The sequence below is a fragment of the Vespa velutina genome, chromosome 8 (assembly GCF_912470025.1).
Source record: "Vespa velutina chromosome 8, iVesVel2.1, whole genome shotgun sequence".
NCBI classification, from domain to species: domain Eukaryota; kingdom Metazoa; phylum Arthropoda; class Insecta; order Hymenoptera; family Vespidae; genus Vespa; species Vespa velutina.
In genome coordinates this window covers 6,169,601-6,392,100 of record NC_062195.1, presented here as the reverse complement: position 1 = coordinate 6,392,100, position 222,500 = coordinate 6,169,601, and the positions used below count along the sequence as shown (strand labels likewise).

The window sequence follows — 222,500 nt, the reverse complement described above, 5'->3', positions numbered from 1 at the left end:
CATGATGCAAATAGTTGGAATCAAAATTGATAAGAATATAGCTTGGTGTTGACGATGGCCTTCGCGCTCTTTCACGATCATAAACTTCGGTCAGTGATATTCATTCGACTTTATCCGAAGGATCATAACTTCTAAAGAAGACATTTGGAAAAGAACGTAACGTCGTTAACATTTTATAGTGTATATATGAATTAGTTTTTTTTATCTATTTTTATCTTATACACATTGATCCAACATTGATTTACTTTCCCTATTCAGTCAAAATTTATTTAGTTTCAAAGTGAAAAACAAACCTAATATATTTGATCTATATCATATGATATATAATACGTATTTTATATCTATATCATATATTGATGGTATATATATGTATGTATATATATATATATACATGTGATACATATATCATAATAACGGTTTAATCGCGAAATAGAAACGATAATTAACTAAAAAGATATTAAAAAATAAGTGTAAAGGAAAAAAAAATTGTAACCTCGAAGGAAGAAAATTCGTAAAGGATTCTTTTCTTTTTGTTCTTTTTTCTTCATGGCCATCATGATCACCGATAGAATCGTACACATATCAACGTGGGAGATAATCAAATTACACTTTCTGTCCTTCGTATATGGTCTCTATATGATAGTAAAAAGACTCTTGAAATGGGCCTGGAATCCAAAAAAGTTTTTCGTACTGGAACAAAGGGACAAACCACCGCCATGCCTCGTCGATAACAATCTTGGTACTCATTCTTACGTGAAGATCAAGGTAACAATGTAATCATTATTGTTAATCGATTAACATGGCGAGTATGAGATGAAAAATGAATAAATATAACACAAATAATAAAAGAAAACAAATAGAGAGATCAATTCGTTATTATGTATTTTGCCTTACTTGACCTTCGAGATAAGAAAGAACGATCAGCCTTTAACTTTTTCGGAAATACACATTCTTTTCTTTTCTTTTCTTCTTCTCTCGCATGATCATTCGATAATCGAAACTCTAAGAAATTTTTTTTTCATCTACACACGTGCCGCTCACTTCGTACCAATCACGATGTAATTCTTCATCTTGAACTTTGATTTGATTATTTGAATTGATCGATCTACAGGGGTAGAAGAAACTTAATAATAATAATAATAGAATAATTTATTATGTCTTATCTCATTAATTAAGAATAACAAGTGCGTAGTGTTTATTACCTATTAAGAAGAAAATTGTGAGCTATCGTAGTTTTTTTTTTCTTTCTTTTTCTTTTTTATTTTCTCGTTTGTTTTTCTTTCTAAGGTTAGATCGATCGAGAGTATCGATCCTATGACTCTTATATCTTCTTGAAAGGCGCGTAATTTAAAGTCATTGACTAAAAAACATTGATATATTTATTAAAAAGAATGTTATAGAAGTAAACTTGAAATAATCAAGCTTATAAATGTGTTTTCTTATTTAGGGTGTAAAATTCCATTATGTAGAAGCAGGAGATGTAGGAAAACCTCTTCTCTTATTGTTGCATGGTTTTCCTGATTGCTGGTTATCTTGGAGAGAACAAATACCAGCTTTAGCAAAATATTATAGGTATGTGATATTTAATACAATTATCAATCGCCTTGTTAATGTCATTAATATTATTATTATAATTCATAGGGTTGTGGCTATTGATTTGAAAGGTTTTGGTGATAGCGACAAACCATCTAAGAAACGTTACTATAAGATTGAAATTATAATAGATGAATTAAAACAATTTATTTCAACTTTTGATGTAAGAACGTGCAGTATAATAGGTCATGATTTAGGTGGTCTTCTGGGATGGTACATGATTGCCTTACATGGAGATATAATATGTAAATTTATAGCTATTTCCAGTCCACATCCTAATTTATATTGGAATAAAATATCTAAAAATGCTGTGTTCGATGAAAAGTAAGTATACATTAATTATGTTAACATTCATTGATTATAATATATAATTTGTTATATAATTATATGAGTTTATACATCACAACAGATGGGTGCATTTTAGCAGATTACCAATTTTACCAGAAATAGATGCATTGAAAGAAGATCTATCAATTATTAATGATACATTTAAACATCTTGAAGTAAATAATACAAACAATAAGAAAAATTATGTAGAAGCATATAAATATAGTTTTAGCAGAAAAGGTTAATATATTTTTGTATTATTATAATTATGATATGTAAATGTATCTATATAATAGTTCGATAATGAAAATCAATATATCTTTTTACAGAAGACTGGACTGGAGCAATAAATTATTATCGCAATCTTCCTTTTACAAGATTAAATATGGATGTAAACGAGCAACATTTTACAAGAACATTACTGATAGTTGGTAATGAAGACCCATCTGTAACGATTGAAAGTATAGTTCAAAGTTCAGAATATGTGGAAAAATTTAATGTAAAAGTAATTACTGGAGCACATCATTTTCCACATCAAGAAAATCCAGATGCTGTCAATAAGGCAATTATTAAATTCTTGATAGGTAGGTTGTACTTAACGATGTTAATATAATATATTAATTTTTTGTTTCTATATTTTTTTTTATCATATGAATTACTACAAATTCCAGGCACTTTAAATAATTTAGAAAAAAGTTCATCTAAAAGTATAATGTCGTCTTGGCTAGATTCATTAAGTAGTACTGTTAAATATGGAAATCAAATTGTTGGTGCTGTACACAAAAAAACAAATGGAGTAGTCAACGTATTACCCAATAAAATACTTTACTTAGGTAATTCTACAAATTAAATAAGTAATGTTGTACCTATACATAAAAATTACATTAGCGATGTTATATGTTTTAATATTCATATATCATAGTTAACAAAAGGCTGACTTAATCATATTTATTTTTATATGGAATGTATACACTCATTTCATAAATCAAATCTTATGAAATGACTATTAGAAAATCTTGTAAAAATATTATTAATTTTTATTTACTTATGATTTGTATATACAATTATGTAAAGATCTGTCTTAGGTAGCATCAAATATCATGTCATTTATAAAAAAAATATTGTAAATTACATACACAATGATGTAATCTATAAAAAAACATCATATATGACAATTTAGTATAAATATACATTTTTCTAATAAGATAATAGAACTCAGGTGCTAAATAAAAAACATGATTATTTTTAAATGCTTAAAAATAAAATCTTTAAATGTAACTATATTGTCTGAAATGTTGCTAGTAAAATTATATACCATTTTATAGAGTAAGAAATATTAACAAATATATTTTAAATATACATGAATATAAATATTTTTGTATAAATATTTTTCTAACAGAACTATTCTATTTTTTAAAATATTCGTCATGAATATATTCATATTTTATTATATAATCGAGTTTTCAAGTATTGCAATATTTTCAAGACGTACTTTGTGTAGATATTTTCCTACAAAAATATCAAAATATATTACAGTAAAATAAAAAAGGTATATATACGTATATAAACATTAAATCTCTTTACTATATCATCGTTCATACTTTCCAAAATTTTCACCATCCTCAATGGTCTCAGGTAATTCACAATTCATTGTTTCTGGTAATAACAAACAGAGACCAGCTCCGATTAATTGTCCTGTTCCAAATATAACAGGGGGCAACCAAGGTTGAATTTTATTCTACAATTATTAAAAACATATATAATTAAAAAAGAATATGTTATACGATCGTATTATATAAGTAGTGCGTGCACACGCACATGTGTATGTATGTAATATAAGATATTGAAATATACATTACCACAGTAGCAATATATGGTGCAATTATACTTCCCAATCTTGCGCAAACACTACCTACACCAATTCCGTTGTTTCTAACAACAGTAGGAAATATTTCACTACTATATAAGTATATGGTTGGAAAACTAATAGCTGTTCCAGCAATTCCAATACTTGCTAAACAAAGTTGTGCAGTAGGATGATTTATTATTATAGTTAAAAGTAAACTCAAGCCAGACAAAAAATTGCCTCCCATCAATATTTTTAAACGAGAAACTCTTGATATCAACGAGAGAACTATAATAGTTCCTGGTAATTCAAGAGCACCTGTAAAGTGATATGCATTATTAAATATTATATTATATAAAAATATTATATTATATAAAAAATAAAAATATTGTAAATTTGAAAAATATTATTATTAAAGTTTATACTTGACACAGCGACATTTATAAATATATTTCCATCAATATGACCCATGTATTGTGCCAATCCAAAGAAGCAAGTGCCACAAAAGAACCAATTAATAAATATACAAATACTTTTTAATCTCATATTAGGTGTTTTAAACAAATGTGTGACATTGTAATTCGTATTATTTGTTTTCCGAATCAATCTTTGACTTTCGTGCGATTCGAGGGCTCTATTTACATTTTCTAATGGAATCTTATTCCGTCTGGCAGCTTTCATTAAAATAATCTCGGCCTCTGCTGATCTACCGATAGCAAGTAACCATCTAGGTGATTCTGGGATTATCCTAAAATTGTATTAAAACCAGAAAATTGTATTAATAATTTATCGTAAATTATATATATATATATATATATATATATATATATATATATATATATAATATATATTGCATATTTAATATTATTTTATTTTACCAATAGTAGGACAATAAAAAAATCGCCGGTATGGAAATAGCCATTTGAAACTTTTGCCATGTATGTGTTAAATAAGAAACAAGAGGAGTTGTTATATGACCAATTATAAACGGTACATGAAACAAAACGGACATCGGCGATCGCCATTCTATCCCTACAATTTCCATTACTACAAAAAAATACAGAAGAAAAACGTGTACTTTACAATTAAAATTAATTCTATATAACATATAATTTATATTATGAATAGAAATAACAAACTTACGTAAAACGAAACTAACTAACATCGTTCCACCCGTAGCTATTGCAGAAATAAATTTAAATAGAAGAAATAATTCATACCATACGGCATATGCGCTTATAACGCCTGTTATCGATTGCAAAGCTATCGCTATCATCAAAGGTTTTTTACGTCCGATCCTGAAAATATTTAACTTAATTTTACATTAATTTCTCATTCCCGTTTATATTTAAAATATATAATCTTATTTATATTGAAAATATATAAAATTTATTATTAATGATATATAATTTCTATACCTATCGGCCATCGAACTGAATAAGAAATTACCCACAAGAACACCAAACATTGTGCACGATTGTACAACATTTGTTAATTGTTCTTTATCACAAACTAAATCCCACTGAAACAGAAATGACAAAAAAAAAATATATTCTTTTCACAATAGCAATCATTACAACAATAATATGCTATTTATATTATAAAATTTCGATATAGTTATACGCACCTCCGTTATAATACTTTCTCGAAATATTCTTTTATCATATTTAAAGCCAGTACATTTTTCCATGGTCCCATTACCAGTATCAACATAACATTTCATAATCATAGATCCATTAGTTGAAGATTCTGGTGAGATACAGGAAAAATTTGTCGGAGGTGCTAAAAATACTATCGAGAGTTGATGCCAAGCAACTGGGAATTTGACAAGAGAAAGTGCTATAGCAATAACAATATGCCAAGGACCCATAACACCCATTGCATCTTGAATAAGATCCAATGGAACATGATCTATAAATGAAAGAAATATTTCCGTAGTGTGAAAATAATATTATTATGAGATACGTGCTTAATGGAATATAAGAACAATTGTTTCTATATTGTTAGAACCGCTCAAGTAATTTACCATGCCGAGTTATTACTTCGATAACAAACGATATTTCTATTTTACTACAAGGTCTTCGTAATATTCTCTGCATCTAAACTGCAATGAAAAGAAATATGATCCTACTGTATGATATAGGAAACGCATACGTAATAAGTTTTCTTGACATATAATATATAATATTTAATTAAGGTTTTATCGTTTACTTACATTTTTTACATTTTAAAAAAGATAAGAATATTAAAATTTGTGTTAAAAAATTATTGGACATAGATAACGCGATTACATATGTATTTTTGCGCATAAATAACAATTTACTTTTGAAATTAATTTTTTATTAATGTTTTACCATTATTTGCTATCAAAATGAATGTTTTACTAATATTTTATTATTCGATTAAAATTTTAACACCTTGAAAGAAAGAAAGAGAGAGAGAGAGAGAGAGAGAGAGAGAGAGAGAAAGTGAGAGAGAAAGAGAGAGAAGAAGGGAAAGAAAGAAAAAGAGAGAAGAATGTTGAAATATACGGTAAAAGATTATTTAAAATGCATAACGCGATTACGAATGTATTTTCGTGCTTGCATGACAATTTACTTTCGAAATATTAATACCTTAAAAAATAAAAGAATATTGAAATTTATTTTAAAGGATTATTGAAAATAAAATTATTATATCTGCCAGAAACGTTCTATATAAATATTTTAGTTAAAAACATTTATAAAATGTTTAATAACGAAATATTACTGATAAAAAAATGGTTACCTTCCCAAAGTATAAGTATATGAGTTTTTAGTTTTAGACACGAAAGGAAATGTAAATTTATATTAATTTTTGATTACTATCTAGAGGTAGTATTATATACTATCTCTAATAAACTTAATAATATATTTAGATATATATTATTAAATATATATAACAGTTATTATGAGATAAGGAGATATGTAAATGATAAGATTAATATAAATAGTATAAAAAATAATATTTTTTCAATTCTTGAAATCGTCTAGTAGAAGAAATATATTAATACAAATGATAATTTTATATTTTTTCAAATGTAAGTCCTTAACTTATTTTACGATCAAATAGATTATTAATGAAATAGATTATCAAACGAAAATGATTTCGTTGAAAATGGATCCACTAAAATTATCCGATTTTTCTGTTATTTTTTATTTTTATTTTTATTTATCTATTTATTTATTTATTTATTTATTTTTTTGTTTTCTGTTACATTACGTAAACATAGACATACCGTAAGAACGATACAACATTTCGAAAGGTACATTAATTTATTAAAACCATATATCGTAAAATTAAGGAATATTTCACAAATAATAAATGAATAATCAACAATTAAGAATCGGTGCTCCGTTTTCTGAATGCAAACATCTCGGTGATGCAATAAAACGTGCGTTTTATGTATCTAATTTGAATTTATATTTAGAAACAATCTCGAAATAAGTCTATCTAATGATCTTCTAAATTTATTCTCATTATTTTTACCTTTAAATGCTTTTTCCAACATTGTTCTTCCTTTTATTTCGTCTTCTCTTCTTTAAAATTAATATTTCCTACTGTTAAAATTCAACGTATCGCTTGTTCAAAGGTTTACAACAGACTAAAAACGGATCCAAAGTATCCATAGATCTGTTTTATCGACAGATTAAATTAGATCGGTCGGAACAACAAAAAGAGGTTTTTGCTTCAGTCACATTGACATGAATTTTCATCCTTCGAATTTTCACATTGAATATAAAAAAAAATATATATAATATATAAGAATATAATACCAAGATCAATAAAAATTTGCATTTCTTCACTGATCAAATTTTTTTTAATCTATTATTATAAAGTTCTTAAAAGTATATAAAAATATTTAATGTGGCAGTATGTAAAATATGTTAACGCTTTATAATATTATTAAAAATAATTATTTTATATTTTTATAACGATTTATTTTTCGCACGCGAAAGTACTTAATTTTTCAGTATACGATCGTTTATTTTGACTATTCTGTTCCGTTTCAGGACTCGATAATTTTCGTTTTTTTCCTTCGGATTGTTCTTCTTTATCTTGCGTTGTAGATATTTCTTTGTATCTTGATAAAGCTATCTTAGTTAATTCAGCAGGTTTATAACTAGGAAATTCTTCTTGTAAATGTTTCTTTTGTTTTGCATACCACCCGACAAATGTTTCTTTTTTTACTTCATTTTTCGGTTTTGATTTAGAAGATAGATTTTTTTCTGTTACAGATCTTTGAGGCTTTTCTTGTGCAGTATTGAGACCAGTTAATCCTGTAATATAAATATTGGAAAGAACAATTTATCTATACAGAGTTAAAAAAAAATTTAGACAATTCTGAGTTAATTGCAAAGTGCAATTTTTTTTTAATAAACTTTCTTGTTACTTCAACCAGTCGGGAAATATTTTCTTGGATATCTATGGACGGACAACTTGTATATAACATAAAAATTAAATTGATTACATTTACGTCATCCTTTTTACCTGCTGTCGATTGTGAACGCGCATTCTTTAAAAATGGATTACTCCTTCTCGTAGATAAAGCGTCGTTCATAGATAATGGCTTTATTTCTATATCTGGTTTCTTTGTTATTACGGGAGTTAAAAGTATTTCCTCTGCATCCTCCACTATTATCTCATCGTGATTGTTCATATCATTTTGAGCGTTACTTTCTTTTTGTTCATCTTGTTGTTCTTTAATGTCAGCAATGGACTCCAATTTTTTCATCAATGCAGTACGATTAATACGTGCTGCATATTTTATCGCCAAATCTAATACTTTTTGTGATGCTATTTGTTCACATAATTCAACTGCTCGATATTCTACATTATTTCGACAAGCCAACTATTTGAATTCAAAGTATTTATTATTTGTTACTAATTTTATAATGAAAGAAAAAAGAAAAACAAAAAATGAAACTTAATTCTACATACTGCAATAAGAAATAATACTGCTTCATTTTCATCTAACGGTTGACTTCCTAATTGCCACAATTTTGTTTCCTTTTCTGTTTTTTCAGATTCAGGTTCACAAAGAGGAATTTTTAAAGGTATTTCAATAATAATCGGTCGTGGAGTCGTTGCTGGATAATAACTTCCTTTACATAATACACAACGAACAGATCTGCGTTCCTCGCTTACTCCAATTATAAAATAATGGTCAGCTTTACCTTTGCCCTATTCAAATCATATAGTATTTAATAAAGAAATTATAAAAAATATAATTTCATTATCTTTTACCTGTCTATCCATATCACATACAACTTTCCATAAAGAAGATCTCTTATCATATATTTTTATAATATCTTCTGAATCCATTATAACTGGAGATCCAAGATCAGACAGTCCTAACCATATAAGATCTGATGATGGGGAAAGAGGGATAGTTAATTTTTGATTTTTCAAACGTGTTCCAAAAATTTGTATGCAAAGTAAACTCATATGTTGATCTCCAGTCGTTCCTATTAATAATAATAAACGTATAAAATATTTTATATTTTGAAAAATTACTTAGTTCTCCATATTTTACCTAGTCCATCGTGATAAGCAACTACAAGATGATTGGTAAATGCATTCATTGCAACTACAGGACCTGGCAAAGCTATAACTTCACGTTGTGTTCCACCTATCATAAAAATTCTCAAATATCTTCTAGAAGTAGCAACTGCTACAAAATTGTCTCCTGCAGTAACACATTGTCCATCTTCTCCTTCTGGAAGTTCTATCGACCATTCCTTATTTCCAGAACCCCAGCCTTAAGTTTAAAGTGTTTCTGTTACATTAAATAGCTAATTTGATGATTAAAATAGTTCGAAAATTGTATGAATTTTTTGTACGATATATTATTAATTTGATAACCTTGTAATACTACTACAACAAGTTTGCTTGCTATATCTTCAAGTGAAGGACAATTCAACACAAGAGCATAAGATGATAATGAGGCAATTGTATGTCTTAAATAATTATTTATATGCATGCTGCGATGAATTGTAACATCGTGAAATTCTACTTCTATACTAGATTCTTCTCCATCTTCCGAATTAAAACACTTTACTATTCCTATGTCATTCCACATCTATAGTTATTCAAATAAAAATACAAATTAAAACATATTTGTTTTATTAATATTTTTTTAATAAGAAAAAAATAATTTTACCATAAATCGTGATAATAAATGAATAGGTGAAGATCCAGGTTGAAAAGGTGGTTGTATTCGTATTTCTGGCATAAAAGATTTTATATTATCCACGGCATCTTGCATTTTCTCTAATGTATCAGATTTTTCATCATCTTCACGTTCTACAGATGCTTTTATTTTATTTAAACTTATTACATTTTCTCCATCATCATCATCATCATCATCATTATCATAATTGATATCATTTAATGGAAATTCTGTAGTTTCACGAATTTCATTATGTGTTGAAAGTTCATCACTTACCAAATCTTCTGATTGTTTATCAACTATCTAAAATGATATAATAACAAATATAATAATACATTCTATATTTAAAATATATCTATTTACATACCACATCAATGCAGCCTAATTGGCCTGAAATATCACAGAACGCAATTTCATCTGATTTATTATGTTTCCACACCAACGCAGTGATTTTAGTATTCTGTGGATGTTCAATATTTCCTATCAATGCCATATTTTCTGTGCTCCATACAACGATTTCTCCATATACTGTACTAGCAGCTAATTTTGTACCACAATCAGAAAATTTGCAGATACTAAATTCCTATATATAAAAATAAAATATTGTAAAAATATATTGATTTTATAAGTAAAATTAAATTAGATTATAAAAACTTACAGATTTCAAAGTAGGACATTTTAATCTATGTGATTCTTTCCAAGTTAATCTTTCTACGATAATTATATCTTTATTATGTGGATATGCAAGGCAACTTCCATCTTTACAATGAAAACTAGGTGTACAGTATGTCTTTGCAGTAAAAAAAGAATTACACTTTGGTACAACATTATTCCAAATGTTAACAGCACGTTTTTCCTTAATGCTCCAAACTCTAATAGAACCATCAGCACTAGAAGAAGCCTGGAATATTTAATTTAATGTTATAAGTACATGAAAATTTCATAAATTACAATCATATATTATATTTGACATACAACAAATTCTTCTTTTGGATCCAAAGATAAACCTAATATAGGAGCTTCATGTCCTTCGAGTTCTATACTATCCGATGTACTAATATTAGTAATTTGTATTCTCATATCACTAAAAAATATAAGAGTATGTTATACAATAATATAACAATCATAAAAGATAAAGTTTATAATACTATAGAAAAGAAATAATTTTAACATACCATCCACCTGATACAATATAATTACTATTTACTGTACTAGTTAATGCGCATACTGGTGCTGCAAATCTAGTTACTATACCCTCTTTTTCAAGATCTGGATGATTAAGTATTTGAACGGTATTATTATCATTACCTACATATATCTTCCCTTCCTAAAATATATTATAATTTCATTGATACACCATTTCAAAAGTATTAATTTTAAATATCAAACATTATTATTATGAAATTATTATGAAAAATAGAAAAATTATAAAATTTCATTACCTTTGATATCACTGTTATTGCTTGTTCCGCAATACAACTTGCCGCTGGATCATCATCCATTAAATTTAACCATGATCTAACATCTCCATCTGAACCACAAGTAATAAGACCTCCCCTTAAACGTAAATACAAATTGTAAAAATATTCTAACAACAATAAAAAAAAAAATGGTTAACAATACTTTTACAATTATTTGCTTACTCTTCTCCAGTATAATAACAAACGTCTGTATGTCCTTCAGGATGAGCATAACGCATAGGCTTCTTTATTAATGGCATGTTTTCTTATTATTTTATTTTATACATAACAAACGCAATAAATAAATTCACAAAAATATCCTTTATCGATCTTTTATTACTCGTATAAATATTTTGACGCGGAAAGTAGTTCTCAATTTCAAACGTAGAGCGCATTGTTACACGATCGCGTGATACTCTTTACATTGTACACTTATATAAATTAAATATATAAAATATTAATATACAGAATAAAAATGTTTTCATATATAGATATATGAATATATATGTATATATATATATATATATATATATATATATATACATATATATATATGTATATATGCTAATATTATTCTAAGGAATTTATTATTAAAAATATACATTTCTTTATATATGAACTAGGCATAATTTCAAAATTCGTTCAGATTGGTTAAAAAATGTTGAACGTTTAACCAATCCGTAAAATGCATATTTGGATGACCAGCTTTAGTGAGCGCACAAAAGAACGTGCCTTAATTATCAATTTGTTCACACTGATACACACTAGAGGGAAGATAGCCTTTTTCGTGATGGTCGAAGATGCAATGAGGCGTTTATAAGTTTCACTATTATATTATTTAAAGTTATTTATCAGAATGACCATGATTTCAAAAGCTGCAGTGGGTATTGCCGTTGGCATTGCCGGTATTTTTGTTGGCTATTGTTTTTATTTTGATAAAAAACGCCGTAGTGATCCAGATTTTAAAAAGAAACTACGTGAACGTAAGTACAGCAATTTGATATCATTCACATGGTCTTAATAATTACACTTTTTATATTATATAAATTGTTCACGTGTTCACATAGAATTGTGAAATAATTTTGAAAATTTTGAACTATGGAGTTATATAAAAAGAAAAAATAATTCATTTTGTTAATTTCTTTTTTATATTCAATTTAATATTTTCATATAGATATTTACATGGTAACTCATTGTAAATTATTTTAACTATATTTAATTAAAACATTTGATATGTTATGTTTTATACATAAAAAAATAAATGCAATTTATTATTATTTTATCAGATCTGTTAATTATTGTTATTTTAGGAAGACGTGCTAAAAAACAAGCACAGAAAGCAAGTTCTAAGATACCAGATCTTAAAGATCATGAGACAGTACAGAAATTCTTCTTGCAAGAGGTTAATATAAACATTATTACATTATTACTCAAATATTTCCATGTAAAATATATCTGTATTATAAAAGCAAAATATTGATTATTAATAGGTACAACTCGGAGAAGAAATGCTTATGTATGGCAATGTAGAAAGTGGAATAGAACATTTAGCCAATGCAGTTGCAGTTTGTGGCCAACCTAGTCACTTATTGCAAGTTCTTGAAAAAACACTGCCACCTCAAATTTTTAATCTTTTGTTGCAAAGAATACCGTCTGTTGGCCATGTAAATATGTTTTAAGGTATTTTTTATACTTATTGATTAAAAGTAAATAAGTTTCTCCAATATCTTTTACAGAAGCTAGTTACTCAAACTGCAATGTCAGAAGAAGATGTTGAATAGAATATTATAGATAAACATTGGATTTTTAAATAAAATTTGGCATTAGTAAAATGTATACACTCATTTTGCATACTGTAGTCGCTACCATAACTTGACTTTTTGGTAATTATAATAATCTTATATAATTTATAAGGTAGTAAAAAACATTCATTTTATATTATGATAAGTTGCAATTATAAATACAAGTTTATATTTACATGTATAAATACTTTTATTTCATACATTTTTAATTGACTAATAGTTCTAGTCATTAAATATTTCATTTTCCTTTATAAATTATATAGAATAAGAATAAACTTATTTGTGTTTCATAAAATTAAAAGTACTAGGGGACTATATGATCTATAATTTGATTAAATATATTTAACTGAAGATTTTCAGTAATTGTGAATAAATTGCATTAAGTTAGATAATTCTAATTATCTGGCTTATCTATATGCAATAAGAAAATACACTATAAAGGATTTAATAATCAATTGTATTATTTTTATTATTGATGTTTCTTTCAACATTTGCTTGCATCTATATAAAGATATTCTGTACTTTATGAACACTTTATGATCTCTGTATTAAAAGAATCTTTATAACAAACAGAATGTTAAAACAGTTATATATAATATTATTTTCTATAATAGGCACTAGCACATAAAACAATTACAGTTATTTTTTGTATAAAAAAAAAAAAATATTCTATATTCTTATAAAAGTACATTGCGCGCACTATGTAAGCAATAAAGATGTTATACAGTTTCTATCAGATAAGATTACAAAATGGTTGTATCTATAAAGCATGAGCACAAATTAAATGTTATTAATAAAAAATATTACCAAAGTTACTCACCATAATGTTACATAAGATTCAAGAATTTATATTTGTTTGATTAATATAAAAACAGGTATAGCTTATTTTAAAATAATTAATTAATGCTTTTTAATTTAATTATTATAAAATACAAGATTTCAAGTATTGCGTTTCTCTCTCTTTTGTTTATTAATATATAATGTATGTACAAATTCTATTATCTTCTATATTTCCAATGTATTTTATATACATTTACGAAGAACAGATTTTTACATTATTTTTCTCATTTTTACGTATAATTATATTATTGTATAAAATCATAAGCTGTTAAATAAAACTTGAATCTAAAGAAATTTTATATAAAATATTTTACGATTAATATTCTTTAAATAATAATACTATATATCTGGTATTTTTATATTTTTCATAATGAAAGAGAGTTATAATATAATATTTTTGTAGTATTTTATCTAAAAAAGTATTTGATGAACAGTTGATACGTAAATTCATGAAATTACATCACATATGTTCAAACAATTTGATAAGAGGCAGTGTATATACTATATGGAACTTTCATATTAAAAAGTACAAAATTATATGTTAATCAAAATTTTAGTTGGAGAATTTACTTAGAATAAAACATAAAAAGTTTTATGTAAATTTCAGTAATTTATACATGTTATAGTACTAATAATGAATCCGCAAATTACATTAAAGAATCAGTTTTTATTTACAATATGAATTCTGCTCTGTTTCTATCATTAACGTTAATTATTTTATTGGATTTATTTATATTTCGTAAATATTTTATATATATATATATATTACAATATGAAAAATTGTTTTCTTGATTGGAGAAACGAAGAAATAAAAATTGAATTAACTGATAATTATTTAAAAAAAGATCTAAAATTGACAATTACGTTACATTCTTAATTCTATATCTCTTTAAAGCACCATTTTAAGGAACAATAAACAATTCGTTCGTACAATTAACGTAGTTTTTCAATCAGAATTTAAAATTTCGTTTCTAGCTCTTAGCATTACTTCAAGAGCATTTTTGTTTATCAATTTTGCTGCAATATCTTTGCCTAATTGTTCTGCACCTAAAAGACTTAGGCTACTTATATTACCTGGCGCAACACTGCAATATAGGCGGGGTTCTCTATATGGGCATTTTCTATGTAACACAATAAATGATATATAAAATATATATAGTAGATGTAATAAAATATATTAAATATATTAAACTGTATAATATTTACAAATACTTACTTTGGAGGTTCTCCATCATCATCTGGTATATAAAGTTCACTTTTTATTGTATCTTTTATTAAAGTTTGACCATCAAGGGACCATACTGCTCCAGTAATAGTTAAATCTTTTCCAGTTAAAGAGGAAGAAACTGCAACTGGTGCAGAACACCCACCACCGAGTGTTTTTAAAAAAGATCGCTCGCATACACATCTCAATGTTGTATCGACATCATGCAAAGGTTCTAAAAGAGATAATATTTTCCAATCAGATTCTCTGCATTCTATTCCTAATGCTCCCTGACCAACAGCATACAAAGCTTCTTCTGGTTCTAATATCTGTAAATAAATAGAATCATATATTTAATATGTACTCTAATAGAAAGTAATCATCCCATAGAAATATTACCTGACTTATTCTGTCTTCCCATCCCATTCTTTTCAACCCAGCAGTGGCTAAAATAATTGCAGCAAATGGGCTGTCTTCGTCATCTAATTTTTTTAATCTAGTATTTAAATTACCACGTATATTTTGAACAGTTAAGTGCTGCATATTTCTAGATAATTGGGCTGATCTTCTTAATGAACTAGTTCCTATAACACTTCCTTTTGGTAATGTAGATAATGTTTTGTCTTTATATTTTTTTGACATTACAACTGCATCACGTGGATCTTCACGTCTAAAAGAGATTTTTATTTTCAAGACTATTTTGTAATAAAATAATAACAAAACAACATAATAAATTTTAAACGAAAAAAGAAAAAAAAACCTTCAAATTAGGACAATGTTTTTTTTCATGAACACATTTTAATTTTATATATAACATAAATTAAACATACTCAAATGTAACGCTACTAAAATACAAAGTTATATTATTTGTTATATTAAGAATATCCAACTAAAAATTATTAATAGTATTACTTTGTATCTACTTACTTCAATATTGCTCCAAGTACCATTCCTTGTGGCAATATTGTAGGTAAGTCTTTTAATGAATGTACTAAAAAATCAACACGGCCAGTTTCTAAAGCAAGTTCTAATTCTTCTGTGAATAACGATTTTTCTCCAATTTTAGGTAAAGATTTATCTAATATTTTATCACCTTTTGTATTCATGGTCACTAAAAGCATATAATAAATATAAATAAAAATTTTTTTTCAAAATACACACACATATATTTTTAGTAATATATATATATATATATATATATATATATATATATATATATATATAGATCCTAATATAACAGATCCTAAGATAACAGCTTTATTTCATTTTTAGTAATATATATATATATATATATATATATGAAACAAAGCTGTTATCTTTAAGTGCCTCAAGAGTTACGTAATATATTAAAGTCTATAATAAATAATGATAATATATTTGATTAGTCATGATGTTTAAATCTATATATAAAGAAAAATTATTATTTATTTCATATATTTCTTCTTTTTTTATATCAATAATCCTTATATTTAATTACATGAAAAATGTTTCTTCTCACCTATTTCGAACTTCTTTTTCGGATAAATATTCTTCAAACTGTCTATTACATATCTAGTTTGAATTAGTGCCAACTAAAAACATAAAAAGAAAATAAATTTAATAAATAAGCAATAAGATTTGATAGTTTGTTTATAAATTATATTATGTAAAAAATATCTAATAAAAAAAACAATGATAAGAAGAAATTCTCTCTATAATACAATTCGTATGAAGTAATTTTTTCTGTCATTATAAAACAATTATTATCTTACAAATTGCTGACTAAACATGAAGTACAATAAGAAAATATATGAAGTCCTGATTTATTAATAATATAAGAATGAATATTCAAGATATAAATTAAATATGTAAGAAAATTTTGTTATTTTTATTTCATTTCTTTTTATTTTTTTATTTTTTATTTGTTTATTTTTTTTTTATTTTTTTAAAATAAATTAATTTAATCTTAAAAAAAGAAAAGAAATGAAATAAAAATAGATATCAATCTGTTAATAAGAAGTTTTATTGACGATATGCAAAATTGGTATAATTTAAATTCACGTAATAATCTATTCGTCACCTATACTTTTTTTTTTTTTTACAAATAACATACCATTACACTTACCTCGCTCTTTCGAGATCCAACACGGATTACGTCATATGTCTCTTTATTCATTATGGTAATAAATTCAACTTACGCACGAATGTTCTTAAGATAGTGCTTTGAAAAAAAATAGAATTATTTTCTTGTGGAATGTATTAGAGATATACCATGATCAAATACAACACATAAAAAATGAATAATTAGGTCAAAGACACAAAATACTTTCACTACACTTGAGAGAAACCGTAACCTATAATACACAATATTGTAACTTCTTTCTTGAATAAAAATGAAATCATTATATTTTGGAACTTTCGTTAGTTTTTATTATTGTATTTTATTTGATTTCACAGTCACTGACACTGCAGCAGAAAGTGAAATTAACTATGCTAATTATTAGAAATTTTACATTCTTATGTGCATAATTTCTACTTCTACACATGGAAGCGCGTGGCAACAGACTAACCGAAGTTGACCGAACTTTATTCGATATCATTGTGACGTACCGGATATCTTTGGTTAGATGGAAGGAGAAAGGACAGACATCTAAGATCTAATATAAAAATAAATTTTGGTAAGAATTATAAAATCAAATTATTAAAGAAATTAGTAGACATACAATTATTTTCTTAATATTATTTTATTTTTACGTTTAAAAAATATTTTATGAATATCTTTATAGAATGATATATAATACTTGAAAGAAAAATTATCTTGTATCTTAATAAAGATAACTTTCTTTAACATATAGATACATAAATTAATCTTACAATGTTTTTTTTTTTTTTATCACAAGAAAATAATTCCACGATGGTTCACATTTTAATAATCTGTGAAAACAATTATTTTTTAATCAATAAAACTTTCAAATAAGTCACAATGTAAATAGAATAAAATATAACAAAGGTATCATAGCTTAATTGTATTATCTAAAAATTTATATAATAAAGCTCATCAACTTATAAGTGCACAACATATAGTCTTCTTACATAATATATTTTTATCATGCATTTCCTATTTTAAAACTGAGCAGTATTTAAATACTTGTTTTATGTACAGCTTACATAACATGATTTAAATGCTTTTTTCGAAAATAGTTCCTATTAAAAATATATAAAAAAAAGTTATTGTTCTTCGGTGAAATGTGTACAATACATTAATTTTCATTATAACTTTGCACATAATTATAGATGTAGAAGCATTATTTATATAAAAATTGACTAGCTCAAATTTTGTATGTGCGTGTCTTAAATCACAGGAAAATCAGCAGTTCATAATAACTTAAACGATACTTAAGCAAAAACAATAATAATAAAAATAACAATATTTTCAACATTAATAAAACAGTTTTTCGCTTTCAATGATAATACATATCTTCACACTACATATAAAAGCTTAGTTTCGTGTAGATCGGATCTACTGCTGTATATTATTAAAAGATTTTAAATAATTCTTATTGTGTTATATTTTATGTTTTTTGTAATCAAGTATATAGAAAACTAAATATATTAATCAAGTATATAGAAAACTAAATATATTAGCACCAATGGCTAAGCAACTGAATATATATATTTATACTTCTATTAGTTTAATTTGAAATGTTTATAAGCTTATGACAATTTGCAATCGATACCATAATAAATATAAAAGAGGCATATTATATTTAAAACACTTGTAAAGTATTTACACAGTTACCTTGTGTATTAAAACATTTATTGTAGTACACATCCACTTTCATTTTTTGGTTCCTTACTACTTTGATGAACAGTTTCTTCTTTAACAGGTGGTAAATTCTGTTCTTTTTCTGTTTTAGCTGGAGTTACTCCAACCAATATTTTGTAAACACCTAAATTCCATATAGAATTAGGAGAAGGCATTTGAAAATCAATAGGACTAACAAGACCAAAAGTAGCTTTAGTATCCAGAGATGGTATTTCTCCTGGTACTTTATGATGATATCTGGAGAATTGCATTTAATTATTGTTATTTTTATAAATAATTATTTCTTGCAAAACAAATATTGTTATTAAAAATATACTTACATAAGGCCATTTTCCCTATTACATTTATCTAGTGTGAGTTTTACTGTAGGAGCCAATCTTTTAAAGACAGTGTGTTGATCAGGTTTTACACGAGGTGCAGGACCATTTGTTTTACCATATTCTTGACATAATACTTTTGCTTTCTTAAGGCAACTATCACTCTCTTGTAGTGCTCTAATTGCTTCCCCACATTTATCCATAGCCAATAAATTTGCTCCACAGTAATTATAGGCCTGTAAGAACATGTCTGAATCAGATATACTTTTGTATTTAAAATTGATACAATTTACAATATATATATCTTACATAGGATTGATAAAATGCTGCTTTTAGTTCTAAGTATTTAATCCATTGAGTAGATATTTCTGGCTTAAAGGGACGTAATGTGTTAGCAGCATCTAAGAACAATTTACTTGTTTCATTTGCCAATGCTGATATTAAACTTGCATTATGTTTTAACTCCATTGCTCTTGCCACAGTTACTAAAATATAATTTATATAATAATTTAATAAATGTTTATATTGATTGAGAAAATATATAAACTTGAAAAACTAATTAAACCTTCTTGCGCTTCTGCAGTACATTGATTTACATATGCATTTATTAGACGTGGATCTAAATCACTTCCTAAAGGTGGAGGATTTGCCAATTGAGGTAGAAATTCAGTTTGTACAAATGTAAATATACCTGCAGCACGTCTTAACATACTATGTACATTTTTTGCCTCATCCATTGTTATGCTGTATCGTAACAAAAAATGTTTAAAAAAAATTTATTATTTTTCCTATATAAATACTTACTCATCCTTTGCAGCAATCATTGCTGCATGTTTCATATACCAAAGACCCACATTTACACTCATGTTAGCTGCTTCATAAACTGAATCAGCATTAGAACTATAAAAAAAGATGTAAACTTAGATAATAAATTATATATTAATTTAGTTTATAATATCCTAATTTAGTTTATGGATAAATGCATTACAAGGTATTTGTTCCAAGTAATGTATGCGTCCATTTGAATACAAGAATATTTCTGAGTTTACTAAGATTTGGCCTTCCTACATATTCCTCAGAAGTATTTATTTCCCAAATAAATCCATACAACAAACTGAGATAACTCAAGAAGGCTGGTTCAATAGAATCGCTCGTATTGTTAGCATTTCTTATTAAGTCTAGTAGACGATGTCTAGATAATTTTAAATCACTGAAATATAAGAAAAAAAATTATTGTTTATATTTGTAAAATAAATCAAGATATGTAACAATAACTTTTCCTTTCAATATACTAACCTACAAAGTTTCCTAGTAGCGTCTGTAGGATTGCTAATTTTAAATTCAAATTTTTGATTTGTTGTCGCTTTTAAATTATTACGATGAAACCAGTGTGCCATTTTTGATATAACACACTTAATAATTAACAAATCAATCAGGAAAACGTTACCTTATTTGATTTGTCAGTTTTGACAGATAAGATAAATGAAGCAGACGGTACCTATAGGTTAATGAAAGATACTTTAACTCGTACGATACAACGTGAATCCTTAATCATAAGCGCACTTCCGTTTTGTGAGTGAACGATATTAATTTTTACTTTTTCGCTACTTCAGAAAAGGTAAGAAGTAAATAAGACATCGTTTATTCTTTTTATATAACGCAAGCATTTTCTGAGATAAAATTATTATATGAACTGTTATAATTTAATATAAAATATAGGCAGACACGTAACTAACCTTTACTATAATATCAAAACATAGGATTTTCAAAGTTACAGTATTTCTATTAAATCTGTATTTATTATATTATTATATCTTGTAATTATAATGTGCAAACATTCGTATTTTTATAACGTATATATCTATATTACATTTTTAAAGACTCTACAAAGTATTATGACCTTGAATGATAATGTTATTTTATCTATAAGATAATCAATTAATATTGAAAAATGTTACTATCTTTATAAATATAAAAAAAATAAATTATTAATTACTTTATAAAAAAATGTTATTTCAGATGGGCGAGCCTTCTGGATTAACCAACAGCGAAGCTCGTGAGCTTTGTAAGGAAGCAGATCCAGTAACAAATAATTATATTATGCAACAAACAATGTATCGTATTAAAGATCCAAGAAAATCATTACCTTTCTATACAGAAGTTCTTGGAATGCACTTGTTACAAAAACTTGACTTCCCTGAAATGAAATTTTCTATTTATTTTCTTGGTTATGAAAATCCGAAGGATATACCAACAGACAGAAGAGAAAGCATTGAATGGACCTTTTCTAGAAAAGCTACTATAGAATTGACCCAGTATGTATTGTAATAAGTAAGCATAAACATGAATCAGTAATTGATATAACTCTTTATGATCATTTTGTTTTAGCAACTGGGGTACAGAAACTGATCCAGATGCAAAATATCATAATGGGAATTCTGATCCTAGAGGATATGGTAAAGCATATATTTTTTATGAATTTTTCTATATGTATCTATAAAAATTATAACAGTATTTTAAAAAATAATGTATATAACAATGTTAACATTTTATTTATTAAATTTAGGTCACATTGGAATTGCTGTTGATAATGTAGAACAAGCATGTGAAAGATTTGAAAAGTTTAATGTTGAATTTACAAAAAGACCTAACGATGGTAAAATGAAGGGCATTGCTTTTATCAAAGATCCAGATGGTTATTTGATTGAAATTTTAAGTCCATCTACTATTGCAAACATTGTTCTTAACCATTAAGATATTTTAAATTTTTTCGTACAAATGATCAATATACAATGATCATATACAATGATCAATATACACGAGTTAAACAAGCAATGCATAATTGAAACAAAAAACTGAATAAACATACCAAACTCGCTGAATAAACTAACAAATTTTAATTTTATGTATGACACACAAACATATATATATAGCAATTGTACATTCTATTCCTAGATCATGTAATATGTACAGTAGTATGTGTATCTGTAAAGCAAATAAAATCAAAATATTTATTTTTCATTTCATGCTTGTTAGTTGTGTAAAATTAATAAGTGTTTTAATGTACGTTTTCAAATATACTACAATCCGAATACAGTGTTACTCTAAGGAGAATATCAAATTTTTTTTATATTTTACGACTCTACGTGACGCCAAATTTGATATATGAAAAAATATACTGCTTTTATATAAGAATTGTCATCTCTATTAAATCCTGTATAATAATAAAGTAGAATATTATTAAAATAAATTTTTATTCCATTCTTAATATTCATTAATATTTACAATTCTTGTCTCAAATCCACATGTTCAATCTTTTTTTTTTTCAATTATAATAAAGTGAATTTTGAATTCACGTTACACATTTATTTGGAGAGATTCTTAATATTTTAATAGAGTATTTTATATGTAAAATAAAATTAAAACCGGCACGCGGATATGAGTATATAATATCAAATTTGAATGCAAGAGTTTTAATATTGTAAGGAATAAAACAAGGATGAATAATGACCTTACAAATTTCAAAGATTAAAGAAACACGAATTTTTCCAATTAAAAGAAGATTTCATGAATAATATATATAAAAAATAATATGGATTAAAAAATATTATATGTGTAAATGGAAGTTACTTAAAAAGTTTTAAACATTTTAAAGACAGTTCTTTTCTTATCTTATTCATAAACTAGATAATATATAATTCATTTTTTATAAGTATTTTTAAAGAGTATTATATATATATATATATATATAATAAGATTATTATATATATAATAAGAGTATTATATACATATATATATATACACACTTACATTAAAGAAATAAAGCATAACTAAAACCTTTCTAAAATTCTACCGCAAGTTCAGTCAGCATTTAAATTTACATCTTTTATATCTTTCATATGTATATGATTCACGTTATTTCTTTATATCATAGTCATTAATGTTTAAAAATCTAGAAGCTTCATGTATTATTGGAAGCTTAATTTTGTTTATGCATTTACATCGACATTGGCATATGATGTTGGTTCCCAATTAAACTAATAGCAGTAAATAGAATTACTAACGAGTTTTAAAATTAATAATATAATCGTATTGTCAAGACTTGTGGCTTAAAATAACTTGTAAATCATCTGGCAATGTATGCGTAATGTCATTTATTCTTTCTTGAAGTTTTTTTCTGATTGTATCATCAATGGATATATCATTAATACAACTTTTCTCCAATTTTTGTCGAATTTTAAGGATCATATCCACAACTTCTACTTCTTGCTTTCCTCGTACCCATGTTTTTAAGTCCTACACATTAATAGAATTCAATAAATGTGCTAGCTAGCAATTTTTACTAGAACAACAATAATACATACAGCTTGCGATAATGCTTCCAATTGTATCACTTGTAATTTTTGAGCTAGTTCTGTATATCTGGCATGAAACCAACCCGAAAAATTAGGTGATCTAAAAAATCGTTTGTATAATCCCACCCAATCTCCTTTTATACCTGTAGTTAATTGAGGTCCCAAACTACTTAACGTAGCTAAAAAGTCATCCTGATTAAATAATTGTGGTATTGGAGTCGCCTAAGATAAACAATTTTTTTATTAATTTATTTATTTTAATCAGTAAAAGATTTTTATATGAATTGAAATATTATTACTTTGAAGGGTGATATGTCCTTTTGTAAAGGCATAAGACTTGCAATATATCTTTCTAAAGGAATCATAAAACTTTCAGTCAATTCCATTAAGTGACGTTTCAAAAGAGCTGTTTGTGCTTCACCCGGTCTTTTTGTTTGAATACCTCTCAAAAGCTTTTTTAATATTGTTTTATCTTTTTGCAGAAAAGATTTGTATTGTGTATAAACACCTGGTTTTGAATCTAATACCTTGAGATTCTCTGATTTTTTTATTCTATATTTTTGAGTTTCTGAAATATATAAATAATGTACACACATACACATATATTTTCTTTATTTTCATCTGTTGAAAACTTACCACTAGTTCCACCATTACTTATCCTAATGATGTGAGGCCAATGTTGTAAAGTTTTGGCAAAAAATGGATTCGTGACACCTAGTATTACAGCAGGTGGAATAGGAGCATCCGTGGTATATTCTTTAAATTCAGAATCGTGAATCGTAAAATATGGACGATGATCAGCACAGTATTTCAATGGTGTTATCATACTAATAAAACAGATCATTAGTAATTCCTAATTTTTCCACAATGATCATGAGTTTTTACCTATGTACTTACGCAATAAGTGCTTGAACCATCTCTGAACATGTAGTTGGTGAGGAAGCCATTACTACAATAGGTTCACTAAGTAATACTAACTCCCACAATAAATGTATATGACTCACTACACTAGCTAAAGTTTTGAACATATCACTTTCGTATGCAGAAGTTAAAATTAATCTTCGTGTTGCATGCACGTTTGGTGCATGATCCATTGCTGCAATACATGGTACAGCAGCCTTATAATTTTGATTTGGAATGTATGTCTAAAATCAATAAAATGTAATATAGCTACTATTAAAAAAAAAAAAAAAATTATTTATAGATATAAAAAAGTTTTGAATAAATGTTTATATAATAGTGCAAACCTGAAATAAAACACCCATAAGAGGTAAATGAACAATTTGACCAGGACCAGGAAGTGGCCAACGATCTATCTCTCGTACAACTGCTTCCATGACTGCATCACCACGATCAAAAAACTCTGGTGCAATCAAAGCACACAATTCACAGAATAAATTGATAAATGGCAGTTTTGTGATGATGACGATACTCTGAAAATAATATATATGTATATATGCATGTGTGTGCTTTATTAATTAAATATATGCATATTCTCTTAAAACTTTCTACTTTTTGAAAATATCCTCTTGGTAAAGATTTGTCTTTAACTTGACGAAAATATACATAGCCCCAATAATAATCCTTATCACATTGTAGAAAACAAGGTGTTCTTCTATTATATTCCTGTAAAGCTGGTGTGTCTTGAATCATATTTCCATTTTGTCTTATTCTTACATGATATTGAGTATCTCCCATACAACCAGAATTAGAATCAGGAAATGCTAAGTAACATACATTAGATCTTTCTTGTTCAGAGAGTTGTATATGATTTGGATAAACCGCCTATTTCGCAAAAATATTTTAATTAAAGGAGGCACAATATAGGCACAATGATATATTAAATTTTTTATACAGTTACCTCTATAGCTTGACCTAATTCAAGGTCAAAAGTAACGATACATATACAATGCACCCAATTAGTAAATCGTTCCCACTTTGCATATACTGTTTCTTCCTTACTTTTTGAGATATGTAAGTCTGTATATGTTGAACAAGAGGGAACTGACATTGTTTAATAATAAATAAATTCTTTACTATATCGAGCATTGGTATACAATTATACTTTGATAATACAACATCACATAGAATTTCTCTATTAATATAATGCTCTTTTAATTTACTAATAATATAACATAATATTAATTTTTACAACAAACTTCGCATAGATATAAGAACATCTGAAAAATATATTCAATTATTTAATAAAGTATAGTGCATGTAAAAAGTTTGTATGTAAAATTTAATAGCAAAAAACTTACATGATATCACTGTATGTATTATACATTGTACTATATTTATTGACTATGATCATTTATTAAGAAATATTTAATATTAACAATTATATATTTCTTCATTTCTACATTTATTTTTCATTGTGTTCCTTTGAAGGATATTTTAAAATTAATCATTCTAATGCATAATCATGCTGTATTAATTCCAGGAAATGCACAAATACAATATCAGATAAATGTTTATTTAATGAATGTATGGAAGCATAATAAATGCATCTATTTCATCGTAATTAATTTTATCGTAATTAATATTTATTATTTCCCTTTATGCATTTTTTATATGCTTACGGTACGTTGTTAAGTATGTTCGACTAACTTTTGAAGTAGGAATAGAAATTCGAGCATGTGATATGCGCGTAAAGTATAAATCAGTGTTTTTATTCACCATAAACAGATATGAACGTTGATACTCGTAGACACTCTCGCCATTCACTCCAAATTCAGCGAAGAAAGTCTTCATAGTGTTCAATGCTGAGAGCACGAATTCTAACCTCCAAATTCGTGTGCATACGTGTATATATTATTACAGCTTATTAAATTAACACTGTAAATAGCCGATATATGTACCAATAAAAGCTTTTTTCGTGTATTATAATTTCACCGTATGTCACAATAATTCTCCTTCATGTTAATCTTAAAAAATATATAACATTTTCTTCTTAACAAAGAATCAAGAGAAATGAAGAGCATGATCTTTCTCAAGAATTCGATCATTCAAAGTATCGGAAATGTCCATCACTTGTCACAATCGTCTGAATATTGACGCAACTTTTTTTACGACTATTGCGATTATTTTGAATTATAAATTTTCATTGGCTGATTTTAAGCCCGCCAAAATATGTCAATCTTACAATTTCGAAAAACGATAAAAGTGAAAGAGTTGTACAATATGTTCGTGACATGATTTAACCTATGACCTTGAGCTTTCGATACGTATTTTGTAATTTAATTCGTAATAATATATTCAATGAAACTATTTTTTAAATCTAACGTTTCTTATTTATTTGATACGAATGCCATTTGTATTTTTAAAAGTGAACACAGCGAAAAGAAAGTTACGTTTATTTAAACGTTGTTTCCCCTTAATAAATCAGTAACATAGAATGAGACAATTGTCGCTTGTGATTTCATAACCTTTTCTTCTAATTTCTAATACGTTTTTACATTTATTACAACATTTGAATAGTTTGTTTTAAAAAATGGCTAATTTAAGTGCATATAAACAACAAATACGACTTATCAAACAATATGCTCTTGAACATAATATATCAGAATCACAAACCACTGAGATATTTAACAAGTGTTTTCAAATGCTTGAGATAAAATATAGTAAAAAAACTTGGAGTATTTTAAAATTATTAAAATATATTACAACATTTATATGTGTATTATTAATTATTTTCATTGGCCTATATAATCATCCTTTTTATAATACTATGGTATTGAGAAATCTGCAGAGTTCTATTTATCCTGGTTTAAAAATTTTGCGTAAAATAGCTTTACCAATTATTGAAAAGTATCCAATGTTGTCAGGTAGTATTAAAAAATAAATAATAGATATAATATTTAAAATATATTATTAAAATATTATTTACTTTATATTTTTTTTGTCCTTATAGAATTATATGATGAATGGTGTTTAGTTGAAAATCAATTTTTTTATGTTAGCGATATGGATTGTTGGCCATGTAGTATCATGAGTTCGGTACCTGATCTAACAAACCACAATATAACTAAAACATTTAATATTGGCATTCCCTATACAAAAGCAGAAAATAATGTAGCTGTTAATATGCAAGATTTATTTGAGATGTACTGGTATAATAATAATACATTTAAAGAAGATTCTAATAAAATATTTTCTAATAATGATGCATATCGGTAAGTTATATTGATAAATTATGTTTGACTTTATTATTATTTTATAAATGATCAAAATATGATCTTATCGTATAGCACCATCCATGATGTTATGGATAAAAGATTGGATATTTATCCTTCTGAGTCCCTTACGACTCATATAACATGGAGAATAAATCGTATGAAACCTGGAAGGATTATACGGAAATTGTTCCCAAAACCTATGGAAACTCCTAATTGGTGGGGTCAAAGTATAGAGAAATTTATATTTATTGATGAAGCAAACTCTCCACTTTATTCATTGGTATTAAATTAATATTAAAATGAAATAATAGATTAAAAAAGATAAGAAATTCTATGAATTTATTTCAGCCGAGACCTGAGTGCAGTAATGTTATATTAAGATTTACTGATGGAGCAAGGTTAATAAAGATGATGCCAAGCTTAGAATGTCAACAAAATTGCAAAACTTCTACAATTCTTCTTTCAAATGGATACACATGTATGTTTCTTTTTTATATCTATGGTCTATTTTTAATAGAAGGAAACCTACTAATTTTTATAATTCTTTTAGTATGGTATAATTGGTGGTATTGGCGTCCAATGAGTCTACCAGTTTCTAATTCAACTACTATTTCTATAAGTTATCTTACTTCATTTTGTTAGAATTATAAATTTTGTTAAGATTAATAAATAATAAATAGGTGCAATATAATACTTTTGCCAAAGTTTGTACAATAAATAATTTTATATTTTGTATCATCACAATTTATTTTATCTCAGACAATAATTTATCCTTTTGATATATATATGTAATGCTTTATCTTATATTTTTAGTAATTATTTACATATACTATAATTTATACAATGAAAATATAATGAAAAATATAATGAAAAAAGCCACATGCAAACATTTTATAAGAAATTAGAAATTGCTACAAGAAAGAATTTAACATATTTAAGAAACACAACAGACCAATATGCCAAATAGACATATTTGTAGATATCAAAAGAATAATAAAATAAATAAAAGAAGTATTGTAATTTGGATTAATATGCAATTTAACTAAAAAATATGATATAATAAGTTAATGTATTATTAACATCGGATTAAAAATAAATTTTCTCTATTAATATAATTGAATCTATTAATATAATTTGAAAATAATCAGATATGCAGAGGAATAAAAAATATATCCTCTTAAATAATAATTTTAAATTATTCACAGTTTTCTTAATAATTACTTTATTAACATGATATATTCCTAAATAGGAACATAAAATGCATCTCCAGCAAGCAGCACTGGGGAATGTCACAATATAAATAATTATCACTACCAATTTATTCAAACTTTTCTTTGAGTTTTTGTTTGCATAACACAGGTACTAAAGAAAGCAATGCAAAAATACATAAAATAATCATACTATTCCAGGACCATGCATCACTAGACGACGTTAAATTATGTAATGTTTGTCCTGCTTGTATTGCAACAAATGATGGTGGTGCAACACCAAAAAATGTGCCCACTGTGAAAGGTACTATAGGGACTCCTATTACAGGGCTAGCTAAATTTATGAACCAATTAGGTAGGAGTGGTGTTATTCGAAGAAATAGCATATAATTTAAAAGATGATCTTTATGCTTAGCTACCATCACTGTCCATTCATTAGCTTTTTCTGGGAAATATTTATATAATAACTTTCTTCCTAATAACGATGACAGAAGATAACAAAGCGTTGCACCCACTGCACTGCATGTACATACTAGTAAAAGTGCTATAGGAAAAGGGAATAAGAATCCAGATAATATAGATAGGAAAATAGATCCAGGAATTGCAAATGTTTGCAAACTGATTTGATACATATATGTAAGGAAAACAATATGAGAGATATTTATCGAATTAATGAAATATAAAATATACTTAAGACAAAGGATACAATATATAAGTAACAAAGAGTCCTGCCAGTACTTCAAAATAATAGAGATCCTTATATCTCCCTAATAATTTTCCAAGATTTTTTGCATCTTCTATATGAAAGGGTAATTTCATATATTGTTTTTCTTCCCTGTAAAATATAAAGAAATATGAAAAAAATTTATCTTAATTTAATGAACATGACAAATTATACAAAAGATGTTTCATACTCTGCTAATTCTGGAAAACTCATATAGACATAAGACAAAGCAGTTAGTGATGCAACGAATACCAAACTAACTGTTAATATAGCCCGTTTTGTTGAAGATTCTTCATTCATTTTTCTTGACTCTACTGTAAAAATAATACAATACAATCTAAAATGACATAAAATGTTACAAATTACAGGCTCATAATAAATAATATTTAAAACAATATATAATAATATTAATTTACATAGTTAGCCACGTAAGCAAATCGCGAAATCAGTTTAAAACGAAAAATATAAAAATACTTTGTTAAAATTGAAAATTAATATAAGTCGATACGATATATAGAAATTATATTTGAATAAATTATTGGATTTAAAAGATACGAAAAAGAGGTTATAATGATCTTTTAAACGCTATTACTTGAGAAATATAACGAATTAACAAAATTCTTAAAAGCAGAGAAAAAACATGACTATGTGATTATATGTACAGATACATATTTTTCAAAACAATTAATAAAATTATATTAATATTACCAGTATTTGTACTAATTCGTGCACTCATTTTTACGTCGTATTTTACTTGATAGCAGGAAAAACACTTCTTCCATTTATATTATCAAATGATTTACTTAAGATTTATGAATGTCGCATACTGTTTATACCATTTCATGCTACAACACGAGATACAAGAGCGCTCACTAGCGGTCGTTTAAGTTATTAACTAGTACACCGCCATATTGTCCCAGAAAAGCGAGTCAACAACTTGTAACCAATATTATTAGTAACGATTCTATAAAACTTATTAAATTTTTTACTTTGATTTTATCGGAAAAAAGTATTATATATCTATTATAATTCTTATGCAAATTCAAATGCAGAAACAAAACATAATGAGATATTATTTTAAATAATAATTTTTAATATTGATCTCAAGTATTTTTACCGCGCTTCGATTGTGTATCTTGTACATATGTTTTATGCTAGTTCATTAAAAATTTTTTGAATATAATATTTTAAAGTTATTCCTCATATATTTCTTTATTATTTGTGTTTTTATATGAAGAAATAAGAAAGTAAATAAGTAGACGATAAAAAAGAAAATTGTACTTAAGAAAAGTTAATGGAAACGAGAGAGGACAGAGAGAAAGAGAGAGAAAGAGAGAAAGAGAAAGTAGAAAATGAAAGGGATATTCGTTTTAAATACGATAGCGATATATGTATTTCTAGCTACAGGCGCTTTTTTTGATCAGAATTATGAAGAATATTCGATCTATTTTGGTACTTCCTTTCCTTTCCTACATCTCGACTCCTCGGACAGTCAAAAACGTACATACGTAATCTTGGAGTTTTCTATATATCGAATTAAGAGGTAATTTTGTAAAATGTAAATATTTATTATGAATTTGATTCGAAAGAAAGTAATAATCACTATCATTAATTATGAGCATCCTCTTATATGAATATAAAAAATAAACAAAAAAAAAAAAGAAAACAAATTTTTTATACATAAAACCTCATAATATATTCTTGAGCTTTACCATAGATATATCGGATCATTATGGAAGATCTAAAAAATCGTTTATACATTTTATCTAACTTTTCATCGCCGTTTGATCCTAAGCGCGCTATTACTGAGATATAGACAGTTATTAGGATGACGATCTTTATCTTTGTTTTCATGAAATTCCAGTCACGTAGAACGAAAGGTCGGCACGAGATGCAGGAAGGAGATGGGAGATATAACGTCGAGAGAGAAAGAAAGAGGGAGAAATAAAGTCTCTACAGCGAAGATCGCGTAGCGAGGACAAACTGGCATACCAAAGACAGACCAAGTCCAGATGCTGTCTGTCTTACTAAATGCGGCTGCATGGAGATCATAGAGTACTTTGGGATATCCTGTCTCGGGGAAATCGTTCGACATGAAACAGGAAGTGGGGACAGATCCTGTGCGAAGTCATACTTTGAAATCCCAGGGGTTAAAACGCTCCACATCGTATGCCTGTGTATCGTCACTGTTAACTTCTTACATTCCTACTCTTCCGTCCTTAAATTTTTTCATTTGTTTGAACAAAAAAGGCACTTTATACCACACATGAATTTTGAATGTGTGAATTCATTCATAATTATTTATTTTAATCAATTTATATCATTTGCTAGAAACCATATTAATATAAGGAAATTAATGTCCCTTTTTCAGGCTATTTTTCAAATATCCTATTTGTATAGAATTTAATTAAAATTGGTTTTTAATTATGAGATTAAAATTTTTTTTAAATGCAGATACAATAAGGTATGTATAATAAATATATCGAGTATATAAATATTATTTTTAATTCTTTGATTTATAAGTGTATCCATTTTAATGATATAATATAAAATATTTTTTCTTCGAAAGAACAGGTAAAAAAAAGAATAAGATGGACATATCCAAGATATTATCTCTCTGCATTCAAGCACGTAGACGATTTAGAAACTGGTTGCTCCTTCGTTATTACCAGAGATGCATCGGTCAGCCTACTAAAGGAATGGTGGTCACTTGGGAAGAAGTAGGGTTGATCGTCCAGGTAAGAATTATATATCTATATATATAATACTAGTTGGAGAGAACCCGTCGAGAAACTACTTCACCTCCAAGTTCTCTTTCTCTTTTTCTCTTCCTTTCTTTTCCCCCCATCCCCACCCCTTTCTTTCTTTCCACCGACAGAGATTTCCTCTCCTACGATCTCTCTCCCCCCACCCCATCGACCTCGGTTTTTACCATCTCCCTCTTTCTCTCTTTCTTTCATTCTTTCTTGTCTCTCTCGTATGCGCTTTGCCTCGTCTCTTCTAGTCTCTATCTTCGTTTCTCTCACTCTAGACTCTCGCAGTTATGTCGTGGGCGGAAATTAGTATAACTCGTCGGACTAGTCGCGTTGCGACCGCGCATTAGTACGCACGTACTTCGAAAGAAACGTCGAGGATAGATACAACGAGATAAGAAGAAAAATATCACATATCTGTATTTTGTAAAAATGTCCTTTTCCTTTTTTCCTTTCTTCCTCTTATCTACAATCTATTAGACAGAGAGTGATCGTGTGTGTTGTGATAACAATGAATTAATTTTTTTTATTTTTGTGCATGAACTACGACAACATTAAATCAAATATCAACAAAAATTGACAGACCATCCTTAATGATACGTGAATTTTTATTTTCTAGACTCTATATCAATTTCATGTATTCAATTGGGTGCCGTGATTAAAAAAGAATCATAAAAAAAAAGAATAAGCAAAGAAAAATTTTTAAACTTCCTCGACTCCGCGACGATGAGGAATAGGATTACATCATGACAGAGCCGAAATCGAAGGCAGCGTAAGTATTTTTATTGATCGATCGATCAATATTTTTAATTTTTATGATTGAAAAAATACATTAAACGTTCGTGTTATAATTATCTTAATGAAATTTTTATAGGACCGGTTAGATTCAGTCTAACTTATAACTTCCTTGTAACCAATTGATCTTTACCGGTATCATCGTTAAAAGGGTATCGACTTCAATATTGCTTCAATAGGACAGTAGAAACCTATATGTATCTCAACTTGGTCACAATGAATAACTTAAGAATCTATCAGAAATATTTGACAATCTATATATATATAAAGTTGTCAAATATTCTCTAGAATTAAATTCTAGATAAGATGTATACCTAAATAATATAAACGTTTTTAAAGATCGTGAAAAGATCTACTGTTTACATGATGACAGAGACAAGCGAAGACAACGTGCGTTTATGAATTATGCAAGTAGTACACGTGTTTGCTCTTCCGTGTAGTGTGCCGTATATTTCACCGAATTCACAACATTCACAGAATTATCTTACGATTCCTCGTATAATGTGGATTCAAACAAACTATACGATGAACAATATTGTCCAACGATGAAACTCGCGTGAATTTGTAATTAGGATGTAATTCGGTGTAATCGTATTGGTTCGTTAGCGACAATTTAATATTCTTTGATCTTCTAACAAACAAGATTTCAATAATACTTAATATTTATTTGAATAATTTTTATCGAAATAGTAATACTTATTTAAATAGTAAATAGAAGTTGAATTAGGTTGATTACATTGAACAGTATTAAAGTACATTAAAATAATTTCATATAATTAAAGTACTAAAGTATTAAATTAAATTATATTAATAATTAATATACATTATAATATTAAAGTAAATTGTTTTAATAATTAAAGTACATTATACAGTATTATATATGAAGTATAATACAGAAATACATTAGTACATTTGAAGTAATATTATATATCTACTAGTAGATTATACTAGTAATAGTATATAATATTTGACTAATCGGAATAGTAATAGCAATGAAAGTTATCGGAATAGTAATAAAATTATTCAAATAAATATGGACTACTATTCTTCGATCTTTCAACGAGCAAGATTTGCATTATACTTAAACGATCGTAATGATCCTAATATCGTGAAATTTTTCGAATTGTAGATAAGACATTATCGTTAAATGACCAATCACTAAAACAAAGTATTAAAAGAAAATTCAAAATAGACATTTCAAGCGTGAAATACCACAGGCATTATTTTCAAAACGAATGCCAATGAAATGAACTCTAGCTTGTGTTTATCGCGTTAAATTCAAATTCCTCGATCGTATCCTACGTGGTGGTTGACGTGCATGAAACACGTGGCTATGGCTCGCGCCGAAGTAAAGTTATTTTTTTTCGATGTTTATTGAAGTCTCGTTTGAAAATAAACAATACCAGACACCGTAGAAAAGCAAGAGGAAATTCTTTCTATCTTTTGCATCGTGTCAATGGAAGCAAACTATGCCCACTCCTTCCGAATCCCATTCATCGAGTTTTGTCTTAAAGATGTTTAATATTTGCTCTCTCCCTCTCTCTCCCTCTCTCTCTCTCTCTCTCTCTCTCTCTCTTTTGCATTACAAATTAATGAGGAATCAGATTACTTAAATTTTACACGTATATCTGATTCAATATTTAATATCGAATGGAATTCAAAGTATGAATCTTGTCAATGGAGGACACACACACAAGTACTTAACGGTTTCTCTTATCGATGATATTAGGCATGCATGTCGTGCGATATACGATAGAATAGCAGAGATTATACCAACGAGACGTTAGAAGAAAAATGAGCAAGAAGAAAAATGAGCAAGAAGAAAAAAAGAAATTTCTTGCAAGATTCGCAATGTTTACATCGTTTTCGTGTAAGAAGAGATATCTATTACGTCGTTCTTTCGAAGATGCCGAAGATTATTAGTCGAGGCATGTTTTTGCGCAAGGGCCTTCGATAATCCATAAATAAAATAAACAGAGATTGAAATCCTCATCACGAAGAGACGAATTCGGCGGAGGGATTGCATTTGCATCGTCGACTCTCACGAGCGAGCGAATCGAAGCGTTGCATTTTGATTGCGCTTCGGCTGTCTGCACACGCGCGTCGAGTTTGCGCGCGAGAAAGCGAACTAGCCAGCGAATATTTATTGTGTACATAGGACGACGACGATGATTGAGTATATATATATATGTATGTGTGTGTATGTTGCGCCCTCGAGAAATATGACACGTGCGCACAGGCAATTTTAAGTAGGCGAAGAGAAACTACCGAGTACCATACATGGCGAAGCGACTTATTGTATTTTCTTCAGCTACTCTCGTTTCTACTTCACATTTGCTTTCGTGACTGCACAAACCGGATAACAACCTACAAAGAGAAAGAAAAGAGTAACATAAGAGATACTTCCTCCTTTTACTAAGCTAATATCTAATCACTTTAATCATTTACATATTATGTGTTGTGGCAAATAACTGTTTTTAAGGAAATGTACAATTTTATTGTTGAATTTCTACGAATTCTTGTTAGCGTACATTTTTATAATTCAATGTATATATTTTATATACTTAGATATATAAGAGATTACGACGAATCTCTTCCTACCAATAGTTCTAATTTTTTCTTTCTTTTTTACTTCTAAGATTTCGATCTCTTTTTTTAATTTGTACAAAATGAGAAAAGTTTCAAGAGAATGCTTTATAATAGACACGAACGCATTCGTAAGTACTTGTAATGTACGCGCATGAAAGCACAGACTCGTGTATCAAAGATGACGTAGATAGATCGCGATTCAACTGCGGATGTAATTACATCGAGAACGAGCCGGAAGTGGAAACAGTCCGAACGCTTTTGCCGCTTAAAGAGAGTCTTTATACGGACGAGTTACGTCGATCGGTTGCGATCGACGTTTGGCTTTCAACATTCTCTCTTTCTCTCTTATTCTCCCTTGCTATCTCCGTGGGGTTAAAAACTCCCTGTGGAGACTGAATGACGTGCAGTTTATAGCGCACTAATCAAACATATAAGATCTGCTATTCGTCTCATGCGTAGATCTCAATGCATCTGTATGCGTGTATTTGTGCCGAATTTTATTTTAAAAGAAAAAGATCACAAATTTACAAGAAATTTTATTGTTTTTTTGTTTTCGTCTATGTTTCTTTTTCTTTCTCTACAAATGTCGAGAAATTTCATTTTGATCGTAGAACGAAGTCAATTCGTAGAACTTGTATTTGTGCTTTACGTGCGAACACGAACGTGACTTCAATACTTTGGAAAGAACTACTCGATGTCTTTGGAGACAAGGTACAATAAGAATACTTGGACGTTCCCACTTTATGCGTCGTCATGAATCTTTAAAATTCTTACGAACAGCGACTTCTCTGAACTATGTAACAATTCAACCATTGTTAAAGTTTCTACGAGAAAGAGAGAAAGAGAGAGAAAGAGAGAGAGAGAGAAAGAGAGAGAGAGAGAGAGAGAGAGAGAGAGAGAGAGAGAGAAAGAAAAGAAAAAGAGACGAGCTTATTTATTTGCATAAAACGTTTGAAATACGCGAAAAGAGCTCGTGCTAACGTAATCTTTACATCGAGGCATGTACCGGCTACTCACGTCGATTAATTTGAATAATGGCAAGCCATTTGGTTTAAGTTTATGCTCACATATGTAATCTGATCACGCATGCATAAAATTCGGAAACAAGAAACAAAGGGACGAGTACTTTATAAATTGCATCAATTTCAAGTGTTGCATGTATGGTTAAGTATATACATATATGTAAATCATTTTTTATCTATATGAATGTAAGTTATCTAAGAAAGAATCTAAGAAATAACAATCTAATGTAAACCGATAGTAATGTATTCATTGGTTAACCACATGTATAGTAATCAATGATTACAAGTAACACGATCTATAATGCCAAACTGGTACGCAGGATACCAACAATGGCGATTCATTACGCATTATAATGACAACAACGGTTTTATAATCGTCGTGTGAGACGATAGATCCTTTGTCACGTGGTATAGGTCAAAGAAATGAACGAATTTCTATGTATCAATTACCTTTTGAACAAGAACTTTCAATTGACATAAAAACAATTGTCATTGTAATGTATTTTCAGGTGATGCCAAAGGAATCTTGTTGCGGGTTACTGGTAACCCTAGTGCCGTTATTCGTCGGTGTTTGTGATCTCGTCGGCGCGATATCCGGTTCCCAGTACCCTGTGTGTAAGCCAGGTCTAGAATTCTGGTCCACCGAACGTGCATCTTGTTGGCCCTGCACAAGATGCGCACCAAAGTTCACATTGAGCCCTTGCGCCGTGCATCAAGACGCGATATGTGGACCACTTTCAGCTTTGGAACTTGACTGGTCTTTTCTTTCAACGAGGAAGAGACCTGAGAATGGGCAAAGACGTTTGGAAGCGGTGACGTCAAAGATGCTTTGGCGATTTCCGGATCTAGAACAACAACAAAAACAATCGCAGGAGCAACAACATCAACAGGAGTTAAGACAGGAAACGAGAAGTCTCGTCGACGCTACTTACGACGACGAAATAAACGTGGGAGACATTGACGAGTTTTCTTCTCAAGAACAAAAAGTAAAGAACGAGAATCGTAACTGCGTATATAGACTTCTAAAGTTTCTCTTTTTTAATTTCGATAGTTGTCGGTTAGTATAATATACGAGGCTTTTATATGCAAACATTTTAGAGACACACGTTTTACTTTCGCAGAGGCCATATGATCCTCGAGAGAGGAGAAAATCGAACATCGAAGGAACTCTTTCATGGGATTGGCAGACTGCCGCCCTTGTACTCGCGGTATGCGCCTGTGTGGTATTCTTTTTGGTAGCGGGCTGTTCGGCCTTGGTTTATGCGAGACAATGGCGAAGGATGAAAAAGAATTTTGAACCAGGTACATGTGTATTTTTTATCATATTCTTTTACTAACTCATATTTTCTAAATTAATACAACGTTTAAGTCGGCTTGCCTCGAAGGACAAACGAAGATACACGTCTTCCTCTCTTATCGACATTGAAAATCGACATTGAGCATGTTCGCCATTAAACGTTATCCTTCCTGCGCTCGAAAGGACCGGCATCTTGTGCGGCAAAACAAAAGGGCTCGCCTCCGGACTCTGGGGAAGTACGCGTAAACGTATACTCCGCGAGTCCTTTAAAATGCAAGGCGAGATTATCTTCATTAGAGGGCTGATCACGGCCTCTCCTCACCTTGGCTCGACCTACCGCGCCCGGATATGACGTCTCCACGTCCAACGCGCTCAACGTACCATCGCCCACGCTGTCACTATCGCGTACACCGTTCCGCGTTTACTATATCTACTTATAACCAGGGCCGTATTTAGTACGATCAAATTATGATCGAATTTCTAAACTTTTTCTTATAAAAAATAGATAGACAATTTTTATCTAATCATACTTATTTTCATGATCAAAAATTATGTTTCTTCTTTTTTTTTTATCATAAATAACGGACAAAATTTTTTTAAAAATTAAAATTATCTTCAATTAATATTGACATAGTAATTTGTAATTTTTAAGAATTAAATTTTCTAGTAATTAGAAATCACTATGTAAGAATTAATCGAAGATAATTAAATTTTTTCTTAAATTATTCTTATCTAATTGTATAACATCTCAAATCGATGTTAAAGCAATTGTATGCAAAGTATTACTCTTTAAAACGTTTCTCCTTTACAATCGTTACTATAGAATAAAAAAGAAAAAAAAAAATACAAAGAGAAGTGTAAGTCGCGTAACGTTCTTATGATCTATGGTGCACGTGTATACGAGGCTACTACATGCATTTGCATAACGAGCATTACGTAGAACTCTTTCTCGCCGGAACACCTCCCCACTATTGAAGTCGTGTATCGTGCCACGTATCGCGTGCACGTTTGTGGGAACCGATTCAAGCACGATTCGTTAATGAAGTTCGCATGAATGGAGCTTCGTTACCGGCGTCCTTTCTACTATCAAACATGTATAACGTGAAATCGGTGACACGTAAAGTATTATAAACGTGATAATATAAAAGATGACGTATGAATTCAATAATCTCTGCTATGGTTCTATAACGATCTCTATAAAAATATAAATAATACATATAATTAGATAGAATCATATAACATTGAGAATCAAATTTAAATTGCGAAAAATGCAATTGAAAGGTGGAAATTACATTTATTTAAAATTACACACGGTATCATTAAGAATATTAATAACAATGATTGTCCTTTATAGAAATCACATTTGAAATGTAAGAATTAAATTTCTTTAAAATAACACGTATCCAGTATCAATAATTATAATGTTTTAATAGTACAATTTGGATTGATTCTTTCTAACGGATTCGATCGTAGATAATAAGTATTCATTTGTAATCGGTACCGTTTCATTACGTCTAATGGTCGGCCCACCCGGGGTTACTGATTCTGATTAGTCACAATATGGAGAGGACCTATAAAAGACGTCCCGCTTAAGTCTCAACCTATTAGGAGTAAGCAGCTGTCCAAAATGGGCCTTGAGAAAGCTAAGGCACGCATTCCATGGCCATTCATGCTACATTCCACCTTGACTAAACTCGATGCAATCAAAGATTATATATTTGAGCAATTCATCGTGCGATTTCATAAGCATTCTTTATATTTTGCAAGGCTCAACTCTTTCTTATTTGTTATGTTGTTATGTTATTATATATAAGTTATTAATAATTATTCTTTTTTTTTTTCAGTTGGTCTCGAAGAAATCTCTGCCCGATTAAACGTTATGGTAAAGGCAGAATTGGCGGAACTCGTTGCGGGTGCGCCGATGAGTCCAGGTGATCCAGAAACTAGGTGTCAATATCTTGAGAAATTATTAGGTAAGCATTTGAAAACATTATGCGTATTTCACAATATCTGTTTAATTCTTAAAAGTTATCATCGGTGAAATTTCATCTCAAGAAGATAAGAAATATAATTAATTTATCCTAACTACAGTAATACCTAAATACCAATTTGCAATCATTATATATTAGTATAGTATATACTAAATTTTTTTTTTATTATTTTCTATAATAGAAAAAAATAATAATAATAATAATATTTTATATATATATATATATATATATATATATATATATATTAGTGTATATATATTTTTTTATACAGATGTACTAACTTCTTTTCTCAATGTTTTCAATAAAATAAAAGATAACATATTGTGGTAAAATTTCACTTATGATAGCACTAATGTAATTTCTTTTCTTTTCTTTTTTTAATAATAAATTTTAAAGGGTTAATCTCATACAAGAATCATAAAGGACAACTTGAAGCAGATTTTTCTACGATATATACTTATATACTAATAGAGATATCACGTGGCGTATATCGTTTGTGTTTATTCGTTCGATAAGTGCATATTACATTAATCTAAAGCCCCATTTTGATTCTGACCCTCAGTGTAGATGTACTTGCGTACGCATTCGCGACGAACGCTTTGCGAAGAATGATCGAGGCGAGTATACGAGAGATAAATGGATGGAGTATGGGTAGGGGTAGAGTATGGTATGGTAGGGAAGTGGGAGAGAGGGATTTCAAAGAGGGCGTAAATAATAAATTCATTTGATTCGAACCGCGGTTGAATGTGCTTCACGCGTATACGTCACGTACGTTGTGGGAGAGAACGTGTAAAGAACTTATCCTCGATAATGATCCTTGACTAGAACCGACCTTTTACGAAATTCACTCAATCGATCGTTTCCTGCGGGTTGATCCTATGAATGAAATGAAATTCATTGTTTGAATTATATTTAAAAATTATTAATATCGTAGTTTAGATTTATTAAAATGGATCAGCCTATATGGAAATTTAATAATATTAATCTGTTAACTGAGATGATTTTTGATCTATGAACGTGGACCTATGAAATTTATCTTGATTAAAAGTAAAACAAAATAAATCAATAAATAAGATAAAAAATTTAATTAATGAATCATAAAAAAAGAATTGAAAAGTATTAATAATGTTTCCTTAATAGGAGTTAAAATTGTCTATAACGCCATGTAACTTTGAAGTAACATACTGTGATATTTTTATTTTTTAAGTTTTTTATTTTTTTCTTAAGTTTCACTTTATTCTGTTACAAATTTTTTTATTGTTACTTTATATATATTCAACGTTTTAAATATTTATTAAGTATAAGTTATACTATACTAAATATATATATAGAACTTATACTAGTATAATAATAGTATAGAATACTAGACTATATTAAATATAATATAATTATTCTAATATAAGTAGATAATACTGTTAAATAACTTTTACATTATATAAATTTTTTTGTAAACGCAAAATCAAATTGGATTCTAGAGAATTAAATCTTCTCCAGTTAACAGGTTAATAATGATCATAATGGTAGTAATATAATTGTTATAAAACGAGAATAAAGAGAACTTTGAATATAAACTCAACCGATTCATTAAGTATTAAGTATTAAAAAAATAGTATGTTTTTTACTATTTTAAACAATCATGTTATTAATTTTCATAAGAACAAGTTTGAAAAGAAATCATCCAAATTATTTGAAGGCAGATATACGAATGAAATATTTAGTTGTCGTCATTTATATGTATTTTAAACGAATAAAATCAAAAATACAACAATATCTGCTGAAATAAGAGGACACTAAACGGAAAGATAATGATTATACGATACGCCAGGACGCGATGTTTGACTTACAGCTTACGCTCCTGGTATATTTCAGGAAATAGTCGGGGTTGTTTGTAGTACTCGTAAAATAGACGAGACGATAGCAAAGTTGTGGCTAGATGCCATGGCCTTTGGAATTTCTTACGTGGCCTTTAGAAGGGTAAGACATACACTTCAGCTTAATTATTTATCACATAATAAAACAAAATGACGCGATTGTTCCTAACGTTTATCTGCCTTCATTCATTTTCGACTCGGTGCTCTTACCTCTAACTTTAGAATCTCATCGTTGAGAGAACATGCGCCAGTTTGCATTTCTGAGATTGACGCGCGTGATGCTGAAAATCAAACCTACAGTCCAATTTTAGGCTCAACATTAGACGATATATCGCATATATGTATGTATGTACATACATACGTTTCGTTCATATATATATATATATATATATATATATATATACATATATATACATGTGTGTGTATGTGTATATAAATTGATTCGATCGTTCGAGAAATACGAACACGTTTAGCGAATTGATTAGAAATAAAAGAGAAAACACAGGAAGTATATATCGTTAGATAAATATCAATTGAGAATTAGAAAGAGAGAAGAAGGGAGAGAGAGAGAGAGTCCTTATATATGTACGAAACGTATGTACATTAATTCGATCAATGTCAATAATCTAATCGTTCAAAAAATTCTAACACGTTTAGAAAATTAATTTAAAATAAATGAGTGAACAGGAAGTATATATATATATACGTATATATATATATATGTATATATATATATATATATGTATATATATATATATGTATATATGTATATATATATGTATATATATATATATATATATATATATATATATATATATATATATATATATATATATTGTTAGATAAATATCGATTGAGAAAGAAAGATAGATAAAGATAAATAGAGAAAGAAAGAGAGAGAGAGAGCCCTTGAGCAACGTAGGTGAATTGGGGAAGTACTCGGTTTGGTTGATTGGCCGGTCGATCGCACTTGTTTCCTCTTGCTTACAGACCGGAAACGCGAAACTCCGGTGATGGCTGGTTGGCCGGAAGTGGGTGGGAACCTCTACATCGAGGAAGGGGAGACACCGAGAAGCAAACGTTCACAAATCGCGCGGATTCATCGAAACATCGAAACGATTCTCAGCCACAAGACGAACGTCATTGATTGATCGAACAAAATTAAGAGAGAGAGAGAGAGAGAGAGAGAGAGAGAGAGAGAGAGAGAGAGAGAGAGAAAAGAGAAAGAGAGGATGAGAAATTTTTAGAAGAATCTTTCAAAAATTCTCTCGCATATTGCCGGATGCTGGAGGAACGATGACGTATTGGAAGGATTTCTCTACAATGCACAGTGTTTTGTACACAGTTATCGAGAGGTATATATCGTTCTTCTTACCCTTCATCCTTCCCTCTTCACCTTTCCGTTCTCGATCGATAACATGATGGAATGTACGATACGAGAATATATTTGTAGAGAATTACGTCATGATCTAATTCTTTATTGCCATTTTATAAAGTAAACGACGCTTGTGTGTCAAGATTACGAACTTATGGTGTGTATGTATATTCTTCTCCACCTTTCTTTTTCTGCACCTGGTTCCTGATATAATTATAAGAAATTTTCGAAGAAAACTTGATATAAGGGTATATTCTCTTATATATTATTGGTCCCGAGGCTCGAGTGAAACTCGAGCAACGAAAGACCGCTATGCTCTTCCAGAGAAGAGGATTTCTTCAAATTTATTTATTTTTCTCTCTCGTAGTTTTAATGCGCAAGGAAAAAAAAAAACGAAAAATAAAATGAAAACTTTGTAATATAACACGAGCCTTTGTATTCATACACGTGACACGATTATTAAAAAAATAAAGTGTATAAATATGTAGAGGCAATCGTCCGATTGTATACACTACTCTCCTTCGAATCCTTTTATTTTTCCAAGAGACGCATGAATGTTAAACAGACAACTGGATTTAGTTTTAAGATTTCTTTTTTCTTTTGTTAGCTTATTAAAGATTCAAATTGGTGATCAAGCAATTTAACAAATGGATGTTCATTTCCTTTTACGGATATAAATCAAATGAATTTCTTATAAAATATTTCATAATGAAAATTACAATGAGATATCGTTGAATTTGATTTATCTTAAATTTTAGAGGAACAACACAAGGGATATTGGAGAATTGAAAATACGTATCTGATGAGAGAGTCTTCCGGTCTATTCCTTATATACATGTAAGAATTATGTATTTAAATTGTACCCATTACACCGTAGTAACATCAACAATATAATTTTTTTTCCCATTTTTATAGAATTAAATATACTTTAATTTTATATCATATAAATTAAGGGGGGACAAAGGGCGGGTTGCACCTAAGGCTTTTTATTCGAAATTGTGTTCATCATATTTTCGTATTTCTAAATACCTTTACGTCTATCTTCTAGGTTTAAGACTATTTTCTTTGTAAACGTGATCACAGTTGTAAAGGCATTGCTATTCTAAGCACGTGTGGTAAATGCGGGCACGCTTCTGGTCCATATATATATATATATAAACATACATATATATATATATATATATATATATATATATATATATATATATTTAAATGTGGGATTAGACAAGAATCTTTTCTTCATTTCTTTCAAATCGATGTTAGAATCGGTTTGCATCTTTTTCATTCTTTTTTTGTTTTATGACAAATTAATTAATAATCAAATTCAAGAAAAATAATTATTTAAATCAGGCACTTATTTTCACAATACCATAAAAAATTCACGAACTAATATGATGAACACGCAATGTTGTAAAGGTATCTAAAAAATTTGTACGTCAATGATGCTTCAATAAAGATTGACAGTGCAATTAACAAATTTAATAACTTGAATTCATATATATATATACATATATATATATATATATATATATATATATATATATATATATATATATATATAAAACTCTATATATATTTATATTATAATTTTGTTTCGTTTTTCTTTAAAAAAACATTATTTACCAATAATTTTTTTGACTTCGAAGATTCTTTACGCTCTTATTATTAATTTACAAAGATAATCCAATGAATTTCTAGAGAAAAAGCACCGTTAACGCTGATCATTTGTTTACAATAATACACTACCTCATCTCTTGGAATGCAAAGCAATAATAAATTACTTATATGCTAATAAATAATATTGATCATATTAAATACTATGCTGAGATATACAGAACAATTATTAAATAACTACAACCATTTACAGCAGTGTTGTGTATCTCTCTCTGTATGTGTGTATATATACGTGTAGTTGTGTCTCTATTCTTTTCCTTATATAAATATATATATCTGTGCATAATATCAATTATGCATGCCATGTACGTAGTAATCACTATTTAGATTTCCTTTCCATTTCGCATTTTTCTCTTAATAATTTGTTTATTTCTGTACAAATATTTATATATAAAATAATCTTCAACATAAAGGCAAAGCAGAGAATATGACCCTGTTCTCTAAGTAGTGCATATATCGTGAAATAATACGTATTTGCAAAAACTCTTTTCTTTCTTTCTTTTTTTTTCCTTTCATGTCAAGGTCAAATCTCCGAACCTGCCTTTTATATAGTACATGCCTGGTGGCTTGTGCCCTGTACACGTTATCCTCATTATCGGCTGTACCGATGTATAACATTCCTACCTAAAACAGGTGAACAGGTGAATCAGCAATACACATCGACTCGCTAATAAAATGTTTAGCTAGTGAAGTATATCGTCCACCTGTTAAAACCCACATATCACCATGAATTAGTAGGATAAACGGCAAATGCTTTTAACTAACCCGATGTCGTGTTCATTCTGACATGTGAAACGTGTGTGCAAGAAAGTGCAAGAAAAGGCAGAGTTTAATATACTAAATATATATATATATTTTGTTGTTATTGTTGTTATATTAATATATTACGCGTTCGTATATGGGATATACTTGAGGATAACTCGATTAAGAAGTAAGTTCAAAAATACATCGTGTCTGTTTCAAAGCATTTAAGCCGCATATCAAGAGCATAACTGAATAAGGTATCTAATAGAAATTTTCTCATATTTCTTTGTAATCTATCTATTTAACTCTGTTTATCTTTGAAAAAGTCTAAGACTATTCCAATGTTTTTATCTATAGATATATCGAATGAGTCAGCTAAAATTGAAAACTCGAATATCTCAATTAGTTTGAATTATAAAAAAGAAATTTCTCTCGAAAAATATGTTGGATACAAAAGAGTTAATATTTTACAGTGATTACAATAGTACAAATTTAAATCGACAATCGAATTGAAACTTTACAAAATATGATTTTCAGGTAAAAGTTCTCATCCTAACAGTATTAACTCCTGTATGATCCAACTATATTTTTTTCCCCAAAAATGTTTAATATAATAAAAAGTAACCGAGATATTCATGGTTCTAGTTTTATGTAACTTATTCAATATAACTATATATATATATATATATATATATCTAAGTAAATACTACTAATAGAGCTTGGAATAATTCTGTAAAGCTCTATGGACGGATCGTTCGCATGATGACAATATGATGGACGAGTAAAAATCGGCAAATTTGAAAAAAGGCACAAATCTTCCCATTACGCGCAGAATTTTTAAGGGGAAGGCAGCACATGGCTATTACCAAAATTCACAATTTTAAATTACTACATATCAGGATAAATATATATATATCTATATGTATGTATGTGTATGTACTTGTTAAAAGTAGTTCGTTGGGGATCGAGTTTTTATATCTGAATGTTTGAAAATATAAATATATATATTAAAATATATATATTTTATATTTTAAAATAACACATATATATATACATATATATATATATATATATATGTATATATATATGTATATATATATATATATTTATATTTTCCCGGCGCATATTCATATACGGATATTATTTGACATATAATTCTACGTACCCTTTCTGGATAAGATGGTTTTAAATAAAGAGTGAAAAATGATATGCCATTGCATACTTTTTGTTCGCTGCTACTGATGACTTTTGCTCAATAAATGCGAATTAAATTGGTACAAGTTACAGCACTGCTCACCACATATATTGCACTTCCATGGATTGCTCTCACTGTGACAACCTTTGTGAAGAAAGTACAACGTCTGATCTGGAAAAGTAATTCTACAGTGTGTACACTGTAAACCGCTACTTCGTGGATCAGGTCTCGTCGATGTCGGGGGTTCACCCCTTGAATGTAGATTGGAATTTGAACCATTATTATTATTAGTGTTATTATTGTTACTGCAACTTGTCGAAAGTTTACGACATAGATCATCTCGTAATAGTGTCTTCAATGGTGAGACCTTGATTAACGATGGCAATGAAAGATTGCTAGATGTTGCTCCACTATCTTCCATACCATTGCTATTTGGCTCTTGTTTGATAGGAATTAAAGAGATTGAAGGTGTGATAGCTTCTTCTCCACCACCCACATTCCTTGTAATATAAGATTATTTATTCATATTCTCTGATATTAACAAACAAATTAAATATCCAATAAAATGTTCTTAAATAATAATGTACTTACCTATGAATGCCACTACTGTTAATAGGTAATTGATGATGACTACTGCTTGGAGCATTACTATTGCTATCTGCACTTTGTGGACTATTTGGACTATCACCATTTAGTGGAGCAGGACTTGAATTCCGTTGATTAGTAGTTTGTTCTGGGTAAGGAATGGATATTTCAACGTGAGGAGTAAGAAAGTGCATTGGAGGAGTTGCGTTGTCCGCTGATCTATTGCCAGTACTATCACCACTGTCGGATAGGGGAGCAGATGGCATGGCTTCCCCAGGTGTGCAACTATTTAATATTGAAGTTGAACTGTTTGGTCCTGGATTATCTAAATCTATTCCATGTCTAAACACAAATATATATATATATATATATATCTGAGTAAAGGTATTCTTTAGATTATAATTATACTTGCAAACATAACACAAAAAAGTATAATTCATATAAATTTACCTGTTAAAAAAGTGCAACCTAAGACATTTCATTGTTGTTGCTCGATAACTACATAATGGACATGATTTAACCATATCCTGTTGTCCTACATGTTCATTTTGGAAATGCGCCCTCATGGCAATTTGTCTTTGGAAACCTCTATTACATATTGGACAATGATATGGTAAAGTTTTTGAATGAGTGGTAAAATGTTCTGCAAGATGATCTTTTCGAAAGAATCTTTTTTGACATACTCGGCATTCATATGGTTTTACACCTGTATGCCTCATCTAGAAATGAAAATATAAAAAGAAAAAAAAAAATGAATACGATATAGATATGAAAGATCTAACTTCTTTTTTTTTCTTGGCACAGCTGTCATATCAATTTGGCACAGCTGTCATATAGATTTACCTTGTGCCTTCTCATATTAGCTCCATTAGAAAATTTCATATTGCAAACATCACACTCAAATATTTTTCTGTGGGTTCGTAAACCCGAATGACCCTCGTCTCCATCTCCATCGTTTTCAGGTCCATCGATACCTTCTGCACTTTCTCCTGGTTCACCACTTCCAAGACACTGATCTTGATGAGCACAAAATGCTGTTTTATTTATAGTTTCATAATTGTCACAGCGATCGCATCTGTGAAAGTGACAAAATAATGTATAAAACATATTATGTTATACATTAATACATTTCAATTTTGTGCCAATTTTTTTTTTTTCATTGGCTTCTAAAGGATGTGAAAGCTAATCTAACCTAAATGCTGGAACAGCTCCATCGCTACTATCATAATTAGTATTAAGAGCTGCTTCGTTGTCTGGATCCAATGCTTCTTCTTCTCTATGATTAGAAGAATCACCAGCCTCTGCATGCGAAGAGGAATGAGAGTCTACCTCGTTTTCCCCGCCGCCACCATCGACTCCATCTGACATGATACCAAACGGTGGAACTATCTTGAATCCTTCATCTAACCTGCACCATTAAGAGCGTCTTTGTAACAATTACCATTGATATTTTTATTTCAATATAAGATATGACATCTAATAAATTTTAATTTAATTCAATAACACCACTAACTAAAAATGACAACAAATTTCAATTTAAGATGTAATTTCGACATTTTAGAAAGGAGAAACTTTAAGAGAAACGCCCTTAAGACATTTATCATTTATCAAAGTTTCGATCTAACATGAATTTCGTCTTACACGGTATTAAAAGAGACATATACGTATACTCTTACAATAGGACACGTATACTTTTCGAATTCTGATCGAAGATAAAAAAAATCTCGCGAAGGAGAGAGTAAATACGTGGAGTGAGTTCAAACGTAAAATTTTGCCGAATCACATCAACGGTATACGTATTAATACAGGACGAATTTCACACATATAGTTACCTCGTTCGAAAGAGACAATGACGAACGTAAACCTTTACCTGTCAGTTTGTGGTACCTAGTCGAGTGTCAAGACTCTCGTATCGAAGATCGAGCAGGTATTCGAGAGCAAGGTGCAACGGTACGAGTATTACCCAATCCTGGGAAGATTACGGCATAGAAACACCTGGTGGGTAAAGCGCAATGCCAGAGTGCACTGCACTTTGTCCCAGTTTTGACCGAATCCGTCACTCGTGACGTAGTTTTCGCGGCTTTTCCGCGGAAAGACAGCGCCGTCGAAAGAGAGAGAGAAAGAGAGAGAAAAAGAGAGAGAGAGAGAGAGAGAGAGAGAAAGAGAGAGAAAGAGAGAGAGAGCAAAAGATCTAGAGAATGGTAGGAGTGGGAGAGAAAGCAAGAGCGAGAAAAAGAAAGAAAGAGAAAAGAAACGAAAGAGAGAGAGAGAGAGAGAGAAAAAAGAAAAGAGGTCGGGACACGCGTCTTATTTACTTACTCACATTCCTTAAAGGTGGGTTGGCAAGGCCTCCTTCAATCCTCGAAATTTCTCTCTTCTATCTCACAACACTACGCGCATCCTCCTCGACGTTTGTTTCTCCTGTTTTTTTTTTTTTTTCTTTTCCCTCCTTCTCTCAACGATAGATAGGCGAGTAAAACGTAACGGAAGTGCGCCAAGTATCCATATCCTCGTTCACCGATATCGGTGAGCATTGCTACCAATCCATTCCTGATAACTTCATGTCCAAGTATCCTCTCTCCTGTATTTTCCCGTTCGTTAAAAGGATAATGGAATCGATTTCAATTCTTCGAAGAAAAGAACGACGAAAACAAAAATGATGATCGTAGGACCGAATCGCTACTCGTTCTTCGGCTCTTTTTGTACATAGTCGTGTAAAATCTTTTCTTCGAGTGATTCGAACATAACCTCACTTTCTTTGTTTCTTTATTTTTCCGCCAATCAAAGGTTGGTAACGTGTACAATCAATTTTAACTCGCCGTCGTTGTCGTCGTTGTTGTCGTGTCGCCGAACGTCACGCGCAATCTCAGCTTTTTCATTTCTAACTTGAAAGATTTTTCTTTTCAAAATAATATTTGTATTTGTAATTACGAAGGTAGGATAAACAAGTAAGCGCGTGGGCATATCGCGGTATGATCGAAATTGAGCGGATCGAGAGTATGAAATTTGAATCGAATGACGCCAAATCGATTCACCGTGCAAAAGAAAGTGGAGAAGATCACAAATCGGTGCGTGTTTTTTGATCATCTCTCTTGAGATACTTTATCTTAATCGGATATTCTCCATTAATTTCATTGTTCGTCTTAAAAAGAAAAAACACATTAATTAAAATAAGAAAGAAAATAAAAAATAAATAAAAGACAAGAAAAAAAAAACAAGAAAGAAGTTAACCAAATTCGAAATTGAATTCGATTTATTTAATGGTACACGTACATATAGTACATTTATCGTATGTTCCCAACTGGCAATATCGTTCGATGTTCTTTCAGGAACACGATCGACGATAACAACGATAGTTCATCTGTACAAAGATAAAAGATAAAATATATCTTTTATGTGGGTGTACGATCGATGATAGGAAGGACACAAAATCATTTTTCCGTGATAATCGGATATATAAATGCGTCGTTCAAGAAACATAAAAGAAAAGGATCGTAAAGTTCCATTCATTCATTAAGGACATCGAATTTCATGAAAAGGTAATATCACTTATTCGAGATTAAAGATCGAGATAAGAAATCGATTATCAAATCGAGAACAAAAGAATAACTTGTATTGTCGTTTACTTATTTTCGCGCGACGCGTAGCGTCACCGTGTGAAACCACGAAATACGTCTCTTTTATACACATCAATCATCGTTCACGCTTCAAACCATGATCACGATTTACGTAATGCATCAGATATTTTTTTACAAATGATATAAGCCTAAATCAATAAAGATAATAAATCGTACTTTATTTTTGTATTTGAATAATGTTACGTTTACTTTATCTTTTATATACGATTTGAAAAACAAAAATACATCCTTCATTTTTTTCTAAAGACCTTCATTGAATATTATTTATTTTTATTAATTGACCTTTACTCTTAAAAATGATAACATGACCAAAGATGATACAAAAAAAAAAATAAAATACACTTTCGAGTTTATTAGAATGAACTTACGAGAAGATAAAAAAGAGAAGTGGTATATAGAGTGGGAGAGAGAGAGAGAGAGAGAGAGAAAGAGAGAGAGAGAGAGAGAGAGAGAGAGAGAGAGAGAGAGAGAGACAATGTGGAGGCAGAATACGTTATGATGGCGTAGCCATTGGGCGTTGCTCTTTAGTACCTGTTGACCGTTCGCACAACATTCGCTTATGAACGTTTATATATATTTTTTATTTAAGTAAAAAAAGTAGCAGATACATTTTATCATCGATTCAAATGAAAATCATGAAACGACACGGTAAGATTCATCTCTATTTACGACTTTATCGATAAGATTGTTAACGATCATTTGTTATTGTTTTTCTTTTTTTCGAGAAATTTCGTATTATCTTTATTAATATTCATATGATGCATGCGATGTAAAAAAAAAGAATAACTACCACGTTTGATAATATTTTTGTTTTCGAATGATAAAGAATGGAAATTATTTACCGATCGAAATAATAATATTGTTTAATGTTAAATGACAAATGACAAGTGAAAGGAGTAAGGACTTGTTAACAGCGATACTTTTAAAGATAAAGAACATGATCTTTCTTTCTTTCTTTCTTTTTGATTTATAAATACCGCATTAAATATTAAAGCTCGGAATCGTTAAAGTAAAATCTTATGACTCATTCTGAGGTTTACGATGCTCTTTGATGGTCGCGTGCTATGTGTCATTCGAGGCCGATCTCGTCTGATCTGTTTTCGATGTTCTTATCACATTGTTGACCGGTCATGAGTATATTTTTGTTTATATAATGCATATGCATACAACTTATGTAATTACGAAACTATACAATACTTTGTCGCTTAGTAATTATTATAATATTGTTTATTGTCTATTGGATAATGTTTTATTTATTTTGTTATTAATGAATTTTTAATATTTTAACAACGACTTTAATCCTTAATTATGAATATAGCCGATAAGAAATTATCCATTATTACTATTTACATATAATAGACGGTCGATAATGTTGATATTACAAAAAAAAAAAAAAAAAAAAAAAAATAAGGCGAGTCGTTTTTTTTTCGTTAAAATTATTATTATTATTATTATTATTATTGTTATTATTATTGTTATTATTATTGTTATTATTATTATTATTATTATTATTATTATTATTATTATTATTATTATTATTGTTATTATTATTATTATTATTATTTACATTAAAATGATTTTCTCTTTCAGTGATAAGTTATGGGAAAAAGTGAGGAGAGAAACGACACTACGGTGCAGGTGAACGAATCGAATTTCTTATCTAAAAATTCGAGCGAGGCAAGTAAAATGTTGGAGGCTGCATTATTACAAATGGATGGAATAATATCCGGTAATTATCTTTCAAAAAATTATAAATACCTTTCTATTTATGAATTTTTTTAACAATAATTATACGAAAATAACGACGTATCTACTAGAGTTTATAGAATAAATTTATGATTTTTCAAGTTGACTATTTTTATTTTTGATTTCGTTTACTTGTTGATTTGTAGGAGCATGTACCGAGCAAGGTGCCGTCGAAGGAAACACAGAATGGAAGAATTCCGTGAAAGAAGCAACAAGAAATCTCGTAGCCGCAATAAAAAGTGCACCTACGCCGCCACCCCCGCCGGATGCGAGTACCATTGAAATTTTCATGCAATGGATGCAGCCGGTAAGAAGGAGCATCATTTTTTTTATTCACTTATAGAAGTAACAATAGCAGTGGTAATAGTAGCTTGTACACGTTGTCTTGTATGCTGACATGAATGCAAATCCAAAGGAAAAGTTCGAGGCAGGATAATAGAAGAAAAACGATACATGTCCTTTTCTTTTTTTTTTTTTTTTTTTTGTTATCGTTATTATTGATGGCCCATTTCCGGATATACTTATCTTTCGCAATCAGCGCAGATGTCAATGAACACGTGGTTCGCATATCCGGACTGATTTCCGGCACGCGCACGTCTTTCCACGCACGTGTTTCATGTGCCGTATGTACGCCAGTCAAATGCGTCTCACGTATGTTAGTCCTACATCCGGATGTTCTTAAACTTTATCTAGACGGGACATGCTACTAACGATCTACGATGAAGCGTGTCTTGTTTCATAGTAAACGAGAACTTAATTTATAGAAATATCTTATAATGCAATTTATACGTTTCTCTCAGAGGCATTATCTTTCGCCGATTGGTATCTACAATGAGAAATAGCTATCTTTGGTGTACTCAAAAAAAGAAAAAAAAAAAAAAAAAAAGAAAAAAAAATGAAGCAATTTATTTCATGAAGTATAGCTCTTAATTGAACGTTCACATAGATATCGTTAATTGATAATGTATTATATCTCGACGTTCACCACTTATGTACGTATCTGCGTATCTTCATCCTTGATCTCTCATCATTATTGCGAGGAAGGGGCAGCGATCTCGACTAATAAAGAGGGAGAACACACACTCTATTTATAAGTTCAATTTCTCTCTCTTTCTCTCTTTCTCTCTCTCTCTCTCTCTTTCTCTCTCTTTCTCTCTCTCTCTTTCTTTCTCTCTCTCTCTTTCTTTCTCTCTGTCTCTCCCTCTCTCTTTTCCTCCTCTTCTTCTTCTTCACGATGAATTTCGTGATGTTAAATTTAGTTTCGATGTAGACGAAGCCGAGCCTGGCGTATAAGACTAAGTTTCATCTATATTCAACGTACCGAATTGTTTCAATATTTTACGCCGATAAACAATACTTTTCTAAAAATTGTAGAAAACTATTACTCGCCTTTTATATTTTTTTTTTTAATTCTGAAGAGTTTCCATATACTCAGGGACGTTTTTTTTTTTTATATATTATTTCCTGGTAATATACGTGTGGAATACATTTATACATTATTGAACTTATAAGTTCAGATTATATATTTAAATAATGTGGTGCAATAATGATATTTTGGAAGAAGGGGTAGCTGTTTCTTTATAAGGAATGGATAATACGTGGACCAATTATCCTAAAGAGTACCAGAATTTAATTGCTATTATGGAAGAAGAAAATAAACAACATAGGAAAGGTCTTTAATTGATATATTTTAATAAATAATATTTGTTTATTCTTATTTTATTGAAGTTGATGAAATTATTTTATGAAAATAACGATTAGTATTATCATTATAAAATCAATTTCTTTATGTTAATCATTATCAACATTTCAGATAAATTTTTATAAGCAAAAGATATCTAAGAATAATTCATTATAATACAAAAGTATTTTGTGCATCCTTTTATGTTAAAAAAATACAGAAATAGAATCTTTATCAATCTTTATAGAAACATTTGGTGTTAATATGGGTTCATTGATTTTATAAGAGGAATTTGAAGAGAAATTCATTTATTCTTATCTCAGAGATAGTAAAACAGTTCTTCGAATCTAATTCAGATTCACAGTCAGATTCATCAGATGCAGCTTCAACTATAAAACATTGGGATAGTCAGTGGACACCTTCAGAAGGATATGATTCTTCTGGAACGTCTAATTCTGGTTGTGGTGAGGATTATGCCGAAGATTATCAACACAGAATACCAGTTGATCTACCTAGATTTGTTGAAGATTGTCACAGTGCTTGTAGGTCTCAGACTTGTCTTTGTCAGGTACTTGGAAGAAAATATTCTATGAAATTGTTGTTTGTATCCGGTATTAAGAATATTTTATTTTCATGAATTAACGCATATTTGTAATATCATACTGCAGGGTTGTCTATTCGAATACAGTAAGATGATAAATCTTCAAGGCAGTATGTCCAATATTTGTGGAACACCAACATCAAAAACCAATCCAACTCATTTATCGACTCTTCCACCTTTGTATAGTACACCATGTTCAAGGTTTTTGTGCTTGTTAATTTTTTGAAGTATATAAAATAGGATATACAAGAGTAATTTCCAAATGATCTATTTATGTAAATTAGTATCCAGAGTGAGCTGCCACATCATTGTAGCAAGGACCATCTTCCTTTAAGTTGCAACTGTCGCAAGATGTATTCTTGTCATATGCAACAAATTCCATTGCATTTAAAGGAATGTCATTTACATTCCAGTGACAAAACAAATAGCACTACTTCTCTTTCTGGAAATTCAGTAGGTCGTTGTGTTGGTTCATTGGATAGAAGAAGACGAAGATTCAAAAGTAAAACTGATCATAATCAGAGGACAAAATCACATAGTGATTTAATATGCTGTGCTAAAGATAGACCACATTACTGTTCTTTACAGCAATTTCAATGTGGCAATAATTCACATTTATATAGCTATTATAATAAAACTGAGGTATTCTGCTATGCGTAAAGAACCAATAATAAATGTTAACTAGTTAGTTATTTTGTTAATTTAGTTAATTTAGAATTTGTTTCATCCAGAAATGAAGATCATCAAATAATTCTTAAAACTTCTTCATGTTTGTTTTTTTTTCATAGGAACGTCTCCAAAAATTAGAAAGCGAACGTGGTGCACTTCATATGGAAGTATCAGTTTTGTCAGAGCAAGTTGATGCACAGTCTAGCAAAATTCAAGAATTGGAAAATATGCTTAAAGAAAAAAAGCATTCCCTCAGACAAATGGAAGAAGCTTTACAAAAGGTTAGATATGAAGATATCTTATTAAAATTTAATGTATATCGGTTTTAATGTAATGCAATTTTAATTTTTTATTATTTTAAAGGAAGTGTTATCAAGAAGTGCATTAGAGACACAAAAACTAGAGCTTCTTAGTTCTCTTTCTGAACTAAAACTCAGACAAGCTAGTTTAGAACATGAAAATTTAGCATTAAGAAATACAAATTCATTATCCAATGTAAGTAATAAAATATTATTCATATATACTTTTTTTAAGTATAAATCTATAGCTACTCTTTCTTCAGGGGGAGAGATTCAGTAGGCATGCTGGTCAATATAGCAGTCTTCCAAGGCCACCAACATCTTCAAAGAAAGGAGTCGCGTTTGGTAAGGTTTCGAATTTAATCTCTGGAGAGCACACAACAGTACCATTGGCTATTAGAGGAATCTCTGCGAGATGTCTATCAGCTCCTATTCTAGGTTCCTAATTGAATCTTTACTTAAGCATGTTTATGCCATGTTTGCTTGTTTCTAATAACACAGTCTGTTTAATAACCATTTGTTTGTTGACAAAGGAGAAGCCAATTTTAAAATGTAAATTTAAAATAAGTAATATATTCAAACGTAAATAACTATGCCATAATCAGGGTATTATTTTAACATTTAATATTGAAAATAAATCAAATATATATATATTCTTTTTTTATTTCCTCTTTAGCGGAAGAAGAAAAAATAGTAATTGGAGAATCAAGTTTTCAACCAGAATCAACACCACCAAAGCCACTTGCAGAATTGTCTATAGAAGAAGTTGGTGATTGGCTATCTCGTATTGGCCTGGAATGTTACGCTGCAGAATTAAGACGATGGGGAGCTACTGGTGTAAAATTAGTTGAGGCAACGCCAAATCAAATTGAAAAGGAGCTTGATATAAAAAATATATTGCATAGAAAAAAATTACTATATGCAATTGAGTCTGAGAGATCTAATGCAGAAGGCTTTCTTGGTTCAGAAAAGGTTGTGTAAATAATGTTTTATATGAATATACATAAAATATACATTAATATACATAAAGTGTTTTACTTAATGTATTTTTGATATCATTTTTAATTTTTGTAGATGGATAGTGCTGCAGTACTACGATGGTTAGACGATATTGGATTACCTCAACATAAAGAAGCTTTTCATAATGCCAAAGTTGATGGTAGAGTATTACATAGATTAACAACAGAAGACTTATTGAATCTCGGTGTGACAGCTCAGCTGCATGCAGCTAGTTTACGACGAGGAATTCAGGTAATATTATATAAGTGTGAAGTTCAATAAAAATGATAACAAATTTATTAAAATTGTATTCTTTGACAATAACATTGTGTAAATGTAATTGACATAATTAATCTTATAGATTTTGAGGGAGTTAAATTTTGAATTTGATAATATGGAGAGAAGATCAGTAAATGGGAATGGTGCAGATGGAACTAATGTCACACTATGGACTAATCATAGAGTGATGGAATGGTTGAGAGTGGTTGACCTTGCAGAATATGCACCCAATATGAGAGGCTCAGGAGTGCATGGAGGATTAATGATCCATGAAGGTCGCTTCACCTCAGAATTGTTAGCTACTATATTAAGCATTCCACCTTCAAAAACTCTATTAAGAAGGCATTTGACAACCCACTTTAATCAAATTCTTGGTAGAGAAGTTGTACAGCATAAAAGAGAGATGGAAAGTACGCTTGGATTTGTACCTTTAACTCTTACGGCTAGATTGAAGGTTGGCATATCAATAAAAGTGTAAATAATTATGTATTTTATATATAGCAATATAATATATTTTTATGTTTGTATAAAAGGCACCAAAGAAGTCTCAATTCACGTTAAAGCGTAAAAAAAGTAAAAACGAAGTGGATTATGGAAATCTGGTTTGTCCTTTGGAAACATCACCACCAGGTACACCATCAACATCTTCGTCAACACCAGGCAGTCCTAATTTGAACTCACCCTCACTCTAACCATAATCACAGATTCATTCAAGCAGTCATCTTAACTAACTCGTAAGTCTAACTCGACTAATATTTCAATATCACATTGCTTATAATGATCAAATTTATAAAGGTGTAGGTCTTATATTTTTATTTCTTTATAGGATCAAGCTATATAATTGATTATAAGCATAGCAGTAGTTATCTTTATCAAATCTTATTCCTTTCAAAATAATCCAATACTATACCATTCTATTTAACTATTTACCAAATATTTTATATTCTGCTTGTATCTTTTTTTTTTTTTTTTTTTTTTTTTTTAACTATATTTGCTTTTTTATGTTTGCTTATTAATGTCTGGATTAATTTTCCGCATATTATAATTCATCTCATTATCTGTATCATTGCTTAGAAAAAATTTCTTCATTTCTATAAATTAATTGTTTTCAGATCTAGAGGATACTGGACAAAAGAAAGTAATTGGTTGTATATGAGGAACATATATAAAACTTATTTTGTACAATGAGTATATTGGACGATTCATTCTATACCAAAAAATATTTACTTTTATTAGATTTGATTAACAGGCAAGCTATTAACAGAGAGAATGGAGGTGTAAAAATTACAAATCACAGATAAACAGGGACCATTTTTTTACGACACGAACGTATTAACAATTTGTGTAATCAAAATAACAGGACAGTATAGGTGCCTTGCTATATATAACATCTTTAGATTATATCATATATCTTCAAACAGATTTCTAATAACCTTATCAAAATAATAGTAATTGTTCAATACTAAATAATTGACGCGTTGCAAAATTTATATTTTCATATTACAAATAACACATGTATTTTGTATGTAGTTTGACTATTAATGTGTTATTAAAAATTATTATAGTGATATAATATAATTAATTTAATTGCTATCTGAAAATTGTATACAATTTTATGAAACTTTTGGGCTCTTTAATATATTACGAAAAAGTAATCTAGTAAAACAACGAAAATTTTTAAGTTTACATATAATATGTGATAAAAGTAAATACACAAATAATATAAAAATTTTTCGAGTGATTATTTACTTTAGTTTCTATATTTTCCACAGGAGATTATATTACACTTGGATATCATGAGAGAAGGTAAAATATTAAGGCTGGGTTATTACCCTTGGTTTTATAATTGTTTACGCTAGCAATGAATCCAGACGTAATTTTTGATCGATTTTGATGAATAAGATCTCATTTTAAAAATAAAATTTTAAATGAGGAGATAGCTTTCTTGGATTTTTTAAAAAGTTTTAGATTCTTTGGAAAAAATCGTGCTAATGATTTTCATAGATAAGCTTGAGTTGTATCTTTTGTTCCCTGAACTAATCGATGGCTTGCTTATTTGTATAAATATTTCAAATTGAAAGAAACGCGTTTCGCTATACTCACACAAAGAAGTTTTAATGATAGGTTTGGTGATTTTGTCAATTATTTCACCAAAAATTATAATTAATGAATAGTTATATATTATATATTACTTTAATAAAAATTAAAATGTTAATAAAAATCTCATATTATCTATGAGGTAGAACTTTTAACGTTACTTATTTTGTGATTTTCCTTGTAAAAATAGAACACTTTATATTATTACTATTACTATTATTACTACTATAATAATAATATATATCATAACATATAATAATAACAATAAGAAGAAGTAGAGGAAGAAATATATACATTCATTATATATATATATATATTATAAAATTTTGTTATGAAATCGAAATGAAGAAAAAATGAGGATTCATTGGTAAAGTATATGTGTAAAAGCAAAGTATAATTAATATTTAAATTAACATTCGTACAATTGTTTAAAGATTATAAAGTTAATAACTTATCCTTTTCATATTAAATAATTTAATTTTATTCCTATGTGTGATAGTTAGATAATAATTTTCAAGTTTAGGTCGTTGCAGGGAAGTGCTATAAACAAAACAGGTATGTTGACAACTTTAATATTTATCAACTTAACATTATTTTACATTTTGACAAGTAAACATCTAAATTCTCTCTTTCGAAACGACTAGTCTTAAATAGTCTGTATTTTTGATAATTTTACATTTATTTAAACAATCTTTAAAGTATACGGAGTACAATAAACTAATACTTAAAAAATGGTAACACGCGAGAAGCTTATAATTATTTTGATTTAAAATTTCAATACTTAAAAATTTTTATTTCGTTGGCATTGTATAATATAAACATAAACGCGTATTTTCTTAAAATCTACGACAATCGAGTTAGTTTTCTTTTGTACTCCGACGCGTGAATGTCAAAATTATCTTTTTCTAAGCGTGACAACTTATAAATTAATACTTTCGATAATTTTTAATTATTTAAACAATTTTTAATGTACACGGAGTACAATAAAATTAATATTTAAACAATAGTACATTCGCTTAATAATTAAAAAGACGGTAACGCGCCTAGTACTTAGAATGATTTTAATTTAAAATTTCAATACTTTAAAATTATTATCTTGGAGTTATTGGCTCTTGGACCTTCGATGAGTAAACATCGTAGGTCTCTCGGGATATCTTTCTTTCAAGTATCAACGAAAAATTAATTTCTTGAATAATTTATACAATTTCTTATTATAACAGTGATATTAATAATTTTTTATATATTTTTCTGTTTCAGAACTTCATTGCAATCGTGCGCGTAGCAATGAAGTAATCGATTGTATCGCTAAAATAAAATTATCGGGAAATAGAAGCAGTATTTGTTCGTTCGCGTTTCGCAATTTAAACAGCAAGTGTTTTTGCATCGACTATGTACAATGCAGTCGTTAGAGTCAGTTTTGTTTACACAAACTGGTTTGCTTTTTTAACAGTCGCACAGACTGTATATATAAAAGACAATAGAATTTCGCGGTAATCGTCCGTTAATAAATAATTATCGCGGATTAGAGCCAGCGCATCACTGAAGAGAATTCCAACCAATATCGATGTCGACCTATCTCATTTTCAACCAGCTACGAATCCTCAATTTCGACTTAAAACGCGGACGAGTGTTTTAGAGCCATCGCAGAACTTCTTAAGTAGTAAGTTAATTTTTAAATCCTTCCAATCACTCAATCATGTCGAGAATGAAAGATCCGAATCGACACAAGTGATTGTAGAATCTAGAATAAATTAATCAATTTTTAGCACAGGATTTTCAGCAATTAATATATCAATTCTCTTTTCTCTCCCTATGCTTTTTCAATTTTTCTTTTCAGAATTGCATTAGATTTGCCTTAGATTTATCAGTTTTCTTCCATGTTTTAGAATAAGGGACGATTCTTCAATTTTTTATTCATTCATTTTTTATTTTTTTTATTAAACGTATTTTATTCATTCAATAGTTATCGAATGTTCTGTAGCAGTGGTTAGGACACGAAGCAAAGAAAAGGCTATATGTCGAAAAGCCCTCGACAAACTATAGCTCAAGAGGGCAACTGTTAGGCTATTGAATTATTTTCGAAAATTCTTGATATTCTTTTGAGAATGACTTTAGTCATATTTTAATTTAACTATATTGTTACTCAAAATGCTGTTATAGTGATGGTTATAAATGTGTAGATTTGAAAAACTGGAACGACGTAATATTCTGTCTACGATCTCATATTGTCAAGCGTACGCGAATACAATTATTTCATATTTTATGCATTTTTATTATTAAAGTGGATTAATAAATTTTTTGCATTTTTTTTTCTAAAGTTCAATTAAATTCATAATTTTATTTTAATAAAATCGAGTTCCATATTAAAGTCATAGCTATGAAACATATGAGATATGGCAATTGTAGGTACCACTGAAACTGCACTATGTATAAAGGTACACATAGAGCAAAGGTGCACACCAAGATGTGTGTCAAGTTTTCTCTTTGTTACGCGTCACGGGAAAAAAATATTAGATTAGGATTTAATCATTTAGGATTATTATTTTCTTTTTCTCTCTTATATTTAAATTAAATTAAATTCAGAATTTTATTTTTCATACATATACATTTTCTTTTCTATAAAATCAAGTTATATTAGAGTCATTAAATTAGGGCTCTGTCTTTCAGTAGGGAATATCGAGCTCAATTTTATTCAACTTTTATACTGGTTTTGTTTGGTGGAACCATTTTCGAAATGTCCACCTCTCGTTCTGAGTTCTATCCTTCTCGGACACGTGCGCGTTCCGGGTTTCTTTTATTCTTTTTCTTTTATTTTCTTTCTTACTAAATTTCTTCTCTCATTATTATTTTCTATATCCTCTTTTCCCTCTTCTTTTCAAATTAAATCATCGAAAAAAGGACCATCGAGGAAAGGATCATCGAGGGAAGGATCATCAGGTGTGGGCCCTTGGGATAGGGCTTTGAGCGAGTTTTCTTCTTTCAGTATGAAAACATCAAGTTGATTCTGATTTTGCTTGGGTAGAACGATCTTCGAGATATCTACCTCTTGTTTTAAGTTACATCGTTATCACGTGCGGGCACATTCCGTCTTTCTTTTCTTCTCTTTCTCTTTTATTCTTTTCCTCTTCTTCTTTTCCAGGCTGAAATCATCGAGGGATAGATTCATCTGCGGGCTGGTGATTACTCGGCGAGAATTCGTTATATCGGCTTGAGTCCAATGTATCTTCAAATGGATCGATTCATCATTAATTTTTACACGCGAATACGGGTAAAATAGGGAGAACACTCACGTACGCGTTGGTGGGCGTAGATATGGATATTCACGAGCACGATTGAAAATTCTACGATAATGGACTTAGTTTGGTTGCTCGATATTTCGAATCGATCGTGTTAGAAAACGATGTAAGTAGCTGCCAATGTTGCGACGGTCCTATTATCCGTAAGCGGAGATTGATCATCCTCTAGATAGCGTTGGAAGCCAAAATTCTCGGTTAGCTCATATCATCCTGGAAACGCGAATTTTCCAGTAGAGTCATCGTTATTTTAACACTTACATGAGTTTTCGCAACCCGATTGAAAGGTTCTACTTGAGGAATTTTGTTTTATTTGGTCGAAAATTCGATTAGATTATATCGTGAACACGGATTTTAGTGTAGAGTCATCGTTAGCTTGTGGGTCTCCAGATGCAGCAACCTCCACGTGGTGAGACCTGGATCGGTACTACTTGCTATATGTAAAAATTTAAATTTAAATTATATAAGGCAAGTACTACCGAGCTAATGGCTGCACATTTCCAAAATCTTCTCTTCAATTGATAAACAGTTTAGATTTAATAGAATTCTAAAATTATTTCTTAGAGAAACGCATTGAAAAATTCTAATTTCTTTATGATTCTTATTTATTCTTATTCGTTCTTGTTTGCTTTTATTTATCCTTTACAGGATATTAATCATTTACAGGATTTTAATCACTACTAAATTTCCTATTGTATTTATTTTCGTCATTATATATCACACGGTTTTTATTTATTCACATATATTCTTATTTATCGAAGCACATAACAATATCATAGTCGAAACGATGAATCTTGCATAATGTTTAATTAATAAATTTGTTAGGAGGGAAAATCAAAAAGCTTCATTTATACTTATTAATTCTTATTTATTCTTATTTATAGATATTTATCCTTTTATTTATTCTTATTAATAAGTATTTATTTTTATTTATAGGTATTTATTATGTTCTGTCCTCGGATGAGATCCTTGAATATAGTCTCGGACAGATTTCTTTCTTTCGGTAGAGAAAAGTTGAGCTCGATTTATGTACTATGATATTTTTGGCGGGTAGTGCGATCATCAAGATGCCTACTCCTCGTTATCAGTTTCTTTATTTCCACGCTTATACGCGTTCTATTGCACCTTGCTTTTTTATTATTCTTTACGGAAAGGCTTTTGGATGGGGTTTTATTCAAAAGGGGCTTTTATGTTTAGATGAGTTTCTTTTTTTTCATTCCTTCTTTCTTCTTCTTTAGGCTCTATTCAAGTGTGTTGTGTACTCATATTGATTTAGATTTTTATACGAGAGTTTGTGGAATCTTTCCGCATTAAATGTAGAAATAAGAAAAATGTCCATTTCTCTCATGTCGGTAAAATATATAGAATATAAATCACGAAAGCACGACTTTGTCGATATCTGTTCGTACAGCGAAAAATGGTTCCCTTAAATACAGTTTATATAGATATTTTAGATGATTCGTGTCTTCCTAATTAGATATTTTTTTATTATTTTGTTATGCTATCAAAATTAGCAAGCTGATATCGATCGAAGATAGTCTATCACAGTTGGTATTTAAAATCAATTTATTAGACATTATCAGTATCTTTGAGTTCATCTTTTAATGTAACATTAATAAGACCTTGATATTTTACAGGATAAGCTAATAGATTTCCTTTATTCCATGTATACAGCTCCTGCAAACAATTTTGTTATCTTCCTAGACACATAATTATAACATCAAAATAGAAAATATCACATCGTTTGTCTAACGAAGCATTACAAACCTTTGTTTTGTGATTATAACTGACAGCTGTAGTTTTATGATATGGATTGGAGAATGACAAATGTACATCTACTGTTGAATTTTTGTATAAATCTAAGGCTAATCTAAAAAAAATATTTATTCAGTAGACCGTTAAAATATATGCAATGTTTTTCTGTGAATCTATATATATATATATTTGAAATACCTACCGAATTTTCATTGTTTCATCCGTTACGCTGTGAACAGCGTATAAAACTCCTCCCGCGATAAACATTTCTCCAAATTTATGGTGATCAATACTGATGTTCCATGCATATTGAAGACTGAGATCAGTAGCACCCACTTTCATCACGACCGTATTATTGGATGGTAATCCATATATTACCCATAAACCTATAAAATTATAATCTCTCTCTATATATATATAATAGAATAGTTAGTATGTATTTATATATATATATATATGTATATATATATATATATATGTATATTACATATTAACTACTAGTATATTATACTAAAATAGTATAGTTTAATCATTATAGTGATAATATAGTAATAATTATATATTTTGATATTATATTTTAATTTTATGTTATATATGAATATAGTGTTTATATATAATATAAATATAGTTTAACTTATATAATTTTTAATATATACAATAATTTTTTTGTAATATAAATTAAACAAATATATATATAATATTTTTTAATTTTATAAAAAAATATTTGAAACATTATAATCGTGTATCGCATGTAAAGTGAAAGATGAATGAATTTTTCAAAATGTGCATGGTACATTATTAAATGCCGATAGACATGGATAGAACGTATAATGAAAGACTTGTAGATATTTATGACGCACGCATATTACGGCTTTCATACACGTGTTTCATAACACGTTATTAGCTGATCTCTATCGGCTTTAGAGTATGTACCATCGACCACAGTCCCGTCCTTTATGTACGCGTGGACCGCAAGCGCATGCAATGCATACTACCTTCGAGGCAAAGCGGCCCGCCGGCTACCAGACGGATAGACGGCTTTTATCAAGTACACATGTTCATCTTTGAAAAGCCATAAGAATCCTTAAGAAAACCCACAGACATACATTTAACGACTTCCCAACCATTTAAATCGTCATACCATTTTCGTCAACGTTGAAGTCCACGTAATTAAAATTATGATTAGGAGTGTAAAGATAGTTGTTAGTATTAACGTATAAACCAGGTAGTTGCAATTCGCATGTTGAAAAAAATATATCACATCCTTGACCATGGTAAAGATCGAATCGAAATATCGACGATCGATTTTTAGGATTGTAGAAAAATGATCCGTTGTATATTATATGTCCGTTTCCCTATAACACGCGTATGTACGGTATCACAAATTTATATTGAAACGACTTATTATATCGATTACCAACCTGAAATGGATATGGTAATTCGATTTTTTGTGGTGTCTTATTTTTAAAATGTTCTTTCGATTTAAATTCCAATATATAAGACGTTTCATTTTTTCGTGTAATCCAATGCTTATCCGAAATTCCATCGAACCTTGGAGATGGATCGTGCATCCAACTACCATAATGATCGTCCATAGTTCCCTTCAACACTGGCTTACCTACTGCTTCTATTACACCATCTATTTGCATACGATGTATAAGTAATATATTAGATTAGATAATAGCATAATGAAAAACCACTTGCCTACTAATCTTGACGGCAATCCTGTGAAATTAACGTTTCTTAAAGGCTGAACATTTACGTAGCCGTCTATATCGGTATATAGACATTTCATGATAGGACATGTAGGGCAAGTTTCTTGGGGTGGACATAGTTCTTCCAAATCGATATTCTGTGGCATAGGTTCTCCATAAACTACATGTTGTTGCTTATTTAATTTAAATCTATCCATATTTTTCATATCGTCTAACGATAAAGAATAAAAACGTACATTTCATTATAAGTAACTAAATAAATAAATAAATAAATAAATACTGATATATTGGACCGACCATCGATTATAAGAGAACCTTTCGTAACATCGATATCATTTTTTACAACACAGTGATAGGTACCGTGATCATTTGGTAGAACTCGAAGGATTTTCAAACGCATTTTAAACTGTAATAAAAATCCATCCCTTTTAAGTTTTTACATTTATAAATGATGATCATTTTTATCAAAACTACCTTGTAATCTCTTCTTTCGTAAATTTCCATACGATATTTGTCAGATATTTTCAAACGTCGACCATCGACGCGTTCCCAATGAACTGTTGGCTCCGGGAATGCCTCGACTTCACATTCTAAGATAGCTGTACTCTGACTTCGCACGAGGACCAATTGATTACGTATTCGGATAAAAGGTGGAACTATAAATACAGTGAATTTTTGAAGAAATAAAATAAAAAATAATTAAACAATAATTTCCTAAAGAATTCAATTTTTAAAGTTATATGTCTGTCTCTTGCTGACTTTAGTTCTTTGTTAGATAAAAAAATAGCTATAAAATTAGCTATAAAATTTTGGCTAATTTAGAATATTGACTGTAACTTCTTAATAAATTCTATTTTATCAATACTAAGTAATAAAAAAGAATTACTGTGTATTTGATAAATCAGTTGATCAATCTTATTGTATATTCTTATACTTAGATGACAGTAAAGACAAATTGAATCAATAGGATGGTGTATACAGATTACTATTACATATTTGTATTCACAACACGTGCACGTTTATAGGAAGTGTGTTCGCTATACAGGATATATAAGCAGGTGTATACATATGCATGGAATCGATAACATACATATATATATATATATATATAATTTAGCTTCTAATAGAATAATCATTTAAATGTATAATGTTTTACATTGATTTTGCAAATATCAGTAATCTAATTAATGATGTTGCAACTTTTTATCTATCTAATAGTTCAAAATGTAAATAGAACTTTATGATATTTTAACAAATAAATTATTACTTTTATTAATATAATAATAAATGTGATTGTAAAACTTTACCATTAGTAAAACTTTATGAATGTACTTACATCTAACTTGAAGTTTAAACTTTTTAGATGCTCGAGGAGGTATTCCATTGTCTGCAACGCACGTATATTCACCCATGTGTTCCCTATTCACTACGCTTATATTAAATGTGTTGCCTATTACGGAAGTCACTGTGTAACGCAAGATATGCTATTATTTCATTGCTACAAATAATTTGTTTATATTAAGAAATATATATACTACTATTCGATTATCTTACCATGCCAAGATCCTAGAGGTATAACGGTACCATCTGTCTTAGACCATTGAACAACAGGTGGTGGTCTTCCACTCGTTGCACATCTCAATCTTACATTACTCCCTTCTCTTAAAGTAATCAATTCAGTTCCATTTCGTGATATCAAATTATCTTCTTATAAAGTTACATGTACATATGAAAGGGAGAAAAAGAAAGAGATAAAATTTATAATTCGAAATCTCTTCATTAGAAATGAAGACGAAGAAGCTACCTAAAATAGACGGTGGAATTAACAAATCATTAACATTGTAATCATTCATATGAACTTTCCAAGCAGATATTCCAGGCTTTCCATCTTGTCCAGATGTTCCTGGTCGTCCTGGTGGACCAAATTCTCCTAAAACGTGTTAAAGATACGTCACTTTTTTTTTATCATCAAGTACACGTTTAACAAAATCTTTTCAAATTAATTGAGTATACTTCAACAGGATAGAAGTCTAACGAGATAAAATAAGTCCCTTTTTACAGACATTCGTCAAGAGCAGATACTTCAAGGAACCAGTAATAGTAATATTAAAGGTACGATAACTGTGCTTCTCTTAAACGAATTTTTAAGATACTCTCATAAGTACAAAGACCTATTCAACGCGTAACTTACCACGCGGTCCCGGTGGCCCTTGAGGACCTGGTTGACCTGGTCTGCCTAAAAAGGTTCAGAAAATTAAACGAGATGGTAGTAATAATAGAGAATATTTTTCAAGTAGCCAGATCTTCGAGTCTAAGAATAAAAAAAAGAAAAAGAAAAGAACGAATAAAAAAGATCGTACCATCGGTTCCATTTCTTCCAGGAAATCCTGGTATACCATCCTCTCCTGATTTACCATTTAATCCAGGAAGTCCATCGAGACCACTACGTCCAGGTATACCATCCAAACCTGGCTCACCTGGAATACCATCTCTTCCGTCTATACCAGGTGGTCCTATTTCACCTTTAGGTCCTCTGATTCCAGGAAGTCCTGCTAATCCTGGAGGTCCTTCTGGTCCAGGTGTACCTGGTACACCAGGAAGACCAGGTAAACCAGGTGGTCCAGGATTTCCAGGTGAGCCAGGAAGACCAGGTGGACAATATTTTGTCGATGAACGACAGAAGTTTTCTATCGCATCGAACTGAAACATATTTAACAAAAGATTTTTCATTTAAATTTAATTTAAAAAGAATTAAATTTATTTAAAAAGAAAAAGAAAAAAAAAGGAAGACACAAATGATTTAGATTTAAAACAAAGCATTTTGTTTTTGCAAAACCTTTGCTAATACATGCCGCCGTTGCAAGCTAACTGACCTGTATACGAGTATCGGCATTTAACCAAACCCAATCTTGGCCGCCAGGAGCAGTCGGGGAAGATGAAGAGCCTGATAATGCAATCGGTGGCGCGGTTACCTTTTTCGATTCCTTCGCAAGCTCTTTATCCTCTCGAATCTGATACAAGGAGCAGAATTGCGATTATACCGGTATTTTTAATCAGATTAAATCCTTCGTCGAACGAGCCGTCACGGACGAAAGTTGCTTCTTGAACAACGGCTAAAATAATGTATGTATGTATGTATATGTGTATATGTATATATTATATATATATATATACACATATGTACATCATACACATACATACGTACTGTACGTGCTTCTGTACGTACGTTTAAGAAAGAATGTGTGTGTATCTATATATGTAGCTTGGCTTCGATAGAAAATCTTTAAATGAATGTCACTGTATTGGAAAACCTAGTTTGCAGTAAATAAGCATCCGTTCGTCTTTTGTGATACGAAAAAAAAAGCAAAGAACAAAAACAGAATTTTTCCAAAAGGACACGAAAATACAAGCTTTTAATTCTTGCTCGACAATACTCGTAATATTTTTATCTGAGCTAACAATACAAATGAAGAGTAGATATGTACGCTTATATTTGGTACGTAAGCCGTCGATTTAAATGAAAATTTGAAATCATATTACGGCAAGTAAATATTAATTTGCTGTTACTAAATTCTCCAATAGAGTTTTGTATGTATAGAAATAATGAATGTGTCGGTGACAGCTTGCCTCGAATCGAAGCTCGAACGTCTACATGATTTCAATTCGTGCCTCGTGCAAAAGCAAAGCCTTTTATAACATTTTCTAAAAGTTTAAACATCGTTCGAGCATGAAGAAAAGCGATGCTTTTATTCGTACATATATTTTTATTATTTATCGCAAAGCTGCTGAGAATTATTTATTTCGATATTCTAATCTTTTTTTTTTTTTTTTTTTTTTTTTACATAATTTATTTTTTCTTTCTTTTCTATTCTTTTCTTTTCATTTTCTTTTTGCAGACAACCGAAATCAGATTTGTTTCACGAGCATAACGATTAAACGTTTTCAACGTAGTACTCGAGAGAATGTTCAATTCCATCCAAAATCACGTTCTGAGTATTCCATTAATTCGCTACTTTGCGATGGCTAGTTTAATTAGGATTATCGACGTTCTGTTTGTACATTATCAAACGAAGACTCACGTACCCTGGATATGTCAGAAACCGCATTGTCTCCTGTTGTTGGTAACGCGCTGCTTCGCCTTCGTCGAATAAACTTTTCATTTTCCTGAGATCTCTCACACTCTCCACTTCGTATTATTCGAAGCTCACTTTCTACACTAACTACGTACGTGTAGAGGTATACCGAGGTAAAGAATTGCAAGAAAAATTGTGCGAGAATGAGATAAAGTAAAATACGTGGCTGTAACATCCCGTTATCTAACTTTACCGTATTTTTCCCATTCATGATTAATTTTATTTCTTTTATTCCTACGAAAAATGGCATCATTGTTTTTAGATTAATGTATTGTCTAGTTTTATTTTATTAGAAGGTGAAAAACGGAAACGTTAAAAGAATCCTTACTTCTTAATAGTGATATTTCTTCTTTCTTTTCTTTTTGTCTTTCCTTCTATTATCTTATATTTTTCCGCTAGTTCTTCTTTTTCTTTTCCTTTTTTTCTTTTTTTAATTCTTTTTTGAATTCTACTGATCGCGCAGAAACGTATTTAAGTAAAATGGAATTTCGCTTATCCATGATTCAATTAACTACTTTCTTTTTTATTTATCTCTCTCCTTCTCTCTTTCTCTCTCTTTCTCTTTCTTTCTCTCTCTCTACCTATCTATCTCTCCCTCTCTGTTTCTCTCTCATAGTAAGCTTCCATTATCTAAACTTTCCCGACTGTTACTAAGCTTCGTTATGAAAATATTAAGTTCTTCCAAGAAGTTTTTTCGCTATAACGCAAGATCGATAAGTCACAGACAAGTTTCGATATCTCCATCCTATAACCCCTCCCCCGACTTCACTCAATATTTATTTTTAATGAGCTACCGTTGCCACCGCCGTCGTCGATGTCGCTTGTGAAACAAAAAATTTCGAAGGAGTTTATCTTTCGTTCAGTAAGTGAAAACTTTCTCGACCCACACCAAAGAAGTTTCGATCTAAACGCAAGTGTTATAAAAGAAAGAGCGAGAAATAGAAAAAGACAGAGTACTCTCAACTTATATCATCTCACTAGATCATTATCGTCTTTTTTACTCCTTTATCTTACGAATTTTTAACTTATATATGTATATATATATATATATATATATATATATATATATATCGTTAACAAAATAATATTACGAATATTTCTTTATATAATTCTACTGTTTCAATGAATTCTGTAATATATAATTGATCATTAATAAAATAATATTATAAAAATGCGAGTAATCAAATATTTTCTTTTCCCTTTGTTAATTTTATTTTCATTTAATTTCAAATTACCATAAATAAAATTACATATTTGAACGTATTATTAATATATACTCATAAAGACAAAAGAATTTATCAGAATAAAGTAATATCAGTTGACGTTACCAGTATAGTTTTTTGGTTGGACGAATTTGAATTAATTCCGGCTGGCCGATTTCCAACAATAAAGCAAATCCGAGTGCAAAGGGTCAGAAAAAGGAGGGACACGTTTAACGCGTGGATAATCCTATGAATATTTCCCGCGGTTGATTTTTCACCGTGCCAAGGATCAAAGGCTTAACGAGTCCCATTCTCCAGAATCTATTCTCTACGAAAGAGGAGAAAGAGAGAGAGAGAGAGAGAGAGAGAGAGAGAGAGAGAGAGAGAAAGAACGGAGAGAAGAAGAGTAAAAAAAATAAAGAAATATTTCTTCGATCTAAAAATCTAGATGATTTCTTTCGAATTTTCTAAAATAAATACGCAAAATATTTCTAAAAATTTACGAGGAAGAGAAAGACATTTCTTCGATTAAAATATCTGTTGTCAGACCTCTTCGAATTTTGTAAAAAATAAAACACTAAATATTTTTAATAATTTATAAAAAAGAGAGATATAGATAAATAGATGAGATAAATAAAGAGACATTCCTTCGATATAAATATTCTCTTTCGAATTCTCAAAAAGAAAAAAGTAAAACGCATAAATTCTAACGATTTATTGAAAAGGAAAGAAATATTTCTAATAATTAATGAAAAATAGGCAGACAGATAGATACATGACTGAGAGAGAGAGAGAGAGAGAGAGAGAAAAAGAATATAAAGAAGCATTTCTTAATCATTTAAAAATCTTGATATCTTTCGAATTTTCAAATAGTATCACGCAAATTGCTTTTAATGATTTACGTTTTTAATTCATACAATGATTTCATCTTTCTCTTTCTTTCTCTCTCTCTCCCTCTCTCTCTCTCTCTCTCTCTCTCTCTTTCTCTCTCTCTCTCTTTGTCTCTTTCTTTCTTTTCTTTCAAGAGTATTACTGGGCACCCCTTGGTATGATTTTTATAACGCGATAAATCTCACGGTATAATCGCGAATATGTAAATTAGCAGTGGCTACGAATTTGCATAGGGATCTTCGTGCTTACACTTGACTCTCTCTCCCCCCCTCTCTCTCTCTCTTTCTCTATCTATCACTCTATCTCTCTCTTTCTCTCTCTTTTTCGACGAGATCGCGTTAAAGATATTCGTACGATTCGATCGAAGCCGGTAGTTTATTGCAGTCGAGAAGACTCGCGGTTCTCCGCGACTTATGTGTGTGTGTGTGTGTGTGTATATATATATATATGTATATATATATATATATATATATTGTATATATATATATATATATAATAGGGGGAGCAGAGCTCCGTAGATCTGGGTCGATTGATTGATCGTCACGACGACGGAATTGAATTCTCGGTTGTCGTTTATACTCTTCCGTCGACTCTCGTCGTTACTTCTCGTCAACATGATTGACAAAAAAGAAGAACTTGAACGGGAAAATTAGAAAAAACAAAGATCCCATCGAAGGAATCACCGAGTTTAATCGTTTCCGTTTCTTCCATAGTCATAATTTGAATTTAAACTTTACCTTCGCGTAAAACTCGCGCGGGAAAAAAAGGCAAATTCAAAAGATTCCTCGAAGACCAATTAATTCCATTCAAGATTCTTGTTGATCATCGATCGTTTCGTTTCATACAAATGATCTATTATATTCTATCACTTTTGATTTACTTGATCGTTTCACTTCACTATTTTTTTTACACACACACACACAGACACAAACACGCGCGCGCGCGCGCGCGCGATTACAAACACACAAACGCGCACACGTATACGTATAAAAAGTAATGTAAAAATTAAAAAATGTATAAGTTTGTGAATGGACGAAAAATGAAATGAAAAAAATCGTTCTTTTATTTTCTCTCTTTCTCTCTATTAACACGACAATAGAAAAAAAAAACTGAGAGAAAGAGAGAGAGAAAGATAGAGAGAGAAAGAGAAAGAGAGAGGGGTAGAGAGAGAGAGAGAGAAAGAGAGATAAAGAAATAAAGAGATAGATGAAGAGATAAAGAGAAAGAAATCAGGATTTATCTGTAAGGGAGCACGCACGAGCAACACGACTGTCCAAGATAATCGTTCTAACGTAAACTGACGTCCAGCGGTGGCTTCATTGACGACGGCGCAGGCGCGTCGCTATTCTTGCATTGTATACATCCGTTTACACGGGCGTGCATGCACAGGGTTTGGAATATACGAGAGAGTGGATAACTTTCTTTACTCGTGTGTGGGAGCTTGCAAGCCTTGTTTCGTAGGAGCTTTAAAGTGCACTTCGAGGGGAGGGTTTTATGACAGTGGCGGGAGTACAGCGCGCGTTAAGTGCGTATTTCTATCCTGAAGATAAACCATTCCTTTAAATCGCTTCTATGTACTTCGAGGAAGCAACCATTTCCTATATAGTTAGATGTACAACCCTGTTATTCATCTTTCTTTCTCTTTATACCCCTCTCCCTCCCTCTTTCTCTCTCTCTCTCTCTCTCTCTCTCTCTCTTTATCTCTCTTTTTCTCTCTGCTTCTCTCTCTCTCTCTCTCTCTCTCTCTCTCTCTCTCTCTTTCTCTTTCTGTTATCTTTACATCTTCTACTTTTTTTATATAACAAATCAGATTGGATCCTTCGGACCAGTCGTCTCGTTGTTTTCCTTTTATACAGAAGTTCGTCATAAAACTCTGTGACATACTTCTCGAACGTGTGTATGTGTATTGTACATAAAGTACAGCGCGTAATAATTTTTTCACGTTCAGTATACGATCTAACCAAGATTGTTAACTCCTTTTTCCTTTTTCTTTTTTCCTTTTTTCTTTTTTCTTTTTTCTTTGTTTTTTTTTTTCCTTAGACTCGTCTTTACGATACTCGTAAAATTGTTGGAAGAATTTGATAGGTCCGATTCGTTATTTTTTCCGTAAGAGAAAAGAAATAAAATAAAGAAAATGATAAGAAAAAAGAACAAAAAAGAAACATCGAAAATGTAAATTAAAAAAGGCGTTTTTAATCGGTAGCCTTTTGCCACGAGATCGGAACGAGAACGATTTTAATATCGCAAATGTCGAAAGCAAATTCCAAGCCATGGGAAAGGTACGTTTCCGTCATGGATGGTAATCCTTTTAACGAATCCTTTGAGCCTTATCGAATATTTCTCCAAACTCTTTTTTTCTTGTGAAAGACGTGGCGATAAAGTTACCATGTCGATATCCATCGGTTTTCTATAGTTTCACATTCCATTTCTTCTTTTTCTTCTCATTCCTCTTCTCACTCCTTAAGAGAAACAATTGCTCGAAAAGGAATTCTTCGTCAAGATCGAGATAAGTTTGAGATGAATAGGATCTCGATGGGAGGTCGTTAATTTTCGATGAATAAATCCGTTCTATAAGGACGAGTCTTTGAAAGACGCGCAACCAACTTCTTGGATCGAGGAAGTTTAGAAGGAAGGAAGGAGAATTTATATTTTACCTTTGAAAAATCTAAAAGAAAAAGTTTATTTGTATCAACGATGATGTTTAAAAGATAAATCACAACGAATGTAATCTGACTGTATTTCTTTCTTTCTTTCTTTCCTTCCTTCTTTCTTTCTTTCTTTCTTTCTTTCTTCCTTTATTTCTTTCTTTCTTTCTTTCTTCTTTTCTTCTTTTATCTTTTCTCCTTTTCTTCCTTATTCTAAGCTTCGTTCGATGAATGGACGTACCAAGAGTATTGTCATCGAGAAACTGTGAACAGTAGAAACGGAGATGAGAATTCAGGCCGTTTGCGGTCTACTAAAGATTTACAGAAAGCGCTTAGAGACATTAGAGTGATGTATTATACATTATATATATAGATATATCTTTATCTATCTATATTGTATATATATTTAGATATATATATATATATATATATATATATGTATATATATACATATATATATCTGAATGTATATATCAAAGACCTTGCAAGCTAGCTTTCCTATCTTTCTTTTTTCATTCTGCTACCTTTTTATACATCTATATACCTACATATATATATATATATATATATATATATATAAAAGTACGATTAACGTCGATCCATTTTGTTTCTCTTAAACCAGATGCAACTCTACAGAAATGATCTTTTTTTTGTCAGTTCGACCTAAGCGTCTTGCTTTAATAAAAATTCCAAGGTAAATGGCAGGTAGATCGATAAAACGTCCATCATTCAGTATTGCGCATAGAAGACATTTTTACGTCGGACTATCTTCGTTAACTACATCGTAAAGCTATTTTAACCACTCTCTCTCTCTCTCTCTCTCTCTCTCTCTCTCTCTCTCTCTCTCTCTCTCTCTCTCTCTTTATCTTACTCCCTTACATTTCATAGTTTTACAAAAAAAAAAAAAAAAAAAAAAAAAGAAAAAAAAGCAAAACGAAAGTACATTCCATTCATTCGGTATAAATCGGTAACATTAATGCGTTTGGTTTATTGCTCTCTGAGCTGTGGTCGAGATAACGAGAGTAAACTCGTTTCTACAATGTTAACTCTACATGGTCCTATCCCAAACTGGACGAATCTGTCTGCTTCTACGTAACAAAGCGTTTTAATCAGGATAGTGTGTTTTCCCTAAATTAACCTTAATATGGCATTTTAATGACAATACCATTTTACCGTTTGACGATACATACATATACATATACATATATGGATGATGTCTCATTTTAAATGATACGATCAAATATCTCCGATTCTATTGGTTTTATAAGCAAATATTTCAAATAAAATTTCAAATAAAAATTTTCTGAGGGAATAGTAATATTTATTTCAACTATTTTATAGACGGCATTTCATAAATGACATTTGTTGTCAAGATATGAAAGTTATAACAATTTTTTCTAATGGAAATCGATATTTTAAACTTAATAAAAGTTATAGAGAATATCGATATATATTCTACGAGTATCTATAGTATACTTTTCAATAATCATCATTATTTCATCGAATTATATAGGCGATAATTAAAAAATAATAATGTCGGATTCGAATTGAAAACGAAAAGCTCAAAAGGAATAAATACAGAAATAAATAAATAAATAAATGTATTATTAACGAATTAATTAATAAAAAAGAAGATAGAATGGGTCAACAAATATCCAACGAATACATTTACACGTATCATTTAACACGATATATTATACGTGATGATGAATTATCCTTTATGAATCTATTTTCACGACATAAACGATCCCATAGTTTCTGCGATAAACGATATCGAGTTCGTTATACGCATTTACTCGCATTGGAAAGGTTACGATCATTATATTGAAATATGCAACATCGTTAGTAAAGGAATTGTTTGTTCAAATATGACAAAAATATTATACGTCTATTAAAGGAGGAATATATATTCGTATTTTGAATGTTGATTTATTTAATAATAAGAAATTATTAGAATCAAAAATAAAAAAAAGGATATATAAGTATACAAGTTGACGGTATATACAGGGTAGACCAAATGTTTCCAGATTTGTCTTATCTAGAATTTAAAAAAAAAAACTTGGTTTAAAAAGTCTCGAAAAAAAGTCTAATTGATTTGAAAAAAATTACCAAGAAACTTTTATCTTACCTTATACAAGTCGGAAACCGATGGATGATAAAATGCCGCATTTGAATTATATTATACAAAAAAGCTGTAGTGATAGAAGAAGTGGTAAGGGAAATCAGATGGTCCATAAAAGAGAAAAGCGCAGGCGGCTCGTATTCATTTTTCTGTCAGACGTCAGCATAGAAATAGATATCTGGTAATTTTTATTTTTTCTTAATTTTCATGTAATTTTCATGGAATTATGGAATAAAGAAAGAAAAAAAAAAAAAGAAAGAAAAAAATCTATATCATTGACTATATCGTAGAAATTAACTTTTTAATTATATATATCAAATCTTAAGAACGATCAAATCCATAAAATGTCCTTCGCGTCGAAAATATGAAATAATATTAAAATCGAAACATTTTATATCAACGATTTGACATAAAAATATCATACGTCGATCGTAGGTAAAAATTGAAACATCGAATAGTATCGTTCGTTTTTTGAAATGTAAACATTCGTTTAGAAATTCAATAATTCATTTGCAATGAGTTTAAATCGTCGACGTCAATGAATCACGGCTTAGGATTGTTATTTATTATATTCGATCTTTCTTTAAGAATTTCGATATACCGTTCTTATGTGATCGAGCTATTAAAGTATTGTATTATAAATTTTAAGTTTAAAAGAAGGAGCAGAATGATAACGTTAAAGTATCGAGCAAGTATTGCTTTCGTAAAAAGTTTCGGTAGATAGTGTAATCCGAGAAGCGATCTAAAGTAATCGATAGTGCGATAAAAAGGTAGGGTTCAAATTTTTATCGAGATAAAGAAAGAGTAACAGAGAGAGAGAGAGAGAGAGAGAGAGAGAGAGAGAGAGAGAAATTGAGAGGAACATCTTTTAATGGTAAAATAAATAGATCCCCTTACATGGCATCGACAACAATAAAGAAAACTAAATTAAAAAGAGATGAAAAAAGATATTGAGTAAGAGAAATGGATGAAAGTTCGTGCATATAGACTAATATGAAGAACATAAGAGAAATAAATAGAGAGGAGGAGAGAGAGAGAGAGAGAGAGAGAGAGAGAGAGAGAGAGAATAGCAAGAAGGTATAACACACATAGCATCATCCATAAAACAGCGGAACGCGGACGCTTTGAGTCCAGCGGCCCTTCATGAATCGTGCTCGAGGTGACAGAGCCCTTCCCGTTGTCAAACCCGCATGGGATGAGATGAGGATTATGCTCGCACTCGACTCAGGGTGTACACGATTACCTTTGAGTGCCTGCACCGTAGTTTCGTCGCATGGCAACGCGTATTCGACCGCGGTTAAGACCTAGATTTTAACACGCAGTCGTTGTAATCCAAAATTACACGCTTACTTCGGTAAACTTTGCGCCCTCCGTTTTACACCTATTAGTCTTACATATGAATTTAAAATGAAGATATACACTGTCGATACAAAATTATTTTTTTTTCTTTTTTCCTTTTTTAATGATTGACTTTCTCCCTCTCTCTCTCTCTCTCTCCTCATCTCTCTCTCCTCATCTCTCTCTCCCTCTCTCTCTTTCTCTCTCTCTCTCTGTTTCTCTCTCTGGTATAGTTTCCTTTTTCCTTTATTGCAGCATCAGATTTTTCAAATTTGTCAATATTTATATCGACAATATTTACTTTATATGACATTGTAGTATTAAATTTTGATTTATAAATCTATCAAAATTCGAAGATTATTTTAGAATAAATAAAGAGAAATATTCGAGAAAATTTATTGCAAAGATGTATCATACGAAAAGTTCGATTAAATGTAAAATATATAAATATTTCACATTTGCATATAGTAACTAAAATGAAAGCGCGGTAGTCATTAAATATAGCAGTCGTAGTCTAGTTATTAATATGAAGACAATAGGGAAAAGACGATAAATGAAAAGCCATGTAAGAGCTTTCCTAAGCTGTTTCAGCGTTCATTGTCAATCTCGTATCTCGACGTTAAGCAGTTCCTTTATGGGAGCGTGTATATATTCTTTACAAAAGCTCACGGAGTTATGCTCTCGTGAAAAGATTCTTTTGCGGTAATTAATAAGTTTCTATGAAAAGAGTGATTTTCTTTTTCAACTGAGCTATAGAATTTTGCTTTAGAAATTTACTTGGAAGTTTACCAATTCGTTGAATGACGAAGCGTCCGTTTTATGGTTTTAACTTGAACGAGAATCTCTGGCAGTGACATATTCGTTATTAATTTAATCATTTCTCTTTTGGAAAAGTACTCTCTCTCTCTCACTCTCCTCATTCTCCACAGGGCATTGTCTATTTCAATCGATTTAAACGTAAAGAGCATATTGTTGGTTACGTTAGCGACAAAAAGTGATCTATTTTTTGACGATGGAACTATATTGGATTTTTTATTTGATAGAATATGACGGTTATCCGGACATTCCATCAACTTGTTACATCTTGCTTCGGCCAGTCCAATTTGATGAATGCGAAAAATCAACATTCGATATATATATGTTTGAACGATGCTGTTATATATATTAAATTCGATATCGACTTTTCGTATTTTATGAACGTAGCAAGCCATGAAATATTATTTCCTCTCATGGATTTATTAACATATAACCTCTTGTAAATAGACAAACATTATCAAGTTATACGTTTCAATACATGCTATATAAACTAACATGAGTTCGTCAGAGGCCTAAAATAGCATAACCAGTTTCTAGTTAATTATGATAACGGAGCAGGTACGATGCCGTCCCTTATTCGTCAAGTCTCATGTCAGATCTGAAACAATCAAGGTCCGAGGAAGCCGTTTTATTAGAACGTGGCTATAAATTAACGAAAAAGATCGGCGAAGGTTCTTATGCTAAGGTCATATTAAAAATCGTATCTGCAAGTTGTTGTTGTTGTTATTATTGTTTAAAGGGAGAAAAGCAAAATCATCAAATATCCTCTTATTTACATGTGAATTGAGAAAAAGAAATTTTAATGAGGATTCAACAATAATATAAAGTTATATTTAAATATAATTAAAAAAAAATAAATAAATAAAAAAATAAAAATGAAAAGAAAAGATAAAAGTTTGGATACAGGTTTGTTTTTCTCATGAGAGAGAACGTCGTATAATCTTGATGTAAATTAACTTTAGAATGAAAAAGGTTCATCGAACACAATCGTCGATTTTTCACCGTGAAAATCGATGAAGTTGGTTCGCTGCATATGACGTCAAAGAACAATCACGCGAACGCGATGATTAAACGTTTCGGTAAACGAATTTATTGCGATCGTATGATGGAATGGAGTTTATTTTGAGAAAAACATGAAAGCTCGTTTGTCGCAACACGAGTGAACTTTTAAATTTATTCCGGTTACTCGTTATTTTTTCTTTTTTTTTTTCTTTTTTCTTTTTAATGGGCTAGAATTTATTTTATTTTATTTTATTTTATTTTATTTTATTCTATTTTATTTTTATTTTACTTTTAAAGCTTACTTTGTAATCAAGAAACGAACAATTTATCATATATTTGACATTCTTCGCAAATCTTATTCAGGTTTACCAAGCCGAATACAAATCGCAGTATCGTTCGGTAAAGGATTGCACGTTGGCCTGCAAGATCATCGACACGGTAAAGGCACCGAAGGATTTTGTTCGTAAATTTTTACCACGAGAACTTGACATTTTAGTTAAACTCAACCATCCACATGTGGTACACATACATAGCATCTTTCAAAGACGTATGAAATATTTCATATTCATGCGTTACGCCGAGAACGGTGACCTTCTCGACTTTATCCTGAAGAACGGAGCAGTATCAGAGAACCAAGCTCGCATATGGCTTCGACAACTGGCTCTTGGTACATATACATATCTGTACATACATATATAGAGATGAATGTATATAGATAATATTCTATAACTTTTTAATCCAACGATAGCCCACAAATTCTCCGAGAATTCTCTTTGAAATCACGCTTGATCCTTTAAAAAGATTATATCTATCTGTAAATATATAAATGATATAAAAAAAAAAAATAAAAAAATAAAGAAAAAAAATAAATAAATAAATACGAATTTTCAAAGAAGAATTTTTGAACAAATAAAAACGATAGATAAACGTTTATAATCAATATCCATTGAGAGTACCAAACAGAACGCGCAAATAACGATGTACTCGACAATTCAATTATTGAGAAACACTAACGAGCGATTACGTTCTGTTCTATATAATTTTTATCAATCGATATTCTCTCTCTCTCTCTATCTCTCTCTCTCTCTCTCTCTCTCTCTCTCTCTCTCTCTCTCTCTCTCTCTCTCTCTCTCTCTCTCTCTCTCTCTCTCTTTCTTTTTCTCTCTTTCTCTCTATCTATCTATCTATTTATCTCTCTTTTTTTTGCCCCCAGAAATTTTTCGTTTAAAACTAAACGATGTATCTATCGTATGTGTATCTAAACGTTGTAATAATATTCATAAACTCCATTTCACTGTTCTCTTTTTTTTCTAGGTATTCAATATCTCCATGAAATGGAAATTGCACATCGTGATCTAAAATGTGAAAACGTTCTTCTAACAATAAATTACAATGTAAAGCTAGCCGATTTTGGATTCTCACGATACATGATTGATAATCGCGGTAAACGTGTACTCAGTGATACATACTGTGGTTCCTTATCATATGCCGCACCAGAAGTTTTACGTGGTGCTCCTTACAATCCAAAATTTTCTGACATTTGGTCGCTGGGTGTGATTCTCTATATCATTTTGAACAAGGCCATGCCTTTCGACGAAACCAATATAAAGATACTCTATGAACAACAGATATCGCGTAAATGGAAATTTCGACGAAAAATTGACGAAACCATAAGCGAAAATGCAAAGGTAATTATAACGAATCTTTTGGAACCGGATGTAAAAAAGCGTTGGCAAATTGATCAGATATTGTATAGCGATTGGATAGCAATGGATCCAAGATTATTGATTTTGACACCGATTGAACAAAGTGCTCTCAATTATGCGATTGAGGAACGTAAGAAAAACGAAGAGAAACTTTCGAAAAAGGTGAATTTTAAAAAGTTGAAAATTTGTTTGTATAGAATATAATTGATATTTTATTTTCATGTAGAAATCATCAAAGATCGAAAAGAAAAACGAAAAGCCGGAAAATGTAAACGAAACTATCGGGCAAGTCACTATTTTGAAGGATGCTACAAAGGTATCAACGTCATTGTTAAAAATGGCACAACGTACGTTTCATAAAGTATTTATCGGAATTTTTTCTCATTTCCTTTCTAGGCTACAGTATCCACTATTTTACCTACCGGTCTTCTTAAAGAACTCGAAGCATAATCAAATATCGTGGTATATACGTTGGAACATGTTTCCTTGATTACATAATACATATCCCAGTACCTCCGCATTTTCTACTTTTGTAATCCAACGCATTTGAATAAAATTAATACGACTTAATTGCAATATCCACGTTTTATGTTATAACACAGTTAAAGTATCCGCTTACTTGAAGTAAGCTGTCGGAACAACAGAGAACTAAGTATGCAATTAAATTAGAAATACGATATCGGAGAAATGTGTATTACGTATCCAATGTGAAATTGTTTTGAACAACGAGTTTCTAATAATTGGAAAACGATTAAAGTTAGAATGCAAATGCTTTTCATTGTAAATTTTGTCTTCCTTCCGAAATTGAAACGATCGATTCGTAACTTCATTTGTCATGATTTTTTGTTGGAACAATGCATTTAAGAGAAATCATAGAATAGACATATATATAGATAAAGATGAATTATATTAAATAGGAAGAATTATAATACATATATATACTGATAAAAATAACTGACAGGATAACTCAATGATTCTATTCCACTTTCATAGCTGGCCGAGATCTAGTAAAAGAACATTAACTCAAAGGGAAACGCATTTACGTTATGTAGAGGTAATTATGGGTCGTGTGGGCTTTCGAGTTCCACATTTTGTTTGAAAGTTCGTTATTTCGTTGCCCATGAACCTTCTCGTGTAACGAAGTAGTATCTTTTCGTGTAAGGGTAAAAGGTGTTTCCACATAAAGTTGTATCGTAGCGTGCGACGTATACATCAGAGTAGAAGACTGCTGTAGTAGTGGCGAGTTAACTTGGCATCGCGTAGTCGTCCTCCGTAATGAGAGCCTTCGTAACGTCCTAACGTTATCCGGAAATTAACGTCGCTCGAATCTCAGTCTTGCCAGGAAACGTGGAACACTTTCGACGTTCGAAACACCGAAGATATGAACACCCTTGATAACTTTACCTTTCTTAAAAGAAAGAAAAAAAAAAGAAAGTAAGAATAAAAAAAGAATATATGAAATTAAAGCAAATAATCATAGATATTCAAAAGACGATAAATAACATTTCTTTGAAACTTCAAATAAATAAATATCACATGTCGACGAATTGATAAAATCAAATATAAATCATGATTGTACTTTTATATCGTTGTAGAAACCTTTGTCCACGAGTTGTCGAATAAACGTTGAAAAATTCTTTTGTCTATTTTTTCTTTTTTTTGCTCTCTTTTTCTTTTTTCTTTTTTTCTTCTTTTTTTTTGGAAAATATATCGAAACGCAAAGTACAACTTGGAAACCGTTCAATAAAAGAAGAGGAAGACTTTATAATATAAAGAATTCCCAGGAGATGACTGATAACTGTTCGACTTCATCTACGAATAAAGGACAAATTCAACTGAAACGTTGATAAAGCAAAGAAAAATATCATATTACTCTTCTTCATTCTTTTTTCCTCTCATTTTTGTTTCCATAGATTTTTCTCTATTTAATTTTATATAAAGGAATTGTCATTCTTTTTTTAAATTATCTATATAAACATTTTTTATTAATTTATTTATTTAAGAATATAAGCTTTCGATAGAAAATAAAATAATATTATTGATTACTCACATGAAGTTTAAATTAATTCTTATTTCAAAAATAAATTTGAAATAAATGTGTAAATGCTCGGAATATTATGATCGATAGTATCGATCGATAGTATAGTTTATCCTTATCACGTGACGATTTTGCACAAATCTTCTCATTATTCATTCCCGCGAAACGATCCATGTAATGAACCATTTATAACGAAAGAGAAAATTCGTTCTAAATTCTGCACACTGTGAGTAGAAACTTTCTTACTTGAATCGATAGAAGCTATGATATGCAAACATTTATTTGAAAATAAGCAACTAAAAATTTCAATTCTCGAAATGAAAATATTGGAATAATTTTCATATATAACATAGAAACATAAGATGTATTTTCATTTAAAAATAAGTTGGATCACTATTAATCAGAATGTGTATATATGTATCCAATAGAAATTATTATAAAATCAGTAAATCGAAAATATTTTATATCAGTCCATAAATTAAATTTTCCTTTAATTTATATACATATACATAGATTTGACTACTTGATTGAGAAAAAGATAAAGGCTTTTTAAGTAGTTTAAATTATAAATGAAATCATAAATAAATTCTCATAATGTGGCATGCTAAAATTTATTACAATAGTAACATAAATTAGTTATGCAAAAACTAATGAATGAATTAACATATAATTATATAAATAGAATTTCTATAATATTTATAGAGTAACATTTCTACATATCACAGATAAATACGTAATATTTTTATTTATTGTTGAAGCAATTTAATTACCTATATATTGAGATTTCATGAAAATAGTAGCATTATTTTTTATACTTTTTATATAATATTCTTTATCATATGAAAATGTTTCAATTGTTCCTATTAAACTTGTTTTGAATATATGACGTGGACTTCCAAGTTCATTAATATTCCAAACTCCATCTGATCGAAGCATTAATAATTCATTATATGGTGATGCACTAGTAATAAGTATATTTGAAGGTGGTAAAGTATACTGTTTAACGTTATCCCATGGAACATAATGTAACGCTAACATTTCTAAAGGTAATTGTAAAATTATCCATAATGAATTTCCTACTGATTCTGTTGATGCTTGGAGAATATTTGGTATACAAAAAACTGCAAAAAAAAAATAAAAATAAAGTATTTTATGGTATCAATTTATGTCTTTTTTTGTTAATAATTGCATAATAACTTCGATAATCACAAACCTTTTTTCTGATAAAATTTGTCTTTATTAATATTGCCAATTGTAACACAATCTGATGTAATAAGTACAATAAATGTAACTTCCTTAATCAATAAAATGTGAATTCTTGTATAATTACTTAAGTTTGATCCAAGACTAAAGCCTTGTATTTCAGTATCATTACAAAATAGTGATACATTCTTCAATTCGCATTGACAATTAATATTACTTTGTGAGTGATTATTATTTGAATTAGTTATTATTGCAGTAATATTTTTAAAAGTTTTTAATTTATTTAAATAAAAGGCTCGACCTGTAATAAAAAAAAATATATATATATATGTAATAAATGATTCAAATTTCATTATATTGGAATTAGAACTTTACACACATATATATATATATACATATATATATACTAACTATTTAAAGCAGTTCCTGCTATGTTTATGACTTCTGCAATCTCTATCAAATTTCTTTCTATTGATTTCATTTTGTTGTATTCTCTATTACAATTATTTACTTTGATACCATTATAAAGATCATCAATGAAAATATTTCCCAATACTTCTAAATTGTCTTTCAAGATAATATCTGTATTTAATGTTTGTACAAGTTTATTTTTCTTTAACAGATTATTAATAAAACTTGTAAAATTAACATCGTTCATTAAACCATCAATTAGCAGGCCTGACATTTTGATATTACCATCAAAAATTTTTAAACCATTAATAATTTGTGGTTTTGATTTCAAAAATGCATTTTTTATATTTTTCCCCATTATGGCACCATCCAAACTGTTAATAGTAAATTTTATAAAAGATCAGAAATATATAGTAGATTTAAGTATTCCGAAAATACATCAAAAATATACAAATAAATTTAAGTATTTCTGCTTCCAAAGATAAATTCAATTATACCTTAAATTTGAAATATTAATATCTGTAAAAATCTTTTGGCCTTTCACTGTGATTACATTTTTTTGTTTTAATAAAACAGCATTTTTTGACCATTCATCGAAATTTAATCCACGCAAATGTGTAATAGATAATCCTAAAATTGTCTTTGTACCAGTAATAATATTTTGTTTACTACTATATTTGACAACATCAGTTCTTAAATTCATGTTATTAAGATTTCCTTGTAAATTTACATAACCTGAATTAAAAAATGATTATGTTTCTTTTTTACATAACGTTTTTAAATCCAATATTTTTGTTTTAAGATTATATTAATAAAAAAATTATTACAAAACCTGATAATATTAATTTATCAAAATGCCATTTGCTCTGAATTACTTGCGACTCATTTTTTTTAAGGGACATTTCAATTATATTCCTTATTTGTGCATCGAAAGATTTTATAGATGAATTTTTAGAACCTTTGATATTGTCAACTTCTATATTGTTAAACCAACAAGGGACATTTATTTCTTGAGGTTTAGTTTTACTCAATAGACTATATGAGATATTTGTCCAAGAATTGTAATATGGTATATAAAGAGATGTCTGTGAAAAAATAAATATTAAAATATTGTTAAATTATAATGAAATCAAAAATTTTCTTTCTATAATTATGTACCTTTGAAATATTATTTCCTAATACAGACATATTTTTTATTAGAATATTATTACCAGATATAATCATATTTTCATCAATTGTATAAATTTCCGAAGAGAACTTTTTCAAATTGTTATTATTTATATTTTTGATAATAGGTTCAGATGTAAAAGTTACATTACCTAAAATAAAAAACTTTGATAGAGTTATTTGATAAATTTCTACTATCACATACAATAAATACACAATTGACCTTGTATTATATAATTTTTTGAAGTATTGTATGTATCATGAATAATAGGTTTTAATACGTTCAGCATTCCTATTTTTACGTTTCCCAAAATATGCTTTGAATGCAAATTTAGATGAACTTCTGGATAAGTGAAATTAAGTGGTCCATAGAAGAACTGTATACTGTTAGATTTTAATCCCATACCTATCATAATAATTATATAATTTTTAAAAATGATTAAGTTCCTCAATATTTTAATATTTAATGATAAAGCCTATTTTAATGTCATATTGTACTTAAAATTATCTTCATATTATTTATGGCAAAATTATTAATTTGAATTTTTACTTACTAAATGTTATATTATTTAAAGAAATTGGATCATCTACTCTAACAGCATTTTTCAAAAAATGATGTATATCTTCGCCATTAATAATTGTAGCATAAGTATTTCCTTTTGAAATTACATTGCTAACTGTAGTAGGGAATGGAAATTTAATTCTTACAGGAGTCTGAAGATTATTAATTTTTACACGTGTTGCATTTCTTATATCTTTAAAAATCTTTTTTTCTATCCACATGTTTAAAATTTCTTGAAATCCTATAAAAAGTTATTATAAGATAAGAAAACATATCACTTATCAAATATTTAGTAAATCTTAGATAAAATTCTATTACCTTTTAGATTAAATCCTTTAATATCAGATGTTACAATATCTTTTATAGTAATTACACCTATGAAATATTTTTTTGACAAATCAACAGTATTGATAGAAGTTGTTGTTTCGAAAATAGAAGAGTTTAACTCTTTTGCTCCAAATACTTGAGAACTCTTCAAATTTTCTACAGTCATATTTTCTATCATTACTTGAGATAATTTTATGTTTGAAACATTTGCAGTTAAGGTGCATAAGGAAAAGTTATATCTATAATGTTCACATAAACAATTATTTTTAATACAAATATATAATATATCCCACATACAATAACATTAGTATACGTACTTTGGAATCAATGATTGTATGTAAGCTGACTGTGGTAATATCACATTATATATTGTTTGTTTTTTTCCTGAAATGACCACTTTATTATCAGAATAAGCTGTTACCCAATTATTATAATCTTTTATTGTAACATTCCTCCAGATCTATAAATAATATTAAATTAAATATTTATTCAAAAATGAAGTGGAATAAATAGGAAAAACAAATATATTGCTTTCATACCGCATTATTGTTGGAAAATATTAAATGCATTGGGAAATTATTATTTATTAATATTCCATTGTCTAAAATATTTTTTAGAGATTTGCCATTTTGCCTGTACACATCTTTAGTTCTCAATATATTTACAATTGTGATATTATGGAAATTCCGATTTCCGTTTATTTCCATAAAATTTGGCACGTGTTTTACTGGCATTAATAAACTTGCACTTTTACCTTTCAATCCTCCTTTTAAATTAATAAGCCCTTTTACTTTTACTTTTGATGCTGTTATACATCCTGATATTTTAGACGGAGGTCCATTTAATGGTAATAAAAATCCATCTTTCTTTAAATGTAATTCTTTTACTTTAATCTCTTTAGCATATACAGTTTTCATTATAGAATTTGTAGCAATATCTAATGGCATAACACTATAAACGACATCTAATTCAAAAAAAATATGATCACCTAAAAAATAATATATATTGATAACATTTAAACATAATTATTATTAAAATAGAAAAAAAAGAAAATGATCATACTAACCTGTAATCATTTGATTACCACTAGTTTTTAATGTATTTTCTTGTAAATCTAATAATGAAACATCATTAATTAATCCTTTGAGATCAAAATTTTTAGGTGTAAATGCAGGAATAGGACATTTGAAATTATCAATGTTCTCTATTTTTAAACTTGTAAATGTTAAATTCTGATTAATGTTTTCTATGGATTTTAATTTGGACAATGGATTAATTTTTTCTTTTATTATTATATTATTAACTTTACATAGTGATTTGCATGTTACTTTTACTTTATGAGCACGTAGTGTTTTAAATTGATTATTATTATTGTTTATTCTTTGATTTAAAGAATCATTTAATGCTTTTAATTTTGTAATTAAATAATTATATTGTCCTGTTAAATTTTGCCATTCTTTTGAATCGTATCCATTTATCTACAATTATAATTTATTTTATATTACAATATATATATATATATATATATATATATATATATATATATATATATATATATATATGATCTAGAAAATAAATACTTACATTTTGAGTATAAATTTCACGTATATAACCATTTAATATGGGCAATGGTTTTTCTATAATTATTCCAGCCTTGGGTATTCTCTGTGCAATAGTTTTAGCTTGAAAGTACCAAGATTTTATTTCATTTTGGAAACCAAGTAAAGATTTTCTTTCACCCCATCTTGGTTTCATTAATTTCCATGTAGAAATTCCATGTTTTATAATTATTAATTCATTTTCATAGATATAAACAAAATAAATATCATTGACTTCTGATATTTTAACATTTAATTGTACAAATCTCCATCCATCATATTGATAAACTGTTATAACATTCTTATTGAGTAATAATAGTATGATAGCTCTTTTAACTATTAATGGTATTATCTTTTCCGCGACAGAAATTTTTTGAAATGGCACAAAATACCCGTGTACTTCCTTGTACACGACTGTATATTGATGTGTAGATAAGCATATAAAATATTCTTTGAGATGATCCTTGATTATATCAAATGTCATAATAGCATTACTAGCAGGTAATGTCTGAATTATCATAAATTTATCAAAATGGAAAAAATAACGTAGTATCACTGTACGAGATCCAGTACAAATAAGATTCATAAATCCTTTATTATGAAAGAACGTTAATTTTTCTGCACCAAAATTCAAAATTTGTATAAGATCAAAATGTTCTCCAAGCCAAATATATATCGATATATTATGACGGGATGCTATGCCTAAATATAAACGATTCATATAATGCCATGTATGTATGTCAGTTATAGCAGGTATTTGAAGAGTTTGCACAAAGTATAATGTATATGCAGTCTTATCATAATTAAATTTCAATATTGTTATACTCTCATTGAAAGTCTGAATTACTACTACAGTATTATGCATACAGTTGTCTACTATTATACGCATGCCATTATATTGTGGATATGATTTAATATGACCAAATTTGTTATTCTAAAAAAAAAATAGTTTTGTATTAATAATACATGATTTATCAATATAGTATATCAAGTAATTACGTACACTTAATAGATACAACGACATTCCATTAGAATTAATGCCTCCCATAAACCAAAATAAATGATTATTAAATTGAAGCGGAAAAAATATCGTATGTTTAAAGTCTTGTAAATTAAACATTGATATTTCATCGAAACCTTCCAGAATATTAATAGCTGTAAAAAGAATGCTTAACATAAAATTCTTTTCACGATCATTTCGTCTTTCGATAATTACGTTCATAATTCCCGCGCTTTATTCTATACTAAAATGTTCAATATATGTTTTTACATCAATCGTGCATAGTATAGTACATATATTTTGATAAAGAATGGCGATATTCTTTAAACATTTTTTATATTAGATACAATACTTAATTATAGTGATATAAATACGTCTAGAGTAAATGCGTGTATGATTATGTTAAATAAATAGTTTTAAAAGGAATTTTTTCGAATAAATGCATCTCAATTTCTAGGTACATTTTCGATTCATGTTTATATTATATCAATATTATTTACAAAATTTTTAACCTTGAACCCTTAAACTGAACTCAAATTAATGTATATCTTCGTTTTTTTTGTTTCTTTTTAAAGTTAATATTATCATTAGAAGACATCAATAAATATATTACTACAAGTAAATTATTTCCATGTCTTATAAATTATTTAAATACAATGACTTTTTACGAAAATATAAAAGAAAATTTAACGACACAAATATACGAATTAGAAGTATTACAATCAGCTTATCCAGAAGAATTAGTCGTCAGCGATCACGGAATTTTAGCTGACATAAATCATTTTATTGAATTTCCTCAAGAAGAACCTCCACGAAGATTGGAATATATTATAAAGATTTCTGAGAATAATGTAAGATTATAATAATGATCGCAATATAAATGAAAATAACATTTATATATCTTATTCAGGCAACAATTGAGCTGCAAGTATGTCTGCCAACTAATTATCCACAAGAAAAACCTGAAGTTTATGCGAGAACTTCCATTCTAGATCGAACTCAACAATTGCTTTTAAATGAAGCACTTGCAAGTTTTTTAAATGAGAATGAAAAAGGTGAGCCTTGTATATATTCATTGATATCATGGTTACAAGATAACATAGAGAAATATCTTAAAAATTCTAACGTGAATAAAGAAAAAAATAATGAAAATAAAAAGAAAAAGCATGAGCAAGGCGATGAATTAATATTTGCTAGATATTGGATTTATAGTCATCACATATATAATAAACTTAAAAGAAGAGATATAGCAAATTTAGCAAAAGAATATTCTCTCACTGGATTTTGCCTGCCTGGGAAGCCAGGAATTATTTGTATAGAAGGTACAGATACAAACTGTGAACTCTGGTGGCAAAAGGTATAATAATTATATATAATTATATTAATTATATCCAAAGTAATTACAAAAATTGTAAAGCTAATCTAATTTAATGTACTACATTTTACATTATAATTTTCAGATAAAAGTTATGAATTGGCATAGAATTCTCATAAAATTAATAGAAGATGAGATTTTAGACAATGAAAAAAATATAAATACCATGCGTAAATATCCTAACTTCCAAGAAATATCTTTTCCTAGTACAGATCGTCATAATGATATGGGACAGTTACTTACATATTTAACTGAGCACCAATCTCAACATGTTTTTAATAACATTTTTGGTATCAAAGAAAAATTTACCCATTAAAGTAATCATTTAAAGTATATAAATCTATTTTTTTAAATAAATAAATCAAAAAAAAAAAAAAGTATAATATTGCAGCAACATACCAACATCATTGTTAAATGAATCATGATCTTCTCTTTTATGGCGATTGATTAGATTACTTATATTTACAGTATATGAATTTATTTCCTTATCAATTTGATGTAATGTATTTAGATTTGATGATTGATATTCTGAAAGGATAGGAGTTAATTAGTAATTGCTGGTTAGATAAACAGAATTTTGCACATACCATATTTTGTCTTTAACTTTTCAAAAAATTCAGTTAAATCATTTAATGCAGTTGTTAAAACTTCTGAACCATAACTTAAACGACAATCAATTATACCACACATAAATACGAATATTATTCGAAAATTTGTTACCATTTTGCTAAACTTTACTCATCGAAAGTAATACATTACAAATGAGTTTAGTTTACAAGATCAATTAAGGACTATTACAAGGTAATATGTAATGTTTACATTTTTTGTAAATAATCAGGTCACATGGAGTAAGAATATCATGATACTTTATTGATATTATGAAACTGAAGGAATATGATACAAATGTTAAACGAATTGTCTTAGTGTAACAAATAAAATAATACAAATATATAAATAATAATCTATCTGACAGTAGCATAACGTAGAAATTCATTAGTAAGAAATTGTCCTGGCATATAAGGAGCAGGTGGTCCAAGAACGTCTTGTGCTGGAGAATGAACTTTAATTTGTCTCATATGAGTATCTCTTCCATTTTGATGATTGCTTATAACAGCTATCTGAATCATAAATGTTCTAATGGGTCGTTCATTTATATCTTTTATAGGAATAACCACCCATCCACTTGGTTCATTAAGATCCATGACTTCAACTTCTTGAAGGTCATTGAAATTTGTACCTGCTCTAATACTTATTCTAAAAATATATTTATATAGAAAGTCAATTGAAATTTTAATCGTAATATTATTCTACCATAATCTCCTTACCTACTGGGAGTATAGCTTTCATCAAGCTTATAATCTGTATAAATACATATGTCTCGTATCGTTGTTTTTCTTTTGAATTGTATATTTACCAAATGTGGAAGTTGCCCATCAGACTGCCAATATGTTTCTGTGATATCATCTCGCAGTTGATCGACACCAAAACCCGGTTTACAACTAGATAAACTCCATATTGCATGATTACCTACTTCTCTCACTCTACCAGCTAATTCTTCTTGCACAGGATCTGTTTCTCCTAAGGATAAAATATTAAAGTTACACAATGATATACTTAAATACACAAAAAAAGTAAACATCTACCTGCGTTGTTAGCTTTGCTACTCATTGTTAAATTATATTTTATTCAAGAGACATTTTTTTCAATACAACAATTTTATATATATATACTTTTTCTTTTTTAAAAAAAATGTTTACATTTTTTTATGTGTATTAACAAAGCAGTACAATACGATAACATAAATCTGTAGCGACACGGTGGATCGTGTCGATATTTGGAACTAATCTTTTTCGATTAGTAGTTAATTTCTTTACATGGTCAGTAGTATCCTGTGTAACGGACGTTTAAATACGAAATTACAAACAGTTCGATCGTATTTTCTAATTCTTTCGATAGTATATTAAACATTTTTCTATTTGCATTAAAAGGAAAATTTAATAAAAAATATATCAATTTAACGGATTTTATCCTGTGGACATTCCATAAGTATGTGCATATACATATTATTGTATTAATTTTGTTATAGTAACTATTATACATCTTCTATCGTATCAATTAACTTTATTTTTAATACATTTTTTTATAATATCTTATAATAAAATTACTCGATAATATATCATAATATAATTCGGGCATATTTTTACTCGTAAATTCGATCGTTTTCATCTCGATTAGTTGAATAAATTTGAATAGAAGCTTATTATTATGATTATAACGATTTAATTCTTACGTAGCTCCAGTAGAGGCGCTGAAAACAGTGAATCAAGCTAATACATGGGATATATGTCGAGTCTGGCGAAAACGTAACGTTACTCTTGCACGCAAATTGAGTTACGCCTCCCTGTAATCGTGCGGTGAACGCCTAAGCGCGCGTCGCGTGTGCTTCGTGAAAGTGTACGTCGTCGTCGTCGCGTGATAACTAAACGCTTATTGGAATATGATGATCTGATTGAGATTCAACATGACTGTGGACTTCGCCGATTATTTTTGGGTGAGTGTTAAGTAAATTTTTGTTATGATATTTATTGGTAATACGAATCAGAGAAAGAAGAGGACGCGTTCATTTGCTCGATCATCGTTTGTTCATCGTTGCGTTCATGTTAGAGCTCGCGCGCGTCGAATAGGTGAATGCAAATCGTTTAGGTTAGGTACAATTAATATATGGTATCTTTGCGTTCTCCATTATATCTCGTTTACTTATAACAGTTCCAATGGAATAAAAAACAAAAAGAAAAAAAAAGATGACACGTCTACAAGGTGCAATGATGATGATGACGACGATGACGACGACGACGACGACGACGACGACGACAATAACGACAACGACGACAATGAATCAGAACGTAAACTGACATAATTTTTTTACTTAAACGTTTCTTTATACATTTGATCGAGAGAGAAAGAGAAAGAGAGAAAGAGAGGGAGAGAGAGAGAAAGAAAGATCATTTCTTCATCCCGTTAAGCGAACTTTCAAGCTTTCTCTAGTCGCTTATTTTCTGTTGCATCTTGCATACATAGGGAGTAACAGGACGATGCACGCGCTTACATATATGTATACATGTGTGCGCATATCATGTCGTATGTACATACGTACGTACGATCACGTACATGCCCATGCGCATACGCATATATCTAACGCACCACGTTCGTTTGTTCCGTCCTTGATCGTGCAATCTTCCAACCAACGAGAAGCGACTTGTTCAAGCTTATACAGCCACCGCGAATAGTACATGCCTTTCATTTTATCCATTGAATTTATCTTAGAAATTAGGTCTTTATTATCTTATATAAAACGCATTACAAGATTTAAAGATCCAAGAAAAGTACCTATATATTAAGAAAAGTTATCTCCTCAAATCTGCATTTTATTTAAATATATTGGATTACGATGTGTAGCTTCGAGATGATAACAGTGTGAAGCTTATAAATGTGAAAGTAAATGATACATACCATCCACATTTACAATGGTAATTTGATCTTTGACATATGCCAATACCACCATGAAGTCATTAACTATATTATATGAGTTTCAACGTAACTTCGTGTCTATCGTTTTTGTCCCAATTTTTTTTTCTATGCTTCTATTGTCTTGCTTTCAAATGTTTCTTGTGTTCTTTTTTTTTCCTTTTTTATGTTTCTTCATTTTAAATCTAAAGAATACATTTCAAAGAATATAATTTCAATAGACAAGGATGGAAATATCAAATTTTTAGATATATTAAGAATGTTCACAAACTGTAACCTTATTGGTAGAAAAGATTGTCTTTCAAATTTATTTTGTTATCAAGAAGCAGTATATATGTATCTCGAAAACAACGTTGGCTTTGTGATTATAACGTATTATTTTTGATTGTATTCTTTCAAAGAATACACTGTCACATTCTGATTTTAATGAGAAGAGATGTATTCCCTATCGCGTCATATTAAAGGTCCATTTTACGATACGGATAAGATAGCGATAGTGTGTTGTCTCTGTTTCCTTTTTTACTAATCATGTTGAAAAACCAAGTCAATTTCAGTTAAGATTTCAAATTTTAACGTACACCTCCAATATAATATATAGTCAATATTATTTATTTTCTTATTATGTGCGTGTTTCAATCAATTATACAATAATTTTATATGCAAAGAATGATTATCATTATCACCAATTATTAATATCAATATATTTATTATGCATTTTTGTTATTATTATTGTTAATAATATCGATATTATTATAGTTATTAATTATATTGAATACAACTAAACAATCACTATAATAATATAATTATATCTTATGAATCTCTTATAACGTTTTATCGTTATTCTCGTATTTTTTATTTACTTTTTTTTTTGTGACCAAGGGTCTTATTAAATCTTTTAAATAGGATTACATTGATATTATAATTTTTTTTATAATTTCCAATGAAACATATATTTTTAATATTTCCTTCTATTATTTTCGTGAGTTGACTAAACGCGGGAAAAATAATTATTTTTGAAATTGACTTCAAATAAATTAAGATTTATACGTTTATTTGAGAATAAAATTTTAAATATATTTCTTACTTAATAATCGGTTGAGTTTTTCTTTTTCTATTAAAAAAAAAAAAGATGATATAGGTAGTGTTAAAATGATCATAGATCGTCCCCTCAGAATTGTAATAATAGCTCACTTACGCTTCATCTCTCTTTCTTTTATTATATTACACAACTGATACGATATGTATATAGCTTACATTTATAAATTTAGTCTTGGGTAATATTGACAGTATTCAAGATGTATCGAGTATACCGAACGGAAAAATATTGTCTATTTACGATTCATGAATTAACATCGTCGACATTGTTGATCGTATATTCTATTTTTTATTAAAGATTTTTCTTATGATAAAATTTAATTAATTTTTAATATCGACAATATTTTATGAACATTTTGATACTTCTTCTAAATATTTATAATTTGTTATTTAAACAAAGGATCTGTTTGAATGGTCGGCGATGTTGACCATTTTTTATTTTAAGGGCGAAAAAAATAATGGATTTGATGTATTGTACCATAACATGAAGCATGGTGCAATCGCGAGTAAGGAATTAGCAGAGTTTCTGAGAGAACGATCAGCTATAGAAGAGAATAATTATAAACTCTTAAGTAAAGTAGCAAAACAAGCTAGTAACAGCAGTAGTACCCAAGGTACTTTTGCACCCGTTTGGGCGGCTCTCAGAGGTGCAGCTGAAAAACTCGCTGGTCTGCATCTGCAAATGGCCCAAAGAGTTGCCGAACTTATAAAAGATGTATCCAAATATGCCGATGAGCTCCACAAGAAGCACAAAGCTGTACGTAAATATATAACAATCGTTAGCAGTTTATCTAAACATTATAAAAAAAAAAAATTGTTTTATTCGTGAACATAAAAACTACTATGTTAAACGAACTAAAATAATCAACGATGACAATAGATTGTAAATAATGGATTTTAATTATTATCTTTTATTTACATGGCGGCGTGCATACACATACGTAATCAATGTTTCGAGATAAGTGTCCAACGAAATAACGGCAAAATTATAGAAGATGTGATCAGATATATGAGGATTTGTTTTTTGTTTAGATTTTATACAAATAACAATGGAATCAAATTTTCATATGTTCCTTTTTTTTTGTTTTCTATTTCACTTGTCTCTAGGCATTCTATATGTGTATATGCATATATATTGTACGTTTTATCCATTGCGAGAATGAACATATCCGTTTATTGTAATAATATTCAGGTAAAGGAAGAAGAATCCTCAACTTTAGAAACAGTACAAAATATACAAGCCATCACTGTCACCTTACATAAAGCAAAAGACATATGCATGCAAAAAGGCATTGAATTGGAAAAACTTAAGAAAGACAATGCTAGCCAGAGAGAATTGGAAAAAGCAGAAGCAAAATTTAAAAAGGCACAGGACGATTGCAAGACTTTAGTTGAAAAGTATACGATAATAAGAAATGATTTTGAAACAAAAATGACTCAGGCTTGCAGGGTACTTATCACAATTATCTGTTACGCACTGAAACTTCCTGAGGTAGTATGGACAGAGATTTGTTATGATACATTAATGAATTTATGCTTTCATTACCAAGCGATTCCAAGACGTCGAGGAAGCACACCTGAAACAAATGAAGGAGTTCTTGAATGCTTATGCAGATGTCTTACAGATGAATCATGAACAAGTTGGTCAGGTACATGTGGACTTCAAACGACAATGTTTAGAAATGACTGTAGATAAATTATTGGAACAATTCGTTCAAAGTAAAAGCACAGGCTTAGAAAAACCAGGTAAAAGAAATGATAAAAGTATAATATTGAATTGGAAAGATTAGGGCTTAGTTATTGACATTTTGATTTCTACAAAATAGGTGTCATCGAATTTGAAGATGTTATGATGAGTATAGCAGAGGTCACAGGGCATTCTCAATCTGAGGGAAATGTAGAACCGTCCAAGGATACGTCAAAAGGAGCGAATGGCGAAACCGGTGTTGCTGGTAACAGTCACGATTCAAAAGCAGATATGGGATTTAAAGGGGAGGGTTCTCGAATAAGTGGGGATAGGGAAATGGTGCAGGAAAAGGATAGAGAAAAAGAAAAACAAAGGGACAGGGACAGAGAACTGTCACATACGCAAGCCACCAAGGCTTCCCGCCGTACTACCTCTTTACTCAACCTGTTCATGTCCAACTCCCAGGGTAGGTTCCATTTAAGTTAAGCAAATTTTTATTAAAATTCTCGTAATACATTAATCGCGAAAACGGATACCTACCTAAATGTAATAAAGCACGAATTGGTTTTGTAAATGTAACTTTTACTTTCTAGCGCTTTGCTAATATTGCAAATGCAACTAATCAATGCTTAAACTTACTATCTTATATTATATGACATTAATACAATTGATTTTTATACTTACACTATAACAAAATCTTTTTTTTTTTTAAATAAATAAAGTTGCTTCAAAGGTAGAGACTTTGAGTCTCTATAGAGATAGCTGCGATAAGATGTGTATATCGTGCACATTATATTTTGGTAGGTTTAGAATTTAGCATTTTACCATTTTATATCATCGATACCACTTTATTACTAGTGTATTCCTCACTCGCCTGCTACAGCTATATGGCATTTAAAATTGGAAGTATACATTTAGAGAAATCTACAATACAATTTGCTGGATTTGCAGTGCTTGCGTGATTGTTGCATTATATCGCTTATGCATTATAATCTAACAGTATAGCAAAGAATAGTGCGCAGAATATGATGCGTTTTTATAAGGGAGAAGGAGAGGATATCGTGGTTTTTTTAAAAAAAGATAAAGTGTGAACGTGAAAGAAGTCAAACTTCCAGTCTGCAAATTTTCTTGCAAGTTCTGTTTTAAGTGACACTCTTTTTTGTGATAACCTTATGGACTAAATATACCAGATAGAAAAATACATAGCTTGATTTAAAACATGCCAAATTTATGTAATTAATCTTGCTGCTGCATCATTTTTACGTATATATATTAATACATATACATAGATACATGCATAAATATAAATATATGTGTTTATACATATGTATAGTGACTAAACATAGGTTTAAAAAACCATTCCTTTGGAGTGCATTTATGTCACTGAACCTGCAAGGATCATTCCTGTTTAAAAAGTGATATTAAGATATACAAAAAATAACAAAGATAAGCGAGGAAAAGGCTAATGGAGGTGGGAAGTGTTCATAGAAGCGAATGATGAGTGCTGTTTCAGACAAGCAGAGGCAAGCAGGATCTGGTTCTGCACCTGCGACTCCTCAGGGAAACAATCTACCTCCTGCTGTTCCACCTCCTACCATCTGCAGGAACCCTCTCAGAGGATCTAAATGTAACTGCCTATATTGCGTTTACCTGTGTTCCTACTGTTATCCACGATTATTGCAGAATAACTGTATCAGATTGCCATTTGTACGTATTCATGGTGATAAATTTTTTACTTTTCCATAACTTTCGTACGTATTTTCTGATATCAAGATTACTAAAACACGACAATATGTTTTATTTTTAAAATGTACTGTGATATACCCCTATATTTCTCTCATCTGCTTTTATCTATGAAAGTATTGTACGAAATGTGTGTGTATATATATATATATATATATGAAAAAAATCATATATATATGAAGAAAAAAAAAAAGAATAAGTCTGTTATAACATGAATCGTTCGCTTATTTTATAACCAAAAATTTCTTAATCCAATATTTGTTGCTTAATCGTAAACAAAGCTAATATTGGTAATCTTATACAGCAATTCTACATCCTAATTTGCAGATTATATCAAAATTACATAGACTAACTCACTAGAAAATTAATCAGTGATATAATGTTGAATACCGATGTAACAGGATGATATATTGAATGAATAATTTCTTTTGTTAAGTTTCAGTAAATGAAAAGTTCTGTATAATTCGATAATTACTGAACTTTACACAGACTCACTCTTCCTTGACACTCTTACTCTTGCCTTATTCTTTCGCTCCCTTATATATATGGTGGTTGATTATAAGAAAGCTATTCAAAATCCTTTTCATTTGGTTTGGTTTTTATGTTTAAGGAGGATGTAATAATATTAAATAACGTGTTCAATGAATTTAGCGATGATGCACGTTACTATTCTATTATTTTGCATTGTTTTCAAAACAAGAGTGTATGTATGTTGTACATATGGAGACATAAATCACTCATATTAAATAAATCTTAAAAGAATCTCAAGAATATTCCGTTGTCAAATACTTTTATCCAAAGTGTGCTGATATATTTTTTATTTATTTTATTTATTTATTTATTTAATTGTTTCACTTTTATGTCGCCGATTCAATATCACATACGTACACATTGGTGTGTGTATATAATAACAATCATATATCTATATTACTAACGCATGAACTGGTGCAGATTGTAATCATAAAAAATACAATTTCTTTTGCTTATAAAATCCTATGAAGAAAAAAAAAAGAAAAAAACAATAGGTGGAAGAAGTTAGGAATTATTTGATTACAGCGAGAGTATATAACTTTTTAAGAAAAAAATATATTTTTTTTGCATAATTCAATATGCATTCTTCACTTCTTTCGAAGTCAAACGCTGAAAAGAAATAGATCTGTGATTTCATTTGAAATAGTTCTATATAATAGGAAAAAAAATTTTAACGTTCAATGAAATTACAGTAATTGAATTTATGTGGTAGTCATTTACAATTGTTATAATTACATCCTTTTTCTATAAGATGTATACATATCTATGTTTTTTCTCTTTTTTATATACACACTCTATACTTAATTATTTCTCTATCTCTATCTTACAGTATGTATATAAATACTAATCAATGAAATATATATATATATATATATATATATATATATATATCAGTAATATATCAGTAATATATATATATATTTCAACAATATTATTGATTTAGATTGTTTCTATATTAATTCTAAGCTTTTATAGATTGTAGAGCAGAATAGTACGATTGATATTCGATCATTCGATTAATCAAGAAAGATAGATACCGTACTTCTTTTAGGGATGATATACATTATACATATATATACATTTTTATGTATTTATATAATATTTATATATGTATATATATATACAGTGTATCCGAGTGTTAAATATATATACAAAATTATTTATTGAATTATAAAAAAAAAAAAAAAGAACTTTTAAACCAAAAGTTGCTTGATCAAAAAATATGTATACGCATAATAATTAATAATCTCTAAAAAAAAAAAAAGATTAAAATTAATTATAGTTTACATTTTACGCTAATACTTCCTCATCCAAGCAAAACAATATTTTTCTATTCGTTAATAACGCATATATATATATACCTATTTAAATCGAACATACTATATATGTGTGTGTATATATGTATATATAAATTGTTTTTCTAACAATCGTATATCTGCAAGTACATAATGACGGGATTTGTCTTTGAATACATATATTCATGTCATTGCTACCATAGAAAAGTAATAGTATTATTATTATCTTGTTATCTACTAATTACGCTTTGTGTGCGTATCATTTGATTAGATGCAATTCATCTTCGTCTTTATTCTTGCTTTTGTGCCATAATATCATCTAAAAAAAATACTTTCATAAAAATATCCATATTTGCAATAAAAACATACTTAAAAAAAAAAAACAAATTAATATTAATATTAAAAAATGGAGGGAAAAACAAAGAAACCTTCACTCATTCTTCACATTCATTTTATATGTGTTTATTTATGTTTTTGAACGTTTATTTCCATAAGAATGTTATACATAAAAAAAAAATTTGTTTAACGTGGAAAGGAAGGAAAATTTGTCTGGAAGTTTCATAATCAAATTTTTCAAATGAAAATTATTCACATAAAATATTTAATAATAATGATATTTTTAATAGATGGCGTTTAAACGTGTAGAGAGAATGTAGTTAATTAAATTTTGTATACATACATATGTACATATCTATATACAAAATTTTCGTATGTATATATATTGTTTGTGTGTGTTTGGCACAACAAAGTAAGAAATAAGCCGAGAAAAATTATTGTAATTACGATAAAGAACTAAGAAGCAAAATGGAAGTCTGTACAAAAAGGGAGTTGGACTTGAATAATGTTGAAGCACGAGTTTGGGGTTGTCTCCGACGGGGCCTCAGGTGAGCCATTATTTACGAATCCATGAATCTAAAAAAAAAAAAAGAAAAAAAAAAGAAAAAAGAAAAGAAAAAACTCGACTCGTACATGGCTCACTTCTTATATTAAATTTATTTTCCAAGTGCACGTACTTATTTAATAGCGTAATGTGATTAAATTATTATTATCATTATTATTATTATTATTATTATTATTATTATTATTATTATTATTATTATTATTATTATTATTGTTATTGTTATTGTTATTGTTATTATTATTATTATTATTATTATTATTATTATTATTATTATTATTATTATTATTATTATATCTCATTTTTTCGAGTAGATACGTCCTCATATAACATATTGATTGGTATATTTTCAAGAAGACTATACTATTTTTAGTAATATATCTGAACTAACAAAGAGAGTTCTTATAAATTGGTAAACATATTAGAAAAGAAATTAATTCCGACGAAAATTGTATATTACTTACGTTTTACTCGAGCTCTCCTTGTAAGTTTCATAAATCGTGTCATCAAGCTTCGCCAGAAAAATTTTTCACAGTTATTTCAACTTCAAAAAAATTTTTTTTTTTTTTTTTTTTTTATTTTTTATTTTTTTTTTCCTTTTTGAATGTTATAAGATGTCATTTTAACCTTCTATAACACCATATAACTTTGAGGTAATTCACTTATATGTGTATATACATATATAAGAGATATATGTATATATAATATAAATATATAATATAGGATATTTTGTTCATGTCTAATAACAAAAATTATAAGGTGACAGTTGTAGTATTATTTATACTAATATAATTATGTTATATAAATTATATTATAATTTATATTTAAAAAAAAACCATAGGAAACTTATATACACATTTTTTAATGATTTGTATATGATTTCATTCTCCTATTATTTCTCCAGAAAATTAATTTTTCACAACTGAAAATGTTGAATATGTTTTAAGTATAAATTATATAATTTATTATTATTAATTATAGCATAGTATAATTATATTAGTATAAATATAATATTTTTTATAATTTTTTCACATTATATTATTTTGTTGTTATAGATACACAGGAATAAATTATGGTTTATAGAGGGTTAATATTACACGTTACTTTTAACTATTTGAGATAGTATGTTTAATCGATCATCTTTGCATCTAACATCATGTAAGGATTGATAGATTGTCGTACAAATCAGCCAAAGAAAATCTGATTGTTGTTAGAAAAACAATTTACTAAAATCTCGTTTTTTTTCATTGGACAACAGTGTAATAAACAGGAGAGCCGAGTTAAATATGTATATGCAAATTCGAAAAAAACCTTTGAGAAGGTGGAATTAATAAACAAAAAAAAAACAAAAAAACCTATAGTAAATAAATAGAAAATTTTACTTAAGTATTTACAATGAAAACTATCTTTTGAAGTCTTGCTCGAATACGTATATACCAATTTACTCGAGCTACCCTTTTTACTAGAAATCTTTTTAGTCAATTTGGTGTTTGGGTTTATAGTAGATTTTCGCTACAATAACGTCGCTGGCTAATACTGCATATCTATACTACATCCTCTATGCTGTACATAATCACATATCGTGTATGTACAAAACTTTATACGATTAAAAAAAAAAAAAAAAAAAAAAAAAAGTAGATCATAATATGATAATAGCGATCGTCTGATGCTGATATGCGTTTCATTGCAAAACTTTTTTCTTTTTAGAAATAAGTTATGAAAAATGAACTTTGTATCTATTAGAAAGCTATTGAAAAGAAAATTTGTCTTTTTCCACGTTCCAAACTATATAATTCTTTTTCTTTTTCTTTATTTTTTTTTTCTTTTTTTTTTTCTTTTTTATCCTTTTTTGGAATTCATATCAGCGTTAAAAAAAAAATAAATTTCGCATAGCATTTGCTTGGTATATTCAGTAGAATAAAACTACTTTCTCTTCTTCTAGCTTCTTTTCAATCACGTTGCGCTATATCTTTGAACACTTGGAAGGTAAAAGTTCTCTGGCCGTTATTAGCATATATATACACATACATGAACACATTTTTTAATTTCATATAAATATATAATGTTTATGTGTCATATATATATATATATATATATATATATATATATATATATGTATGTATGTATGTATGTATGTGTATGTATATGTATATATATATAAAACATGTATTGCACATATAGCTTTTTATTGTGCAACACGTTAGATAATACAGATGTATAATAGCGAGGGTTAGCGCAAACGTAGTTCTTACTTTTTTTTTTTATTTTTTCAATATTTCTATTCTTAAAAGCTGTTTAGAAAATTGTTCAACGAAAGAGAATAAGTGAATTTAAAGTATGAATTTCATTATGTACAATGTCAAAAATTTTATCAAATTTATATTATATATGTGAAGTAGAATTTTGTAAAAATTCATTCAGTCTCTTTCGTCTGATTACTATTGCTAACTATACTATGCAATTGGATTAGCATAGAGTCTGTTATTGAAATAATTCTTACATAATTTATCTATAACAATAATGAAAAATTTTTCAAAAACACATTTTATTTAATAATGTATCGGTACTCAACAATTTATGCTTATATAATGAATCTAACGTATCGGCACTCAACGATTTATAATTTTTGTTGTTTATTAAAGAGAAAAAAGAGAGAGAGAGGGAAAAGAATTAGTCATACATAAGTTATCGAAAGTTGATTTATTGTTTATTAAAATTGATTATAATGGATCAGAGATCTTAAAAACGATGAATAGAAAAATATATTTACTTCATCGAATTAAACATTACAAGCTTGTAATGCAAAAGCTGATGCTGCGAAGTATATAATTTTTCGCTATTTCAAAGCAAAATTAGTTAGTTACAGTGCACCATTTTGGAAGCGTCGATGCAAAACGCTTTATAATTATATGCAGCTCTAAGATAGGTAAATCCAAAATGAAACATAAATGCGAAGTGATGACACCATTTGCAAATAGTTATTTATATTTATATATATATATTTTTTTTTCTCTCTAAAGAATAAGTTGTTTTTACTAAATTAATTCAATTAATAATATAATTCTTTTTTCATTGCTTACGTTCAATTTGTCTGCAATCTACAGGGTTTCTTCGCAGCAGAAGGGAAAAGAGGAAAGAAAAGAAGGCGAAAAAGAAGAAGGATATTATAGAAACAAGCAGTAACAAAGAAGAAAAGTCTGACCTGTCAGTATAAAAATGTTCAGCAGACCCGGTGCATATAAGACTAAATATACATGGTCCAATTACTTTTTTCTTCTTTTTTTTATAAATAAATTTTTGTATAGATTTTTTTTTTAAATTCTATAGTATTGACTAGTATTATAGATATAAAAAGGAAGAAAAATTTAAATATTCAAAAATGATCGATCTAATTTTTTATCTTCTTTATAACGTCATTTTTTTTATGTTCTCAGTAATTAAAAAAAATCAAACAAACATAAGGTAGGAATAGAATAGAATTGATTAGAAATTGCACTGGGCCTGCTGGAAAATTGAAAGGAACAGACGGTTAATGAAATTTGTATTAATGATATAGGGAAGATAAAGAAGATAGTAGAAAATCGGAGACACCAACGCCGGAAGTAGACGAAGATGGATTTTGTATCAGACCAAAGCCTGATCCTTGGGAAAATGAGAAAGGATTTTATTCTAGTTCCGATACGGATTCAGAGGATGAAAGAGAAAGAAAGATTCGAGTGGAGATCAAACCTCTTAGTAATGGAGCAGCACCGATGAGTGCAAGTGTTGATGAATTAAGAGCAACGGTTGAGAACTTATCCTTGTCACCTGCCCCAACAGTGAGTCTTATATTTGCAAAAAGATTAAAGAATCTAAACGTTATGCTGGATTCTATAAATAAAATAACAAATGGCGTATGCTTCTAATACAATTTCTAAATTGATGTCTTTATATGTGATTACATTGTTGATTTGTAATGACTCTTCATAATATACTAGGGACGTAGGGGTTCAAACACCGATTCAGATCATCACATGAAGAGATCTCAATCAGTATCTCAACAGTTAGGAGGCAAGCCAAGCTCGGATTTACTGGGCCTAAATTTATTTAATCCCAGCAGTACACCATCCAGTGCCTCTACTCCAACCGGAAGTCATCCTTATGCGCCCTTACAAAGTCCACCGCCTCTTTCTTCATCTCCGATACCACAACAACCGCAACCTCCTCAGTCTGCTCCACCGTTACATCAGCATACTCGATTCCAAGGTTTATTTCAGATGCAATTAAAAATTATATATTTTATACTTGATTAAGAAAAATGAAATTTTCAAACGAATTATAATCTCTCCGTTTATTGTATTGCAGATGGCGATTTGTTTTCAGAAGTTGGTGATATTACACCTACTTTACCACCAAAACAATCTGCATCTTCGACACCAACAGGATCTATTATTATTCCTAGACCGCCATCTCGAAAAGGCGAAGGACCATCTCCAAGGGGAAGGATGTCACCTGCTACTATATCTCGAGCGGATAGTGTAGCAAGTTTAGAATTTCGTACAGCAGGAGTTGGAGTAGGATCTTCTCGAGGACCCTCACCACTTACTATCGGCCTTGCCGATACCATTCCCCTAGCTGTGGCGTTTCATGAAATAGTTCATTCCTATTTTAAAGGCACTGACGAAACTCGATGCCAGGTCAAACTCAGCGGAGATATGATGTTGTCATTTCCTGCTGGCATTGTGGCAGTATTAGCAAATAATCCAAGTCCAGCTAAGCTTACTTTCCGTGTGAGAAATAGCAATAGATTGGAAAGATTGCTTCCTAATAGTCAACTCGTCAGCATGTAAGTAAGTCCTGGTTTTTACCAATAAGAATGTTTCTGATTATTATTTTATACATCCACTCATCTCTTTTGATAAGTTTTTTCAGAAATAATTTGTTCTTTTCTTTATTTTTTAGGGATGCAACTCAAACTACCGTTGATAGTACAATTTTCGAGTTTAATATGAGTGCCTTAACTACATTGTTACGACGACAGGCAGAACAAAATCCGTCGGCCTCCTATTTTAATGTAGATATTCTGAAATATCAAATAAAATGCAAAGAAGGCGCGGGTTCTTGTCCCTTTCAATTAGTTGCATATTGGAAATGTGAATCGACTCATACCGATCTGAAGGTGTTTATCTTATTTGTTCCATCTATCACAAGAATGATTTAGAAATATTATAAAATTTAATAAATAATGATTAATATTGTTTTTTCTTAGATCGATTATAAATATAATAGCCGTGCAATGGCCTCACCGAGCCCACTGTTAAATCTTCACGTGGCAGCACCTATCGATGGTGGTTTTAAGACTCTTAATAGTAAACCAATAGCGCAATGGCTCGCAGATACAAATCGCGTATTATGGAAATTTACTGAACTGTCACAACATAGCGAAGGTAATGGTGTGGGTTCCTTGAAAGCAAGGGTTGAACTCGAACGTGGGCCAGGTACTCAGGGAACCATATTTACTCAATTTAATTGCGAGGGGACCACACTATCTGGCGTTGAATTTGAACTTCTAGGCCCTGGTTATAGACTAAGTTTAGTAAAACGCAGATTTGTGTCTGGTAAGTATAATTATTTTGTCTTTGTAAATAATATTCATTAAAAAATATGTAACGTTATTATATGTGTAAAGTTTTATAATTGTAATTTATAACGAAAGTAATGTATATATTTTATTTATATATATATATTTTTTTAATATATTATATATTATTTTTGCATATATTATTATATATAATATTTAAATATTATTAAAAAGTTAATATTTAAGATATATATATATATATATATATTACTTTATATATACAAAATTGTTATAATCGTAGGAAAATATATATGTGATGGAGATTCCGATGCGCGTACAAGATATGCTGCACCACCATCCAACACAGTCTGACAATTCCCAGAATGGATAGCTCAGTGGGGAAAGCTGCCGATTTAATATTGGTACTTGCTTATTCACTCACTGCCTACATCAGGGCATATTCAAAGTTTAAACTTTAAATCTACGCGAAAGAAATTGTTGGATGCCAAGGAATATATGTGATAATTCCACATTCGTAGGAGGCATAATTATTCTATAAGCAAAAACATTTTATTCATTTTGACGATTTTTTTTCTTATGTATTTCTTTAGTTTTTCTTACTTTTTTTGTTTTTTGATTTGTAAAAAAATATAAAACATTGAGATTAATTGTGTTTAATTATTTAAATAATGTAAGAATATATTAGCTACATATAAACTTTGGTATCCAGCATATTTTCGCAGCAATACTCGCCAGTTTTAATCTCTTTTCATAATCAAAATGTGTAATATGAATGTTTTTACATGAAGGCTCAGCTAACATACAGCAGTAAAATATTTTTATCTTCTTAAATTTTTCGTTATTTTGTTGTAGACATCACATTATTATAAATGAGATACCGTTAGGAACTTTAAAGTAAAACAAAATATTTGTATACTTAGCAGGAAGGTGTATATACACATACATATATATATACTCAAATGTAATTTTCAATAGAAAAGAAATTATAATTGTGTACAGAAAGCTTTTGTGCAAAAATCGTTTATAAGATAATTCATTTTATGGACTACAAACGATGACAAAAGTCACTTTTGTTGTAAAACTTGTTAAGATTGTCATGCGTTATTCTAAGATGAATCTGGATAAAGTTTAGATAAAAGTATATTCACTCTAAAATGATAGATTACTAATTTAATGACTAAATGGAGTAGCTTTAATGATATATCTTTACCATATGCAGTTTGATAAGTAAAGAATGATTTGTAAAAATGTTTGATGAAAATCTAATGTTATGCAAGAACCAAAGGTTTCTCACTCCTTTAACAGTTTGAGTTAAGAAATTCTTTATAGTATTTATGCTTACAAAGGTCTTCAATATTCTTTGTTATCATTTCACAAGATACGTAACTATATATATGTATATATATAGAGAGAGAGATTTTTTATATATCATCATTAATTACTGTTGTAATAAATCAACATTAATTTCCCGAATAATTATGTCAAGTATTACTTTTGCATTTATGCCGAAATCACTTGCCTAGTTGCCTTCAAATACCATATTACATATTATTCAGTTAAATTTTAAGTTAAGTTTGTTAAATGAAAGAGATTTTTCAAGTTGTTCTATTTCCTGAGAAGCATTCTATACATTATTTTTTAATAAATTGCATATCAATGAATTGTTCTTTTGTTAAGCTGCATATACCTATATATATATATATATATATATATATATATATATATATATATATATATATATTTTCACAATTTCTTTTTACCAAATATGATTTAAACCAATGCTTGTATTCTTTACTGCGTCATACTATATATGGATGGTAATATGAAATGGTAACGTATATTAATGTGCAAACTATATGGATTTGACAAATTAGTTGTACTTAATTACGTTACTATAAAACTAACTTGTGTAATCACAAATTAGATTTCATTGTGGGACTTTATGTATAACATCATTCTTTGGCCAATTTATTTGATACGTAACAGATACTTCCGTATCTATTGTTATAAAAAAAAAAATCTAACAACAAAAAGAAGCTTTGATCATTAATGTTCCTATAATATGTATACAGGATGTTTCATAATGAATGTAAAAAAAAAAAATCATAGTTTGTTGAGAAAGTCATTTTATCGAAAAAAATGTCCTATGAACATAGGTCTTATACTAAAAAGTATCATAACTAGTAGTAAATCAAAGTTTTATTGTGAATTTATTATAGTAGTAATAAAACTTTGATATGCCGTAGTAACTTCGTAGAATTGGACCTATGTTTAGATTATATTTTTTTCTAAATGATTTATATATGCATATACAGAATGTCATGAGGTAAGTTTTAGGCGGAATAGCGGCCGAACTATAATAATTTAGGAAATAGCAAAAAATCTATAAAAATTTATTTTTATTATTTTTTAAACTTTGAAATTCAGAATTTTTTTTAATGAAATATTATTTTGTATATTTTAATAAATATTACCGTCTGATGTCAAGTTTACAATTATTTCTGAGCAAAATATAGCTCAATAAATTATAATATAATAATATGTATCATACAAATCTTTTATTATTTATATTTTCCAATTGTGTAAAATAATCACATGTTTTTTCTTCATTTTAATTTTATTTGCATTTCATAATTTAAAATGTCAAATTGGAATTACATTTATTATTTTTTACACTTCATTTATTAAAAATATTTTAATAGTTTCTTTTTTTATAGAAAATAAAAATAATTTAATTTCTATCATCTTTACCATATTTTCAAAATATCTATTTCGACTAATATTATTTCGAGACATCCTGTATATTTGTATGTGTGTTTCATTTTTATCCAAAAATTTTTTTCGTTAATATGCGATACTCATTCTATTTTATCAAGAGAAGTAATACTAAATAACGATGGCATTAGTAACCACTCCATTTACTATGATTCTTCATAAACTGAAAGACTTGCATTAAATTTATTAATTTTCATCAACTAAATCTTTGATTAAGACAGTATTATTAATACTTGTTCTAATTATTTCTATACTATATATTAAAAAGATTACATATTAATGACATTATTATTAATAATTATCTTTATATAATTTGTACTTAGACGATTTAACGTCATATGTTTATCACATTAATTTTAATATATCTATATCATAATTTTATCACGCATAATGATGGAGTGGTTTCCGATGAATCGACTGAGCTCCCTGTGATATGCAGATGTCACTATAATTTCGTAATAAACATTTGTACAACATGTACGGAAAAGACAATTATTTATACAACCTAATCCTAATTAATCTTATTATTTTTTCAATTATCTATTTATAATATTATTTTCAGCTTAACTGTTTACAATATACATTGAGAATACATCTTATAATGAGAGTTTATCCTCCCTGTTAATAGGCAACATTTTATACATACATGCATGAACGTGAAATTATATGTATGTAAACACGAATAAGCGATATAAATTTTTTATTATATACATATATATATATATATAAAACGTATAATACACAACACATAACATACACATGCGTATATACTATAGACAAATAACAATTAGGATTTTAAAAAGTTCTTTTGATAAAAATTTAATGAACTTCATTTTCTTGCTTATTCGTTTTATTTGATGCATGTTTCAATTCTGCAGATAAGATTGTAAATTCTTCGGAAATGTAACGCAAAATTCGTCGTTCATATTCTTGTCTCTTCATATAAGCAAGTGCTTCCTAAATTAAATAATCGAATATTAATAATATGTGAATAGCAATGTATGTACATACAAATTTTTGTGTATCTAAATATATATAGTAGAATATAGATTATCCGATTATTATATCCCCAATGGGATATCAATAAAAATTGAACGAAAATCCTAATTTCAGAACAAGTAATGGCTGATTATCAAAATTTATATCTCGACACGATATTTAGGACAATTAAATATTCACGAAAAAAAATATTTCGAAGTGTTCCCAGGCTTTAAAAATAGAACTGAGATAGTAGGAGACATAAAACTAATGTAATTTTATAGAATTAAATCTATTAAAAAAATTGTAATTCAACAGTTAAAAGAATTTGGAAAGAAAATAACGGTTCTATTATCCAAATATCCTTATTCAAATCCATAACCAAGATTCTACTGTATATATATATATATATACAGTATATATATATATGTGTGTACATTTTCTCTTATACTTTCTAGAACAATAAAGTCATAAGGTTACCTCTCTTGGGACAAAATATTCCTTTTTTACTTTCGGTAATCCAAGATAATATTTTTTATTGTTTAACATTGTTTCATCAACTGGATCAAATAATAAATAGCTTTCAACTGCTTTTGCTGCTGCTGCTAAATTTCCTACTATATAAACAGTATATGTTAAAAATGTTTATTACATATATTAATTTATACTTACAATTATTTTTAAATATTTACATTTATAATAAGCAAATTGTAAATAATTATAATGGCTTCTGAGTAGATCATCTCGATTTTCTCCATTCACATAATTAAGCAAACGCGAACAACTACGTTTACATTTCAAAGAGTAAGTAAAATGATCTAAAAAATATAATTTTCTATTATTAGTGTTCTTTCAATAAATTTACATTATAAGGAACTTAACATTGATTCAATGTTTTAATTTCTATTTACACGCACACACACACATAATTATTATATATATATATATATATATAAATTTATAGTTAATATTACTTGCTAATAAGGATGTGAATTCAGGATGCCATCCTTGGTCGAAAGGTCCTTCGCAATAGATTCTACATTCGTTTTCCAAGTTCAAGTAATCTCCCAAAGAATTTTCAAATAATTTAACTGACTCCTTATAATTTTCTTTTTCATATTCTGACATACCAGTAGTATAAGGAATTAAGAAATGTGACATCTCCAAATTGGAAACATTATCCGCATGTACACCTGGTAAGGTGAGATAATATTTCAAATTGTTAGCACTCATATTATGGTGCGGATGCATAACCAAAAAAGTGAAGACGGCATTAGCTGCATCTTGGAAATGATTTTTCTATATGTAATTAAAAAATTATTAGAAATATGTCAAAAATAATATTTGTACATTTTAAATAAATTTGTTTTCAATAGATCTAAATAAAATTATTTTTTATTAAATATTATTTTGTGTTATAAATATTATAAGAATAACTATAATTACTTTGTTACCTGATAATAACATATATGCAAATATTCATAAACACGATGTTCTATGAACTTCCTTTCTATATCAATAGGTAATCGATTAATTTTTTGTTTGTTAGCAATATCCTTATAATCTTGATTACACTTCATTAAACAAAGTGTTTCGCGTACTTTTTTTTCATAAAAATGTAAATCTTCTATATTCTCTGGATAAAATGGTTGCCACCCTTCTGCTTCCATTGCACAATTTCTTCGACATTTTATTAATGTTTGTTTGTAGATTTTATACCTGTATACAAATAATTTTTATAAAAAAAAATCATAAGCAATGGCATATGTTATTTAATAAAAGAATTATCGGTTTGTTGACTCTGATACTTAAACACAATAAAGATATTAAACAACAATAATTTGTATAAGAAATCATTCATTTGCAATATTTATGTATTGTAACTTTTACTAATAATATTAAATATTATAAATATATAATAAAATTAAATATTATAAAAATCAATATATGTGATACAAACAGTTTTGCCATTCTAGGATTCAACAATCGAATTTTAACGATTAAAAATAATTTAATTAAAAATATCTACCTTGTTTTTTTTTATGATCGATAATCAATTGAATGAGTAAGATACATATTATCAATAATATGTTATTAAAAACGTACCCACGTAAAGCCTTGGTAAATCTTTTAATACATTCATCCCATTCTTCGTTTAGATATGCTTCCACAGCACTCTCGTATAACTCCGACAATGTCAAATTTGTATCTATGTTTTGAAGGAACGTTCGATTTATATAAAAACATAACCTTCCTACGTTTCAAAAATCTTACCAAAATCTACATCAGCGATTGTCCACGTCAAATAGGACAATATTAATAAAACTACATGGGCTTTCATGTCACCAAAGATCAAATTTATATGTTACGTTTTAATTACTTCAATTGAATTATCTATTAACGATGATGATGATGATGTTGAAAGAAATAATATAGATACAGAAAAGACAATCTATTACTGCCATATGTATGTATGTGTATATATATATATAAAATGCACTCCATAGGAAAGATTACCACATGTGTGTGTATACAAAACCACATACACACACACACACATACACATTATTCGATGATCTAGACCTATTTATCTTCTTAAAAGACTATATAGCTGCAATATTTCCAAGATATGCATTTAATTCGTTCATTCATTATATGACAAAATTTTCCCTTAATTTCATATCATTCAAGGAGTACAGATTCAAATAAACGACATTAAGCATTCTTGAAGCATTCTACGATCAATACTATATTGAAGTTAAAAATGTTATGTTATATATCATTATATGTATATCAGGCCACATATTCTATATATATATATACATATATATATAGAATTGTCCGATTAATATAAATCGATGTGTGCGCGAATGTGTACCTTTAAGTACACTCTGCCTCAATGATGATTGCGTTCGTGTATTGATAAGAATATCCCAGAAAGTTTTCTCCGAGCAATTTCACAATATTTCTGAGATCATTACAAAAGACAAGTTCATTAGTCAATAGCACTGTTCCTTCTGAATACAATCAGTGAAACAGAGTATACTAGTGCAGTCATTAATAATATATCCTTCAATTATAAAAGTGAGACTCATACATAATATTAAATTTACGTATGTATGCGTGTACTTATATATGCACATATAGTTGAATTAAATTATTATTATCATGTTATTTCCATAAAATTAATTATAAGTTTGTAATACACTTTGTATATATGTATACATATGCATTCATTTTGTATACATATACATATATGTCAATATATATGTATGTAAATATATTACATACATATCAATTTGACAAGTAATATTTTTTAAGAAATATGTTATAAATTATATTGACTGGACACACGATGAAGTCAATAATTCTTTCGATATTTCCCACATTCAATAATACATTGGGAAATAAAACTGACGATAATTAAAAATTGCAGTGTGTTGTCATTTAAAGTTTAAATATCTTATAATTGTAAATTCGTATTTCGAATTTAATTTTATATTTAATATATACGTAATATAATGGCGCGTCTCAACGATCACAGATTTTACGAATTATTTTTGACTACCGTACAATATAACAAATTATAAAGTTTCTAAATCTAAGTTTTTTTTTTTCTTTTCTTTAAATATACCCAACAAACTTTATTAACTTAAATAAAAATTCAAAATTCTTGGAATTCTTTAAGGTACTTTTTTTTTATTTTTGCTTATTTTGATCTTATTTTTTTTGTTTTGTTTTACTAAGCGTATGGCGGGACAAAGCTATTCTAAAATGTCGGTAATTTACTCCTTTATAAACAATTATTTAATGGAAGCGTATAACTTTCGACACAAATATTTTTTTTAAATTGTAACTAGCTATGAGCTCAATTTAACAAATTTGACTTGGACAATGGTATAGCAAGAGAATAGTTAAGAGTATTATCACACAGATTGATACCTCAAACGACGTATAGACTTATACACGATACATAATACTTTTACAGTTACGACAAACGACTCTCTTTCTTTCTCTCCATGGATTTCATTTTCACATCAAAAACACGAAATGGAGATTTTCCTTATTTTTTTTTCCTTTTTCCTTTTTTTCAACAAGCATTATTGATTATAGTCAAATATTGATGCTTTTTGCTACTAAGTTTTATACTAAACCTATTTCTAAAAATAGTTTTTCAAAGTAAATGGTTGCGCGCACACATAATTAGGTATTTTTTTTCTCACTTACAAACTCACTGTTTTCACACGAACGTATTGAATCGTCACGAATTATCGAGTTATCTAAAGTATCGACTTTATATTTCTTTAATATTTTCCGACACTCTTGAGTGTTATCTACACTATTCTTGCTAGAAGTTGATTGTTCGAGAGCACCCAAATTAAATGAAGTTAATTTGATCTCCGTTTCATTACGTTTCAATTGTTTTTGTTCTAACGTCATTGGAGATACACCATGAGATATCAGTGTACTCGGTGTTTCATTTTGATGAACAATGTCTTTTATTGCTTCATTATTTCGTGATTCTAGATTACTCACACTGATTTCGTTAGGATAAACACTGCGGGATTCTTTATTGTAAGTTACATTTTTATCTCCTAATGATATTCGATCGTTACGTGCATCATTTTTCTCATTTTTCTCCACAGGCACCATGACTTCTTTAGATGTATAATCATCGCTTTTAGTTCCAGTTGGCGAATCTTTTTCTTCTGCTATTCTTGGTAACTGTGTACTTCCACAAGCATTAGATATACCGACGTTTGCTATATTAATCGATATACCATGTGTTAATTTAGGATAATCGACTACGTTTTTCGGTTCTGTACACACTTTCTTCTCGCCTTTTATATCACTGCTTTCTTTATTCATTATTTCATTAGCCTCTTCAGAAATTTCAGCATGAGACGTTTGAGCAATTGTCACACGTGGTGTTACTTTTACGACGGTATTTGCCAATGGCGATATCGATGTTTTATTTTCCGCTGAACGAGGATGCAATCTATCAGGACTGAGAGCTCTTCTTAAAAGTGGTGACCCTGGTTCTGCTGATTTTGGACGTCCATAACCTTTCTTCTGACTACTAGGTGCTGACAAACAGACACCTAAATCATAAATTAAACAAACGATTTATATCACAATACCAATTATGTCCAAGTATTTATAATAAAAATATAGTTTTAGTAATACCTGGACTATATGATTGCGTAGTATTAGAACTACCAGGTTGGTGTCCTGTAGGAAATGCTAAAGGACTTGGACTTCTTGTTGGACTAGCAGGAAGTGGCGATGGACTGGGAGTTCTAGCTAAAGGAGATAAAGGTATGTGCCCTACAGACTTCCTACGATTAGGAGAATGGATATTTTTTGCAGCTGTATGTAATTTATGCTTTAAACCATGCAAAGTACTTGGTCTTTGATAATGTGATTGATTTGATAAATTTCCAATAGAAATATTAGAACCCGGTGAAGAGGAATTTGGACTTGAACATGGACTTGAATTTCCAGTTGAATGATAGGATTCTGAATTAGTACGATTTGTTGGTGGAGAAGGACTACAGACGGATTTTGTACATGCACCATAATAAGGTGTAATTTCTTGAGAACGTGTGAAGGATTGGAAAGATCGACTAGGGGTCACCATTGAAGGTGAACAAATTCCTGCAGCCATCTGAAAGAATGTAGTATATTTCAAATGTCTGATGTCATAATAATTTGCTTTATACTTGTTTAAAAGCGTAGTATGTGTTGGATGCGCGCATTTCTGTAAAATGGACGCATATGTCAATGAAAATAGATTTATCTGTATATTTCAATGGTGGTATAAGAAGCTTTGGTATAAATATGAATCAAATAATGAATAACATGTATTCAACAGAATAATAAAAAAAAAAATAAAAAAAAAATAAAAATAATAATAAATAAATTAATAAATAAATCAATTGCCAAAAGGTATACAAAGCTAAAAAATGTATAAAAGAAATCATACCATAAGTGGAGGTTTGTTGTCACTGGACAGAATGGGTGCTGACAATGGACAATTGATACTTAATGGCTGCAATAAAATATAAAATGCACTTAACGTAACGAGTGTGTAGCTTGTATTATGTTGTTTGCTTAATTTCTCTGGCACTGATGTGTGCAAAAAAATATGCAGTGAAGTTTAAGCACTATGCTACTATTAAAATATCTTAAAGTTGTAATATGTGAAACATAAAAGTTGCTGTATATATGTATAATAATAATTTGATACAATAAATCAAGAAAATTAGGAAAAGAATGACAATTCTCATGTATACCTGTTGCATTTCTACACTAGCACGTTTCGAACTTATTCGTTTAAAAAGAGACGTTTTTCGTTTCTTGTCAGAAAGCTCTCTTTTTTGTTTCCTTTGTTTATGAAATGTTCTGCGTGCCATTTTACTCTGAGTGAGATCTCTTTTTCTACCACCAGATTTAATACTGGTATTTTCTAAAGGTGTACTACGTAAAGTGACGTGATCACCGCCACTCAGCATTAACTGGAGAACTTGAGTGTGATATAACCCTTGTACATGTTCTCCATTTATATGCGTTATCAAATCCCCTGGCCTCAAACCAGCTTCAAATGCAGGACTTGACTGATCAACTGCCTACAGTTGAATAGATATATTTTTACAGTTAAAATTATAGTTGAATGTATAAATTTTAATATTTATACTTTTTCAACTAAATGAATGAATTAAGTTCCAGATAAAATATATTGTGGACATACCATTACTAAATGATGCATAGTGTAAAAATCACTATCACCGTAATAGACTCTGATGGTATGCACTGTGAAACCAAATCCACATGGTCCTCTTCTTATAATAATGGGAGGTTTCAAACTGGTTACAAGAGGACTTAATTCTCGACATGGAGATGTATCTCTCGAAGAAGCAGTAGAAGATCCACCAGGTGACTCAATAGATTGATTACTGACTATTGAATCATCTAAAAATATAGATATATTAAGTAATAAATGTAATAATATAGTTCTAATGTCAATAAATATCAATAAATATTTAAAACAATGATTGTAAAATTTTATAAAAATTATTATTTAGATACATACAAGTAAATTCACTAGTTGGTATTACTAGTGACAAGCCACTAGTCGATGCAGACTTAATAACAGACCTTGACTTTGACTTATTTGCCGGTAAAATGGAAACTGCATTATAAGATTCAAAGGAATCAGTACTAGAATTATGTTTATCCTCGAGGATCTCCTTATTCGCTGCTGTTAAATCCAGCCTATAAATATATAACATATATATAAGCAAATAATTTATATTATATTAACCAAGATCATGGTGATGAAAAGAAATGAATAGGAAATTGGATTCGTAACATTGCTTGATAAAATATTTAATAATATCGACTAATTATTGAACAGAAAAGAAAATAAGGGAAGAATCATTGTAAAATAAAATCCATATAATAGAACAACAGAGAGGAAACTATTGATTTACGTATATATTGGCAAGGATATAGGTCAAATGACTCACATGTGCTCATCATCAATAGGAATACTGAACCTGGGCAGCTTATCACGAGAATGTGTGTGACGTTTCCTTTGTATTTGTGGGCTGATGTCTTCGGATTCTGTTTGTGAAGAATCTGGTGTACTCAAATTAATAGAAGTATTTTCTGATTGAATATTTTTGACCACAGTTAATTGAGATTCACTGCTTCCAGTAGAAGTAGAACCAATAGATGATATATTTGACTTTATAGGCCTATTCAGATTTTCGACACATGGAGTCGTCTTGACAGAAAGAAGCGACCGACTTTTCTCTGAATTTTGACTCGTTTCTAAGAGTTTGGATGGAGTAGTAGTAGTAGTAGTAACAGATGTATTCGATACAAGAGAAAGTTGTGAAACTGTGCTTTCTAAATCAGTATGGAAAGGTTGTTTTTTAGAATCCACTTCTGGCTCTATATTTGTTTGCTGTGGACGGCTTTGAGAAATTTTCCGTGATTGTGGCGAATACGAAGAAAACGATCCAAATAAAGGAGAATCATCAGTGTCATCTGTATCATCGCCTATATCGTGATTATATCTATCCATACGAGCTAAAACATTATATGAAGTAATTCATGTAATTAATTAATATTTAAATATATATAAAAAGCAATTTAGTATCATGCATTATACTTTAGATATCTTACTATCAAAGTAACTCGTATCCTCATCATCAACTAATTGTGGTACAAATTCAGCTTTTTGTCTAAGAAGACTATTCCAATTAACGCCATAAAAATAAGGATGTTCTTTAACTTCATGTGAACCACCAGTTCCTAATCGATCTCTAGGACTTTGTTGTAACAATACAGTTATAATATCTTTAGCTTCAGGATGAACTGGCCAATCATCCTCAGTTGGCCATTCTATGTCATCTAAAAAGAAAAATTAAATTATAGATTGTGTTCTTATGTTCACATATTAATACCAACCATTAACGGTATGAGCAAACAGTTCTTCGGGTGTTTCGCCAAAAAAGGGTACACAACCAATAAGAAATTCATAAAGTATAATTCCCATAGACCACCAATCAACAGGTTTTCCATATCCCTGTCTTAATATAACTTCTGGTGCGATATATTCAGGTGTACCAAATACTTGTTTATCAGAGAATTGTCGAGTATCTCTATCTATATATCCCTCATAAAGATTTGTTGCCACTGTAAAGTTAAATATATACATTAAATTATTGCAAAAGAATAAATATAATTACTTAGTTATATTAAGCTATTAACTTACAAGACATAAGCCCCATTTTACTAAGACCAAAGTCTGTAAGTTTAATGTGACCTAATGCTGTAATAAGTAAACTGAAACATGAAATTTTAATTAGTAAATATAAAATAATCTAATAACTATTTATATATCATACAAAATTTATATAATTCAAATAACTTTACTTGTCAGGTTTCAAATCCCTATGAACAATACCATAACTATGCAGGTATTCTACAGCTAAAACAGTCTCTGCAAAATAAAATCTTGCCATATCTGATGGAAGTGGACCAATATTTTTTAGAAGATTTGCACAATCTCCACCTTCAACATATTCCATTACAAGACATAAATGTTTCTGAAATGGCAAAAGTTAACGTTTATATATCATGCATTATTTATAAAAATAATATTTTCATAATACATAATGTTAAAATATATGACATACCTTCGTTTCAAAACTACAATACATAGATACTACAAAAGGATTATCTGTGAAACTCATTATATCTCTTTCAGCGAACACTTGTTCCACTTGATTACGAAGCATTAGATTATTTTTATTAATTTTCTTCATTGCAAATCTTTGTCTAGTCGTCTTTTCCTTAACTAGATACACTGCACCATATGCTCCATTACTAATAAGTTTTAATACCTCATAATCACTTTCACAAGGAACACGTTGAGATTTATCATCATCTTTATTAGGACTCGATGTTAATTGTAAGTTACTATCACTAGAACTTGCAGAATCTTCCAGCTTATTCAGATCTTCCTGTAATTCTGGAAAAGATATAGGAACAGATATAGTAATAATTTTCATTTAAAATATGAAAAAATGAAGTAATTAATGTACCAGTTATTGGATCTCTATTTAAAGAAAGTTTATTAATGATATACTGAGGAATGTCAGTTTTTATTCCTGCATTAAATTTAGCTTGACCCTCAGCTCGTTCAAGTAAATGGTAAAATTCTTCTGGATCAAATTCTAAACATTCTAATAATCGCGCTGGACGTGAGATCACTAGTAAAAGTTTTTTTATTAAACCTGTCAATCGTGTTGCAGCTTCTAACGATTTTTCCTTGGTCTATAAACATGAAAATTATACATTAAATTTATGTTGAAATAAATATTCATTAATCTTTATATTGAAATATTATTGACATACTTCCATTAATAAATGTTCTAAATTTTCACTCATTTCATAAAAATATCTTGTTGTGATTAATTTCTCTTGTGATTTTTGTAAACAGTCTCTTGCCATTTCGATCACTTGATGATGAACAAAACGTAAAATTGGTAAAGAATCTGGAGTCATATGTGTCACTACTTCATGTTCATCGATTTCCTTGTTTTCATTAATAAAATTTGTTAAACGTTCTTCCATTTGTTGCGTAGCCTAATTGAAAAATACATTGGATTATTAATAAATTGAAATATTTTATTAACTATTCTTTTTATCATATATTATTTTTACATAAATCATACCTTTGGAAATCGTTCTTTGTACAAAGTATTCATCATGACAATCTCACTATCAAGAACAGGTGATCGACTCGGACTACTATAATTAAAATTAGTATTTTGTTAATAATATTTTTTAAAATCAGTTATATAATGATTAAATTTTACAAAAGTCACATTTCTGATGTAATTTATACCTTAAGCTTCGTGATCGCGGTCGATGTAATGGTGATTTACGACCTTCTTCTTCAAGACTACCAGAAATGGTAGATATACTGGAACCAGGAAAACCTGGATGTGATGAACATGGTGTACCAGGCTTAGAAAAGTGACAAGATAACATGCGTAGCTCATCTTTAGTTGGAACATTTGGTAACTGATGTAAACGTTCTTGACTCGAACATTGTGACTAAGAATATATATAATATTTTAATATAATTCATATGTATATATATATTTTCAATATATTTTTTAATACATCAAATTACATACCGAAACATTACTCGAACCAGGTGTTGTCCCATAGCCACTAGAAGGTAAACTTGCAACTGACCATCTTCTACCATCACCAGTTCCTGTAGCACCCCCAATCCTAAAATATGATTATCTTTGTATTATATTATTTAATGTACAAAAATTAATTTATATTGTATTAATACAGTTCGTTAATGAATATTAGAATATATTTTAATTTATAAATCATAAGAAAATAAATGAAATATTTCTTTATATATTAATCGAGAAAAATTTATTGAGGAGAAAAACAGAGAAGAACATATAAGTTATATACCTTTTAACAGGAGCAAAAGCAAAATGTGGACTGGATGACATCCTAGGGCTTTCTAGAGGACTGCCTACAATTGGGATGAAAGCTGTATTGGGAAATAATGAATAAATTAATTTACTATTTCCTATAAATATCTTAAGTATAAAAAAGAAAAATATAAAATATCTTATTTATATAATATTTTATTTATTACAATCCTATAAAATTATAGACTATTATATCACATCTTTCATAAAAACCTTTTTCATTTTATACCTTTTGACTATTATTAAAAACAGAAAATTATAAAAGTAATCTATAACATACCAGATAAAGGTGAATGGCAACGTGGTAAAGTAGGCGATGTTGTTGCAATGAAAGATTTACGATGTGCTGCTTTAGCAGATCGACGAGGAATGTTCGGATCACGCTATTGAGAGAAAACATAATATTTTAAATACAGACCTAATCAAAAAATATGATATTATTATTTAATTTATTGAATAATAATAATAATAATTTTGTAACATATATACTAACCATGTGAACTGACAAAGAAGGAGCTGATTTTCCAATGGCTGAATTCCGCATACGAACTAAATTTGATAATTCTCCACTAACTGTAAATTTTTTTACTTTGGTATAATTATATAGAAATTTTACATTGAAGTCACATAATATGATATAGATTTTCTAAATAACATTATAAAAAAAAATTATATTAACCTGGTCGAACAGGGGCCTCTTTACTTTCAACCTTTGATATTGTAGGACGATTACGTGTTTGTTCTGTGCTACTGTTGGTGTCTTCTGATTCCATTTGATCGAATACAAGAACTCGTGCAGAGTTACCATGTGAACGTAGACGTGGTCTACTTGGTCTATTTCTACTTTGTTCCATACTTGCAAAATTTTGTTTTATTCAATTGTTACAATTTAACTGCAAATGGAAAATAACTTTTATATATCTGAGTATAAATATTGAATATATGTATTATAAAAAAGAAACATTATTAAACTAATAGAAAGACAATTAAATCTTATTTTATATTTATAAGTTTCTCATCTAATTTCTTTCTAAAATTATGCATAGAAAGTATAAATAGTTATCACTCAATACAAACTACATAACATTATACAATTTTTTATATGACTTTCATTTTGATATATATATTTATATATATATATACATATATATATATATATATATATATATATATATATATATAAAAGGATATATATACACATATATCCTTTTTGTATTCATCCAAGATTTGTAAAATTGATAAGTAATTAGAGACACACATCATTAGACACTGTATTTTAGCATTACAAACAGTAATAATTTAAGTTATTAATATATATGTAGTATTTACAATTTATTCTCTTCAATAAGGATGTATAAGTAAACCAATAACGAACGTTTGATAAATAATATAGAAATAGATCTTATGAAAATTATGCATAATTCAGTTAAAATGACAAGAATTTCTTATATTGAAGAAGAACGTTAAAATAATGAATCATGAGAATATAATTCCGTTTCTGACGTATAGAAAAAATACTAAGTACGTGAATGATTAAAATCAACAATAATCGTTTTGATAGATTAATGTATTATTTAAAATAAGTATTTCGATATTATTTTATGAAAAATCTATAATATAACAAGTTCAAACGCGAAGACGAATGAGAAATGAGACGCACAGTATCCGTGAGACAGAATAATAGATGCGATACACATAAAGTCGAATTAAGTTTTGATTACCGGGCAGAAAGAGTCATCCTCGTGGGATAACAGTCCATAGGATTGAGCAGGTGTAGTTCCGAGACTAAATTTGCATTCTTTTTGTTGACGAAGACATTAATCACGAAATATGAAAGAACCGTAAATTTTGACTCATGATGGACGTGTACAGAGAGCCTCACTCGTGCACGCGCAAATACATGCATCCATGGCCGCACTGTATGACACTTTATATTTGTATATAGTACAAGCATACTGTTCGTTTCTTGATGTTTGTCCTATACTTCCCTCTGTCGGACGCCATGTTGTGAAAAGTTAAAACGACATCAGGTGTTAAAATCGGAGATTTTTTATTTTCCCTATAAATAGTGTTTTTCTTTTCTTTTTTTTTTCTTCAAATAATTTGTTAAAATTTGAAAAATTATTTCATTCCTAAGTAGGTCTCACTCATCTGATTAATAATCTATATACATTTATACACATTTGTATTTACCTATATTCAGTCGTTTATACTCGAGGTCAGATCTGTTTCTATACGAAATAGAAATAGAAAATATATTACATTCGAAAAAAAAAAATAACATATAAATATTATATTGATCGTTATAAAAATAACATTTAATTATTACAAATTTTATCTAGAGATAGGTTTCTATTTTATCTGAATAAATATCAAAATAAAGATCGAACAAATATTGCTTTCGTAGTTTGTAAATATATGTTAGAAAATTCGCCGATCGATAACATCTAAAGTTTTATTATTATTTACAAAAGTATAAATAAGTATAAGATGTTTCGAATGAGATTTAGAATAAGATTTTTTTCTAGAACAATTTGTTTTAAAATAAAGCAGAAATTATTTCGAATTAATGATATAAATAAATCGTTTTATTTTAAATAATCTATTTTTAATAATCTATTTAAACTTTAAATAGATCATTAATGTTTACGCAATTTAGATTTAAAGTATATCTTATGAGTTATTATTAAGTAGCAACATACAAAAAATATATACATGTACACACATATATTGATATATACATATGTATACATATATATGTTTTTTTTTTATTTATCCGAATTCTGTAGATAATGTAGAATACTTACCAACTTGTTACATAAAAATAAAATTAATCTTTTGTCATTTTCAAATGTCATGCTCTATCTTACCAACTAGTCATTAGAAAAACATAGTGGTGTTGATTCTGGTAGAAATTAGAACTACCTAAATTTTCGTATTACTGCATTAATTCAAGTTCGATAACTATAAAAGCTACGTAATTTTTTGATACAATGAAGTTTCAAACTATTAAGTCACATTGATAATATTACAATTTATGTGATGTGCTATGAATAATATTGATTATTCAGATTTCATCGCATAGAGGTTACTGTATACAAATTTATTTAATGATAAAGTATATAAAATTATTTTAAAAAATAAGGATTTTGTCTTATGTAAGTAATTTTTAATATAACTGAAAACGTCAACATATAAAATTTAAAGAATTTATATAACATGTATGAACATAGTAAAAACATGAAAATATAATAAAGCCTTCTAATAAATATGTTATTCTCTATAAAAATATTAAAAAATATATAGAAACATGTATATTATATAATAATACTATGTACCGAAGAATTATAACGCTACATAGCAAACTATTACAATGACACGATCGTTATAAGCTATATAAAATTTTAGTTAGACGCTTCATTGTTTGTTTGACATTTCAGTCAATAATTTCAATATTGTATTTTTGAAAATTACATTGAAATTGAAGCAGTAATAAATTGTTCGACAAGTCTGTACAACATAAATTATTTTTAGGAATTATTTCTATGGAGTGATTTATAGATTTAATATAAATTATCTACTGTCGATAATATCATTTTTGTAATATATTTAAATAATTATGAAATATATTTAAAAAATTTCTATGCACATAATATAAAAAGAATATATATCTCCTATTGGAGAAAATATTGTATAATTTATATAATTTCTCTCTTTCTTTCTTTGTAATTATTTTGTATTTTTATTTATATCTTTAGAAAAAGATTATTGAACAAATCTAAGATAGGAATAATTCTATCATTTTTACAGTAATTTTTCAATATGTTCTGGATACAAAAAGCAATAAAACTTCGTCATATCCACTATTTTAAAATAAAATCTATGATTTGTATAATTCCAAATCATCAATCTATTAGATATTCTAAAATTTGTATATTACGTACAGAGTTATCTTTAAAGCAATTAAAAAATATAAATTATCAAAAAATATATGATTTTCATACATCATCTAAATTATGCATACCACCAATTTTTGCTGTTATCCTACGTCCAATTTTGAGATTGAGTGCATTTATACTTGGACGTGGTATTAAACGATGGTGGCAAAAGAAATCAACAAAAGAACAAGAACAATATAAATTGTTGTTTAGAGAAAACAGAAACATATTTTTAGGTAAATAAATTAATATATTTTATGAAAATAATAATATTATAGAGATCGATTTTCTATTTATAATGTTCTAGGATCGTTGGTTTTATTATGCTTAATGTTTATTGTTTATTATTTAATGCACATTGAAACTGATCCAATAACTAATCGAAAGCGATTTATAATATTTAATAGAAAAGAACAAGCTGCATTAGGTCAATTAATTTTTGAAATGGTAAGATTTAGGTGTTACATATGTTACTGTATGTTTAATTATAAACATAATTAACAAAATATCTTATTGAAAAAGTGTTACATTTTATTTATCTTTCAGCATTTAGAGGAACATAAGGCATCATTGGTAGCAAAAGATCATCCTGCATATAAAAGACTTATTAAAATTATAGAAAATATATTGGTTAAAAATAAAGACTTGATTTCTGTTGAAGATAAAAATTGGACGTTAACTATTGTCGATTCTCCTATAAAAAATGCTTATGTTTTACCTGCACGTATCAAAGAAAGGAAAATTCTATTTTATATTTAAATATTTTTGTAATTTTAAGTTAGATAATTTTTAGGAAAGAAATATATTTTTCTTCTTGGGTGTTCTGAACATTGTCGACAATGATGATCAATTAAGTATTATACTTGCTCATGAAATGGCACATGCATTGCTATTGCATTCGGTAATTAATAGAAAAATAACAAATTATTTCTAACTTCAATTCTATTATTGTAAGTTGCTAGTAATAACTAATAAGGTTTCTATGTATCAATAGGTTGAACAATTTTCACATGCACTATTAATAGATGTTTTAATGACAATTCCCATTTTATTACTTTGGGCAAGTTTTCCTGATTCATTAGCATTTTTTTTACACATGATTGGACAACATATCGTAAATCTTTTACATAATTTACCATATAGTAGATCATTGGAAAATGAAGCTGATGAGGTGGGATTAAATTTAGCTGCAAAAGTAAGTCATTTAGTTAAAGTAGTTCCAATCTTAGAGACATATTGTATCATACAAAATCTACAAAATGTAGAACATATGGTTTTTTCAAGGCCTGTGTAGATGTACGTGAAGCAGTTGTATTTTGGGGTACTATGAGAATGCTTTCAGAAATGAAGTTAGCATCCAATATTGTACCTTGGTTATCAACACATCCTGCTCATGGAGACAGAGAGCAAAGTTTAAATAAGAAAATGACAAAGGCAATAGAATTAATGAAATCATCTGGTGTACGTTTTTAATAAGTATTATTTTGTAGTAATAAGATATATTTAATTCTTTTTTATATATAAAATATATTACACCGTTTTTCAGTGTCCAAAATTAAATCCAATTGATCCAAGAAAACAATTTTACGAACGTACTTTGAAGGACCACGAATTTTATTTTAAACAAAAAGGAATAATAATAACATAATGTACATAAGGTGTGAACGATACAGAAGTTTATAATATATAATATGTTTAAGAAACATGTGTATTGTAACTTACAATCAACGTATTATTTTTATAAAATAGTTTTGTTCATAATAGTATTTGAAGATTTTTTATTTAAAAAAATCAATAATGTTATCTTTGATCATTTGTTATAATGTGAAGTTTTATATAATAAATTTATATATTATAAAATTATGATTTGTGTGTACAGGTATATTAAATTTATGCAAAAATGTAATTTTATATATACAAATGATATTTTTTCGTTTTATTGTATATTCATATTTACAAAACTAACAATGATATGAGTAATTTATACATAGACAACGATATTTATACCTTCGTATACAAACAAATACAAACATTTATGTGTGCATACATACATAAAGGATTTTAATATTCATCAATTTGGATTCAAAGGTTTTAACAGAATAAATTTATATATATGTGTATGTGTGTGTTAGAAGAACTTCTTTATAAATATAAACGTAAATGTATTAATTATTTACGTTTGTTAATTTACAAAATCAATGTTAGAAAAAATATTAGTAGTCATACTAAGGTTTTATTATCTATATATATCACAATTTATTTTCTAAAAAAATAAAAATCAAAAATATAATTGTATATACTGCTAATTACAACTATAATTTTCTGTGAAATGTGAGTATAAATTATTTGAAGCATGTTTTTATAAAATGTAATATATAGAATATAATTAATATTTTTTTATAAGCTAAAGAAAAAGCAAAATTATATAGAAATCTATTTTTATAAGCATTATTAGCTATTTTGCTAAATGCTCCCCAAGTTAATCCTGTCCATATAATTTAAGTTTTTAGTTTTGAATGCAATTATAGTTTTTTATGTGCATGATGTTTATATGTATATATAAGTATATTATTATCATAATATATGAATACCACATTTATATAGTGGATTTTTTCTACCCAGGTGCTTAGTGTTTTGCTGGCTATAAATTGTTCAGCATAAACATGTATTTTTTTTCTTTTAAGCGTTTGACATACCACGTTTATATCATGTGTCATGTCGTCCATTGTAATCATTTATAGGTGGTATGGACAATGAACTCTTTGAGTTTTTCATTGTATCCATAAATATTTTAAATTATTGACTAGTGATTAATTGTATCACAGTCTATAATTTGATCTGCACCTGGAAGTCATTTTTATTTTTGCATTCATGAAAAAAACGTTTATATGATATTTTCTAAGAAATAAATCAAAAAATATTAATTTTTCAAACCTCACACATTTTTAACCACAATTATACTATATTAACAATAACAGTATTCATAATAATAATAATAATAATAATAATAATAATAATAATAATAATAATAATAATAATAATAATAATAATAGTAATAATAATAATAATAATAGTAATAATAATAATAATAATGATGTGATAATAATTATAATCATAAAAATACGATAAAAAGGTAAAAAAAACTTCAGATATTTACGAACAATTTATACTCACATTTTACTTTAAATTTTCCTGCAAAAATGTAGAAATTTTTATAATATATCTATAGCATTGGTTTCCATAAATTCACCTTTTTTGTATGAGTAATTACGCATCTATTGTATAAATCTAACAAAATTTTGTAATTAAAACAATTTTTAGTAATTTCTGTTTACTTCCATAAAATTAAATAAAATTTGTTTACTATGTTCGTTTAAGAATAATTGATCTGCGTTGATATTATAATTATACATATCTCATCTGTGAATTATTGAAAAATTTATGTAATTTACGTATCCTTAGAGTTTTTTCGAATATTTTGTCTTGAGATATGTAAAATTTGTTTACGTATATTGCTTATTTAAAATTAATATATTACTAAACAATTTTTTTTATCTTGTAATGACATACTGTATGTGTGTGTGAGTAATTTTACTTTCAGAGTAATATTAATCTCTTATAAAATATTTTAGAGATATAATATAAATATATATTATTACTATGTATGCTGAAGTACATTCTTAAGAAATTTCTTTTTTCAAATTTAATTTATATAAATTGTGAAATAAACATAGTAAGCAATATAGGTAAAATAGTATTACATACGTAATACTTTGAAACTTCATTTTCACATATAACTCTGAAAGTTTATAAATAGGATAGACAAATATAATATGTAGATGACATGTGTTATTTGTAACATATGATTAGATTTATGTACAAAGAAAAAGAAACAAAGTATTTTTTCTTATTTTGCACACACACCACATATTATATACCATCAGATCAAATATTTTATAGCTATATCAAACATGGAAAAGAATTTAATTCATATGTAGCTTTGTAATCAAAAATGACTGTTCATGATGATACAATATAAAAATTAAGCTGAATCTTTTTTATCAATGTAATAAAATATTATAAATCATGAATAACCAACAGAAATATAATAATAAGCAATTTGCAGATATTGCATATGCAGCAATATGTTATATGTAATTTGCAAAGTGAAATTTTTGTAAAGATGACATATAGTTGCATTGAAAAAATATTAAGTGATATTTTTTCATTTTTTGTATTATTTAGAACAGAGATGTGCAAAGTTGGCTCACAGAGCCAATTATTCCTTATTCTCACTATTTATTTTATTTTTCCTTAGCGAATTCTCACTTCTACCAACGCTGTCATGCAATTAACAAAAGCAGTATTTATGATTTTTTGACATTCTGACTTATTTATACTTGGACTTGTCTTGAAAAGCTCTATCACATGCTATAAAGAAAAGCAGTAAAAAAAAATCCTACAAAATATTATTCGAGAAAATTAAATACTGCTTTTACGTTTTCAGGGTACTCCATCATAAAAAAAAGCATTTTGTACCTATAAAAAGAATAAAGGCAGTATTTTCGAAAAATTTGTTCTCGTATGATTTTTTTGACAAGTCTAAAATAACTCCTCAAAAACTTTGAAGGTGTTTTTTTTAATTAACTCTCTTGGAGTTACTGCCTTTCATGATTGCATGCCAGAGCAGCAAGCGTTTATTTACTGTTATTATTTTACCACACTATGATATCTTTTGCCTACAAATAAAGAGATCATATGTGATTTATAGCATTTGAAAATGCTGGAGAAGTCAGCATACTCTAATAGAAATAATAAAATAACAATAGTAGGAAAATAATTTCTTTTTCCACAAAAAGTTTGCACATCTCTGATTTAGAATATAAACTTAAAGCTGATGTTGTATACTATATTCTAATCTATGTTTAATTGCAAATGTCTTGAATAAACATCTTATCTAAAGAATAATGAATTAAAAACATTTAATTGTTTTTCATTTTTCTTTAGTTAAAATTAATGAAATATAAAATATTATTATGAAATTTTATGAATACCCAAGACTTCAGCACCTTATTCATATTAAGTAATATGTCTTCAAGCAGAAAGACATGAATCTGAAACATCTTTCTACCTTTTTAGTGATAGCAAAATTTACTTACTAAACGCTTCTGATGGTATTTGTCCTCGCTTAAAAAATTCTTGAAATGCAGATACAGCATTTTCATAATTCCACTGAACTTCTTGCAAACATTTCAAACTCCATTCCAGATTCATGTTTGTCTGCTGACTTAATGTTACAGTCATTTGTTGTTTTACTTCTTCTGATAATTGAGGAACTGTTGCTTCTACACCAGAATTTGATGTTTTAGATATCGAGGGGCCTTCAGACATTTGTGCTTCTGCAGGATGATTTGATAAAAGTTTATGTTGCATTTCAGTTGGATGACTGATATGTAACTGTTCGTTAAGAATACAATATCCGTTTCCTTTTGGCACTATAATAAATGTCCTGTTAAAATACCGTAAAGGTTCATCTTTACTATTCAGCTCTTTAAATAATCCTGTTACTGTGATTAACATTATTCCTTCCTAGAAAATAATCAGATTAATTTAAAATATATCATATACTTAGTATACATTTATAGTTTCGTTTCCATATAAATTTAAATATCTTACAGTAACTAAAGTAATATCCATTGTGAATGTATGTAAATGATGTCTAGTTTGTGGCATTTCTGAGATAAATGAAACCACAGGCAATCTTCCTTGTTTTAATAATTTTTGTCTTTTGTTAGTATCATTTACTCTAAATAAATTTCTATTTTCCAATATGTATGTACTCAATCTATAAAAAGAAATAAAAATTTGTAATATATTGTAGTTATATATTGCTCTAATTTTTAAGATTGATTTAAATTCCATTTAAAGTTAAAATAAATAAAATTCTACATGTGGATGTTTATTTTATTATACATTCAAATCATTATTTATGATCTTTTTAATATGAAATATTTACTTACTTATTGGGATTATGAGGATGAGTAGTTACTGTTAAACTGAAGCATGCATGTTCATCATAAGCATCCAACAGTGGTTGGCGATTAGCACTATCAAAGATCATAAAATACTGTTGCAGAAATTGACTTGCTACTTCTTGGGCCTTGGTGTCTGTAGTGAATATTCGTTGGGTAGGAGGTATCTTTGATGTATCATCCGCAACATCGAATAAGATTGGACGTGGTAACTCCATACCATCCTTTCAAAATATATTATATATATTTGTTATATACTCAAATAATTATATCATTAACACATATTATATATATATATATATATATATATATATATATTATATATATAATATAGCTTTAACTTCAAAATATATCTTACCAGTCTCAGGAGCTTGGGAAATCTTTTCCGCACATCACTATTGCCAAGAAAGAAAAGCCAGAAGCCCGGAAGCTCCAAATTAATTGTAAATAACAAAAATATTTGCCTTATTATTTCATAATTTAATAATTAAGATAATAGAAAAACTTACTATCGGTATATGCTCATGAACTAATGTGAACTTACATTAGACAACATTAGAAGTATTGTTGAATATTTATATAATTTTGAATATGTAATGAAATTTAATTACATATAAAAATGTATGGAAAAAAGAGCAGCATAAAATCTGAACATGTAATTAATACAATATCTTTTGTGTGTGTGTGTATGTGTGTGATGTACATATGTATATATAATTTTAAAGAAATTCCTAATTTGAAAAACAACATTACCATTTCAACAATACATTACCTAATATAATCACTCTGTCGAGATTTATATTTGATGCACACAGGATTTCCAGCTAGTCGTAACTCTTCTAGTTTCACATCTTTTAAAACATCTAATTGATTAATTTCTCTTATCTAGAAATCATACATGTAAAAGTAATATATTTAGTATTTGTTTCTTTCATTAAATTTATGAATACATTATTACCTTATTATCACCTATGTACAATATTTTCAATTTTGGAAATTTTTTGTGAAGCACATTGAGTCTTTCAATTAAATTAAGTTTGTTGCCATCTAAATTTAAAGCTTCTAATGTGGGAATATGTTCTGAGACAATGTCCAATACAGTTAGTAACATAACTGGTCGAAACAATGCACAAAAATAGTCAGCAACAAGATCTGTAATACGGATATAATAAAAATAATAAACAATAAACTTATTTTTTATAATAGACTTGATTCTAACCTGGATCCTGATGAAATCTTGACAAATCTAAAGCATTGTTTTCTTGAACATATCGTTTTACCATAGCTTGCTTTAATCTTTCTTTTAATTTATCATTAATTTCACATTGAGGAAATCCTGGTTTAACTCTAACTTGAAGCTTAAAACCTTCCGTCGTTGTAATTTTACGATCACAATTAAGAAGTGCATTTGCTGTTTTGTGATCATCGACATAGAAGACAGCTTCACTTCCCATAGCTTTGTACTATAAATAGAAGTTTTAAATTAAAGCTTTTTATTAAATAATGTATGCAAAGTTACTTTCAAAAACATTAAGTAATGCTTACCATAATCGGCACAAAAGTTTCTGGAGTGATATAACTCAAAAGATTATTTATTACATAATCTTTTGTATATTTTTGTCCATATGGTATCTCAAGAAAAATAAATATTATTTAATATGTATATATATATGCGTATATGTGTGTATGTATGACTAATTAATACTTACAATAATTTTGTACCAATTAGCTTCTCCAAGGGTAAGTTGTGGTCTAGGAAGTATACCCCCTCGAAAACCTCTATGTGGTAAAGGACTATTTCTACCTCTAGACAAGCCTCTTCCTCTTCCTCTTACAATAACTTGTCTATTATTGTTATTATTTGAATTTGCACTCATTGCAATATCGTCATCTAAATAAGCCTCTAATAAACTTCTTGGTATATCTCTATTAGGCCTTGGTTGTGGCTTAAATGATACACGAGGCCTATTACTATATAATCTTCCTTCCATTCTGACAAGTCTATCATCATGTCCTATACCAATATAATAGAATATTAGATAACATTTTTTTTCTTGTTCGTATTTTTAATATCTATTAAGGTATATTGGACTTCAACTCAATCTTTGCAAAAGAAATTACAAAAACAAAAGATGTTGTGAAGTAAAAAAAATTATTATTAAAGAGATTACATTAAAAAATGCAATATTAATACTTATTTATAAGTCTTTTTATAATATATAGAAAAAATGCAAATGACGAATAAAGTATCAAGAATAAATTGTCTATGACGAAGTTATGTGTTATAAATAAAGTATAGTTAGATCGTAAATAATATTTACCAAAGTAATGTTTCTCTTCAGTATTATTTGCTCGTCCACCTCGATTACCCCACACGGATTTACCAGATTTTTTTGGCATTTCGAATAAGAAATTAGATTATACATAAAATCAGAAGTATGAAATATTTAGCATCGCAGTCAATGCAGCAGGTTAGAAAATATTACGATCTTTTAAGAAGAAGCAATACCTTGAAGCCTAAAATTTACGCTGATTAAAGCGCTACTTAGCAGTCAATCTTCGAAGTTCAGTCATGTATAGTGAGTGTACTTCAAGTACATTGATAGCGCATGATGAGAATATACATACCAGTTTGCCTAGTTTCATTTCCATATGCTTTTGATCACTACGTATTATTGGAAAATAATTGGACAAAACTTGAAAAATATATATATATACCATTCTTGTCTTGCTTCAAAGAAGATTGTAACCAATCATTTTTAAGTCTTTTTATATATATACGTTTTCTTGTAGATACATAGAAATTTGTAATGTTATAAAATAGTTATTATTATAAAAACAAACTTAATTATAATAATATGTTAAAACATATAAATTATAAATTATATATATACATAAACATCGTTTTTAAATATTATATTTTAAGAATTTTCGATGTAACCTTCATCAACTACACCTACCAATAGAAACATAGTTACATAAAATTTGAAAATTTAGATAGCCAATCATTGGAAGTTACGAAGATATATATTAACAATGATTGGATTATTTGTATCAATTATGAATGTCTCATCCAATTGTTTTAAATTTTTGACAAGAATATTTTGTCGTAGAAGAATTAGTCTTTGTGATTGGACAATGAATTAAGACTAGTTTACACATTTTGTTAGAACCAACAATGAAATCATAATTGCGAACTAGATAATTTCGTAAAGGCTAAATTTAATGGATCGTCACTCAGTTGCTGTCATTTCTGATAATCGGCATACGATATGCCAACTCACCTACTATTATGTAGTTATGAAATTTATTATAAAAGTATTAGAATTTGTGACAGAGTATTAATTTATCATGAGCTAGAGTGACGCTTTATATATTTAAATTTATTAAGAAGGGGACACATACTTTGTCACGATGGCAAATACACTTGTCGCAAATAATCAGGATAATACTTCGAAATTCTTAGAATCCCTTCAAGCCGACTTGAAGGTTCTTGCTTCTGAAAGTAAGAAAAAGTATCCTCAAATAAAAGAGGTCAGTTACAATTACTTATATTCTTTTAATACACTTCTATTGCGTTACTTTGAATAAATGTAGGTTAAGTTTCAAAATTTAACGTTGAAGTTATATATTATAGTAATAAGTATAATGTTATATATGTTTTTGATAGAAATAATTATATGTTATAAGCATTTCATATATATCTTTAATACAATCAAAAAATGTATATTAATTTCAAATAATTTTTGTCAGTCATGTGAAGAAGGAATAACAAAAATAAGGACTGCTATGAGTACGCCCGGAGGTCCAATATATTACATTGTAAATCAAATCTTATATCCTTTAGTTCAAGGTTGTGAAAGTAAAGATATAAAAATTATTAAAGTTAGTATCTCTTCTGATAATTATGTTATTATAATATATAAACATTATATTATCTTGATATAATTTTGTATTTATATATTATTAAAAATTAATAATATTATTAAATTCTTTCAGTTTTGTTTAGGTATAATGCAACGATTAATAACTCAGCAAGCCATAGATCAGAAAGGTGCTCGTTATATTACAGATACATTATGGATGCTTATGGAAACAGGAACTGAAGAAGTTAAAGTTTTACAGACTGTAACTCTTCTCCTTACAAGTAATACTATTGTCCATGGAGATACACTTGCAAGGGTAATTAGGAATATATATTAAATCGTAAAAATAAAATGTATATAATAAAACTTTATCTATTGAAATTATCAATTGAAATTTTTACTTGCAGAATCTGGTTCTTTGCTTTAGATTACATTTTACCAAGGATTGTACAACAATAAACACAGCAGGTGCAACAGTAAGACAACTGGTATCATTAGTATTTGAACGAGTAGTTGCAGAAGATGAACAGATGATTGATCATTCAGAAATTGAAGAAGTTAACTTGGAGGAATTGAAAACTCCAACGAATCAAGCACCGAAAGGTCTTGGGCCTTGCGCTGCTGATGCATATTTAATGTTTCAGGTAATTTAATTAATCTTTTCTTCATACATAAGAAGAGAATTAATAAGTCATTTCTTTAAAGGATTTAGTACAATTGGTAAATGCTGATCAACCATATTGGCTCATAGGTATTACTGAAATGACAAGAACATTTGGTTTAGAATTATTAGAATCTGTTTTAACCAACTTTTCATCTGTATTTTTTAAGGTATTTAAAAAAAAGTTATTTAAATTAATTTAAGCAAAGTAAAATATTTGTAGAATAATTTTATTTGTTTTTTATTATTCAGCATCCTGAATTTAGTTTCTTACTAAAGGAAAGAGTGTGTGCACTTGTAATAAAACTGTTTTCTCCCAATATTAAATATCGTAATTCTGTGCCAGCTTCAATACAACAAGCAACACCACTTGATAAACCGTATTTTCCGATCAGTATGCGTTTATTGAGAGTTGTATCTATCCTTATACAAAAGTATCATTCTCTTTTGGTAAGTATAAAAAAAGAGTATATATTTTTTACATTGATATAAAAATAATTTGTACTTGTAATAATATCCTAATAAGTATTATTTAATTTTAGGTAACAGAGTGTGAAATATTTTTGTCTTTAATTGTTAAATTTTTGGATCCAGACAAACCTACTTGGCAAAGAGCTTTAGCATTGGAAGTATTGCATAAGATGACTGTACAAGCTGATCTTTTAACAAATTTTTGTGAATGTTATGATTTAAAACCACACGCAACAAATATTTTTCAGGACATTGTAAATAGTTTAGGTGCCTATGTACATAGTCTTTTTGTTAATCCTCAAATGATAGGTCAAACTGGAACAGGTAATTATACTATAAATCTAATATTAAAATAATAATAGATGAATGTGTATAATATAAATTTATTTTATATAGCAACAAGTACACCAGTACCACAAAGTACTGGCTCTCCAATCTTCACAGGTATGCCTGTTGGTCCTGGTATATCTCCACAACCTGGATTTTATTCACGTGGTATTTGGTTACCAGTAGTAGCATCATTTACAAGTGGACATACCAAATCTATTTAGTAAGAATTTTTATAAAATTATATAAAATCTAATTTATAATTTGGCATTGCTCCTATTTTTAGTTGTATTATTGCCACCACTGTTGTTATTACTGGTTTTACTGCTATAAATCTAATAATGTAATAATAGTAGAAGCAGCATTACTGGTGTTTATAATAATAGTAATTATATATTATTAATATTATTATTGATAATATTAAATTCTTATAAATATGATCAGTGCGATTTACATAATTATAAGTATAGAAAAATATGTGTTTCAGTTTGGAAATGCTTGATAAAGTTGAACCACCACAAATACCAATTGGTTATGGAATTAGTGTAGCTTATGCATGTCTATTAGATATAATACGATCGATTGCTCTTGCAATTAATGGCACAAGAGAAGAAAATGTTGAAAGTCATTATAAACCGACTGAATTTGAACAAAAATTGCATGTACAATTGATCACTTCCAGTTGGTGTGGTTTACTGGCAGCACTAAGCCCATTGATCGATGCAAGGTACTCTTCAAAAATAATAGTATATTATTTTTACGATTATTCATATTCTCCTGATAGTTTAATGAATATCATAAAACATTTTCAGTACTGATGAATCTGCTACAGAAAATGTTTTAAAAGCAATTCAAACATATGCAGCTTTATGTGGTCAACTAGATTTGCAAAGTCCTCGTGATGCATATATTACTGCAATATGTAAAGGTTCTTTACCTCCTCATTATGCCTTAACAGTACTATATAATGCACCTCAAGGTATACCATGTGCACGCACACAAGAATCGAATCAATATAATTTATCTATGGGTGAACCAGATCATCGACATCAAGTTGTTGCTGTTGGAACTCCTTTACCAACAGCTTCTTTACCTGTTGGTATGTAAAAAAAAAAGAAGTTTCTTACATATGAATGTAAAAGAAGCATTCATATGTAAAACGACTCAATAAAAATTTCGAATAATTATAATGCGAAATGGTGCAACATACTCTTTCGTTTATTGTATTAGACATCACTCAAGCATGTTGCACTATTATATAATCACTAAATATAAAATATAAATATTAAATACAATAACTATACTTAGGTGCACATCAAGGTCCTGTTATGTTAACTGCAAAAAATCTTCAATGTATGCGTGCATTATTGTCATTGGCACATTGTCATGGCAGTATACTTGGTAGTGCTTGGCATTTAGTACTAACCACTCTTCAACATCTTGTTTGGATACTTGGTTTGAAACCATCTACTGGTGGATCTTTGAAAGCTGGAAGATCTGCTGCTGATCCCAATGCAGTATTAACTAATGCTGTAATGGCAGACTTACCTGTACTTAGTGCTATGTTAAGCAGATTATTTGAAAGTAGTCAGCATCTTGATGATGTGGCTTTACACCATTTAATAGATGCTCTTTGTAAATTGAGTCACGAAGCAATGGAATTAGCATATTCAAATAGAGTATGTTCTAAAAACTTTTAAAAATTGTTGGCTTTTATTTGGAGATGTTTAAATTCATTTATAACATTTTATTTTTTAGGAACCATCACTTTTTGCTGTAGCTAAACTCTTAGAAACTGGACTAGTAAATTTGTCACGCGTAGAAGTTTTATGGAGACCACTTACAAATCATTTATTAGAAGTATGTCAACATCCGCATATTCGCATGAGAGAATGGGGCGTTGAAGCAATAACATACCTTGTAAAAATGGCATTACAATACAAATATCCACAACCATTACGTGATAACCAAGTAAATATTTTTTTAATTATTAATTATCATTAATTAATTATAAAAAAAATAATCTAAATGCGATTTGTATTAAATATTGATTGATGAATAGAAATAAATTTTTTAATTTTGTTCTTGCAGAAGTTACAGACATTACTTTTGGGACCATTGTCAGAATTATCTTCAGTGCATCATGGAGATGTCAGACAGCGACAATTAGAATGTGTCTTGCAAATACTTCATGGTGCTGGAGAAACGCTTTTTCATGGATGGCCGCTAGTTCTTGATATTATTGGAGCGGTGTCTGATCATCATGGGTAATTGTAGATTAAAAATTTATATTGTAAAATTATATTTAATGATTTTTACATAATAGTAATATTTACTTTAAAAATAGATACTTGATCTAAAAATCTTTGTTTGTAGTGAAGCCTTAGTACGCATTGCTTTTCAATGCCTTCAACTAGTAGTAACTGATTTCTTACCAGTAATGCCATGGCGATGTCTCCCACAATGCGTTGATACAGCGGCAAAGTTTGGGTCACAAACACAAGAATTAAATATATCACTTACAGCTGTTGGCCTAATGGTGAGAACATAGTTTAGTCTATATATGTATATGTAGTCTAAAAAAAACGTTGTTTGAAATGAACTTATTTGTTTTATACAAGTAGTAAAGAATTAATTTGTATAGAAATTATTTATAAATTTTAGTGGAATATAAGTGATTATTTCTACCAAAATCAAGAAAAACTATGTATCTCCTTACGTGGAGATTCATCATCTGTATTTCCTGATTTTCCTGGTACAACAAATATTCCACCATTTGATAAACTATGGATGTGTCTTTATGCAAGATTAGGTAATTTAGCTTTTCTCTGCATAACTTATATATTATTATTATAAATTTATTTTTATATTTATATAAAATATATATTTATTATAAAATTATTATTATAAATTATCATTTAAATATATTTTTTCAATTTTTTTTCTATCAGGTGATCTATGTGTGGATTCTCGTCCTGCTGTACGTAAATCAGCTAGTCAAACTTTATTTTCTACAATTTCTGCACATGGTAGCCTTTTGCATCAACCAACATGGCAAGCAGTGCTTTGGCAAGTCCTTTTTCCACTATTAGGTAAAGTAAGAAGCTTATCTAATTCAGCAAGCAATGAAAAGGTCGATACTGGCGGAAATATACTTATTCATCATAGTAGAAATACAGCACAAAAACAATGGGCAGAAACACAGGTATGTGTTTAATATATAAAGTAAATATTAAATATATAAATAGAGAAAATTAGACATTTAATTTTTTAAATGAAAATATAATAATTTTATAGGTTTTAACATTAAGTGGTGTTGCAAGAGTTTTTAATACAAAGCGTCAACTATTACAATTATTAGGTGATTTTCCTAGGGCTTGGTCATTACTTCTTGAATTTATAGAAAATTCTGCACTGAGTAAAAATAACGAGGTATGCACTTCTTATTTAATATATACGATATGATTAAATATATTAATATATAAATTTTAACCAAATAAAAATATATATGTTTAAATCTTTCGTAGGTATCTTTAGCAGCATTAAAGTCATTTCAAGAAATTTTATATTTACAAAAAGGATGTGATAATAATGAAATAACGCATTCGGCTGATTCGGAAGCACTTTGGATAGTAGCATGGCGTGTTTGGCTTAATATCGGTACGGAAAGTACTACACCTCCGCAAGAGAATGAAACAGAACCTTATGTTCCTTCACAAGCTTTTTTGACTGCTCTTGTTCACATATTTCCAGCTGTTTTTCAACATATTAGAAAAAAGTATGTAATTCATTGTAATTTACAAAAGTTTATCTCTGTTGTATATAGATATATGTTTATATTTTTACTCTTTTTTATTGTAGGTTTACAGGGACTGACTTAGACAAATTATGTGTTGTATTAAAAAATGTAGTTGCGGTTCCAGTACATGGCGAATCAACGCCTTATATTCTACCCACTGTACCAGATGTTGTTCTCACACATTTACAAGATGGTGTACTACATTCTATGGAACTTCTTCAAAAGGTGCAATATTACTTTACTAGATACCTTAGTTGGCTTATTCTTCTTGGATATCTAAAAAAATAATCAATTATATAGGAAGCGTTAAATGGACCTGAAAATCTGAGAACAATGATAGTTTTAATATTTCTTCAATTATTAAGTTTCTCAAAACTTGCTTGTGAAGCTCCTACTTATGGTAGAATACCAACTAAACATATTTCACAAATTAGAGGTGTATCTGTACGTATCTGTATCTTTAATTATTGTTTAAATAATTTATGGTAAGCGTTGAAATATCTTTAAGCATCTTTATTTATTTAGGCTGATTGGGTGATTATGAATTATGTTCCTTTTGGAGAAAAAGCATTATCTATGGTTGTAAACTTATATCAAAAGACTGCGCACGAAATGGCTGTAATTGATGGACAAGTATTAAAACATATAATAGAAGCTCTTCATGTGCCTCTCTCTATGAAATATGCATGTCCTTCTTCAACAACATGGAAGTTAGCTGTTACAAGTTTATTAGCTGTTTTGCATACCGGTTTACCATTAGCACGTAAATATCCAGAGCATTTTCAAAGTATGTGGCCTGAACTTGCAAGCACATTGGATGACTTTTTATTTCCAAAAAGGTATAATTTTTTTTTTTTGTCTACATTTCCTCATTTCGTTTATATAAAATATTTTGTACAATTGAAATTTCAATATTTTTATATAATTTTCAGTGTAATAAATGTAGAACGTGGAGCTGAAGAAATTCAAGCAGATGAAGCAGTCGATTGCCAAGTAATGGAGTTACTCAGAGATGAAGTATTACCACATTCACAGTATATACCTCACCAATTTATTTTGCGAGTTGTTATGCTTCTAAATAAAGGATCTATACACTCTGCGACTACAGTGAATATTGGTAATATTTTTAATTTACTACTGTTATATACTTTATTATAAGAAATGGTTTAATACTTAATAATTCATTTTCATATTACTGTATTAATTTCCAAAATACTAACAATTAGGATATAATATTGAAATTTACATTTGATAAAAATAAATATTGTATATGGTTATAGAAAGTAGCGGTGAAGCGAAATTAAGAGAAGAATTTGCAAAGACATGTTTTGAAACATTATTGCAATTTTCTTTATTGGATGGATTGAATAACGAATTAGAGCCAGACTCTAATAAAACTTTGGAAAATGATGAAGGTGGAGTCGCGGGTCGTTTAGCAGTTACTGCACTTTTACATAGATTCCAAGAAGTTTTACGAAGATTTATTGAAAATGAAAGGCGTAGTGGCAAATGCCCATTACCTAGGTAAAAGTATCAATATATTTTAGAAAAACATTAAATATTTACAAATACATACTTGAATATATTTGATTATATAATATATCAGATTATATTTGACAAATATTAAACAATATAAAATATAAAAATTTTCTTATATATTTAAAATACTTTTTTATGGTGTCTTTTTCTAGGTACAGATTATCTGAAATATCATTTGTTTTAAAGGCTGTTGCTACACTTGTAATATCACTTAAAAAAGCTCCTCCTAATAAAGGTATAAAATGTTAAATATATTATTTATTATATAATTTACTATATAAGTACAATAATAGATCTAAAAAATATTATTACATATAAATTTAAAAAAATATTATATTTCAGTTGATCGATCCGTATGGGAACAATTAATTGGATTATACCCATGCTTGGTAGAATGCACAATTGCATCTGCTTCAGGTCAAGTAACTCGCTCTTTACGTGAAGCATTATTACAATATCACGATTTATTAAAACCACCCTTAAATAATACCCCAACATCAACTGGTGTTTGACCACTGTATTCATTTCTGTTGAAATGTAATATTGACACGTCATACTACAAAGTAATCAAATATCGTAAATACGTGAAACATATTTAATGTAATTTTATTTGTATATTATGGACATTTACCTAGAACACGACAATTAGATAAATATCTTATCAAATCGATTAACGAAATCAATGCATATATGTTTTGTAGTATAAAGAAATAACTGACAACGGGAGTTCAAATTTGTATAAATTTTTTAGCAAAACGCGTCTATACATAATGCTTGGCAATCAAAAATAAGCTAATATGAACTTCTTAATATAATTCATATAATCATAGTAGTACCTGCAATCGTAAATATTATACACATATAACATAAATAATTTTATAATTGTGCTAACAGTTAAATCATATTATGTTATTATACTTTTTTTTGCAAATTTTATTTAATTTTAAGAAAATATTTTAACGAAAATGTTACAAATCAAAGAATGTTTATTTAAAATAAAACAGATTTTTGTTTACATATTAAATATTCATAAAAGTCAATAGATAACATGCATCTTGTAATATAATTTACGATCACTGTCTAATTGCATATATATATATATATATATATATATATATATATATATATATATTATTATATACAAATATACACATAGATATGTGTGTCAGTGATTATAAAAGTTAGGTAAAACATACAAAAAAAGACGAGTTACATATGTATTTTATTTTATATTGTTTTAATAATCGAAGAATTTCAACTTAAAAAAAAGGAAAAAACATGTGACTTGGACTACTTTAATAACCACTGGGCATATATACATACATACATTTGGATATATACATGCTATATAGATGCACACATATACTTATACATATATTTTTCAATTGTGTATATATTTGCAGTTCATGGCTGGCTTTTTCAAATCAATAGTGTAAATATGAAATTCTAGGCAACTATATCTGTGTATTACCTACAAGACTATTTTATAAAATGTATGACGTTGATACCTATTATAGTTACTTTTATGTAATATCATAAGTATAAGTTGTAAATAAACTCATGCAAATTCAATAAATATCATAGACATTAATATATAATTTTAACCTATATATTACATATGTGCTCATGCATGTTCTTTTCATAGAGGTATTAATAATTAAAAACTTTTATAAGAGACACATTTCAAAATGTCATTTTTATTTAATGATGTATACATTCATGTTATAATGACAATATTTATATAGATTATGACAGATTAGACAATACACAAATGATTATTTCAACAGATAAAAACAAATATTCTTTGATGTGCCCTTTTCTTTGATATTGCAATATGATACTACATCTTTAAAATTATATTGATTATAAACATAGTAACATCACTATAAAACAGAGGATATTTTATTACACTGTTAATAAAAATACCAACTCGAAATATAACTATTGCTTTTGATACTTATATAATAAATATTTTGCTTATAATAAGAATTATAAAAAGTATTCATTGTATGTACTGTAAAAATTTAACAAATTATTTAAAAATCTTATCATTTTTAAAGTAGTTTTATTATACTTTTCTTTATTTAAAAATATACTCTGTTTATTTGCAGCATATATTTTTTGTGATTTAATAAACGATGAAATATATTATAAATATAATCAAAAATGAAAAATACATTTAACAAAGATCCGGGCATAAAAAAAAGACTAATATATTTGCTTACATATACGAATTATACCGTTCACGATTTATTGAATTATACCGAATAGATCGCAATTTTATATTGGACTCTGAAACATATATATGCGTATAGTAATTTTATCTTAATAACTATAATCGCAAGCTAACAATAAGCATTTTTTTCCCATGTATTAAGATAAAATTTATTTGCTTATAGTTGAGTGTGATATACAAAATGTGCAGCATACACAGATGCACACTCACATGCATACACAGTCAGTGTGAAGTTACTTTTGCTAAAAAATGTATTTTGTGTACTGCGTACATATATTGTTTAATAGCGAGTAAGAGAAATTTAAGAGATTAACTATTTTCGAAAGCAGCTTCTAAAATATCATAATGATGTACTTATAACTGTTTCTAACTAAGAAAATAAATAACAATTCATTGTATATCGTGGAACGAGTGGATAATTCTCTAATTTTAAGCTTTCTATATGTTATATCAAAGTTCAGTAGTTAAATCTATAAGTATAGTGACACGAAGAAATTACAATAAGTAAAGCCAGCTATACACATTGATTTATGAATGTTTGCATAGATACGTTTTTATATGATATAATAATATTGACATCTTCTCCTTGATTTTATTGACATTAAGTAATCTGGTCATTCATTATTCTCCTCTTCTTACATAATAAAATGTGTTATATTTAAAGGCAAGATTACATTGAGTTTAATATGTTGAGAGCGCAATAAAGAAGAATGATATATGAAATGCTTGTGTAAATATTTTCTTTTATATACTTGCACAAAAATCCTTGAAATTTTATTAATAAATATTGCCCAAACATTGCTTATTCTAAAATAGAATCATGAATTTTCATATATGGAAATCAGAATAGACACCATAAATATAAGTTATAATCTTGATAAAATTTGGATCTTTTCATATTCTGCACGAAAATACAGTGTTGTGCATGGTGTAATAAAGGTAATTTTATTCTATTCATACTAAATGAAATATATATTCATATTTACATTTAAATGCATATAAAATATATAGATTACAAGTTATCATTTAAACAAATATAGTATTCTATAAAAAATATACGGAAAGCATATGTAATATATATATTTTGTTTTTTTCATTAATAACAATAGTAAGACAGTTGTATATTATAAATAAAAATTTATAAAGAAGAATCAAAGCTATCATTGATTTTAAGAGATGCATATATTGCAACGCCATTATACAAAGAAAATATGATTATTTTAAGCATGCTTTTTATTTGTCTTAATTAATAATATTATTAATTCATTAGCTTTAATTTTCTTTTATTGTTAATTATTGTCAGTATTTTAGATTGCATTTTTGTAAACTTTATAATAAATTAGATTGTCGGTAAAATTAATGTTCCTAAATAAAATTTAAATTATAATTACGTATTATTACGATAATATAACATAATTGTAATTTATAAGTTAAGTATATTTTTATGTTTTCTACAATAAAAATATACATTTAATATATTTTAATGAATAAATGTGAAATGTTGAATTAATCAGAAAATAGATAAATTATGATATATGAACTTTGGATCTCATGAATGTTTAAAAGTTTTTTATATTTCTCTGTTTTCAATTCCAATTAACTTTGTCTAACATACATAAGAAATAAATAATGAATATTTTAACACTGTAAAGTAATATCTACATGATTTCTTTCGCTATATAATTATTATATGATGTGCCCAGTCTTGTACCTAACAATAACAAATGGCGCGCACAACTACATCATGGAACGCAACACGCTTAGATTACACTTTCCTTATTGTATCGTCTATATTTAATTTTATTGTCATATATTTGTAATTTGTTACATTTTATTGTAGGCATACATAGCCTTATTCACTAATTGATAAAGCTTTTCAGGCGAAAAACCTGAGTAGTTGCGTATTATTTTAGATTCGGAATTACTAACATATAATAAATAATTACACTCTTTAGCAACAAATTAACGAACTTAATAAATTCCATTAATCTTAATATCTTTAATTTAATAACATCTTTAACTTCCTAAAGAATAATTTTAATTGTCTTATAAATTATTTATAAAAAAAAAAATTCAATAAAAATATAGAAATAAATAAATTAAAAAGAAAAAAAAATTAAATAAATATATTATTCGAATAATTAATTTAATAAAATTTCAATATACTTATTCTACTGCAGCTAACAAAAATGATCGTATATAAATTGCGATTTGTGTATGTTCGCGCGTGCGTGTGTAATTTTTTTTTTTGCGAACTCAGTCATAGTATTATTGTAATAATATCGAACACGTTTACGCGGCATTTATTAATGAGTGCGAATACACATGTACGATATGTGTAAACGCGCGCGTGCGCATATAACTACAAATTGTTAATTAAATTACTCTTCAGATACAGCAGTATACATTGAATTTGTATAATGTATCCATGTAAGTAAGCAAGATTTGTATTATGCAGATAATATTGTCGTTTATAAGGCATAATGTAAGCTTTTAATTATTCATTCTCTAAGATCCCATTGCTCTCATTTATAATGTCAATGTTTATTTATGTTAGTGTTTGACTGTATGTATTGAATATGTAACCAATCGTGTGCCATTAAGATTTTGTATTATTCTTTTTTTTTTCCTTGTAATTTTATTATAATAATTTTTAAAGAACAGTCTCAAAAAGTGTATCAGGCACTGACAATAATAAGTCATGTCTACTATAAATTATAATTAAAGAATAAAAATGTTGTGAATTTGCATATTTCGATAGATACGCATGTATGTGTGTCTTTGTGTGTTGAATATACATATGAGCTTGTAAGAATAAAGATAAAAATTCAATTAGCTATTGTTATCGTATAAATAATACTAGAGTATACATCTCTTTTGAAAAGACAAATCTCGAGATATTTATATTCAAAAAATAGATAATTGCAATGAATTAAACACTCGTACATAAAAATGCATTTTCGTGCGTAATATTATGTCAAAATGATTACAAAAAGAAATAAAAACTTTAGAGATATCGTCTACATGCAGTGTCAAAATAAAAAAAAAAATTAATATATAATTCATTGGAAAAAATGTATCCTGAGAGTAGGTAACTATTTCTTATACATTCTTGCATTGTCAAATTGTACAAGCTTTGTACATGAATATAATGAGAATTTGCAATTACATTACTTACATGCTTTTTACAAGCTTTGTCTTAAGAATAATTATTGTCTTTTTGCAGTTCAAATACACGCAAATAGTGTGTACTGCAATCACTTGGTTTTTAAAAGGATGTACCGTAGTAATTTCAATATATATGTATAGAGTTAAGTATACTATAAATGTAAATATCACTATATTTTTTATTGTCCACATATTATGTAAATATCATTAAAGATGCGAAAGAAGTAAGGATTTTTTATTTCATTTGATTATATTTTGTCGGAGTCTAATGTTCCTCTATCGAACAATTGAGCTCTCATAAAAAATCGTCAGTTTAATATATAGTTTCTTTTTTTTGCTTAAAATGAATTACACGAGAATAGTATAAAGAATATTGCAAATTGGATTGTATTGTCATTATTATTATTTTTTTGTTTTTTTTTTTTGGTTTTTTTTGTTTTTTTTTTTTTTAACATTTTAATAAGAATCGAATGATAATTTATTGTTTTCAATAAATAGAAAGATGAGAAACGTAAGAATTGCGAATACATTATGATATCTTCTTAATAGACAATGCAAGAAAAGACAGTTATTATATTTCTATCGGGTAATGAGAGCTTGATATATTCGGCATACTGTTATAGATTTGTGTAATAGATGTCCTATTTAAGGATATCACACTTTGATTAGTTTTTACCATTTACACGGTGTGTTGATATATATATATATATATATATATATATATATATATATATATATATATATATATGTATGTATATATGTACGTTCTCGAATGCAGGTAAATCCTTTGCTCATTCGAATGTTTTACAATCAATTAAATATACAAGTATATTGTCAGGGAATATGTAATATACATAAAATCATCCTGAATGAATTTATATGTATAATAATAATGAATTATGTATATATATATACATATATATATACATTCAGGATGAATTCATGTAAAAGTAAAAGATGGTAAATTTAATTTTTCAAGTTTCTTGCTATTTATCTTAATAAATTCGTCAAACGTATTCGTGTATATGTATGTGTATGTGTTTGTGTGCTGCACGCATTTGTGTACGTGTAAGTGTGAATGTGTACGTGTGCGCGTGCGTGCGTGCATATATACGTGTGTATATGCATAGATTAGGAACTGAAATATTTGGAGAGTGTTATATATAATATACACACATACATGCAAGCAAGCATACATACACATACACACATACACATATACATATACACTTTCTTCGTGATTTCGAAAATATTTTTTAAGATCTTGGAATTCATCCAACTTTGACAAAATCAAACAATTGGGCTATAATACTGCCAAGAATAGTACGAGTGATGATATTGAAACGTACGGCAGTTTTTTCGTCGGCTATTTCCTTGATCTTGAAAATGCTTCATTAACGCAGCATATATTCTGGCAAATAATGATCGCCACGCTGTAAAGAATACATGTCATCAAGTTTTTTTACTTCGTAAACTTCTTTTTTTTACTATCGTTATCGTATTAACAATATTACATTGCTCAATATATTATTTTTTCAAATATTATATTTTTGATATTTCTATTATTATAAAAAAGAAATAAAATAAAATTATATATAACTCCCCAAGTAATTAAATTATTTGATTAATAGATTAAATAAGCAATCTGTTATAGATGCATAATTCATATACATATATTTGCATATATTTATTATAACTTTATAATGATAATGGAGAGAAAAAAGACTATTTTAACTTACCGACCAAGCCCGGTTGATATCAGCCTTTGGATTTCTAAATTGCTGATATCCATCTAATGAGTTTCCAAAGTATTTCCGCGGCCGTGGTACATTTTGATAATCATCTTGATCGACGTTAGAATAATCCTTGATTGTCGCTGCTTTCGCAGCTGCGATTCTATCAGATTCATGTTGTTTCTGAAATGAACGAACAAAACAAATTTTTAGATTCGTTTAAATTCTCTTTTTTCCTTTTTTTTCTTTTGAGTAAAATTTCATTTTATACTTCTGTCAAAGTTTTATGTTTGGAGATATGTATTTTTATTTCTTTTTTATTTTTTATCTTTTATATGTTTATTATTGTTATCTTTTTTTTTTAACAGATAACATTTGACGTATACAGACCTTCAATTCACGAGCCCTCTCCCCACGAATTAGGTCTCGTAAATGTTGAAATTTACCAGCTTGCGGAACTTGAGATATAGGCGGGGAGGCACCACCACCAATACGAAAACTCGATTGTCGACGTCGGGAAGAGGGTGGATGAAAATTTATTGTCCCATACAAATATGCAACATCTTCAAAGGCCTTAGGTTGGTGTGGCATTTGTTGGCTGCTTCGCAGTCTACTTCCTGGCGGTGCTTTATGAACTATTCTTCCATAAATAGGTGGTGAACTACCAGCAGCACGAGTACGAGGTCGATCGGTATAATCTGTTGAAAAATAACGAGAAACTTCATTTTTTTTTAATAAAAATTTTTATCGTAAACAATAGGCGTATAGGCATTATATACGCATGGTGCTATTTTTTGAAAGAACAAAAAGAAAAACGTATTAAGTGAAATCTTGGTGCTGTGCGACAAAGTACAACGATACTTCCCTTTAAGCTTAGTATTACAAATTTTACAAGATTTATTTCTTTTATTCGTTAATTTCTTCAGAATCTATTGATGACAAGTCTGTACATTTATTTTCCGATTACTTTTATAATGAATTTATTTTGATCCTTTACCTTTATCTTTATCATTGAACTTTTCTAAAAGTTATTATATAATCCATTACCAACGTTAACGTTCGTTGTTTTATAATAAAAAACTTTTTTTTCTATAATCCTTTGTAGTAAAAAAAAGGTTCTCAAAAAAGAAAAAAAAAAAAAGAAATAAATTCGTTATTAACAAATTCATAATGGAAATATTTGTATACTTGTTGTTCGTAGGCAACACAAAGTAAAAGTGAAAAAAATAGGGGGGCGAAGAGAGAGAGAGAGAGAGAGAGAGAGAGAGAGAGAGAGAGAGAGAGAGAGAGAGAGAGAGAGAGAGAGAGAGAGAAAGAGAAAGAGAAAGAGAAAGAGAGAGAGAGAGAGAGAGAGAGTGAGTGAGTGAGAGTGTGTGAAAAAAAGATAAAAACATAGAGAAATAGAAAGAAGCAATTGCTTTCAATTTGTGTGTGCAAACGAATGAAATGCGTCGTCCATCGCGCAACAAGTAAAAATGTTAAGTGCTTTTCGCGGCCGCTTATTATATCGAATGCAGGTTAAATAATTTCGTTAATTGATTTTCCTTTTGGCAAGAGGAAAAAAGAAATAATCGAATTTTGAAATGAATTTGAAGAATTTTTAAAGTATCTAAAAGTGTAAATATATCAAATATACGAAATATATCGAATGGTGCATCACGGAGCTTAATGCGTGCATAGTGGTTTTACTAATGACGTTCGAACACTAGCCTGCTGCTCGATCCAATTGTATGCCTTCCTCCGTTTTCTTGACTAGAAATCAACTAACGTAAATCGAGTTTGAGTAACCCACCCGTTCGTTCGCTCATTATTCATTCATTCGTTTCTCTCGATTAGGTTCATTTCTGTAAATGAATCTTACGTTATGTGTCGAAGCAATATGAATAAATATAGAACACTCCTGTCGTAATATATAAATCTTTGACATCATTAAATTTAACCCTTTGTACTCCAGTTAATTTTGTAATATAATATCAACCAACAATTTCAAGACTTCTCTACAGGAATTTCGTAGTTTTTAAATCCTATACAATTAAATATATAGGAGTATAAAACTTAATTGTACTTTATACTATAAAGTACAATTTCGATGCCTATAGTGTACAAAGAGCTAATCCTTATCACTCCAACCGATAATAATGTTGCCAAGTGTAGTTTTTTTCTTTTTTCTTTTTTTTTTCTTTTTTTTATATTTATATTCACGCATTATTCAACAAATATTTTTACTAATAAACAACTATCTTATATAAAAATTATGTACCTTTTCTTTAGCATAAAATTTTTTTAAAGGCGAACAGTTCATGATATTCTTGAAGTGATAAGAGTTAAATACTATATGATAATAAATATAAATACAACATATATATATATATATATATATATATATATATATGCAAGTATATATACTTATAATATATAAGTTTATGGATATAAAAGTTTTCCGCCAATTTGATAGGTCTCTCACCTCGATAGTCAAGAGGGGGTTGAGGAGGAGGCTGATAATTCTTCCACGGATTATACGCGAAGAAGTCTTGTGCGAATGGAAGTTTATGCATAATTTGGATGGCTCTACTTTGGCGTTTGGTATACCTCCACATCGTGCGTAATTCTTTGCACGTCGGTTCTCTATTATCCGCAGGGTTATCGCCCATTTCGTTGATCTCCGCGATTTGCGTTGAATCGACATAGTGCGATCTGATGCCCTCGACGAGCAATCTGCTCGACTGAGCAAAAATAAAAGCGATCCATAGAGCCGTCATATACATGTTCTGAAAAATCAATCGAATATCACCACTCATCCAATACTTCACTCATGCATATATATATATATATATGACATAGATATAAGTATAATATAAATTTATGTACATGTAATATATTAAATAATTACACTAAAATGATATTACTAAATACTATATGTAAATATTATATACACAGGATTTTTCCTCACCAAATTATACCAGATTGTTTTATAAGTAGAAATAAGAAAAATATTAAATATAATTACAAATGCTTCATTAAAAAATTATAACAAAAATTACATTCTTATTATTAATATAATAAGTTGCATTTAATTTTTGTTATGATTTTTTAATAAAGCATTTTTAAGTTTATATTTATTTTTTTTATTTCTAAAATATACTGGCGAAGTTCAGCAAAACAAACATTTTACATATATATATATATATATATATATATATATATATATATATATACATATGAATGAAATATTTGACGATACTATATGATAATAAATATAGATACAACGTATATATATATACATATACACATACATTATGTATGGAAATGTATTTGTAAACAAAATGAAATTTTATACTATTTTAAGCCACTTTCAGAAAGCATCAGAAATTTGTTACAATGATAACATTCTTTTTTCTTTTTCTATTTCTTTTTTTTTTTATAATCGATAGTATTATAAGAAACGAAGAGAAATCATTTACGAAGCTCAAAGATCGATCGAAAGCTTATTTTTTCTTATTTAATGTTAAATAGCTTTAGCTTTTATGAACGAATAGTTTGATTTTTACAAGTGACTAGAAGTTACGCGTTCCGACTCCGTAATATCGTTTTCATACCGATCTAATAACTTAAGTCCTCTTCGCTTCTGACCTCCGTCTCTGATTAATGGTTACTCTATTTGTCTTGATTGTAGATATGTTGTAAGATATGCAGCGTCAACCGAACAAATCTGTAACAAAAGTTATGTAGGTGAGAGGGATGATTGAGTTTCTGATATTTTTAAAGAAAAATTATAGAAAATAATAAAAATCGTTTAATTAAATAAATCTTTATATGGTTTCTATATTGATGATTTTATAAAAAAAAAAAAAAAAAAAAAATTACTGAACTATGTTTAAAGAAGAAGAAATATAATGAAAATTATGAATGTATTAGAATAATCAGTTCGTTAAAATTGAAATATTAACGAAAGAGCTTGTCTCAGAATAAAATATAAAAATGATTAATATGAAAACTTTAAATATAATAGCGAGAAATTTAATCTTTTCCGTGGATCAATACCGCATAGTACCTGTGGAACTATGCACTTAAGAAGAGAGAGTATTCGATTACGTAGGATCGAGAGATAAAATAAATTTAAGTTAATAGTTTGAGCATTTATTATAAGCTTAGAGAGAATGTCTCTTTCATTGATACATTATTAGAACTACACAAAGCAGACATTGTTTAATAACGTAAACCAGAGCAAAATAAATTTGGACTCATACATTTTATTAAATATAACGAAGAAAGAAAAGAGAGAGAAAGAGAGAGAGAGAGAGAGAGAAATTCATGAATTATTCATATGAATATTTATCATGAAATTTATCAATTACTTCAATTAAAATATTACTTTAACGTTTTAGTTAAATTGACATAATTTTTTATATTATATTGACCTATCTTTTTTGAGAATCAATTGTGCTGTTAATATGTTAATAGAAAGATCAATTCGGTTGTATATTTAATTAAGAATATTCAATCTCTGTCAAATAAATTATTAATCGATATCACGGAAAATTCGTGAAACGATAACTTGTTGCGAGCTGAATATAGAACGCCATAAGTGAATCAGCATTTTTTTTTACGATATTACCTAAAGTATTTTATAAAATTCCACAAAGTGGATACTATAGAATTAAAGAAGAACTATTAATTCGTATTGAAATATGTATTTAAAAAAAAAAAAGATAATAATAATAATAAATGAATAAAAGAAAAAAAGAGAGAGAAAAGAAAGGAGACAAATTTCGACAGAAACGAATGCACAATAATTCCATAAAGAAATAAAGAAAATAATCGATGCAATCGTCAATCGTTACATCGAAAGATCCTAACATCTCAGTGATTAGAAAAAAATGACATATTTCATAGTTTTTACCAACATCATGATCAAAACGATATGAAACCAAAAGAGTTAGAATATTCATTAGAAAATAATTATATTGATAAAAATCAATTAGAATAGAAAAGGAAAGGAAAGGATAGAAATTTGAGAAGATAAGAAAATTAATGAAAAAAAAAAAAGAAGTACCAGAAATACAGAGAGAGAGAGAGAAAGAGAGAAAGAGAGAGAGAGAGAGAGAGAAAGACAGAGAAAGAGAGAGAAAGAGAAAGACAAGGGTCGTGAAAGAGCGAGGGAGGTAGGAAATATCGTACCGGTGAATGAACGAGACTTGAACGAGGTTGAATTCACTAACCTGCCTGTCCGCAGAGTCCGGAAACCAAGTAGCAACTGACGATGAGAGGTGGCAGTGCTGAAGCGAGCATACGCGCTTCCACCACCTCCGGTACCATCGTGCCACCCTCCACTACCTCACCCTTTAGGATACCGCCTCCACACTTACGGAATCCTTACACTCTCTCTCTCTCTCTTTCTTCCCCTACCCCTACATGCCGAACAACCACCACAAATTCAAGTTTTTTTCTTTTACTATCACCCTCTAGTTCTCTCCCTTCCTTCAACTCTGCCATCTCTCTATTCCTTTTATTTCATTCAGCCCTTTCTCAAACTACCTACTCTTATTCGCCCATCCTCCTTTTCCTCCTCTTTCACCCTATCAATCTATCTCTGTCTTTCCTCCCTCTTATCCTCCCAGTCCCTTCCTTTCTTCTTGTTTCTCCCTTTCTTTTTCTCATACCATCAACGAATTTTCCCCGAAAATCTTCTTTCAAATCTAGCGGAAAACTGATACTCCCTCTCATCGGTGATATAAATGACATTTCAAAGGTACCCTCTACCTCACTCTAAGAACACATTTTAAATCAACGAAACGATCGATCCTGACTGATTAGAAATGTTGAGTTTAATTAGACTTTAAATAGATTTAATACGATTTCATTTCGATTCCAATTGATATTCGATTCAATCTAATGCGAAAAAGACAAGGAATCGATTAAACGGAAATCGCTTGGTTGCGTTGTGTTCTATAGATATTCATGGACGAATGATTCCACGTTGACATTTAATTGCGTGAACGTGATTCAATGAAAAATTACTAGACAATAATAGAAAATACTTCCTAATTTATTGCTACATTATTCGAAGTAATCGAACGATTTTTTTTGGAGACGTAAAAAAAAATAAGGAAAAAAAAGATCGAAATTCTATGTGCTAGATGAAATTTCGTTTTTGTCCAAATGACGTAACTATGAGAAAGAGAGAGAGAGAGAGAGAGAGAGAGAGAGAGAGAGAGAGAGAGAGAGAGAGAGAGAAAGCGAAAAAATTGTTCTCTTCGTAAATATGATTGAATAGAACTTTTTTTTCCAATTTTATTCGCGCGAGAACGATCGGAAAAGTTAAATGGTGAAGTAACTGAAAAAAAGAAAAAATTAAAAAAAAAAAAAAAAGGGAAGAAAATAATAAAATGAGAATATGATAGAAGATTGAAAAATCTGATTCTCGTTTGTAACACGATCAATGTATAACGGTGATCTCGATAAATTAGAATGGAATGGAACTGTCAATAGATATCACAGATGGAGAAAAAAGGAAAAAGACAGAGCCGATATATATATATATATATATACACAGCTAGTACAATTGCATTTCTCTTTATACATGCATATTGAAAAGGAACTTTTCTACATGAAAGAGAATTAATTACGATACTCTTTTGTTTTATTCCTTCTAGCTATTTTTAATTATTAATTATTACAAAGCAATGTAGTACAATCGCGATTGATGTGACAATAAAGAATTTTAAAATTAATATTGTCTGATGTCACGGTTAGGATAAATGGAAGAAAAAGAAAATAAAAGAAAAGAGAAAAAGGAAAAATGAAAAAAAGGAATGACCTTTACCAAACTAATAAATGCTAGTTCCAACAGACCCTCTTCTTTACCGCATATCTCCGTATGCAAATAATTTCGACGACCACCCACGCTCAAAAGACGCACACAAATATACTTTTCCATCAAAAACGCTTACCTTCGTCTTACATATACGTCTGTGTGTGTGTATGTAAGACGACATGTATATTTATATATATATATATATATATATATATATATATATATATATATATATGTGTATATGTATAAGATGAGATCTTCCTCTCAGTACTATTTTCAAAGCAATTGATTCAAGACAGCGAGGTCATCGAAATGACGAACGTCGTTGCCACATTATCGTAACATTTGTCGATCTATCGATATAAGATTCATTTGCATAGAAACGATCGCTTCCATTGTTCCTATTGATCATTCGAATGAATTCTTATCTTTGTAGATTTTCCACATTTTCCATATCCTTGAGAAAGAAGAAACAGCTAAGCGTAGAAATACAATTTCAAACTATATTCAAAATTGAACAAGAAATATCAAATAAAAGGTATTGTGAAAAGCGTGGGTAGAATAAAAAGAAAGTATGAATGAAAATCTCAGAGACAGAGAGTGAGAGAGAGAGAGAGAGAGAGAGAGAGAGAGAGAGAGAGAGAGAGAGAGAGAGAGAGTGAGTGAGTGAAAGAGAGAGAGAGAGAGAGAAAGAGAGAAAGAGAGAGAGAGAGAGAAACTGAGAGAGAAAGAAAAAGAGAGAAGGGTGAAGAAAGAGGAATGAGGGAAGGGATGATTGGGAGAGGGAAACTAATTTCACGTGTATGATATATCGATAATAATTGTGTGCGAAAAGCAAAGTGTTCATGAATGAAGTGTAATGCAGCTGAATAGGTCGATAGAGCAACTCCCCGCGTAGTCATGCGGAGATCAGCCGCAGGCGTAGTAATCAATACAGGGGGGACGGGGTAGACATGGCGCTGTGGGAACGGGAACGGGAACGAGAACGGCCAAGTCCATTCAGAGAAGCTGTAGGCCTTACTATTGATTGTGTGGGTGGCGAAAGGGGTATCCCCACCCTTGGACCATTCAGCAATAGCACTGGGGTAGCGAGGGTTGGTAAGGGAAGGGAGTCGAACAAACCGTCAGGGATAGTCGGGGTGATGAAGCGTAGGTGGTTGGAACGAAGGTGAATATCTCGCTCTTGCGATTTTTAAGCAATCATCAATAAAGCTCTCGTTCCCTATTACGTCGAAACTTCTTATTTTCCCACTCTTGCTTTTCTCTCTCTCTCTCTCTTTCTCTCTCTCCCTCCCCTCTCTCTCTCTCTCTCTCTTTCTTTCTCTCTGTTGCTATCATTCTTACTTGTTTTAACGAACTTACAAAAAATTGGGGTACTCGAAAAAACGATTCATAAAGCGATCTATCTGATAATCAATCTACCTTTTACTCTCCTTTAATTTTCTGCAGTCAGCAAATATATGTAAACGTATATATATATATATATATATATATATATATATATATATATATATATATATATTGTTTGTCGGAGTACAGTGTTCCTTTCAATATATGAATTATCGCGACGTATCCTTCTTACTGGTTGTCTACCATGGTCGTCAAATATAATTCAGTGAGATATACCAAATTAAGGGATACCTACGCAATTAACTGGATGATATATATTCGTGTTACGTCATTTCTCATGATAGGATTTAATAGAGAGTACGAACATTTCTGACCTCGATCTCATTCTTTCAAATCGTCTTTATCATCTTTCCTCTAGAGATCTACATTACCGACTAGTGTTATACGATATATCACTGATTTTTATTATATATATATATATATAAAATCTGATAATAAATATTATATATATAATATTTATTATATATATATATATATATATATATATATATATATATAATATTTATTATGAGATAATGTCGATTAAAAATTATGAAATAAATTTATTGTATAAACTTAGATACGAACCTTTGTACTAAAATTATATAATTATAGAATGTAATGAATGGTGTAATAACCATAATCGATCAATTATTCGATAATAGTTTTAACGTATCATATTATCCCAGTTTTATCGGAAATAATATCGATCACTTGGGTTTTACTATATTATATAAAGATTCTTACGTACTTAAGTCCTATCCTGAATTAAGGAAATACCTAAACAGATAAGACAAACGTTTCTTATTATTTCATAAGATTCAGACGTTAATGTAAAAAAGTTACTAAGAACAAATTAAATAATAGGCTTGTCTTTCTAAATCAACTTTAACATATATTTGTATAAAAATTCAAGGATCTTATTAATTTAATTAAATACTTAGGTTTTATTCTTATAATTAATTTACATGAAATAAATCAAAGGTCAAAGCACCAAATCTGTTAATCAATTGACTACATTTACGCGCGTAAATACTAATGGATCCTTTACGTGTGCATTTATTTGAATAAATTATTCGATATAATCGTGAAATATATAATTCGTATGGAAAAAGAAAATTCTGATCTTATACCTGAATATTATCATGTAATCCTCTGCGAGATTTTGATGGGAAAAAAACTCACAAAGCGGGGTTTGGAGAAGTTGAAAATGTAAGTATTCCAATATCTGACTTAGAATGTTGATAGAATGCAAGGAAAAGATATCATGGCGGCTATAATTTGATTGGACGTCTACTGTCTGTATTAATCGTATAGTTTTTAATACATATGATATAAAAAAGATCAAGAAAAAATGTTATAAACTAATTCAATCTTTGCTTGCAAATTATTTCACACTTATATATTATTTTTATCATAGAAATTAACGAGTTTTTTATCGTGTGTATTTTTATTGGTTAATTCCTGCATGATCATAGAAAAAGTGACGTATCTATAAACTGACTGATTCGTTCTGTGATCATTGTAAACAGTGACTTAAATATATATATCAAAGAGATAAAATAAATAATTCGAACGAAGTATACAAAAGCTATAAACTATTTTTAAGTAGATTAAAATTAATTGAGGTAAGAAATTATAGTTATATTAGATTGAATTTTGGTTATAAGAAAAAAATAACAAAGGATCGGTAACCATATCCTATTTCTGATTGGTTCTTCGTCATTCTTCCTTTTCGCTTTTGCTAAGTTCACTATAATAGTCTGTGCTTTTGGAGAAAAATGGCTGGTAGACAAAACAGTAGAGAAAACAGGAATTGAATCGAATTGAAGGTCGCAAGTGATTGTCAAACAAACCATGTTGTAGTTATTCGATAGGGTAATGTTGTTTTTACATATCTACAAGTATAATTAATATCTGAATAGTTAAAAAAAATTTCAAGAACTCAATAAGTGATTAGTAGATTTCATCGTGAAATTGTAAATGGATGGTGATAGTCACGATTGCGAAGCAACGAAGTTTACGACCTTCGGCAATTAGTATGTGTAATGTGCAATAGTTCTGTGTTGAATGCGTCATATACATAAGTGTTACTTGAATAAATTGTCAAAAATTCGTAAGAAATTAAAGTTCATCCTTCAAAATGACAATTTTATCGAAGAAGAAAACGAATGCGTCAAAAGACAGACGTGAGGGAAGTAATAATTCGGAAGTCGACGTTCATGGTGTACAAAATGAACATAATTCTACTTCTATTGCTCTACCAAACACACCATATCAGGTATAGATTATGGCTTTTATCATGCTCTTTCTATGTTGCATTATTAACCGGTATAAAAAATATCTGTGCACTATGATTTTTTTTATAACAGGTGCGTGGAGCTAATGGATTTGCTGTTGATCTTCATACCGTACAAGGTGATCATGGTTCTGGCCCTATCGTTCTTACCAGTGGCTCATATGAGGTGAGAAGAAGTGGAAAGTTTATTGATGACAAATTGCTACATTCAATCTATTCTATTATCCTCAGTTACATTTAAAACCAAAAAAGTTGAGTAATCAATATATGTATAAATATGAGAATTACAAATATATTGTGATTCTTTACTGAACTTTTTTCATTTAATAAAAACATTTTTGATAATATTAAGATAAATAATAGCAATAAAAGAAAATCATTATTATAGGCAACAGTAGATCGGCGAGAAGAAAAGCATTTTGAAGATTCTAGTGGACCAAGCCATGGCAAACGTCATCGACAAAGAGCTAGTCCTCATAGGTATTGAATATTAAATCACATTTATATTAATTATAGTTTATTTAATTATAATTTTATCAATAAAATTATGCCTAATTTTATAGCAGCTGCATTGGAAGAAGTTCACGTTCCAAGAGAGAACGAGAAAGGGATAGAGGACGAGAAAGAGAAAGAGAAAGAGACAGGGAAAGGCAAGCAACACCACCTGCAGCTTCATGTAGTGGTTTACAAGGTTAGTGAAGATGACATTGAAACATATAAAATTGTTTATAAATTTTATAAAAAAAAATTAATTCTTTTCCTAGGTTCAGATGGTGCAGTTATAAGCAACAATCGAATGAGTATTGTAGGTAGTGCATCAAATTTAGATGAACTTGCAAATGGTTACAATAGCGGAGACGAATATACAGGACGAACTGGAAATAATCTTACGTTAGCAGAATGGCAAGAGGTTAGTTAGTTTTTTCGTGCGTATAATAAATAATACGCACGTATGGCAGTATAATTAAATGTTTTTACAAATATAGCGAGATAAATGGTTTGAAAAACGTATGCGGAAAATGGGATTTATTGTGAAAAAGATGGGCGAAGATGGTGCATGTTTATTTAGAGCAGTTGCGGATCAAGTTTATGGTGATCAAGAGATGCATGGAATTGTGCGAAAACATTGCATGGATTATATTGTAAGTATTATTCGGTGATAATATTTAAAATTGGTACAAATTACTCGTCAAATTAATAAAAGCATTTTTCCCTTTTATGTATATGCAAATTCTTTTGATATTATGTTTTAGGCTTCCAATCAAGAATTCTTTTCCCATTTTGTAGCCGAAGATTTTACTACATATGTGGATAGAAAAAGGCAGGAGTATGTGCATGGAAACCATATAGAAATGCAGGCTATGTCTGAAATGTATAACCGTAGTATACAACTGTTTTGTTATAGCACTGGTATTATGAATCATTTGTTTTACGTCTTATTAATAAGTATATAAAAAAATAGATTTTACAATTTTAAAATGTTATATTATAGAACCTATTAATATTTTCCATACAATGGTAAAGAGTGACAATGAACCTATACGATTGTCATATCAACGTGGGAGTCATTATAACAGTATAGTAGATCCATATAAAGCTACCATTGGTGTTGGATTAGGATTACCATCATTCAATCCTGGTTCTGCCGATCGTGAGCTTATATCAGATGCAGTTCGGCAAAGTGAAGAGTTACATATTGAACAGGTAAATTAAATCAATCTTTTATCTAAGTAGAAGATAATTAAATCTTTTTATAAATTATATGAACATATATTATCTTGTAACAGACAATGCTTGAAGATAAAATAAAAGCTACTGATTGGGAAGCGACCAATGAAGCAATAGAAGAACAAGTTGCTAGAGAAAGTTATTTACAATGGTTACGAGATAATGAAATGCGTAAAGCCGTAAGTACAATATATATATATAATTAAAATTAAGAATTTTTAAACAATATTAAATTGACATATTTTTTTTTAATTTAGCGATCAGCTAGTAGCAGCAGTACAAGTACGGTTACAAGTGCACAGCATAGCCATGCACATTTTCATTCCCATGGAAATCGTGGACAACAACGCAGTCATACTTCTTCTCCAACTACCACTCAAACTAGCCAAGATACTATGCGCAATTCTCCAAAGGTCCAAACGTTATTATAACGGTTAGTGACTTTAGAAGGAAATACAAAAAAAGAATTTATTACATCTACAGGTCCCTGATACTGTATGGTATAAGAGGTCTCCACAGCATCAATCTCCTCAAGGTTCTAATATAACTCATCTTCCACCATCAGAGTTTGAAACAAAGATAATGCCACAAGAACCTGTACCAGGAAGTAGTAAGGAAGCACATACGTCGCCTGACATTTCACTGTTCAATCGTCTTCCTCCGGAAGTATTTGGTAAAATTTATACGTAAATCTAAAACTTTTTACTTAATAATAATTTATCTATTGATCTCATATTATATTCTACTTATTTTCATTAAATATCACATAATAATATAGTAAACATGTTATAGGTTTGACAGACTGGGAAGATAGCGATGTTCTTTCGCAAGTATTAGCGACATCACAGCAGGAATATTTGGATACTTTAAAGCAATCACGTACATCTGCAAATGACATCATATCCGAATCTAATAATAGTTAATTTCTGTATAAGAGGTTCATTATAGAGAAAAAAAATTTAAAAATGTCAGAGAAAAGATATATACATTTATATATCGCAGTATCATCTAATCTCCCATTAATGCTAGGGTGTAAGGTGGTTTGCTTTCTTTCGTTCGAGTGTATTATAAAATCGACATTTTGTCTTCTCTTATTTTCTCTGTCCAATTCTTTCGTCGAATAATTGTGTTAGTAAAAAGTATATACGGTGGACGATATATACGCGTTTTTATTAATTAAAAATATTAGTCTAAAAGACTTTAACACGAATCTTTCACATTAGATACAATTTTCGTTGAAAAACAAACCAAAAAGTAAAATACAATCAAAAATCTTTGCATTAGCAAAAAATATTAAACAATCAATTGCAGGTAGTTCTCATTATTGTCACGGATGCTTTCTTCATCCTACATTATCGCTATCATTGTTCTCTTTGTCATCGTAAAGCAGACTTTTTAATGGATAGAAAAAAAAAAATATTCTTTGATAATCGTGACACGTTCTCTTGTTATAACATAATAGGTCAAAATGCTTCAGAAAAAGTAATGATTGCATTATTTGTAAGAAAAGAAGTAAATAAAAAAACTATTACCTATAATATTCGTCTTACTCTCATACAATCTTTCCTATTATAATTTATCAAACATTCAAAATTTCGTATAATGTTATAAGATAAATAGAGATGATAAACAAGGATAATTGTGCTTAGAAATAACATGTATGATAAATATCAAGTGTCCTCTGCCTTCATCGTATTGTCATTAGTGTACTTTAGTGTATATAAGAGAATACTTTTAATGTATATAATCACATTTTTCTGTAAACAATCCCCAAATCAAGTTATGATTCATGAATACAATTTTACAAATTTATACGTCGTGTGTTAAACAAAAATTTATATGTCATAATTAAATATCAATTATTAACAAATAAGAAAACATATAATTATATAAAAATGAATACGTGTGTCAAAAAATATAAGTTCGAAGCTATATTGGGCAGGGGAATGTTTGGGTAAGAAAAATATTAATTTTCATAAATTGATAATTTCTTAGAATATATGATATATATGTGTGTGTGTTTGCGTGTGTGTATGCGCGTGTTAACAGAACTGTTCATCTAGTTAGAAGAACAGAGGACTTGAAACCATTTGTTATAAAGGAACAGAATCTAAGTATAAAAAATAATATATCATCTAAAGTAAGTTCGCATATATTGTTACTATACTCATTATTCATTTAAATTCAAAAAATGATATATTTCAGATGGCCTTGAGAGAAGTGCAATATTTGCAAAAAATGAGACATCCAAACATTGTTGCTTATCATGCAGCTTGGATTGAGAATAATAAAAGTTACATTCTTATGGAATATGCAACTCGTAGTACATTGAAAGAATTATTGGAAAAACGCGACTTACCGCTCATGGAAGAGGTAAATTTTTTTTTTCTTTCTTCAAAATAAAATAAGATAATATTAAAATTGTAAGATTATAAAAATTAAGAATATTAATATTTTCATAGAATGCTTTGTATTTGTTCTCACAAATTACTCTTGGAGTCCATCATATACACACCAAGAAAATTCTTCATAGAGATTTGAAACCTGAGAATATTTTGTTGACTGGACGTAAAGGAGACATTGTTAAAATTAGTGACTTTGGTGTTTCTAAAGATATACATGAGTAAGACTTATCGCCTTTTTTTTACTGCAAATTTTATAGATTTAAAATCTTAAAGATATTAGATAATTTAATGTAATATTAATCCTTTGGATGTATTATTTCAGTTAATTTTGTAAAATAACCTACCAGCAACTCCAAAACTCTTTTACAAGAATCTTGTAATTTTTAAAGAGTTCTTAGGTTCTATATAAATCAATAATGAAATTTTTTTTTTATACTTCAGGGAATCCATGTGTTGCGCTGGATCTTACTGCTACATGGCTCCAGAAATGCTTTCGAATCAACCGTACGACTTAAAATCGGATGTATGGAGTATGGGTGTTATTCTTTACGAATTGGTGACAAAGCAGCTACCATTTTCTGCATCTGTAATTATTACAATTTATTAATTAATTAATTAATTTTTTTTAAGTAGCGATAACTTCAGATGATCGAACAATTTTAGGATCTAGCTGAGATCACAAGAATGGTGTGTTATGAAAAACCAAAACCGTTTGATAAGAATATTTCAATCTCGACAATACGATTGATATCAAAAATGTTAAGGAAACAAGTGACCTATCGTCCGAGAACCGATCAATTGTTACTTTGTCCTTACTTAGTTCCATTCGTCGCTCGAGTTCACTTAAATCTCGGCAGAATTCAAAAGTTTTCTTTTCAGAATAAAGAAAATTTTAACCTTCGACTTTTTCAATATTTTATAAAATCTTAAAGTAGATACATACTCGTCCATATTTTTTATCAATTAAAACTTTTTTTTTATATATATACAAAATGACATTTTACATATTAGATTAAATTTATTTATGTGACTCTGCAAACAAAAAAATCGGATCATATTGTATAGATTTATCTTTTTATTTTAATGTAATTTGATTTCTCTATAAAAAAAAAAAAAAAAAAAAAAAAAAAAAAAAAAAAAAAAAATAAATAAAAAAACAACAGCTTTTACTATTTGACAAACAAATTTGTAAACTTTTTATTTTTTTATTTTTGATTTACCTAGTGAACTGTGCAATACCAGAGTTATGTATTTTTCTTTAATATTTATCTATGTATGCCTTTAAAAACGAATTTTACAGTTATGGTCACAGATGGTTAATTTTTGTACAATTGTGAAATGTCGCTAGAACATGAAAGGCATTTTATTGTTCACCGAATGACTGTTAAGTTCGGACAAAGTATTAAAGGGAGAAGAGTAACAACAACCGGAAATAAAGGCCGGAACTGTGGAGAGTTAATTTCATTTGATCCTGTCCGCGTCAGGGAGCGAGTTTTTCAATAGTATTCAGTTCACACCTTGCCATCTAGAATTACCGTGCTCATCACGAAGATAGTCTTACTTTTGCAAAAAAATAAAACTCAAATTTTGTGTGACATAAAAATAGAAACAAATTTATTTTAAAAAACAATTAATTATCGAATATTAAAAAAACCTCTATCAAAATGTTTATATTAAACTATTGAACGACTGTGATATAAAAAAAAAATTAATTTGTTTAAATTTTCAACATGCAATTCGCCGTGTTACTTTTGTATTATTTATGTCAATGTTCGTGGGTAATGAGTTTTTCACTTAATTCATATACGAGGAATATTACAACGGAACTATCGACGTACGAAACTCTGGAATCTGAGGATTTGAACAAAGAAGCTCAGCATTTTTTAAATCCCATTTATCGTGATATCGATCCTTCGAATGACGTCGAACGTATCGATCTTCAGCAATGGCCAGGAAGATCTACTGTTCTTTTACCTCGCAATGATATTCCTTCCACTACGAACGTTATAGTACCGAATAAATTTCTCAACGCTAGTGTATCCTTGCAACGAAATTTTACGAGGTATGTTATAATAATAATAATAATAATAATAATAATAATAATAATAATAATAATAATGATGATGATGATGATGATGATGATGATGATGATGATGATGATGATGATTATGACGATGACAATAATAGCATGAATAGATTTTTAAAAAACTGACGATAAAAAAATAGTTCTCATTATCAGATATCCAAGATTTAGCATACCACTTTCAATTGCGATGATAGACGAAGTCTTCTGTGATTTTGGTCCACTTCCATCATTGTCTCTCTGCGAATGGCAAAATGGTAGCGATTCATTAGATTGGATGGCAGGATCTGGCTTAGGAACTAATTGGTTTGGTGGACCATCATCGGATTCTACAACCAATACAATGGAAGGAGGGTCTGTGTCTATAATTATCCAAAAGATCATATTCAAATATAAATCTTATAATTATTTGAATTTTTCATTAATGTGGTAATCACTTAGGTATGCTTTCGTGGAAACATCACAAACACCATCGAAAGGAGTAACAAGCAAAAATTCTGGAGCTCGATTGCATAGTCCTCAATTGGGAAATACTGGTGTTTCAGGAACTTGTGTTATGTTTAAATACTCTATGGATGGTCTTAGTGTCGCAGGATTGAGAGTACTCTTGCATTTGGGATTTGATGAATACTCAATCAAAAAGGAACCAGACGATGTAATTTCTTTTCAAAATTTTACCATACCATTTTGTAAATCAGCTAAAACTGAGAGTGAACGTGTTATTTGGCATGCTCATTATTATGACCTTGAGATGTGGCAGCAAGCTCAGATACTTTACACTTATCCAGACGTACACTCGGTAAAAATACTTGTTCAGATATTACTTCATAACTCTTCAAATCATTTGGACTGTTATTATTATTATTATTATTATTATTATTATTATTATTATTATTATTATTGTTGTTGTTATTCTTTCATAGTTAATCATCGAAGCAGTGCCCGTTGATTCGACTGATCCATCCCGCCTTTTTCGAGGATATATAGCGATCGATGATATCGATCTTCAACCTGGAACTTCCTGTGTTGGATTTTGTAACTTTGCAGGTGGATTTTGTGACTGGAACAACGATGCCGAAGATGATTTTGATTGGACCATAGTATGTTTGTTTTAATGAAATATTTGTTGTTATCGAAAGATCGAAAGATTTAATTATTTCGTTGTATTCCTTTCAGAGTCGAGGTAGTAGAAACCCAGCGACTGGTCCAACTATGGATAGCTCTAGTGATCGAACTACAGCAGGTGGTTACGCTTATATCGATTCTAGATTTCCGCGTAGACCTGGTGATACAGCAAGATTAATCAGTAGCAGTTTCCCAGCTACCAATTCAGATGCACCGATCTGTATACATTTCTGGTTTCATATGTTCGGTACAGGAATTGGCAATTTAAAACTTTACTTACGTCATTTTCGCGATCTCGATGCAGTGTTACAAGAAATTTGGGGATTAAGTGGGAACGCTGGTAATGCTTGGTATATGTCGCAAATAACTATTGGCTCTTTGGATGATTATCAATTAATTTTTGAAGCATCGGTAGGAAATACCGGTATGGGAGATATCGCTATAGATGACATTACGTTTACTTATGGTGCTTGTCCTGGTAAGATATAATACAGATGAAAATTAATTCTGTTCCTGAAACTTAATATAATTTTCCTTTCATTGACTTTGTACAGTGTATCCACAAGTAGCGGCAACAATATCAAGAGATTGTACTTTTGAAGTAGACGAATGCGACTGGATCAATACCAGAGATCCGGATCGTGTCGAATGGGAAAGAGTTTCCAATCAAGTATTAAGTTCTAGAAATCAACGAAAACCATATAGCAATGGAAATACTGGAACTAGACACAATGAATATTTCTTAACACTTGGCAAATCTCGTAGTGGATCCTTTGGTGGTGGTATTGCTCAACTCGTTAGTCGTGAAATGAGTGGTTCTGATAATCCATTGTGTATTACATTTTGGTATATCATGTTCGAGTCTTTCATAGATTCTACTGGGCCAAGTTTAGGTGTTCTTCGTATATATATACAACCTAATGACGAATCGTCAGCAGAACCCAGACCTATTTGGCAATTATACAATGATCAAGGTCCTACCTGGAATTACGCGCAAACGAATATTAATGAAAGAAAAAATTTCAATATCTATTTTGAAGGTATATGGGGTCCAAATAGAGCAAATGGTATTATTGGGATTGATGATATATCTTTTTACATTGGAAATTGTATAGGTAAATATTAATAAAAATTATATAAATTTAATTATCACGAATATAAGATTTGTATGTGATAATGAAGCAACAAATTGTTTTAGTAAAACCACTTGCTGCTTCTGTTAGGAGTGAGGATTGTAGTTTTGAGAAAGGAATATGTGGATGGGAAAACATTACTCTTTCAACTAATGATCGTAGTGTTACTTGGCAACGAGCGTTTCTTACTCACCGGCCAGCTCAGCTCTTAGACAAAACATTTGGGACAACAGGCGATTATATATTTTTTGATATATACACGGCTGATCAAAAATCCACCGAGGTACAATTACGTTCTCCAATTATCAATACACCAACTGATGAGGAGTCCACTTGTTTCACATTTTGGTTTGCTGCTTTTGGCGTTGAAGAATCTACAATGTTACAAATTATTAGAACGTCTGATATTGAAGATACAAATAATGGTAATAATGAAAATGGTAACGATGAAATATTGGTACGTATTGATTCTGTATTTTCTTCTTTACTTCGTTATAATTTCTGGTTTTGTTTTTTCCAATACTTTGGTTTTAACATTTTTACACTTGCACATATGATTTATATTAATTTAACATTGAAATCATTCTTCTATAGTTATGGTCATTAACAGCAAAGGGATTTAATAATCCAAGACCAGTATGGATGGCAGCGCAAGTAACAATTGATGGACGTTCACCGTATCGTCTTATTTTGAAAGGCAGTGCTAGTAACGGTGGCTTTGCTATAGATGACATTAAATTTCAACCTCGTGTTTGTCCAAGTAAGCTTATCAAAACGTATAATCATTGATAATTAATAAACTTATATTTATATGTTTATATTATACTATACTTTCAGTTTTGATCTTATTAACTTGAATTATTTTCCAATGTTTTATAGCTCGACCACCAGAAGCTCATCCTCAAGTATATCCAAATAGGATGTAGTAAATTAATATATTGCTAAAATAAAAATTATAATAAAAAATCTTATAGTAAAATAATACAACAATGAGAAATTGAATTTTTATAAATAAAATAAATAATAATTTTACAAACACACATACACACACTCATATATATATATATATACGAGGAGGTTGACGTTGAATAAAATCATTATTTATTATTAAATTAAAATATCGATAAAAGTCAATATAATTATTTAAAATATATAACTCTGTGTCAAAGTTCCTCTCAAAAAAGATTTCTATAGACACGCCAACTGTGATTAACATAAAATAACTAACTTCATATAGGATGATGTTATAAATGGCGTTAATGACAATAACTAGAGACGTCAAAATATAACGATTTATTCGCAACTTTAATAGCTTTCAGTATAAAGACCTAAAATACTCTATAGGTGAAAATACTAAATATTAATTTAATAGGTACTATTTCTTGTATCACAGATGCCGTGATACATAACGCAGTCATACATCACCTCTTTGTCAAGTCTATATAGGTAACTCGCGAATGATATTTATTTAAAAATTAAATTCGATTCACACAATCAATTACAAGCCGAAAATAGTATTTCTTTCTCTTAGATAAAATGGTCTTTACCATTTTATCATTACGACGTATCATCATGAAATCTATGAAATGAAAAGATATTTTTGTAAATTATCGATACATCGGATTCATCTGTACATTATCACATATTGAATTATTATTAAATACTTGACTATCAAATATAATTGTTCTTTCCAAAATGGTAAGAAAAAAGGTGCAATAACGAATAATTACATCTTTTTTTTTTGATGATAGTTCGTCGATAACGATGTCATAAAACTTTTCAATTTGAGATAATAATAATAATAATAATATTAATAATATTAATAATAATAATATATACGAAGGCCTTTTGTGTACTTTCTTAATATAATATACGCATTCATTATTTGAAACAATTGGCAATAATAATGCCACACTTTCAACCTATTTACTCTCATCCTGCCATTATATAATAAAATAAATAATACAAATGACAAAGATGACAGTCCGAAGTTCCAATTTCACACATCACATAGAGATTACAGAGTTTTAAATTTATATGGACGGAAACTATTTTCCCGAATTATTTTTTATGTGTGTATACATGTACAGGATATCACATGTTTTTCATGTTTTTTCTCTTGACCAAATTATAGCAAAACATTCTGTGAACAACTTACAGAATAAGTTACTCAAATTTTCATTTGAAAAACTTGAGTCACCTTGTACATATATGTATACAATTATAGTAGAATAATTTATATAAATGTATAAACAGTAATTTCAGTAAAGAAATTTAATGTACAATGCCTTCTATTTTCAAAGATCATTTCAAAATTTTCTAATTGTTTATAAATGTTCCACAATTAGTGTGCTTGTTTCACCTCAAGCAGTTGTGGATAATTTTCAACAATATTTAATAAAATCCCATCGATATATGCTCTTAATTGCGCGTTGACTTCCTGTTGTTCTTTCAAAGCCTGTTTCAGCTAAAATATATAATAGTTTGCTTAGGAAATATATATATATATATATATATAATGAAATAGAAGAATTAAATTGTTTATACATACTTCCGAAATACTATATGGTGGTTCATATTCTTCAATTGTATGACCATCCATCTACAATAACATAATTTGTAAACCATTATTTATAGTATAGTTTAGAAGATAACAAATCAGATAATGAAACATACCTGATCTTGACTCATACCAGCCAATAACTCGGCTGCTAGACTAGGTCCTTTTTCAGTACCATTACTACAAGGATTTAACATTAAAAGTTCTCGACCTGCTTGTACGGCAGCAGCAGCTTGCAACTCGTCTCGTGTCTCTTCTAAACCTATTGTTGTTATAATATATATTAATATAATATATATTATATATATAACATAATAATTTAAGAAAAGCAACATACAATATGTACAAAATAATATATTAAAATAATATATACAAAATAATATATACAAAAATATATACAAAATAATAATTTAAGAAAAGCAACATACTTTTATTGCGTGCTTGAAGATGAATAACTTGTTGTTCAAGTTCTTCGAGTCTCTGTTGATTATCAGCTCTAATTATTAATTCCTCCTTCGCCACTTGAAGCATATGATGAGCTTCATTAGCTCTAACCACTGCTTGTTTTTCGTTTTCTCTGGCAGTATTTGCTTCGCTTTGAGAATCTTTGAGTTCTATTTCAAGGGAGGCCTTGTCGTTTTTAACTCTTTCTAGTTGCTCTCTTAATCTTCCTATTTCATCCCTCAAACTAGAACTTTCTAATTCAATTGCTTGTAATTTAATAGCATAATTTTCTAATTGTAACTGTTTTTCTCTTTCCAAACGACTGGCCAATTCTCTGTGCCTTCTTTGTTCTGCCTAAGATATATATTAAAAAATAAACACCTTATGTGTTTATGAAAATAAAATAAACGAAAAAAATGAAAAAACAAACCAAAGGTCATATCAAATGTACCTGTAATCGTTCTTCAGCTCTAGTTTCGGCATCTTTCGCAGCTTCTTCTAACATCAATATTCTTGCTTGTAAAGTAGCATTTTCTTGTTTAACTCTAGCGTATCTTTCCTCACCGACCGATTGTGTATCGGCCAATGCGTGCATTTGCTCTTGAATCATTTGGACCTATAATATAAGGTCATCTTTAGAATGTTTATTAAAATAAATAAATAAATAAATAAAAATTAGATGTTAAACATACATATATCTCAAAAAATGATTTATTCGTATAAATTCTCTTATATAAAAATTAAGAGAACGGAAATCCTTTCTTTCGAATAAAATATTCAATACGTATAAAAGACATTCCACTGTAAGGCGTTGCACTTGTGCATTCTCGATAGTAAGACTCATGCGGTTAGAATATCAAATGTGGACATCCGTAGATTTCTCGCTTGCTATTCTTATCAATAGCTATTAAAACAGCTAGAAACGCATTTCCTACGAATTGGCATTTTTGCAACACGTTTCTACGAACGTGTATATTCTAAAAATACTTCGCAATAAGAAAATAATTTTGGCGCCATATTAAAAAAAAAAAAAAAAAACAGGAATGAATAACATTTCAAAGAACGTCTTTCTGACACGTGTTACAACCTTGATTTAGATAGACGTTCAACACGTGGATAGATCGTTCTGTCGTTGATGTATATACACATAACATATCCTTTTATATATAAAGATATCTATAACATGTGTCTATAGTAAACCTCGTAGTTTAAACAAAAACAAATAATAGAAGCCGACTTAACACAATTATCCTATTATCGAAAGCTTCGAGATGTAATAGGAAAAAAAAAGAACAAAATCACTAATATTCTCTGGTATAGTATAGGCTTCTTTAGATGATTAAACCAAAGAATGCAAAAGAAAAAAAAAAAAAAAAAAGAAAAAAAAATCCGATCAAGTAAATATTTCGTTTGAACTGTACTGACGTTGGCAATATACCAAAAAATCATTCTATTTCGTATCGTACCAAGAAAAGTTGGAACATGATACCTAAGTAGCATGTATTGGAAAATTCATAGGAAGAAAAACGATTAATAGAATAATGAAAATATCGAAGAAAAAATAAAAAAGAAAAGAATAAAAAGGAAAAGAAAAAATAAAAAAAGAAAAGAAAAAATGAAGAATAATAAAAGAAATGTCATGAGGGATGGTATGATAAAGCTTACTTGTCCTGTAAGCGAAGGAACATGTCGTCTGGGCGTCCTTGCGACACGGGGTACCTGGCCGACAAACTGAAATTGTCCCTCCCAGAGGTCGTACTCTAGACCAGCACCTGGTCCAGAGGGTGGTCCCTCCCCGGAAGTGGTAGCACTTCGATCATCTCGATCGATCGAGTCCGACGTTAGATCGTCGTCTCGATCATCGTCGTCATCGTCGTTCGGTCGTCGCGATTCCATCTCTTTCTCTTTTTTCTCTTTCTATTTTTTAATTTGTCTGTCTATCTCTTTCTCTATCTTTCCTTTCTCTCTCTCTCTCTCTCTCTTTCTCTCTCTCTCTTTCTCTTTCAAATCGAGTCACGTCATCGACGTCATCTTTATTCTCGATGCTCTATCATCCACCGTCTTCTGGACGTCGACAACGACGACGACGACGGAGACGAGGCGCGTATTACGCGCCATAAAACGACGATGACAATAAAGCATCGTCTATCTCGCTCCCACTCACGCGACCACGAACATAACCTCAACAACAACAAATGTCGCTGCGCACACTCTTCTTTTCCTTTGATATCCTTTGATTATTCGACGGAACAATAATAAAAGAAATTGGTACAATAGACGAAATGAAGGATAGGAAATTTAACGCACACTTTACGTTCTCATTTGCTGCGCACTTCAAATACATTCGTCTTCCTCGTGTCGCGCGTTCTCAACTCTCGATCACTCGCCGGGAGTAACCGAACGATAGCGAACGATGCTATTTGTGCTCTCTGTTGCTTTCCACACTACCTCTCGGATAACTTCGAGAGAATGAATATATGTGTGCGTATGTGTGGCATGTGTATTTACGTTTAACACGTGTACATATGTCACGTAAGAGGCATGTATATAAGTTATATACGTGTTGTGTGTGTTGCATTGTGTTGTGTTACATCGAATACAGTTTAACGCCCACCCCTTATAAATTCGATGCGCGCGAGTAAATACATCCTACTCGAAGAAAATAAAGAGAAGGAGAATATCTAACGTACTACGTGCTATCCTTTTCAAATTTGTTTTTTCGTCCTCTCTTTCTCTTTCTTTCTCTCTTCCTCTCTCTCTCTCTCTTTCTCTCTCTCTCTCTCTCTCTCTCTCTCTCTCTCTCTCCCTCCCTCTCTCTCTCTCTCTCTCCGTCAACTTTCGTATTCTCTTCTCTCTACGTTTCTTTTTTTAAATGTATTCTCTTTCTCTTACTTTTCTTTTAACGTTCTTCCTATCCGTATACATGTTTCCATGAATGGTATATAACTATAACTATCTCTTTTATGCGTGGGTGAATTCTTAGGACAAGGGATGGGCGGATTAGGAAGTTAACGTGGGTCTACACAAGTGTTTCGAGGTCACATACTCGGACTTGCCTTATGCGAAAATGGAGAGAACGTCCTCTTCAATATTTCCTGTCGATTTTATGTGTGTCTTATGGTGCACGTGAGAGATTATATTAGCGCGAAGAAGCAAGGAATAAAACTCCGGTCGCCATATTGCCGACCTTAAATGCGGACTATCGATCGATATTATTGTTATTATTATTATTATTATAGCAGGTACGAAGTGTACTTTTTTAAAATAAGCATTAAAATGACAATGTTTCTTGATTAATCATTGAAAAATTTTTAATCAATTATTTAATAACTTTATATATGAACTATCGATTAATATTATTGTTATTGTTATTATTATTATTATTATTTTTATACAAGGTACAAAGTGTACCTTTTTAAAATAGTCATTCAAATGACGATGCTTCTTGATTAATCATTAAAAAATTTTTAATCAATTATTTAATAATTTTATATATGAACTATCGATTAATATTATTGTTATTGTTATTATTATTATTATTATTATTATTATTATTATTATTATTATTATTATTATTATTATTATACAAGGTACAAAGTGTACCTTTTTAAAATAGTCATTCAAATGACGATGCTTCTTGATTAATCATTAGAAAATTTTCAATCATTTATTTAATAACTTTAAATGCGAACTATTGATTGATATTATATTATTGTTATTATTATTACTATGTACAAAATGTACCTTTTGTTTTCGTAGATAATAGTCATTCAAAAATGATAATGTTTCTTGATTAATCCTTCATCCCTGTCTACTACTCCACTGTTTGTAAGTTGTATATCCCAAATAACTTAATGCTGCTACGACCAACACGAAACTCACGAAGGACCATCCAACCCAACCAACGAAACCATTGCATGACGTTTTAACACAGGCCATTCCTCGCTCTAGTTTCGCTTGTCGCAAAGCCGCTTATCAGATTTATCAACGGATCGAAGAAATTTAATTTTGCAATTTTTTATTATTGGTAACACATTTTTACGAATTAATTTTTACGAATTTTTAAACCGAACTTATTGAAGATATCTCGAGAAAATTTTTTAATGATATTTATTCAATAAACAAATGAGAAATTAAATTTATTGAACAATCGAAATACGAATTATCTAGACAACATACATATGCATATACTATACGTACTTTCACTTTTCATACAAACCAATCATAAATACGTTTGATTTATTTGAAATAAATGATCAATGCTGTTAAATGACGTGTCATTATTTCTTACTTTCATTTATAGCATTTGCTTTTTTATGTCTTATCGCAGAATATATTTATTTTATCGTTGATTCTTTTATGATCATTCGGTATTGGTTGCATTGAGACTCGGTGTATCAGTAGCTATGTTAATTTTTGAACGCGGAATATCGATCATTCCTATATTCAAAGTTTCTTCATCCTCGTCGATCTCGTTTGACGTAATATCGATCGGTTTGAAGATTTTTGGAGAGGATATTTTTATAGGAAATTTTCTACATTGTTTACAAGGCATACTGCATTCTTTCCTAAGTTCTGATATCATGCCAGCACACCGGACAAATTCGGTTGGACAATTTTGTATGGAGTCTTTCTTTTTCCTCACTGTCTATATGAAATTAATAAATTTATTTAATCGTATTTAATTCGTAAAATAAATTAGAAGAAAATAATTTCGTTGAAAATTCGTTTAGAAAGTACACGGTTATATATATATATTGTAGAGATATTAAGTCAGAATATTATTAAAAAAATATATATTTTTTTTTTGTTATATATAACGAGATCAAAAAATATCAAATTAGAATATTACAAAAAAAGAAATATTTTTTTTCTATATAATGAGATATCAAAAAGCATCAAATCAGAATATAACTAAAAAGATATTAATATTTTCGATATCTCACTATATTTGCTCGTTATATTTTTAGATAATTTAAAATCTATTCACTATATCAAATTTAACAAATACCAAACAAGACATAAATAAGTATAGTACAAAGGTTTAACACATATTAAACTAACGATTTTACCTGTATCGGAGGTATAAGATTAGTCTGTCTAATGTTTCGAAATCTTTGATTTGTTCTCGAAAGTGTACGATAAAGAGCAAATCCGAGTACAAGGATAATCACTATAAGGATAATGATTAAGTACCAAGATTTTCCTGATAGTTTGCCTTTGCTTTCAGAATATACTTCATCGAAATTTTCATGGCCATTGTAGCAGGAAGATGGATAACTTGGGATCGGATGACGATGAATTCCGTATGGTTCGTATTGAATATAACGAGGATAAGGTTGTGGATAATAACCATAAGAAGGACCAGAATGGTGCGATGATGGTAATTTAATCCGATCGGATTGACGAGTAGAGTGAGATGGACAAGACGAGGAATCACAAGATTGTTTTGTGGGACACATCAGATAGATGAATGATTTAAAATTTTTCTTTTCTCTTTTCTTTTCTTTTTTTCTAATCACTGTATGTATACCGATTTTATTCGCACATGCATATACACACAGTATGATGCGTATAAAGTTCTTTTTCTCTCCCGGACTTACTTTCTAATCAGTAGTATATAACGTTTTCATTGTATAATGTGTATAATAAATAAATAATTTTTCTTTTTTTTTTCGTCTCTTTCTTTCTAATCAGTATATATCATTATTATTCACACATTGTGTATTATGTATAAAGAATAAAAAATCTTTTTACCATTCTCCTCTTTTTTTTTCTAATCGGTATATATTATTTTTTTATTCGCACATTTTATATTATGTATATAATAAAAATAAAAAATTATCCTTACTGTCCTTTCTTTCTTTCTAATCAGTATATATCAAATTATTGATTAAAACGAAAACATTATTATTGTCGTTATTAATATTATTAAATCAAATGTCAAAAAAAACACCTAAATTTAGAAGGTTAATTGAGATCTTTGAAGTTTCATTTGATTACATTCTGACGTTCAAATATTGATACTACAAGTAATGTCAAAATTTTTAGTAAAAAAAATACTGGATACAAAATTTATTTTTATTTAGATATGCTTTTTTTATTCAGATACAAAATACTAAAAATTTTCAATGAAGACATATTATAGCATTTATTTAATCTTCTTAATATAAAAAAAATTCTATTATTATTATTTATTCAGATATAAGATATTATACATTGTTAATATAAAATATTACAGTATGATATTTATTGAAAATTAATTAAATTATTGAAAATTCCAACGCATTACTTATTGATCAATCCAATACAATCTTTCTCTAAACCGTCCCGTTCGAATCTAATTCAGAGTCCATATATCAAATTATTGATTGGTTCAATGTAATATTCAATAATGAGACCCGTCATTCTATTGGAAGACATTCGAAGTAGATGGATAATATTCAAAAGAAATGACAACGACGACGAATTGCTTTTGATAATACATCTACACTCGACATTGTATTTCTCTGAGTACACTGTTTTGAACACGTATACTTATATAATGAATTATGTTATATGTAGTTATATACCGCAAGCTATTATTTTTTATACTCACGTTGCAGAATTGTATTTCATGTTCAATAAAAAATTATTCTTCGATTGTTATTACGTAGAATTTTTGTAAATCTTTTTTAACACACCATATAAATGTATGTACGCGAATATAATAACATGCGAATTGAAACACTTACCCTATGATTGAGATCGATAAAGTCTTCCTCAAGAGACACATCGCTGTACATATCGTCCGTATTGTCGCAGTTCGAGCCTCTTCCCGAACTATTGAAGCTACCGCTACGATAGAGTTGACTATAATAAAAATAAAAAATAAAAAAAGAATAAATAAGAAAAATTGGAGTACACAGATATTTTAGCAAATATTTTCTTATATATCATACATCGTCATTTTAATACTAGATTTATAAAATTAATCGATTTCTAATTTTTTGTGTTTAATCCTAGAGAAATTATAAATATTATATTTTTGTTTGTTTGTTTCTTTCTTTTTTAAATATCAAGTGGCATAAATACTGCTATGGTTTTTCGCCTGGTTTCAATTCAAATTTGATCATAATTGAAATATAAGTAGGTATAGCAGATAAATTAAAAATGAATCCTTATAAATAGAAAATCAATTATAGTGAATACTTATAAATAGAAAATTAAATATAGTAAATACTTAGAAGTAAAAGTACAGAAAATTTTAATTAAATTTGTTAACGTTACTTTATTTTCTATCATTTTTATTTTTTTATTATGTTTATATTATTTAATTATTTTATATATATCTTATAGTTAAAATATACGAGTTAAGCAATATCGAAATAAAATCTTTTCACTATTCGGATATATACATTCATTATATATACGTACAATTGAAATATATAAAACGTCTATATAGTAGAAAGTTCTCTTTCAATTTAGAATTCTGTGAAAGGATCAAATTTCTCGAAGCGTCACGAAACGGAGTTGGCGTTGAAGATCTTTGAGAAAAGATCCCTGTTACCGATTTCTTTTTTTTCATCTCCGAATGACGCCATCATCTATTATCATATCATGACGTCAGTTTGTTTAAAATCGTCCGTATACAAGAGCATATCTTTTTTTTTTATATAAACATATTTTTTTCTTTTATATACGAAAATTATTTATGATCATTATTATAACAACATAATTGATTAATCATGATTAATAATAAAAAATTATTTAAAATGTGTTTTTATATGTCTTTTTTTCTTTTTTCATTTCTTTTCTTATATATATATATATATATATATATATATATATATATATATATATATATATATATATATATATATATTTCAAAATCATTAATCGTTTAGAATACTAGTTATACTTTCTTTTTTCGACTTTTTTTCTATCACATTTAGATATTGTTCATTATTTAAAATGTAAGGTACCTACTTCGATTAATTTATTTTGTATATATTATATTGGTTATCATTTAGAGAATATATGATTCTTACCTCGCTAATGCATTTGAACTGATCCGTTTTCTCCCGGAACTGGAAAAGAAAGAAAGACCTTTTATCAACGTTTAAAAGCAACCAATTGATTCTTATCGACCATTACAGCGTGCCATCGTAATCGAGCTGCTAATAGCTAAGAATATTTTTACCGAGGTCGACTATCTACCGATTTATCGGATGTTGACTATGAGCCAAGTTCTCATCTCTCATCTTTCTCTTTCTCTCTCTGTCCCTCTCTCTCTTTTTCTTTTTCTCTCTGTCACGGTTCAAGTGCATGGATCGTATGCGTGTATGAATGGTATGCACGAGAATAAAATTAAATTGCAACGAATTAAATATTCGAAATTAAATATTACCATTGAAAAGCGTTTATTATAGTTACATATAAAAAAGGAAAAACAAAGGTCATTGTGGCTTGGAAAAATTTGAAATTCAGTTTCTTATCTTTCGTTGTGCCGATAATGTACAGAGAGAGAGAGAGAGAGAGAGAGAGAGAGAGAGAGAAAGAGAGAGAGAGAAAAGAGAGAGGAGGGAGAGAGAGAAAGACATATTTACACATACGATCTCTTTCGCACGCCATCTTTTCACACGTCTTTGTTTCGCCATCGTTATATCGACGGAAGTTCCCGCAGCAAAATTGCAAATACTCGTTTATGATATGCAAGATAATATTTTTCTTTTTCTTTTTTGATTTATTTTTCTTTTAATATATCTATTTATATATATATATATATATATATATATATATATATATATATATTTATGTACGTATACGCATATATATGTATATATTACCATGGGGGTGTTCGTCTGAGGGACGTTCGAAGCCAGGAATGCCTTCCTATGGTCGAATTCGGACTTCTCGGATTTCTGTAAGAAAGATCAAAACTTATTTGAGATTCAATATAATTGATTATATAAAGTTATTATAAGTAAATAATAATTAATTGATCTCATATATAATAAATTTATAATATTAATAATGTAGATTTATATAAAAAAGAAATACTATATTTACATATTTATATACTACTATAATAATATAAATAGTATATTATTATTATACTACCTGTCTATAAATATATTATTATGTACTATTATGTATATTATATATAAATTTATATACGATATATATATATATATATATAATTTCGTTTATTTAAGTTTATAAATGTAAATTTATTTTTCAATAAATTATTCATATAATAATTATATTTACATGAATTATATATAAATTTATTAAGTACGATCAGTTATATTCAATATTCTTATTATAAATACAAAGCAAAAGATTACTTTCTACGTGAAATAAATAAATCGAAAGTTACTATACGCATGAAATGAAGGTTCGATAAAATATATGAATAAAGGAATAAATTGTTTTAAATCTCAATCTAATGTATGATATTGGTAGAAAGTGAAAATTTCGTAGAGTTCGATCGGATTAGATAATTATAATAAAAAAATTTCAAATTAAAATTTATAAACCATACAAATAATTTCTATAAATTCCTCTCTATCGATGCGTATGATTTAAATTAATTAACAACATACATTTCTATTATTATTCCTACGATCACTACATATCAACCAAAATTGATTCTATTAAACCTAACGAGATCATTAAATTATCTTCTCTTTTAAACATCTGTGTAATCATAATATTAATTATCAGTAGTCACGCTTAACCTCAAAGTAATTTCATGCTCGAATGATCATACCTGTTTAATGATTCAATTTTGTCGAATGAGAAGTTACGAAAAAAGAAAAAAGAGAAAGATAATATCGTTTATCCTAAAATTTATACCTCTATTAAAAAAAAAAAAAAAAAAAAAATACGCGCGCGCGCACGCGCGCGTGTGTGTGTGTATGTAAAAAGTTTTTTTCTTCTTTTTTTGAAAATAACGTAGCAAAAGAAAAAAAAAAACAATTTATCCGAACGTGATGTAAATGAAAAACAAAAGAGAAATAAAAAGAACATAATCATCTTCGACGGAAATGCATTTAACTTATATTACTGTGATAATCTCTATTTCTTTCTCTAAAGTAAATGTGGAAGGAAAGGGGGGATAAGGGGATTGAATGTTATTAAGCTTCCCGTAGAATACGATAAATTAGATTAATAACTCGAGGAAGTAGTCGGAATAATAATGGCATTAACTTTGTTTTCTCTTCTCGTGCGAAACTTTCGATACAGTTTGAAACGTTAGAAATGATAGTTACGTATGTATATATATATATATATATATATATATATATATATATATATATATTATATATGAATATATATATGTAGGAATGTGTGTGTGTGTATATATGCTCACACACACACGATCGTGAGAACGAAGATCAGTTTTTTTTTTTTACTGAATACAACCGAAATCTTAATAATCATCGGGAAACAATCCCTTGGTGAGTGTAAAAAAAAAAAAAAAGAAAGAAAAGAATTGTACAAAGAAAGTACTATTATTATCATCATCTGAAGGAAAGCTTCTTTAGGATTCACCGTAGCATGAAGGTAATTAACAACGTTCCAAGCGTGCACGAGTGTAACGTAAACAATAGTTCTGACGCGACCTTTGTCAGTCAGAAAATTAATCGTATACTTTTATCGTCAATACGGACATATTTATGCACGTTCCTTTTAACCAACTATGGAGAACCGAACCGAAACAGCGTAACGGGAAATAAGAAAGAATAAATTCCAATGGAAAGGATATAAAAAAAAGTTGCGGGAAAATAGAGAAGAAAAAAGGAAAAAGAAAAAAGAAAAAAGAAAAAAAAAACGAAGAACAAGGAATAAATGAGAAAGGATAAGAAAAGGGGGCACCGATTAAAGGAGTAGGGAGAGGGAGGGGAGGTAGAAATCGCGGTTTCCGTTTTACCACACTGCGGCAATGTTCGAACGATGAATTTCACCTTTCGGACGAATCGATAAGTTCTCCAGTACGAATAGCACGTTGCACTCGAGCGATATGACGACGACGACAACGGCAACGACAACGACACGACGACGACGACGACGATGACGTTCGTCGTCCTGGCGAACGGTGTTTTTTGATTGGTTCTGAAATGGCCACGATGCGGTACCGCGTGACCCAAGGCGCGAGAATTTAAAACGATCGCAAGATGGATGAATAGATAAAAAGAAAGAAAAAGAAAAAGAGAAAGAAATAGAAAGAATATTAGAGAGAGAGAGAGAGAGAGAGAGAGAGAAATCCTAAAAGATTTTTTTAATAAGAAAGAAAAAATGTAAGATCAATTTACCTGCCGAAAGGATTGCTACCGGTAGGAGAGGGTGCCGAACTACTGCCACCAGGTGAATCGGCGTCGTCTCGGCCGTCTTCGGGTTCAACGTCGGCGTCAACTTCGACGGAACCGAAACCAGAACTGGAACCAAAGTCGGAGCCAAAGCCAAAGCCCTCGTAACTCTCCTCTTCTTCTCGATTATTACCAATAAGTTTTATATTGCAAGAGGAAAGAGCGTTGTTGTTGTTGTTGTTGTTATTGTTGTTGTTAGTTTCGGTTATAATAAGTGGATCTGGATCTGAACCTGGACCTGGACCATTACCGGCACCACCATCACCATCACCACCGCCGGCGCCGCCGCTACCGATATTCGAATAATCTCCAGAGTCGTTTTGCGGACTTGCGCTACCGATCGGATGATTCTGCAGGTCTAACGACATTGAGAGCGAGGGAGGTGGCCCGCCGTTGCTCCGTCGGCCCCATTCGGCGGCGGCGGCGGCGGCGTCGTCGTCGTCGTCGTCGTCGTCGTCGTCGTCGGCGATGGCAGCGTTCGTCCTCCTTCCCCCCTTCCCCTTCCCCTCGTCCTTGTCCACGCTCTTAACGTTTCGTTTCTTTCTCGGCGAGATGGCGCTGCCTGTTGCTTCGCCAACAATATCTAATACCTCTACGGTAGACAGCAACGACGGATGATCTCTGTTGTTACCACCGTTTACACCTTCCTCCTCTTCTTCTTCTTCTTCCTCTTCTTTTTCTCTCCTTTTCTTTTCCTCGTTCTCTTCGTTCTTATCGTCAATAGCCGTTGACGAAGAACGGGAGCTTACCATCCTTCGTTTATCCGATCACGATATTCTCCACCTTTTTAGGAAGAGACAGGACACATCATGGTATACGACGACGACTTGCTTCTACAACTTTATCCATGTAACTAAATAACTATTCGAGAGAATAGAGTTGTTAAAGGACGAAAGGTGAAACAGAGAGAGACAGAAATAGAGAGAGAGAGAGAGAGAGAGAGAGAGAGAGAGAGAGAGAGAGAGAGAGAGAAAGAGAGAAAGAGAGGGACAGAAGATATAGTAGGAGTTCTCCAGCGATGGAAGAAAGGCATGAGTCAGACCGAAGACATTCTAGAGATAGAGAGAAAAAGAGAGAGAGAGAGAGAGAGAGAGAGAGAGAGAGAGAGAGAGAGAGAGAGAGAGCAAGAGTCAAGAGAGAGACTGATCTCCCTTTCTCCTTCTCTCAAAACCAGTGTCGTTAACTCGTGCTTTTTCAGATCCAACTGGCCTGTCAAGTTCACGAATAAAATCACGCAGGTAAAATTAACTTCTGACTGTAGCAAGAGGCGGAGCCGCGTTCCACTGAGATGAGTGCCCAACCGTTTGTAAGCAAAGAGTTGCATGTTCAACCATAACGTCCCTACATCCCTTTCTATCCCTATATCTTTCTTTTCTCTCTCTCTCTCTCTCTCTCTCTCTTTCTCCCCTTTTTCTTTTTTTATTTTTCCTTACACACTTACGTTCGTCGAGGGATGCAAATATAGGTATGTATATATGTATGTATGTATGTATGTATATATATATATATATCTAGTGAGCGAGTTTGTGAGAAAATTTGAACGAGTAAGTCAGAGAAAAGCGTGAGAACTGCGCACCGAAGTCATGCTACAGTGAGTCAGGCCTGAGAAATGCTGAGAAACAGGAGGGAAAAAGATGACAACGACGACGACGACAACGACAACGGCGACGGCGATGACGACGACGACGACGACGAAAACTTGTTCGGTGAATAAAGGGCTGTATATATCACATCCACATCCATCTCCACTTCCACCATGTCCACCTCCGCATTTATTTCCCTACTTGCGAAACATCATCTATGTATACCTAACTATGTTAAATCTAACTGTGTTAACCCTAATTAGTCGGGAAGTAAACTTGTTCTGTATTTTTTGTTTTTGCTTCTCTTTTTTTTTTTCGAAACGATAAATATAAGATTATGTTTTAGATTAGATCTACAAACTTGTCGAGAAATTTTACTTGATTTTAATGATATTTATTAATAAAATTCTGCATTGTTCGATCAATTTGAAATTATTATTTTTTTCCCTTCTTATATACGATTCTTCAATATGCATGGTTATGTATGTTTCCTACCAATATATATATACATACATATATACATATATTTATATATAAATATAAGTCTCACGAAGCGATCCCACTTTCTATTTCACGCAGTAAGAAGGAAGTCTCCTTCGTTTGTACCTTATATACGATGGGATCGTATTTACATCGACACGAGTGTGCGCATGTGATGTGTTTGTGTAACATTTATATCATAAACACTTCCCACGTGCTTAAAGCTTACTGGAAAAATTTCTACAGAGAAAGAAAGAGAGAAAGAGAAAGAGAAAAAGAAAGAAAGAAAGAAAGAGAGAGAGAGAGAGAGAGAGAGAAAAGAAAAAAACAAAAGTAGTGTTCGATAGTTCGTCGAACTCGCAATTTTGTCGCGAACTTTCGATAGATAGCGCTCGTGTCGTTGAAAGTACATGGACCGGAGAACGGAATAGAAAATCTAATAATTAACTGTTATTTTGATACTTGATTAAGATTAAAAGTGTATAAATAAATATAAAAAAAAAACAAAAAAAAAAAAAAAGAAAAGAAGAAGAAAAAGAAAAAAAAGAAAAAGAGAAATGATATTAAATCTATTGATATCTAATTAAACTACGTAATATCTATTGAAACTATGGTTGGATTATATCAAAATTCTCATGATTTCAAATGAAGTTAAACCGAGCAACGGGACGAAGTCGTACCAGTCGGAACCGTTCGATGAGATAATCATAAAAGGGAGTGTCCGATCAGTTCGAGAAGGGGCGTTACACGATGATGTGTTTTCATCGATATCCGTTATCTATTGACTAGAAAAAGAGTTGTATGTAGATCCTTTTTCAGTAATACATCCCTTGAACTTACTTCAGAAACTCTTAGATCAAGAGGAACACTCCTGGAAACTCGCCAGAAGCTTTCCTCTTTAAATAGTACGAACGTCGAAGTAGTTGTCCATGCGGTCTTGTTTCCTTTTTTATAGAGAAGGAAGAAAGGAGCGCGTGCGTGTGCATGTGTATGTGTATGTGTGTGTGTGTGTGTGTAAGGAGAGAGAGAGAGAGAGAGATTAAGAAAAGAAGAGCAACGCGTGCCAGAGATCCTTTCCTCGTTATTCCGGATCAACATGCTCTCCCCTTCTTAACTCAATGCACCATTGGAAAGCATCATGTGAAATCGGATCAAGGATTCGTCGTTGATCGAAGCGTGACGTCACGGTATATACAAGAATGATGTCCTTCAATGTCCTCTTTTTCTCTTTCTTTTTTTTTCTTTTTTTTTTTTTTTTATTTTATTATATTATATATCACTCTGTCTGATCACTCGAGTCACGTGCAATTCAAATCTTCCGTTAAAATATATTTCCGAAAAATCCAGAAATTATCATCCATATTTTTTTTTTTTTTTATTACATTATCTCTTTATTTTTGAATATTACAGGGCACGTACGATTCAAATTTCCCACCAAAATATTTTCCAAACGTTCTAGAAATTAGCGCGGCTTTTTTTTTTTTTTTTTTTTTTTTTTTTTTTTTTTTTTTTTTTTTTTTAAATTATAAATATTATATATATATATCTCTCTCTCTCTCTTTCTTTCTATCTCTCTTTAGTCACTAATAGTTAGATGCAATTAAAATTTACCATTAAAGTACTTTCAAAATGTTTCAAAAAAAAAAAAAAAAAAAAAAAAAAAAAAAAAAAAAAAAAAAAAAAAAAAAAAAAAAAATAGATCACCGATAATAATGAATGCATCGAGAATTTTTTAATTAAAAAATCACCGTATGGTGTTCTTGACGTTTGATCATTGAGCGTATATAAGCACGAATTGAATCATTTATTCATCGTAGTAGTATGTAGTTGGTTACGATGAACCGGTATATATTATCGTGGAATAATTCGAAAATAGATACGCGTGACGTCGAAGGAGAATAAAAAGGTAAGAAAGAATATACGTGAGTTGCATTAAAATTGCATTACTTGACGAGTCATTATCTCTTCTTCTTCTTCTTTTTTTTATTTCTTACTTACGTAGAGAACATCGCTCTTTCGATTTGTAAAGTCGATATATCGTTTGGAATTCAAAACGCGTTCGATGATAAAATTACACATTTTAGATCTAATTTGATAAAGGAAAAACATCATTTCGAATTATCTCTTTGTTTAATTATTATTCGTATCTAATATGTATGTAATTATAAAATAATATACCGGTTGTGATCTATCTCTTTCATTTTTTTTTTTTTGTTCGATGAAATTCAACTAACTTTCAGGCTTATTCGTGTATGTAAGTTACACGCATAAATGCGTTTCAAATCGCTGAATTCCAGGAGTGTAACGTTATTTAGAGCGAGCTCGAAAGCGCGGCCACAGGAAGGAAATACGTTTGACGCTTCTCGGTTCGTTTAATTATAACATCATTTTGATATCCGAGTTATGTAGTTACGATCGTGAGAGATAGGTGTATGTACTACGTATCTGATTATCGTGAGATGACAAATTTTATATATACATACATACACACACACATACATACATATATATATATATATATATATATATATATATATATGAAGGGGAAATAAATTAAATAGAAATAAAATAAATAAAAATGTAGGAGGAATAAAAGCGAAAGAAAAACAGAGAAACAAAAGAAAAGACAAAGAAAAAGAAGAAGAAATTTGAACGACAACAATTATTTTCAAAGTAAATACTTACATATCTCATTATTAACTCGCATATCGATTATTCACAAGTACTGATTCATGTTAAAAAAAAATCAAACAAATTCAATTAGTTTTAATCTTTCATGATTCATAAAAAGAAAAAAAAAAAACAAACAAAGAAGAATCCCACAAGAGACAATGTGATATAATTGAAGTTACACGTGAAACGTACGTGCCGTACGTTCGTTAATAGTGATCAACTAAAAAAAGATTCCGCGTTATCGACGAAACGTTAAATATATCATAGAGAAAGCAGAACGGCAGTTAAGCGGTCGCAGCCATTATGATTGGAGAACAACAAAAACGAATGAATCGAACGTAATACTATTTAGCTTTTAAACACATATTTTTATAATAATAATTACCATAGGAAGAGAGAGAGAGAGAGAGAGAGAGAGAGAAACTTGAAAGAAATATTAATCGTCGTGATGTGTAATGTCTCCAGTCTATTGTACGATCAAAGTAACTTTTACTTTTCTTCTTTTTTTTTTCTTTTCTTTCTTTTATATCAAGAGGGAGATCTTCATGAATGATCAAACTTGTTCTTTCAACTTTATTTACATACAATCGTGAAAGATTGCATCTACCTTTTGTATACCTTACGACGAATCAGAAAACTATAGGTAATATGTTTGAAAAGGAGAAACTGTTTGAATGTTTTCGAAATGTTACCTTGTTATCCCGACGTTTATATATCGTTGCAAAAATATTCTCACTTGTGATTATGACAACAAACACTGGTGTACCACGCTCGTAATACATATACACATACATACAATACATACATACATTTAAAATATTGCATACGAATAATACAAACATTACATCGTTCTTTACAATCACCTCTAATCGGAATGAACACAAGCTATAAAATAATCATCATAATTATTTTCTTTTTCTTTTTTTTTACACCGAAACAGCTCTTCAAATAATGTCGACAGTTGGTAAAAATATAAAAGGGTTCCGAGGAGAGTATTATGAGAGAAACTAAATGAAGTTTTACAAAGAATATTAACGGTCAGGAATTATTTCTCTTCGAAATTCACTTGATCCCGACAGTCTTACGGCTTCTTTTCCAGTAAGATCCAATGAAACGCGACGACACAACGGGCGGAAACAAAAGACGCAGCACAAAAGAGGACACACATATATATATATATATACACACACACATACATATATACCTTTAAAATTGCGGCGTTTAGAGAAGAAATGATTCGAATATATACGGGAATAAAAAAGATTGAAAATTTCGGTATACATATCACAATCAGTTGTATAGTAATATACCGAAATTATTTTCTTTGGTGCATCGCGATTATACAAACAGAAAGAGAGAAAAAGAAAGAGAAAGAGAGAGAGAGAGAGAGAGAGAGAGAGAACATTGAAAGGTAAGAAGGTCAAGGTCGATGATTTGGAGAATTCCTTGAAAAAAAAGAAACAGGTTTTTTCGCCAAAAGACGTTACGCGAGAGTCGACTCACCTTGAAATAATGACGAAGATAATGATGATTCAGAAGATGTAAGCCAGGGATGAAGTGAATGGTAGAGAATATATATTTTCGAGATATATTCCAATTGTAGAAGAAAGATGTACGCGTCACGATTTTATACAAACGAGATTTATTTTCGAATGTTGTAAGATGGTTATGATGTTCGTTGTGTTTCGCAAATGCCTCTTCGTATAAGATGATAATACGTTTTTGTTCCGTAGAGACTTGTCAGCCAAGAGATTGATATAAACACCTGTGCGTTTGACTCGTCCCCGTTCGTTCGTGCGAGGAAAGAAAATAAAAAAGGAGATGCTTCATTTGGACTAACGGTAATAACAAGTGGACAAGAGGGAGAGGTAAAAGGAATGAGGGAGAGAAATTTGAAGCATAGAAATAACAGTCGTCGAGACTATGGTAAAAGGTATATGTAACGAATAAAAAAACGAACGAACGAACGAACGAACGAATGGAGAAACAAACAACCGTACGAATAAGAGACTACGGAAAAACTGAGGAAGAGAAGAAGAGCGACAGACCGAACACGGCGTGAGTCGCAGCGCGAAAGCGAGCGAAACGACCGACCGAGAACGGAGTCGCGCGACTGGTCACGAGCGGTCGCGCATGCGCACTGACTTCTCCTACCAAGGCAGGCAAGTGTATATACATGACGTCCATCTTGGCACACAGGTGCACGCTGCATGTTCGTACCTGCAGGTACCGAGCGTACCAGTGATTCTCAACCTACGGAACCCCTTTTTATACATATTTTAACTCCCACGCTATCGACCAGGACCTAGTTTGTCTTTCCTTTCGCTCGATATTCTTTTACCTTTCCCTTCTCTTCTTCTTCTTCTTCGTCGTCGTCATCATTTTTTTTTCATTGCCTCCAACGCACGTTGGGGTCAACGCTAACATAAATTCCGTGAGAAAAGGAATACGATAGAATAGATGATATTCTCGATTCTATATATACCGAGACATTGTATAATAATCGTCGTTGCTTATGCGGTTGAATTTGAAAATTATTTATAGTCATCGAGGTAATAATAATAACATGCTCGACAATATATATTTTTTTTTTTGCAAACGATCTCGCATAAGATATCCTTGCATTCGATATATTAACAATCGATCAATCGTTTCTCTGTCGATCATGTCTATTTACATACATACTATAATATCGACTAATATCGATCTATATACGTCGATGGACGAAATTAATGTGAAAAAAAAAGCAAAGTAACAATTGGAAGCCCGTTCGTGCGCTCCTCGTACTATACACGTACTAATTATGGCACAAAGAACTTTCGTTTAAGAGAAATTTGTGCATCCGCTCGTTCGAAAAACCGTTACGCAAGGTTCGAGCTGAGCATCGATATCGAATTATTTCTATTTCCTTGGAAAAAAAAAAAACGAATTTTCGTGCGTCAAAAAAAAAAAAGGAAAAGAAAAGAAAAGAAAATGAATGATCATTAAAATCATTCGAAAATCATCGAACTCGATATCTTACAATGGAATTAATTAAAAAAAGTGCGCGTATTTTAAACAATTTTTGTTAAAAAATTCATAAACCATTTCATTACCGTCGTCTTCGTTTCTACTCTCTACCGATTTTCACGGCCAATTTCAATGGTTTTACGAGCAAAACGGAAAGTGTCATTGTCTCCAGGTAGAAATCCACGCGTAGAAAGGAACAAAACTGTTAAGACTGTTGTATATATATGTATATATATATATATATATATATGTATCTATTCGTTCCGTTTCGCTACGCGACCTTTTCCGCTTTCGACGAAGAAGACGGTTTCGTTCTTGAAGATTGTGAGGACAAATCTCCCTTCGATTCTCCACGAAGTTCGGTCGTCTTTTTCTTTGAATTTGGCGTCGTAGGTGACGCTTGTCCGAGTTCCTTCTCTCATGAGGCATCGACATCTTCGTTACCTTTTTTATAAACTTCCTTGTAAACCAATTCTTGCATTTGCATTCTAAGTAACATTCTTCGATCGGCAGGTAGAGTTCTGATGTGTGGTAAAAGACTCATGAGGAAATAATAATTATCGTCAAAACGATTACCTTCGAGAGGATCAACCGTTAATCCGATACCATTATCATTCTCACCCATCAACACTTGTTCAGGTGATATATTTTGCAACATCATTTCATTGTCCGCTAAATTATCCGTCACATTTTGAAATTCCAAATTATCGAAGCTCTCTTCCGGTTCTTGTTTGACGTCAACTCGATGATCGATACCATCGATTTTCAACGTTCCATTTTCACTGCTCATCGATAACAAATGATCAGCCAGTGCATCCCTATCGTCCAAACTTCTGCCCAACGACGTACCATTCTTACTCAACATTCCTTCTGAATCGTTTTCTCCTAATCCGTGATCTCCATCTATACCTGCTTTTCCACGCTCCCAAATCGGTGGCCTTGGAAGCATTTGCTCTTTTAAGAATTGTAGACTCTTGAAATGAATCCATACTGGTCTGTTACGATGATATTTACTCTTTCGATAAACTTGATCCTTCTTGAGCTCGGCACGAAATGTATCTCGTAGACCTTTCCACTTAGCCTTTAATACTGGTTCTGGAATTAAACGAGAAAATATATTCCAATTAGAAAAAATGTTTCGATACGTTTCGATCGAAGGATCATATTTGCATTTAGCGTGAAAAAATTATTAAAAAGAAAAAAAAAAGAAGAAAAAAAAGAAAAAAAAAAGAAAAAAAATTATTTGTAAAACTATCTCAGAAAAAAAGAAAGAAAAAGGAGGAAAATAAGCTCAACGAATTTTAACCATATTTTCCGTCGTAGTTCTAGACATGGGTATGACATTTGTTGGAATTAAAATTTCGTTGGTACCTGAATTATTACCTGAATACTTAAGAACCCTAATCCTAAGAAGGTTTATTTTTTCTTTCTATTTCGTAGACATAGCGCAAAAGAATGTGTATAAGCGCATATTAATGTAGTACAAGAAGAAAACTTAAAGATAAAAGTATTCTGTTTGAAATATTTCGAATTTCGATAGGGAAAAGTTAATAAATATTTGCAAAAATTTTCTTTGACTAATATAGTTAGCTTCGACTATCTTTAGTTATTGACTTAAGTGTAATCTGCGCATGCGCAGTTTTGTTGTAGCTACTCGCGCCTTTAGAACTAACTCGAGTAGCCTTAGCGTCATAGTTGTGCGATCTACGCGAATGTCTGGTGATCTTGATTTTGTTCTAATTTTTCTTTGTTTTTATTAAAGAGAAAATTTTCAAATTTTGTTGGTCGTTAAATAGAGCTACATGAGAAAGATAGAAAGAATCTCTTACTTTGTATAATTTCTATTTTTTTCACAAGTTTATTCTTTGGTGTATGATTTGATATTAAAAAAAAAAAGAAAAAAAGAAAAGAGAAAAAGAAAAAGTAAAAAGAAAATAAGAAAGAAAATTAATAACAAAATTGTGTTCGATGATAACAACGATGATCAGCTAACAACTTTTAGAGAAGGAAAAACTCCAAGGAAAAGGAAAAGTAAATAGAGCCTTTTTTAATTTCGTAAAGGAGACACAAAAAAGTGAGGTTAAGCCGGCCGCGATGCGTACAAGCGAGTACGCGACAGTTCGCCACTGTGGAGCCACCACCCCTTTTCGTACCTTTCTCTTCCTTATCTCACTTTATCGCAAATATCAATAGACAGTACGAATTTCTAAAAAAAAAAAAAAAAAAAAAGAAAAACAAAAACAAAAAAAAGGAAAAAAAAAAAAAAAAAAAGGAAACAAAAGAAAAATTTGTGTAATATTGAAGGGGAGGATTAAAAAAAAAATCGATTGGTTAGATCATTTGAGAAGAAGCAAGAGATGAAGCAGCTTTGGAGGGTGGGGTGGGGGTAAGAGGAAATCGCTTGTAGGCCCAATTCATGTGAGTGAGAAGGAGATAGTGAGATAGATAGATAGCTAGAGGTAGAGGTAGAGAGAGAGAGAGAGAGAGAGAGAGAGAGAGAGAGAGAGAGAGAGAGAGAGATTGAGAGAAAGAGGGAAAGAGAGAGAGAGAGAGAGCAACGCAAGAACGAAGACCTCTTTGGGATTGATGCACGCACTGGGAAGCTTGAAGATCGCTGCAATTTCCATCCAAACGCGGTTGGTCACTTCTCGATTATGATAGGATATGTGTCTCTGGTTCCAAAGCGCGGGTCGCTTGTAAACTTCGGCGATGAGCCGATTCGCGTCCATCTTCACTTCGTCCCTCATTTCCCCTAACAAGTTGCGGCGGTGGCGGTGGCGGTGGCGGTGGCAATGGTGGTGGTGTTGGTCTCAAAAAATGATAAAATAAGAGTCGTATTCTACGAATCCTGATTGAAAATTTTTGGCGAATTGTATCGAATGAAAATTTTTAAGAATAAAAAAGATAGAGATAGAGAGACCTGAGAAAGAGAGAGAGAGAAAGAGAGAGAGAGAGAGAGAAAGAGAGAGAAACAGAAAGAAAGAAAGAAAGAGAAAGAGTGAGAGAGAAAAATAGGAAAAAGAGAAAGAGAGAGAAAGAGAGAGAGTTACACGGAGCGACAAACCGACGACGACAAAGTACGGGCGAATACTAGCGTCGGGATAGCGATTAGCGCGCAGGACGCTCTCACGGACGCTGGACGATCGATTCGCCGTTTCGTTCTCGTCTCGGCTCGCTAGCGCTAGCGCGACTTCTCGCATCTCTTCTATTCTCTTCTTCTTACTTAGATACGTTTCTATGTAATAGAAAGAGAGAGATTCTAGAGATTCATATTTATTGTACGATGAATTTCCTACAATAAACTGCGATATGTCTCTTATTTTATTTTCACATTTTCTTCGTTTAGATTTCATTATTGTTAACAATAGATCATTTTTCAATGACTTGAGAAAAAAAGAAATCCTAGAGAGTTGTTTATTCTATGATAAACTTCTCTTTCTCTCTCTCTCTCTGTCTCTTTCATGATGAATTTGCTTATTTCTTATTTTATTTTAACTTTCTTTTAGACTTCATTTAGATTTAGATTTTATAATTGTTAAGTATAGATCATCTTTAAATGAAATAATATATATATATATATATAAAGAGAGAGAGAGAGAGAGAGAGAGAGAGAGAGAGAGAGAGAGAGAGAGAGAGAGAGAGAGAAAGAAATTTTAATATAAGAGTTGTTTATTTTACGATGAATCGGCTTATTTCTTATTTTATTTTCATTTCTTTGGTTTAGATTTAATTATTATTAAAAACAAATCATTCTTGAATAGCTTAATTATTAATCACGTTTATGTATATGTAGGATTGTATTCATTACGAGGAAGAAAAATCATGGACGGTTTTGAACTGATATCGCAAGGTGCCGAAGCGTGTCTCTACAAAGGGACATACTTAGGTAAATCTACTATAGTTAAAGAGAGATTCGTCAAAGGTTATAGACATCCAGATTTAGATAAACGTTTAACGAAAGATAGATTAAAGGCCGAGGCACGGGCTATTCTCCGTGCTAAATCTGCAGGTAAAGATTATTCATTATTTTGGATCAGATGAATTATTCTATTATTTGTGAATTCAATTGATAACTGATTTTATTTTTTGTTTTTTTTTTTTATTAAAGGCATACCGACACCTGCGTTATATCTGATCAATTTGGATCGCCGTACCATCTATATGGAGCACATGGAAAATACAATAGTTTTAAAAAATTATATTGATGAAAATGTATCAGATAAAGTTAACGTAGAACATATAATCAAGTTTATAGGAGAAGGATTAGGATTAATTATAGCTAAACTGCACTCAAATAATATAATCCATGGAGATTTGACGACTTCAAATGTTCTTTTGAAAAATATTTCAGATGAAACATGGACCGAGGATGAAGGTAAAGTCTTGAAAGTTGTCATGTAAAATAAGTAGAAAAAAAAAAAAAAAAAGAAAAAGACATTGGTATTAATATGTATCATATTTACAGCTTTAAATCATTTTGTTATGATTGATTTTGGATTGGCACAAATTGATTCGACTGTAGAAGATAAAGCAGTTGATATATACGTTCTTGAAAGATCTTTGCTTAGCGCTCATTCAGAAGTATCCACTCTTTTTCCACTGATTTATGAGAGCTACCAAAAACATTATGCGAATAAAGCTCAATGCAAGGAGATAGTTAATAAATATGAAGAAGTACGAGCTCGCGGACGCAAACATTCGATGATTGGGTGATCATTAATGTTGTTTGTTAAATTTGTTTTCTTTCTTTTGTATTTGTTTTGAAATACCAAAAAATGTACTTGCACCTATGAGTTTTACTTGTAAAATTGTTTTACTATTCTTTTTTGTAACAATAAAAATGTTTTTATTATCAAACAATCGACGTAACTGCAAAAGTTAGTATATCAAGAAGAAACTAGTTCAATATAGTTATTTAATACGATAAAAAGGCTTGTATATACATAATTCATTCTTGTATAACAAGTATTATCTACGGGTAATAAATTGCAAGAAGATATTATTTTGCATACTTTGTAAAATGATACCTTTCGTTTCTTTCGTAGACACGCCGTTAATATATACCAGCGTTTTATATAGAAAATGTTTGCTTTTACATAGACCAGTGCTTATAAAGTCAAGCATATGCGAATATAAAGCACTTTCCATTAGCAATTGTAGTAAGTGATTTTACACTTACAAATTAATTCGATTTTCAGTCCAAGTGTTATCACTTTTTATTTCTAAATCAGTCAAAATGTAGTCCTGAATATATGATAATCCACGTCACCTAAAAATAAATATTACTGACTCTATAATTCATATCGATATATCTATGACTTTAGTTAATTCTTATGAAACAAAGTAATACCAAAAAACCAGCAAATGAAGTCATAAATCCTTCCTTAGTTAACTCCCATATACCGCCATATTCTTCTTCATCTATTTGTTGAAAACTGTTAAAATATAGATACATAACGCCTGCATTGACTAGTACAAATCTGAAAAATATAAAATAATTTAATAATTAAATTATTACAATATAAGTACATTTAAATATGCTTCTCTCATAGATACAAGCTTTACTTACAATAATAGAGCTATAAAACCTTTTAAAGGTATAAGACCCCATCCTACACCAACAATAATGCCTATTGCTTGTCTAGCCCAATAAACAACATCGAGAAATTCTTCCTGTATAAACAATAAATAATAATAATAAATATGGATACAATTATAATGACTATAAATATGGATAAAATTAGGATGACGCGTAAAACATGAATTGTTAAAAGTGAGGTTATATTTACTTTATCTGGCCATTCTGAATTTGCTGTAATTGCACGTGTCCAAATACTCAACTCGCATTTGTTACCATTCCCATTTTTTTCTGACTTTGAACGTGACATCTTTGCTCTCTTTCAACTTAATAAAATTACGTTTACATTAAGAATCATTAACAGTGTGTTCAGCGCGCTAGTTACACGCTCCTTTTGTTCCACGTTTTATGACGGTACTTCCGTACGTTTTTTCTGCGCACCACTTTACGCGCGATACACTAAACACATGTGATCTGTCTTTAGATATTATCATATAAAATTTTATAAAATCATCTTATACACAAGCGCCATACCATTGGAACTGAACACGAGTAAAAATTCAACTTCAATCATAACATCTAATTCGTAGGGATAAACAAAGGTAAAAGTAGAGGATCATTTATACGACCAATCACATTTGATGGCGCGCTATTTTGATATTTTTGAATATCAAATTATTCGAAGTTATGCGATTACAATATTATATTATATTTATAATATTAAGATAAATCGAATGAAGGACAAATTAAATAATTAAATAAAAAAATCTTTTTTTCATTGACTACATCGTAATGCAATATTAAAATAATCATAATTCTTTTCATAATTTATACATAGATAAGTTTATTCATTGGAGGATTATATCTTTATATTTACTAAATACGCTATATGTATGTATATAAAGTTGCTGATACAGGAATGTATTTGAGTAAAATATATAAATATATCACACATGCACCATCATACGCACAGAGGCATACTGAGTCAGTTTTTAAATATTTACATTAAATCACTTTCATGTTGCAGGTGAATTTTTTTCTAATTTTTTTTTTGCGTTCTACAATAGTTATTACCTAACTTAGATTCGTATATCTTTTTTCAGTTTTACAAAACAAGATTAATTGCTACTATTAATTTGGCACAATGTGACAGTACTACTGAATTCTACTGATACTCAGTTTTTCAAAATTTGTATTGCCACTGGCCTTTTTTTTCTTTGCTTTTCTTTTTTTCCAAATATGAGTTTCACGTTTTTGACTGAATATTGCACTGCATAGTCTAATATAATTTTAATAGTATAAAAGATCACCTGTAACATGACATATGCAAAATTGTTTATGAGCTTGCATAATATTACATACACGTACATGACTGAATGCTATTTTTATAATCATATTACATATTATATAGCTTTTGCTATTTTTCTAAAAGTATTGTTATCAAATATTTCATTAATTACCTAATCTTTATCATACTGATTTACATTTATATAATAAGTCATAAAATTTTATTATGGAATGTGTTATTGGCATATTTTGTGGTTAAAGAACGTAATTTGAATTAAACAGCTACAGGAAAATTTTTTTCTTGGTTAATATAGTTTAATATTTTAAAGATTAAATGTATGCAAATTTAATGTATGTCATCCTAAAGGAGACTTATAATGTACCTTCCAACAATGTATATTGATACAATGATTTGTATTATCTTCTTACATAGGTTCAGGAATATGTTTTTTTTCGGTTAACATGCAACATGGATTTCAAAATGCAACTTGTAGAGATTTGTGTATTACTGCATCCATGTAAATAACAATAGTATACTTTTCAATGATTATAGCTAACAGCGCAAACAAAAGTACAATATATGTTTGAACTGTTGCATTTTTACGTTTTGTTTGTTTTATAAATGTATACATAGAGTGTATCGAAAATCATAATATAATCGAGGAGGATGTGATTCCTTAATTTAAAATAAATATAAAACGATAATGACAAAAATTTATAATATCATTTCGAATGATTTACTTTTATTCAAGGAATCATATCCACTTGTTCATATAAGAATATTCAAGACACCCTACAAGTATACAATATACATATACATGTTATGTATGTATGTATGTATATTAAGATATTATTTCGCATTTCTATTTTACAGATGTATATACATATACTTTTCTCTATAAAAACAAATCGATTCTCTATACGATTATACGTTAAATACTTTTTTGTTAGAAAAGACAATATATTTAACAACCCCCTTACCGCAAAAAAATATAAAAATATAAAAAAAAAAAGAAAAAGAAAAAAAAAAAACAAAAAAAGAATAATGACTTCCTTCTGATCATTACTTTATCTATAACGATGTAAAAAATCAAATTATACAACATAGTTACACAATACAATTATGTTTTCTTACTTAATGTTTTTCAACTTAAAATGCGACACTTTTATATTTTTTCGTGAGATGTTACATTGTATATTTTGCGTATATTATATTTTTGTATATATGATTGTATAATCCCTATTATATTTCCAAACACCAAGTTAGTAACATGATCCGGTTAGAAAGATTTTTTGTTTAAACTTGATATATATATATATATATATATATATATATATATATATATATATGTATATATAGTTATTTTATAGCATGATTTTTAATTTAAGACCAAAATAATTCAAAATGATACGCATATATGTAGCTTATATTCAGGATAACAAACAAGAGCTTTCTTTAAAATACTGCGATTAAAAAAAAATCTAAACGCGTTAATGAAAAACGTAATCAATTGTATACTCATACATTAAACATCGGAAGACAAATACATTTTGCCGAAAAAAATTAAAAGTAGAATAACACTTTTTTGTTTTATCATACGTAATAGGCACTTATTACGTTGACATCTATAAAACTCTATCCAATAGGATAGAAATTATTTGTTTACGTAGCCAGAACACACCCGTTTATCTAAACTACACAGTCTCTTATCTAAAATGTACAGGCGAGGACAACAGATAAATATTTAAATATTAAAAACAAGTTACCAATTTGTAAATTACTTCGATAATATCATATACAATATTATACCAGGCCTTTTATATTAAAGTTTAGAGAAATGCAGCATTGGCTGTGATTTAAATGGAAGTATTTGTTCCAATTGTTATTTGTATTCAATAGTAATTTAAATTAATTCTGCATGATAAATGTAATATTCTGTTATAATATACAATAAAACCTTCTAATGACATAATAATAGGAGACTAATACTTGTTATAGAAACTCTTGTTACCCTGTTCCTAATGCAAGTGTTCATTTAATAAATGTATATATATATGTATGTTATATCGGATTTCTTATGGCACGAATATAAACAAACAATGTGCTATCTTATTGTGCAATTCATAGAAATGCTTGTCTTAGATTATTCTTATAAATATTATGTATATTATCATTATTATTATTGTTATTATTTTTATTATTATTTTAATTTTTTTGACGTACTGTCATAAAATCGATATTCTGGTGTTACACGGAACTGTATTGTTAAACGTCAACAACATCGTTGTCATAATTAAAATTTGAATCACGCAAAAACGAAGTGCGACGAAGTTTAAAGCTGAACGGAGAATCTTCAACCGTTTTCGGCACTTCCGTTACCTAAAATTGACAAATAGGATGTAGAATAGGAAGAAATTAGTATATATAATTTCTATATACATTTTGATACGATAAACAAAAGAAAAGCAGAGAATTTCAAGGCAAAGTTAAAAAAAAAAAAAAGATTAAAAGTTACATTAAATATACGACACAGGCATAATTAGAAATCGAAGCTTGAAGGATTATTTAAGGAATGATCAGTATTACAAGGCATTACTAAATACATTTTAATATATACAGCTGTCTTCTTTCTTCAGTAAAATAGAAAAAGAAAGAAATAAATGTCGTAAAGTACCTTGGTAACTGGTCGGTCAGCAGAACGTTGAAGCACCGACCTCCATGGTGCAGGTGTGCTATGCTCTAAAATAATATATACAGCAAGGCTCATGAATTTTAAGGCTTTTCATGCATTTCCAAACTATTTTAAAGCTTGTAAAAAAAAAAATGAATATTTCATAATGGTTAACAGTGATGTTCGAATCGAGCAGTGTATGCAGGGTTACAATACACCGAACGATCATGCATCTTATGAAAATGTTTGATTTTACCATTTTCCTTTTTGTCAGGCTTTCCTTTATTTAAACTAGCTGCCAATTCTCTGACCGATCTTTTTTCTACACTTGTATTGCTCAGTGAACTTGCTGTACTGCTGGCTGATAATGTAGGTGGTAATGATGCCGGACCGCTAACACCACTATCAGTTGATTCGTCGAGAGCATCACCGGAGTCAGGTGTATTTCCTGCAGACGTATTTGGACTCGACCCATCACTCAATAAGCTAAATTCACCTACGATTATTGATATTTAAATTATTGGAATAAATTTGTCTGATTATTTTTCTATCTAGACAAAACGTGAATAAAGATTAATATAAAAATGTTAATAAATTTACCAGATTTCCTATCAGCAGCCATGCTCCAAGGACGTGGCTTTGGTGCTGTAGCAGGAGGAATAGGTTTATTTTTTAAAAGAGCACCATTATTTTTTCCATCGCTGCTAGAATTATTTCCTTTAACAACAGATTTTAATATCGGTGACTTAGACGATTCCGATGAATTTTTGGTGTTGCTACCGTTGGTTGGACTTCGTAGATCAAAACCAGTTGATCGTAGCTTAACAGAAGACATTGCTTGTACGCTAGATCTATCTTTGTCCGATGACGAATTCATATTATTTTGTAATTGTAATATTTTCCCACAGTCTTCTGATTCTCGAGAATTACGAGAGGTTGGGATTGATCCAATATTTGGTAAGGTATTACGTTTGGAAGAATCAACGGAAGTACTCATAATACTGTTATTATATGTATCCTTACTACTATCACATCTGGACATTACTCTCTCATGTCCCTGAGCATTATCTGTCGTATTTCGTCGAGCCAGAGGAGATGCGGTTAATGGTGAATCACCTTGTGAACGTCTTCCAACGAGAGGAGAAAATTTTTCTAAATTATCGCTAGATCTTGAACGTGGTGTTGGTTCAAGTAACGTTTTTAACATTGGTGAGTTACATCCATGCTTTTTATCTAGATCAGGTGGTATACTTTTATGACTCGCCAGAGATAAATTTGGGCTCCCATCCGTTGGAAACGTATGTAAAGAACTAAACATACAATATTTTTAAATTACAAAAGCAAATTGATGATTATTAAAGGTATATATATATATATATATATATATATATATATATATATTTCTTTTTATTTATAATACCTATCATCACTTGTAGGTGATATAAGTGGTGTAGTTGGTGTTGTAGGCCGGAAGAATACATCTAGTCCCTCTCCAAGAGCTAAACCATCTACGGGTTGATCTGGTCTTAACATTGGTCTTGTAGGTGCTCTAGTTTTTGTTCTTCGTGGTCTAGATTTAACTAAATGTTGTAATTGTTGACCTACAGTATTAGGTAATTCTGAGACAGAATCTAACGATTCTGTTAAGGAATGTTCAGTTTCTGAAATAGCTATAAAAAGAAAATATTTTTTGTTTACTATCATCTATCTGTAAAAAATTTATTATTCCCAATAGTATTAAATTGTATATGAAACTAACCTTCTGCCTGACTTTTTGGCAGTGATGGAAGTAAATCAGGTATATCATCTGCTGACAATCCTTCTACAGAATCTACCACAGATTTAGGTCTTAATTTTCTCCCATGTAAACTTTTTCGTTTATTAGATAAGTGTGGAGTTGCCTGAATAAAAAATAATGCAATAGAAATTTATTCAACAAGAATAAAAATAACAACAAATTTTTAATGAATCGTCAACCATCAATATATAATTATATGATAATTATATGTGCCACTTATTTTTTTTTACTATACTTACAAGATTCAAATAATCCAATTTCTAGAGACAGACATAGAAAAAGTAACAACAATATGTTATTAATATTAATATTAATATTAATATTAATATATAATATATAAATAAATAAATATATATATATATATATATATATATATATATATATATATATATATATTGTATATTTATATGCAGGAATAATAGATTAAATCATTTATGAAATAATTAATTAAAATTACCATTGGCGATTGTTCACTTGAACAATGACTAAGAGAATTTTCCAAGGAAAATGTTTCTGGAGGACACTCTACTTCTGAAATAAGACTAGTCCTTCCACCATGCAATGTCATAGAAACACCAGTTGCACTTGTAACACCAATAACACTTCCACTACTCATGGAACCTGCACTTGGTCGTAATACATCTGGAGTACTACTTCTTGTTCGACTATCACAATCTCCGATCTGTGAGAATAAAAGTTTTTATAAATATTGTGTAATTATAAAAAAATAAGATATACAAATTATAAATTATTCACCAAAGTTTTGTAGCTACGTGACAAAGATTCAATTACTTCGTCGGTAGTTCTATCAGATACATGTGCAGCAACCGCTAAGTTTAACTCACTAAGAACATTTTTTTTTCATTAATTTAAATTATGAAATGTTAAAAGTATAAACACAAAAATATCAACATAGTATGATAAAATAAAATAGTCTTACTTGACTCTATTAATAATATCAGCACCAGCTTGCTCTGTAATAGTTGTGTGAATAAATTCTGCACTTATATGATTTTTTTCCTTACAAATATTACGAACATCATCCTCCACTGCAATAGGTTCACTTTCATCTCCTCTAATTACTGTTTGTGAAAGTATTGTTGGACATTGTTCATTCGCGCATTTAAGCATTGCATCCAATGAATCCTATAAAAAAATATTACTTTTCAATATAAAAATTCTTCTTTAAATATTTTATATTCGTTTTAAAAGTTAAAGAAAAAATACCTCTAAGTACATAGTAACAACTTTGTGAAGTTCATTTGCCATATCATGTAATTTTAATTCAATTGGATTATTTTCATCTCTTCTTTGGAGTACTTCATGTAATCTTGGAAGGAGCTATAAATAATACATACATTAGATTATTTATGTGTTCATAAATAATTATAATGTTTTTTAATACCTGTTTAGAATTATCAGCATCCTGTATCAGACCAGTAGCATAATTAATATCATTATTTGCATCACAGCTTTCTGCAGCTATAGCTTTGATAGTATCCTGAGTTTGAACAACAAGTCTATCAACCATCTGTTGTGTGGAACTTAACAAAAAACCTTGCTGAAGTCTAAATGCTTGTCCATGACTGTATTTACATGGAGTAACATTTCTTTGCAGCAAATCTTGGATTTTTTTAGCTAATTGTTCTGTTTTTTCAGCAGAAGTTTTCATACACGGTTGTAGATCAAAAATTGGAAATGGCATATGCCTCACACTACAATTTCTGCAATCGAATAAGAAATACATATAGTTTATAAAATTGGTATATTAACTGATTACTGTATTGTAAAATGAATTTACTTTTCCAAAGCATGTACAATATCTGCATAACCTTGAAGCGTAATATTATTTTTATCATAAATGATAGTCCTTAAGTGATTATTGATTTGCAATGCTTTGGCTAATAATCTTGCACCAGGATCTCCAATCTGATTTCCACTTATGTCTAATGTATGAAGACACGTATTACTTCCCAAAGCATTAATTAAATTATAGAGATCAGATTTAAGACGAGAATCAGGTAAATGTAATGCTTGTAAAACGCAATCATCCTCTTGCAACATTTGGACTAAAGCATCCATTACAACAGCGATGTGTTTACTTTTCATACCAGTCGTATTTCGACCCATATATAATTGTTTAATAGACTTATTTTTACCTATGGCTGTTATTACTTGTGCCAAATCAACATCCATATCTAAAAATATATATCTATGTAAGAAGACAAAAACAATTGGTATATAACAGTTATTAATTCACAGAATTTAGAACGTACGTACTGCTGTCCGAAATATCCAATGATGCTATGCATCTCACGCCATGTATACACGATTCCAAAACATGAGCACCCATAGAACCTAAATTATTTCCACTCATATCAAGTTCTAAACCTACTGTACTTTCATTACATGCCAAACCAAGTAACAAATGTTTTAATGCCTCCAGAGGTAATTTACAGAAAGAGATGTTTAAGTACTTTAATGAAAGTGTTGCTGTAAAAAATTGCTTAAAACTGGGAGGTATTTCTTTGGTCTTTTTACTTGAAAAAGAATTGCGAGCAACATTTAGATGGACTAGATTAGTTGCACAACCTCGCAATAAAGCACCAAATAGCTATAAAAAAAATTATATGAATAATTGGTCTCCAATATAAAATTTGTAAAAAAAAAAAAAAAAATAAAAAAAAAGAAAAAGAAAAATATTTTAAATCTTAAATTTATACTTACACATTCTAAGGTAGTATCTGTACCACTAAGATCTAAATGTGTTAAACTATTAGGCTGTGCCAGAAAGTTACATAAATTCTATAATTAAATTAATTTTTTTGTTAGATAACGATATTTAATAGAAATATAATTCAATCAAATATTATTCAATATATAAACTTACATTAATATCATCTTTCAAAGTATTTTCTGAAAGATTTAAGTATTGCAGACTAGTTGGCATACTCCTATTTAAACTTAATGCATGTGCTATTTGACCAATACCCTTTCCAGTTAATCCACAGTGAGCCAAATTCAATTTTTGTAATCCCTTTGGTAATTTTCCAATAGGGCCACTTAAATGTGTAGCTCCTTAAAATATAAATAATCATAAATAAATATTCCATAATAAATTTTACATATATTTCAATTATTATATTGTGTAGCTCAGCCACCGATAAGCTTTTTACTGTAATATATTAGATATTGTATAAGTTGCTAAAAAAGTAAGAATCTAAGATGCAATCGTGTTACTACAAAGTAGAAAATTAAAAAATTTATAAAAATTATTCTAACACATAAGTTAGTAAAGCTACTATTGCAAATTGTAAAACATGCAGTTTTTGTTTTATAACATATATTAAATTATATAATCATAGTTACTATAACATTGCAACTACGTATACTGATAAATAAAAAATTGAAATGAAAATAATAAATCCTACTGATAGATATTAATTCTAGTAAAAATATGTGGTTATTTGCACACCTTGCATTAACTTGGCAATTATCCCACACAAGCTAGATGCTCCTACAAAAATATAAAATTACATACAGAGGGATTCCAGTACATATGAATAAATATTGGGAAGGTCAATGCACAAAAATGGATGTACTAAAAGACATAAGCTGCAGATAAAAAAATGTTAGTGCCTTTGATGAAACTTGCCTTTGTCCTCGATCATATTATGTGACAGATCTATTGTCTGTAACATTGTATTAGCATTAGAAATTAAGGCTAATGACAATTTGTGTGCAAAATCCCTATAAAGGAAATCTAATGTTTATAAGTGTTTTTGAAAGGGAATATTTTCTACATATCATTTCATTCATACTCTTACCATTTAACTCCGAGATTATCCAGATAGAGTTCTTGAATGGATAGTGATCTACGCATAACATGCAATAATCTTTCAAGCGGTTCATGGCTTAATTTAAGATGAGATGCTCTCAATTTTGTAAACCATGTATTATATTCCAAGGCTGATATTATTGGTACCAAATCTTTTTGATCTAAATGATCAAAATCCCTTAAATTAAGTTCTCTGGTATCATGGGACAAGTATATTGTGTCTACATCCTAAAATTTCATATTGTCAGTACATAAATTACATACATATTTATTATTATATATAAGAGAGAGAGAAAGAGAGAGGGAGGGAGAGAGAGAGAGAGAGAGAGAGAGAGAGAGAGAGAGAGAGAGAGAGAGAGAGAGAGAGAGAGAGAGAGAGAGAGAGAGGGGAAGAGAAAGAGTACAATTATTCTTACCCAGGCAACTTCTTCTCTATATGGTACACCATGTAAATCGCACATACACGCATACTGGGTGGAAAAACCACCGCAAGGCCCAGTGTGTCTTGTTGCTTCTGTACTCCTGGCTAATTCACTACCTCTTATGGTTTGTAATCTGCTTGCTGGGATTACTTCTATCTTTCTTATAATATAACTATTAAAGAAAATATAAATATGAATATACTTGATATAAAAAATATTGAAAATAATTATTTTATTTAATAAATATATACTTTAATGGTACTGTAGGAAAGATATTGCGAATTGCAGTATGTAAGGCCTCGATCATCGCATCGACTTCGGTAGTATCCGCACCCACACTGGTTGTAGTAAAATTGTAAAATCTTTCTCCTACAGTTAAACATAATTGGTTTGCTCTTTTGGATTCTATAGATACTATTTCTAAGTAATGGAAGTGGCAGTCGATCTGGAAAATATTATAATTTATTAAATTTAAATATAGTTAAATTTTGAGAAAAAGAAACTTACCCTTGTGGGTACTTTGGCCGTTAAAAGAAAAAGACGGCATGGTGAAAATACCTGAAGTGAGAGATATTGATAAATTAATGGCAAATTGAAATTATTGAATTTATGAAAATGTTTTACATTATACTTACAAGAACACGGTTTTCTTGCTTGTCTGGCTTAGTTTCTAACTTGACAACATTTTTTAGTAGTATCTTGACATGCTTACCAAGTAGCGCTTTCACCGATTCTGTAAACAATGAATTATTCATGACGTTATATACGTGAAAATACGAAAATCTTGGATTGCTAGATATAGATGTATAAGTTATACAAAAAGAAAAATATATATTGTGTGTGTATGTGTATGTGTGTGTGTGTGTGTGCGTGTGTGTGTGTAGAAACTGTATTTTAAAATGAGAATTAAATCAAAATCAATTTTATAATCAGAACGAATATGAATCCTTTAATGAATCACCGGTCTTTCGGATCACACGCATGTGTGATGATATACGAGAGATGACAGATCACTGATTTATGCGAACGTAAACATTGTAAACGAGACTAACCGTTTAAATCCTTTGTGAGTTGCGATCTCGTTGACATTTTGCTAAACTTAATATGTTTTCCATATATCCCGAGCCATTTAAGACATTGTTTTTCTTGTCACTTTATTTCCACTGCTTTTATAAGCACTTAAAATGATATCATTATGCAGGGCGATGTCGCACAAGTCCAGAGCGCAACAATCGCCATGTTGGCACCTGCCTGCTGTCCATTGATTCCACACCATTCCGTTCCGTTCGTTTCTTACTTTCATAAAATTCTTAAGGCTATGTATCATCCCTGATTTTATAATGGTTTACGCCAACAATGAATATAAGGGTAATTTTTTAATTATTTTAATGAATAAGGATTAATTTTATATAGATGAAGGTTTAAACGAGGACACGGCTTTTTCAAATTCTTGAAGAAATTTAATTTTCTTTGAAAAAAGTCGTTCCCAAAAAAGATGCTTTTTCGAAAATAGTTTATCCATAAAAATAAAACTTTTGCAAACATTCGTAAAAGCCATTTCCTCGCTTAAACCTTTATCATTAAAATGAGATCTTATTCGTTAATATCGAATAAGAATTTAGTCAGGACTCATCGTTGGCGTAAATGCTGTTTTCGATATTTTTCATGAAAATAAAGTTTCGTATAGTGGCGCCCCTTAAACTTTGTGGCAAAAGAGAAAAACTTCTTATTCTCACTACTGATTTTCGTATAAACGTTTGGATGATGTATGTTTTGTTTCCGTGAATTAGATGGTTGAGATAAAAAGCTCCCAGTGTAATTTTTTTTTCTATGATTTTCTCTATCGAAGTAATCTATTTTATTATTACTATTATTACTATTACTACTAATGTAATAATAATATCAAATAATATCAAAATATAATAATAAGATGTAAAAGAAAAAATGCATATATATTTAAATATTATATAAATCATGTAAATACATTTTACATTGTACACAATGATGATGATTTGTAATAAATAAAAGAAAAAAGAATATATTTAAAAGGTATAATATAGCCAATTTAATCGCTAATGTCTTACAAAGATTTCCGTCCTCTTTTTCGTGCGAATTCACAACAAATCGTATCAAAGAGTAAGATTATTTAATATTTTACATTTTTTTTTTTTTTTTTTTTTTTTTTTAAATCGAATCATTAATTTTTTCACTTTCTACTTTTCTTTAAAGTTAAATTAAATTCATACTTTTATCTTTCATAAGTAGTATATTTTTTATTACTATAAAATTATCTTCTATTAAAGTCATAGTCACGAATCTATAAGATATGGCAATTGTTGAAATTACATTAATATAAGTACTCATGGAATTGAAACATATACGCTAAGATATGTCCCAAGAAAATGAGAATGTTTGTTTAGATTTGGTTCGAAAATTTTTCGTTTACTTTTACCTTTTCTTTTTTTTTCACGATAAATTAAATTCAATTAAATCTTTCATAAGTAATACACATATATGAATATTCTCTTTTTATTTTACTTTTTTTTTTCTTATTCCTTTTATTTTGTTTAAAATAAAATAATAATAGAGTAATAAATTAGAGCTTTTTAAAAATCACAAAAGAAATAAAAAAATGGCAATTGTAGGGAACATTGGTATTGTACCATGAGGATGAAATAATTATCCTTAAATATATGCTATGCTCTTTATTTCTACGACATTACGGGAAGCGATTTACTTTTTATTTTTCGATAGAAATAATTCAATATAAATTACGCAATATATTATATAAAATATTTATTTTAAATTAGATGAACTGCGAAATGATTCATTTTCTATTTTTCGATTCAGATAAATAAATTTTATGGTATTATTTTTATTTTATTTTATTTTATTTTTTTTTACTTTCTTATCAAAAGATTTGACTGATAGATTGAGATTTTATTTGTTTTCAAAAAAAATAATAATATAGTAGTAAAATAATCTTTAGATCGTGGCATTTTTTAACGTCTCTAATGGTACCATGGATCTCCAGATATAGTAATCTCCACATAGTGAGATCTGGGTCGGTATTACGATATATCGAAATCTAATTCGATGTAGGTATTATCGGACGAATGGGTGCATATTTCAGTGAGTTTTCAAAATATTTTCAATCTAATTCCAATTAAACATTAAAGCAGTTATTATTCCTTACATTTCTAATAATACTTTTGGATAAATGGATTATATATAGGAGAATTCTAAAATAATTTCTTAAAGAAATGCATTGAAAAATTATAATTTCTTTATTATCTTTATATATTAATATAATTATATATAATTACTTAAATTGATAAAAAATTTTAATAATAAAAAATTTTTATTTTTTCTTTTTTTATTATTACAGACAAATTTTTTAATTTTTAAATAACAGTAATAATTAAAAGATTAGATTCACCGTTGGCTTACTGTTATTATATGTCTTTTATATTTTATATTCTGTATTTGTATAAATTGTATTTGTATAAATTTAAAAACAAAAAATATAAAGTCTGTACGATTAATAAATATTTTTCAATTAATCTATCTTCAGGAATGTAGAATTTGATATATGATTGTTTCTTACATTTGTCAGATGTACTAACATTTTTACTATATACAAAAGTTTCTATCATCACATATTAATTCAATTATTAGATTATGTGCTAAAAAATATAACCTACACAAGCATATATACTGATGCAATAAGCTCATCAAGGGAATAGTAGTTTCTCTATTGCATTTGTAGTTCATATTTTATCCATATCTGTCGCTGGAGTCATATAAGATTTTTTATAACTACCTCGATAATCCTTGGATATACTTATGATTATTTATATTTATGAAAATTTTAGATCAATTTTATCTTCGATCAAAATATCTCAATGTTAATAGGTTAATTCTCATCGTATCAATGAAAATTTCTTTAATCACGAAAAATTCTAATCAGAAAATATTTGATACTATTTAATGAGATAGGAACAAAATTGATAAAGAGTTGAGAAACTCTGCATTATTATTATTTGTTTCAAACATTGGTTACTAGAGGGTATGAGCATCGTAACGATAGTAGCGCCTCTATGAAACATTAGGGTATTAAAATTTGTACGTTCCTGTACGTATTTTCGTATATGTGTTCGTTCGTTACTCCGAGAAAATATCTTTACGAGTAATATACTTTTGTATATCAGAAGGATCGTGCCACTGGACGAAGTCATTTATTTTGGTTTAGAAATTAGTATATGTGTTAGTGATATAGCTAATTCGTGATGGCAGACGAATTGTAGCGGTGCTTTTTCACCGTTCGACTTGATAAAATTTTTCAAGTACTTGTTTATCGGAGATCAAGAACTAAAAGAAAAAAATGACCCGTAAGTTGTTCATTAATTATATATTATTTTCAGATTTTTAATGATATTAAAAAGAGATGGCCAAATAAACGGATAAATTACAGAAGTCGATATGTTCTGTGTTATTCACGACTGTGCTATTGTCACGTAAATGAAATAATCACGATGTGCTCGTCCAATAATTTTCTTAAGATGAAATATCTCTTAAATCAATTTATTTATCTTATATTATATTTCGTAGAAATTTTTTTTAATAATGACGAAATTGTTTCTTCGAGATTACCAAGTTCTTATTTAATCGTACAATGATAGATTAGTATTAGCTATTTTGAGGTGTTTGGCGTATTTTGTGATTTTTTTTTTTCCCCTTGTATTCTTAACCATCGATTACGACGCAAAGTCATTATTGCGAATAATAAATGTAATTTTGTGATATAATCTCTGATGGTTTTGTTTAATTTAATCGAATTTTATTTGTTCTTCGTTCGAACACGGAGAAAGTTTGAATGTTCTAGAAAAGTCCAAAAGTAATTTCGATTTTGAGGATGACCCTTTCAAAGATTTATTGAAACATCGTTTCATTATATTTTGTGAATTCAATAGAATTATTTATTGTTATTTTTTTATAAGAGATAATAATAAATAAGAGATAATAGCGTATTTTTTTTATTAAGATAAAGCATAATGTCAGTGTCTGTGTATGTGTGTATATAAAAATATAATATATACATATACATTTATATAAGTAAGATTTGAATTATTGAATATAGGAGGAAATCAACGTGAACTAGCAAGAGCTAAGAATATGAAGAAAACTGTTAAAAAAGCTGCCGCTGAGCAGGAAAGCAATAAAGGTCTTTCATTAGAACAACGAAAGGCACGGTAGGTTATACGTTTCTTTTTATTTTTATCTCTGTTTATAATTTTTTTCTGTTGGAATTTAGAATAATCACAAAAATAAAAAGCACGTTATTTTTATATTATTTATATATATATATATATATATATATATATATATATATATACATGTATATATACATGTATATATATTGTGGATAATAGATTAGTATTAATGATATGATATTGCAGAGATGCGGAACGAATGAGAGAAAAACAACTGAAAAAGCAACAAGAGCAACAAGAGAAGACTAAGGAAGCTGCAAGATAACTTTTTAAAAACTATCTGTAAATTTTTACTAACGACGGAATCAAACTTTGCAAGTATGTTTTTAAAATTGACGATCATAATGCATCAAAGTTACATCCATTGCGAGCACATAAAGAGTACACAATGTCTTTGATCTTAGAGAATTTCTTCATTATTCTCTGTATGTAACATTATGATGTATAACTGGACTTAGCTCTGCGTGATGTTATTTACATATTATTCGTAATAATAGTCAATATGTATAAAACTATTGTTACTTATATCTTGATGGTCAAAGGAAATCTATTTGACCGTAGTAGACTTTAAGGATATTAATTAAATGATATGATACTTGTAGTAATAATTTTGTGTAAATTTAAACTTCAGTTATTTAATATGTTGTGTAATTAAGTGAAAGCACAGAACGATAAAGAGAAAGGATATGTATGTTTGTCGTTTCCTTATAATAAATTATGCAAATTTATTAATATTCGAAATCAATATGTGCTATTATTTCCCTTTTATCTCTCGATAATAGATAAATTATCAAAATAAGATTGTAAAAAATATTTAATGTTATTTATATGTTCAAATTTTTTTACGATTAGTAGAAATATTTCGTAAGAGCTTGCAATTTATGTATATTTTTTTTTTTTTTTTTTTTTTTTTTTTTTTTTTTTTACATTTTATTGCACTTTCCCAAAAGAGTACATTTTTAACATACTATTTTATCGTATAATTCTGAAATTTCCTTATATATAATTACAAATACTTGGAATATAAACATTACTTCTGTCAAAAGTCAAATGATCTCATAAATGTTGTAGTGGAAGACCAAATCTTAATGCTAATATGGGAAAGGAAAGAGAAATGTTATGTTATATTGAACCATGGACGTAGTGTCTAGCCTCTAAAGACCAAAAACCCTTATGATATAATCGTATTCTTTTCCTATCTCTTTTTTTTTTCTTTTTTTTTTTTTTTTTTTTCTTTTTACGTAACTGAACAGTCAATAATTTTCCTAGTTAATTCGAATCCATTTATATTGTAATTATATTTTGGCGTTTTAATACATGAATAAGCAGAGAGATTATCTCCGTTTTTTATTGTTGAAAATTTGTTATATTCGTTATACGCAAAGAACGGATATTTTTTTTTTCATTTTTCTTTTTCTTTTTTTCTTTTTTTTTTTTTTCTTTTTTTTTTTCTTTACATTTATTTAAAAACTTCACATTATGTTGCACTTTAATATCGTATGTAATAACTAAATTACTTAGTTAATTTTAAGTATATAGAATGATATTTTTATTATAATTTGAATAAATTTCATGTAGCAATCAAATTATACTATCAGCGTAAAAACTTTTCGTTCTGGTGCGATAATTGATAAAATTATTATTAATTTATCTATTAAATTGTACATATTTTTTTGCACGCAACTTGTTCGATAAAAAAATTGGACTCGATATCGATTTAATACGATAATGAAACGATAAGATTAAAAAAGATATCTCTATTTTTATATAATTGTAAGTGTTTGAAATTGAATTGATTTAAATCAATTAGATTCTTTAACAATATTTTTTTTTTCGGATCGTTTTATATTTAAAAATAACGAAAGATACAAAAATTCTATTGCTTTTCATCGAAAAAAAATTGAAATTAACAAAATTTTATTAATGTATTTGAGACGGATAAGAGTAATCGCGAATATGTCTTATTTAAGAATACACAGAATGATTAAATTTTTTACATGAATAATATTTAATAACGATCCGAGAATATTAAAGGAATAATCTATATAATATGTTGAAGAAAATTTTTTAGAGAAAAAAGAAAAAAAAAAAAAAAAGAAAAAAGAAACATCTCGTTTCTACAAGGACTTTTTTTTTTTACGAATGTAGAATAGACAATCTTTACAAGTATTCCATACAGATTTCTAATTATTATTTTTTTTTTTTTTTTTTTTTCATTTTTTTTTTTTTTTTTTTTTTTTTTCCTTTTTACGTTAATATTATAGTCACGTATTTATGGCATAAATATTCCCTTACGTATCTATCTCGATGATGTATCGTTTTCATTTATTTGTATTATTTATTTTTTTCTTTTTTTCTTTTTTCATTTTCCTTTTTTTTTCTTTTCTTTTTTTTTTCTTCTTCTTTCTAAAGACGGAAACGTTCACATAAGTATGTATAATTAGAGTTAATGTGGCGAAAATGTTGCAAGAAGATTATTTTTGAGAAGTCGCAGCAGATCTTTCTAAGAGAGAATTACTCTGTTTACGAGTTTTTCCTATATATTCTCGTTTATATATTATAAACGACTTCATATTTGTAATATTAGCACCATATCTGTTATTGTATGTTCTCCTATGTGAACTGTTTTATAATACGTAATAGGTCGATCATAATGAAGCCAGTTCTGTCGTTAACGAAGAAGCAGAATAGAAAAACGACAGCAACGTTTTCTTGACATTTTCTCTGACTCGACAACGATCTATCCCATTAATCATTTATTCGTTTATGATTATATCGATTATTGATAATCCTTTCAAAGATATACTATTATGACCTGAGACAAATGCATGTGAGCCAAAAAATGTCACGAAAGTAGAAATACATACATACATATATATATATATATATATATATATATATATATATATATATATATATATATATATAAACTACAAAACAAAAAAAAATACTCGTCAAGCACAACCATTGGAGATGCGGTCACATTATTATAATATCAATTGCGGTCATATTATTATAATAATAATTATAGAAAAGCCTTCATGGAGGAATAAATCAATTGAACATTAATAATATTAGAAACATATCCGCGCAAGCTTTTACAAAGCCATTCGTCATGTATACGTGTGATAACGAAATTGTTAACAAGACAATAGCGAGCAAGATTTATTTGTTTCTTTATTTATTTATTTATTCTCTTTTCGAATTCGTTCCATGCATCTTCTCGCTTTGAAAATACGCCAACACACACATTTAGATTAATTTTTCATAGATTTAGGAATATAATTATGAAGATCTTGAAATCTCGAATAAGCAGCTAAAACTATTGGGAAGTTATTTTTTTTTTCAACAAAAACGATTAATAAAATGGAATGTGCTTAGTGGAATGGAAATTGTAAACTAAGAAACATGTAAATTACTTGTTGACAATTGGAATGTACATTAAAATAGGAACGCACGCGATACAATAGGTCTTAAAGAAATTGTTCGATTTTGTTTTTTCTTTTTCTTTTTTTAAGAACGTTACAATTACTATCATTAGTGGAACAATAATATTTAGACGATAAGAACAATACTACGTTCCCTCGCAACATTAACTGAGTCGAAGGATTATTTAATAAATCCAAAAAACAAAAAAAAGGATAGAAGCTAAAAGTAAACTTAAAATCGAGTTTGAAATTGTGTTCATTCATAAAGAAGCGAATCGAAACTTATTTATATATCAATTAATAATAACTATATAAGAATTCTGATTAGAAAATATCATATTTATTGGGTTGATTCCTAAATAAGTAAAAAGTTTATTACAATAATTTGTTACTTATATTTATGAATCAACCTAATACATATATATATATATATATATATATATATATATATATACATACACACGTACGTCCTAGCATAGGAGAAATTTATTATAAGTTTGAGAAATCCATCGATGAGTTTCGCGTATTGCTTGCAAAAGTAACTTCAAATGAATTGTGCGATTGTATAATGTAAAAAATTTCATATTTGAATGATTTAAAGATTGAGAGAGCAAATGGTGCAAGTTTGGGCGATGCAGTGAGCATGTAGTTGCGAGGGATGTTGTTGATGATGTTGATGTTGATGTTGATGTTGTTGATGGTGATGAGAAGAAGGAGGAGGAGGAGGATGGTGATGATGATGATGATGATGATGGTGATGTGCGTGTTGTTGTTGTTGCTGTTGTTGTTGCTGCTGTTGTTGCTGCTGTTGCGAGAGATGATGCTGAGTTGAATGCGCGGAAGAGATTGCTGACTGTGACGGCGGTGGTGGTAGCGGTGGTGGTGGTGGTGGAGGTGGTGGCGGTGGTGGTGGTGGCATGTAACGCCAACCTGGATTGGTGCTCGACCAAACGGTCGTACCCGAAGCCGAGGAGACGACGGACGGAAGCAATGCACCGCTACTGCTGGTGGCACTGCTTGCGTGAGAACTTGGTCCACCCTCTACTCACATCACCTATTAAACATATATCAAATTTTTAATTATTTTTCTTTTCTTTTTTTTATCATTTATAACTTAAAAAGTATATCTTAATAATTATTCATTAAATATTATTAATATATTATATTACAAATGACCTTTTATATACGTACATGTATATGTCAAACTTTTTCTTTTCTTTTTTTGATTATTTTTCTTTTTCCCTTCTTATATTTTATGTTATGCAGTTATTTATTTTTTTTCATTTCTATTTTTTCAATATAATAGCAAATAATAATTGTTATACATGGTGTCTTACTTAAGTTTAACATTTATATTATTTTCGCTGTTACTGAAAGCATGATAAAATTATGGTAGTAAGATATGACATTTAATCGTTTATTTATAGTTTACATAAATGTATTGATTTGAACGTCTAATGAAATAAATTGATTAATTATTTTTGTTTTATTATTTTTACATTGTTCCATTTTCTTTATTTTAGATTATTTCGATCTTACGATGTTATAGATAGTTGAACTCATTTTGATGTCGACTTATAAAAACGTCGCATTATAAAAAACAGATGTTAATATGAGAAAAGAAATGACGATGACCTTGAAATGGTATTCCAAATGACCTTGGGAAAGAGGAATATTTTTTATCATTGCCAGATGTTCGTTCTGAAACTATGTAAACTCCTCTTAGTTATTTTTTCTTACTTTTAATAGCAGCAAAAGTAATTTAGATGTCCCATTTAAGTGAGGACATATATTTTATATACATATATATATATGCACACACACAAATTATTATTTAATTCCCTAGGTATTGTTCAATAATTATATTTATTATCATTTAAGTTTCTAATTTTTATTTAGAAAAATAGGAAGTTCGTTCTAAAGAATTTTTCAATAATATTCTATCTAAAATTATTAATATTATTCTATTTACATCATATTCTGTTAAATGCATGTCAAATTTTCGATTATTACTTTTTTTTCCTTTATCTATTATATTATATCTGCAATTATTTATTTTATAATAAAAACGATTATACGTTTCTTTTTTATTTTTCCTATATCAGTAATAGTAAATGGTAATCGTTATTAGATTTATCGAAAATTGTTATTTGATAGTAAAATCGATTTTTATCATTTTTCTTGATTTTTCATAAAGAAAATAAAGAAGCCTCGTGTTAGAGGCGAAGGTAATTTATACACGTTCGCAAATGCAAACTGAGAAGATGCGTTTTGAATTTCATCCTTCTCAGAAACTTTCAATCATCCTGTGCGAGATTGTTCGGAACTTTGAAAGTTATGTTCTTATTAGTTAAACATTGAGTAAAAAATGATTAGTATAAAACTTGCTTACGATTATATATATATATATATATATATATATATATATATATATATATATATATATATTATTTGTGACCGCTTAAGAATGTGTTAAAATAATAAATCCATTAAATCTATTAGAAGCATCATAATTCTTTTAACACTTTCGATTAAAAATTTTGTATCTTGATGAAATAAGACGATTCAGAATGTCGTCTGAAAAGAATAAGAAGAAAAATAAGAAGAAAGGAGCAGTCTCGAAGACAAATACAAGCTTTTTACGACTGGCTACGTTATCTGAGAATATTTGTCATTGCCAGCGCGCTTAGTCGTAGGAAGAGGTAAAAAGCTTAAAGAAAAATATCCAAACGGCTTGGTAGAACGCAAAGTGTGATTTGTCTGTCGTATCGCATCCTTTTGAAAGAAAATGGCGGTGGATAGATACGTCAAAAATGGCGGATATCGCCAATGGCCCACACAATGGCGGATCAGAGAATACGAAATCGTTCACTTACATTTTAAACAGAGTTTTACGGTTTTATCGATTGGATCTGATACGTGCAAACGTGTTTTATTGCACGCTCTTTCAGAAATATATTCCCGTTTTCGTACATTCGAGAAAAAGAAGAAAGGAAAAATTAAATGAAATCGAACGCGGTTCGAATCGATTCGTAGAACAACGCCCTCTTATATTATTGATAAGAATTATCAATCGAATGAAAATGGCGCGATATTTTGACCGATTTCAAACGTTTGAGAGAATTTCGAATTATTTTAAAATTATGTATGTACCGTTATTTCTTTTCATTTTCTTTTTTTTTGTATTAGAATATTTTTATTGGTACAATCAATGAGATGATTTCATAATCAATATTTTGTATAACTAATTTCATATATTTCTTGTATCATTTCTTCGTTCAACAATGTTAATTGTAATCCATGAATGATTTCTTTTTGTACTTACGTATTTTTTTTCTTATATAATTTTATTAATGGCTGATCATCTATGTTTTGATTGATAATCCTTCGATCAGTGACCAAATTAAAATGGAATTGTTAAATGATTTTTTGTCTGATTAAGAATGTACATGATTCGAAGTAGTCGACGGTTCAATTTTCAATTAAGGAGTTATTTAAAAGTGTCTGGAGAAAATGGATCAAACCAAAGAGAAAAATAAAGACAGAGACAGAAACGAAGACGAAGATGAAGACAAAGACGAAGACGAAAACAAGGACAAACTTAAATACGAAAAATTTGTGATAGGAACGCGACATGTTTTTGGCGCCTTTGATCAACGTTCAATTTTGATCATTATCGCACCGTCAAAGTAGAAAACAACCATGATCTAAAGATAGGCAATTAATTATCGGCTAGCCTTTGAAAAGAGCAGCGACTAATAAGACATCCATACGTGGCCATGAGTAGCTTAACGAGGGGAAGTTTAACGAGCTCGAAGAAATATCGAGTCTAGTTAAATCTTGACGATATTGAAAGGATTAATCTGAGGGTCGACTTTTCATCGACAATAGATTTGTTTAACGATTTTCATGGACACAATAATAATATCTTCAAATTTTCATTGTCATTTTGAAAATAATGCATTTTTTAAAACACTCTCTCTTTAAGTATTTAGAACTGTAAGTGTTTAGAAGAAATGTGAACTGTTTTTAAAATGTCACGATTTTAAATATTTTGAAAGTGTTAATTATTAAAATGTCACATCAATTTGACAATATTAATAATTAACATATATACTGTGTATTTCTGTTTTACATTTATAAATATATAATAAAAATATTTTAAATATGAATATTTATATGTGAAGATGTGAAGAAGACACACACACTTATACATGTATATGTGTTAATGAGGAAATCTTAATTAAATGGCAATTTGTTAAGTACATCGATTAACTTTAGTTAATATGAATAAAATCAATAATAATAATAATAATAATAATAATAATAATAATAATAATAATAATAATAATAATAATAATAATAATAATAACAATAATAATAATAATAGTAATAATAATGATAATAATGATAACAAAAAAAAATAATAATAAAAAAAAATAGCTACGTGTATATTCTATATAAATTTGCAAATAAACATTTATTATTATTAACGAATCAAAATGAAGATAAGAAAAGTACAAAATAAAATGAATACTGAATGATCAATCGTCTAATCGATAATAATATTTCACATGAATTCTTCGAATATCGTATAATCTTTATATTTTTTTTCTTCTTCTTCTTCTTTCTTTATTAATTGCATAGGAAATAATACCTGCAATATCTGGCTGGCTTCAAAAGTCATGCCCGGTAAAAGTATCACCGGACTACTGACGTGTCCACTCTCGACGCATATCATATTAGGAAATTCGTCGTCTCCAAAATCTGGTATATCACGAGCCTTCTCTTGCCAAGGATTCGAAACCACTGTATCCGGGAAATTGTACTTTTGTACGCGCATCTTCCTTCCGGAAACTACGTTCGTGATGATGTGCTCACCCTGCGTATTCTGATAGATTCTATCGGTCCATTCGCATACTGTTACCACGTCACGGCCTTCTTGAAAGATCTGGTTATCCCTTGTCTAAATATAATTTCAATTTTATCATTCAATTATCGACTTGATATTAAATCGATTGGAAGTTGATTCAATATTTCTTTTTCTTCTTTTTCTTCTTTCTCTCTTTTTCTTTTTTTTTTCTTCTTTTTTTTTTTATTTTTTTATTTTTTTTAATTTATATACAGATTATGATTATTTCGTTTGAAATTCAAATTACGAAAATACGTATCTTTTATTTTATTTAATTCGTTATATTATTATTTTTTTTTATTTATTTATTTATTTAATCCCTTATCATTTTAACTAGCGTTAAATGCTGTCAATTGCTCTTTTTTTTCTCTCTTTTCATTTAATCGTTTTATTAATAACGATTATAATATAAAAATTATGTAGCGTATTTTTCTATAGAAAAATTTGTTAGAAATAGATCGTAGAGAAATAGAGCTATAATATATTCTTAAAACGATAAGGATTATTTTTCTGATAACGAATGAATAAAAATAGTTTTTAATTAATATCGATATATATGTAATAGAATTTTTCGATTATCGAATAAATAAAAAAAACTTTTAATGAACATTGTTATTTAATATAATTTTGATTATTGTCGATAAAATTAGTGAATGGATTCGCGATCATTGATAATACATTTTTTACTTATGATCTTTTAAAAAAGAAAAAGATTATTTAGAAAAGGTACGAAAGATCAAAAGTGATCGAAAGAAAATAGAAAAAAAGAATAAAGAAAAAGAAAGAGAAAAAATGATCGATTACCTTGTCAATAAATGTGCATCCATGCAATCCTGTAATCTGGCATCTCCTAACGTCTGGAACTTTGAAATAGGTGTGTAGCAAAATATTAAAGCTAAAGGTATGATCCTTGCTGGGATTATATACGCCAATGTGGAAGTGAAGTTCTTTCTCTCGTAGGATTAACCTGTACGTTAATCTGAACGAGTAGTTCCACATTGACCGTGTAAATTCGCTATCCATTATCGAGAATATTGCTTCGACGTCTCCGCTAGGCAATCGTTCTGGCGATTTTTCAACATTCCAACGAACGATCCTGGCAAATCCATGAGGTGGACCGAACGTCCACGGTCCAAATTGTGCTGGAAATTTGTATTCTTTTAATTCCTTTGACTTTGTGTTTTTTTTTTGTTTGTTTGTTTTTTTCCTCCCTCACGAAAATTGATGTTATTGATTATTTTTTATCTA

The 222,500-nt window shown here is 29.0% G+C and overlaps 35 protein-coding genes and 1 long non-coding RNA gene across 91 annotated transcripts in view; 16 read left to right on the top strand and 20 right to left on the bottom strand.

Annotated features, from left to right (window-relative positions):
* LOC124950956 (epoxide hydrolase 4-like) overlaps positions 1-4,046 on the top strand; it is a 4,258-nt gene extending 212 nt beyond the window's left edge. The window contains exons 1-7 of one of the 4 annotated variants that reach the window (XM_047498560.1): positions 1-89; positions 570-765; positions 1,448-1,572; positions 1,642-1,917; positions 2,003-2,160; positions 2,250-2,504; positions 2,592-4,046. The exon at positions 1-89 is cut by the window's left edge and continues 212 nt beyond it. In XM_047498560.1, the coding sequence (XP_047354516.1) occupies positions 55-89; positions 570-765; positions 1,448-1,572; positions 1,642-1,917; positions 2,003-2,160; positions 2,250-2,504; positions 2,592-2,770 (1,224 nt within the window). In that variant the 5' untranslated portion in view covers positions 1-54 and the 3' untranslated portion in view covers positions 2,771-4,046. Of the gene's footprint in view, positions 181-422; positions 766-1,447; positions 1,573-1,641; positions 1,918-2,002; positions 2,161-2,249; positions 2,505-2,591 lie in introns of those variants that run through there. The other 3 variants (XM_047498563.1, XM_047498564.1, XM_047498562.1) reach the window with 3 other exon arrangements.
* Positions 3,006-7,410, bottom strand: LOC124950955 (organic cation transporter protein-like). Of its 2 annotated transcripts, XM_047498558.1 has the most exons (10): positions 7,274-7,372; positions 5,793-5,870; positions 5,394-5,677; positions 5,185-5,288; positions 4,910-5,064; positions 4,645-4,813; positions 4,192-4,514; positions 3,780-4,084; positions 3,522-3,658; positions 3,006-3,429 (listed from the first exon to the last, which is right to left on the bottom strand). In XM_047498558.1, the coding sequence occupies exons 2-10, from the start codon at positions 5,863-5,865 to the stop codon at positions 3,402-3,404; spliced, it is 1,578 nt and encodes a 525-aa protein (XP_047354514.1). In that variant the 5' UTR covers positions 5,866-5,870; positions 7,274-7,372; the 3' UTR covers positions 3,006-3,401. The 2 variants fall into 2 exon arrangements, with proteins under 2 accessions (XP_047354514.1, XP_047354515.1); XM_047498559.1 differs by lacking the exon at positions 5,793-5,870 and having other exon boundaries at positions 3,011-3,429; positions 7,274-7,410.
* LOC124950953 (WD repeat and HMG-box DNA-binding protein 1) lies at positions 7,295-11,812 on the bottom strand. Of its 3 annotated transcripts, none has more exons than XM_047498555.1 (13): positions 11,600-11,810; positions 11,399-11,513; positions 11,132-11,283; positions 10,932-11,040; positions 10,615-10,857; positions 10,324-10,539; positions 9,948-10,259; positions 9,650-9,866; positions 9,321-9,545; positions 9,032-9,252; positions 8,726-8,968; positions 8,276-8,636; positions 7,295-8,064 (listed from the first exon to the last, which is right to left on the bottom strand). In XM_047498555.1, exons 1-13 carry the CDS (start codon positions 11,674-11,676, stop codon positions 7,724-7,726), a joined length of 2,832 nt encoding a protein of 943 aa, XP_047354511.1. In that variant the 5' UTR covers positions 11,677-11,810; the 3' UTR covers positions 7,295-7,723. The 3 variants fall into 3 exon arrangements, with proteins under 3 accessions (XP_047354511.1, XP_047354512.1, XP_047354513.1); XM_047498556.1 differs by having other exon boundaries at positions 7,922-8,209; positions 11,600-11,812; XM_047498557.1 differs by having other exon boundaries at positions 7,927-8,064; positions 8,256-8,636; positions 11,600-11,812.
* A 370-nt stretch (positions 11,813-12,182) lies between these two features.
* LOC124951098 (mitochondrial import receptor subunit TOM20 homolog) lies at positions 12,183-13,418 on the top strand. The gene is made up of 4 exons (XM_047498893.1): positions 12,183-12,399; positions 12,727-12,818; positions 12,907-13,080; positions 13,153-13,418. The coding sequence occupies exons 1-4, from the start codon at positions 12,273-12,275 to the stop codon at positions 13,195-13,197; spliced, it is 438 nt and encodes a 145-aa protein (XP_047354849.1). The 5' UTR covers positions 12,183-12,272; the 3' UTR covers positions 13,198-13,418.
* Positions 13,419-14,388: 970 nt separating this feature from the next.
* LOC124951011 (porphobilinogen deaminase) lies at positions 14,389-17,831 on the bottom strand. The gene is made up of 6 exons (XM_047498685.1): positions 17,367-17,831; positions 16,761-16,833; positions 16,190-16,373; positions 15,662-15,932; positions 15,275-15,591; positions 14,389-15,179 (listed from the first exon to the last, which is right to left on the bottom strand). Exons 1-6 carry the CDS (start codon positions 17,415-17,417, stop codon positions 15,005-15,007), a joined length of 1,071 nt encoding a protein of 356 aa, XP_047354641.1. The 5' UTR covers positions 17,418-17,831; the 3' UTR covers positions 14,389-15,004.
* A 287-nt stretch (positions 17,832-18,118) lies between these two features.
* On the bottom strand, positions 18,119-21,668 carry LOC124951010 (BRO1 domain-containing protein BROX-like). 3 transcript variants are annotated; one of them, XM_047498682.1, is made up of 8 exons: positions 21,381-21,668; positions 20,681-20,882; positions 20,373-20,594; positions 20,189-20,284; positions 19,950-20,128; positions 19,694-19,869; positions 19,388-19,620; positions 18,119-19,304 (listed from the first exon to the last, which is right to left on the bottom strand). In XM_047498682.1, exons 2-8 carry the CDS (start codon positions 20,779-20,781, stop codon positions 19,058-19,060), a joined length of 1,254 nt encoding a protein of 417 aa, XP_047354638.1. In that variant the 5' UTR covers positions 20,782-20,882; positions 21,381-21,668; the 3' UTR covers positions 18,119-19,057. The 3 variants fall into 3 exon arrangements, with proteins under 3 accessions (XP_047354638.1, XP_047354637.1, XP_047354639.1); XM_047498683.1 differs by lacking the exon at positions 21,381-21,668 and having other exon boundaries at positions 18,134-18,175; positions 19,041-19,304; positions 20,681-21,053; XM_047498681.1 differs by lacking the exon at positions 21,381-21,668 and having other exon boundaries at positions 20,681-21,052.
* On the top strand, positions 20,684-22,405 carry LOC124951012 (lactoylglutathione lyase). The gene is made up of 4 exons (XM_047498686.1): positions 20,684-21,002; positions 21,404-21,699; positions 21,773-21,840; positions 21,951-22,405. The coding sequence occupies exons 2-4, from the start codon at positions 21,404-21,406 to the stop codon at positions 22,136-22,138; spliced, it is 552 nt and encodes a 183-aa protein (XP_047354642.1). The 5' UTR covers positions 20,684-21,002; the 3' UTR covers positions 22,139-22,405.
* Positions 22,406-23,103: 698 nt separating this feature from the next.
* LOC124951044 (protein DENND6A) lies at positions 23,104-28,680 on the bottom strand. 2 transcript variants are annotated; one of them, XM_047498773.1, is made up of 9 exons: positions 26,001-28,680; positions 25,601-25,919; positions 25,252-25,524; positions 24,987-25,172; positions 24,637-24,884; positions 24,376-24,566; positions 24,039-24,307; positions 23,749-23,961; positions 23,104-23,680 (listed from the first exon to the last, which is right to left on the bottom strand). In XM_047498773.1, exons 2-9 carry the CDS (start codon positions 25,748-25,750, stop codon positions 23,480-23,482), a joined length of 1,731 nt encoding a protein of 576 aa, XP_047354729.1. In that variant the 5' UTR covers positions 25,751-25,919; positions 26,001-28,680; the 3' UTR covers positions 23,104-23,479. The 2 variants fall into 2 exon arrangements, with proteins under 2 accessions (XP_047354729.1, XP_047354730.1); XM_047498774.1 differs by having other exon boundaries at positions 26,419-28,680.
* On the top strand, positions 26,319-28,661 carry LOC124951045. Of its 2 annotated transcripts, XM_047498777.1 has the most exons (5): positions 26,324-27,566; positions 27,653-27,914; positions 27,990-28,197; positions 28,266-28,395; positions 28,468-28,661. In XM_047498777.1, the coding sequence occupies exons 1-5, from the start codon at positions 27,233-27,235 to the stop codon at positions 28,557-28,559; spliced, it is 1,026 nt and encodes a 341-aa protein (XP_047354733.1). In that variant the 5' UTR covers positions 26,324-27,232; the 3' UTR covers positions 28,560-28,661. The 2 variants fall into 2 exon arrangements, with proteins under 2 accessions (XP_047354732.1, XP_047354733.1); XM_047498776.1 differs by having other exon boundaries at positions 26,319-27,566; positions 28,266-28,661.
* A 95-nt stretch (positions 28,681-28,775) lies between the features above and the next one.
* On the bottom strand, positions 28,776-30,727 carry LOC124950846 (transmembrane protein 41 homolog). 2 transcript variants are annotated; one of them, XM_047498223.1, is made up of 4 exons: positions 30,558-30,727; positions 30,040-30,160; positions 29,832-29,960; positions 28,776-29,743 (listed from the first exon to the last, which is right to left on the bottom strand). In XM_047498223.1, exons 1-4 carry the CDS (start codon positions 30,583-30,585, stop codon positions 29,236-29,238), a joined length of 786 nt encoding a protein of 261 aa, XP_047354179.1. In that variant the 5' UTR covers positions 30,586-30,727; the 3' UTR covers positions 28,776-29,235. The 2 variants fall into 2 exon arrangements, with proteins under 2 accessions (XP_047354179.1, XP_047354178.1); XM_047498222.1 differs by having other exon boundaries at positions 28,778-29,743; positions 30,040-30,163; positions 30,558-30,726.
* A 377-nt stretch (positions 30,728-31,104) lies between these two features.
* On the top strand, positions 31,105-32,316 carry LOC124950836. Its single transcript, XR_007101444.1, has 2 exons — positions 31,105-31,392; positions 31,714-32,316. It is a non-coding gene; the product is annotated as an uncharacterized LOC124950836 (long non-coding RNA).
* Positions 32,317-32,445: 129 nt separating this feature from the next.
* On the top strand, positions 32,446-44,450 carry LOC124950835 (tumor necrosis factor receptor superfamily member wengen). Of its 4 annotated transcripts, none has more exons than XM_047498188.1 (6): positions 32,446-32,587; positions 33,222-33,374; positions 37,518-37,994; positions 38,130-38,310; positions 40,150-40,278; positions 43,158-44,029. In XM_047498188.1, exons 3-6 carry the CDS (start codon positions 37,521-37,523, stop codon positions 43,316-43,318), a joined length of 945 nt encoding a protein of 314 aa, XP_047354144.1. In that variant the 5' UTR covers positions 32,446-32,587; positions 33,222-33,374; positions 37,518-37,520; the 3' UTR covers positions 43,319-44,029. The 4 variants fall into 4 exon arrangements, 3 of the variants coding, with proteins under 3 accessions (XP_047354144.1, XP_047354146.1, XP_047354145.1); XM_047498189.1 differs by lacking the exon at positions 32,446-32,587 and adding an exon at positions 33,477-33,481 and having other exon boundaries at positions 32,869-33,374; XR_007101443.1 differs by lacking the exon at positions 32,446-32,587 and adding an exon at positions 44,301-44,450 and having other exon boundaries at positions 32,871-33,374; positions 43,158-43,522.
* On the bottom strand, positions 44,343-50,772 carry LOC124950834 (zinc finger protein ztf-16-like). Of its 4 annotated transcripts, XR_007101442.1 has the most exons (7): positions 50,064-50,772; positions 48,933-49,148; positions 48,584-48,815; positions 48,191-48,459; positions 47,747-48,082; positions 47,126-47,655; positions 44,343-45,840 (listed from the first exon to the last, which is right to left on the bottom strand). XR_007101442.1 is itself a non-coding variant. In XM_047498184.1 (6 exons), coding segments are annotated over exons 1-6 (1,515 nt in total). In that variant the 5' UTR covers positions 50,066-50,722; the 3' UTR covers positions 44,343-47,195. The 4 variants fall into 4 exon arrangements, 3 of the variants coding, with proteins under 3 accessions (XP_047354140.1, XP_047354141.1, XP_047354142.1); XM_047498184.1 differs by having other exon boundaries at positions 44,343-47,655; positions 50,064-50,722; XM_047498185.1 differs by having other exon boundaries at positions 44,343-47,655; positions 50,060-50,717.
* Positions 50,773-53,282: 2,510 nt separating this feature from the next.
* Positions 53,283-58,865, top strand: LOC124950833 (liprin-beta-2). 4 transcript variants are annotated; one of them, XM_047498181.1, is made up of 12 exons: positions 53,283-53,431; positions 55,162-55,373; positions 55,474-55,607; positions 55,691-56,048; positions 56,195-56,356; positions 56,439-56,570; positions 56,638-56,812; positions 57,051-57,346; positions 57,449-57,625; positions 57,735-58,106; positions 58,186-58,386; positions 58,765-58,865. In XM_047498181.1, the coding sequence occupies exons 1-11, from the start codon at positions 53,419-53,421 to the stop codon at positions 58,342-58,344; spliced, it is 2,190 nt and encodes a 729-aa protein (XP_047354137.1). In that variant the 5' UTR covers positions 53,283-53,418; the 3' UTR covers positions 58,345-58,386; positions 58,765-58,865. The 4 variants fall into 4 exon arrangements, with proteins under 4 accessions (XP_047354137.1, XP_047354136.1, XP_047354139.1 ...); XM_047498180.1 differs by lacking the exon at positions 53,283-53,431 and adding an exon at positions 53,455-54,796 and having other exon boundaries at positions 58,186-58,282; XM_047498183.1 differs by lacking the exon at positions 53,283-53,431 and adding an exon at positions 53,456-54,796 and having other exon boundaries at positions 56,638-56,719.
* A 3,561-nt stretch (positions 58,866-62,426) lies between these two features.
* On the bottom strand, positions 62,427-73,748 carry LOC124950995 (gliomedin-like). 5 transcript variants are annotated; one of them, XM_047498650.1, is made up of 16 exons: positions 73,476-73,748; positions 70,596-70,879; positions 69,386-69,523; positions 68,873-69,212; positions 68,704-68,748; positions 68,317-68,442; positions 68,067-68,219; positions 67,849-67,977; positions 66,987-67,168; positions 66,810-66,918; positions 66,502-66,723; positions 66,219-66,436; positions 65,939-66,152; positions 65,000-65,183; positions 64,810-64,912; positions 62,430-64,719 (listed from the first exon to the last, which is right to left on the bottom strand). In XM_047498650.1, the coding sequence occupies exons 2-16, from the start codon at positions 70,854-70,856 to the stop codon at positions 64,612-64,614; spliced, it is 2,532 nt and encodes an 843-aa protein (XP_047354606.1). In that variant the 5' UTR covers positions 70,857-70,879; positions 73,476-73,748; the 3' UTR covers positions 62,430-64,611. The 5 variants fall into 5 exon arrangements, with proteins under 5 accessions (XP_047354608.1, XP_047354605.1, XP_047354606.1 ...); XM_047498651.1 differs by lacking the exon at positions 73,476-73,748 and adding an exon at positions 70,974-71,634; XM_047498649.1 differs by lacking the exon at positions 73,476-73,748 and having other exon boundaries at positions 62,429-64,719; positions 70,596-71,634.
* A 217-nt stretch (positions 73,749-73,965) lies between these two features.
* On the top strand, positions 73,966-84,244 carry LOC124950997 (testis-specific serine/threonine-protein kinase 1-like). 4 transcript variants are annotated; one of them, XM_047498657.1, is made up of 6 exons: positions 73,966-74,263; positions 81,025-81,099; positions 81,158-81,328; positions 81,976-82,529; positions 82,594-82,714; positions 83,361-84,243. In XM_047498657.1, exons 1-6 carry the CDS (start codon positions 74,233-74,235, stop codon positions 83,387-83,389), a joined length of 981 nt encoding a protein of 326 aa, XP_047354613.1. In that variant the 5' UTR covers positions 73,966-74,232; the 3' UTR covers positions 83,390-84,243. The 4 variants fall into 4 exon arrangements, 3 of the variants coding, with proteins under 3 accessions (XP_047354613.1, XP_047354610.1, XP_047354611.1); XR_007101492.1 differs by lacking the exon at positions 73,966-74,263 and adding exons at positions 79,493-80,344; positions 82,764-83,019 and having other exon boundaries at positions 81,025-81,328; positions 82,594-82,683; XM_047498654.1 differs by lacking the exon at positions 73,966-74,263 and adding an exon at positions 79,278-80,344 and having other exon boundaries at positions 81,025-81,328; positions 83,361-84,244.
* A 184-nt stretch (positions 84,245-84,428) lies between these two features.
* Positions 84,429-92,013, bottom strand: LOC124950848. 4 transcript variants are annotated; one of them, XM_047498224.1, is made up of 15 exons: positions 90,677-92,013; positions 89,660-90,607; positions 89,142-89,553; positions 88,615-89,063; positions 88,393-88,535; positions 88,067-88,314; positions 87,741-87,989; positions 87,410-87,592; positions 87,178-87,338; positions 86,852-87,104; positions 86,517-86,754; positions 86,020-86,393; positions 85,619-85,909; positions 85,176-85,526; positions 84,429-84,666 (listed from the first exon to the last, which is right to left on the bottom strand). In XM_047498224.1, exons 1-15 carry the CDS (start codon positions 90,893-90,895, stop codon positions 84,554-84,556), a joined length of 4,632 nt encoding a protein of 1,543 aa, XP_047354180.1. In that variant the 5' UTR covers positions 90,896-92,013; the 3' UTR covers positions 84,429-84,553. The 4 variants fall into 4 exon arrangements, with proteins under 4 accessions (XP_047354180.1, XP_047354182.1, XP_047354181.1 ...); XM_047498226.1 differs by having other exon boundaries at positions 87,178-87,194; XM_047498225.1 differs by lacking the exon at positions 84,429-84,666 and having other exon boundaries at positions 84,998-85,526.
* LOC124950850 (RWD domain-containing protein 2A) lies at positions 90,955-93,336 on the top strand. 2 transcript variants are annotated; one of them, XM_047498234.1, is made up of 4 exons: positions 90,955-91,130; positions 91,249-91,524; positions 91,584-92,030; positions 92,134-93,336. In XM_047498234.1, exons 2-4 carry the CDS (start codon positions 91,330-91,332, stop codon positions 92,362-92,364), a joined length of 873 nt encoding a protein of 290 aa, XP_047354190.1. In that variant the 5' UTR covers positions 90,955-91,130; positions 91,249-91,329; the 3' UTR covers positions 92,365-93,336. The 2 variants fall into 2 exon arrangements, with proteins under 2 accessions (XP_047354190.1, XP_047354189.1); XM_047498233.1 differs by having other exon boundaries at positions 90,955-91,524.
* Positions 92,898-93,882, bottom strand: LOC124950851 (anaphase-promoting complex subunit 10). Its single transcript, XM_047498235.1, has 3 exons — positions 93,692-93,882; positions 93,374-93,626; positions 92,898-93,302 (listed from the first exon to the last, which is right to left on the bottom strand). The coding sequence occupies exons 1-3, from the start codon at positions 93,714-93,716 to the stop codon at positions 93,011-93,013; spliced, it is 570 nt and encodes a 189-aa protein (XP_047354191.1). The 5' UTR covers positions 93,717-93,882; the 3' UTR covers positions 92,898-93,010.
* A 486-nt stretch (positions 93,883-94,368) lies between these two features.
* LOC124950849 (F-BAR domain only protein 2) lies at positions 94,369-110,884 on the top strand. 4 transcript variants are annotated; one of them, XM_047498229.1, is made up of 13 exons: positions 94,369-94,599; positions 97,114-97,425; positions 97,861-98,118; positions 98,219-98,414; positions 98,495-98,821; positions 99,869-99,982; positions 105,927-106,026; positions 106,379-106,640; positions 106,800-107,067; positions 107,167-107,647; positions 107,764-107,980; positions 108,071-108,419; positions 108,684-110,884. In XM_047498229.1, the coding sequence occupies exons 1-13, from the start codon at positions 94,570-94,572 to the stop codon at positions 108,752-108,754; spliced, it is 2,985 nt and encodes a 994-aa protein (XP_047354185.1). In that variant the 5' UTR covers positions 94,369-94,569; the 3' UTR covers positions 108,755-110,884. The 4 variants fall into 4 exon arrangements, with proteins under 4 accessions (XP_047354185.1, XP_047354187.1, XP_047354188.1 ...); XM_047498230.1 differs by lacking the exon at positions 94,369-94,599 and adding an exon at positions 94,898-94,951; XM_047498231.1 differs by lacking the exon at positions 99,869-99,982 and having other exon boundaries at positions 94,370-94,599.
* Positions 110,885-111,861: 977 nt separating this feature from the next.
* Positions 111,862-115,377, bottom strand: LOC124950922 (prolyl 3-hydroxylase 1-like). The gene is made up of 7 exons (XM_047498415.1): positions 114,431-115,377; positions 114,263-114,365; positions 113,611-113,875; positions 113,131-113,455; positions 112,849-112,974; positions 112,637-112,773; positions 111,862-112,135 (listed from the first exon to the last, which is right to left on the bottom strand). The coding sequence occupies exons 1-7, from the start codon at positions 114,495-114,497 to the stop codon at positions 111,998-112,000; spliced, it is 1,161 nt and encodes a 386-aa protein (XP_047354371.1). The 5' UTR covers positions 114,498-115,377; the 3' UTR covers positions 111,862-111,997.
* A 278-nt stretch (positions 115,378-115,655) lies between these two features.
* On the bottom strand, positions 115,656-125,407 carry LOC124950920 (microtubule-associated serine/threonine-protein kinase 3). 4 transcript variants are annotated; one of them, XM_047498412.1, is made up of 23 exons: positions 125,389-125,407; positions 124,917-125,185; positions 123,875-124,088; positions 123,689-123,768; positions 123,476-123,578; positions 123,173-123,254; positions 122,875-122,974; positions 122,580-122,791; positions 122,407-122,482; positions 122,087-122,317; positions 121,774-122,005; positions 121,366-121,700; positions 121,103-121,275; positions 120,942-121,012; positions 120,635-120,862; positions 120,350-120,577; positions 119,686-120,253; positions 119,250-119,431; positions 118,908-119,128; positions 118,453-118,785; positions 118,143-118,208; positions 117,344-117,824; positions 115,656-117,258 (listed from the first exon to the last, which is right to left on the bottom strand). In XM_047498412.1, exons 3-23 carry the CDS (start codon positions 124,047-124,049, stop codon positions 116,360-116,362), a joined length of 5,076 nt encoding a protein of 1,691 aa, XP_047354368.1. In that variant the 5' UTR covers positions 124,050-124,088; positions 124,917-125,185; positions 125,389-125,407; the 3' UTR covers positions 115,656-116,359. The 4 variants fall into 4 exon arrangements, with proteins under 4 accessions (XP_047354368.1, XP_047354367.1, XP_047354369.1 ...); XM_047498411.1 differs by lacking the exon at positions 125,389-125,407 and having other exon boundaries at positions 124,917-125,358; XM_047498413.1 differs by lacking the exon at positions 125,389-125,407 and having other exon boundaries at positions 119,716-120,253; positions 124,917-125,358.
* A 674-nt stretch (positions 125,408-126,081) lies between these two features.
* On the top strand, positions 126,082-128,996 carry LOC124951022 (metalloendopeptidase OMA1, mitochondrial-like). Of its 3 annotated transcripts, none has more exons than XM_047498701.1 (8): positions 126,082-126,282; positions 127,006-127,369; positions 127,441-127,580; positions 127,680-127,853; positions 127,927-128,034; positions 128,128-128,328; positions 128,418-128,594; positions 128,680-128,996. In XM_047498701.1, exons 2-8 carry the CDS (start codon positions 127,018-127,020, stop codon positions 128,779-128,781), a joined length of 1,254 nt encoding a protein of 417 aa, XP_047354657.1. In that variant the 5' UTR covers positions 126,082-126,282; positions 127,006-127,017; the 3' UTR covers positions 128,782-128,996. The 3 variants fall into 3 exon arrangements, with proteins under 3 accessions (XP_047354657.1, XP_047354656.1, XP_047354658.1); XM_047498700.1 differs by having other exon boundaries at positions 126,082-126,353; XM_047498702.1 differs by lacking the exon at positions 126,082-126,282 and having other exon boundaries at positions 126,996-127,369.
* Positions 128,997-129,039: 43 nt separating this feature from the next.
* Positions 129,040-135,759, bottom strand: LOC124951021 (nuclear RNA export factor 1-like). The gene is made up of 10 exons (XM_047498699.1): positions 135,487-135,759; positions 134,875-135,179; positions 134,711-134,797; positions 134,385-134,628; positions 134,124-134,317; positions 133,938-134,050; positions 133,524-133,560; positions 133,154-133,389; positions 132,810-132,978; positions 129,040-132,722 (listed from the first exon to the last, which is right to left on the bottom strand). Exons 1-10 carry the CDS (start codon positions 135,563-135,565, stop codon positions 132,285-132,287), a joined length of 1,902 nt encoding a protein of 633 aa, XP_047354655.1. The 5' UTR covers positions 135,566-135,759; the 3' UTR covers positions 129,040-132,284.
* A 621-nt stretch (positions 135,760-136,380) lies between these two features.
* On the top strand, positions 136,381-145,404 carry LOC124951099 (protein MON2 homolog). Of its 2 annotated transcripts, none has more exons than XM_047498896.1 (25): positions 136,381-136,699; positions 136,919-137,050; positions 137,165-137,347; positions 137,439-137,675; positions 137,737-137,862; positions 137,945-138,142; positions 138,235-138,487; positions 138,560-138,713; positions 138,978-139,217; positions 139,303-139,589; positions 139,799-140,169; positions 140,249-140,461; positions 140,582-140,757; positions 140,867-141,029; positions 141,155-141,302; positions 141,442-141,695; positions 141,788-141,922; positions 142,018-142,268; positions 142,352-142,514; positions 142,590-142,733; positions 142,815-143,128; positions 143,222-143,406; positions 143,570-143,813; positions 143,987-144,063; positions 144,171-145,404. In XM_047498896.1, exons 1-25 carry the CDS (start codon positions 136,580-136,582, stop codon positions 144,338-144,340), a joined length of 4,938 nt encoding a protein of 1,645 aa, XP_047354852.1. In that variant the 5' UTR covers positions 136,381-136,579; the 3' UTR covers positions 144,341-145,404. The 2 variants fall into 2 exon arrangements, with proteins under 2 accessions (XP_047354852.1, XP_047354851.1); XM_047498895.1 differs by having other exon boundaries at positions 143,981-144,063.
* A 4,151-nt stretch (positions 145,405-149,555) lies between these two features.
* On the bottom strand, positions 149,556-153,733 carry LOC124951116. The gene is made up of 4 exons (XM_047498933.1): positions 153,430-153,733; positions 151,356-151,663; positions 150,972-151,148; positions 149,556-150,665 (listed from the first exon to the last, which is right to left on the bottom strand). Exons 1-4 carry the CDS (start codon positions 153,728-153,730, stop codon positions 150,627-150,629), a joined length of 825 nt encoding a protein of 274 aa, XP_047354889.1. The 5' UTR covers positions 153,731-153,733; the 3' UTR covers positions 149,556-150,626.
* Positions 153,734-160,720: 6,987 nt separating this feature from the next.
* LOC124951109 (OTU domain-containing protein 5-A) lies at positions 160,721-164,733 on the top strand. 3 transcript variants are annotated; one of them, XM_047498921.1, is made up of 12 exons: positions 160,721-161,449; positions 161,541-161,633; positions 161,856-161,947; positions 162,031-162,158; positions 162,232-162,377; positions 162,454-162,609; positions 162,721-162,877; positions 162,960-163,171; positions 163,255-163,374; positions 163,453-163,608; positions 163,679-163,881; positions 163,988-164,733. In XM_047498921.1, the coding sequence occupies exons 1-12, from the start codon at positions 161,312-161,314 to the stop codon at positions 164,007-164,009; spliced, it is 1,623 nt and encodes a 540-aa protein (XP_047354877.1). In that variant the 5' UTR covers positions 160,721-161,311; the 3' UTR covers positions 164,010-164,733. The 3 variants fall into 3 exon arrangements, with proteins under 3 accessions (XP_047354877.1, XP_047354876.1, XP_047354878.1); XM_047498920.1 differs by having other exon boundaries at positions 160,722-161,449; positions 163,679-163,868; XM_047498922.1 differs by having other exon boundaries at positions 161,392-161,449; positions 161,541-161,718; positions 163,679-163,868.
* Positions 164,734-164,868: 135 nt separating this feature from the next.
* Positions 164,869-166,648, top strand: LOC124951126 (serine/threonine-protein kinase Nek8-like). Its single transcript, XM_047498953.1, has 6 exons — positions 164,869-165,149; positions 165,245-165,335; positions 165,401-165,568; positions 165,658-165,818; positions 166,042-166,186; positions 166,264-166,648. The coding sequence occupies exons 1-6, from the start codon at positions 165,091-165,093 to the stop codon at positions 166,528-166,530; spliced, it is 891 nt and encodes a 296-aa protein (XP_047354909.1). The 5' UTR covers positions 164,869-165,090; the 3' UTR covers positions 166,531-166,648.
* Positions 166,649-166,710: 62 nt separating this feature from the next.
* LOC124951106 (MAM and LDL-receptor class A domain-containing protein 1-like) lies at positions 166,711-173,083 on the top strand. Its single transcript, XM_047498913.1, has 9 exons — positions 166,711-167,662; positions 167,840-168,037; positions 168,125-168,482; positions 168,607-168,783; positions 168,860-169,286; positions 169,363-169,923; positions 170,007-170,398; positions 170,536-170,701; positions 170,821-173,083. Exons 1-9 carry the CDS (start codon positions 167,331-167,333, stop codon positions 170,865-170,867), a joined length of 2,658 nt encoding a protein of 885 aa, XP_047354869.1. The 5' UTR covers positions 166,711-167,330; the 3' UTR covers positions 170,868-173,083.
* Positions 171,220-191,356, bottom strand: LOC124951108 (rab11 family-interacting protein 4A). 3 transcript variants are annotated; one of them, XM_047498916.1, is made up of 10 exons: positions 190,539-191,356; positions 184,246-185,138; positions 181,774-181,848; positions 180,976-181,014; positions 179,680-179,797; positions 173,397-173,561; positions 172,930-173,299; positions 172,618-172,763; positions 172,493-172,543; positions 171,220-172,408 (listed from the first exon to the last, which is right to left on the bottom strand). In XM_047498916.1, the coding sequence occupies exons 2-10, from the start codon at positions 185,049-185,051 to the stop codon at positions 172,286-172,288; spliced, it is 1,893 nt and encodes a 630-aa protein (XP_047354872.1). In that variant the 5' UTR covers positions 185,052-185,138; positions 190,539-191,356; the 3' UTR covers positions 171,220-172,285. The 3 variants fall into 3 exon arrangements, with proteins under 3 accessions (XP_047354872.1, XP_047354875.1, XP_047354874.1); XM_047498919.1 differs by having other exon boundaries at positions 184,246-185,132; XM_047498918.1 differs by having other exon boundaries at positions 184,246-185,082.
* Positions 173,642-175,985, bottom strand: LOC124951125. Its single transcript, XM_047498952.1, has 2 exons — positions 174,611-175,985; positions 173,642-173,922 (listed from the first exon to the last, which is right to left on the bottom strand). Exons 1-2 carry the CDS (start codon positions 174,839-174,841, stop codon positions 173,794-173,796), a joined length of 360 nt encoding a protein of 119 aa, XP_047354908.1. The 5' UTR covers positions 174,842-175,985; the 3' UTR covers positions 173,642-173,793.
* On the top strand, positions 190,786-196,904 carry LOC124951120 (EKC/KEOPS complex subunit TP53RK). 3 transcript variants are annotated; one of them, XM_047498944.1, is made up of 4 exons: positions 190,786-191,197; positions 195,838-196,053; positions 196,153-196,419; positions 196,510-196,904. In XM_047498944.1, the coding sequence occupies exons 2-4, from the start codon at positions 195,867-195,869 to the stop codon at positions 196,755-196,757; spliced, it is 702 nt and encodes a 233-aa protein (XP_047354900.1). In that variant the 5' UTR covers positions 190,786-191,197; positions 195,838-195,866; the 3' UTR covers positions 196,758-196,904. The 3 variants fall into 3 exon arrangements, with proteins under 3 accessions (XP_047354900.1, XP_047354898.1, XP_047354899.1); XM_047498942.1 differs by lacking the exon at positions 190,786-191,197 and adding an exon at positions 193,717-194,075; XM_047498943.1 differs by lacking the exon at positions 190,786-191,197 and adding an exon at positions 194,512-194,680.
* Positions 191,549-194,791, bottom strand: LOC124951115. The gene is made up of 2 exons (XM_047498932.1): positions 194,641-194,791; positions 191,549-193,139 (listed from the first exon to the last, which is right to left on the bottom strand). The coding sequence occupies exons 1-2, from the start codon at positions 194,789-194,791 to the stop codon at positions 192,463-192,465; spliced, it is 828 nt and encodes a 275-aa protein (XP_047354888.1). The 3' UTR covers positions 191,549-192,462.
* Positions 194,818-198,173, bottom strand: LOC124951124 (respirasome Complex Assembly Factor 1). 5 transcript variants are annotated; one of them, XM_047498951.1, is made up of 5 exons: positions 197,834-198,173; positions 197,614-197,717; positions 197,395-197,524; positions 197,224-197,313; positions 194,818-194,853 (listed from the first exon to the last, which is right to left on the bottom strand). In XM_047498951.1, the coding sequence occupies exons 1-4, from the start codon at positions 197,930-197,932 to the stop codon at positions 197,272-197,274; spliced, it is 375 nt and encodes a 124-aa protein (XP_047354907.1). In that variant the 5' UTR covers positions 197,933-198,173; the 3' UTR covers positions 194,818-194,853; positions 197,224-197,271. The 5 variants fall into 5 exon arrangements, 4 of the variants coding, with proteins under 4 accessions (XP_047354907.1, XP_047354906.1, XP_047354905.1 ...); XR_007101522.1 differs by lacking the exon at positions 194,818-194,853 and adding an exon at positions 196,228-196,657 and having other exon boundaries at positions 197,072-197,313; positions 197,834-198,172; XM_047498950.1 differs by lacking the exon at positions 194,818-194,853 and adding an exon at positions 196,228-196,657.
* A 273-nt stretch (positions 198,174-198,446) lies between these two features.
* Positions 198,447-208,966, bottom strand: LOC124951101 (F-actin-uncapping protein LRRC16A). 5 transcript variants are annotated; one of them, XM_047498897.1, is made up of 24 exons: positions 208,692-208,966; positions 208,275-208,372; positions 208,147-208,197; positions 207,891-208,084; positions 207,634-207,811; positions 207,207-207,445; positions 207,035-207,129; positions 206,855-206,896; positions 206,270-206,457; positions 206,107-206,184; positions 205,660-205,993; positions 205,181-205,577; positions 204,785-205,103; positions 204,607-204,720; positions 204,320-204,525; positions 204,136-204,223; positions 203,837-204,061; positions 203,619-203,639; positions 203,341-203,482; positions 203,002-203,251; positions 202,182-202,891; positions 201,838-202,077; positions 201,585-201,649; positions 198,447-201,289 (listed from the first exon to the last, which is right to left on the bottom strand). In XM_047498897.1, the coding sequence occupies exons 1-24, from the start codon at positions 208,726-208,728 to the stop codon at positions 201,176-201,178; spliced, it is 4,425 nt and encodes a 1,474-aa protein (XP_047354853.1). In that variant the 5' UTR covers positions 208,729-208,966; the 3' UTR covers positions 198,447-201,175. The 5 variants fall into 5 exon arrangements, 4 of the variants coding, with proteins under 4 accessions (XP_047354853.1, XP_047354856.1, XP_047354854.1 ...); XR_007101521.1 differs by having other exon boundaries at positions 201,205-201,289; positions 201,585-201,718; XM_047498900.1 differs by lacking the exon at positions 201,585-201,649.
* Positions 208,967-216,327: 7,361 nt separating this feature from the next.
* The window catches only part of LOC124951114 (glucose-6-phosphate 1-epimerase), a 37,632-nt gene continuing 31,459 nt past the window's right edge, over positions 216,328-222,500 (bottom strand). Inside the window, exons 4-6 of one of the 2 annotated variants that reach the window (XM_047498931.1) lie at positions 222,057-222,394; positions 220,998-221,306; positions 216,328-217,394 (exon numbers count right to left, since the gene is read on the bottom strand). In XM_047498931.1, coding sequence (XP_047354887.1) covers positions 217,386-217,394; positions 220,998-221,306; positions 222,057-222,394 — 656 coding nt within the window. In that variant the 3' untranslated portion in view covers positions 216,328-217,385. Of the gene's footprint in view, positions 217,395-220,864; positions 221,307-222,056; positions 222,395-222,500 lie in introns of those variants that run through there. The other variant, XM_047498930.1, reaches the window with a different exon arrangement.

Coding starts and splice junctions, on each gene's coding strand:
- LOC124950955 (XM_047498558.1), bottom strand. CDS start 5,865: ATGCAGAGAATATTACGAAGACCTTGTAGTAAAATAGAAATATCGTTT. Junction 5,289..5,393: donor GAGAAAGTATTATAACGGAG/GTGCGTATAACT, acceptor TTTCTGTTTCAG/TGGGATTTAGTTTGTGATAA. Junction 5,065..5,184: donor TTCAGTTCGATGGCCGATAG/GTATAGAAATTA, acceptor AAATATTTTCAG/GATCGGACGTAAAAAACCTT.
- LOC124950953 (XM_047498555.1), bottom strand. CDS start 11,676: ATGCCATTAATAAAGAAGCCTATGCGTTATGCTCATCCTGAAGGACAT. Junction 10,260..10,323: donor AATTAGGCTGCATTGATGTG/GTATGTAAATAG, acceptor ATATCATTTTAG/ATAGTTGATAAACAATCAGA. Junction 9,867..9,947: donor ATTTATTATCACGATTTATG/GTAAAATTATTT, acceptor GAATAACTATAG/ATGTGGAATGACATAGGAAT.
- LOC124951098 (XM_047498893.1), top strand. CDS start 12,273: ATGACCATGATTTCAAAAGCTGCAGTGGGTATTGCCGTTGGCATTGCC. Junction 12,400..12,726: donor TAAAAAGAAACTACGTGAAC/GTAAGTACAGCA, acceptor TTGTTATTTTAG/GAAGACGTGCTAAAAAACAA. Junction 13,081..13,152: donor GAATACCGTCTGTTGGCCAT/GTAAATATGTTT, acceptor TATCTTTTACAG/AAGCTAGTTACTCAAACTGC.
- LOC124951011 (XM_047498685.1), bottom strand. CDS start 17,417: ATGAATAAAGAGACATATGACGTAATCCGTGTTGGATCTCGAAAGAGC. Junction 15,592..15,661: donor GGGAAGACAGAATAAGTCAG/GTAATATTTCTA, acceptor ATTTATTTACAG/ATATTAGAACCAGAAGAAGC. Junction 15,180..15,274: donor GATGATGGAGAACCTCCAAA/GTAAGTATTTGT, acceptor TGTGTTACATAG/AAAATGCCCATATAGAGAAC.
- LOC124951010 (XM_047498682.1), bottom strand. CDS start 20,781: ATGGCACACTGGTTTCATCGTAATAATTTAAAAGCGACAACAAATCAA. Junction 20,595..20,680: donor GCTACTAGGAAACTTTGTAG/GTTAGTATATTG, acceptor CTTATATTTCAG/TGATTTAAAATTATCTAGAC. Junction 20,285..20,372: donor TTACTTGGAACAAATACCTT/GTAATGCATTTA, acceptor CTTTTTTTATAG/TTCTAATGCTGATTCAGTTT.
- LOC124951012 (XM_047498686.1), top strand. CDS start 21,404: ATGGGCGAGCCTTCTGGATTAACCAACAGCGAAGCTCGTGAGCTTTGT. Junction 21,700..21,772: donor GCTACTATAGAATTGACCCA/GTATGTATTGTA, acceptor ATTTTGTTTTAG/CAACTGGGGTACAGAAACTG. Junction 21,841..21,950: donor TTCTGATCCTAGAGGATATG/GTAAAGCATATA, acceptor TATTAAATTTAG/GTCACATTGGAATTGCTGTT.
- LOC124951044 (XM_047498773.1), bottom strand. CDS start 25,750: ATGTCAGTTCCCTCTTGTTCAACATATACAGACTTACATATCTCAAAA. Junction 24,567..24,636: donor ATGGTTCAAGCACTTATTGC/GTAAGTACATAG, acceptor CTGTTTTATTAG/TATGATAACACCATTGAAAT. Junction 23,681..23,748: donor TGGAAGCATTATCGCAAGCT/GTATGTATTATT, acceptor ATTAATGTGTAG/GACTTAAAAACATGGGTACG.
- LOC124951045 (XM_047498776.1), top strand. CDS start 27,233: ATGGCTAATTTAAGTGCATATAAACAACAAATACGACTTATCAAACAA. Junction 27,567..27,652: donor AAAGTATCCAATGTTGTCAG/GTAGTATTAAAA, acceptor TTGTCCTTATAG/AATTATATGATGAATGGTGT. Junction 27,915..27,989: donor TCTAATAATGATGCATATCG/GTAAGTTATATT, acceptor CTTATCGTATAG/CACCATCCATGATGTTATGG.
- LOC124950846 (XM_047498222.1), bottom strand. CDS start 30,585: ATGAGTGCACGAATTAGTACAAATACTG. Junction 30,164..30,557: donor ACGAATTAGTACAAATACTG/GTAATATTAATA, acceptor TTATTTTTACAG/TAGAGTCAAGAAAAATGAAT. Junction 29,744..29,831: donor CTCTTTGTTACTTATATATT/GTATCCTTTGTC, acceptor GTATCAAATCAG/TTTGCAAACATTTGCAATTC.
- LOC124950835 (XM_047498188.1), top strand. CDS start 37,521: ATGCCAAAGGAATCTTGTTGCGGGTTACTGGTAACCCTAGTGCCGTTA. Junction 37,995..38,129: donor TTTCTTCTCAAGAACAAAAA/GTAAAGAACGAG, acceptor TTACTTTCGCAG/AGGCCATATGATCCTCGAGA. Junction 40,279..43,157: donor ATATCTTGAGAAATTATTAG/GTAAGCATTTGA, acceptor TCTTGCTTACAG/ACCGGAAACGCGAAACTCCG.
- LOC124950834 (XM_047498184.1), bottom strand. Junction 48,816..48,932: donor GGAGCTGTTCCAGCATTTAG/GTTAGATTAGCT, acceptor TCACTTTCACAG/ATGCGATCGCTGTGACAATT. Junction 48,083..48,190: donor AGGTTGCACTTTTTTAACAG/GTAAATTTATAT, acceptor ATTTGTGTTTAG/ACATGGAATAGATTTAGATA.
- LOC124950833 (XM_047498179.1), top strand. CDS start 54,712: ATGGATAATACGTGGACCAATTATCCTAAAGAGTACCAGAATTTAATT. Junction 56,571..56,637: donor ATACAAATTCATTATCCAAT/GTAAGTAATAAA, acceptor CTCTTTCTTCAG/GGGGAGAGATTCAGTAGGCA. Junction 58,107..58,185: donor CTCTTACGGCTAGATTGAAG/GTTGGCATATCA, acceptor TTTGTATAAAAG/GCACCAAAGAAGTCTCAATT.
- LOC124950995 (XM_047498649.1), bottom strand. CDS start 70,898: ATGATGCCATTTTTCGTAGGAATAAAAGAAATAAAATTAATCATGAAT. Junction 68,443..68,703: donor AGGGCCACCGGGACCGCGTG/GTAAGTTACGCG, acceptor AACACGTTTTAG/GAGAATTTGGTCCACCAGGA. Junction 68,220..68,316: donor AATTCCACCGTCTATTTTAG/GTAGCTTCTTCG, acceptor TAACTTTATAAG/AAGATAATTTGATATCACGA.
- LOC124950997 (XM_047498654.1), top strand. CDS start 80,249: ATGTCAGATCTGAAACAATCAAGGTCCGAGGAAGCCGTTTTATTAGAA. Junction 81,329..81,975: donor GCTTCGACAACTGGCTCTTG/GTACATATACAT, acceptor TTTTTTTTCTAG/GTATTCAATATCTCCATGAA. Junction 82,715..83,360: donor ATTGTTAAAAATGGCACAAC/GTACGTTTCATA, acceptor CCACTTTCATAG/CTGGCCGAGATCTAGTAAAA.
- LOC124950848 (XM_047498224.1), bottom strand. CDS start 90,895: ATGAACGTAATTATCGAAAGACGAAATGATCGTGAAAAGAATTTTATG. Junction 88,536..88,614: donor TATTTTCCAACAATAATGCG/GTATGAAAGCAA, acceptor TATTATTTATAG/ATCTGGAGGAATGTTACAAT. Junction 87,339..87,409: donor AAAAAATTATATAATACAAG/GTCAATTGTGTA, acceptor TTTTTATTTTAG/GTAATGTAACTTTTACATCT.
- LOC124950850 (XM_047498234.1), top strand. CDS start 91,330: ATGACTTTTTACGAAAATATAAAAGAAAATTTAACGACACAAATATAC. Junction 91,525..91,583: donor TAAAGATTTCTGAGAATAAT/GTAAGATTATAA, acceptor TATCTTATTCAG/GCAACAATTGAGCTGCAAGT. Junction 92,031..92,133: donor GTGAACTCTGGTGGCAAAAG/GTATAATAATTA, acceptor TATAATTTTCAG/ATAAAAGTTATGAATTGGCA.
- LOC124950851 (XM_047498235.1), bottom strand. CDS start 93,716: ATGAGTAGCAAAGCTAACAACGCAG. Junction 93,627..93,691: donor TAGCAAAGCTAACAACGCAG/GTAGATGTTTAC, acceptor TTTTATCCTTAG/GAGAAACAGATCCTGTGCAA. Junction 93,303..93,373: donor GAAAGCTATACTCCCAGTAG/GTAAGGAGATTA, acceptor ATATATTTTTAG/AATAAGTATTAGAGCAGGTA.
- LOC124950849 (XM_047498229.1), top strand. CDS start 94,570: ATGACTGTGGACTTCGCCGATTATTTTTGG. Junction 98,119..98,218: donor AAATGACTCAGGCTTGCAGG/GTACTTATCACA, acceptor TTCATTACCAAG/CGATTCCAAGACGTCGAGGA. Junction 107,648..107,763: donor AATAGTCAACTCGTCAGCAT/GTAAGTAAGTCC, acceptor TTTATTTTTTAG/GGATGCAACTCAAACTACCG.
- LOC124950922 (XM_047498415.1), bottom strand. CDS start 114,497: ATGAAAGCCCATGTAGTTTTATTAATATTGTCCTATTTGACGTGGACA. Junction 113,876..114,262: donor TTTACCAAGGCTTTACGTGG/GTACGTTTTTAA, acceptor ATTTGTATACAG/GTATAAAATCTACAAACAAA. Junction 112,975..113,130: donor ATTCACATCCTTATTAGCAA/GTAATATTAACT, acceptor TATATTTTTTAG/ATCATTTTACTTACTCTTTG.
- LOC124950920 (XM_047498412.1), bottom strand. CDS start 124,049: ATGGAACAAAGTAGAAATAGACCAAGTAGACCACGTCTACGTTCACAT. Junction 121,013..121,102: donor AGGGATTTGAAACCTGACAA/GTAAAGTTATTT, acceptor TTCATGTTTCAG/TTTACTTATTACAGCATTAG. Junction 117,259..117,343: donor TACGCAATCATATAGTCCAG/GTATTACTAAAA, acceptor TTTATGATTTAG/GTGTCTGTTTGTCAGCACCT.
- LOC124951022 (XM_047498701.1), top strand. CDS start 127,018: ATGTTCTGGATACAAAAAGCAATAAAACTTCGTCATATCCACTATTTT. Junction 127,581..127,679: donor GTCAATTAATTTTTGAAATG/GTAAGATTTAGG, acceptor TTTATCTTTCAG/CATTTAGAGGAACATAAGGC. Junction 128,595..128,679: donor AATTAATGAAATCATCTGGT/GTACGTTTTTAA, acceptor ACCGTTTTTCAG/TGTCCAAAATTAAATCCAAT.
- LOC124951021 (XM_047498699.1), bottom strand. CDS start 135,565: ATGCCAAAAAAATCTGGTAAATCCGTGTGGGGTAATCGAGGTGGACGA. Junction 134,318..134,384: donor AAGATTTCATCAGGATCCAG/GTTAGAATCAAG, acceptor TCCGTATTACAG/ATCTTGTTGCTGACTATTTT. Junction 134,051..134,123: donor TGTACATAGGTGATAATAAG/GTAATAATGTAT, acceptor TATGATTTCTAG/ATAAGAGAAATTAATCAATT.
- LOC124951099 (XM_047498895.1), top strand. CDS start 136,580: ATGGCAAATACACTTGTCGCAAATAATCAGGATAATACTTCGAAATTC. Junction 140,170..140,248: donor AATTAGCATATTCAAATAGA/GTATGTTCTAAA, acceptor TTTATTTTTTAG/GAACCATCACTTTTTGCTGT. Junction 144,064..144,170: donor AAAAGCTCCTCCTAATAAAG/GTATAAAATGTT, acceptor ATTATATTTCAG/TTGATCGATCCGTATGGGAA.
- LOC124951116 (XM_047498933.1), bottom strand. CDS start 153,730: ATGTATATGACGGCTCTATGGATCGCTTTTATTTTTGCTCAGTCGAGC. Junction 151,664..153,429: donor ACCCCCTCTTGACTATCGAG/GTGAGAGACCTA, acceptor ATTTTTCAACAG/ATTATACCGATCGACCTCGT. Junction 150,666..150,971: donor ATATCAACCGGGCTTGGTCG/GTAAGTTAAAAT, acceptor TATTCTTTACAG/CGTGGCGATCATTATTTGCC.
- LOC124951109 (XM_047498920.1), top strand. CDS start 161,312: ATGACAATTTTATCGAAGAAGAAAACGAATGCGTCAAAAGACAGACGT. Junction 162,610..162,720: donor AACATTGCATGGATTATATT/GTAAGTATTATT, acceptor ATTATGTTTTAG/GCTTCCAATCAAGAATTCTT. Junction 163,375..163,452: donor ATAATGAAATGCGTAAAGCC/GTAAGTACAATA, acceptor TTTTTAATTTAG/CGATCAGCTAGTAGCAGCAG.
- LOC124951126 (XM_047498953.1), top strand. CDS start 165,091: ATGAATACGTGTGTCAAAAAATATAAGTTCGAAGCTATATTGGGCAGG. Junction 165,819..166,041: donor GTTTCTAAAGATATACATGA/GTAAGACTTATC, acceptor TTTATACTTCAG/GGAATCCATGTGTTGCGCTG. Junction 166,187..166,263: donor AGCTACCATTTTCTGCATCT/GTAATTATTACA, acceptor GAACAATTTTAG/GATCTAGCTGAGATCACAAG.
- LOC124951106 (XM_047498913.1), top strand. CDS start 167,331: ATGCAATTCGCCGTGTTACTTTTGTATTATTTATGTCAATGTTCGTGG. Junction 168,038..168,124: donor ACCAATACAATGGAAGGAGG/GTCTGTGTCTAT, acceptor GTAATCACTTAG/GTATGCTTTCGTGGAAACAT. Junction 169,287..169,362: donor TACTTATGGTGCTTGTCCTG/GTAAGATATAAT, acceptor GACTTTGTACAG/TGTATCCACAAGTAGCGGCA.
- LOC124951125 (XM_047498952.1), bottom strand. CDS start 174,841: ATGGAATCGCGACGACCGAACGACGATGACGACGATGATCGAGACGAC. Junction 173,923..174,610: donor TTCCTTCGCTTACAGGACAA/GTAAGCTTTATC, acceptor AAGTATTTTTAG/AATATACACGTTCGTAGAAA.
- LOC124951108 (XM_047498916.1), bottom strand. CDS start 185,051: ATGGTAAGCTCCCGTTCTTCGTCAACGGCTATTGACGATAAGAACGAA. Junction 181,849..184,245: donor GGTAGCAATCCTTTCGGCAG/GTAAATTGATCT, acceptor TCTTTCTTACAG/AAATCCGAGAAGTCCGAATT. Junction 179,798..180,975: donor AGTTCAAATGCATTAGCGAG/GTAAGAATCATA, acceptor TTTTTATTATAG/TCAACTCTATCGTAGCGGTA.
- LOC124951115 (XM_047498932.1), bottom strand. CDS start 194,791: ATGAGGGACGAAGTGAAGATGGACGCGAATCGGCTCATCGCCGAAGTT. Junction 193,140..194,640: donor AGCGATCTTCAAGCTTCCCA/GTGCGTGCATCA, acceptor GTTTAATTCCAG/AACCAGTATTAAAGGCTAAG.
- LOC124951120 (XM_047498944.1), top strand. CDS start 195,867: ATGGACGGTTTTGAACTGATATCGCAAGGTGCCGAAGCGTGTCTCTAC. Junction 196,054..196,152: donor TCTCCGTGCTAAATCTGCAG/GTAAAGATTATT, acceptor TTTTTATTAAAG/GCATACCGACACCTGCGTTA. Junction 196,420..196,509: donor AACATGGACCGAGGATGAAG/GTAAAGTCTTGA, acceptor TCATATTTACAG/CTTTAAATCATTTTGTTATG.
- LOC124951124 (XM_047498951.1), bottom strand. CDS start 197,932: ATGTCACGTTCAAAGTCAGAAAAAAATGGGAATGGTAACAAATGCGAG. Junction 197,718..197,833: donor ATTCAGAATGGCCAGATAAA/GTAAATATAACC, acceptor TTGTTTATACAG/GAAGAATTTCTCGATGTTGT. Junction 197,314..197,394: donor CTTCATTTGCTGGTTTTTTG/GTATTACTTTGT, acceptor ATTTATTTTTAG/GTGACGTGGATTATCATATA.
- LOC124951101 (XM_047498897.1), bottom strand. CDS start 208,728: ATGTCAACGAGATCGCAACTCACAAAGGATTTAAACG. Junction 205,104..205,180: donor ATTGTACATGCTTTGGAAAA/GTAAATTCATTT, acceptor ATTCGATTGCAG/AAATTGTAGTGTGAGGCATA. Junction 202,892..203,001: donor TCACCTACAAGTGATGATAG/GTATTATAAATA, acceptor TTGTATGTTTAG/TTCTTTACATACGTTTCCAA.